Here is a 288,358-nt window from a genome sequence, read left to right as displayed (position 1 = left end):
AACCCAATTAGTCGACAAACCCACTTAGTTCAGGACATTTGGTTCAACAGCCACCATGTGAAGTAAACAAGTAAACAAGCTCCATCAACTAAAGACAAATTTGAGTTAACACTTTCATACCTTGGAGACAACACTGACATGTAAGAAGAAGGTTTTCAAAGGTTTTTGGTGCCCTTATGGCTTCTGAGAAGAAAAAGAAAGAGACTTCAACAACGCTTCCATATATTGTCAGTAGACGACATATGCCATACAACAATGCGTTCATTGCATGTCTTTTTAGAGCAGATAAATTATCATATATGGTATCTTAAAACAATTAGCCTAAACTAATACTAATATATCTGTGACATCAAACAATCTCAGAGGCCAGTATGATTGTTACACTTCGATTAACACAATCCATATAACATGCATTAATTTGATATCTGAGGAACATTAATAATAATATTGTACAATATATTCAGGGATGCATTAAGGACACGGAGAACGTTCTGACCACACTTGGAATGATTGCGCGTATCTGGTATTTGTGCCCGCGAATCCATATCATATTTGAATCACTAGTTTCACTAGCACACGTGGCTAGCATACCATACAAAACAATTCAGCGGAACCTTACAAACATTCTTCTTCGATATCAAATTATATCCCAAACTTCTATAAACCATAACAAAATATGTTTCTAAAAGTCATCCGTCATTTTGCACCGACCCTAAGCGGCGGCATCTGCGTTACCCGAACGACAGTGATCTCATGCAATGTCACTACTCCATTAATCCGGGTTAGAATAGGTCTTCGGCAACCCATGAACCCATGTCATCGTGTCCTCATTTCGTGGATCGATACACATCATGTCAATCACAGGACTGTCTGGTTCAGACTAGATTATTTACAGACCCCCGTCATAGAACCGGAATATTGCTGAGTGCAGCGTAAAACAACAAATAAAAGTCCATTACTTCCCTCACTATTATGAAGATAACGGAATACGCCATGTAGACCTGAATGACCTTACTTCAGCCACAGGGCATGACTAGACACTGGCCAACACCTGACTTGCCCATGATTATAACATAGCCGTACACTGTAATTACACTGGTATACCCAAATCATTCACCGTGAAGTCATTAAAGTTTCAGGCTTTGATCTAAGATATTCACGATAAAAAGGAAGAAAGAAACGCTTCCACCCACATGGGATCTCGAATCAAACACTGTGTTTCAGTGCTCGCCGGCGCTGCAGGGGTCTCTGTTTTATAATGCATACGAGAAAGAATGAAAAGTTTACCCTTGTTTATTTGTCTGTTGTTAACGCCACACCATTCTAGCTACATGGCGGCGGCCTGTAAACAATTTTGGCAAGAAAAGCCAGTGATTGATACAATGATACGATGACATTCTGTCAACCAAGCCTTTTACGACAATCCCAAGTTAAGTGGGACGTATTCTACACCTGTATACCGACGGTATAACCTGACCAAATTGTATTGAATACCGCTTAAAGCAAGTCAGCAACATTACAACATTGTTGCCCAGTAAAAATCCAACTTTGCTGCTCAAGTAGCTCATAGTTAAACGCTGTAAAATATGAATTTCAAGCATCACTGTTATAACTGATTCGTATTCTGCATGAATTGTATACAAGGTCAGTTTAATCTTCACACGCATCCTCAAACCTCACTTCTTCATCATTGCGTCGTCCATTCTGAATCCCAGTCGATGGTAGTTGTTGACATTACGTCTCCGATGCAGACAGTCTGGGGACCCACATGATCGAAATGGGGTGAAATTGTATATCTTATCACATTGAACACAATCGATAAGATTGTCATATAAGTAGGATTCGCTTGTAAAAATAATGTACATTGTCTCTCGGAACATGGTGTGTCTTGAATTTATCGTTTAACTTAAAGTAGGTCTCTCTGGAACAGAACGTAGAGGGAACCGACGTTCCTCTTTCTCATTGATCGTGAATTGGTCTCGTGAGATTTCGTGTGACTTTACACGCGGGTCGGTAGTCTCGTATCATCTTATGACACAGTCAGAATAAGGGCAGATAACTCTAGCATGTTCACATGCATTTTTACGGAATGCCCTATAATTTCGGATCTGTATTGATATATTATTTCAAGTTCCCAAATGTCCTGATTATTTAGCCGTGATCGCCTCGTAAGCCAACACTTTAAACTACATTCTTAAAGGAAATAAATGAATCTTGTTATATTGTATCAAAAGTGTGTCGTCTCCTCATAAATAGTCATAATCTCAGATCAAATGGTCATATTAATGTGCTCATTTATAGCATTTCCTAGGTTATCTAGTAGAGTTGGGAGCTTCTCCTTTTTGTGGTCACATTATATCGATTACCTTCGTCGACAACATATTAGGTATAAATGATTGCCTAAAACAAGGAATGTCCCTCTGAGTGAGTTCCTTGCTTCAATCATGGTGTTGAGAAAGGACGCCTCCACACTCGATTACAGGATAACAGGGATGACGTATGTGTTATATCATTTAACATTCCCTTGGTGTCAAGCAATATACCAAAGCGTAATAAGTTACTTTCACGGAAGGAGAGGAACTTCAAAGCACGTTACTTTAATGATAATATCAATAAATGTCAACATCTTGATTGTTTGCCAATCAGTCGTATGAAATCACGCGAATTATCAAAGGTTCAAAACATTTTATGGTAAACACTCAAACCGTGTTTCTGGAGCTCCATGTTTGTTGAAAATGTGTCTTACGCAACAGCCTGCTTTAGCCTTTGTAAAGAATCTCATTTGCTTACTGAGGCGGAATTTGACTGTCTAAAGGATTTTTCAGTCTCCAACGGTTCATCACATTGATGCATTTGTTATTTCCATCGTTCGCATTCATCACGACAACTGTACAGGGTCAGTTTATCTTTCGGTTCTCTTATAATGGGCGTCCGACGTGTTTCCAAGAATTTCAACCCTTTTTCCACATATCGGTCTGGGTTTAGAACTACTTTTTATCACCCACGACCCAAAGGTATTGCCATCAATCAGTTTTAGGGACACGCCGTGCGTTGAGCATTTTAACCGCGTCCTGAACCATACGAAGTATTTCTTTCCCATCGAAGACAGGCATTTTGCTTGGTTAATAAATAGCTGAAGGATGTTCACCATAAGCTCACACTGGCGAGTTGAGACTGTGTCATCTATTCGATTTGTGTGTTGACATGTGACACACATATTATGGTTAAAATCATTACGTTAACAGCCCCCATGTAAAGAATTAAACTTTAGTATTTTTCAAATGAGGGTAATGTTCCATTGTTCCAAAAGCTGTAATTCACTTTGATGTGGACTTTCTTTCTTGACCTGTAGTTATTTTCAAAGAGTTGAACCTTTTACCATATTTCTTGTAAAATATAAATACAGACAGTATACAGATTATCAGAGATTAAAACAATACAATGATGCCAAACGCAATATTTGTAAGTTGCGTTTAGAAGCTGCAGTGCGTGAACATCATTTAACTGAAATTTTGGAATGAGCTGTATCTCCACACTTGGAACCAATAGAATGGATGTATATTGCACGTTCTTCTCAAGCCTAGCTGCAAGCTATTCTTGCCGTTGAGAGTCCCATCCCAAGATGCTACGAGGATTACTCTCCTTAAAACACCGTCATACAACGACCGGAGGTCTTGTTGATAGAACAAACGCTGGAGAGGCGGCAACGCCAGCTGCAGCGATGAAGATAATGGCTTATATCTCAATATAAAGTCTTGTTTATAGAGAAGGTAGCCCATCAAAAGACGGGCGTAGAGAGCAGACAACATAAATCTCAATTAAGAATGTTTACGAGCAGAACCTACCTATGTAGGAAGTGTGTAACTCCTGGAAGGTCTCACTCTGGTGTAAAGATATCTCAAAGAAAGAATGTTCTCCCATATTATGTTCAATAATATTATCTTCAAATAAACTAGTTGACATTTATGACATAAAACACCTTTTTGATACTTTAGCTGTACGCTATGAACATATTTACAATGGGTTTAAGGAAATCGATCGTGATGGTACACTTCAGACAAACAGAGATTGGGGGAGACATTTCCACCATCATCAGAACAAAGTTGTATAAAGAATTTATGATAAAATACATATAATAACAAGTACATATTTATTCGGAAATAACATAATTGGCTATGTGTGCATACGCAAGTTATCTAAACAGAATGATTGAAAATACACCTGTATATGTAGATTAGGTATGGCTTTCAGTTGTAGATATATGTGCAACTGACTGAGACATTGTTGATGTATCTGTGTGTGTGTGGAGAGAGAGAGAGAGAGAGAGAGAGAGAGAGAGAGAGAGAGAGAGAGAGAGAGAGAGAGAGAGAGAGAGAGAGAGAGAGAGACTTAATAGGGGCGAGCCGGGATTCGAACCTACAATCTGCGCCTTACTCAACTCGCTCCTCGTGCTCCTCCAACAGTATGTTAGGGATGCGATGTGAATATAACGTCCCTTTGGACAGTATTTCAGTATATATATTCTGTCTGTGAAATGTGACGCAAACTGTAGATGTTTTCCACTTTGCTGAAATTCGCGAGCACATGCACGGTGTTAACAAGCCGACCATCCCTTTCAGCATGAGACTCAAACCCGAATCAGCGGATCCAACGGATCCATTAAGGCACCAGTGCATCAAGGCATGAGATTGTCATGACGCTGAAGAACGCCCCACTTGGATGTAAATAAGAAGCTTTCACTAAAACGATCAATGTTGCTGTGTTGCCGAACGAATATGTAACCATGTGATTATCGAAATCAAAACCATCAACAATTCCTTTTGCAACCGTATTTACTCTAACGTCTCTACGATATTTGGTTTGCATTATTTACTCTGACATCATCTATGATGTTTGGAAGTACACCACACGGAAGTGTATACAAAGAAATAATGACAGTTGTATCTACCTTAGTGATCAGATCCCAGCTTCAGTTAATGGAGTTGATGAACACAGACCCAGAACAGATAATGCAGAAAGCAAATTCCAGCTTGAATCGCACGATCTACCCAGCAAGTGGAGTTTACATTAGAACATTACTCAACATACTCTACAGGGTTGAAATTGTATTTTCGGTTGGAAGGTCCTTATCTAATCCTCGTACACATCGTGCCAAATTTTGGGTTATTTTTGCGAGTACAAATCTGTTTCTTCTTATAATTATTTCGCAGCCATGAAACCTTCTTGTCCATGCTCGTTCAACGAACACATGAAAAGATACACTAACATAGCATATGTACACAACGCATTGCGCCAGCACAAAATGATGCGATATTGTCTATCATTGAATCGTGCTTTCAAGATTCAGAATTTACCCATACATAACTCACTGGAAACGAACTTTGAAGACATATTAATTGTTTTTTATCAAACTGTCTAAAAATAGTTTAGTGGGCTTGTGGCTCAAACATCTACGTGATTATGTCTACTTTTCTGAAGAGAAGAACCCTGTGTGAAAGGACGTATACTACAGTTGCTAACCAAACTATCTATATAACTATTTCCTCACGGCAATAAACTGCTCTATGATGTCCACATGCAACCATCTTAGTCTTGACACTGTGGTGGTTGAAGGGATTTCGTTCTCTGTGGTAGTCATCATCGACTGGAACCTTTATATTAACACTTTCATTAACGTGATAATCACATAGACAGGATGAGCATAAGTGTTACTTCAGACATAGATGAAGATAACATGAAGATTAATTGAGCTTTGAGCTTTACATCTGGACACTTCTTTCCATTTGCTAACACATCACATGCACATAATCTTTATCATTATCATCATCGTCATCATAATCATCTTCATCATCATATTACTTATCATCGTTATCATCATCATGATCGGGCGTTGGGTAGCTCGTCACGTCGACAACTCGGCCTCGATTCCCGAACGAGTACAATTTTTGAAGCCCGTTTCTGGTGTCCTCCGTCCTCATATTGCTGGAATATAGCTACTCATCATCATCATCTCTATCGCGACTACATTCAGTATTGTACGAGCGCTTCCAGCGATAGCGGCGTATGCACTCATAGAATGATCACCGTTCATGGACTTCAACAACAAAAATTAACACTAAACGTAAGAATTGACCCTAAACAGCCTGTTATAAGATAACACTGGTGTTTGATTGTGCTGTACATCTTGATATCTAGAGCATCTCACCCTCAACACGTGTTGATAAAAGTGGAAAATTTCCGAGGCTTGCCGAGGGGTGTCTCCACTTTTATCAATGAGTGTTGATATATTTGATATCAAAAGACACGAGGGGGAGAATTTATTAAACCATCAAACATCCTCCTTCCAACTTTTTCAGTTTGCAGACAGTAATACGCAGTGTCCAAAGTGTAAAAAGTGCTGCTAACAGCTTCAGCTGTTGGCAGAGCCATTAGTGATATCATCTGATTGTGACGTCATGGTGACCAATGGTGTCCCAATGCTCTGCAAAGCATTGATTTCATTGCAGCGATATCTACATGTAGATATCGCTTGGTCTTACCCAAGCGATATCTCCTGTGGGAGCCAGTTTTGAATGATAAATTTAAATATGATATTAAATGTCACACAGTGGTGTGAACATAGGTGAGTTGCCAGCACACATTTCCACACTGAACGGCATTCTGAAGACGTCCAGCAGGACCACGTGTTTGTCATTTGTTTGTAGGCGTAGATCTGATGGCGTAGATCTGTCTCATCAGGGGCCTATTGATGTTGGCTACTTTTGGAGGAAAAGACACAACTGCAAGAGACACACATCGATTAAGACGTATATCTAATTTGATCTCTTTGACAGCTCCTAACATCATTATCATCACGTGTTTCTGATCACAGACCAGTTATTCAATATACACCCATCTTAGTGTTTGTATCCAGGGAAAAACCCTGCTTAATGGTCTCTACCCGACATTTATCAATAAGAGGTTTAACTGTGATGTTGACTTCTTGGTCCTGCGCTGCCTGGCTATCTACACGTGTGCATCCTTAGCTTCACACCACGTCAGTTCTCAAAGAAGAACAATAGGCAGTGTGGGGGTAATCATAGCACCTTGGGGATATTTTCATGTGCGTAATATCGCAAAAAGACATGCTAGACTGGAATACAAGATTGCCCCAATTGCGACACAAGTCTGTCAGCACTGTAGACATTCGTCGGTATCAACAAACACAGTTCAGGTTTTTTCTCACATAAATTAAAGCGACAAGAACCTTTCAATATTCATACGAAATCTCTCGTCGATTAACGATTCTGACTATTTCATGAGTATGAGTTAATGAATCACTATCAAACTAATAACGATGATACAAAGAGGGCATCATGTTTGTCCCTGATGGGTGAAATTATGAAACACGTCCTCCACATTTCTACTATAAACGTTTTGAAGGCTTTACTGGGGCCTTGAATGTTGTAACCTTGATCAAACAACTAAGCAAGAGTCGTATGACGCTCATGGAGAAATCTCCGCAAAAAGAACAGGCTCGACTTGAATATTGCTCGACATAAAGCTGCCTCTTAAATAAAGCTGTAGTGACTCCTCTTGTCATACAGTCTCGTGGAGAGTGTTTTGTCACTCTGAAAGTTAATGACTGGATTTAAATATGAAACTGATGAGGCGGTTTCACTAGTCTCCTTTATTTCTAGTTCAGGTGGGTAAATCAGGGGAAGGCGACTGACTATTTGATGGCTATTGAACGATGTCAGATCGTCGATATACATGAAGCTTAAGTTAAACTTCTTGCCGAAATTACCTTGTTTTGACTTTGCCAATCCGAGTAAAAATTCCGATTCATATGCACAAAGAAATAAATTACCAGAAGGGAAGTACAATTGGAACCATGGTAGTGCCTACTTCGGTTGACATCGGGATTTGACTGACGCAGTACCCAAAGCGACCATAAACTAAATAAAAAACCTTTCTATACTCACTTACTCGCTCATACGATCTAACGCTCGTCTATGACCAACCCTTTCTTTATCATCTTTGTTTATAAAGAATACATCATATACATTTAGTGCTCCGTTAGGAATCACACGGTGTATTTTAAAACGGAAATGACAATTTTAATACAAATACCGACATATACAAACCACCATGACCATTTTGACCAGGCGCGTAGCCGACTTATGATAGATGTTGATGTGAATGCTTTGATAAGCACTTCACAATTGCCTTAGTACGATATGAGGTTGGGGCATGCAATAGTAGGATATTATTTTTTTCATTCCTTCAGTTAGTTATTTTAAAGATAAACCACATCAGTGTAAATTGCAAATCTTCCGCTGTGCTACTGCACCTCTCTCTGTGGCGTGTCACGTTTCAGCGACGTGAATTTCGGTCTGCACGTACCCTACAGCCGCTCCGACGAGAAGCTGATAACGAAAGCAGCGTCCTCAGCCTCGTTAAAACTGTGGGGCAGGCACGTATATAGGCCTTGGTATGTTGGATGTAAATTCAGAAGTTTGACATGCAATTCACGAATTTGATTGCTTTTGGGCGCAAATGTATCAGCAATTTATAACTTTATTTTCATTTTTTCACGAAGAAACAAATTGGATTCGTTTACGTACCTGTGTTATAGTCAACTTCGCGGCTATAAACTGCATGGCGTCTTCGTGGCCACCCCGTACTTGCGGCCGCCATGAGCGAGGTCGCACTCGACACAAACAGCATCTGATTGGTTGTGTGCATTGAAAGACAATGTTCTAAATAACTCAAACATGTAGTAATGGGTCCGACGGACCAGCAGCTTTCCAAAAATACCAATCTCGTAGCTAAGATCTCCCAACAATGAGAGGCCTTGCATACACATACTCTCGCTGTGTGGGTAAAAGAGGAAGATTTTGGTAACGCATGACCTGACACGAAAATGTCGAAACCAGTATTTTACAAAGACTATTATCTTCATGATGGAGTAGGTGCGTCGCCCATTATTCAAATGTCAATTGTGAACATTTGAATTAAAATTCAGAGAAGTTCCCGAGTATGGTAATACACGTTGTGAAATACGTTTGAAAAATAATTCTTAACCAGAAGGGAGAGTGCGACTGCACTGGTATGATTAGTGGTCTGCCTGGTGTAAGTCTGACGAAGTGGTGAGGCGGCATTCCCAACACTGTGAATGAATAGTAATATCGAAAATGAATTCTACCATGACATTTAAGAGTTTGTGATTGGTCCGCGAGCGCTATCGACTGGACGATTCATAGTGTCGTGTTAGTAGCCGCTTCACTGGCAGTGATTTCCATATGCACTCGGTGGCATTTTGTTTGTAATCGCCATCAAGGATGGATTCTGCCGCTAATCTCGTGTCGATCTATTATGTTATGGGAGTTATGACAACGCAGTAAAAACGATGTTGTCTTAATCACTCACGTCCACAGAAGTTTACGTGCATAAAGTGAGTGAGTGAGTGAGTAGCGCTTAACTACGCCATTAGAAATCTGCTAGCTATGGAACGACCGGGAAGGCAAAGCCTGGGTTCACACACTCGGTGCAGAGTCGCACCCTTTAGGCACACCAGAAACCTGTGATTATGGGTTCGAATCGCGATTCACCCCAATTATGTTTCTAGGTTTGTCAGCACCATAGCCGTGCTCGTGGGTTTCACCAAAGAGATAAACGTCTGAGACCTGCATCACTTCGGCTTTCCTCTCACAATAAGCTGACACACCGTGACATCACAAGAATATTGTTGAAAATTCACTTACTTTTTTAATTTGGACAGTACTGAAACATACTAACACCTCAAAGTTGGTGAAGACAATTATTACTTAATTTGCAAAAAAGTGTTCGTGTGCAAAGCAAATTAATATGTGGAGTTGTGTTGTAAGAAACAGCTGACGAAAGATCTGTCGGGAAAGATGAACGAAAAGATTAATATTCGCAGCTAAGTCAATCTCCAACCAAATCAATCTTCTGGGTTGAGACGGAGAGCTGTGGACTGTATCAGTTTAACAACATCACACCGGGAACAAATAATACAGTGGGTTTTATTGTTGATGTAAAGGAGTTATCCCCCTTGTTAGCTAGTGTTTGATGGTTTCAATGAATATTATTTAACCTGTCATGTTAATCGATAAACCACCACCTGGTATTTCAGAGTGATTAAAATATCTCGTAGAGAGACAGCGTTTGTATTTTGGAACTAATCTGCATTATAATGAAACGTATGATAAAATGTACTGGTCCGTGTGCAAGTGCGTGTGCTTGTGTGTGTGCGTGTACTCTGATTTATTATGTCATAGTCTAACTGGTAATACGTGGATGTCATCGTTAGGTAATTCTACAGATGACCATTGTTAAGAAAGGGCGGTGATTAACAGTCTGAAGATATGTGAAAACATTGTGAACACAAGCATGTACCCGATGGTGACAGTGTGGAGACAGACATGCACCTGTTGTTGGCAGTGTGGAGACAAACATGTACCTGATGGTGACAGTGTGGAGACAAACATGTACCTGATGGTGTCAGTGTGAAGACAAACATGTACCTGATGGTGACAGTGTACAGACAAACATGTACCTGTTGGTGGTAGTGTGAAGACAGACATGTACCTGATGGTGACAGTGTAGAGACAAACATGTACCTGTTGGTGACAGTGTGGGGACAGACATGCTCCTGTTGGTGACAGTGTAGAGACAGACATGTATCTGATGGTGACAGTGTGGAGACAAACATGAACCTGATGGTGACAGTGTGGAAACATACATGTACCTGTTGGTGACAGTGTGGAGACAAACATGAACCTGATGGTGACAGTGTAGAGACAAACATGAACCTGATGGTGACAGTGTGGAGACAGACATGTATCTGTTGTTGACAGTGTAGATACAGACATGTATCTGATGGTGACAGTGTAGAGACAGACATGTACCTGATGGTGTCAGTGTGGAGACAGACATGTATCTGTTGGTAACAGTGTAGATACAGTTATGTATCTGTTAATGACAGTGTGGAGACAAACATGAACCTGATGGTGACAGTGTAGAGACAGACATGTGCCTGATGGTGACAGTGTGGAGACAAACATGAACCTGATGGTGACATTGTGGAGACAGACATGTACCTGTTGGTAACAGTGTAGAGACAGTGATGTATCTGATGGTGACAGTGTAGAGACAGACATGTACCTGATGGTGACAGTGTGGAGACAGACATGTATCTGATGGTGACAGTGTAGAGACAGACATGTACCTGATGGTGACAGTGTAGAGACAGACATGTATCTGATGGTGACAGTGTAGAGACAGACATGTACCTGATGGTGACAGTGTAGAGACAGACATGTACCTGATGGTAACATTGTAGAGACAAACATGTACCTGATGGTGACAGTGTAGAGACAGACATGTACCTGATGGTGACAGTATAGAGACAGACATGCACCTGTTGGTGACAGTGTAGAGACAGACATGTACCTGATGGTGACAGTATAGAGACAGACATGTACCTGATGGTGACAGTGTAGAGACAGACATGCACCTGGTGGTGACAGTGTGGAGACAGACATGCACCTGTTGTTGACAGTGCGGAGACAAACATGTATCTGATGGTGACAGTGTGGAGACAAACATGTACCTGTTTGTGACAGTGTGGAGACAAACATGTACCTGATGGTGACAGTGTGGAGACAGACATGTACCTGATGGTGACAGTGTGGAGACAGACATGAACCTGATGGTGACAGTGTGGAGACAAACATGAACCTGTTGGTGACAGTGTGAAGACAAACATGTACCAGATGGTGACAGTGTAGAGACAGACATGTACTTGATGGTGACAGTGTGGTGACAAACATGTACCAGATGGTGACAGTGTGGAGACAAACATGTACCTGATGGTGGCAGTGTAGATACAGACATGTACCTGATGGTGACATTGTGAAGACAGACATGTACCTGATGGTGACACTGTGAAGACAGACGTGAATATGTTTGTGACAGTGTAGAGACAAGCATGTACCTGATGGTGACATTGTGAAGACTGACATGTACCTGTCGGTGACAATGTGACTATTGACATGCACTTGTTGGTGTCAGTGTAGAGACAAACATGTACCTGTTGGTGACTGTGTGAAGACAAACATGCACCTGTTTGTGACAGTGTAGAGACACACATGTACCTGATGGTGACAGTGTTAAGACAGTCATGAACCTGTTGGTGACAAGGTGAAGACAAACATGTACCTGTTGGTGACAGTGTGAAGACAGACATGTACCTGTTGGTGACACTGTGAAGACAGATATGTACCTTGTGGTGACAGTGTTGAGAAAAACATGCAGCTGATGTTGACAGTGTGAAGACAGATATTTACTTGATGGTGACATTGTGAAGACAGGCGTGAATATGTTTGTGACAGTGTAGAGACAAACCTGTACCTGATGGTGAGATTGTGAAGACTGACATGTACCTGTTGGTGACAGTGTGGAGACAAACATGTACCTGATGGTGACAGTGTAGAGACACACATGTACCTGATGGTGACAGTGTGGAGACAAACATGTACCTGTTGGTGACAGTGTGAAGACAGACATGTACCTGTTGGTGACAGTGTGGAGACAATCATGTATCTGATGGTGGCAGTGTATAGACAAACATGTACCTGTTGGTGACAGTGTGGAGACAAACATTTACCTGATGGTGACAGTGTGGAGAGAGACATGTACCTGATGGTGACAGTGTGGAGACAGACATGAACCTGATGGTGACAGTGTGGAGACAAACATGAACCTGTTGGTGACAGTGTGGAGACAAACATGTACCAGATGGTGACAGTGTGGAGACAAACATGTACCTGTTGGTGACAGTGTGGAGATAAACATGTACCAGATGGTGACAGTGTGGAGACAAACATGTACCTGATGGTGGCAGTGTAGATACAGACATGTACCTGATGGTGACATTGTGAAGACAGACATGTACCTGATGGTGACACTGTGAAGATAGACGTGAATATGTTTGTGACAGTGTAGAGACAAGCATGTACCTGATGGTGACATTGTGAAGACTGACATGTACCTGTCGGTGACAATGTGACTATTGACATGCATTTGTTGGTGTCAGTGTAGAGACAAACATGTACCTGTTGGTGACAGTGTGAAGACAGACATGCACCTGTTTGTGACAGTGTAGAGACACACATGTACCTGATGGTGACAGTGTTAAGACAGCCATGAACCTGTTGGTGACAAGGTGAAGACAAACATGTACCTGTTGGTGACAGTGTGAAGACAGACATGTACCTGTTGGTGACACTGTGAAGACAGATATGTACCTTGTGGTGACAGTGTTGAGAAAAACATGCAGCTGATGTTGACAGTGTGAAGACAGATATTTACTTGATGGTGACATTGTGAAGACAGACGTGAATATGTTTGTGACAGTGTAGAGACAAACCTGTACCTGATGGTGAGATTGTGAAGACTGACATGTACCTGATGGTGACATTGTGAAGACTGACATGTACCTGTCGATGACAGTGTGATTATTGACATGCACTTGTTGGTGTCAGTGTAGAGACAAACATGTACCTGTTGGTGACTGTGTGAAGACAAACATGCACCTAGTTGTGACAGTGTAGAGACACACATGTACCTGACGGTGACAGTGTTAAGACAGTCATGTACCTGTTGGTGACACTGTGAAGACAGACATGTACCTTGTGGTGACAGTGTTGAGAAAAACATGCACCTGATGTTGACAGTGTGAAGACAGATATTTACCTGATGTTGACATTGTGAAGACAGACGTGAATATGTTTGTGACAGTGTAGAGACAAACATGCACCTGTTTGTGACAGTGTAGAGACACACATGTACCTGATGGTGACAGTGTTAAGACAGTCATGTACCTGTTGGTGACACTGTGAAGACAGACATGTACCTTGTGGTGACAGTGTTGAGAAAAACATGCACCTGATGTTGACAGTGTGAAGACAGACGTGAATATGTTTGTGACAGTGTAGAGACAAACATGTACCTGTTGGTGACAGTGTGAAGACTGACATGTGCCTGATGGTGACATTGTGAAGACTGACATGTACATGTTGGTGACAGTGTAGAGACAGACATGTACCTGTTGTTGACAGCGTGGAGATAAACATGTACCTGTTGGTGACAGTGTTGAGAAATCATGCACCTGATGTTGACTGAGTATAAGTCGCTATACAAAAGTAATAATCTCGACGTTAACACCTTTTCACCTCACCTGACAGGTTACTTTGTTGCCTTTTCAACATGATCGTCCTATAGTCATATATAAAGGCGCCGTCTACCACAAATGTACGCAGAGTTGCTGGGCTCCATTCACACGTCGTTCACGACGTCAGGTGTAACACTGCTTGTGTAAAGTCGATGTTGAAAGAGGCATTATACGAGCCCATGTTTATGTCCATGCTTATCCTGGAAGACCTAGGATTTCATCAATACCCTTCCGAAGCTCCCAGGCCCATTACACTGAGCGCACCTCTTCTCCGCCAGAAAAGGATCACTTTCTCCATATACACAAACGCCGGGCGTTGTTTAGTAAACACTGACACGCGCTGCACCTGGTGGGCCTCCGAGGTCACCACGTGTTTATTGCGATTAATAATACGACTATTTATTTTCAGTTTATCTCTTCATAAGAAGCGAATTAATGTCCTGATATATACACGTTGTCTGGCAGGGCACTATAAATCGGAGTGTTGACGCGCAGGTCTAACATACTGACGAGGTATCACTTGTACGTCAATTGAAGTAGATCAGCTGATTTGATATAATAGCCTGAGAAGGTGGAGCACCCTGCGTCTTCTGAAGTGCTTTGTTCCAACTCCGAAGCCAAAGTGAGAGAGCCGCCTGTAGATCACTGAAGAATCTAGTCTGAAGCTGTGTAGTATATAGTCTCCATGCTCTGTATCTATGCGGTATCTCGTAGCATGCTTTATAGTATCTAGCCTATGTGCCCTTAAGCATTTAGTCTACGACGCTCTGTAGTATCAAGTATATATGCCAGGTTTATAAGTCTCTAGCTGCCCTAAAAGTAGGGGATATTATTCAGAAAAGACTGAATGTATGGCGATTTGGTGACACTTAAAGACGCAGGTAACGGGCAGGGGTAGGAAGCATTTAGAAATTTGACACTTTTGTGCAAAAATGAATGATTTTTTTTCGTGATTGAGCGAGTGAGTTGGGATTAACGCCACTTTTAACATTATTCCTGTTACATTCACGGCGTGTCAGTTTAATGTGGGAGGAAAGCCCAAAATGATGCAGGTCTCAGACGTTTACCACTTCGGTGAAACCCACGGCTCTGGTGCTAACAAACCTAGAAACATAATCGGGGCGAACCGGGATTCGAACCCACAATCATAAGTTTCTCAACTCTGTACAGTGAATCGCGGCGCCTTAGACGACTGGGCCCCTTCATTTTCGTGAAAACAGTCGAGTTTTAAATAATGACAATACACAGGTCTTCATTTGGTGTTCAGTTAACAGCGCAACGTCTGAAACATGCCGTCAAGATTCTCGATGTCAGTTTGACATTCTTTGGTATATTTTCTTGGGCCTAAGAGTTTAGGTAACTGGTCTCACACTGTGAGTAGGGTTTAAGTGTTTTGCAATACTCTGTTCGTATCGCGGCGAGGATCACCAATAATGTGTTGCATAACTTAGTTTGCTGATGTGTGGCCCTATCTAGAAGACTTCATTGACAATGTGTGCTTGACTCACTCCTGTTGTAGCGGTTGTACTTTATTGATACAACAGTTACCGTTTAAGAATGACCACCATTGACAGCTCCCTATGACGAACAAATAGTTTGCAAATCAAAATAGATCACTGCTTGTAAAACACGTACTATAACATTGCATTCACAATCGTGGTAGTCTACAAGCTACATATCCTCTTTGAAAGTTTAACACTAATCTCTTATTCATGGTAGACTTGAAACTTTGTGTCCCAATTGAAACACTGATCTCTTATTCCTGGACGACTGCAAGCTATGTATTCCAATTGGAACACTGATTTCGTATTCCTGGTAGACTACAAGCTATATATCCATACTGAAACACTGATCTCGTATTCCTGGTAGACCACAAGCTATATATCCCCACTGAAACACTGATTTCGTATTCCTGGTAGACAACAAGCTATATATCCCTACTGAAACACTGATCTCGTATTCCTGGTAGACCACAAGTTTTGTGTCCCAACTGAAACACTGATCTCGTATTCCTGGTAGACCACACGCTATATGTCCGTATTGAAACACTCAACCCTCTATTCCTGATTGACTTCAAGCTACATCTCCGTATTGAAACGCTTATCACTCTATTGTTGAATGACAATAAATTATATATCCGTATTGAAACACCTAGCCCCCTATTCTTCATAAAATATAAACTATATCTCTGCATTGAAACGCTTATCTCCCTATACCAGATAGACTATACACTATATCTCTATATCTCAGTATTGAAACACGTATCTCCCTATTCCTGATAGACTATAAACTATATCACACTACTGAAACGCTGGTCCCTTATTCCCCACGGATTACAAGCAAAATCTATCTACGCGAACACTGGTAGCCTATTCCCGATAAACTAATAGCTACATCCCTCTATTCCCCAGAGACTACTGGCTATATCTCGATATGAACCAACCTATATCAACTATAAATGGCTTCTTGTGTCAAAACAGAGGTTCCCTGTATATGCAAGCGAGTTTCTTTCAATAATCAATGGAGCATATGAAAGTTGGTTATATTTGCTGGAAACACTGTCGGGACGGTCGAAAAGTTACTTTTGAAACACTTTAAAGCAAACACGTTGGCAGTATGCATATGCTTGGAACACTTATGTGAATTCTTTTATGAAGAAAAGTTAGCGTTATATGTTTCCGAAGAACACTGAACAAATAAGTTTGTATGATACATGATGCGCCTAAAGAGCCAGCTGAATTGATCAAATTGTCACGATGTTACACTACTGATCACTGTGAAACAAAGGTGTGGATTGTTGCTCACATTATCAATCATTCGTTTGTGTGACCCAAGCCCGATTATCTTAAGGTCACTGTAACATAAGTGATATCCGTGATATAAGAGAAATATGTCCAAGCACTCACTCAGTCAGGAATATCCAAATATGTTGGCATGGTATATTTGCTCTGGAACACGTTCAAGGGTCATCTTGCGTGATATACGTTTGCTGTTATACAAGTATGTTGACCTGATATATTTGCTGGGAAAACTTTAATGCAGGCAAGTAGGTGGGTTATACTTTTACCAGGAACACTTCAATTCAGGCAAGTTGGCATGGCAACTCGTTTGCATTATATACAATGTCATGTACTGGAACACGGCCATGCCGTATCGCGTTAATACAAGGCTCTGGTGAATACAGAGTTATATTGTTATAATACACTGGATGGGGGAGAAGTATCACATTCTAACTGTGGCAAATCACACACGTTTTATGTTATGACTAGTACACATCGGTTACTTGGCTAAAATGAGACGTTGTGTGTCCAGGTTATCATTGCCACCTGGTTGACGGTAATCAGTGGAGGTGTGATTCTACAGATTTTTTGTATATGCATCTTTTGGAGTTATTAACATCAGGCATTGACCTCATATTGACAAGGGCGGTCGTGTAGAAAAGTGGTTAAAGCGTTTGCTCGTCACGCCGAGGACCCGGGCTCGGTTCCCGACATGGGTACAATGTGAAGCCACTTTCTGGTGTCCCCCGCCGTGATATTGTTGGAATATTGCTAAAAGGGGCGTAAAACCATACCACACATTGTACCCATGTCGGGAATCGATCCCAGGTCTTCGGCGTGACGAGCCACTAGGCTACCCGACAGCCCCTCTCGCAATGAAGAAAGATGCACAATGTGATAAGGTGAAATTGGTAATCGTACAAAGGCACTTCGTACAAGGTTAGATCATTAGAATCAGTTTATGTGTATGTTTATCATATAATGAGTAGGTTTCTCGGCAGGATAAATCCAACGGATAAAAAACGATATTAGTTGGGGTCATATGCGGATAGAGATGCAAATATCAATGGTCAAGTATGGATTACTTTCAGTGTTTACAAACAAACCAGACATCTCCCTTGTCAATCTGCGATCGAGTCAGAATTAACCATCGGGAATCTGGAGAAACTACTGGGAAAATTGCTATCATTATTTAAAGAATTATCTGACATACTGAAAGTCAGCGTCTAACTATTACGTAGCTAAGACACAATACACGTTTTGGCAATTTTGGAGACATAAATTACGAACCAATTTAGAGAGGACACTAGACTAGCGCGATCAGTTTCTGTATCTGTGCGTATAGACCTCAGAGGCTTAGAACCTTTTCCCCAAATGGAAACAGTTGGATTTGGCCGAAATATATTACCTTGCTTGGTTTTGTCGCTGTGTACATCTGACTGCACATCGTAACCTAATGACGGGACAGGCAGACTCTAAACAAACGTGACGTCCCCTAGACTAGGTTTAGAGTAGCTTCCCTTTGATAAAGGGCAGTTACTCTAGCGGACAGACCGATGGATTGCCGCGAAAGACAAGCAGAAATAATTTGTGTAGCCAATTGTTCATTTGCCTATATGTAGTTACTCCAATGAAAAAGAAACAGGTTTCAGTTAGAACTATATTGACTGTAATGACATTCCAGGGACAAATGCAATGTTCAGGTAATGTTTATGAAAGATAGGAAGAGATTTTTCGAGCACAGAATTAAAGAATGATATATGATGAAGAGGTTATCGCGCGTGTGTGTTTGGGGGTGGTAAATATCCTGTCTTAGGAATAAACGCTATGTATTTAGCTCGCCACTATCCTAATACAGGATACTTACCGTCACAAAATACACTCGCGTGATAACCTCTATATACACGCTTACTGAAGATGAGACTGGTAATCTTCAGAGAGGTGAATGTACGCTAACAATATGCACATAGCGGAGATCGATAGTCTTTAGAGACAAATAGATACTAATTATAGGTGAGATGGACAACGAGTGAATTAGTGAGTTTGACTTTACGCCACTATGAACAATATATCAGTTAAAACGTGGTTGTCAGGTTAACGTGTGAGGAAAGCCCGAAGTGATGTATAGGACGTTTAAAAACTTTAATGAAACCCACAAGCACGGGTATGGTGTTGACAACACGAAAGCATAATCAAGGCGATCCGGGATTCGAACCAGCCGTCACAGGTTTCTGGCACGCCCAGGGGACGCAACTCTGTGCCGCGAATTGCGGTGCTATATCCGACTGGGCCATCTGTGCTCCCATTGATTTGTGTTAGATATATACTGATTCTAACTAGAGGTGAGATGGGTTGTTTCTGTATGTATTTATACTGATGCTAACTAAAGGTGAGATTGTTTTTTCCTGTATGAACGTATCCACATACAGGTATACGCATATATGCTGATAAATGGTGAGCTTTGTAGCCAATACAGAGATAAACAAACTAGCCATGGGTTATTTTTTCATAGAGATACACACGCTGGCTATAGGTGCGGCCGGTGAACGTTATACAGATATGCATATTAGATGTGGTCTGTAGTTTTTATAGAGCCACACGTGGTGAAGAACATCAAAAGTCTGTATAGAGACACACGTGCCAGGTGAGATCGTTATGATGATTAATGTGACTCGGAAGTGATTGCAGAATTCACATGGTCAATTAAACAATGCCGACCTTCAGCTGAAAGTCACATGACAGTCACGTGAAGCATTCGTTAGTGGCGCCAGATTAGGACTGTAATTAATCGATACCACTCTAGTCAAGACGCCGGCTTCAGGACAGTCCAGGTTCGAGAGCCTTGATCATGGAATAAATAGATAGTTGAGTAGTCTGATTGGATATAAATATGTGATAGAGGTAATGATTGTAGTGCTGTGCAGTGGCGTGTTGGCGTAGCCGGACAGCACGATAGCGCCACTGACAGCGCAGGTGTGGGCCGCGTGCTCCCGGGGACTGAGCACTCCAACAGCCTGTGCGTGTGAGGGAGGCCAGGAACGCGGCTGCTAACTCGGGAAATCTCAAGCCCTCATGCAGACGAGGAAGTCACACCCTTGCGCTGGATGTAGTGTCGTACCCGAGGGACGGACTCTTACGTTTCCACATCTTCTGGCCACCTCAAGCACGTGTCTGCCTCCATCCTCCTCCAGGACCTGTCCTCTTCGATGGACGTCATCTCTTCAATTTGCTCACTTTGGGTGCGTACATTTATTGTATGTCATTACATGTGTTTCCTGCAGCAAGGGGTGGCAGCTGAAAGGCGCCACCAGTGATTTCCCTCACAATGTTAACGCCGTGCGCATTGTCCACCCAACGTCTGTTGTAGAGGGCAGGTAATGCTTGTGTAAAGAGTATTGATTTCCAAGCTTTGGGAAGAGACAGGCGAAAGGGCACAGAGGATTCCTCGCTCGCTGACACATCATTCTGCGATGGTATGCACACTCAACGAGAGTTATTGCAATTCATAATACAAACACATTGTATGGGCTTTATGGTACTCGATACTAAGCGGTTGTATCTCCATACTATCTGGTTCCCGCCCCCTTTACACTAATCTCCTCGTGTACTAACCGGTGTACCAGGTATTCTGTATGTTCATGCCGCACCTTAGAGTGATCAATGGGACTCATAATAACAGTCAAACCCCCGCATACATTGTCAATTACAATAGTTACTCCTTAAACACATTTCCAATATGTTCCAGGGAAATATTTTTTCCATACCAAATGAACCCCTAGATGACATCTGATAGGGTTTTGCTGCAAGTGCTGTTGGAAGTGCCAGAGTTATAAATAGGAATCGAGACGCTGTCAGTGCCTTGCCGGTGGGAGGGTGTTCATGGTGGTAAGTGTCTCGTTCTGCCGTCACTGACGAGGTGATCATGTAGTTGATGTTGCACCCGAGTATGTAGCTATCAGGATAAATCTTTATGTCGTATGTAGGAGCAGGCTTGTTGCGATCACTGGCTAGATTGTGCGTACGTTGTAGTACTGCTCACAATATTTCATTGTCTTGCTAACCGTTTGATAAAGCTAACGTCGTACTTTTTTGTGATATGTTACACATTTTGACAACTTGGTAGATGGTGATTACATCGTACGTTGTTTCACAATGTCTCGATAGCCTTGTAATGGTTGGTACGTTGGACGTATTGTTAATAGTGTCACTATGTGCGACTGGCCGTTAGATTTTGTGTTGGTCGTACGTATATGTACTGCTTATACTCTTACTCTGTCGGTAGCCGTTAGATGTTGCGTACGTCGGCCGTATTGCCCACAGCGTCACTGTGTCTATCCGTAATATGTTGTGTAAGTCGTACGTATTGCTAATACTGTTACTCTGTGTGGCTAGCCGTGAGATGTGCGTACGTCGTACGTATTGTTCAAAATTGCACACTCTCTGGCTAGCCAGTACGTGGCGCACCCCTGCGCGATATGATGCTTTACCACGTAACGCACCGTTGTCCCCTGACTCTGACTTCACGACATTGTCAGTGTACGTTTCCTCTGGTTGTTTAAAACATCGTCTTGATTTTCAAATTTAAATGTAGGGCCAAAATTTGTGAGTGAGGTAGCAATGTGGCGTCGCTATTAGGCGTAAGTCTAAATGATTTAATGTTGTTGGAAACCAATCATTTGACTGACAATTATAAGTCTGACATTTTGTCTGGCAATTCCTTGCATACGAAGATGATTGGATTTGTATATGTAGCTGAAATCCTCATCTATACCTGTTTGCCATACATAAATCTGTCATTGTGTTCTTAAACCATCGTATGAGAAACCGCCATGACAGCTGGTTTGAAACTATGTTGATTGACAAAAACAGTTTGAAATGTGTTAAGTGATCCTCGTCTGCAAGCTACCATTTACCAACCACCACACTGCGACAAGCCGCTCTGCTAAGAGCATCACTGTAGGTCAGATGATGGTTGATTTGTATGAAGCCATGAAAAAAACCCACTTCACATATGCATGTGGGCGATACGTACTCTCCTGTAAAAAATGTGTTCAGGTATAAAAACAACATGTTTGACATGTTAAGCTCCGAGCGTGTATGGAATTGCGGTTAAATCCTGAACGGAACAAAGGTTGTGCGCGATTTATCTAAACACGTTTAGGATCTCAGCACATGAAAGGAGTTAGGATTTCACTAAATTCCCCAAACGTTCACAAACGGTTCGCCTGTAGAAGACTAAATATTATATATCCTAAACGTATTTAAGTTATGAACATACACACGTTTCATACAAATCTACTGTCATTTTAATTGGTATATCACACGTATGAATAGTCCTGGGAAAGTAGGAGAGTGGGTGTAACGGCGCTGGGAACGTATTCCAGTTAAGAGGAACCTTGAGAAATTCCATCACATGACAATTAAATCAAGTATAAGTCAGAAAATGTATGTTTTCATATAATTTTCAGGTCTGAAGGTAATATTCTAAGTAATCAAGCAAATAATAATATTTTTATAATACCATCGGATCCAAATATGTTTAAAGGTTCTCTGTATATACTTTTGGTTTTTGTTTTGCTTTGGTAAATATAGCACCGTGCAAGAGTCAGGCATTGTAGAAAGGTAATTATTAAAACCGACATCTTGAATTCTCCGTTGATGCTATCGTATTGTACCTTTTTTGCCTTCTTAACCACCCAAGAGCAACTATTCCAGTTAAACTTCTTGCCAAAACTGCTTCACGTTTAAATCAGAAATCTACCTTTTCTTAGCAGCGTTTGGTTCTCAACACGCAGAGATTACGAACACATTTATATTATAAACAAAAGTATAAACATGTTTAGGCCTCTGAACGCGGTCACGGTACTTGTACTACAAGGAGCGCCATGTGGTTTGTGTTCAGGATCTGAAGACATTTTTACAGTGTATGCAAAATGTTGCACCCCTTAACAAGATCTTTTGCATTGTGTGCAGACGGCTCCAAAATTCGCATATCCCAGATTTATATTTGTTTCCCCTCTAACGAAGGTGTTGAGTGGTTAAGCGTTTTCTCGTCCCGACGATTCACCACATGGATACGCGGCATGAAGCCCATGTTTTCGTGTGTCGTGAAACATAAATAAAGTCATAGTGAAACAATACTCTTTCAATAAATTTCCATACAAGTCATATGGGATTTGCATCGCCGAGGTCGTCGGCTCCAGTTTCATAATTGAAGATCCCCATTAACATCCGGGTTACAACTGGTCTTCATCAACCTATGCTTGTCGTAAGAGGCGACTAACGTGATCGGGAGGGCAGGCTTGTTGACTTTGTTGGTGCACGCCACCATATTACAATTGCGTAGATAAAACAAACAAACAAGCAAACAAATAAACAAACAGAAGCTAATAACCACGTTCATATTTTATCAAGTATGCATTTATTTTATACAATACACAGTAAATACACTTCGCGGCCATGTCATGAAGTATAGCTTACAGGTCGATACAATGGTATCGACAACTATGGTGCCTTTGAACATCATTACAAATTATTTGCTAGCTGCTTATTTCCATTCACTACGGTAATTATTATGAAAATATTAGTTTTGGAATTCTCAGAGCAACACAGACTGTGATTGTTCGGGAAGAATATATTGTTTCATACGCTTATGTTTTATCACGCTAGAAACTTTGCAATAATCTGGAGGGCAACCGAAAAACGTGCCCAACACTGTTAAATTCTGAACCCACACGCTGTAGTGTATTCTAACAAAGCGTCTCGTACCTGTAGATGCTTTAGATCTACACGATAAGCACGTGCATAATTCGTCATGCCTACCATCCACTGTTATATAATGCGCTCCAGATCTGTTGAAGTCATCTGGATATCTGACTGAACTGCTTTGTAGAACGGCAAGACTTAAGGGAAAGAACAACATTTGCAACAATAATGCTGGTATCTCAAGTAGAAGAAAGTCTGTTGTTGAATCAATGATAATTGCTTTCGTTTTTTTATTCTATCTAACCGTCTCACCGTTACCGAACGAGACACGTCTGTGGACAAGATCATATGCAAATTGTTGCTCGCAAGGGTTTTCCAAAGAAGTGCTCGTCTCTCGAGTCTGGCTCCCGGAACTTATGGAGTGCCTCACGCGACAAAAGCGCGGTGTCTGTGCGGGGGATATTAGACGCAGTCGGAATCCCCATACATTTAATTGACGGACATTTTTGTTTGTAAAAGGCAGAGTAAAACAATAAACCCAAGCCCGAGGTGATGAATAAAGCATATGTGCCATTCAATAACACACCATGAACTGCATTTTAGAAAACATCCATTTGTGTTGCAACGATGTGCAACAGGAACACGCGCCCAGTGAATTCAGATTGAAAAATTCCGACCTAATGTTGGTAATTTTGAGCGAACAGATTTTGGGCGGTGTATAATTTTGTGACTGCAATAGAACTGAAGACGTGGTTTAAACATCAATGTAGCTTTTGGTATAACATCCTTTTTTGCTTGATCTTGATGGATTGTAATCTTTGAGAAGCTCACTCAGGTCTTCTGGCACTATGCCATTCATAGACTGGTGTCAGAGACAAGATGCTATACTCAAGTCTTCCTGCCAAAGGCAATCAGTAAAAGGACATCCGTGTGACTGGTGCAGCAAGACGGTCTAGAGACAACACCAGGAGCTCTGACCTCTGCCTTCTCACCAGCTACATGGTGTCATCACTGTACGCTGATTCGTGAGAGTAGCTGGTTCATGATTTTTACCCTTAATTTTGTTCCCTTAGTATTTTTTCATTGTAAGAGAGATGCGAATACGATTCCTCCGAAGGCCATGGTGTTTAATTAACTCCTCACACGTTCAGTGTGAGATCTAAAAAAACCCACATTAAGCAACGGTCATGGTATATCAGGATAATAGACTTCAGCTGTTCTTGTTTTCTGCGTATGGAAGTCAAGTGTATCATTTTTGTGATTTTTGCTCAGGAGCACTGAACATTACTAACGAGAAAATGGACATGCTTTCTGTTTTATTTGCTGTTTTGGTTGATAATATATCGTTGTTTCACTGCTCAATTAAGCTCTTAGAATAAATACAATGTACATGTTTTTCTGATCATATTTGTGTTCTCCTAGAATGTCACGAAACGTTTTGCGAACTACAAAATGGGATATGTCCATATTTGTGATGAATATATTTTATTACTCACAAAATAGGGCAAAATATGTATGAGCACTGGGATAGGGGATGGCAATGTTTTCATATGACATGATCATATGTTTCAACTACCAGACTGTTCACATATAGACCACTACGTTATGAATGGACATTTAGAATACAGTATGACCATGTGTGGATCCCCTATAGTGTCAGTTGCAATATTTATGTATCTCCCAGATGAGATATGACCATATTTTTGAACGTTCAAATAAGAAATGGAAATGGAGTTTCTGACGTCTTCATAGATCATGGTTCTGTTTGTGCTGATCCCCTGATAGGTTATGACTATTTAAGTACAAGCTCAAAGAATAAATAAAATGTATGTACATGTATGTGTTTATGACAGGGGGCGGTCATGCATTTTGTCAGTGTATTAGAAGGTACGTGACAAGCCATCTGACATCAGGTCATGAGATAGTATGTATCTTGGCCCAATCATCTTCACTTCCGGTTTCCCCCCATATATAGCCGTGATATATCTGAAATACTGTAAACCCAACTCACTAACTCGTTGCACATATATGGGAAACCATTTTAACATAAAACGTCAACACCACAGAATAACCAGTCTCGGTTATCTGCCGAAACATATTCCACTGGGCGTGAATGCAAAATAGTGGTGAACGTTATATGAATGGATCACTGGAGATCACCGATGACATCAGATGTTCGCGAAAAGGGTGAGCATTTCTTGTGAGCAAAAGGAGGGTTGGACGTATTTCAGTAGGCGTGGTCTGTATATTTAAACCAGCTTATGCAAATACATGGTATATATTATATTATATATAACACATCATTGGTTAGCTGGATCGGCATCACTTATCCTTTCAAACAGAGAACATCAAAGAATCATAACGAATATATTTGCAGTTGTTAAGTTATGTTCTTGTCATGGCCTTTGCAATCTAACATATTTCCACATGTCTGTTGGCAAGTTCTCTCACCACGACGGTACGTGTAGCATGTATGAGAACGTCCTCCACATGACAACCAGGCTCGTCACCGAAGATGTCGCTGCTACTGCTCCGGGCCTCTCAACACATTGCTGTCGCATCACGTTCGATGGCGTAAAAGGAATGCTTGAGGTATTCTCTGTCACTTTGCCACTGCGAATTAAGCAAAGTACTGCTGCCGGGAAAAAGCTTGTTACGAAGTCTCTTCCGTGGTGCCCTACATGCAGCTCATATCGTTTAAGAGTAACATCCTCCACTCTGTGTTGTCTAGCACTGGAGCCCCGCAAAGCTCCGGCATCTCTGGCCCGATATTGCCATGGCATAGCGCTGCTATCCTTCTCCATTGCACCATCACCAAAGCGGTTCTTGTTGACGTGTCTCGTGTAGCCAAACCGACAAGATTCAATCTTGCCCATCACTGATCCTCTGTTCTACCCATGGTGATCATATCTCCCTCATAGTACACAAAATAGGTGATCCCATAGTCATATAATGCAACATTCGAGCGTCTTGTATAGAGTACATGGTCTGAGATTCCTTAAACACTACCCTCCAACATTGACACAATACAATATTGCACCACACCGACCCACTCTTCAGGATTCTGTGGTTGATATGACGAAAAAGTGCACAATCATCATATATCCGTCTTGGCCTATGTGTTTGTCTTTGACGTATACTTGGTGAATCATTTAACGATTTTTTTTGCGAGAACAATTGATTTACTTGACACAACTCTGTCCTCGTTGCCACTCGAAGAAGGTAAGGAATTGGGACATGATACACCTGGTGATATCTTCCAGTTCCAAGTGATGACGTTTCTTTTCGTTTCTTATGCCTTTGATATTTTCCTATACTGGGGCTTGATATTGTTTGACGCCGATGCTGGTAACACATGACAGACGAGACAAGAAGATATTGCATGTTTATAGTTGAGGCTGTCAGAGACATGGGTTGTGTTGAAATGGAACTGACAAGATAGGTTCTGAATGTACATTCGCATATTATTCCACGGCTATCTGCCAGTTAGAGGTCGACATTGTCTCCGCACGATCTGAATCTGGCACCATTGTGTTGTTACTGGAACACAGCTGCCTAGCAACGCCATTGTTTTGCTGTTACCATAACAACCTGAAAAGGGGTGATAATGTGATTACTGTGGCAATTTTGGTTGCTAATTGAACAACCATAACCCGACAATAAGAAGGAGTTACTGGGACCTAAAACCGATGATGTTCATGTCCTTGGGCAATTTGACAACACAAAATACAACTGCGAGGCGAGTATTGTTAATTGCTGGTGACACTGCTTGACTTTTTCTGGTTCGCTTTACACGCCATTAATTTGTGATATTGGAATCTGTAGGGTTAAAAAGTAATGAGATACAAAAATCGTTATTCACATGGTATTTATATGGTAATATATGTACTGCAGTAGGAACTTTATGATAGCTCGTTTGTTATCCGTTTGTTTGGCATATCCGTTATGGACATGTTCTATGTTGTATGTGACACGAATGTGTGGTGAATGGTGTCACTTGTCTGTTGCGGTTTCTTCCAAAATCTTACACTCCTTAAGTGAACATAATGCCCTGACTTTGTTCCTGGAAGACCACGTGTAGTGTGAGTGGTTTAACGCCGCTCTTTTAATCAGTATTCCAGTTATATCACAGCGTGTCAGCTTAATGTGGGAGGAAAGTCCCAAGTGATGCAGGCCTCAGACGTTTACCACTTCGGTGAAACCTACAAGCACGGGTATGGTGCTGACAAACCTAGAAACATAATCGAGGCGAACCGGGATTCTAACCCACAGTCATAGGTTTCTGGGGTACCCACGGGACGCAACTCCTTAGGCGACTGGCAACACGTGCCCCCGACCACGTATAGAGTGTACTCTGTTTGAATACATACAAGTTAACAGCTAGTACACAGTAAACATCAAGTTAACAACATTTTCTTTTGTAGGACTGAGGACATTCCTCTTTTAGCGGACCACTGGCGAGATGTTTGTGTACGGATTCCTGACAACGTTGCTGTTCTTTCTTAGCTTATGTGGTAAGTAATAAGGAAATAACATACGAATATATAGACAATAACATACACAATAATATGATCATCGTTCTTGCACGAAGACGCCCACACGCTTCTACACTCGACAAATACCACATAGCCATCGGTGGTATTCGCCATCACATTTCTCTGACATACGGACAATAATCCTGTATGGTTCTCCTTCAACGGGTCAGGAGGGCCTCGATCATGACTTCTTGTATGTGGTTATGTCAATGTATATTTCTAAGTAAATAATAGCACATATATCCACCACCTAGTGTAACATGGCATGCATTGCTACCACCTAGTTAACCCGTGAAGATCCGGGGTAGAATAGCTCTTCAGCAACCCATGCTTGCCGTAAGAGGCGACTGTGTTTGTCGTAAGAGGCGACAGACAGGATCATGGTTAGGCTCGCTGACTTGGTTGATGCATGTCATCGTGTCCCAATTGCGTGGATCGATGCTCATGGTGTCAGGTACAGGTTCAGGTCTCATTGTCTGGTCCAGATTCGATTATTTACAGACCGCCGACATAAAGGTGGACTATTTGTTTCGTGCGGCGTTAAACAACAAACAAACGAACCACCTCGTGTAACGTGGCATGTAATACACATTTTCACCACCTAGTGTATAATGCCTTGTGAAGACACATTTTAGCCACCTTGTGTAAAAATCAACCGCTTTGTGTAAAACATAGTACATGAATTATTGTTATTAATATGACATGTACAACGTGTTATGAATTATATATTAGTATGATCAACTATTCACCACCAACAGCAACCATACTATATTTACATTGATATATTTTTCAGATTCAAAACGTCCAATGCCTTCACTTTCCTATGAAGATCAGCTTGTGAAAGAAATCCTACACAAATACCGCGTGCGAGGCAAATATGGCCGTCCAGTCCGGCGTTTCAATGACACGCTGAAGGTTGCTTTTGGAATACAATTGATACAGATCATGGATTTGAATGAGAAAGACCAGATACTGACTTTGAACGTATGGGATCAGTATGTAAGTATACATAAAAAAACATCTCAGGCTGCCATTGTCTGGTACCACTGCGAAAGCACATATATGTATTCACGAGGCATGGGCACTGTATTTGATCAGTTATTACCATATATCTTTACTAAGCTGGCAAACCACTGGCACCAGTAAACATCTGTGATAACTGTTCAAGTACATATCTCAAGAAATCACTTCCTGGAACCATTATGTAGGCACGTGTTCAGGGTCCTAATGAGTATCTGGTATCATTTATCCCACATCATTTAAGCACATGTCAGGTGTACGAATGAGTATCTAAGACAGCTGGAACCATTGTGCTGGAACATGTCTTTAGGGATCAGATACAATGATATTTCAGTCATCTCAACTGACAGATACTTCGTAAAACACATCGAATGTATAGTTTTATTGGACGATATTCAACACTAAGGTGGTGGTGTTAATATGTGCATTCATTAGAATCAAATCGCACGGACGCTCAGGATCATCGTCCTCTTTAATGTGCGTGTGTATGCGTATGATTTTGCGGTTGAGTGTGCGTGTGTATGGTGTGCCATAAACTAGATAGTCACTGTGAACTTGTGTCAGGTGTTTGTCCGTCCATTCAAAGTCTGTACAAAAACTGCTTCTGTACTATTATTTGGTTTCATAATGCACAATCTGAAGTATACTAATTTCCTTCACAGCCTAACAAGGTTGTTTGACCCAGGTTACAACATTCAAGGCATCAGAGAAGCTTTCAAAAGGTTTCATGAGAGACATGTGGGGAACATTTCCAAATTTGACGCATCAGTGACAAAATGATGTCCGATGACATTCCCCATGTACCATATGTTCCCGTAATTTTAAGGTGAACTTTTGACGTGCCTTGGCATGTGTTTGTGACGGGTGTCACCGATGGGGCAGGATACACCCATCATTATACTTGGTTATTATTTGACCGCAGCAGCATGAGTAACTGAGACATTATTGATGCGACTTTAAACATTATTCACTCTCTCATTAATTGTTCCCAATCCATGCACAACGTGTTTGCTCCCCACCATCATATAGTCAGATATAAAATAAAATTCTCCCACCTCCCCACCATCATATAGTCAGATATAAAATATAATTCTCCCAACCCCCACCATCATATAAACAGATATAAAATAAAATTCTCCCACCTCCCCACCATCATATAGTCAGATATAAAATATAATTCTCCCAACCCCCACCATCATATAAACAGATATAAAATATAATTCTCCCACCCCCACCAACATATAGTCAGATATAAAATAAGATTCTCCCCCCCATCATATAGTCAGATATAAAATAAAATTCTTCCACCCCCCCACCATCATATAGTCAGATATAAAATAAAATTCTACCACCCCCTACCATCATATAGTCAGATATAAAATAAGATCCCCCCCCTCCCCACACACACATCATATAGTCAGATATACTATAAGATCCCCCCCGCAACCACCACCATCATGTAGTCAGTTATAAAATAACATTTTCCCACATTCCCACAATCATATAGTCAGATATAAAATACAATTCTCCCACCTTCCCACCATCTTTTAGTCAGATATGAAATAAATTTCTTCCGCTTTGCCTAGCTGGTCGTCATCCTACATTTACTAGCTCAATGGGAATGATTTCAAATGACTATTACTTCCTTGCTTCATTTTGTTATTTAGTGGTGATATTTTTTGTTTCTCAGAAATCACAACCTCTCACTTCAATCCGAATGGTGTCAGTTTTAGGTCAGCTTTTTCCGTTGCTTTCGAATAAACCCATTAGAGAAAGGCAACACTGTATTAATTGTTATGGTTAATAATTATCTGAAGGTCTAAACGTTATGTCGTAATCATATTAACTTGCGATATGTATTTATACATGATTAATCTATTTGAGACATAAAGAGCTAAGATATTTAAGAGTTGTTTATCGTACAATCAAACAAGAAGCTTAAAAACTATTTAACCATATTTGAATAATGATAAATCCCTGAATTCAAAACGATCTCGGCAATGTCGTACAAGTCTGTTTTATAAACCGGGGCTTAAGTTTCGTATTTCCCGAATATGTTTACAATTTCCACTTCAATTTTCTATACCTTTTCTCCTAATACCTATTTTCATGTCTCTCCCACTCTTTTATGCCATCGTTCGGGGCTCATCTGCGTTTCCCAGCTACATCCATGGGGAACAATTGGTCACAAGACACTTCCCTTTGAAATATAACGTCGTCCAATATACGACGTCATCATGTTGCAAGGGCAGAAAATGATGTCATAATAGAATGTTTTGTCGCGAAATAAACCACGCTTCGTTCTTCATTGCTCTTTGCAATTTATCGCGTAGCTATCTTATATATGGTAAATAGCTGTGAGGTGAGGTGAGGTGAGGTGAGGTGAGGTGAAATAGGATTTAACGTCGCGTTCATTATTATTGCACATAAAGTGCAAGCTGCATGCACGTGTGTATCTATATGCATGTGCGAGCGCGCGCGTGTGTGTGCATGCATGTCAGCATAAGGATTTATGATGGCTCTTTAATAGTGCTAGCTCACTTGAATACCACACCTCAGTTGAACATGGATACTGACATCAGACACAGTATACACACTCCAAGCCAACCAGTTTTATCCCATTCATATCGAACTGTATGCAGGGTAAAACAAGTGCCATAATGTAACTTTTGATAAAACGCGGCCGGGGATCGAACCGTTATACGTATGAACATAACACGAAAACTTTTAACCTGTTCCTAATTAGTAATTAGGCGTATTGGCGGGGTGTACAAATTCAATCTTTGAAGAGAAAGATTCAAAAGATTTATAGTTCTAAAATAAGTATGAACACGTATTCTTACAACCATTATCACGTATCCATCGATAAAGAGTGATCGTTACAAGTGGTACTCTGATTTGTATTTTAAGTTATTGTAAAGATCGAAGAACAGACAAAAATTGGAATATATTGTGTGCACCGCTATTTAAATGCTAGAATTGAGGAGGTCGATAACATTTGTAATTGAGTAGGGTGATAACGTTAGTAATTGAGTGGGTTGATAACGTCAGTAATTGAGTGGGGTGATAACACGAGTAATTTAATAGGATCACGGAAGAAATAATTGAGTAGGATGACAATATGGGAAACTAAGTGGAACATCGTTTCTTACCATTTCAGACTCTTTAGACAATCTGCAATATAACGAACTTTATTAGATTATTAACAACTGATGAGGACTAATAATAAGCCACGTAGAAATACCATCATCACAGCAGAAAATATCAATTTGTATAACTTAGTTATGCGTCATTCATTTGACTTACCTAAATCGTCAAAGAGATCAAGGAGTAATTATCGTACCCCAATCACAGACGATTGCTTGCAAAGCGTTTCTTAAAATGGAATCTCTTTGGAAAACATGTTATTCCATACAGGAAATGTACAATTATTAGACTTCAGTACTGATTTCTCAAACCTAATGAATATTTACAATGAAAAGATTGTGAAAATTTTGTGAATAAGCCCTTTCGCTGAAAAGTTGCTACAAATGATCGCATATCTTTTGAATCCATATACGAGGACGTTTGGGAACTTTACACAATAGTAAACAATGTACACGTTGGAACTGTACCCCAATCACAGACGATTGCTTGCCAAAGCGTTTCTTAAAATGGAATCTCTTTGGAAAACATGTTATTCCATACAGGAAATGTACAATTATTAGACTTCAGTACTGATTTCTCAAACCTAATGAATATTTACAATGAAAAGATTGTGAAAATTTTGTGAATAAGCCCTTTCGCTGAAAAGTTGCTACAAATGATCGCATATCTTTTGAATCCATATACGAGGACGTTTGGGAACTTTACACAATAGTAAACAATGTACACGTTGAAACTGTAAATCAGCTCATCGTGAGAAAATAGACCGGTTCATGAATATCAGATCTCAGAATCAGAATATGAATACAAGAGGGAGACTATATAACTGAGAGAACGAAAACATTTACAACCATTAGAAAGATAACTTTAACAACCGACAGAACGACAACATTAGCAACAAATAGAAAGATAACTTTAAGAACTGGCAGAATGACAACATTAGCAACTGACAGAATGACAACATTAGCAACAAATAGAAAGATTACTTTAACAACTGGCAGAATGACAACATATGCAACTGACAGAATGACAACATTAGCAACTGATAGAATGACAACATTAGCAACTGAAAGAATGACAACATTAGCAACTGATACAGTGACAACATTAGCAACTGAAAGAATGACACCATTAGCAACTGAAAGAATGACACCATTAGCAACTGATAGAATGACAACATTAGCAACTGAAAGAATGACAACATTAGCAACTGATACAGTGACAACATTAGCAACTGAAAGAATGACACCATTAGCAACTGATAGAATGACACCATTAGCATCTGAAAGAATGACAACATTAGCAACTGATACAGTGACAACATTAGCAACTGAAAGAATGACAACATTAGCAACTGATAGAATGACAACATTAGCAACTGAAAGAATGACAACATTAGCAACTGAAAGAATGACAACATTAGCAACTGAAAGAATGACAACATTAACATCTGAAAGAATGACAACATTAGCAACTGATACAAAGACAACATTAACAACTGAAAGAATGACACCATTAGCAACTGGTAGAATGACAACATTAGCAACTGAAAGAATGACAACATTAGCAACTGAAAGAATGACACCATTAGCATCTGAAAGAATGACAACATTAGCAACTGATACAGTGACAACATTAGCAACTGAAAGAATGACAACATTAGTAACTGAAAGAATGACAACATTAGCAACTGATACAATGACAACATTAGTAACTGATACGATGACAACATTAGAAACTGAAAGAATTACAACATTAGCAACTGATACATTGACAACATTAGGAACTGCTAGAATGACAACATTAGGAACTGCTAGAATTAGAACATTAGCAACTGATAGAATGACAACATTAGCAACTGAAAGAATGACAACATTAGCAACTGAAAGAATGACAACATTAGCATCTGAAAGAATGACAACATTAGCAACTGATACAGTGACAACATTAGCAACTGATACATTGACAACATTAGCAACTGAAAGAATGACAACATTAGCATCTGAAAGAATGACAACATTAGTAACTGAAAGAATGACAACATTAGCAACTGATACAATGACAACATTAGTAACTGATACGATGACAACATTAGAAACTGAAAGAATTACAACATTAGCAACTGATACATTGACAACATTAGGAACTGCTAGAATGACAACATTAGGAACTGCTAGAATTAGAACATTAGCAACTGATACATTGACAATATTCGGAACTGGTAGAATGACAACATTAGGAACTGCTAGAATTACAACATTAGCAACTGATACATTGACAATATTCGGAACTGGTAGAATGACAACATTAGCAATTGATAGAATTACAACATTAGCAACTGATAGGATGTCAATATGATCAGCTGGTAAAAAGGTAACATTAGGCAGGATAACAACAGGGGTTATTCAGTAGTAATACAATGTTAGCAGCTGACAGTTTTAACAACTGATACAATGACAGTTTTATCAACAGGAGTACTCCAAGAGCATGACAACATTAGCAAGCGAGCAGAATGGAAAATATGAGTAATTGAAATGGTTTACAGCACTGAATAAGCTTGTTTTATTTTCAGGGATGGAGAGATGACGATGTTGAATGGAACATGACAAAATATGGAGGCGTGGATAAAGTCCGCATTCCCTGGAGCAAGGTTTGGTTGCCCGACATCAAACTGTACAACTAGTAAGTGTTTGTTGTTGTTTGCGGTAGAAATTGCACACCGCTAGAGTCATTCCTGCATGAAACAGATAAGGAATGTTCTTTAGCCACTTTTTATATGTCGGCGCTGATGGAAATTACAAAGCAATACGTGTGCCAACTGAATGTTTTTTTTCTCGAGGCAGGCTGTGAGCCATCATCATTTACCGCCTCTAATTGAAAATAAAATATTAGAACTGGCTAACAGTATACACGTCACTCTGTCTTTCTTCCCACTAGATCATTGACCTTGAAACGGTACTAACCTATGTGGATATAACCTTTTATCTCCACGAGTAGCACGTGCTTTTAAACAAACTACATATCAGTTCTGCAAGTTCGGCAATTCTACTGACGGCGATACCCCCCTGTATGTATATCATTGTATATCTCTAAGGGCCTATTCTGTATTTATTTCAACCCAGAGTAGGTGGAGTAGACCATTTGGTAACTTGTTCGCTAGGCTCGCCGACGATCCAGGTTCGATTCCCCATATGGGTATAATGTGTAAATCCCATTGCTTGGTTTCCCGCAGCGATATTGCTGAAATATTGCTAAAAACAACCATACTCACTCAGCGTTCTCAAACGGAGGTGTGTATATCATGAACTTACATTTTTGGCGACAAGTATCATTTTTTCACTGGTATTTCAAATATAAAAATGTAGAAAACAATCGGAGTAAATTTGACTTTTAACTGAATCTTTGCTTCGAGTGATACATGTACAGAGGGAAGTATTGACGCTTTCTTTATCAAGACCATTTGTGCACTAGTCTTTTTGGTGGATTTCATTTTCGGTTTAATTTTAATTGATATCATGTTTGTCTGCAATGAACCTTCTATATTGATACTGTCAATAATTCTCTACAAGATGTTTTCGGCAGATAGTTTTTTGCCCTTTAAAGATAAAGTCAAAGGTTATCTCGTTCCTGTGCTGATATAATGTTTTTAAATAGATGGAGCATAATGTTTAGAGTACCCAAATGTTGCAAGAAGGCGATGTCTTGTGGATTAGTGAGTGGTGAATGTGCTCTATTTGAGTTGCAGGAAGGCGTTGTTTTGTGGAATAGTGAGTGGTGAATGTGCTCCATTTGAGTTGCAAGAAGGCGTAATCATGTGGAATAGTTAGTAGTGAATGCGGCCCTTGTCATGGATCGGGGTTTCCACAATAAATTATGATGTCATCTTTCCGCGTGTATGTGTATCCGAGCTGATAATACCGGAGAATATTAGCGTGTAAGCGTGGTAGCAGTCAACTTATACATAGACTGTTATATGTTATCCGGGTTGATTAAGTTAGTGGCTTTTGTCGATAGGTGTTTATGTTATTAAATTCTATCCAATATCATTCTCCTCAACTAGAAAACAATATTACAAATTTGATAATAATTTGATGTACAGAATCTATGTGAAATCAATACCTACATGCTGTACTTGCGCGTTGTTCTAAAATCATGGAACGAGATGTCCTTCGCTTACAGACAATGCAAACTGATCAGGAATATCATTTAAGTATTACCACCAATAAGCGGCGTCAGGATGTAGCGTTGCTATGCAGTGTCGTATTTCGAACGATTTGATCTCATGCTCAATCAATTCCTCAATAACCAATGCGTTCGGTATTTCTTACAGCTATTTCATCCCAATGTTACACTAAAAATGTGTTTTTGAGTTTAAAATAGAAAAACTAGTGTTAAATTCGAACATTCAAACCTCCCGCTAATGTTCATGGCCACAAACCAATTGGTGATGAGGAAGCAATATCTTCCCTGGATAGCGTGTGTGGTGCCAGAATTAGATAATAAATATCCGCAGATAGCAAGCTTTGGAACTAACATGTATGTATCTACACATATCTACAGGAAGCGAGCCAGCATACTCCACTTGAAGTACAACACGAATATGTGGAGCTATCACATTATCACTGTGGATGTATCAGTACCAGGGTTTCTTGGCGAATATATCTGTAGGGGTGGAGATTTGACCAGCATGTCAGTTGAATCGTTCAGTAGTTGTATGACCTGACTGCCACACAGCTGGCTTTCTAGTTTATTTCCACTTCAGCTTACAATTATTTTTGGAAGCGAGGAATGCTAGTTTTTTATATAGCTTTGGTTGTTGAAACGGGAGCCTGTTTCTCTCCGAAGTTAAAGATGGATTCTACTTTAACAAACTGGTATATTGTGGTTGAAGCAACCAACTCACTTGCATGCAAGTACCGGACATGGTAAAATACTACGGATCAATATGGTCCTATCAAGTGACTACTGGCTGTCAGTTTTCATCCAACAGTCTACAACATTAAGTACATCAAGCAAGCCATTACAGGTCACCATGGTCCCTGTGCTCTCAGAGCCGTCATCCCAGACCCAGCTTGGTGCCTTATCTGTATATTGTAGACTGGTGACTGGGTGACATGTCTTTGTCTCGACTAGCAAATATGTTGGAGAAAAAAGACTGGGTAGTATGCAATTTCTAATCGATCTGCAACTTATTGTAGAATTATGTGTAATATGTTACTGTCTCGACTGGCAACTCTTTTGCTGGATAGTGACTTCATGACATACAACGTCCATTCGACTAGTATTATGTTGTAGAATAGTGACTGCATGACATACAAAGTCTACTCGACTAGTGCTGTTGTGTACAATAGTGTCTGTATGACATACGACTTTTGCACACTAGTATCATGTTATTGAATAGTGAATGTATGGCATACAACGTCTACACTACTGGTATTGTTTGCAGAATATTGATTGTATGACATACGACTTCTATACGACTAGTTTTATGTTGTGGCATAGTGAATGTGTGTCATAATGTGTTTTAGCCCCTTAATGACGAGCACGAGGCAAGGTAACAACAAGTACCATCTTATAATGTCTTTTGGTATGGTGTCAATAAAATGTGCTTACATACTTTCGATCCAAATTTTCAAGTCTGAAATGTACCTTGTCCCTGTCAATCTATACAAGTCTATAACTTGACTAAATGTCGTTGACCACTTAAAATATCCTTTGTATTCCCAAACCGTTTTGATAGTATGAACTATTCGTGTGTGTTTGTTGTTTAACGCAGCATTCAGCAATATTCAAGCTATATGACGGCTGTCTGTAAATAATCGAGTTTGGACCAGTTTATCAAATGATTGACATCATAAGCATCGATTAGGATGCGATGGCATTCATCAACCAAATCAGCGAGCCTGACCAAGTTTAGGATACTGAAGACCAGTTCTATCTCAGTTCTAACGCAAAACATAAAATGTCGTTGCCATAGGTGATGACCCATCATAGTCTTATCCATTCCCAGCCGCCATTGTGCCCAATCGATCACAGTTTTAATGATCTTGAACCTGTTCTCTCTGATCGCAATACAGAGATTGGCCAACGCAGCATTGAGGTACAAACCAATACATTGCGTAACAATCGAAGGGGTGGCTATCAAAGTTAGTGCTTAGCTATCAATCCTGTATATATCTGGTGGTCTGGACGCGTTGCATGATGCAAGACAGTGATGGCATCCTGTCTTCAGTTACATGGTAACTCAGACGCCACTCACCAACCATAACGGGGAATCGACACAAGGTGAAGCTGGTGCGAGTAAACAGCATTCTCCTGCCTTCGGAATCGTAGCTGGCTGTAAGTGACTTCCTCAATGATGCTTCTCACTAATGGATGTTCTTGCCAGCTGGAGACTTTATGATAGAGAATGCTACTGATCCGGACCCAGGGGCGAATGCCTGATTGGAGCACCAATATCTTGTGTCCAGGTGCTCTGAGGGAAGTAATGACGTATAGCCTTCAATTCAGATTCAGCTGACTTCATAACGCTGCGTTAAAGGACATTGTTTGACCAGTCATAAAGACTACCAGATCTTTCTGAGCGGCAACCAGATATAGAGAATCTATTACATAGCTGTTCGCATGGTTAATCACTCTCGCTGAAAAGTCAGTTTATCATGTTAACTGTACCATAATATTCCAGTGCAATACGATCTACAGACGCACTAAAAATGCATCACAGACGCATTAGAGACGCACTACAGAAATACCACAAGAACACCGCAGAATACACATCTGAACACTACAACAGCAGCTCCTGTTGCGTAGGTCGTTGTTTGTGCTTTCGATCACTGGTTTGCATACTCATGATTTTACAGAAAGTCGTGGTACAGCTGTATATATGTTACAGCCAAATTGTGAAACCAGTCATTTCGTAAAATGTCAAAACTTTTCAGTCATTTCCTGAAGTGCCTGAAAGTGTCAGTCGTTTCATAAAATGACTGAGTGAGTGATTGAGTATGGTTTTACGCCGCTTTTAACAATATTCCAGCAATATCACGGCAGGGGACACCAGAAATGGGCTTCACACATTGTACGCATGTCGGGAATCGAACCAGGGTCTTCGGCGTGACAAACGAACGCTTTAACCACTAGGCTACCCGACCGCCCCCATAAAATTACTGAACATTAATGGTATACATTTCATGATATGACTAAGCTATTATCTAGAACTAACATGTGGAGCAATTATAAGGAGATAAGTAACTTTTTTTATTAGAGTTATGGCGGTCCAGTTTGAGTGAATAGAATATGGGATATTTAACTAATCAGATGCCAGCGTTCCTAAAGTACTGGACTTCATTTCTGTACCAACTCGTTTGGGACATTTTGATTAGCAAATGAAATCTTCGATGGTATTTTCTTTAGTCTGTAGATGCCATGACACTCAGAAACGAGAGGATGTATAAACTCACCGATATAATGGCGAGGCCTTCCCTTTCTGCATTAGGAACTCGTCGTTTTATTTCGTTTTCGAGAGACAGATATTTAGATATGCTTGCCTGAATGCTGTACCCTCTCGTACATCGAAACATCGACGCTTATTGACTAATTGGAAAATTCGCCTTCCGCGACGTCCTATGGAGGTGTCCTCATACCTGTTTCGAAGTAACATATCTGATTTGAATGAAATTGTAAAATAGCACCACATAACTCTTAACAAGCTAAAAATATATGAGGCAATAAATGTCTAAATGTCTAGGTTATTATAAATCAGTGAGTGTCGACGACTTCAGCTGTCCGTTTCTTCAATGAACCAAATACAAAGTATCTTCAGCTTCAGATATACAACTTCATCAAGTGGTGCTGGAGATAAGTTTCTTTTCAATGAATGAAGGCGTTTATATTTATTGAAGTGTCTACTGAAATAATTGAAGCGTTGTAATGCATACATTTAGTGTCTTTATTGTTATTCCAACTTAAACTCTCGGGATTGACTAGGTCCTCGCTACAGCCAACTTCCGAGATTGACTCGGTCCCCAATACCCCCAACTTCCGGGATGGACTGGGTCCCCACTACCCCCAACTTCCATTCGCGGAGCTCTCAATACTATCGCTGCCACCAGTCAAAACTCCCCACTGTGATAGGTGGCCCAACCATGCCTGGAGTTGAACTCGCAACCGAATGACCGTTATGTTTACAAACAAGTGACGACTGTCGTGACGCCGAATACACTTACCGCTGCTAAATTACTTTCTTTGTTTGTCAATTTGAATTTCTATTTCATTAAAACTATCATCTTTAATTCATATAGTAAGAATGCAAGGGAGAAGTTGGTTGATTATCCGTTAGTCTGAAATCTCGAACCAATCTGATTATTAAGACAAAGTAAATCCACTTGGAAAAAAATATGATGGCATTCCCAAAGACATAAACAAAAGAATAAACGGTACAACATTTGGGGTAGGAGGGCAAATTTCAAGATTCTTGTAATGGCCGCCCCCACTGTGGCAGCGATGTTACCGAGAGTGTAACGAAGGTGTCACGCGCTGGGAAGCAGCTTGGGTCCCCACTACCCCCAACTTCTGGGATGGACTAGGTCCCCACTACCCCCAACTTCAGGGATGAACTAGGTCCCCACACCTCCAACTTCCGGGATGGACCAGGTCCCCATTACAGCCAACTTCCGGGTTTACTAGGTCCCCACTACCCCCAACTTCCTGGATTGACTTGGACCCCACTACAGCCAACCTCCGGGATTGACTAGGTCCCCACTACCCCCAACTTCCTTGATTGACTCGGTCCCCACTACCCCAAACTTCTGGGATTGACTAGCTCCCCACTACAGCCAACTTCCGGGATTGGCTTGGTCCCCACTCCCCCCGACTTCCGGGATTGACTTGGTCCCCACTACAGCCAATCCCCCTATCTTCCGGGATAGACCAGGTGTGCAGTATCCCCAACATCAAGGATAGACAAGGTCCCCACTACCCCCAACTTCAGGGAAGGATTAGTTCTTGTGTATTCCCAACTTCAGGGAAGGATTAGTTCTTGTGTATTCCCAACTTCAGGGATGGACTAAATCCTTAGTACCCCCAAAATTCGAGAAGAAAATGGGCCCAAGTACCCCCATTGTCCGTGATTGGCAAGATCCCAAGTACCCCAAGTAACTAACTAACGAGGAAGTTGTGGTTTCAATGTATGGTGCCATCTTCACTCGACGGTGTTGCTGACTCTTCTATCTTCTAATTACCAATCAAACATTATTTGATAATAAAACAAAATGTTAGAAAAGAGAAACTGGGTTTTATACAAGTGCACTTAAGAACAAAGACATCACATCATTATGTTGGAGATTAAAACAGAAACTTTAAAGTGTGCATGGCTATATTATTAACAAAGTTTCCCACTCCTCGTGGCTTCTATTAACTGTAGACTAATGACGTCAGTCACCTCAGCCTACTATCCCATACATGCCTAACTGATTTATCTCTGTGGCCCAATGCATATAAGTTTTAATTTAAGGGGCAAAACCAATCATCATGATTGTTTTTGATGTCACAGCGACAACGTTTACAACATGGCGACGGCTAAGTTTATTTGTTTCAAACGGAAACATGTTTTCCTGTTTACAATTTTCATGATACATGAAATGTTCTGTGGTAAAACGGTTCAAAGGCGTAATTTGTGTCCAGATAAGGCAAATCGATTTGTAAATAGGTTTGAAAGTAGGTAAATGCCAATGTTGGTACACTCTTCAGCTGCACAAGAGTGTTATTGCGAGACTGTTTGGAAAAGATTCCACTAAACAAAGAGTATTCCTTCACACCCAGCCATTAGCCATCCGAGGGGGCGACAAGTATCTAGTGGCGAAACGCTTTGATGCCGCCACTTGTCGAGTACGTGCGTACCAAGGTTCAAATAACAGTTGTAGACGTTGAAGTATCCGAATGTGTTTTAATATAGAAATATAGACTCGCGAAGGGTTGTCAGTTATATGAAGATGTTGACAGACAGGTATAAGGAAACGATCAACACATGTTTTTTCAGAACATCCAACCCGTCCAAAGAATTATATTTTGTCAGGAACACATTTTTAGGGATCTACATGTACATCCTTCGATAAACACTGTATACATATACACTGCCACTTGTACATGCTTGTGTGAACGCTCTGTGGTAACACCTGTGGCATGGTCAGATAGTCCCTTGTAAAGTTTTGTATCACAAAGGTGAACATTGGTAAAATCATTCGATCCGTTTCCTGGGTTGATTAGTGTCATATTGACCATATCAGATTCATACAATTGACTCGAATTTTTCGAATTTCTTTATTTCACATACTGAAGAGGCCACGGGCCTATAGTACAAGTTGAAGAATATACAGTTTTATACAATTTATGCACATATCTCACCAGATCACCTCACGTCATTCCACCTCGCATTTCAACGCAGTCACATAATTTCACACATTCAGTACAATACCATGCCCTGTAATTTCATAATTTCTATATTACCATATCACAACTTGTTATATCATACAACATATTCTATAACATCATATCATATTGTATCATTATTATAAGATCATATTATATAGTATTATTTCATATAACATTATCATAACATACTTTACATACCATCGTACCATATATCACAACTATATTGTATCACATTTCAACATGTCATATCACACAACACATTAGCAATGTCATAGCTTGTCCCATCATATCTTATCATATCATACCATATAATGCCATGTCATTCCATGCCAATTTATTTCATATCAATCAATCAATATTTATTCAACACTGGAAGACCTCAAGCCATATAATATGTACACTAAAAAACAGTATTTACACAATTTCTATAATACACATAATATATTGCATCATATCCCCTCATGCATCATATCACACCACATCACTTCATATCATATCACATCATGTCATGTCACATCATATCATTTAATATACATATAACTATAATTAACCATTTGTAATATCACGTCCCACAATATCATATGACAGCCTAGTAGTTTAATACCATTTCTAACTCTTTTGTTTGTAGTATATTCAGATGGCAAATATCTATAAATATGTACTTAATGTATATACACAATAGTTTCCTAATACCAAGCAGCTAAGATTATTCTTTCATAAGGTTCTGTCGGTATAAAGAGGCATAATATATGAACATGGACACATTTTGTAAGATACTTCTTTTTGTGTTTGACAGCAATCTAACAAATTTAATAATATTAGGGTACCTGTAATAATAAGCTTGCAGGTATTTTTCTCTAAGGTGTAAATACACTGGACATACAAGTAAGAAATGAAATTCATCCTCTACTGAGTTTAAACTACATAGATTACAGATTCTTTCTTCACGAGGAATGTTTACATAGCGCCCTGTTTCTATTAAAAGGTCGTGAGAAGAACATCTAAAACGTGAAAGAGCCGTTCGAATTTTTTTGACTCATTGACTCATTCTTCGAAACCAATGCAGATGTATGTGTATTCAGTTATTTATTGTCGATCCTTGAGCCAATGCCACTACAACATTAGTCATTGTGTACTTCCTGAATGAAGACTTCCTGGTTACGTTAGGAATATAGCTTACAATGGAAGAGAATATATGGATGCCTCATGGCATTCAATCACCTGATGAAGGAGCAAGCATATACTCCGAAACGTTGTGTTCCTCATAATAAAGAAGTTGACATCCATATATTCTCATCCTTAAGTGTATCACTTTTAAATGCCTTTCAAAGACCTAATATAGCTTACGTGTTAAGGCAAATTGTGTTTTTCTTGACAGTAAACGTTTCTTTAACATAAAAAATAAATTAACCGGGAATTAAAATCTAAGATATGGTTTTTCAGTTACCAAAATACCAAGGAAGCCTGACACTTTTATTAATGATTGATTATGACCATACTTAGTTTACGTTCGTAAGAGGCATCATGATTGGCCATTAACTATGATCTATGTAGATGACTTGAAGACATTTATAAATCCGGTAACTTCATCATGATTGGAAACTTTCCAAAGTGTTAAAATGTAAAGCCATAGAAGACTTGGGTATATATTTTTATAGCTGGAAGTTCTGAATTCACAAAGTATTCTGTTGTGTTGGACATACTGATTGTGAAAGAAGAAAATGAAGCGCTCTGCTTAAAAAGTTTATTTATTTTGATGAAAGGAGTAAATTTTAATCCTCTGAAGATACATATATGTAGGTGATAATGTTGTTATCAGTATGTACACGAGTGTGCTAAAGTTGCTTGCATATAAATAAAGTTGCCTGATTTCTGCTATCCCAGATTTCCCCTCCACACTGCTTTCTCAGTATATACCTACAAGAACTGTCAGATCAGAAAACCAGATGTTCCTTCAAGTCCCAAAACCCAAACTCAAATCCATTGGTCACAGGGCGTCCAACTTCACTTGTTCTATTCTCTGTAACTCTTCTTCTTCTGAAAGGCAATTGAGTTATTTTTAATGTGACTACATTACTCAGAATGCTTAAGTTATCTCAGCATAATTAATGTATATGATGTATAACAGTCACGCTGTATTCGCAGAAGCAGGCATCTGAAAAATAACAATATAGGTCGTGTAAAGTGAGCTACAAAATCTCTGGCTCCATAGGCGTTTGGAAGGTTTGTGCTGACACTGACATTATTAGCACTGATACATGTTGGCAGATTTATACATATGTATGGAGATCCGACCTACATCTCGTTTCCAGCCGATAGAGTAACCAGTTTTCGAAACTATCGAATATCCAAACTGCATATTAATACTACCTTTACCTGACTAGTAGCAAACACTGAAAATATCAATTGTTCCATTTTGATTATTGCAGTAAATAGATAAAATAATGTCATTTTTGTCCAAACTGTTCAGTGCAGTATGTAACATCTGATGTTTCTATTCCCAGTGCTGACCATCGCCTTGACGAGCAGCGCAAGTCCCTGTGTGTGTTCCACCACGATGGCAAGATACTGTGGATGCCCCAGGCTGTGTACCGCAGTTCCTGCCAAATTGACGTGACCAAATTTCCATTCGATGTACAATCTTGTCATTTGAAATTTGGGTCGTGGACCTACAATGGACATAAGATTGATGTGGTTTTCTATGACAATAAAGACTACATAGATCTCACTGAGTACGTGACTAGTAACGCCTGGAAGATCATCGATGTGCCTGCTAATAAAAACATCAAGTACTACAGCTGCTGCCCTGAGCCTTATGTGGACCTGACCTTCAGTTTGATCTTCCAGAGACGAGCCACCCTGTATAACTACATCCTGATTCTGCCGTGTGTCCTTCTCACCTCCATTACCCTCATCCTCTTCTGGATTCCCCCGGAATCACCCGCAAAGATGCAACTTGGTAATGCCATATTTTATACATTATTATGCTACTATATTCACGTACGTTAAATGCACGATTAGCCACAGTTTTATAATCTTCTTACATCGTAAACCAAATAGGTGTGATTCGTTAAACATATTTTCATGCTTTTTCTTATTGTTGTTATTTACCCATGTATTGTAAGTATGGCGGCGTCATGTGTCTCCACAGTTTATGTGAACCTACCTGTACTCGGGATGTGGAAAATACTATTGGTATTTTAAAATAGCAATACTTGCCAAGATATACCAATGACAGTGAACTGAAATCCAAAGTTCATTTGTTTCAATAGGTAAGGGGCGGTCGGGTAGCCTAGTGGTTAAAGCGTTCGCTCGTCACGCCGAAGACCCGGGTTCGATTCCCGACATGGGTACAATTTGTGAAGCCCATTTCTGGTGTCCCCCGCCGTGATATTGCTAGAATATTGCTAAAAGCAAGGTAAACCATACCTACTCACTAACTCAATAGGGAAATAAGTAACAGAACAAAGGATAGTACTGTCGGACAATACTGTAGCACTTGATATGTATTTAGCTATATTACTGTCGTATAGAAGCATCTGTACAATTCGGTATGTGCGTCTCTTTTTTTTCAACATGCATCTTCCTGCACCAGATGTAGAGAGTAATCGTTGCCTTCCTTCACACGTGCATGATAGTGATACTTCAAATACAACATTGTCCAATATTCTATCATATTTCGATTAATGTAAATGTATATCACATACCCTTTCACTCACTGTCACGTTTGATTGATGGTAGTATTTTGACCACATGCATGTCTGCAGTCAATGGAATAATTCATCTAATACACCTGGGTATATTACGAGCCTAATATCATTTGACACTTTAGACATTTTTGATAAATGCAACTAATCTACAAATTTAACTACCACCCCATGTTCACGAGAATCTCGCTGTACAGGCATCCAAACCGAGGTGGTGGATGCGAATATTGGCACGAAACAACAATGAAATATAAAACACATTACTTTAATGCGAATGCCTTTTTTATTCTTAGACACTATATTCTCCTTTTCATCATAACCGATTATCATTACATACATAGTCATAATGTTGGCAAGTTCAGCAAAGCTAAGGAGGCCATGTGCTTCTTGAATTCAGATTCACGGTGAACTCGCATCGCTACATCGTTCCTTTGTAAGTGCATAAATAGCATATAAATATATCTTAGCATTAATGTTTTGGAACGGAAATCGAAAGTGAGAATAACTAATATAAAAGAAAATCCTTGTTAATTCTGACATGGTAATAGTTATCACCATGTGGATCTGTAACTGAACTGAAGAGAAAATGACATATTTGATGAGGTCGATAAACAGCGCACTGTGTCATGAAAAATACAGATCAGTGTAGCAAAGTTTCTTTATTGATGTCTTCTGTGATGATTAAACTGGTTTTCCCTGACGAAGCCTCTCAATAAACATTAACTTGAAAGAGATGTAAACATGAAAATTCACTTTCGCAAATGAATGTAGTGTCGTGTTATTTTGCCATCGATAACGTCTACGAGGCCATGTGTTATGTGTTTTTTATGGAATGTATAATGTACCATTTAATTAGGGGATATGCAGCTTCATATACGAAGGGATGGAACAGAAGGAAATCGGCTATAGGGAACAAATGCTTGCCCGTTATGAGGTGTTGGAAGGGGTTTACCTGTTGCTGTATAATGTTCTTTGTTTAATATTGCCTTTTTAAGGACGCCCTTGCAAAATATTTGGAAATAACTTTGTATTCTCGAGCTGTTTCTTCTCGCTCGAGGAGAAATATCATCTGTGACGCATACGCCCAAGTAGCAGCATGTGTATGTTTGAACAAATGAAATACCCGTAGAACAGGCAGATAACCATGACGTCATCAAAACAGCAACAGAAAAACACAAGCATTATCACTTTCTTTAAGTTTGAAGTTTTGAATGATGATCTGTATAGCCGTTCTGCCCATAAGGGAAACCTGTTTATGTCCTGAAACTGTGTCTAGACTTCCTTCTGTCTCAGACAGATGTGAACACCAATCTAAATAATGTGTTAATATTATTATGTTTTCTACTCAGTGGGATGTGTAAATATGCTTCTGTCCATTAATGATGTATATAAACATACACACTTCGGACTGAATGGTGTGTGTATATATACGTCTTTCTGAATGGTGTGTATATAAACGTCTGTCTGAATGGTGTGTATATATATTTCCGTCAGAATGGGGTGTATAATTATTTTTGTCCGAAAGATGTCTATATACATGTATACATGGGGCGGTAGGGTAGCCTAGTGGTTAAAGCGTTCGATTCCCGACATGGGTGCAATGTGTGAAGCCCATTTCTGGTGTCCCCCGCCGTGATATTGGTGGAATATTGCTAAAAGCGGCGTAAAACCATACTCACCCACTAACTCTATATATACTTCTGTCTGAATGATGTTTTTGTATATACTTCTGTCTGAATGATGTGTATATATAGACTTCTGTCTGAATGATGTGTGTATATTCTTCTGTCTGAATGATGTGTATATATACTTCTGTCTGAATGGTGTTTGTATATACTTCTGTCTGAATGATGTGTGTATATACTTCTGTCTGAATGATGTGAAAATATATTTCTGTCTGAATGATGTCGATATATACTTCTGTCTGAATGATGTGTTTCTATACTTCTGTCTGAATGATGTGAAAATATACTTCTGTCTGAATGATGTGAAGATATACTTCTGTCTGGATGATGAATGGTGTGTGTATAAATTATGATATAGTTCTGTCTGAAAAGTATGTACATATACTTCTGTCTGAATGATGTACATGATGTGTAAAGAAATTCACAAAATAATTACACGACAAGGATTGTTCGTCTGCATGTTTCACCTATATCTTCAGGGAGAAGTCACATGGAAAGACATGTAGGAGAAGAATCCGTATATATATACACTTCTGTCTGAATGGTGTATACCTGTCTGAATGATGTGGATATCAATACTTCTGTCTGAATTTTCTGAATTCTGAATATATATATGACTGATGTGTACATGTACCTTGGTCTGCATGATGCCTATACATGCTTCGTCTGAGTAATGTGCATATCTACTTCTGTCTGCATATGCTTCTGTATCTAACGGGGAGTGTATATGCTTCAGTCACTCTGAAATGATATGTATGTAACATTCTATGTTCAAGGGATTTGTATTTATGCGCCTGCCCGTGAGTGATGTGTACATATGTTTCTGCCTGTCAGGATTTTTGTATTTGATGCTGTCTCTAACAGATAACTTGCCGCCATTTCTTTTAGAAGTTCCCCCAGACATTTCGACATATCAGTTTTTATCAGCTCACCTTGCGCGAAGGCAACGTGAGCTTATGTCCCTTCACATTTGTGTACATTTTTCTTTGACCCTCTTCTTCACCTATGAACGTGAAGCAATGTATGACGGAAGTTTCTATCATTTTGCATTTTGATTCTGATAAGCTGGATCTCGTTTGCACAACATCAGTTATACTCGATTTCATAAATTGAACTTCTCCCCAAAACAGTGCAGCAATAGTCTGAATCTTTAAAGAGACGATACAGTTCTTGGCCACACTTCTGATTGTGATTTTTGCGCCCTTTCGTAATCCAAATTAAACACCGAGGAAGCCAAATTAGATGTCATCACCTTCATCCCCGGCACTGCTCCAGCAGCAGAGCGGAAACTGTGCAGGGATGTTGAACCTATGGTCTTTCTTCCGTTTGGGAACACGTGTACTATCCGTCATCAGATATGGCCGCCACGATCGCCCTTCGTTAAGATAAAAATAACCAATAAATTTAGTAATGTTTGAGGCTCTTCTCCATCACTGCCCATACATCTAAAAACAGTGTGTGAATGATAACTTACCATAAGTAGTTCAGGCATAGCTAAGGCACCAGCTTCGTCATTCAACTTCAATCGTTGTAACCGATATTGGGAAAACACCATTATCGACGTCTTCTCTCGAACCGTGTAATGAATTTGGTTGAAACATGTTGTGGGTGCTCATGATCATAAATGGACTCAATGTTTCAAGGTTATCCAGATTAGGAGAATTAGTGCTTTATTTTCGAAGAAGGCATAACAACAGAAATTCCATGTTAACAAGATCACAAGAAGTGCGTTTACATCACGAAATGATATATCTAATATATATAATGTGTACGAGTATTTCAAATATTAGTGTTGACTTATACGAATTATACGTTGCACTACTGGCAAGGTTCTACATGACGAAGGTCGGTAAAGTATTAGTCGAATAATGAATCTTTATTGATACATATCTATGGAACTAATTATAAACATTCCTGTAATATTATATGCAGTGGTTTTGGTTCACTAAGACCTTCGGCTATGAACAAATTCGATCATAGATGCACCCAAACGCAAACAACGTCCATTTATCCTGATATGAAGTAATTTGTCAAACAGATCAAAGTTAGTCCGTAAATTATGAGACCACTGGATTCTTAATGTTTGTTTGCATATAAAAAAAGTTGATAGGAAACCTAATTGGTGTGAAGCTAGTATTTCAACAGATATAGCATGCGCTGGACCGGTTAGTGTTTCCCCAGAATGCTTACTTCAGTTTACAATTATAGATTTAGTCAGGTGAGCTACAAAGCATTCTTTCTACTGTGTTCAGTGTGCAACAGTTTATATTCCTTTTCTATGCAGGTCTTACCATCTTCATAGCCTTTTTCATCCTGCTGAAACTTTTGGAGAAAAATTTGCCACCCGGTACAACGAAAATGCCGGTACTAGGTAATGTTTTTTATCATATAATGGGTAGGTTTCTCGGCAGGATAAAGCCAACGGATAAAAACGATATCCGTTGGGGTCATATGCGGATAGAGATGCAAATATCAAAGGTCAAGTAGGGACTTCTTTCACTGTTTATAAACAAACATGGCGTCGCCCTCTTGATTCGGAGATCGAGTCAGAATTAACCATCGGGAATCTGGATAAACTACAGGGATAATTGCTATCATTATAAAAAAGAACAGTCTGATATACTGAAAATCAGTGTCTAACTGTGACGTAGCTAAGGCATTTTATAAGTTTGGGCAACTTTAGAGATATCAATTTCGAAACAATTTTGCGAGGGCACGAGGCCTAGCCAAGCGGGATCAGTAGCCATATATCTGTGCTTGTAGACCTCTGTGGCTTGAAACCTTCTCCACAAATTAAAATAGTTGGATTTGGCCGAAATATGTTTGAATTGTTACCTTGTTTCCCTTTGTCGCTGTGTGAACATCTGACTACACTTCTTATCGTTATGACTGGACAGACCGACTGTCAACGACGTCTGACCGTGGCCGTGATGTCTCATAGACTAGGGTTAGAGTAGCTTCCCTTTGACAAAGGGCAGTTACTCAAGCGGACAGACCGATGGATTGCCGCGAAAGGCAATTAACAACTATTGTTGTTTTGCGTATATGTTGCTTCGCCACTGTATAAGAAACAGATTTCAGTTCGAACTATATTGGCTACTGTCCCTGTCCGACTGACACACCACTTACCCTGTGACGTAATAAATATTAATGCGCGCATTCCAGGAAAACTCGCAATGTTTCGATAATGTATGTGAGAGAGGGAAAGCGATTTTGAAGCACAAAATTAAATAATGACAATATATGATAAAGAGGTTATCACGCTTGTGTGTTTGGGGATGGTAAATATCCTGTATTAGGAATAAACACTATGTATTTAGCTCGCCAATGCTCGCTAAATACAATGTTTATTCCTAAACCATCCCCAAACACACTCGCGTGATAACCTCTATTTATTTAAAATAGTGCAAGGTGCATGGTTGGTAATGTGCATGACATATATTACTTTTACGAATTACTGCAAAATACTTACTATAGATGTTATGAATATGTTATTGTAAATCATTTTCATAAAACTTATAATTTTTCCGGCATATGCATTGAGGAAGTGAAAATGTGTGTATGCCTTTTTAAGAAGATTTTATTGGAGAACTGTAATATTTCTCCTAGAATGTGTCAAGGAATTCCGTACCATTTCCCTTCAGAGGGTTGTGACAATATTTCACAATATGTGATCATGTATGTGTCGTTGTAGGTATCTACTACTGCCTCAACATGGTGATCATCACTATGTCCTCCTTCCTCAACGTTCTGGTGGTCAACCTTGCAGCATATGGTCAGCGTGCTAACCTTCCCGCCCCTGCAAAATCTGTAAGTCGTAATCCACATACCACCTCACTGTATAAGTATACCTCATGCCATCTGAATAGAAGTATATCACATGCCATCGGACTGTATAAGTACACCACATGCCATCTGACTATGTCAATAGACCACATGCCATCTGACTATTTCGCTATATGGCTGAAATATTGCCGATGTAAAATAGAATTGAAATTTACGCCATCTGACTCACTAATCCACATGAACTTTGACTATATAAGTATACCCCATTATACCTGACTGTGTGACCAATCCACATGCCATCTGACTGCATAAGTCTACTTGCCATTTGTTTATATATGTGCACCTCATACTAGTTGACTGTACGTGTTCACTACATGTGATCTATTTCTTACACTGGATAGTACATAGTATCGTGCCCTATCAATATACCACATGTCCAATTTTTCAACACGTGTTATCTTATCCTTTTGAATCACATATCATGTTGCACTATTCTAATGCGAAAGTCGATATGGTATATGTTTTGTGGGTAATAACCACTTCCCTATGTTGTAGGTATTGTTTGACGTGTGTGCAAAGGTCCTCCTGATGAACGATCTAGTGCGGCCCTTCAAACCGGATTCCTCCAAACCAGCGACAATCGTGAAAGACAAGCTGGGAGAAATTGACAACAAGTGGAGCGATGATCCAATGGCGTCGACGGAGGTTCTCGTGCACCTGCAGAAAGACTCCAATCTAGCTCCGCCCCCGGGGCCACCCGTGGACAACACGTTACGTCAATCAACGGGACTCTTGGTCGCCATTGACACAAAATTATCGGACTTGCGCGACTTCATACAGGGTCACAAGCAGCGCCTTTCCGACAAGGACAAGCGGGAGCGCCTCGTGAAAGAATGGAAGGCTATTGCCCTCATTCTGGACAGAATCTTCTTTGTTATATACTTTGGTATTATCGTTGCATCACTTGCTGTCATCATTCCAATCATCACCTTCAGTGGCCAGTACACGAACACGAAACTGGCAGAGGCTTTGCCACATACATGAGAAACGTTGTCTCTGAATTCTTTCTGAAAACATTTCCACCAGATGCCAAATTGCTTCATGGTTTTGTCTAAAATGTTAAGGTGGATAACATGATGTTTACGAACTCTTCCAAACATAATGACATTAGTTAGATATGCATATATATTTATGTAGCGGTATCATTATGTAAAAGATCGTTTATGCATAAAAATAACTCATGCATCATTGAAACATCTTTATATAAACCAGTGCGTTCGTTATGTATTGTCTTTAAACAAGCAAACGCTTGAGAATGAGGTGATAAAAGTTGACATTTTAAGGTAAGGTGATACGTTGATCCACAATGTATAGAGAGACATGTATTTAAAAATGGTGCACAAGAACATTGGTTTTGAAGAATTCATAAATAGGTATCCAAGATGTGCCTACCATTGTGTCAGTCTTAACGTCAGGCAACTGGAAGGACAAAGTCACTTGATTCGATCCTAAGGTTCTATTTAAGCATGATCCAAGATAACCACGGGCACAGACAGATGGACACAACTGCATATGTGACATAGCTGGTAACTATACAACCTATATGACAACACCACACGGCCAGGCACGCGCACAGGCACAGGAAGATGGACGAACCAATATCTCCGATACGTTATGTTGTGATCTCGACAAGCTATATGACAACACCACACGCCCAGGAACAGGAACATGGACGAATAAATATCCCTTCTATGTTGTGTTGCGATCTCCACAAGTTCTATGACAACACCAAACGCACAGACCCAGGCACAGGAAGATGGACGAATCAATGTCCCTTCTATGTTGTGTTGTGATCACTACAAGCTCTACGACAACACCACACTCACAGGCACAGGACGATGGACGAAGCAATATTCTCAAAACGTGTGTTGTGATCACTACAAGCTCTACGACAACACCACACTCACAGGCACAGGACGATGGACGAAGCAATATTCTCAAAACGTGTGTTGTGATCTCTACAAGCTCTCGGACAAAAGCACAAACCCAGACACAGGAAGATTGACTTACCTATATCCCCGATACGCTGCGTTGTGATCTACACAAGCCAACATCACAGGCACAGACATATGGACACACCCACATCTACGAACAATGTACTGTTGTCTGTACATCCAAACTACATGCGACAGGCACAGGCAGATAGAGTTATAGACCTCGGCACCTATACAATACAGGCTTTTTGATAACTGATGGACACCCTACAGTATCTACCGTAACCAATGTGCATTATCCAGAACAGAAGCTGAAAGGGTTGGGAAGGGATATGGGTCCTTCCCTTTTCTAATCTCATCAAAGTAGCGTAGTCGTTAGATTGTCGCAAGACCGGGTATAAAACTGGGCCTGCTACTTCTACTGATCAACTTTTTATAAGTGAATTAGGATAACATTTTTTCACAAATGACGTTTTTCCATTTTAGTTAGCCATATTCTTGTCATCAAATTGATTGTGTGCCATAACTTTTCCGTGGAGTCTTTTACATATTCTAGCAACTAAATAAAGAACATTACGTTTACTAATTCTTTCTTCGGACCCTCTAACATATTACTTATAACTTAGTGGGTGATGTAGATAAATCTCACATTATAACACTTTATAGCTTAATGTGAAACGCCCTTAATCTGGACAGTAGCATTCTCAGGGAGTCGTCATGTTAAACAATTGTTCGAGTTTGTCCGAAACATGGCAATCAGTGTATACATGTAAGCGCACCAAGTAGTTACCATCCGGGGTGTGGGGTTTTGGTATCGACAGGGTCCAGATTACCGAGGTTTATGGTGATAGAAGCAGTCCGAGGGTAATGATTTCAATGGGTACAATATCAATTCTGATGTTAGCGTTGATACAACGCTGTAGATGTATTATCGCCTGACATTGATGTAAGTGTTTATACAAGGATGTAGATGTGTTATCGCTTGACACTGATATGTGTATTTCATGGGGAGAGGCCATCTCACGTTGGCCTTGACATCATATATTACACGGGGGATGGAAATAAAATGGCACTTTGATGTAGTATACGGTATTTTGTGTTCATAGAACATTAATAATCAGTTTATCATTTAAGCACCTATATAACTTACATGGACCCAGGGCACTTTGCCCCTGAGGATATGAATATAACAAGGCCCTACACACAGTAATTGGTCAGCTCTAGAACAATAAGACAAACACTCTGTAAACTTGACAATTGCAGATCTTGGGGCTCTGTGCATATGAACTGGTCAGCTCTAGATCACAAGTCAGACATACTGGACACATCTAAGCCGTGTACATTCTTCGGACAGTCTTAGGACAATCTTCGGACAGTTTTCGGACAATCTTCGGACAGAGAACTGTCACCCTGATATTTGTTCAAGGAGACGGGACCGGTCAGCAGATGGTTCTGATGTGTAAACACAGTTCAGTTGCGATTCCATATCTACAACGAGGCCGTGTTCTTATTATGGAACTGTGTATATTGATGGTATAACCTCTCTCTAAGCCACTATTCAGTTATTCAACATTCTACGTTAAATGTCTGTACATGTATGTACGCTTTATTCCTTGAAGACAAGCAATTGAGATATACAGCGCGAAATTCTTTGTTTCCGCTAGAACAGTTAACCATGTGCTTCAACATTCCTAGATTTCTTTCCGATAAGTTCCGATGTTTTAGTTATTCATTTGCCGAGCATACCGTATTGCAGTCTGTCATGCTTAGCTGCCAGTGTGCCTCAACGCCCACCCACACCACCTCCACCCACCCCTTCTCCTCGCACCCACAACGCCCACCCACCCCCTCTCCACGCACCCACACCACCCAGTCAGCCCGGTCAGTCTTTCTCCGTAACAACTTTATGATGCGGTCGTTCTTATCCGTTGCCATATCTTACATCACTCTTAGCGACGTTAGGGTCCTTATCACACATATCTCTGTCCGACCTCTTTGGGTCCTCATCACACATCACTCTGTCCGACATCTGTGAATCCCTTATCACACATCACTCTGTCCGACATCTGTGAATCCCTTATCACACATCACTCTGTCCGACATCTGTGAATCTTTATCACACCTCACTCTTTCCGACATCTGCGGTATCTATGACACATCAGCGGGTTCATGTCACACATCACTTAGTCCAACATCTGCGGGTTTATATCACACATCACTCTGACCGACATGTGTTGGTTCATTTCATACATTACTTTACCTGACAACTGAGGGTTACAATTACACATCACGTTTCCAAACATCTGCGGTTCAAATCAAACATCAATTTACCCGACATCTGCGGGGTTCATATCACACATTGCTTTATCCGACATCTCCGGGTTCAGATCACACATTACTTTACTCGACATCTGCGGGTGCATATCACACATTACTTTACCCGACATCTGCAGGTGCATATCCCACATTGCTTTACCCGACATCTACGGGTTCGTGTCACACATTACTTTACCCATTATCTGCGGGTTCATATGACACATCGCTTTACCCGACATCTACGGGTTCATATCACACATTGCTTTACCCGACATCTGCGGGTTCATATCACACATTGCTTTACCCGACATCTGTGGGTTTATATCACACATTGCTTTACCCGACATCGGCGGGTTCATATCACACATTGCTTAAACCGACATCTGGGGGTTTATTTCACACGTTGCTTTACCCGACATCTGCGGGTTCATATCACACATTGCTTTACCCGACTGATGTGGGTTCATATCACACGTAACTTTGTCCGTCATCTGCGGGTTCATATCACACCCGTCCTTCGTTACCATGTTATACAAATCTTCATTATCCGTCCTTTTCAGCATAATATCGCAATACAATATCACGCATATCACACAATCCACTATCACACATTCCACACATTACGATATCACACATCCCACACGTTACGATATCCCACATCCCACACAATACAATGCCACACATCCCACGCAATACAATACCACACATCCCGCACAGTACAATATCACACATTCTCCACAGTACAATATCACACATCCCATACAGTACAATATCACCAATCCCATACAGTACAATATCACCCCCCCCCCCCCCCCCACACACACACACACACACCATACAATATCACACACCCCACACATATAGATATCACACATCCCACACTATGCAATATCACACATCACACACAATACAATATCACCCCCCCCCCCCCCCCCATACAGTACAATATCCCACACCCCACACAGAACAATATCCCACATCCCACACAATTCAACAGCACACAATGCACACGTTCAAAACAATGTTGCACATCACACACGGTACAATATCACATATATCACACTATACACGTTACCAAGTGAAAGATTAAACACAATACCGCGACGACGAGATATGTTAGCCCGTGGATATTTCAACTATTAATACACATAGTACTCCAACACATAGTACCCCCATCAACAAATCTGTATCACGTAAAACTCCGTAGTATATCTGACATTTACCAAGACACCATATCCTGACCCATGACACCCTGTCGTATGATATAATTTGGACGCCAGACAACCTGTACTCTACTACCATATGTCACAACACAATGCGCCGTGTGCAATGTAAAACCCAAGACACCCTGTGCTGAACTGCCGAACACCACAATATTTATGCAATATTTAGTCTCAAGACAACCTATTTTACACAAAGCACCCTGTCGTACACTATTATCCGGACAATGCGCCCTTTCCTACACCATCCTTATGGCAGACACTATTGTATGCTGTCATATGTCACAAGTCACCCTGTCATCACCATTGCAAGACATCCTGCCTAATACTACCATGTGCCTCAAAACGCCATGTCCTATACTTTGCTGTATACTATCATTTAACTGAAGACACCCTGTCCTTGACTGTCTTGTGTCACAACACACCCTGTCCTACTCGACTATGTGTCTTGATTTACCTTGTCCCAAAGCCCATGTCTGAATGCATGTCACTCGGAGCACTTTACCACCAACACTTGCCAAAGATCACATTATTGCTGATTATGTATCATACTTGCAAAACAGTTATTAAATGGTGCTAGATCTACTCCATGTATTTGTCCTTCCTCTGTAGTGTGCTACAGGTATAATCCGTGGGTTAGACTTGGTCCCCAGTAATCTATGCTAGTCGTCATACGGGAATATGTTGGTCAGGCTCGGTGGCTTGGTTGAAGGCTTGTCAGCGTACCCCCCAGACGGTGTGGACCATTGCTCACAATATAATTCACTGGATTCAGATTCGATTATTTACAGGCTGCCGTCATATACCTTGGATATATGAGTGCGGTATTAAACACCAATCTGGTGTTATCAGCAGTTACGTCAGGATACTACCGCTATGTCGTAAACTACATGACAGATAATGGCAGTCGACACGCTGAAGAGATTTAGATGCAGAATGTCAATACAGGCAAACACAGCACAGAAGAATAGTAGACAGGGTGCATTAAGGCCCGGTAAATGCGAAATTAGACAGATACAGCATATCAACGCGTTACAGGGTGAACGTAGATAGTTACATTATACCAACACGTCATAGAGTGAGTGACGACATATGCAGTATACCAACACGTTACAGGGAAAACGTAGACAATAACATTTTATCAAGACGTCACAGAGTGAACGTGAACAGTTACAGTATACCAACACGTTACAGAGGGAACGTAGACAGAAACAGTTGACCAACACGTTACAGAGTAAACGTGGACAGTTACAGTATACCAACACGTTACAGAGGGAACGTAGACAGAAACAGTTGACCAACACGTGACAGAGTAAACGTGGACAGTTACAGTATACCAACACGTTACAGAGGGAACGTAGACAGAAACAGTTGACCAACACGTGACTGAGTAAACGTGGACAGTTACAGTATACCAACACGTTACAGAGGGAACGTAGACAGATACAGTTGACCAACACGTTACAGAGTAAACGTGGACAGTTACAGTATACCAACACGTTACAGAGGGAACGTAGACAGATACAGTTGACCAACACGTTACAGAGTAAACGTGGACAGTTACAGTATCCCAACACGTTACAGAGGGAACGTAGACAGATACAGCTGACCAACACGTTACAGAGTAAACGTGGACAGTTACAGTATACCAACACGTTACAGGGGGAACGTAGTCAGAAACAGTTGACCAACACGTTACAGAGTAAACGTGGACAGTTACAGTATACCAACATGTTACAGAGGGAACGTAGACAGTTACAGTATACCAACACGTTACAGAGTAAACGTGAACAGTTACAGCATACCAACATGTTACAGAGGGAACGTAGACAGAAACGGTATACTGACATGTTAGATAGTGAAAGTAAACATGTACAGTAGATCAACACGTTTGGGAGTCAAAGTAAGCAGGTACAGTTCACCAACATGTGACAAGATTGTTTTCAAAGCATTTCTTTAATAAAACGACTTTCATTTCAAAGAGTGTGTGTTTTAATGAAAGAAACATTCCTTGACTTTATAGTTTAGGCCAAAAAGTAAATTCTTAAATAAAAAGTGACAAAATTAATTTCCATAATCATAAGAAATCTCAACTGAAAGCTCAACCCATGGTACTATTCCGACAATATCATAAGCATGAGTTTATGAATCACTGTCCAAGAGTGATGATACCAGGTGTTCGCGAATAGGTGAGCGTATCCTGCCCCACTGGTGTCACCCGTCACAAACACATGTAAAAGCAGCTAATTGTTCAACTGAAAAAAAAATGATGATAAAAAGTAATTTAAATGATACAGATTAGGGATGTTTGACCTATTTTAGAAGAGTCTCTTGTCCTGTGGAAAGTGTAAAGCCGCTCACCCCATCAGTCTTACCGATGACAATAGTTCAGCACGGTGCTTCCACATGATCGAGCGTGTGTTGGAAAACCCGAGTCTCAAGCAGAGCCGAAGTGTCAATATGATATTGCTCAAGGTGTTTATGTGTTGGCCAGACCTCCGAGAGGGGATATTCTGACACATATTAGGTTTGACACTAATGCCAATTACATGTGCTTTCCTATCAAAAGAGGGATCTGGAACATTAGATTCAACTAAAGGGGACTGACTTTCCAGCAAGTCAATACCATTCACTGGGTTCCACCAGAGCAACGTAAGGCCTCCTAATATAGCATCATTTTGGGGCTGACACAGTCCTCTTGGTGTTGATATTGTTACTGGTTGTGCATCTTTGCAATGGTCAAAGATTCCGCTTTGTATAGATACAGGACATAGTTTGGACCAGTACTGACCGCCCCGATAACCAGAATCAGGTAGACTATGTATAGGACACATTCTGCAAACCGAATAAGAATGCCGAGTGTTTGGGATGTCAATCCAGCAGCCAATATATGTTATATACACGCCCTTTTCTTGCTCAAAACTTGATATCTGATGAATCCCTATTTTGACTTGTACCAGTTCCTGTGTTTGGTCAGGTGAATATTTGACTAGCCTTTGCATGTGTTTGTGACGAGTGCCGGGTGTGGCAGGATATACTTACCCTTTCGCGAACACCTGGCATCATCACTGTGTGACAGTGATTAACACATGATTCTGTTATCGTCGGAATCATACAATGAAGTTTTAGTGGAGATTTCTTTTGATTATAGAACTGGTGTTTGTCACTTTCTATTTAAGAATGTTAACTGTTATGCATTGATCAGCTTAATTCAAACCATAAAGTCAAGGTATGTTTCATACATTACATTGGAAGCTTTTGAAATTAAAGTAGTTTGATATTAGAAATAAGTTGAAACAATCGTGTTAGAATGCTGTATCTGTTTAACACCGCTTTGAACAGTATTTCAGTTATACCACGGCCTGTTGTGGGAGGAAAGCACCGGAGTGATACATGTCCTAGACGCTTACTGCTTTAGTGAAACCCACGATCAGGGTTATGGGGCTGGCAAACCTAGAAACATAATCAGGACAAAACGGAATTCGAAGCTACGGTCACTGGATTCTGGCAGCGTGTCCGCTTAAGGTTATCAGACTGTTATAAATCTGTTAGCAGCAGTGAAAACTGAGGGTATAGTTCACATTACAGTAAACTACGGTTATAACGAACTCAAAGGGACTACTAGTTTTAGTTCGTTATAACCGTAGTTCGTTATAAGCATATATACAGCATAACTACAGCAAATAGTCGGGACTAAAAAGTTATATCCGTCAGTTCGTTATAAGCGTGTTCGTTATAACCGTAGTTTACTGTAATCTGTATCCTGTCATGACATGTGGAAAGAAGTAGAAATGTATACTGTGACACTTATCAAGAGAGGAGAACAGTATCCCAGAAAAAGGATTAGATACATGGCTTGCCAAGTCGTCTAATTGCAGATTTGCATCGGTGAGTTGTAGCTGTCTTGGGTTTAAATCGTCTTGATTATGATTCCACACTAGCTGGCGCTCGTGATAATACTGAAATAGTAAAAAAAGTAAAACTCAACTCACTCACTCACAGTGTACGTGATGATATATAATATGTAATAATTATCGTAGATCAGCTTCCGAGAAATCAACATGTGACCCTGACCTCACAGCAAAGTAGAAATAATATACCACCAATAAAGTTTAAAGGCCGAGGAAGCTCATGAAGTTGATATCGCAAACAACTCACTGGTCAAGGGAAGAGGTGCCCTGCAGATACATGTAGTACATAGGTCATAGATGTAGGGAGATGGAATATGTAGGCTAATGTAGTACATACGTCACAGATATATGGAGATGGAATATGTAGGCTAATGTAGTGCAAACGTCACAGATGTAGGGAAGATGTGGTAGTTAATGTAGTACATACGTCACAGATGTAAGGATGTGGAATATGGAGGTTAATGCATTACATACGTCACAGATGTAAGGAGAATAAATGTGGAGGTTAATGTAGTACATACGTCACATATGTGAGGAGGTGCGATATGGAGGTTGATGTAGTACATACGTCACAGATGTAAGGAGAATGAATATAGAGGATAACGTAGTACATACGTCACAGATGTAAGGAGAATGAATATGGAGGTTAATGTAGTACATACGTGACAGATGTAAGGAGATGGAATATGGAGGTTAATGTAGTACACATGTCACAGATGTAAGGAGTTTGAATATGGATGTTAAAGTAGTACATACCTCTCATGTGTATGCAGAGGGGATATAGAGAATAATGTAGTACATACATCACACATGGAAGGAGAATGAATATGGAGGTTAGTGTCGTACACATGTTACAGATGTAAGGAGAATGAATATGGAGGTTAATGTAGTACATACGTCACGGATAAAGGGGGATGGAATATGGAGATTAATGTAGTACATACGTCACAAATGTAAGGCAAGTGAATATGGAGGTTAATGTAGTACATACGTCACAGATGTGATGAGATGGAATATGTAGGTTAATGTTTACATACGTCACAGATGTAAGGAGGTGCGATTAGGAGATTAAGGTAGTACATACGTCACAGATGTAAGGAGGTGCGATTAGGAGGTTAAGGTAGTACATACGTCACATATGTAAGGAGGTGCGATATGGAGGTTGATGTAGTACACACGTCACATATGAAGAGGAGGAGTATGGAGATTAATGTAGTACATACGTCACATATGTAAGGAGAATGAATATGGTTGTTCATGTATTACATACGTCACTGATGCAAGAAGGTGCGATATGGAGGTTAATGTAGTACATACGCCTCAGATGTAAGGAGGTGCTATATGGAGGTTGATGTAGTACATACGTCACAGAAGTAAGGAGATGGAATATAGTTCATATGGTACATACGTCACAGATGTAAGGAGAATGAATAAGGGGGTTGATGTAGTACATACGTCACACATGTAAGGAGCATGAATATGGACGTTAATGATATACATACGTCACAGATGTAAGGAGATGCGATATGGAGATTAATGTGGTACATATGTGACAGATGTATGGAGATGGAATATGGATGTTAAATGTAGTACATACGTCACAGATATAAGGAGAATGAATATGGAGGTTGATGTAGTACATACGTCACAGATGTAAGTAGATGGAATGTGTAGGTTGTAAGGAGGTGCGATAAGGAGGTTAAGGTAGTACATACGTGACAGATGTAAGGAGGAGCGATATGGAGGTTAATGTTGTACATGCATCACACATGTAGGGAGATGGAATATGGAGGTTAATGATGTACATATGTCACAGATGTAAGGAGGTGCGATTAGGAGGTTAATGTAGTACATACGCCTCAGATGTAAGGACATGGAATATGGAGGTTAATGATGTACATACGTGACAGATGTAAGGAGGTGCGATATGGAGGTTGATGTAGTACATACGTCACAGATGTAAGGAGATGGAATATGGAGGTTAATGATGTACATACGTCACAGATGTAAGGAGGTGCGATTAGGAGGTTAATGTAGTACATACGCCTCAGATATAAGGAGATGGAATATGGAGGTTAATGATGTACATACGTCACAGATGTAAGGGGGTGCGATATGGAGGTTGATGTAGTACATACGTCACAGATGTAAGGAGATGGAATATGGAGGTTAATGATGTACATACGTCACAGATGTAAGGAGGTACGATTAGGAGGTTAATGAAGTACATACGCCTCAGATGTAAGGAGATGGAATATGGAGGTTAATGATTTTCATATGTCACAGATGTAAGGAGGTGCGATATGGAGGTTGATGTAGTACATACGTCACAGATGTAAGGAGATGGAATATGGAGGTTAATGATGTACATACGTCACAGATGTAAGGAGGTGCGATTAGGAGGTTAATATAGTACATACGCCTCAGATGTAGGGAGATGGAATATGGAGGTTAATGATGTACATACGTCACAGATGTAAGGAGGTGCGATATGGAGGTTGATGTAGTACATACGTCACAGATGTAAGGAGATGGAATATGGTTCATATGGTAAATACGTGACAGATGTAAGGAGATGGAATATGGAGGTTAATGATGTAGTTACGTCACAGATGTAAGGAGGTGCGATATGGAGGTTGATGTAGTACATACGTGACAGATGTAAGGAGATTGAATATAGTTCATGTGGTACATACGTGACAGATGTAAGGAGATGGAATATGGTTCATGAGGTACATACGTCACAGTAGTTAATATAATACGTATCCGCCAGTGAGTGAGCGAATGAGTATGGTTTTACGCCGCTTTTAGCACTGGGGACACCAGTAATAGGCTTCACAAATTGTACCCATATCGGGAATCGAACCCGGGTCTTCGGTGTGACGAGCGAACGCTTTAACCACTAGGCAACCCGACCGCCCCCGTAACCGCCAGAGAATAACAAGTCTCGAGTATCCGACGAAACAAATTCCACTGGGCGTAGTTATCAATAGGCAAAATAGCGGTGAAAACTATATGAGTAGATCACTGAAAATCAGTAATGACAGGTGTTCGCGGAGGGGGGCAGTGGAAGTCAATGTGGAACATACATCAAAGTTGTAAGGAGGGAGACGTTGGAGGTTAATGTAGTATATACGTCACAGTTGTAATGAAGGTGGTATATGGAGGTCAATGTAGCATTTATATGTTCTCAAGAAAGTCCCGCTAATTATGTCGATAAGTCGTTCTTGTGCGAGCGAGGCGCTCATAGGGGCAGGTGGCTGTTGTCAGTAAAGCGATTTAGTGTTCTGTTTCGCAGTGGATTTCGCCAAAATATTGGATCCTATTTAAAGCAGAGAACAGACACAGCAGCTTATTTGTATATGAAGATCGTATTCTAAAACAGAACGATACATGTTTCATGGTCATGGGCAGTCTTGGCACAACACGCACTGATGTCTGTCCGTGAGCTGTTGGTTGTTCTCGGATGTGCGTGAGGTGTAGACTCCACTGCAGTGTCATTGGTCATGAATGATGGATCTGTGACGTCAACCTCCTCGCCGGCCCATCCATATTACAGTGGCGATGTGTGGGGGAGATGACAGCCAGCGACAACACATCCCCGTCCTCACGGACGCCTGGCTTCCACGCTCAGACTCCATGTGTTAATCTTTCATCATATGATATCATGGTAAATAAGTTAGAAGGGTGTTGTTGCCGAACGCCAGATATAACTGTCGAGGTGTTTCGTAAGGAGCGTTCTTTGTACCTGTTTTGGTCACGTGACTCTGCGGCCGCTCCTCGTCTCCCGTACAGAACCAAGCTGGACACCATCTCTCCACTCCTCCCTGTGTTGCCCCAATCATCAGCAAAATAGATTAGGAGACAATTAAAGCACCTCCCATCCCGACTGTGTCGGGTGGTCACGAATACATACGACATTCTCAGGGTTAATAATTAAGTAAAGTAGTCTGCACCCTGACTGACTCGTCATTGCCACGTGCGCGCACGTTAATAACACATAGAAAGACTCCCAATTAAAGAAATACATATTAGTCATGAATTAATGATCTGGTTCAGTCACGGTTGGTATATGTGAGAGAACACCGTCTAGAGTTACCCCCCTTTGATGAATCCCGTGTGTGTCGGTTACTGTTCCTAAATGTCAGCTCTCAGGCACGACATCTCTATGACAACTCGCTGACACACGAAGGGAGAGTTCAGGAATGGGCCAATGAGCGTTGCGTCAGGAGCTTCGTCATAGCGAATGCCACTCCTCATCCATTCCACGACTCGTGTGGACTCAACACGGAGCAGAAGACGCTGCCAACAGGTAATGATCACAGGTGTTTTACTGATAAACATCACTGTTAAACTAAAAAGTGAAAATTCTCACATCTCGGCTAAGAAAACAAACCATTGCATATTTAACATTACATGTAACAGAATTCTCACAATAAACATACGAGCACCGTTCAATGTTCTCCTGCTTGATCTACCTCCATGGAGTAGGAGGTTGTGCTCAAGCCTTCCCTGCGGCAGTACTGGCATGTCCGCCACCAGAAAAAAACCCATAGTGTACAACGACTTAGCCATCGGTTAACGTTTTCACTTTAACTAATCGAAATTGTTATGCAGCGAACGAGTAACTTTGTAGTTTGATGAGAGACTGTTGCGCAACAGATCCGGCAGTGCTCATCATCACCATTGTCACTGGTGTGCACGACCCTCGTGAGTGCTTATCATCATCATTGACACCAGACGCACAAGTGAACACCAATTTAGGCTATGTTTATTCTTCACCTCTGTCACTAGACAATTGTTATGTAATAAACAACGGTCCCGTTAACGTTTCCTGTCATCACTTCAACCACAAGCCAATGCTCGCCCCGGTCAATACTAGTACATTGACACTAGAACTCTTCACCAATCTAGTCAATGCGTATCGATATCGCAACCATCAAAAGATACTCGCGTACAACGTTGTCATCAATGCTTATCGCCATTGCCGCTAATAACAGGAGACACTTCTCAGTACTGCACAACGATCTCATCAAATATTATTGCCATCATCACTAACGGGAGAAGGTACTGAATAACGATCTCATCAATGCATAATGTCGTCACCGCAAACGAGAAAGGCTACTGTACAACGATCTCACCAATGCTAGTCGTCATCATCGCTAATGCAAGACGCTACTGTACAATGATCTCACTAATGCTTATCGTCATTACCGCTAACGGGAAGGGCTACTGTCCAATGATCTCACCAATGCCTATCGTCATCACCGCTAACGCGATACGCTACTATCCAACGATCTCATCAATTCTCTTGGTCATCACCACTAGTACTAGACTAGTACAACGCCCACTACCCAGCCATATCCTCTTCGCTGCCACCAGAAGCTTATGCGCAGGAACCAAACCAATGAATGCAATGCTGTAAACGTTACAGTCATTGCTTGTCGGTATCAACAGAAGTTTTGCAATAAAATTGTCAAGGTGTATCATCACCACTGCTACCAAAAACAATTATTGTGCTAAAGCTGATCGCCGTCACTGCCACAGAGGGCGTCATTCGCCCAGTGAGCAAGCCAGTGTATATCGTCATCCTTCCAACCAGAAGACATTGCCCAACGAACAAGCCAATGCTTATAATGCTCACTGCCAACAGAAATAACATTTTGTGGGACGATCTAACTAATGTTTATAGTCATTACCGCCATTAGAAGCAGGTGTTATACAAAGAGCAAGCTACACAACAAACCATTACGCTCCTTCAATTTAAATAAATGGATTCCAAATGGTTGGGGGCAATAAACTGTCTCCACCTTCAATTCCAGAAGCTAATTAATAATTTGGCAGCAGAGTTTCGAAAGCGAAATACACAAAGTGGCTTTTGAGGGGACCATGCTTCTATACAAGAAGGGAATGGTTATCTGTATACGTCATACCGTTTGAGTTCGCAGGCGCACCCACTGTAGCTTATATGACATGAAACACAGTCGGTCTTTGACTTCAGGTCTAGAAAGTATCTCACGTGTCCTATGTGAAACTGTGTTGGGGGTAATCCTTAAACGTAAAATTCATTTACATTCGTAGCTTGTGTGAGTGGCGGGTCCTGCCGGTAGAGCAGGACACTTACTCTCTTCCCGGACACCTGGTGTCATCACTGATTTTCACTGTATGCAGTTTGGTCAGATACAATTCTCAAAAGTAAACCTTCTTACGCCCGGCAGTTTATATTGTGCGACTAAAATTACATTTGCTTGGACTACCAATGTGCACGAACCCAGTCCTGTCTTAGGGTCCGGTTCACCGCAGTTTTAAAGCCAATATGTCAACCGAAGAAAAGGTAACTAACATGACCCATTAGACAGTCACAGTACCTGATAATATATATTACTAACAAGCTTAGATAATCTGGCCAGGCCTACTTCTCCACATATGACTGTCTGTGAGGCCAACGGCTCCATACATGATTATCTGGGATACCTATTTCTCTATATGTGGCTATCATGGAGGCCAACCTCTCCACATAGGATTTTCTGATATACCTACTTTCCCGTAGATGATTGTCTGAGATAACTATTTCTCTATATGTGGCTGTCTTGGAGGCCAACTTCTCCATATATGGCTTTCTGATATACCTACTTTTCCTTACATGATTGTCTGGGAGGCATTCTTCTCCATATATAGTGATCCATGAGTTGTCAATATATGACTTTCTTTGCGATAGAGGTTGATAGCGTTTTCCATCTGTTGCTATATGAAATCCGATTTCTTCGAATATGATTTTCTTAGAGGTTGCTGCTCTCTCAGGCGCAATATTTCCACATATTGTCACCCATGAGGCCATTGATCCATATACTGCTGAAGGAGAGATCGACTTAGAACTCAAATTGTCGTTATCTGATACTTTTCACATATGAGTTTCTGAAAACTTGAGAAGCCGATTTATGCCAACGGGTCTGCGAGCCTATCGTAAAAGCCGAAAAACCCACGCCTAAACACCCAGGCAATTAATTTTGATCGCAATGCTTGAATTAATCCGTCAGCAACATACAATTCAGAACCAACTGATGAAACACCACCAAATCTACGAATGTCGTTATCTTGGCACATGCTGGGACGTTAATACATCATAATCGTACCGTGAGTAAAACACTAAACTATTCGCATCCAGCATACGGACTATGAGATGAGGTGATATTGGGTTTAACGTCGTATCCAAGATTGTTGCACTTATATAGCGACGTGCATGTACGTGTGTGTTTGTGAGGCTGCTTGTACTAGTCCGGACTGATGCCGATTCATAGTGCCAGCTCACTGAGATACCATGCCAGTTTTCCATGAATACCCCACTCAGACACAGTATACTGACTCCGAGACGACCAGTACTCGCCCCTTAATGCCGATCGCCAGACAGGGTAACAACAAGTACCATCTTTTAACGTCTTTTGGTATGACGCGGCCGTGATCGAACCCCGGACCTTTCGCTTTCCAGGCGGACGCTCTACCACGAGGCCACGGAGGTGGTGCATACGGACTATGACGTAATTAATTCGAAAAGTTGTGGACCTTGCAACGAAACACTAGAACAGCTTCAGAATGTGTAGATTGGTAGACCAGATCTCAGTTAAGTGTGCTATTAGTGCGTTCCCAGCAATATGATTTCGAAGGACTTCAAGACAGGCTTCACACACTATACCCATGTGTACTTCTCGGCCAACCCACAACCCCAACATCGCCCCTGTGGTGGTGGTGGTAGTTGTGGTGGTGGAATTAATTGTTAATTTAAGACCCGCACATTCTGAGTTGTTTCCCTTCCTTCAAAGACATGATGGCGGGAAATTCTTCGTTAACGGGGCTTGACCTGTAATGTGCGCAAACGCAGGCTGTAAATAAGCTTTTCATCTGCTGATCATGTGACATAAATCCACAACTGGCTTCCGCCTGGCGGCCAGCAATGAGCTCTGCTTATCTATAACACACCAGACAGATTCACCAATTACCCAGGGCAGTAAACACATGCCATTAATAACTCTCAAGACATGCGTCAGCATATGGCTGTCTTGGTTCATCATCCATTTCATTATTTCACAACTGAGTCATATTAATCCTCTAAACAGCTCACTAACCGATCCTCTCTTGCATTATATTAAACCATAACAAACAAAACCTAGCATCACAAACACGTGCTATGCCAAGTATGAAAGATAAATTGATGAAGAGTATTTGTTGTACGTTTGAATTACGAAGTAATATGAACTGTTTGTAAAACATGCTCATGCAAGATGGTTTAGCTAGGAGACTGATGATAGGCAGTGGGATGTATATTTTCGACATCAGGATTGAATATGTCAAAGTTTTGAATACATGGCACGATATTTTTAGGGCTCTGATTGAAGCTACAGCTGGCATATGTTTTATCGTTATTGAAGACTAACCATCCCCAAGTGTTATTTTCTTTCATGTAGAATGAATAATGATAATCGGAAATATGGATATTGATCTGGGATTTAGAAGGTCAGCCCAGAAAACATTAAACGAACGTATGTGGGAGTCTCAAAAATGAGCTCTAAAGTAATCGTGTGACGTGGATATTACACGAAGGGTTGTTGGTGAATCAAATCTGAGCTCAAAGGTCACCAAGCGAACATATAATGATGCATTAAACATAAGCTCAACGGTCAACAAGTGCACCAAAAGTGGTTCAACAAAAGTGGTTCACGAGATGTACCTGACGGCGGGAAACAAACGTGAGCCGAAGGCTCACGAGATGTACCTTAAGGGGTGCATCAAACATGAGCTCAAGGCTCACCAGATGTACCTGACGGCGTGCATCAAACGTGAGCTCAAGGCTCACCAGATGTACTTGAAGGCGTGCATCAAACGTGAGCTCAAGGCTCACCAGATGTACCTGACGGCGTGCATCAAACATGAGCTCAAGGCTCTAGAGATGTACCTGACGGCGTGCATCAAACATGAGCTCAAGGCTCACCGGAATTACCTCATGGCGTGCATCAAACGTGAGCTCAAGGCTCACCAGATGTACCTGAAGGGGTGCATCAAACATGAGCTCAAGGCTCACCAGATGTACCTGACGGCGTGCATCAAACTTCAGCTCAAGGCTCACCAGATGTACCTGACGGCGTGCATCAAACATGAGCTCAAGGCTCACCAGATGTACCTGACGGCGTGCATCAAACATGAGCTCAAGGCTCACCGGAATTACCTCATGGCGTGCATCAAACGTGAGCTCAAGGCTCACCAGATGTACCTGAAGGGGTGCATCAAACATGAGCTCAAGGCTCACCAGATGTACCTGACGGCGTGCATCAAACATGAGCTCAAGGCTCACCAGATGTGCCTGACGGCGTGCATCAAACATAAGCTCAAGGCTCATCAGATGTACCTAACGGCGTGCATCAAACATAAGCTCAAGGCTCACCAGATGTACCTTAAGGGGTGCATCAAACATGAGCTCAAGGCTCACCAGATGTACCTGACGGCGTGCATCAAACATGAGCTCAAGGCTCACCAGATGTGCCTGACGGCGTGCATCAAACATAAGCTCAAGGCTCACCAGATGTACCTGAAGGGGTGCATCAAACATGAGCTCAAGGCTCTAGAGATGTACCTGACGGCGTGCATCAAACATGAGCTCAAGGCTCACCAGATGTACCTGAAGGCGTGCATCAAACGTGAGCTCAAGGCTCACCAGATGTACCTGAAGGCGTGCATCAAACGTGAGCTCAAGGCTCACCAGATGTACCTGACGGCGTGCATCAAACATGAGCTCAAGGCTCACCGGAATTACCTCATGGCGTGCATCAAACGTGAGCTCAAGGCTCACCAGATGTACCTGAAGGGGTGCATCAAACATGAGCTCAAGGCTCACCAGATGTACCTGACGGCGTGCATCAAACATGAGCTCAAGGCTCACCAGATGTGCCTGACGACGTGCATCAAACGTGAGCTCAAGGCTCACCAGATGTACCTGACGGCGTGCATCAAACATAAGCTCAAGGCTCTAGAGATGTACCTGACGGCGTGCATCAAACATGAGCTCAAGGCTCACCGGAATTACCTCATGGCGTGCATCAAACGTTAGCTCAAGGCTCACCAGATGTACCTGAAGGCGTGCATCAAACGTGAGCTCAAGGCTCACCAGATGTACCTGACGGCGTGCATCAAACATAAGCTCAAGGCTCTAGAGATGTACCTGACGGCGTGCATCAAACATAAGCTCAAGGCTCACCAGATGTACCTGACGGCGTGCATCAAACGTGAGCTCAAGGCTCACCAGATGTACCTTAAGGCGTGCATCAAACGTGAGCTCAAGGCTCACCAGATGTACCTGACGGCGTGCATCAAACATAAGCTCAAGGCTCACCAGATGTACCTGACGGCGTGCATCAAACATGAGCTCAAGGCTCATCATATGTACCTGAAGGCGTGCATCAAACATCAGCTCAAGGCTCTAGAGATGTACCTGACGGCGTGCATCAAACATGAGCTCAAGGCTCACCGGAATTACCTCATGGCGTGCATCAAACGTGAGCTCAAGGCTCACCAGATGTACCTGACGGCGTGCATCAAACATAAGCTCAAGGCTCTAGAGATGTACCTGACGGCGTGCATCAAACATGAGCTCAAGGCTCACCGGAATTACCTCATGGCGTGCATCAAACGTGAGCTCAAGGCTCACCAGATGTACTTGAAGGCGTGCATCAAACGTGAGCTCAAGGCTCACCAGATGTACCTGACGGCGTGCATCAAACATAAGCTCAAGGCTCTAGAGATGTACCTGACGGCGTGCATCAAACATAAGCTCAAGGCTCACCAGATGTACCTGACGGCGTGCATCAAACGTGAGATCAAGGCTCACCAGATGTACCTGAAGGGGTGCATCAAACATGAGCTCAAGGCTCACCAGATGTACCTGACGGCGTGCATCAAACATGAGCTCAAGGCTCACCAGATGTACCTGAAGGCGTGCATCAAACATAAGCTCACGGGCTCTAGAGATGTACCTGACGGCGTGCATCAAACATGAGCTCAAGGCTCACCGGAATTACCTCATGGCGTATATAGGCCGGTTTATAGCAGTGGATCAAACAAGAGCTCAGGCGTCACCAGGCTAGCATATAGTGGTGCAAAAATCATGAACTGAATGGTCACTAGGCCAACATAAAGTGGTGCATCAAGCATCAAGCAAGGGTAGCTATGGGAACAAATAGTGGTTCATCAACCATGAGCTTAAGGCGAAGAGGTTCCTAAAAACAGTTTTTAACGAAGCATACACATTGATGCTTTCTTTCTGAAAGGAACAGACAGGATATCTGCTCTACATGGCAAGCGATGAGAATAACCTAACTATCCATATGACAATGATAGTCAGTGACGTCATTAGACATTACGTGCACACTGAAGCCTGTTTAATGTCGCCAATGGTGTCTGCATTACGTCAACCGCGCTGTAGGCCGCGGAAATAATTATGTAACACTAGCTTGGCAAGAACTTTTATTAAGTCGCTTATCTGGAAACCAATGGATAACTTGTTTAGGAAGCATGTGATCCTAATGATTACACGTACGTTATTCGCTTTACGCAGGTGTATCAAGTATAAAGTCTTAAGTCACACTTGGTACATATTGTTTCAAGGATACGTCATATGTCACCAGGCTTTCGATAATGGTCGATCAAGTATGTACAGGTAGGTTGGCATCAACACATTTTTTTTAGTTTTAATTAATCATGAATTTCAATTATAATCCATCTTGTGTAACTGGGCTTTTATTATGATATTTCACAGATCAAGGCATACATTAAACCCTCAGCCAACCCCGGCTTTTCTATAAGCACTGAACGTGTATAAAAAATGACATCAAATAACTACAGCCGAATCCTGTTGTCTCGAACTCCTGGGAACTAGAGAAAAAGTTCGACTTATCCAGTTTCGATTCATCCGATTCGATCGTATTACTATCTGACTATCTGAATGTGAGTTCGGGACAACCAGGAATTTGACACATCCAGGTTCGGTTGTCGTTGCGGCACATTTAGCGGTGTGTCAAGTGTCAGAATGATACAAAGACGTACAAGGTAAGGACCAGAAAGGTCAAACCCATGTTTCTTTATGTCATGATACGCATGAAATACTAGCAAATTTGTTTTCTATTTAGTTTATTTTTTTTGGTGGTTCAAGCAGGACATGCAATCCTCAGCAGAGGTAAACATAGTGATGTATCAGGGATGAATACCCAAGTCCCTAGACGTTCAAACTTGGCTGAATGAAACATAACGCATAAAAAAATACCAAACATACATTGGGATGTAACAAGCAAGGTGCATCATTACAAAACATATAGAATGGGGCGACCCTAGTCTAGAAGAAGTTAATTACCCAAACTCACACATGCCAGATGTGACGTTATAAATCATACGTGTTCATGTATATATATGAATTAAATCAGGATTGAAGCACATACGTTGTCAATTCAAAACCCTAAAATTAAGATACAAAAAAAAAACAACACAAAAAACAAACAAACAAAGTATTTAGGTGTGTATTGTAATCAAAAGTTATCATAATAGCTACATAGCTGTTATTAAGGATGGACAGCAATGTAAAGATTCTGGGAACAGCATCAGTCTACAACCTAATATCCTCGGAAAACTATTAGCGTACCTACAAAGTCTACAATTTTGTGTCAGTTTATTGCAGGATAAATTCGTGATATGTTTAAATAACCAAATGTTCACTTGGTGAAGCATAGGGTATAGTGGGGGATGTGTGGTCGGATGAGGTGTATACAATCCACACCCTTAAGTAATTAAGAGTGACTAACATTTTAAGCATTTACCCCTTCTGGTATGACTGACTAGTTACTGAAGTGGTTTAGAGCCATTTGGTGCAGAACCCTGATGGGTGTGTTTCCCTTCTGTAATGAGAAGAGGCGGACGATGTGTAGTCATTGTTGTTCTATTGTCCTTAAAGGGCAAAGCCCTGCAAACATGACATGGTGTGGCAGTTAATAGTTTTCTTAATGAAACAAAACAGGTAACGTTACCACACAGGTTTGTAGGTAAATATTCGGTTGCGTTTTACCTACATCAGCGAGTGTCCGTTTTCCTTCCGGGCCATACGTTCTGATTGAGGAAGGATCGGATTTCTGCGTCGATCTCTTTACGCAGAGGGGCCGTAAATACCGCCACCTGTTGGCACATGTTTCTGTGATGAGGAGCCGAAATGTGTGTGATCTGGCTAAATGCCTCTAATTATCTGCCTTCATGCACGGGTACGAGACTCGCCATCTGGGCTGCCTACTCGATCACTTCATGTTCACGGCAGTAAGCAGCGCTCAATCCGCACTGCTCATAGCTCAACTCGAACTGGGGCAATAAATGGAGCTACCCCATGTATATTACTTGCCACGCTGGTATTTGTCCATATCACAAGAACGAGTCTGATATGAAGGACAGTAGCCCCAAGGATATAGTGTTATTATCAGTTGCGTCACATATATCACCTGCCACGCTGGTATATGTTATATCGTCCGAAGAACTAACCTAATATAACAGTGGATAAGGTGTGGGTCGTATGTATGCGGGCATATCACAACTAACAGATATATTAAATGAAGGAGTTGTATCATGTAAATCATCTGAATGTAAAGTTACCGCGGAAAGAACGTTCCTATTATGACAGACGAAGCCAGGGTATATTGGAATCTATATTACCTGCACATCACAACACGTTCGATCCTGCTATAACAGATGAACCAATTATATATCTATGTCCTTATTACCTGTTTCGCTGGAATATTTGCACATCATCACGATACCAGATTTAACCTACTATATCTGGTACAGGAGTTGTGTCATCTATCTTACTTACCACGCTGAACTGCAAACCTTGTCAACAGAACATTCCCTTTTTGTCGAGCAATATTCCAGTTGCTCCAGCCTTTAGAGTCTACATTTCACAATTTTTGAAGTACAATTGTACATGCTCTTTCTGCGATCATTTCATACGGCTCCTGCGCAAACGTTTATTGACCAAGGACTCATTAAAGATTTCAAAAGGTGTTATGGTAGACATGTGGAGGACAATTTCACATTTGACCCAACAGGGGCCAAAATGATGTCCAAAGCAATTACCTGTTCTCATTTGTTCCATATGTTCCAGTGTATTTTCATGACTTGCCTTTGCATGTCTTTGTGACGGGTGCCATCGATTGAGCAGGATACGCTGATATGTGCGAGCCACCGATGGAGCAGGAAACTGACCTATTCGCGAACACCTGACATCATCACTAGTTGATACTGATAATGATAATGTGTGTACTTATATTGCGCTGGCCTCCATACTCATGGTGAATGCTCAAAGCGCTTACATTATTACACCGATCTGTGTACACTCGACTTTCGTCCTCAGTTCCTCGGTGAGTATACAACCAAAGCTGCCTTGTCAGGCACTTGAGGGTTAACAGTCACATTACCATCTCATCCTCTCCTACTGATTCATAAACACAGACCCATGATATTCGGAGTCGTACAATGGACCATAATGCAGCGTACAACATAGAATAGAGTCTGTGAAATGAATGTGAATATAGCCACGTACTTCTCTTCTGTAATGCGTGTGTACCGATACGACAAGACCTTAAAGATAGTATTTACAAAGATGATTTTGTGTTGGTATCTTCCTCCGATATTTAAAGCCCTTTTAGTGTCACATTAACACCGAAATGCATCTCTTTCATATACAAACAAAATAATACACACTTGCGTAGAAAGCCTAAGGAAGTATACAAAAACATACACAAATAAAGGAGTATTTGTGAGCACTGGTGTTCAAATGAAAATAACATTTATTTATCTTAATTTACGATAAATATGACTTATTAAAAATCGATTAACATTTTTACGTTTAACCCTACTTTAGATATATTATATCCCTTGTGTCATCTATTAACAAAAGTTCGATACGAAAGTGTTTACAATTTTACACACTGTGCAACGTTACTTATTAACATAATTGTTTCAAACACTTCCAAACAGCTTTGGCTAGTATTGCCATGTGACCTTTCCGTCTTGAAATAAATCATTCATTCATTTATTCAAGTTACCTTAAATAATGGATAAACGAGTTTTGCCATTTACCTTACCTGCTAGACACTTGTGTATGTGCATGTCATAGGGACTCTCATGATAGATGTACATGACAAGAACTAGCCTGATGTGCTAACAGCACTAGTTGTGTGATATATAAGCTGCAACGCAGGTACGTGTGTCATATCACAAAACTCGCCACGCTGGGTTTAGGATAATGTCACAAGGACTAGCCTGCATGCTGGAAACACAATTAAATAGTTGTATCACATGCATTACCTGTCACGCTGCATTTCACAAGAACTAACCTGATATGTAAGAAGCACTTAGCTTATTGTGTCGTCTATGTTACCTGCCACGCAGGCTTTGGAGTATAACAGAACGAAATATGAAAAATGAAGCAGTTAGAGGAAGGCATGAATGCTTTCAGATTAGCATCTAAGGTTCTTCACGATACCGAAATACATTGTATGTTTACACTTCCACGATGCGTGTAGGTGTTCCGAGAATGAGCTAATGCAACTCGGGAGATATAATTGCAGTCAGACACCCTTTTGATGTACTCCACGAAGCATGATTCCGCGATCTCACGCTTTGCGCCACACGGGGTAGATTCGCATTCGATGGACTGCACAGGTATGAAAACATTCACAGATCAATCTGATACACTCCACAAATCATGCACGAATATACGGAAACATATCTCTTTCACTCCATAGGTCACGGATGCACGCAAAGACGTATCATATGTATTCTATAAGGATTCTGTTTACTGTTACGGATGTTCGCTAACACCGACATCATACATTCTACAGGAATAAATGCACCCACATACCTATACCATACTCTACAGGAATAAATGCACGCAAAGACCTATATCATACTCTACAGGAATAGATGCACGCACATACCTATTCCATAATCTACAGGAATAAATGTACGCACAGACCCATACCATACTCTACAGGAATATATGCACGCACAGACCTATACCATACTCTACAGGAATATATGCACGCACAGACCTATACCATACTCTACAGGAATGTATGCACGCACAGACCTATACCATACTCTACAGGAACATATGCACGCACAGACCTATACCATACTCTACAGGAATATATGCACGCACAGACCTATACCATACTCTACAGGAATATATGCACGCACAGACCTATACCATACTCTACAGGAATATATGCACGCGCAAACCCGTACCATACTCTACAGGATTATATGGACGCACAGACCTATTCCCCTGCTCTACAGGAATAAATGCATTACACATACTTGTATCTACTTTACAGTTACGAATGCATGTATATACTTTTTTCACACATTCTACAGGTATTAATATATGTACATACTTATATGACCAATTCTACAGTTAGGAATGAATGGATATATCAACATTTCAAACCATACTCTACAGGAATATATGCACGCGCAAACCCGTACCATACTCTACAGGATTATATGGACGCACAGACCTTTTCCCCTGCTCTACAGGAATAAATGCATTACACATACTTGTATCTACTTTACAGTTACGAATGCATGTATATACTTTTTTCACACATTCTACAGGTATTAATATATGTACATACTTATATGACCAATTCTACAGTTAGGAATGAATGGATATATCAACATTTCAAACGCATTAATTATATTACTTGCTCTAACGGAATCGACTCGATTATTCCCTAAATACATATCTGAACACTGTGTTTTGTGTCATGGTGTGTATATGTGGTACAGGCTAAGATCATAGGTTACATAATGTGCATTAATCTCTAATTCCTGTTCAGTATTAATCGACGTTTATGAGGGTATGAATGAATAAATGTTGATATGCATACCTCTTTCACACGACCGTATTCTAGAAATGACTCCTGCTACATTCATGAACAAGAAACCTTGGGACTTCGCCTAAAGCATAAAAAAACCAAATCATTTTGTGCCATATTTTTTCGAATCGACACTTTTGTCACGAAACTGGTGCTTTCATACGTGGGACGTCAATGATGTTTACTGCATGTCAGTGGTAAAATATCTTGGCCACAGCCCCTGAAAGTGAACAACCAAAGACATGCATACCAGAAACGCTTGACTCAGTGAACGTGCCTAGACTGACAGTGACAGTCAACAGCATTCTGCTTTGAAGTTCCTTCAGCCATGACTCAAAGCCCTTACTTAATCAACTTTCAGAGATAGCCAATGCTGCGCCTAGTAAACCTATTTTAACCTAGTAAACGCCACTCTCTCGAAACCTCTCCCTTCGCGTTGATCTTGTCGGCACTGGACTGCACAGTAGTAGACTGTGTTCTTGAAGTAAATATATTGCCACACAATGTAAGTTACTTTTTTACAAGTTGTCTTCAACAGAATCTGAATATACTGCAACTGAAACCAGATGTTGATGCTTAGACTCCACAGCAGCTGCACATGATAACTGTGGAATGCTTTGAGAATTGAATAATGTTTTCGTTTTTCAAATCTGAGAGCGGTACTACAGGTAGGCAATACGATTGCCATTAACATTGAGTTGTTGGGATAAACGCATAAATTAGTGTACTTCACAGAGGCATGGGTACGTTCACATCCAAAATGTTTACTCTCAAAGAGTCATTGCTGAACAAGTACACGATCTCTCTTAATTATTTCGTTAGGAATGGGAGCATTTGAAAAGGACACGTTGTTGCCTTGTATGTTCACGGTTGTATGGCAATGTACCTAATACTAACCTTTGTTTGATTGTGACAAAAAATGAAACAACAGTAAACGGTTTTTCGATGGTGATGTGTTTGATACGGGTATCACTGGCGAGATTAAATGCATCATATCAATGAGTAACTCAGTACATGAGACGTTCAAATAACATCTCAAGGAACTGCACACTCCACAGTAATAAGCAGAGTGAGGTGTGTATTTTCAAGTGGATACATTCTTTTGCCCGACAGTTTACAAGGGTGTATGAAGTAATACGTGTTATACATCCCTTACGACAGTGATGAAAGAGATGAACGAGAAAACACGTGTCCTTGTACAGGTACAGTGTATGGGGAGAGATGTCCTACGCTCTCAGTACAACCATGAAACGTATTCTTCATCACATGAAAAAAATAGTTCTATGACGGACTCTTTTGAATCAACCAACACCTACATCACGCCCTTAACGCTTAGTGGTGCAAACACGATAACATGCATGGAAATATGTTTCTTTGAAATTGAAGCTTTACAAACATTCCCTCGGGTGTGCCGGAGTTCACAGAGATAAACTTCTTCTTTGCTTAGCGTTACAAACAACGCGATCTTTACACTGATGCATACAATACAACGCCCCCTATGGCGGAGGCTAGGCAGATAACCACTCCTTTGCTTTCTCATGCTACAAACGTCCGGGTAGAGGAGGAACTAGTTGCCTCATAACGTTCAGGTTCTATGCTGAAGGTTACAATAACGCCATGGAGGTCTTAAAGCAGGCAATAGACAATACTTCATCCCTGTGTCTTGCCAAATACACTTATTCCTCTAATGTATGGGATAAAATCGAAACTTCCTCTCTGAAGAACGTTACACATAATACTTTATCTACGCTTCTTGCCAAATACACTTATACCCCTTATAAATGGGATAAAATCGACAGTTCCTCTCTGATGAAACTTACAGGTAATACTTCATCTATGCTTCTTGACAGATAAACTTCTTCCTTTAATGTATAAGATAAAGAAAGCACTTCCTCTCTGAAGGTACTTCCTCTAATACACAGGCGATGTATTCTTCCTCTGTGGTGTAGACTAGCAAAAGTAATACGTCATTTCTGATAAAGTCTACAGACGATATAATCTATGATGACGATTATATGCAATGCCTAATCTTTGCTGAAGGATTAGCTTTTCTTCCTCTGCAGGAGGTCATCTTACCTATCAGCTGAGATAATGGTGTACATCAGCAGATATCGAAACGTTGATACACTGGATCATTCGAGTTGAACCCTTATGGGCAATATATTCTTTATGTGCTTGCTGCTAGACCGACAATTGTTATAGTTGTGTTGGAAGAATGAATAATTACCAATGCAGGAATGCCGGAGACGTCCAATTATTGACTGTGCATAGCTTTGCTATCCTCGTTAATAATAATATCATGACGAAAACGATCTATTGACAATGAGTAATAAATACCGAGAAATATAGCAATCACATTACACTGTGCAGTTGTGTTTGTCGACGACGATTGTGTGGTGGTTCTAACGTTTATCGTTTGTTACTGAAGATACCAAAACCTTTGTACATGGTACCCAACTCTGTGCAGTGCCTATAACCGAAGACTGTGTAGTGTTTGTAACCGAAGACGGTGAAGTGAGTGTTACCGATGACTGTGATGTGTCTGTAACTGAAGATTGTGTAATGCCAGTGCCAATGATTGGGAAGATCATGGATCCGAAGATCGTGTAGTGCAAGTTTTCGATGACTCTGAAGTGCCTTCAGCCGAATACTCTGTAGTGTATGTAACCGTTGACTGCGTACTGCGAGTTACCGATGACTGTAAAGTGTGTGTTCCCGAAAACTGTATTTTGCTTGTTACCAAAGACTACATACATACATACATACATACACTCACACTGTACCCTGTCGTTCCTCTGCTATCAATGACTCGCTGGTACGAGCATTGTGCCTTGCTGGGGCACTCCTATGCTTAATGTCTTTACATCTGTTCTTCTGACATATCTCTGTATCAACTGCACTTGTCGCAATTTGTCGGTGACTTTTGTACCTTTCTTATCCTAACGAGACTGTTGAACCACGAAAGTGTCTTAAGTGTTCCTTTGGGTAAAAATATTTGATCCAATAATGGTCACTGTTTGTCTTCATGATATGGGCCAATGCACGATATCTTACTCTTTCCTGTTCACCAATGTATAAACTACCTTGTCACTGACCCTCAGTCACACGAGATCAAGGCGCAGCAGTAAAGAAGAAAAGAGCCTTTCTGTTGCGAGATATGCCTACTACTATCAAAAGTCAAGGCGATAACCTGTGGTGAAGCAACCTGAATTCCCTTAAACAATGAGTAGCAAGGTTGAGTCTCTACTTCTACCCACATTGGTAGGGAGCCATGCGGTAATGGAAGGTAAGAAAGAGAAGTGGCAGCATAACAGCGTACGATTTTGAGAGAAGTTTGTTTGAACCTTGGACACAAAGACGGGTGGTGCACCTATTGGAAATACAGTCGACTGTTAATCCCTTTGGGCATAGCGTTTGTGTGGCTAAAGAAAACTGGATGTAGAAATGGTCGTGGCTACTGGAAACACAAAAGGCTGTGACTGTTGGACATAGATCGTTTTGTTGTGGTTTTGTTCCCCAGAAGGTAGTGGTTTCTTCAGGATACAGAACCTGGTTCATCAGTCGGAAGAAGAACACGCCTCATCAGGGAGTCTCTCAAAAACGTATTTGACAGACAGGTAGGTGTGATAACGTGTGATAAAAGCAGCAACAAAATACAAACTGAAACAGAGCGTTCGTACAAAATATATCATGTCTTATGTAGTTGTTGCAATGCGGTATACATTAGAAAAATCAATATATCTATTCCATTAAGTTCAGGTAACATGTTTCTTTCGGAAAATCCTTTCCATAATCCCAGCCCTTTCAAAATCTCTGCTAAAAGCAAAGTCTATTGCACGATTCCGGCTCTACAATGGGCATGATATATACGTTTAAGTGAAATGCAAATGAGTTGGAACGTATTTCTCAGTCATTTTCAGATTTGTATCAGGGTCTACCAGACCGCTGAGATGACTCAGAACTTTCACTGTTACTAAACCAATATACCTACAAAGTGGAAAGCATTAATTGAATAGTAACGTCTGTCGTGATATTCAATCTATTCACTATTCCCACCGTGAGAGGACCTTCAAATGTTTGATGTCTGTTGTATAAAAGCCGTATACAAAACCTCACAAAGGACAAGGCAAATGACTAATCGGCTCACTGCTCGCTTGTAATGGCAACATTTCCAACCTGCCTTTCACGACACGCTTCACACACAGATTATTGCCCGTTTTCCATCCGATGTATCTCCAAGTGATATCATGTTTGCTCTCTATGACAGCGTGGCGAGGATGGGTCGATGTATTGAACAAGTACAAGGCTCATCATCAGGTCCACAAACGAATATCCATGGTTCTCTCAAAGTTAAATCTCCCATATCACCTCTTATGTGGGCCTTAAAGGGAGACGTATTACTGTGTGAGTCACACATATATAGATAGGTTTTGGAAGAATGTGTTATATAATACAAGGATCACACACACACACACACACTCACATTCACACATATGTACACGCATAAAAACACATGAACTCATACACACACAACGAAAACACACATACACACACTCACATTCCCACACATGTACACGCGTAAACACACACATAAACACATATACACACAACAAACACACACACACACATACCCACACATACACACACTCACATTCCCACACATGCACGCAAAACAAACACACACACGCACATACACATACACACACAGAGTGATATCTGCGGGTATATTATATATACAAAGTCCAGATATTTGCACTTGTCAAAACTCCTTCACGCTCACTGCCATTCGCCTGAAGAAATTACTTGCAACGACGTTATGGCAATAAGAGAGTAACACACACAGACACACACACACTCACATACACAACACACAATAAACAAGCACACTCACATATACACACACGCACCCACACACACTCGCATACATACATACATATACACACACGCAGGGTGATGTCTTCGTTTGTATGTAATATACAAAGTCTTGTCAAAACTACTTCACGCTCACAAGGTCTTTCGCCTGAAGAAATCACTTAATATATATACATCCATTTAAAGGACGTTATGGCAATAAGAGGCACGCACGCATATATACGCTCCCTTTAGCGGACGTTGTAGCGATTTAATGCGAGTTGTACACGTGTAAAACTGCCTTTCTCGAAGAGAGCCTACACAGATAAAAGGTGCCCACTTGAAGGAGTGTTTTTAGTAACTGTAAATACCTGTACATTATATACATACGATCCCTTGAACGGACCTTATACATAAAACACGTTAGTGCCCTTGAACCGGATACAAGGAGGAGAGATTATGAATATCTGTCTTGCAGGAACTATATACGTATAGAGATATAAACAGTCATTGATATAACCAGACTTCGCTTGAGAATACATTGCTATCGTACCATATTCACACAGATATGACATTCTGTCATTCATGTGTATATTTACATGAAACGTACAGAGATATACATAGACACATTGACACACAGGTTCACTTTCGTGCAAATATAACTGGTAGGCCGTAACAGACTAGGCGCTGACGATTGCGAATGCTTTATAAATTATTTATGATCTAAACATTGTAGTTATGCCTATAACTTTCTGGTCATTGTTTCAATAATTGCTATGTACGCATGATTAGCTTCATCAAAGCGATGTTAAACAAAAAACATTCTCTTTTCAAGCAACATATTTTATGTTTCAAGTGTGGTGTGTGGTCTGTCGAACACGCTATAGGGGCGGTGGAGAGTACAGTTCTGGAGCATTGACCGATTCAATCATGCAGAACAAACTGTATGGGTGGTGGACTGTAAAGTGTTGCAGCATTGACCGGTTCAATCATACAGAACAAACTGTATGGGTGGTGGAGAGTAAAGTGTTGTAGCAATGACAGGTTCTATCATGCAGAACAAGCTGTATGGGAGGTGGAGAGTAAAGTGTTGTAGCAATGACAGGTTCTATCATGCAGAACAAGCTGTGTGGGAGGTGGAGAGTAAAGTGATGTAGCAATGACAGGTTCTATCATGCAGAACAAGTTGTATCGGCGGTGGGGAGTAAAGTGTTGTAGCAATGACCTGTTCTATCATGCAGAACAAGCTGTATGGGAGGTGGAGAGTAAATTGTTGTAGCAATGACAGGTTCTATCATGCAGAACAAGCTGTATGGGAGGTGGAGAGTAAAGTGTTGTAGCAATGACAGGTTCTATCATGCAGAACAAGCTATGTGGGTGGTGGAGAGTAAAGTGTTGTAGCAATGACAGGTTCTGTCATATAGAACAAGCTATGTGAATGGTGGAGAGTAAAGTGTTGTAGCAATGACAGGTTCCATCATATAGAACAAGCTATGTGGGAGGTGGAGAGTAAATTGTTGTAGCAATGACAGGTTCCATCATATAGAACAAGCTATGTGGGAGGTGGAGAGTAAAGTGTTGTAGCAATGACAGGTTCCATCATATAGAACAAGCTATGTGGGTGGTGGAGAGTAAAGTGTTGTAGCAATGACAGGTTCCATCATATAGAACAAGCTGTGTGTGTGGTGAAGAGTAAAGTGTTGTAGCAATGACTGGTTGAATCATATGGAACAAGCTATGTGGGAGGTGGAGAGTATAGTGTTGTGGCAATGACCGGTTCTGTCATGCAGAACAAGCTGTATGGGAGTTGGAAAGTACAGTTCTGCAGCATTGACCGGTTCAATCATATGAAACAAGCTGTGTGGGTGGTGGAGAGTACAGTTCTGGAGCATTGACCGGTTCAATCATATGGAACAAGCTGTATGGGAGGTGGAGAGTATAGTGTTGTGGCAATGACCAGTTCTGTCATGCAGAACAAGCTGTATGGGTGGTGGAGAGTACAGTTCTGGAGCATTGACCGGTTCAATCATATAGAACAAGCTGTATGGGCGGTGGAGAGAACTCAATATGGGTGGTGGAGAGTAAAGTGTTGCAATAATGGCCTTTTCTATCATGCAGAACAAGCTGTGTGGGTGGTGGAGAGTAAGGTATTGTAGCAATGACCGGTTCTATCATGCAGAACAAGCTGTCTGGGTAGTGGAGAGTAAGGTATTGTAGCAGTGACCGGTTCAATTATGCAGAACAAGCTGTATGGGAGTTGGAAAGTAATGTATTGTAGCAGTGACCGGTTCAATTATGCAGAACAAGCCGTATGGGTGGAGAATAGTAAAGTCTTGTAGCAATGACCGGTTCAATCATACAGAACAAGCCGTATGGGTGGAGAATAGTAAAGTCTTGTAGCAATGACCGGTTCAATCATGCAGAACAAGCCGTATGGGTGGAGGATAGTAAAGTCTTGTAGCAATGACCGGTTCAATTATGCAGAACAAGCTGTATGGGTGGAGAATAGTAAAGTCTTGTAGCAATGACCGGTTCAATCATGCAGAACAAGCTGTATGGGTGGAGAATAGTAAAGTCTTGTAGCAATGACCGGTTCAATTATGCAGAACAAGCTCTATGGGCGGAGGAAAGTAATGTATTGTAGCAGTGACCGGTTCAATTATGCAGAACAAGCTGTATGGGTGGAGAATAGTAAAGTCTTGTAGCAATGACAGGTTCAATCATGTAGAACAAGCTGTATGGAAGGTGGAGAGTAAAGTCTTGTAGCAATGACCGGTTCAATCATGCAGAACAAGCCGTATGGGTGGAGAATAGTAAAGTCTTGTAGCAATGACCGGTTCAATCATGCAGAACAAGCTGTATGGGTGGAGGATAGTAAAGTCTTGTAGCAATGACCGGTTCAATCATGCAGAACAAGCTGTATGGGTGGAGGATAGTAAAGTCTTGTAGCAATGACCGGTTCAATCATGCAGAACAAGCTGTATGGGTGGAGAATAGTAAAGTCTGGTAGCAATGACCGGTTCAATCGTACAGAACAAGCCGTATGGGTGGAGAATAGTAAAGTCTTGTAGCAATGACCGGTTCAATCATGCAGAACAAGCCGTATGGTCAGAGGATAGTAAAGTCTTGTAGCAATGACCGGTTCAATTATGCAGAACAAGCTGTATGGGTGGAGAATAGTAAAGTCTTGTAGCAATGACCGGTTCAATCATGCAGAACAAGCTGTACGGGTGGTTGGAAGTAAAGTGTTGTAGCAATGACAGGTTCAATCATGCAGAACAAGCCGTATGGGTGGAGAATAGTAAAGTCTTGTAGCAATGACCGGTTCAATCATGCAGAACAAGCTGTATGGGTGGAGAATAGTAAAGTCTTGTAGCAATAACCGGTTCAATTATGCAGAACAAGCTGTATGGGTGGAGAATAGTAAAGTCTTGTAGCAATGACCGGTTCAATTATGCAGAACAAGCTCTATGGGCGGAGGAAAGTAATGTATTGTAGCAGTGACCGGTTCAATTATGCAGAACAAGCTGTATGGGTGGAGAATAGTAAAGTCTTGTAGCAATGACCGGTTCAATCATGCAGAACAAGCCGTATGGGTGGAGAATAGTAAAGTCTTGTAGCAATGACCGGTTCAATCATGCAGAACAAGCCGTATGGGTGGAGAATAGTAAAGTCTTGTAGCAATGACAGGTTCAATCATGCAGAACAAGCCGTATGGGTGGAGGATAGTAAAGTCTTGTAGCAATGACCGGTTCAATCATGCAGAACAAGCTGTATGGGTGGAGAATAGTAAAGTCTTGTAGCAATGACCGGTTCAATCATGCAGAACAAGCCGTATGGGTGGAGAATAGTAAAGTGTTGTAGCAATGACAGGTTCAATCATGCAGAACAAGCTGTATGGGTGGAGAATAGTAAAGTCTTGTAGCAATGACCGGTTCAATCATGCAGAACAAGCCGTATGGGTGGAGAATAGTAAAGTCTTGTAGCAATGACCGGTTCAATCATGTAGAACAAGCTGTATGGAAGGTGGAGAGTAAAGTCTTGTAGCAATGACCGGTTCAATCATGCAGAACAAGCCGTATGGGTGGAGGATAGTAAAGTCTTGTAGCAATGACCGGTTCAATCATGCAGAACAAGCTGTATGGGTGGAGAATAGTAAAGTCTTGTAGTACCTCTCCACTGGCGATGAAGTAGAAAAGTGTAACCCAGCTTAACCATGCAGCTCGATCTGAGAGTGTTTGGGTCGTTGCGAGAAAACTGTTGTTGTAATAACCCGCAATATTAATGGCTTCCAAGTATACGATGCAGGGATCAGAGGATTAGGTTCTCTGCTATATCATCCAACTTAATTATGTTAATGGAAAAGCATATTTCTTCACCTTCCGTATGACACGCATCATCGGTTCGAGGAAACATTATTGATTAAAAAGCTTTATATTGTAGGTAAGATTACTGGAGTTACATACTAAATCTTACATTAATTACCTAAAATAAATTACTGGGTTATAATTATGGCCGTCTTTAAGAACCATATAAGATTGATGTGTGATTACCTTGTTGGTATCAGATTTACTTCACTAACGTATGTTTCTTCCTTTCTCTGAAACGTCGAAGACATACGTTTCTTTGGATGTTATCCCACATTAACACTTAACGTCGTGATATGTAAGATGTTTTTTTTCTTACAGTGCAGCTCCCACAAATAAAAAATGCATCCATTTGAGGTACCTACCTACCTACCAACACACCCACCCTGACACCCACCCACCCACCCACCCACCCACCTCCCTACCTATCCACCCACCCACCCACCTATCTAAAATATATAGAAATATATTGAATATACAAATATAGTTTGGAAAGTATATGATTTGGCTCAAACAAAATGGTATATTTTAGAATTATTGAAGGATAAAACGTTATGTTTATTAGCAACATGAATAAACCTTTTCACGAAACTATCAGCTGAAAGAATCCGTCTCATGATTATATATCAGAACCATGTGCAATAAAAATCGGGGGCCTGTTAATGGAATTATTTTGTAAAAGGAGACCACTGTTCTGTACGTAAATTGATACTTTAACAGTCAGCGTGAATTGACGTGTAACTACTCAAATACCATGTCTGGAAAATTTAGTGCCTATGGGAATTTTCTATTGAGCTTTTGATAATGTTTATGCATAACGTACAAACAATGGATTTTCACCATAGTCTACCTAAGCTTTATTCCCAAAGTAGCAAAACAGATTCATATTGACGTTCCTGCTAGCCTCCAGTTAAACTTATTTTATGCATGCGCGTAGGTATAGAAGTCGCCTAATACAAAACATTGAACAGTTGTAATAATATAATCCAGACACATTCTAACTTGACGTTAAACCCCCGAAGACCGGACTAGGCACTGAACATCCTTCCTATATAGGCCAGTAGAGACACATTCTAACTTGAGAATAAACCGCCATGAGCCAGAGCTGTAAACATTATCCATCCATAGACAAGTAGATATACATTAGAACTTAAGGTTAAACTGCCATGTGCCAGAACCAAAGAACCCATCTCTTAACATTCTTCATGCAATGGTTCAGGACTATTCATCAGAAATGAAAGCAAAAGCTTTCTGAAGTTTACTGAAGAAATATGTGAAATGTTCACCTTCCTCATTAACAACATCTATGTAAAATGGGGATAGGGCATTAGAAAAGAAGTAGGCATCCCCATAGGCACCAGTTGCGCTCCTTCTTTGGCTGATCTGTTCTTATGTGTATGAATCGGAATATCTGCTCGGATTGGCAAAATCAAAACACGGGAATAAGGTCAAGAAGGTTAAATTAAGCTTCAGGTAAATCGATGATCTGATATCGTTCAATATGGGCCAAATAACCAATTCCCTTCCAATGATTTACCAATCTGAACTACAAATACACGTGACCAGAGAAACAGACTCATTTCATGAAAAAAGAATTATGTATAAAGATCCATAGTGAGGAGAATTAGTGATTCTCCACAAGATTGTATGACAAGAGGGATGCCTACAGCTTTTAAATAGTCAACTTTCCCTTTATGTCGAGCAATACACCAGCAGCTGTCTACATTTTAATCTGTTGAGGTACATGCTCTGTCTACGAAGATATCAAAGAGCGTCATACGGCTTTTGCTCAAAAAGTTGTTTGATCAAGGTTGCGATGATGGTCAAGGCCTCAGTAAAGCTATACATTTGTCCAGATTTGACACATCCGTGACCAAAATTATGTCCGATGCAATTCCTTCATTTGACTTGCATCATATTATTCCGTGTATTTTTCACGTGAATAATTGAGTTGCCCTTGCAGGTGTTTGTGACGTGTGTCAGACAAAAAAGACTCACATCGTTGCCAACACCTTACATCATCACTTTGTTATAATGATTCATAAACACATGCTTATGATATACAATGAACGCTCCTTTTAGTAGAGATTTCTTATGATTATGGACATATTTTCATAGCTTGTATTTACATGTAGGTCAGTACCTTCGGTCTTAAGGTTGAATTAGAATCATTTGCTAAACGTTTTCCTTTATAGCAATCATGTTCATGTGATCTTGAGTTAAGATCCTATTTATATGGGCTGCATGCATGCACATTATATACATACATGTCATGGGTCCAAACAGTGTACTTTGTGAGCAATTGAGCCCGCGCTCCCTACTTGATAAGTCGTAGATGTAGACTCATGTCTACATGCTAACATCGAAAGGAATACAAAGGACACATGTGTGATCTTCCTCTGGGTGTATAAAGCATCTCATCATTGCAGTAGCTCTATTTCCCAGTAGAAACGTTGGAGACGAAGGCGTTGTGCTCGCGGTGTTGTTGTTGAGGCCGCAGGTAACGTCACGCCACAGAGCGAGTGGTGCTTTGCATGATCGCCATTATTCCAACATTCATGTTTTAGAAACTCGGTATTCCAATAATCATTTCAATGCCGGGTCAATGTCACTGTAGAGGGTAATGAAACGTAAGTGATCAATATACAACATCATAAAAAATCATTTCTGATTAAACTGAACATTGCATACACAGCTGACAATATCGGGGTGCAGTGCACTATGTTATAGTAGGGCTGAGGGGGTAGCTTGGTGGTTGGCGCGCTGGCTTGACATTACAATGAGCTGGGTGAAGCTCATTCGCGGTGTTCCATGCCGTTAAATTGCTATATTGATAAACACGGGTTTAAATCAAAATCTCCCAAGTGAAAAGAAACTCTTTTAAATCTAAATATGAAACCTCAACGCAGGAGAATACTGTCTCGATTATCTAATTCTATTTGGCGTAAATATTTAAATAAAAGTGAAAATTATATGAACGGATCACTTAAAATCTGTGATGATGCATAAGCACATTCTTGTTGATCCACAAGTTTTGATGTTAGACGACCCTCACAAAAATGTTTTGGCTAAAGAAAGTATACACCCATATTTGATGATGGCTAAAAATGAAACAAACAAGAAATGGTTATTCCATAGTGATGTATTTGATACGGGTATCGTACTTGTGTTTTGGACCTTATGTTTACAGTGTTTAGACAACTGTTTTCAGCCTTTTACATTTTGAGTTTTTTGGTCAAATCCAATTTTTTAAATGCATACTTTCATTTGCCTGGCAGTTTATATGGAAGTTATAAATCTTCAAGAGATAAATGTAACAGCTGTTAGAATCCGTCGAGAAGTTGTGGTTTGACCCCGGATAGATGTGGAGATACACTCCTCTAATACTTTAAGCCTCAGGTTAAACACACTTTGCGATTAGATTCATGGAGATGAATGCAGAAATTGAGCCCATATGCTGATGGAGGTTGGAAGTGTGGGACTAAATAAACAGAGCAGGGAAGTGATGACGTATAAAAGCTTATCAATGAATTGGTCTTTGTCTTTGATGGTAGAAATCCATCTGAACCAAGACGTGAATGGTATGATGTGATCAACTGGTAACTCACCAAGCCCTATTCTTCCCATGAGCATGCATTTCAACGAATGAAGTGACTGATCTATTCTGCCAAGGAATCTTAAAGGGTGATGTGTCGTGCATGTGACCTATTTGGTCGGTTAAGTCTCCACGGGTGAGATGGCGTATCCGGGCCATCTTTCCTCTCTTGACTTGCCACGTGTGAGATGATATATGTAGTAATGGGTATGGGTAAGCCTGTGGATATACATGTTGAGTTTCTATTTTTGTCTTGATAGCAGAATATGGTAAGAGAAGAGATCTAGGGGAATGACATGATAAAAACCACGGATCGTGCTTCTGCAAATATTAGTCAATTAACACGTAACAGTACTATTTTCATCCTTCTTATCCATGAAGCTGACATGAATTTGGGGCATCGTTATTTGATGTTAACTCAGGTGGAAGGCATAGATGGTAAAATAAAAACTAAAGAAAATAAATGTTTTGGTAGAGTGACATAACGTTTATAGTTGTAAATAATTAAAGATTTATTGGGTAGTTTTTGTCAAAATCACAATATTGTTTGGAATACCCAGCGCTACACATACCGGTGGTTTCGGACGGAGATGGAACTGTGTTCAATCTAAACACAATATTTACTCAGTTCTCAGTTCTACCCATTGTGCTGTTTGATACGTTAATGTTTTATGACCCACTGGGAATCATCGGAATTTAGTTAATTCTTGGTAAATTAGATTCCTCGAATAGGAGTGGATCTGGCAACGGTAAATTTGAATAATAAACGAAGCCCTCTGTAATTTGCCCCAGCGTTAGCCATTTCTGTCAATTTGCCAACAGAAATTTCACCGCTTTTATTATTAGATACATACAGAAGCCATAGTGCCGCATTCCATTTTCATTGCTTGAACTTAATCTGTCCTTGCTTAGCAGAGCCCGCCAGCGTTTGCGCTTCCATCCGATCCTCGTTGTATTTCACTCTATCTTTTATGTAAACACGCAAGTTAACTTTCCTCTTAGTAACATTTGTTGGAAGCATGTGAGATGGTCTGAATTGATTATATATAAATTTTGTGACGTTAAGTGCACCTCGAGATTATAGGCTTAGAGATATTGTTAATGCCATTTTATACAGGTTAACTTTAAAGTACAAGCTCTACTTCTTTACGTGTAGGTGTAACCAAAAACTATGTTGTTACTGCGATACGCATCTATACTGTATCATATGGGTGATGTGATGTTGATTATAAGGGGAACATTAATATGCACGTGGTCTGATGAGGATGTAACTGGTACGTGGATGATATGCCATTTAAGTTTCAATATCATTATCATAATTACTCACTCACTGAACTTGCTTGGGACATATGGTTGTAAGGATCTATTAGAAGAATCCCGTAAGTTGATCCCGTTATATTACCCATGTCTTCATGGGTCGTGTAACACCAATACCATTCCAACCTTTCGCCGCTTCTCGGGACTATTCTACCGAGCCAGAAAACAGTGCACCTGACAAGTTTAACTTTACAACACGTTTAACACGTAATGTTTCACGACCTTGACCTTCACTGACAATCTGCAGTGATCAGCCGGACGTCATGAGTGTATATATATATATAGTTAAGAGTTGTTTTTGCACTTGTCAGTTCCACTTGGTTTGGTCTGTTCTTTTCTTGTAACAGGGATAACATTATGTTAACATATTTTTAAAAGGCGGTACTGGTACACGGTGCTACGCGGTACTGGCACGCAGTCCTGGCACACAGTACTGGCACGCGGTACTGGCACGAACTGACACGGAGTACTAACACGCAGTACTGGCACTCGGTACTGGCACACGGTAAGCAAACTGCAGATGCACCTGCACTAAATTCGTAGAATGTCACATCTGGGGAACATTTACAGAGAATAGCTGCAACAACAGACCCACAACACTACATTTATTGTCTGTTGTTTAAATGTAGTCATTTACAGAGCCCTATGTAAATGTCGGATCTGGTTTCTACGAGAAACATATGACGGGACGTTAGTTCACAGCAGCGTGATGGTGAAAAATGAGGCACACGGGCTGAGATGACGAGGAAGACAAATATTTGAGATGGTAATGTGAAAGCGTGTTACGCACACGTGTTCAGATGATGAAGTCATTCGGCACTGCTTTCAAATTGATGGGACACTGCTAGCAATGTGTTAGCTTTTGGCCTCTGATAGCTCGGGGTGTAATGTTGTTACAAAGAGCTGAATTCTTACCTGGGAGCGGACTGTGTACTGGGGTTAAAGTAAAGCCCTGAATAGTACCTGCGTGCAAAGTGTTGAAGAAATGCCCTGAAAGAAACTAGTAACTGCGTGCAAGGTGTTGAACAAATGTCCTGAAAAGTAACTGTATTGAGGATGTTGAATGCCCTGAGAAGTACCTGTGTGCAAGGTGTTGAAGTACTGCCCTGAAAGGTAACTAGTAACTGTGTGCAAGGTATTTAAGTAATGCCCTGAAATGTAACTAATAATTGCGTGCAAGGCGTTGAAGTAATGCCCTGAAAGGTAGCTAGTTACTGTATCCAAGTCGTTTAAGTAATGCCCTGAAAGGTAGCTAGTTACAGTGTACAAAGCGTTGAAGTAATGCCCTGAAAGGTCACTAGTAACTGCGTGCAAGGTGTTGAAGTAATGCCCTGAAAGGTAACTAGTAACTGTGTGCAAGTTGTTGAAGTAATTCCCTGAAAAGTAACTAGTAACTTCATGCAAGGTATTGAAGTAATGCCCTGAAAGGTAACTAGTAACTGTGTGTAAGGTGTTGAAGTAATGCCCTGAAAGGTAGCTTGTTACTGTGAGCAATGTGTTTAAGTACTGCCCTGAAAAGTAGCTAGTTACTGTGTACAAGTAATGAAGTAATGCCCTGAAAGGTAACTAGTAACTGCGTGCAAGGTGTTGAACTAATGTCCTGAAAAGTAACTGTATTGAGGGTGTTGAATGCCCCGAGAAGTACCTGTTTGCAAGGTGTTTGAGTAATGCCCTGAAAGGTAACTAGTAACTGCGTGCAAGGTGTTGAAGTAATGCGCCGAACAGTCACTAGTAACTGTATGCGAGGTGTTTCAGTACTGCCTGAAAGGTAACTAGTAACTGTGTGCAAGGTGTTTAAGTAATGCCCTAAAAGGTAACTAGTAACCGCGTGCAAGGCGTTGAAGTAATGTCCTGAAAGGTAGCTAGTTACTGTGTACAAAGTGTTTAAGTAACGCCCTGAAAGGTAACTAGTAACTGTGTGCAAGGTGTTTAAGTAATGCCCTAAAAGGTAACTAGTAACCGCGTGCAATGTGTTGAAGTAATGCCCTGAAAGGTAGCTAGTTACTGTGTGCAAGGTGTTTAAGTAACGCCCTGAAAGGTAACTAGTAACTGTGTGCAAGGTGTTGAAGTAATGCCCTGAAAGGTAGCTAGTAACTGTATGCAAGGCGTTGAAGTAATGCCCTGAAAGGTAGCTAGTAACTGTATGCAAGGCGTTGAAGTAATGCCCTGAAAGGTAGCTAGTAACTGTGTGCAAGGTGTTTAAGTAATGCCCTGAAAGGTAGCTAGTAACTGTATGCAAGGCGTTGAAGTAATGCCCTGAAAGGTAACTAGTAACTTCATGCAAGGTGTTGAAGTAATGCCCTGAAAGGTAGCTAGTAACTGTATGCAAGGCGTTAAAGTAACGCCCTGACAGGTAACTAGTAAATGTGTGCAAGGTGTTTAAGTAATGCCCTGAAAGGTAGCTAGTAACTGCGTGCTAGGTGTTTAAGTAACGCCCTGAAAGGTAACTAGTAACTGTGTGCAATGTGTTGAAGTAATGCCCTGAAAGGTAGCTAGTTACTCTGTGCAAGTCGTTTAAGTAACGCCCTAAAAGGTAACTAGTAACTGTGTGCAAGGTGTTTAAGTAACGCCCTGAAAGGTAACTAGTAACTGCGTGCAATGTGTTGAAGCACTGCCCTAAAAGGTAGCTAGTTACTGTGTGCAAGTGGTTTAAGTAATGACATGAAAGGTAGCTAGCTACTGTGTGCATGGCGTTGAAGTAATGCCCTGAAAAGTAGCTAGTTACTGTGTGCAAGGTGTTTAAGTAATACCCTGAAAGGTAGCTAAATACAGTGTACAAGGCGTTGAAGTAATGCCCTGAAAGGTAACTAGTAACCGCGTGCAAGGTGTTGAAGTAATGCCCTGAAAGGTAACTAGTAACTGTTTGTAAGGTGTTGAAGTAATGCCCTGAAAGGTAGCTTGTTACTGTGTGCAATGTGTTTAAGTACTGCCCTAAAATGTAGCTAGTTAATGTGTACAAGGTGTTGAAGTAATGCCCTGAAAGGTAACTAGCAACTGCATGCAAGGTGTTGAGGTAATGCCCTAGAAGGTAGCTAGTTAGTGTGTGCAAGGCGTTGAAGTACTGCCTTGCAAAGTAACTAGTTACTGTGTACAAGGTGTTAAAGTAATGCCCTGAAAGGTAACTAATAACTGCGTGCAAGGTGTTGAAGTAATGCCCTGAAAGATAACTAGTAACTGCGTGCTGGTGTTGAAGTAATGCCCTGAAAAGTAGCTAGTTAATGTGTACAAGGTGTTGAAGCAATGCCCTGAAAGGTAACTAGTAACTGCGTGCTAGGTGTTGAAGTAATGTCCTTAAAAGTAACTTGTAACTGTGTGCAAGGTATTTAAGTAATGCTCTGAAAAGTAACTAGTAACTGCGTGCTGGTGTTGAAGTAATGCCCTGAAAAGTAGCTAGTTAATGTGTACAAGGTGTTGAAGTAATGCCCTGAAAGGTAACTAGTAACTGCGTGCTAGGTGTTGAAGTAATGTCCTTAAAAGTAACTTGTAACTGTGTGCAAGGTATTTAAGTAATGCTCTGAAAAGTAACTAGTAACTGCGTGCTAGGTGTTAAAGTAATGCCCTGAAAAGTAACTAGTAACTGTGTGGAAGGTGTTTAAGTAATATCCTGAAAGTTAACTAGTAACTGTGTGCAAGTTGTTTAAGTACTGCCCTGAAAAATAACTAGTAACTGTGTGGAAGGTGTTGAAGTTATGCCCTGAAAGGTAACTGTGTGCAAGGGGTCAAGGTTCTGCCATGAAAGGAACACTGTAAAACAGGCGTTAGTGATGTACTGATAGGACTAAGAACAAGGAGGAAGCAGTTTGTCCTGAAAACGGTTTCAGTTTATGACATTCAAGTGTAGAAGAGGCCCTGCTGAGGTGATGCCATGAAACAGATCTATTTGCAGGGGGTTAAGATCGGTTAAAGTAAGGCATTACGTGGCAATGCGTACAGAAGGAGTATCTTATACCTTGATGCAGATACAGTGTTGGAAGTTATGTAGATTAAGACTTGATACAGCACTATGTGCAGCAGATGAAGATAACGACGTGTTTCAGAATTGTGTTGGTATTCCTAACATGTTTAGGGAAGGTCTTGTTCATAGGATTCTGGATATCACCTAATGATGAAAAGAGAGTACTGTAATGTTACTTCAAAAAGTCTTGTCTACTTAAGAATCCTGTATTATAATAGTACAGTATTCGGGTACAGAATACAATGGAGTATGCTATCGTAGTATATATGGGTTATAGAGACAACATTAACTTTTGTACAGTCCTACGAATATACGTGTGCAGACTGCATCAAAACTGTTTGATATTGCGAAGGCCGCATATTCTGTGTTATATAAGCGGTATGACCTATTATATCGGGTCTGCTAGTGTAATGTCTATTTTATTATTTTCTGTTTTGCTATTTTTTATGTTTGTGTGTTTACTACAGAATATATCTGATATAAAATATACATAATATTTTCGATTTTATTGTGGTTTTGCCAATGCTGAAGTGCGCCGGTGTTGTCTACTATTCATATTCAGGACCTTGTTCCACCATGCCATCTTGTTCCACCACGCTACGACGGTCGCAATCCCATGGTAAAGAGTTGCGGTCACCTTAGCGCTAAGATCGCTTTGTGTAACGGGCCCTGGAACGGTGTAGCCTGCAGTAGCAGTGTCTGGTATGGTCATGTCTAGAGTGCTTTAATGGTCTGTGACAGCGTACCGGCATAGGGTGCTGTGATATCTCACACAGTGAGACATGTAATGAGAGAGATACACAGTGATTCAAGGCCCGCCATACAAAGTGATACAGTGGCTGTAATAATAACAATGATAATTTCTCCCCAGCGCAAGATTGCACACATGCGTGTTGAAAGCGCATGACATATTATTACCCCAGTCAACGGAGCAGTGTGCATTCAAATTGCATTCGCAGCTCCCGAGGGAGTACAGCGCCGAGCTGCTGAAGGCGCTGGGACATGTCTGGTGTGCATTGTCAGTGAGGCAGTGGTAGCTATATTACAATGACACAGCGCTTAGGGTAGAATGATACAGGGTCGAGGATTCAATGATACAGTTGTGGGATGCATGTTGCAGCAGAGGATGCAATAATACAATGTCGGGAATATACTGTACAGTAGATGGAACAGCATGACATCAGGGGTGCATTGATGCTAGGTTTACTGTTGTGTAGTGGTTACGGTTCAGTGATAGTGTTCAGGTGGAGTGGGTGATGTCGATGGAGATATAATCATATGGTCTTGACGATGTATTGATAGTGTTTGGATACATTGATACAATTTTGGGGATATAATTATACATTGTTGGGGGAATAATGATGAAAAATTTGAGAATATGTTGTTGGAGACACATAGATAGATTCTTGGGGTACAATGATGCAGTTTTGGGGACACATGTAAGAGTTTTAAGATTCGGAGATATCGTTTTAGGAATTCAATGATATAGTTTGGAGATGCAATGATAATGTGTTGGTGATACAATGATTGAGTTTTGGAGATACAGTGATAAAGTGTTGGGGATACAACGATATAGTGTTGAGGGATACAGTGATACAGTGTTGGGGATAGAATGATACAGTGTTGGGGATAGAATGATACAGTGTTTGGGATACAATGATACATTGTCGGGGATACAATGATCAAGTGTTGGTATCAGCAGATATTGTGAACGTAAAACACATGCATTTTGGAATTCGGTATCATTATTGAACTGTGGCGCTACTACATCTACATTTGGTATCAGTAATACATTGTGGCGTCCGAACGTTTACATTTGGTATCAGTAATACAATTGTGGCGTCCCAATGTTTACATTTGGTATCAGTAATGCATTGTGGCTGCCCAACATTTACATTTGGTATCAGTAAAACATTGTGTGGTCCCAACATCTACAATTGGTATCAGTAATATATTGTGACATTACAATGTTTACGTTCGATATGACTGTAACATTATGGCGTTACCTTGCATACATTAAGTTTCTGAATTTCATTATGGCGTTACAACGTCTACATTCGGTATCAATATGGTAATCTGGCGCTACAACGTCTGCGTTATGTAGCGGAATTTCATTGTGACATTTCAACGTCTACATTCGGTATCAATATTGTAATCTGGCGCTACAACGTCTACGTTTGGTAGGGGCATTTCATTGTGGCATTTCAACGTCTACATTCGGTATCAATATTGTAATCTGGCGCTACAACGTCTACGTTATGTAGCGGAATTTCATTGTGACATTTCAACGTCTACATTCGGTATCAATATTGTAATCTGGCGCTACAACGTCTACGTTTGGTAGGGGCATTTCATTGTGGCATTTCAACGTCTACATTCGGTATCAATATTGTAATTTGGCGCTACAACGTCTACGTTTGGTAGCGGCATTGCATTGCGGCATTACAATATCTAAACTAGGTACCAACAGAGTGTCGTCACTACGTCAACATTCTGTATCAACATTACAATCAACAGGCGTTCTGTAGTAGTGTGGATGATTTTATGCAGCAACTACGATGTATAACATCATGTGAACTCCAATTATTACACGGGGGTTTCAGTGTTATTACACGGAAGTCAGTGCATTGAACTCGTAATTTTATGTTCAAAACGTCAACTTTGCAATATCAAACCCGAGATCGTTGAGTAGCTTTCAGATATTTGAAGTTCATAGAAACAAGATGATATGGATTCTTACTTCTGTATTGCTGTACAAAACGTCTCAAGGTGAATGATCAAGGAAAGAACTACCACTGAAACGTGTAGAACCATACAAATACAACCCATATCAAATTATTTCTCCAATATAGGCTGACTTTTCTCCAACATCACCTCCATGGGATTTTACTGTTGTTCAATTTCAGCTGTGAAATTTAACCGCATTTAGAAGACACCACCGGTTGTGTATAAGTCCAGTGTATGCTTAATTGACAAATACGCCCATGTGATCTACTTACGTCCACTCGGTCCGTCGTGTAATGAAATAGTAATGTTTCAAGTTAAGCGTTATTGCGCAGTACATGCACACTGTCCCCACTGCCATAGGCCAGAAGACTGTAATGAAGAACGCGATTTAATTAGGCATCTCAGCCTATACAAACTGTGTATTCAGCCGTACACATGTGTAGCTAATCTGTGTGTGGAACAACGACACCCACTGCAGAAATTTCATTATGAACAAGATTGTGATATAATAGCCTTCCACTATTTCTAAGTATTTTCAAATTTTTGTCCGACGTCTTGGCTACACCTCCATCTTACGCCACTGATTTTTAGTAACGTGCTGTCGGAACGTCCCACACTACATATATGTATAAAAAATAAAAGCCACAAAACTATTTCCATATTCATACATATAAACGACAAGAAACATTTCCATAATCGTATGAAATCTCTACTAAAGGCAGATCCTCTGTACGACTTTAACACGTGCTCATAATATAGTCGGAATTGTAAAATCGACTCTGCTATATGCAGAGATTTAATTGCATATGGAAAGGGTTTCGTTGCTTTATTTATGGATCATGATCCCATAGTGATGATACCAGTTGTTCTTGAAAAGGTGAGCATATCCTGGCATGCCGGTGGCATCCGTCACAAACACATGCAAGTGCAAGTCAATCGTTCACCAGACAAAACATGGAACATATGGTCCAAATCAAATAGGGAATTGCATAGGACATCAGTTTAGTCAACGATGCTTCCAAGTAGGAAATGTCATCCACATGTCAACAAGATGTCTTCTAGAAAGCTCTTTGAAATCTTTGTGAAATAATTGTTGAAGTGCTTGAATATTGCACGATGTAAGTCATCGCTCTTATCTGGTAAATAGTGTTTTAGTCACTCAGAATCGTTCTGCATATATCTATAAATGAAACAGAAGAGGCTGTTTCACTGGTCTGTTTTATTTCTAGCTCAGGGCCCCGTTCCACAAAGAGATCTTAGCACTAATTGGGTGAACGTAACTCCACTAGCTTAACACAGACTGACGACAGTCGTAGCTCTAAGATTGCTTTGTGGGTCTGGGGACTGGTGGTTAAATCAGTTGATGGGATTGGGTATTTGACCATTATTGAACGATATCTGATCATCGCTATACCTGAAGCTTAAGTAAAACGTCCTGGCCAAATTATCTTTTTTTACTTTTCCAGCCAGCGCAGAATTGTTAGGAATTCATACTCATTAAGAATCTGATCATCAAAAGGAGGTCACAATTATTCCTCATTGGGCCTGCTTCTTGCCTAAATGACGTACCCCCAAATTGTACGTAGATGTTACCACTGATGTCGTCCACCATTTTATATATGGTTTTCTAAGTAAACTTCAGATGGCATTTGCATTTATTTTTGACAAACTTTCCTGAAACTATGAAAATAGATATGTTACTATATCTATGGTCACCATGGTGGTAACAAAAGCCCAGTGTATCAAGGAATGAAGTTTTCCTTTAAATTTGTCATGTAGGATATTGGTGTATAAAAATGAAAACTTAAACGTTTTGATATAATTGAATTTGGTTCTTTTCTTGCAAAAAGCAAAGTAAAATACCTTGCCAGTACAGCCACGTCTACATATCTGAAAAACACCCTTGCCAGTACATCTTGTTCTCCATATATGTATGTAGGAAATTGTCAACACTTGTGTCATCCACTTCCGGTCATCACCTATATTGAACTGAATCAAATATTACACCAACACATTATCAGACTTGTGTCAACCACTGGCGGTTATCACCTATATTGGACTGAATCAAATATTACAGCAACACATTATCAGACTTGTGTCAACCACTGGCGGTCATCACCTATATTGAACTGAATCAAATATTACACCAACACATTATCAGACTTGTGTCAACCACTGGCGGTCATCACCTATATTGAACTGAATCAAATATTACACCAACACATTATCAGACTTGTGTCAACCACTGGCGGTCATCACCTATATTGAACTGAATCAAATATTACACCAACACATTATCAGACTTGTGTCAACCACTGGCGGTCATCACCTATGTTGTGGAGAATAAAAAATACCCAACTGTCAGCAGACTAGGTGTGCCAAGATGTGTACAAGACTTGTGGAAACCTAGGTCATATCTGTTTAATAAGAATACAATTCAATGTATCCGGCTAAAACAGTTACTGTATTTATCTATGACGTGTGTACATATTTGGTACCATCCCCTGGCCCAAACTGGGACCAATCTGGACATGAATTACATTGTTGATCACGTTCTATGCTCACACAGTAACCGTTGGTTTCTTTGCTCCCGATTCCATGTCCTGTCGACGTTACAGTGTGCATAAGGAATCATCTTCTGTATCTTCTAGACTCAATCATTAAGCAATGACCACATTCATTCGTTCTCCCTTAAATTGTTGTTGATTCAACTAACTTGAGGTTCAGACATGCTACGAGGAAATCAAGAAACTCATTCCTTGGGCAACGCCAACATGAAAGCCACGTTGGTGACAATCAGTCTTCACCCGCCCTGGTTTGTATATTAAAAACGCCAGTGCCTTAGGAGGGTTCATATTTCTATCTCTGCCACATACAAAAGAAAAACATTTTGTGAGGAAGCTATGCTTCCTCTGTTTATGGTAACAGGCGTCTCGGGAACATTTGTACAACAGTTGATAATGTCATCTTATATTTCTTTGGATGATAAGTGACCCATTTGTTAATTAACATTTAAGATCCGTAGAAATATTATGAATATACGTCTAGTTAATGTCATGTTTCTGAAAAAAATGATTCGTGTATTCCTGTCTGCCAGGATCCTTCATCAATATCACTGTCGCACGTGTGTACAATGTACAGAGCACTGTATGTATACATGGACCTACACTCCCACTACATCCATTGATGTATGTATGCATATAAACTCTAATTCATCCCACATTTAGCCCTATCTATAGCTGCTTACATCGAGAGGTGAGGGTGGAAAGGAAGGCATGCCTAGCCTGGCAATCAGGCAAGTGTCCAGTGTTCACATTTCAGAACCGGGCAAAATATTGTTCCGTGAAACAAAAATGTTTTTACAATATGCGCTGAAGTAGGGTGGTAAATGTCTGCATGTGCGTCTATTTACCGACTGGTCTGGAAGCACTGCATTGAGGCCTACCGCTACCTGCCCGCTACACGTGTGCTCCAGTGCAAGGAATATAGTTCTGCATGAGACGAGGCACACTCTGAGAGGGAGTGCACAGTGGACGGACGTGTACGCCAGGTCGATTAACGCCACTACCACCGCCTGCAGTGTATCAGATATTCCCAAATTACGTGATTAATTAGCAAACAAGCCCTCAGATCAGCCGAATTCAACGATCTAGCACCGTAAGGCTGTAACCCTCCGCTTGCATGGCGGTCGGAAATAGAGGTGTGAGCTAGTCGGCGCGGGACAGGTGCCTGTGCTGAGTGTGTGGAAGGAACGAGCGACTCCATCGCTTCTCCTCACAGGTCATTTCATCGCTATTATACTGCCGTGGAAGGTTTCTATCTGTTTTAAAAAATTAATGAAGTTCTTATCAGGACAAGCAGCAGTTTGAGACTGCGCACAAGTAGCTTCCGATGCTCCAAGTGGCAGGAGGCAAGGAGAGTGTACAGGCCAGTACATGGTAGATCCGAGGTGACTCGCCCGCTGCCTGCTTGCCAGCCAGCCTGCCAACCGATACTTATGACTGGAAAACTTCGCTGACAACTTGGAATCTTTGTACCTGGGATACATGAGCTAAAAGCAGTGGTGTGAGCAGCCTAGAAAGACAAGACGCCAACAGGGTGAGAGTTGGAGAGTCCGGCTGATGGCATGTTGTCGTCAGCACCAGGGACATGACGGTTGTCTCAAACAGGAGCTACACTGCGACCACGTGCTACTCAGTCAAGGTAAGAACTGCTATGCGTTCATACTGCTACCTTTTAAAGTATTCCCTGGTGTGTGCACTTTAACATCTGGCGGGGTCGTGTGGTGACCAGCTGAGGCTGCGAATGATTCATAACGACTGAGCTGAAACATATTGTTTCACATTAACATACAATTTTACTTTCGACAACTATGACTAGACTACAACCTACTCCAGTTACTCTGATTATTGATTATGTGATTTTGCTCTAAGATGCGTTTTATGTGTTTCCTCGTTGAAAATAAAACAAATTTAGTCTCTCCGTTATTAATTTCTTTGAGGCAGTCCCACGGGATTCGTTTAAAGCAGTTCATTGCCGGCAACGAGAAGGTGCTACACCTGGCTGTGTGGCGATATGCGTATTGATCACTTACTCCCCACCGCCACCACCTCCCCTCCCCGCCCGCCAGCCCGGCCTCCCAACTCTACCTCTACCATCGCCAATAGTTAGCTATATTCAGTTACCCAATCTCTCGCCTCTTTGTTTAGCTTTTGTTACATTGCAGATCGCTTATGTCTCGATGGCCTTTTTCAATATACAAATGTGTCCGTGAATGGGGAGGCCTATTGGTTCCAGGTACAGATTTGATTTCCATGTACCTACTCTCGCGGCTTTATGAGGGAACTGATATGAAAGCCACGAGAGCGAGGCAAAGCTTTATCGGAGATGGCAGTTCGCCTGTTATGCGTCAGTTTGAACGATAGAAACTCTCACAGCCGAGTCGTGCTCAGTAAAGCTAATGTGTTAGTTTGATTGTATCAGTTCTAATGACGAGAAAACTTCGTGTGACAAAACATGAAGTGGTAATCCCGATCTCATTTTTTTCTGATATCGGCCATGTACGGCGTATTTCCCTGATGATTAAATGTATACAACACCAACTGTAACTGCGTCTCTCATCTAGTGCAGTGTTGTGGAAATATGGACACTCGACGCTGCAGTGTGGAGACCTGGCACCGTATATCTGCATCAAGTGGAACTCTCGGCAGCTAAAGCAATGTGTGCAGCCTCGGCTCAGTAATTGGACTTGGACATACTGAAGCATGCCAAGCAACCTTTCTTAATTGCATATAAAATAGACTATGGGAAAGAGTTTCAAATTCTACATCATTATGCACAACACTGATAAATTCGGCTTATGTCTACACTCATTAATTTTCATCGCGGTTTATATGCATTCCATTGTCCATCCATCAAGCATGTAACATTAAACATAATGCAATAGTTATTCATGTATGAAGTTATAGTGAAAAGCTGATAAAGCTATAGTTTGATGACAAATAGAAATGTTTGATAGGTCAAACGGATTCTGATACGAACCATAAGCAGCTCCTCGGACCATCAACCAGTAGTTACTAATCATTACTTCTCTATAATAGGATAGAAATCGAGACAAAAACCTTTCAGTATGTTTCAATACCAAAGTATTTTCTACAATGTGGTTAGTGACGCGCGTATGTTATTGTTTCAAATCAATACCAAATGCAGAAAGTCTCCTGTAACACTCAATGGAGAAATATAGTGCAATTATGGGACACCATACTCTTGCTGTAACATTATATTATCACTCCTATATTTCGAGGAAGACATTGTACTTTATACAAAAACAAAGTGCATTTTGTTATCAAAGATTTCAAAACATTTGTTATGACACAATATAATCACTTGAATAGTAAAGGACACACTACACATGATAGGAACATAATATAGTGTACAAAGATACATTCAGGATTTTATGACACAATGCAATGCACTTTTCTTAAGAAGGACATGGTGTTGCAAATTTTGATGCCCTTGTCCTAGATCCAAGAAACATGATGCGCCACTCTATAATACATTCACGTTCTTTGATATAGAATAATACATTATATGTGTAATATAACTCAAGAAACTTGATCAGTAAAATGGTATTATTTCTGTAGTATGACATAATACAGCCAACATAGTGACACAATATACATGACATCATACATCGCTATGATAGTGACATGATACACATTTATATTATCAAGTAGCATTTAGTGGCTGTGATATCAATGAAGACAGCGTTGACAGGGGTTATCAATGTACTGTGATCTGTACCGAAATGTCGTATTGAAAGAGACTTTGACATCCCAAATTTAATACTGTCATCAATAAACGTGGACCCATTCTCAGTGACTTTGGTGTACCTTAATGTAATGTAACATCTTAAATGACACAATAGTCGTAATGTAACACTTCAATATGATTCCCTCATGAACGATGCATTTCATGAATTGTTATCAACAGTAAACAAACAATGTTCATGTGTCACTACAATGTACAATTATAACGAGTTACGCAATTTATTTCATGCAACTGTATCAACAATAACACAACAATATTGCTGTGACACTATAATGCACTATTATAATGGAGGATGCATTGCATTTGAAGCACCATTATCAACACAACAATCTTGCTATAACAAAACAATGTACAATAAGAATGAAGGATGCATTCTATTTCATGCAAAATTACCAAAAATAACACAACACTCTTGGTGTAAAACAACAATGTACCATAATAATGAATGATCCTTTGTATTTTATGCACAATTGTAACCATTACACAACAGACTTAGTGTAATACAACCATATACCATAATAATGAAGGATGCATTGTAGTTTATGCACCATTATCAACAATAACACAACGGTCTTGGTTTAGCACAACAATGCACGATTATAATAAATTATCCGTTGTATTGCATGCACCATTGTCAACTATAACACAATAGTATTGATGTAACACAACAATGTACCATTGAAAGGAAGTATGATAAAATGTATTTCATGCACCATTGTCAACAATAACAACAGGCATGATTTAACACAACAGTGTGCCATTATAATGAAGGATGAATTATATTTCATGCATCATTACCATCAATAACACATGAGTATTGAAGGAACACAACAATGTACCATTTTAATGAAGGGTGCATTGTAGTTTATGCATCATTATCAACAATAACAACAGTCTTGGTGTAACACAACAATGTATCATTATAATTAAGGATACATTGTATTGTATGCATTATTACCATCAATAACACATGAATATTGAAGGAACATAAGAATGCATCATTATTATGAAGGATACATTGCATTCTATACACCATTATCAACAATAACACAACCGTCTTGATGTAGCACAACAATGTACGATTATAATGAATTATCCACTGTATTGCATGCACCATTGTCAACTATAACACAATAGTATTGATGCAGAAAACTATGTGCTATTATAATGGGGATGCATTGTATTTCATGCACCATTCCCAACAATAGCACAACAGTCTTGATGTAACACAACAATGTACCATTGAAAGGAAGGATGATAAAATGTATTTCATGCACCATTGTCAACAATAACAACAGGCATGATTTAACACAACAGTGTGCCATTATAATGAAGGATGAATTATATTTCATGCATCATTACCATCAATAGCATATGAGTATTGAAGGAACACAACAATGTACTATTAGAATGAATTATGCATTCTATGTTATGTACAATTACCAACAATAATACAACAGTCTTGATGTACCATACTAATGAAGGATCCTTTGTATTTTATGCACCATTTTAACAATAACACAGCAGTCTTGGTATAACACAACAATATACGATTATAATGAAGGATCCGTTTGTATTTCACGCACCATTGTCAACAATAACACAACAATCATGATTAAACACAACATTGTGCCATTATAATGGGAGATGCATTGTATTTCATGCACCATTACCAACAATGACACAGTAGTTTTGGTGTAACACAACAATGTACCATTATAATGATGGATGCATTGTATTAATGCACGATTGTCAACAATAACTCTACAATCTTTATGTAGTAAAACAATGTGCTATTATAATGAAGGATACATTGTATTTTATGCACCATTCATTCATTCATTCATTCATTCATTCATTCATTCATTCATTCATTCATTCATTCATTCATTCATTCATTCAATATTGATGTATAAAAACAATGTGCTGCTACAATGAAGGATGCAGTGTATTTCATGCACCATTGTCAACAACAGCACAACAGTCTTGATTTGGTTCATTTCTGAAAGACGCATAATAATACGTTTCACACAATATAGTAGTTCACCTCTTTAAAGAATGACACAATATGCTTCAAGCTACACTAAAAATTAATAATGCACTTAAACAGATATGGAATATATATCTGATGTAACTTAGTAGTATACACTTATATACTATATAGAAGGACAACATGTTGATGTACGATAATACCAACCTTTGGCACACGATACACGTGGCATCACAATGTATGGCACTGATTTGCAGGCGTAAATATTACTGATGCAAATATTTAAGAACATAGAAGTAAACATTTATCATATGTCATATCGAGATATTCATTTTTGAAAGACGCTAATTTATAACAAAATGCTCATCAACAAAGACAGAAAATACTTTATGTAATATGACGATGTAAACATGATGCAAACAATGTACTTCACATACTGAAAGGACGTAAACACTGTACTTGACGTAACACAGTAGGTCTCTGAAAAGAAAACACTGTATTTCCCGACGCAATTCCCTATTTTGTCTTGCACTAGTTGTTCCCTTGTTTTTTTGGGGGAAAGAATTTACATGCACCCTCATGTGTTTGTGGTTAGTGCCACCGGTGGACCAGGATACGCTAACCTTTCGCGAACACCTTGTATCATCACTTTTCGATAGTGATGCATAAACACAGGCTTATGATACAGTCGGAATCGTACAATCGATTCTGCGTTTAGTAGAGATTTCTTATGATTATGGAACTCGTTTTTTACGCTTCTTTTATGTAGGACAGTAGGTTACACTCTATAAACACTGTACTTGATATCACATAACACAACGTGATGTACATGTATGTAAGAGGACGCAATATGCGTTGTTATGAGCAATTAACTTGTTTCATGCAAATCGTGTGAATCGCGGGTGCTACCGGTAGGGCAGGACATTCTTACCCTTTTCGCGAACACCTGGTGTCATCACTGATTTTCAGTGGCCCTAACATACAATTTTCACAGCTAATTTGCCCTCTTCGCCAAAAAGAATTTGTTTCTGCGAACATTCAAGACAATCATAGTTATTTACTTGCAATGACATTTTATATTTATAACATAATTAATAAAACTAAAAACATACAAAATATTGTGCACCAGACCTCACTAGTCACTTCTGGTTCGAACCATGTGAGAACAGTAAGCAACAAAGTACACACTATAATTTGTGAAACACACAATAAGTATTTACTTTCATTTTGGAAACATTGAAAGAAACAACGTTTAATGTATTGTCACAACAGAAGTATAAAGAAAACTGGCGTACTGCCCTCTTACATGTCAATATTGGACAATCGGCATGATGGGTACATGACATAATGCAATAAATATATTTTCAGTGTCTCTTCATTGTATTTTCTCACCACAAGCTGATGTTACACATACCCACATAGTATACATGGTATATGCTGCAATACAACAGACTGATCTCATAAACGTATACGTCGTAGAAGTGGTATACGCCACATTACAACACACCGATATTGTACACGTCTACATAGGAGAAATGGTAGTTCCACAAGCACATAAAATTACATCCTGCACGTGTACAAAGGATATGTGGCAAATGAAATAACATAATAAAGTTACTTACTGCACGCTAATGGAAGACACATGGTGCATGAAATAACATAATAAATTACCAAGGGCACGTCTCCATTGGGCGCAAAGAACATGCTGCAACACAATAAAATTTCATTTCTTGATATAGATTGGACGCAAGTACATGCTGGAACTAAATAAAACTGCCTCCTGCACGACTATTTTAGACATATGGCACATGAAAAACTCAGTGATATTATCTTGTGCACGTCTATTTTGGACGCAAGGTACTTGTAACTACACAGAAAATACCTTATTCTACTTTTATCTACGACACAATACAGCGGATCGTGTACTTTAGTAGATAGTGATCACACAAATTAGTGCCCCTATGGACATGATTTAATACACTGTAGTGCCCCTATGTACATGATGTATCACAACACAGTGCCTATGTGGTCATGATGTAACAAAACAGAATGGACAAGGTGTAACAGAACAAAGCTCCTATGGGCAGCTGTAATACAGAATAGTGCTTCCATGCAAAATATATAACCTTAACCAAACTATACATGTTGTAACAGATTGTACAAAATATAGTGGGTGAGTTAAAATATGTCACATTAGCAATATTCCAGCTTAGTACAACATACAAGAGGACAACAAATTACATGATGTTCTCTTAGCACATACTATCATACCCCAATGTAGGATATATTAGAGAAAAAGGTCAGGATGGAACACAATATAGTGACCTACTTTAGTACCAATAGACAAGCTAAATGCATTAACACCCAAAACTGTGCAATATGTAACATATCAAACTGCATGTTGTACGGCACAATACAATGACCCATGTACTAAGCTTACACAATACAAGAGCTACACGTTGCAATGTCCCATGCAGAATATATTATCCAGCAAAGTACATTATGAAACACAATATAATTCCTCTACGTACTTATGAATAGGTTGACAACAAACTACATAATGTAACACAATATGATTATGCTATAGTGTCTCATGGTTAACACATATCCTGGCACGACACCACACGAAGTAAGACGAACTAATGCCTTAATGTTCTTCTATAAACAACACACAAAACTACACGACGAAGCATGATATAACGGCCTCGTGTTCTTCTGTATAAAAAGACACTTTGGCAAGACGGTAATGAGAAGATGAGTTACAAACTATCACAATATCCTGTGTTTTGTGAAAAGCTGTGACGCGGCGTGTACGAGTTGACATAAGGTAGCTCATTTCTATAATTAGACTTACACGAGGTACACATTTTTGTGCCATGTGTCATTCTCTTCCTCAACGATAGAATCATTCTGTAATCAATATGATCATTTCCATAATGTTATCAACGTATCGCTAGCAGCATTGTGTGAGAAGGTTTATGCCTCAACTAGTGTAATATTAATAACTCTGTATTGATCCTGGAGGCGGGGAATGTACCTCCCATTGATCAACACATTCTACAATGAATTTCTAATGGTGCTTCGGATACTGGTACACTATGATAGTGTTGCGTAAGAAGGCAGGTGATTGTATCGCACTAAGTCTTCCCTCGTGATGGCGACTAACGGCTTCTGCGCTTGGTGGAATGTGTCTTATATGCCGAAATAATGTAACTTCTAAAATGTTACCATTATATTCATCGCTCGCCATCAAACTGTAGGTGTAACTTCCTCCTAACAATCGATTATATAAATACCAGTCCTCACTCGCTGCCAAGAAGATGTACTCGCGGCTGTATGAAATATTCATTCCTACGCGTACCTAGCATTAACTATGCAGGATATCTTGACGCCCCATTCAGCAGTCAGGGGTACTCTCACACTTCACTGACTATTCACGGACGTTCTAACACTACATTAAAAATATTCAGGAATATGATCACACTAGATTAAGTATGCAGGGGTATTCAAACAGTACATTAAATATGCAGGTTTATGCTAACACTGAGTTAAATACGCATGGAAAATCTCAAACTGTGTTAAGTATGTATAACACATCCTAACCCTCAATTAGTATGCAGTGATATCCTACAAATGTATTGAATATGCATGGATTTATCCAAAGAAGAACGTCGTTACTGGTGCATTCATTCCAAAATTCTCTTTTAGTGGTGCACCGCAGCTATGTGTGTCAACATGCAGTATATGTGAGCCATAGGTAATAGCAAGGAGTGACAATTGTTCCTCGTGTGTACCATTAATAAGAGCAGTACGAAAGACCTGTATGTGGATGTTAAATAATAGCTATGACTGACAATTGTCCCTCATGTGTACCATTAATAAGAGCAGTACGAAAGACCTGTATGTGGATGTTAAATAATAGCTATGACTGACAATTGTCCCTCATGTGTTCCATAAATAAGAGCAGTACGAATGATGTGTATGTGGATGTTAAATAATAGCTATGACTGACAATTGTCCCTCATGTGTTCCATAAATAAGAGCAGTACGAATGATGTGTATGTGGATGTTAAATAATAGCTATGACTGACAATTGTCCCTCATGTGTACCATTGATAAGAGCAGTACGAATGATCTGTATGTGGATGTTAAATAATAGCTATGACTGACAATTGTCCCTCATGTGTACCATTGATAAGAGCAGTACGAATGATGTGTATGTGGATGTTAAATAATAGCTATGACTGACAATTGTCCCTCATGTGTACCATTGATAAGAGCAGTACGAATGATCTGTATGTGGATGTTAAATAATAGCTATGACTGACAATTGTCCCTCATGTGTACCATTGATAAGAGCAGTACGAATGATGTGTATGTGGATGTTAAATAATAGCTATGACTGACAATTGTCCCTCATGTGTACCATTAATAAGAGCAGTACGAATGACGTATATGTGGAACTTAAATAATAGCTTTGAGTGAACATTTTTCTGCATTTATTATAGCTTTGGGAGAAGTAAGTAGATTGCAACATTCGCATTAACGAAAATGTTGTACTTGTTACCACATATGTGTGATAGATGAGACAATTGATGCGTATGTCGTAGATATTAAACACAGTTGATGCATATGTGATAGATATGAGACCAAATTGTTGTAGCATATGTAGTTGATGAGACACAACTGGTACATATGTAGCACATGTAGTAGATATGAGACACAATATATACATACGTGGTTTGTATGGTAGATATGCGACATAACTGATACATGTGAGGTAGTGATGAGCCTTGATTGATACATATGTGGTAGATGAGACATATGGTACAATTGTGGTAGATATGAGAAACAACTGTACGTATGTGTTAGCTATGAGACAATTGAGTCATGTGTGGTAGATATGAGCCTCGATTGATACAAATGTGGTAGATGAGACATAGTTGGTACAGTTGTGATAGATTTGAGATACTGCTTTACACATGTGGTATATACAATACACATGAGGCAGTTGCTGTACATACATGCCCTATACAGAAATCCTTATATTTTATAAGGGATCGGTGATTACATGTGACTGCATATGCAACGTCATCGTGCACGTGTCCGACTGTGTTTATCCTTGCTCATGACATCAACCTCTGTCCTGCTTGATCCTGACTACGTCGTAGTGATGGTAGTATCTACAGCGTAAAACAGTTTCGATTCAGTCATCCAATAGTCAGTACACAGAGTATATATGTCCTGTTATCTTTTCAGACAAATGTAGTCTTGTAGCGATAATAGGCCAGGATTATGTTCTTTGTGTTTAGTATGGAAGTAACCACCTGTTTTGCATCTATAAGAAAAGCCAAGAGATAAGCGACGAACGTGATGTCCTCAAAGCTTTTAACGAGTCATTCCGCAGTGTATGCAGATCGCTGATTAAAACACAAGACTGATAGGCAGATGAATGGCGGCCATCTATGTCTCTCGGGTGACTTGAGCTCTGGCTTCGTAAACTCACGCCCCTGCCCACCGTAACACAATGGATCTCATCCGCCTTGTGTTAATCCCCCTCACTGATGTTATATGAGAGAATATTTCGCTTTCTTTTATTTCTCATTACAAAGAAAACATTTGCCAATGAATATCGACACAAGCATCTTTCCCAATCTCTGTTGGCTATCATCCATTACTAGGATTAGATGTGCCTTCACAACGTTTCACAACACTGTTCCGTGAAGCGTAATGGATTTTGTGTCGTTTCAAATTTAATCTTCTAACAAGCGTGTTTGATGTAAGGTAATAGTGCAAGACACGTTCATTGCATTCGGAGGAGTGACAAATAGAGGAAAGTGCATGATGAGGCGCTGACGTAACGCCCATGTGTATATCCTTCTGGGAATTGCGGTAGTTGGAAGTGCCCATCTTGTCCACGTTGTTACAGCTAATGCTGCTCCTGGAGCAAGAGCGCCTCTAACACAGTCGTTGGCTGGCTCGTATAAACGGCAGTAAAGAAGGACAAATGTTGGTTTCATAGGTGCAAATTGATACACCCGTCCCTCTATACAGGGTTACATATATTCCACTGACCCTTATTATGTTCTAAGTCGAATTTAACAAATCTCCATTCGTGTTAATGAGAGGCATGCGTAACGCTGTTGCACATAATTCTCATAATATGGAGGTAGCGCTATACTGTGAATTTGGCTGTAACCTGACCTACTGTAGATCACTTAAACTGACGAGACAGTTTATCTTGCAATGTACCGTGGAGTCTGTGTTTGAGTAGTTATGCGGCTGTGTGAAACAAGAATATCTTAACCCAATAATGAATTTTGATAAGGTGATTGTTTTGCTATGTTAATTTCAGTATTGAGAACATGCGCGGAGTTCTTGAGATGAAATAACCCCCCACCACCTCTGGTATCTCTAGAGCACAACTTGGCGTTATTCATCGTGTAAGTTGTGTGTTCCTGTCGCTGTACCCATTGCTGTTGGTGTGATGTATTCCCCTTGAACGATCATTGTTTTCTTTTCATTAGTATAAAGGTGTACTTCAGTTTGTTCTACATGGATGTAGCGACCATCTAAAGTGTGAAAGATTTTGACGAGGATATTGTCTCCCTTCCATTCCATATTTTGTATGTTAAGTGTTTACTAGTAGATAAAACAATTAAGCAATATGGATGGACACTGAAGTTCATCAACATCCAAGCTTCTGTGTGCCAGCAATTAGTCGAATCTTCCTTGAGTTATTCTTGGGTTGTAGATTGGCTGGTGTACGGTCGGAGGGTCGGTCGGCAGTGTGTGTGGGGAGGTGGGGGGGGGGGGGGATGCAATTGGCTTACCACTAAAACAATGTGTCAGCTCATCAGACTCTCGCCGCAGGAGACACTAGCTCCAGAGCAGCGCGCGCTTCTTCGCGCCTCCACTCAGCTTCTCACTGATAAATTCTAAGGTCAAGGTCATGAGAAATCTTCGAAATGCTAAAACCTGCATGCCATCAAATTGTATTAGCTTCCAAACGCACATTTCCAATCATTTGCACTGATGCCTTGTGATATTCTGGACGGTTTTTGCCGCTGCTTCTCGGCTATCGGTTTATCTTGTCCACGCTGACAAAGTCTGTGGTCGACCTAGATCTATGAATGTACAATGTATACTTGCTTAAGCGACATGTCTACCTGTTTACAGACTAGTCTAAACGTTCATCTTCATGAAAGCGAGTTCTGTGTTTTATTGTAAATTGTTATATCGTTCGTCCATCGGCTGTGTGGACTAGAATGCAACCATGTCACTGTCTTTCGTTAAGTGTTATTCATCCTAAACAACAGTCTGGCATTAGTCATCATACCACTCTAGTGTAACCTATACAGCACATGTACTGACAAGAATATGTTCAACCGATAGACCCATCCCCAAAAGGCCAGTGTAAGCGCACAGACAACTTGCCTCAGCGGGTTCGCTAATGTAAATCCTTTGACAGCAAGTCTCACTGGGAGGATACCGATAGACAGTATGCCTCGCTTGAATTGCTAGTGGAAACTTACATACAGCATTACCAACACGATACTCTAATGCACCAACCGGGACGCTTCGCAATCCCAGTGTAAGGCCCTGGACATCCCTCTGGTATACTTCAACCGCTTTGTTCAGCTACAGATAAGCCATCGGTTGTCGCAATCCCAGTGTAAAGCTATAAACAATCCACAAGTACACCTTGCAAACCTTGTGGAAACATACGGACAAGCCACAGGTACACCTCTCAATTCCAGTGTAAACCTACGGACAAGCCAATCCCAGTGTAAGCCTGCGGACAAGCCAGTCCCAGTGTAACCCTGCGGACATGCCTGTCCCAGTGTAACCCTGCGGACAAGCCAGTCCTAGTGTAACCCTGCGGACAAGCCAATCCCAGTGTAACCCTGCGGACATGCTAGTCCCAGTGACCCTGCGGACACGCCAGTCCTATAATAAACCTACGGACAAGCCAGTCCCAGTGTAAACATGTGGACAAGCCACTCCCAGTGTAACCCTGCAGACAAACCAGTCCCAGTATAAACCTGCGGACAAGCCAGTCCCAGGGTATACCTGCGGACAAGCCAGTCCCAGTGTAACACTGCGGACAAGCCAGTCCCAGTGTAACCCTGCGGACATGCCAGTCCCAGTGTATACCTGCGGACAAGCCACTGGTACACCTAGCAATCCCCATTTAAAGCTACAGACAACCCACCAGTACACCTGACCACCCTTATACACCATCGCTGCTTAAGTGTAAACGTACAGACAGCATGTCCCACCGCTACCCTATACACCGGAACCTGTAACCCTAGTATGCACCTACAAGTAATATGTACACCAACACTAGCCATGTGTAAAACCTTTCACACATAGACCTTCACGTGTATACCCCCCACTACCGTAATGCAAACCACCAAATAACCCACCGGTAGATCGACCCACTCGCTGTAACATAAGTATTGAGTTTTGTTTTGACGAGATCAGACCATATTGATTATCGATGAGAAGATTGATGGGAGCAGCGACCCAGCCTTTATATAGCAAAGCATAGCAATGATACTGTGCATGCTATGGGTATTGACTGAAAGATAATGTATTTATTACTTCATTCAAACTTGAACACAATAAGACGGTGCAGACATGACTAAGAGTAATGAGGCTCCTTCCCACCAGTGTTCTCAAAGCATGTTTATCATCCTCCGCAAGATCCGTTTTTTACTCGTATGTCTTTTACATATGCTAACTGCCATAAGAAACTGTACAGATGATAAATGATCTGTGCAATAATCGAGGACATTTTTTTCATAACGCTGTGTGCATGAAAGAATAATGTGTCGAGTAGAGAGTGCACTGCAGCTTTGGTGCATTGAATGAACCAAGGCTAAATCATTTTGAACACTTCAATTTAGAATTTTTCACTTGCAGTTTGACTCAAATCCGAGAAAAGTTTCCACAAGGACAAAACATAACATTTCGACTCGTACAATCGAGTCTGATTTTAGCAGATATATCTTATGAATACATAAAGTGTCTTGTCGCTTTTATTTCCATATAACCACCTTAAGCATCAAAACGAAGCAACAAAATAAGCAGATAAGCAAACGATAATTCGCAAATAAGCAACAACTAAGCAAAACTATAGCAACATAGCAACAAGATAAATAGCTGAATAACTAGAAACGTAACAAGTTAACAAGACTAAGCATCAAGACAAAACAACGAAGCAACCGACAACCACATTAAGAAATAAAGTAAACAAAACCGTCACACGAGTTCAATAGACACTCCCATCAAACGCTGCATGCACTGACCCTTAGACAGAACATGACACGTACTAAAACCCTCTCGTTGCCTATGGTAACTTTGTTGCAACGTCGTTTTCTTGCACTCCGACCGTGTGATGTGTCAACTCTCGTCATACTTTCGGCGCGTTCTCTCTACGTGGTTATTAAGTCTGGTATTCTCTCTGGTGTGTTTTTTCATTAGATTATTGGCCTATTGCACCGTTGCCTTTTTCAGTCCGCCAGAACAAAGCGTTTGTTGCTGCACGTGCAAACCTGGAAATCATGTGCAGACACCATCATTCGATTAACAGTAATGATAGCCTCGTCGGGATCGGTGTCGTTGAACGCGTAGTAGGAGATCGCTGAGAATCTGGATCGAAATACTTGGATATATTTTGTGAACAATGGGAACGTCATTGATAAATCTGGTGTTGACACGTGGCTACACGCCTCCAACTAACAGAACTCATACTCATTACAATTTGCGATACCTTTCAGTTCTGTTATTTTTGAAGAAGATTTAAACTCTTCATTTAATTGAATTAATTCGGGTTACAATCAAACAGATCAATTTTCAATTCTTTCACCAAACTTAAAACCTTTGGAGTGACATACCCTCGTAGTAATCTTTTGCCCATTTGCCTGAGTGCTTTTAAGATAAGATAAAGGAAATTTGGAACATTGCCTACAACGATCACGGTGGTGGCTGATCGCCATGGTTCAGCATAACCATCGGTCATTACCAGTCGTACAAACACACCTCTTGACCATTAACTTTGACACGATTTCTTACATTTTTTCCTATAAATTGTGATTTTAATAGCAAATGAATAAACGCTGAAGCCCTGGACTTATTACTATCATCTTATGTTGAAGAGGACCTCTATGAAGTCACCAGTAGCTGGCCGGAAGGGTATAAGTTGTTTGTTAGCGACAGGACATTTTTCGTCAGTGCTTCATAATATCCAATTATTTTCTGTATAAGAAGGTGCCGAACAATTTGAACTGAAAACTCATTTTTATCCAGGATATCACCCTGTTCAACGAACAATATATTTTTTATGGAAATACCCGAGGACAAATTATTTTTTCAATTTCTTTTCTGGAACAAATTATCTTTTTAAGAACACGAACACAAAAACGAACAAATCTGCCCCAAATCAACACCCACCCTGAATATCAAATTGTCGACTTCCAAGCAACGTAATGTTGGCTCATCGGTTCTCATAGACTTAGCTATGAAACTGTGCCATACCAAACCTACTTCGGCAGTTAACCTATTATTGAGCCAATCTCTCACTCGATTGGTTGAAATCAAGTTAGTTTCAGTTATTATTAATCTGAAGGGGTTGACTCCTCCTTCTATTTGACCACCTGTCCTTGTTTTAACCCATGCTGTCGTGCAGTTTTGATGCAGCAAATATATCGCCCGGCGTCCTTAAACTTTTTCACATTGTCGACAACTTTAAAACCTCAGGAGCAATTAAGCTAAATCTTTGCATGGATGATCTGTGCAATGCCTTTCTGAAGCCTGTTCAAATTATCTCCATTAGAAGTTAAAATTGGTTTCCATGGCAAACATATTAAAAAGGCTATATTTGGACACTTGTCCGCTAGTGTTTATATAGCGGTTCTGGGCGAGTCAGTGTACACTGGAAATCATTATATTAAAGAACGAATAATTCTCACTATTTGCCCGTGGTATTGAACTGCTGCGTTGCTATAAGTTCAAACGCTCTTTTTAATATCGAAGTAGTTTTTACTTGCAAAAACACAGTTTTAAGGCCATTTAGTAGAAGATCTTGTAATGTACAAAACCAAACGTGTCATTTCATGCAGTATGTGTTCACTTATATTCAATGTTTTCTCGGTCCAACCCCATAGTTATTTTGACCTTCGTTCACGCAGATGCTTCCTAGGAACAAGTATATTCTCGCCTGTGGCGAGAACACATTCTTGTTTCGAATGGATTCTGCTATGGGATAAACAATGTTAAGCGATCTACGCTTCAGTAAAAACGAGCTACGTAACATCCGATTTATCTTTTTCTTTGCGAAAACCTCGAAATGCTTGTAAACTAAAGGAGAAGATAGATAGTTTTATAAGTGTCATTGTGCGCTCCTGTGGGTCTTTGAGTCATATTTGGTAGGGCGTGTTGTGCTGTTATCTTATCTATAGTAATGTTTTCCTGATTACACGGAGTCTGATTGGTTCACAGTCCAGACACATCCTCGTGTATGAGCAGCTCCAGACGTTGACGTAAGACTAAGTCCTGGAGTATGGTACCTTCGTCTCAGAAGACATAAACCAAGATGTGAAAGTTCCATGTAGAGGGGTGTTCATGCCCGACTACCTGTTGCCATGTTCTTATTGCAGTCTGTGACGTAATATGCACTGTAGTCAGGAAATGCAATCAGCGACACCTGTTTGCTAATATTTACAGCCGAGTGGCAGCCGTGGCCGACAGCTGTCATCCTTCACTTACTATAGCCATAACACCATGACTGACACGTGTCATGTATTAATTACAATATTCCATGATAATCATTGAAGACATAGGATGGTATGATTGACACCTGTCATCATGCTTACCTTAGACATGATGTGTGAGTGACACCTGTCACATGTATAACATGTAGTCGAGATGGGTGCAATGGCCGGCAGTTGTTCTCTTGATACATACTACAGACATGATGTGTGAGTGACACCTGTCATGTATAACGTGTAGTCGAGATGGGTGCAATGACCGGCAGTTGTTCTCTTGATACATACTACAGACATGATGTGTGAGTGACACCTGTCATGTATAACGTGAAGTCAAGATGGGTGCAATGACCGGCAGTTGTTATCCTGATACATACTATAGACATGATGTGTGAGTGACACCTGTCATGTATAACGTGTAGTCGAGATGGGTGCAATGGTCGGCAGTTGTTCTCTTGCTACATACTATAGCCATGGGTAGGTATAACTGACATATGTCATATATAAAACGTTCCATAGACATGAGAAGGTACATGTATGCTTAACATATGGTATATATTAAACTTACTATAGACATGATAAGGTATGATTGACACCTGTCATGCAATACTTTTAGTAGACGTACGATTCACTGATCGGCAGTTGTTCTTTTAACAATTAATGCAGGCATACATATGCCATGTATGATTCACATATGCCGTGTGAATCTGTACTATAGACATGATTGGCATCCTTCAGGTGTTACTGTCACTTGCCGCCTGCAACTTAATATCAACTTAAGATTGTATTACCGCCACCATTATTGGTGTAATGTCTGAGTGATGGGATACCATTGTAGACAATTGCAACCCTAGGCAGTTTTACTATGTAAATATAAATTGTCTATGCAAGAGCATAACCAGCTAAGATCTTCTGCCGAAACTGATTCCACTTCGCGTCAAGGGCAATAGCTATGAAAATTATATGAATGGACCACTGAAAATCAGTTATGACACCTGGCGTCCGCGAAAACAATTTCTCCTCTGAAACCATACACAAGGCAAACCAGAACATGACATACATATATGTGTCCACCATTGAGGACATCTGATAATTGAAATATAACACGTCAACCCCTGAGAATAACAAGTATCGATTTGTTTAATCAACCAAAACATATTCCAATGGGAGTACAGGTTAAAGATAACGGTGAAAAGTATATGAACGGATCACTGAAAATCATTGATGACACCATGTGATAATGGTATGCATGTTCTGCTCTAACGGTAGCACCCACCACATTTACTGATTGCTGAAACTAAAGCTATATGTTACTTTTGAATAACGACAGCTCTGTATTAGTGCAGGGATTTTACTGAATATAATTTTAGAAAACCTTCAACAAATATGTATACCTAAATATATTCTAAACATATATATTCTTTGCAATGCACAGTTTTAATGTCTCGGTCAAACAGGGAGGGAGATTCTTTTTAGGAGGGCTTAAACTTTGTGAGAGAGATATTAGTTCAAGTATTTTCATGTTTGTAAACAACATTATAGTGAGATCATTGTGCTAAAACACGTTCTTAAATATACTCCATTCTATTTAAAACGGATGTCATAACATCTGACGTTAATTATTGTGAGTTATGAAAACGCCAATCTAGTGTTGAATCCAAATATTTTAAAACTTTACAAAGACATTTGTTATCGAATGATAAATATCGAATTATATAATATTATACAAAAGAACCATCCTTGCACAATGTTGTTTACGATACGTTCACTTGTAGGATGTTAAATAACTCTCTTGTCGATGTCTTGTACTTGTATGTCCATTAGTCGTCATTCAGCAGTCATGTCAGTTTAGCAACCCGTGCTCACGCGTTGTACTTCTTTTTTCTAATTGTTACCTTCAATTCCCTGAAACTCATTGAAGGTTCCTTAATATTCGCATACATCACATGTGTGAATTGGGAATCAATTATCTGGTATGATGAATACATACTTTAAAGTTTGTACTCCCCCACAGTCCACATTACACGTGAAGATCCGGGATAGAATGGGTCTTCAGCAACCCACGCTGGCCGTAAAGGTGACTGTGCTTGTCGTAATAGGCGACTAACGGATTGTGTGGTCAGGTTGATGTATGCCATCATATCCCAAATGCGTGGTCATGATGTCAATCACTGGATTGTCTGGTCCAGAATCGATTATTTAAAGACCGCCGTCATATAGCTTGAATATTGCTGAAATAAACAACAAACAAACAAACACACTCCACAGTTACTTGAGCGGACAAGCTCTGAACAAGCCTCTGGACTTCGCACGAATTGATTGCATGAAAGATTATTACGATGGGTACTTGAGATCTGACAGCCGGCATAACCCCGCGACATGAGGAAATGAACATACATGAGGGTGACCCCTAACCTCTGCCTGGATATCCGTGTAAAGAGGTTGTGGCAGCACCTTCACAAATAATAGGATGATAATTATAACTGTTTTAAACAAGATGTTTATGTGAAATATTAAGTTACTAATAAGAGCTTGTGTTTGATCTAGAAGGCAATAAATATATGTAAATATCAGAAAATACAATGCAGTTAGGTTTGGAATTATCATAGGTGAGGTGAAATGGGGTTTAACGTCGCGTCCAAGATTATTGTACTTACATAGCGACGTGCATGTACGTGTGTGTGATGACGATTTATAGTGCTAGCTCACTGAGATACCATGCCGCAGTTTAACATGAATACCCCACTCAGACACAGTATACTGACTCCGAGCCGACCAGTCCTTGCTTTAACCCCTAAATGCCGAGCGCCAGACAGGGTAACAACAAGTACCATCTTTTCACGTCTTTTGGTATGACGCGGACGGGGATCGAACCCCGGACCTTCCGCTCTCCAGGCGGACGCTCTACCACTAGACCACGGAGGCGGTCTTGGAATTATCATAGCCAGCATGTAGACGTACGCTGTGTTATACTAGTTTATTATGATATATTGTACATCATGCTGCCAACACATAAGACAGCTCAGATACATGACCTCTGTGATCGCCATGAAGTGCCATCCTTGACAGCTGCTATGCAATACTTGCTGTAGCCACGAGATACCACTGAAGATCACCTGCCATGTAATGTATACATAGTACATGGGATGTTGTGAAGGAAGCTCGCAGGTAATGCATACTGTGAACATGAAGTGCGATAATGAGCACCTGTCTGCTAATTTGTACTGTTTACATGAAATGTGATGATGGACACGTGTCGTCTAATATGAAATGGGATGATGGACACGTGTCGTCGAAAATGTACTGTTTGCACGAAGTGTGATGATGGACACGTGTCATCTCATATGTACTGTTTACATGAAGTGTGATGATGGACACGTGTCGTCTAAGATGTACTGTTTACATAGAATGTTATGATGACCACGTGTCGTCTAATATGTACCGTTTTACATGAAATGTGATGATGGCCACGTGTCGTCTAATATGTACTGTTTACATAGAATTTAATGATGGACATACACCCGATTATAATTGTGACGTCACTAATGAATAACTGCAGTTTAAAATATCAAGCACAAGGGCATCTACAAAGAATGATGTTTTCTTCATATATCTGAACGTATTTACAGACGTACTGAACTATCAACATGCCTTTAGGCAGAAATACCCTTTCCCTGAATAACTGACATGTGTGGTTTCTTTTTGTGGTAACTTTTTATACTGATCAGTTGGCATCAATACTAACCCACTCTCAATTACAGCTACGACAGTACTACACTTATTTTAAGTTGCTAACGGGATCGGAGGGTCAGGCTCGCTGACTTCCATGTCATCCTATCCCAATTGCGTAGATCGATGCTCATGATGTCAATCACTGGATTGTCTCGTCCAGGTTAATTACTTACAGACCACCGTCTTATAGCTAAAATATATTGCTGAGTGCGGCGTTAACAAACAAACAAACAACAAACAAACAAACAAACAAACAAAGGTTGCCTTCCATTTTAGGAAATTGTTCGTTTTGTTTTCTGTATAAAAACACTTATGAAACCTGCATCTTTTCCTTGCAGGTATATACGAAAACGTGTTTTGGTGGACATGTTGCTGCTATTGCTGTTGCCCATGCTCGCCGGACCCAGCGTTGTTCAAGGTACGTTAGGTTTGGATATCTATTCTATACACTATCAAGCATACGAATACGGTAACTGATAACTTAACTTTTACATCACTTTACATCGGACACATACCATTCGCAGTTCCAAGTTTGATGCGTATAACGATGTCTACGTCATATAAAGGGTAAGTGTCTTCATCCTTTGAAAATGTCTGAGGAGCCTTAATAAGGACAAGGCAGTCATTGCCAGGCCTAATGATCCAGTATGTGACATTTTCTGTCACCAATTAACCTGACGTCAGTAGTGAACTTCCCACCATCAACTGAATCGATTATCACATTGTCTATTCCTTGATCCCAAATCTGAGGGGATTTCCTTCGACCGTCTTTTTTTTATAAACATCGGTGATTGTAATTATATTTCATTAATGCCATTTATTGAAGCCCTATGTATCCGTTTAACACAGTGTATTTTAAGAGTAGAGATTAGATTTGTTTTGCAGTACGATAGAAAATAAAAGCCTTGTATGTGGACCATTTTCATTTATTATACCTTAAGCTCTTAGTCCTTAGAGTACTGTCTGAAATTTACCAAATTTGGCAAAGATGTGGGAGGATATTTTGGCACTCGAATACACAGTCTGAACCGTTAGTCACGATTCAGATTTAGCCAGATTGAGTACACATTATAGATTTGGTATTATGTACTTTCTTTGTATAGTTAGCGTGAGTGCACTGTTGACTGACACTTGCAAAGCTAACTGACTATTTGATAGTGGAGTTTGAACCCTATATTTTAGTTTTTAGGAACGATATACTTTGGACAAACAAATTGTTATTACTTAAAATTGTGCGAAAGGGACTATTTCTGTTGAGCGAGCCAGACCTTTCCACACAATGCCACGCACTTATGTATTAAACTGCAGACGCTACACACTATCTTCAGGAATATCTGCAATGCGATACACATACATGCAGGTAGTCAACCACGATGTATTCTGGAATGTGATACACATACATGCAGGTAGTCAAACACGATGTAATAACGAATGTGATACACATAAATGCAGGTAGTCAAACACGATGTATTCTGGAGTGTGATACACATACATGCAGGTAGTCAAACACGATGTATTCTTGAAAGTGATACACATACATGGAGGTAGTCAAACACGATGTATTCTGGAATGTGATACACATACATGCAGGTAATCAAACACGATGTATTCTGGAATGTGGTACACATACATGCAGATAGTCAAACACGATGTATTCTGGAATGTGATAAACATACATGGAGATAGTCAAACATGATGTATTGTGGAATGTGATACACATACATGCAGATAGTCAACCACGATGTATTCTGGAATGTGATACACATACATGCAGGAAGTCAAACACGATGTATTCTGGAGTGTGATACACATACATGCAGATAGTCAAATACGATGTATTCTGGAATGTGATACACATACATGCAGGTAGTCAAACGCGATGTATTCTGGAATGTGATACACATACATGGAGATAGTCAAACATGATGTATTGTGGAATGTGATACACATACATGCAGATAGTCAACCACGATGTATTCTGGAATGTGATACACATACATGCAGGAAGTCAAACACGATGTATTCTGGAGTGTGATACACATACATGCAGGTAGTCAAACACGATGTATTCTGGAATGTGATACACATACATGAAGGTAGTCAAACATGATGTATTCTTGAAAGTGATACACATACATGCAGATAGTCAAACACGATGTATTCTGGAATGTGATACACATACATGCAGGTAGTCAAACGCGATGTATTCTGGAATGTGATACACATACATGCAGATAGTCAAATACGATGTATTCTGGAATGTGATACACATACATGCAGGTAGTCAAACACGATGTATTCTGGAATGTGATACACATACATGCAGATAGTCAACCACGATGTATTCTGGAATGTGATACACATACATGCAGGTAGTCAAACACGATGTATTCTGGAATGTGATACACATACATGCAGGTAGTCTAACACAAAGTATTCTGGAATGTGATACACATACATGCAGGTAGTCAAACACGATGTATTCTGGAATGTGATACACATACATGCAGGTAGTCAAACACGATGTATTCTGGAATGTGATACATATACATGCAGATAGTCCAAAACGATGTATTCTGGAATGTGATACAGATATGCAGGATAGTCAAAGGCGGACATTTGAACTTGTTTTGCATTTCAAGAGAGATGTTACCGGGATTCAGCATGTCTGGTATGTGACTCGTGTGTTGATCAAACAGAGATTCCCCAGTTTCGTGTTTTTGGTGCTTCACATATCTGCTGCGTTTCATGAAGACATGATATTCAAAGGGATTACGTTATCAAACGAGCTATAAATCTGTGGTAAATTATCAGCAAAACTATGCACAAATGACACGTTCATCAGAATGCAAATTCTGATTGTATAAAACCGATGTAATGGCGATATGAACATGTGCCATTTGGTTAAGATATATCAACGTCACTCGAAAGAAACACTTCTGTTGGACTACTTGCAGAGGAAGTATAGGTAATAAGAGTGCTTACCGTGTTTGCATGTGCTCACGTGTATACTTGTCATAAGTTGATATTCATCAGCATCGCCATATCCTAGTGTTTATTTGGGAGGGAGTCGTGAGTCAGATTATTATATATTTAGTTTCCTAATCACATGCCCACGAACGACGGGGAACTCTGTTGACAAAGACATAAAACAAAGAATATAGAATCTTAAAACAATTATATGAAAGTGATCGATAATGAATCAGCTGATTAATTTGAACCAACCATGTTTCCTCCTATGGTTATCTAATGGCAATATTTAAAGATACTACCATTTCAAAGATATGGATACTTGTTATTTTTCTTATTTATCATTTCCAAGATAGCAGTGTAAATTGTAAAATGCTACACATACAGCTTATTATTGATGATTATTTGGAATTTTGAAAACTGTACTCCTATATATTTTACATTTGTCTTTTCTCTTTCAACGTGATTATTCATTGATGAAAAATATTCCAAGTAATTCCATGACATTTGATTGGCTAGCCAATCAATTCGTATGCGTCCATAAACTTGGAACAAATAAACCACGCCCACTGACGGACTACCTTGATATTTGTTTTGCCTCTTGTGATGTATTATTGCGCTGAACGATGTAACTAATTTCGCATTGTAGTGTACATTCTTTGTGTGAAAGTATTATAGATGACTATTATATATATATATATTGTCTTCAATATGTTTGCCTTATTGAGGTAGACCGGGTTTTAAAGGTTTATACCTCCATAACGCAAATCAATATCGAAGACAACTCTTGAATTTACTCAATTAAGCATAATAATATATTTACATCTGATTTCTTAAAAATATTGGAATTTGAATGGTAATGCATCTCATAGCCGGAGAGCCGTATGGCTAAATAACATGAAGTACCTTTAGCTGACGAACGACCAATTTCAACGTGAAATTTTTTATTATTAATTCTGAATTTTACCACAGGGAGAAAAATAGGATTCGAAAAACAGGGCATTGTTCAAACTTTGGTTATGATTTAACATTCTTATTGAATACACTTGGAGAGTTTGATAATACTTCGTTGTCCAAACATTGCTCGAAATGATTATGTGATTTTCGTTGGGCAAGAAAGGGGGTCACTGAACACATACGGCAGTCCCCAGTTATTCAATAATATTTATTAGTGTTACAATAGGATTCATGTTGAATAAAATGTGCGATATTTGGAAATTTTCTCTCTGACCATAGCTTTATGCCAAAATGCTATTTGTGTCTCGTAATAACGTTGGATCGCCGTGGGAATTCGGAGGCAGAATAGCTCCCATGTGTCCCATTTGCTGAACGTATTAGGGGACTAAACTGCATCCGGTTGTCAGGCGTTGTGATTTGTCTATTCCTCGATGGCGTGGAACGTTCTTGTTTTTTAGTTAGTGGTGTGCCTGGTCCAGAATCGACTATTTACAGACCACCGCGATATGGCTTGGATATTGCTGATTGTGGCGTAAAAACAACATGGACTCACAAACTCATACCCCCAGGCGCATAATGTGCTGATTTGTACCCCATACGTCGAGTACCAAGCCCTGCCGGTATCACCACCAATCAGACGTGTTTGTTGCCTGACGACACACAGCAGTACTCCTGAGATACGAGTGTAGGCTCATAATCAAACCATATAATCAAGTGATGGACCAGAAATTCAGATACACGAATACCGTTTACTGATTTTGTAGAAACTAAAAAATGTATGTTAATTTTGAATAACAACTGCTGTGGGCAAGAACAGAGATTCTGCTGCTTATAAGTAAAAAAATATGCTTAAGAAATATGTTGGTTTTGCAACACAATAGGGGGCAGTTTTAATGTCTCGGCCCAAACATTTCTTTTGTAGTTGACTCAGCATAATTGATTCATGCTACAGAGCTTATCATGGGTAGTTCTCTCAATGTAAAATTATGTACAGTCAATTTGTCAGAAAACTTAATGTGCCTGTGTGAACATCCATGTTAAAACGTCTGTCACAAGTTTTTGAAATGTCCTAATTATAATATTATTAGAACTTCATTATGCTACAATATGTTATCAGTTGGAGGTCAATTCTCGATCCAGACAGTTCTGCATAGTGATATTTCATGCTCACTCATACATACCATCTTTATATTTAAGAGTGTGCAAAAACATTCCATTCCAACAAACAGATTTAATTAACATTTTATTTACCTCCAACTTATACTCGAAGAGATCTAGTAGTATAGATTTTTTTATTTTACCATTTGCATACAGTATCAGTCACAGATATATTTTGTGTAATTTTATTAATTATCAATGAGAGTAGGTCTACAGAATTATCGTACTTTGTATGCACTTTACGTATGTCACTGTTTAATATATAAACTATTTTCCGTTGTGTGCATATATGTTGATGGAGAGGGCCTCGAAAGTTAGACAACTGTTGCCCAGTTCTGTTGACATTTTGATGTCAATACTGTATGTTTAAAACAATATTAAAAGGTCACTCCTTTAACAATATGTAGACGTTTTGTTCGAATTAGAAAGTCGCTTCTGAAACTTAAAACGGACTTGTATTTTGGATAAGACATTGTAGAAACATGGAGAGGCGATATATATGATTGGATGCATATCGAAGAACATCCTCTACCCTTGGACTCAAAGTGGCACGTGGTGCGTTAGTTCGCGCGTGCAGTATGTCCCCATGGGTGGGTTAACCTGTGCAGGTGGATTTTGTTAATATATTATTTATTAATCTTTTCCTTTATACTTATATCTTGTTGTGGTTTAGCATTGACACCAACACTGTTACAATTGCCCCCACTTGGCGCCTCCCTGAAACTGATCTGGCTGATTGTGTGTGTATCTACCTGACTGCAGCGATGGTTGTTCGTGCTATCTAGGGTTTGGTGCAAAGCTCGTGTAATCCCATTCCGTCGCGACATAGCTACGAGATCACCGACTGAGGCGTAAATCTCATTCGCAGACTCATTATAGGAACATCCTCATAACAATAAGTACATTGTTGTGGCAAACCAACACTTCTTTTCTGTCTATTCACATGAAAACTGGTTTACATGTATTGCTTAAAAGTTACCATTAATTTTCTAATTGTATGTTATTTCAACTGACAGAATTTTCCGTTCGTATATTATTTCAACTGACATGATTGATGCTTGTTAAAATTGTAAGCATTACATCGACGGTTTTAAGTGGCATCTCTATAAATATACATGAAAAGTTAGCTTGTCAAGCATAGGTTTCTATGGCAGCGAATGATATTCAGTCTATAATATTCAATCTTTTAGGGAAATTTGCTATCACTGAATAAAAAAATGATGGTGTGAAATATTTTTGTATATCCTTAACACCACTTGTCACGGAATAGATTTGTCAGTGTTCCAGTGTTACATTAACTTAACTACATTATCAAAACATCTTGTGAAATATTCCGACATGAATGAGAATCATACCTACTGCAATATGCTGCACCCATTGCAATATGCTGCGCAAACTGCATTATGCTGCATCCACTGCCAACCGGTGGTCAGTTGCTAAGATAATGTGTCGTGTTTTAAGCAATAAGGAATTGATGCGGTTAGGAGCCAACGGCGTTTACTCGTCACTCGGTCCGGGTTTGAGCACAATGTATGAAGCCCATTTCTTGCGTCAGAATTATGATCAAATTTTAAACTGTATCTAGACGTCAGGCATACTAGAACATACATTTGGTTCAATGTCAAGCCTGCAGCGTTTTTTCGTATAATTACTCAAACCGTATTGTTCGTCCACTATCCGTAATTCGTCGGTTCGTCCATGAATGAACTTTACCCCTTTTCATCGTCCTCTATACTCCAGAACCTATTAAAAATGATGATCTTTAAAACCCAAGTACATGTACTCTGCAATTGTAAAGCGTTACATCGGCACTGTTTTAAGTGGCATCTCTATAAATATACATGAAACGTAAGCTTGTCAAGCATCGGTTTCTATCACAGCGATTGATGCAAAGTCTGTAATATTCAATCTTGTCTGGAAATTTGCTGTTACAAAATATTAAAAAAAATGATGGCATGAAATATTCTTGAGACACCAAATGTCACTGACTAGATTTTCCAGTGTAACATTAACATAACTACATTATCAAAACATGTTGTGAAATAATCCGACATCAAAGTGAATTATACGAATACTGTTTATTTATTTTGACAGTTAATAGATGTGCACAGCTAATGGTGTCAACGAACTTAGTCCATCTATATCAGACGATATGTCGCAAAAGAGGTTATAAAACAGATCTCCTACTCAAATCTGTACTAGGTATGCAATTATTGAATCTTTGATATGCCTTCATGGGTATTCAAATATCCAAATTAATTATTGATGTTTCTCTTGATTGCGTTTATTAGACAGTATACCATTACAGAGAGTTTCTGATGATACAATAATGTACCATGGTTTGGGTTGGAACCCGTTGCAATATGGTGGTCCCACTGCTTAATGCTTCACCCATTGCAATATGCTGCACCCACTGAAATGTGCTGCACCCTTTGCACTATGCTGCACCAACTGATATATGCTGCATCCACTACCGATGGGTCGTGTTGTGAGCAAAGCAGATTTGGTGTTGGGTAGAGCACAACGTTCACTCGTCACTCAAATCCGGGTTTGAGCACAATGCGTGAAGCTATTTCTGGCATCCCCGCCGTGCTATTGTTGGACTATTGCTGAAAGCGGCACAAACCACACCAACTCACACAATGCGTATTTAGAATATGTACCAATGTACATCCGAAAATTATACGACCAAACCAAAACAAAAATTATATTGACTCCGTCAGAATTTGTGTGGGAGATAATTATAGAGCAAGGGGGCATTTGCTGTTCTAAAGAGCTGTGTCAGAGGAACCGCTTGAACAACGCCGCTCGCTTCATGATAAACCCGACTTTTTTTTAACCTGTCATCTGCTGGCAGAATGCCAAACATACTGGAAGATCACATGACCACAACGGCAGCCATAAAGAAATGACAACTTGTCTCATCACACGGCAATTATCAATGCACCTACATACAATTGGATATTTTTACTTATCGGTATGTGTAGAAGCATTCGTTGATCCTTTTAACTTGGTATGATATATGACTATTACGAATCCCCTTTGATTCGATAACGGCTGTGAAGTTTTATGAAGCCTATTATGGGTGTACACTGGTTCCGAAAATAATTGCATTAGTACATATACACACAGCCCCACAGTATTGATCATGCCACTTGCTCGAAACTAAACAAATACTCTCAGAATTATGATCAAATTTAAAATTGTATTGTTACGTCAGGCATATTAGAACATATTTGGTTCAAAATTCGGAATTGTTATGTCTGCAGTGTTTGCAAAATTATTAATCAAACCGTATTGTTCGCCCACTGTCCGCATAATGTCGGATCGTCCATGCATAAACTTTTCATCATTATCGATACCCAAGGACAAATTAAACCATAGGTGATATTTACAACCCAAGTACATGTGTATATGTACTCTACAAATTGCAACCATGCCAGATAGCAAGTGTTAGTCACGACTGACTTGGTACATAATTTGGTACGTAAAGATTGTGTGATTAAACGTCAACAAACAAATCACATGGGTTTGTGATCGTTGATTTCACAGACCCATCCATTTTGCTTGTAGTTAGTTACATTATACCGTCGCTCCCAAGACGATGCAACAATTAAGTCATCAATGACTGAAAGTTAGCGTGTTGAAATCTTTATTTGAAATTATTTATGATTTAATCTATAATACCCTTAAATTCAGATGAGCTACATTGCCTTGCGGCTGTGTTTTTTACACGACATTACATTCTATTGGATGCAACCCTCCATTATTTAGCGCAAGGCATTCATTCAGTCATTGCTTTCTGGTCATCAACGCGGCGCCAAACTAATTAAACACGTGACTTATTGAAGAGTTGTCTCTAAGATATGCAGGATATCTGATTACTCAAATTAATATCAAATTCAACATGAAAATAACATAGCTCATGATCAGCGGGAGTGGTATAATTCCAGAACGATATAAATCACAACGCTAGGTATATCGTGTTGAAACACTTGGAATATTGCTGGGGAAATTGCTTAACATTTTCTGCTCTGAGCCAACTGAAGTGATGTTTGTTTTGTGTGCGCCGTGACAGCTTGGTCTAAACGCAAAGTGGCAGGTGCCTAATTGTGTTAGTGTTAAGATATGGTGTATTCCACGAGGACCAGGGCGAAGCATATTACACCTGACATGAGATGATGAGACATATTTAATCCACGTAAAGAGCACAAAGCAACCATATTAGAAGCATCCCTATCAACAGACACTTAGCATCTTATGGCTTGCCCGAGGACCACTTTATAGACAGGATAATATTAATGAAGACCAAGGACAGGTTACAAACTCCTTGGTCATCATAAGCAGGCGCTGCGACATCACCAACGACGTACAGCTACTACTACTGCTACTACCACTGATACTGATACTACTACTACTTCTACTACTACTAGTACTACAGCAACTAATACTACTAGTACAAACCGTGAAGATTCCGGGTTAGAATTGGTCTTCAGCATACCATGCTTGCCGTATGAGGCGACTAACGGGATCGGGTGGTCTGGCTCGCTGAGTTGGTTGATGCATGTCATCTTTTCCCCGTTGCGTAGATCGATCATGATATCATGATTATTTACAGACCGCTGTCATATACCTGCAATATTGCTGAATGCGGCGTTAAACAACAAACAAACAAACTACTATTACAACAACTACAACTACAACTACTACCACTACTACTGCTGCTGCTATTAAATATCGCTACTTACGGCTTTAACCACCATGTGAGACGAGGCTCTTACATCATTAATACTATCAGTTCACTATATAGATACTGTGTCTGGTATAACCAAAATGGCTTTTACCGCGATCACACATATTTTAGAGTAGCTTACATGGGCTAACAGTTCACATTTCATGTACGAGTTACTGGCTACCACGTGACTATTAGACCTGTATATGACGTTAGGGGGCGTCTCAGGTGGAGGCCATTCACTGACCCTAGAGGCAAGTCGGCTTTGCGACGGAGCTATAATATGCTTGGTATTCGAACAAAAACAAAACAGCGATCTTTGCTCCCATAAATGGAAACTGTAGGGCCTTAAGTAAGATTTAGATGAAAGCCCAAGAGGTACTTGGTATTCTGTGTACTTTTTATCCTGGACCTATCATACAGTGTACTAATTGCATTTGGAACAGAAGACGGGGAACTGCAGGGATGGAGCGCCCTCTGTCGCCAGCGAGAAACCCGCAGCAAAAACTAGTCGCCCGATCACGTGACAGGTTGCCGCTATTATTGCGTTTACTAAGTGAATAATAGCCCGTACTAATTTGATAGTTTGCTACCAGGAGAATACTTCCTCCGGAGCTGTTGAACAAATTGCTAGTGCTTAACCCAAGGAGCAGAAATGCGCGGGGCCGTGTTACGGTGGCAAAGCACGCCAGCCCTCATCAGGACTTCACTCACTGAAGATCCATTAAACCTCTTTTCCTCAACACTTTGTATCTCCACGCGACTTCTCGGCTTCCCCATTTCGCACCAAACCGACTGCCATCCTGCTGACTCACAAAGCATCCGCTTCCGTCGTCTTCCCCAACTGGGGGGTCCCTCAGGCCGTCACATCACCATAGTCACGTGTTGTCATCGATAAAGCGCCATCAAGGCATGCTGTACACAACCTATGTTCAGTGTTGAATTCAAAGTACAGACACATTCTACAGTACACAGTGCATGCACACTATGCAATTTACTCTGTATCTTTATACACCCTACACTACAAAATCCAGTAAAATGCAAAAAATAATAAGACTTCAATATATATGCAACGTGCATTACGATATTCATGTTTTTATGCACAATATTACACTCTGCAATTCGCATGCGAATTAGCCTCTGTATGCTACACAGGCAACACACACTGTATTCAGAACAATCTATACACACTGTACAATAACCATGTTTATACACGTTTCCGTACACTGCAATTTGTATACACTTATACCACATATGTAAATATGTAATTAATCTATACAATCTAAATACACTGTAACCTTAACAAAACAGTGTACACAAGTATATGTCTAAGAGAATAATGCGGCATAAAATAGTATACACGGTATATGTTGTAATCATAATGCACCAATGAATGATATGGCATAAATATTATGTTTAAGTCAAACTGCTTCATTAAATAGCATAACCATAAATAGTATATATATATGAATCCTTTGGCCAAATCATAGATTTTAGTGACATGGCATTACAGTGGGTACACATATATCTTTTACTTGATAATGATGTATATATTAGTCCACTCTTGTATTTGATTCACCATCATCAAAGTGAATGAGTGAGTTGGGTTTAACGTCGCTTTTAACAGTATTCCAGTTACGGCGTGTCAGGTTAATGTGGGAGGAAAGCCCGAAGTGATGCAAAGCCGAAGTGATGCAGGTCTCAGACGTTTACCACTTCGGTGAAACCCACGAGCACGGGTATGGTGCTGACAAACCTAGAAACATAACCGGGGTGAACAGGGATTCGAACCCACAATCATATGTTTCTGGCGTGTCCAGGGGACACAACCTTGCACAGCGAATCGTGGCGTCTTAGATGACTGGGCGACCCGTGCCCCCCACCCTTAACACAACACAGAATTATAAACAGTGTACCAATATATTTGTTTTACCCTTAAAATAACATAAGTATATTATGGCATGTACTAGAATGGTGGCTCAACTGCTTTAACTGTTAGCAGTTATATGTTTCACTCGTATCAAGCTATCGCATGTCGCGATATTAACATGAAACCAGGGAGTTGCACATATAACTTTGTCCACTTTTTCTCCATCAGCAGTTTGACACTATAGTCATTGATCACTTCGTTTTTCATCAGACGATGTGTCGTGAAGTCATTACGGGCGTTATTAGTGCTTTAAGAACTGTTCTTGCAGAAGGAAAAAACTAAGCGATGGCATACTCTATCCTTTGTTTTTTTGGTTTTAAAATCGCTCAAATATTCAAGCCTTGAAATATGAAAATGTCACGTTGATAGTTGGAAAAATCAGATATTCAGATATACATGTTCCGAAGAAACAACCAAATTGACAACGCGGAAAAGGCAAAGATTCACACGGCATTGAAACGACTGGATCAGTTTATGGAAAGGCGACATGTTGGATTTTTGGATATCATTTTAGTGGATCGTATCAAGAGCGGGTATCATACTGGAATGATATTAAAGGGACATTACGTTTGCTTAGTTTTGAGATAGGTCATTACGTGGGATGAGTGTATAGAGAAAAGAACATGCCTGGTCAGAAGATTGAGGGATATTAAGTTGGCCAAGTGTTGTAAGAAGACATCGTGTTTGATCCCTGTTGTAAAATGATATCATGCTGGACCAGCGTTGTTAGAAGACATCATATTTAATCACCGAAGAGGGCATCATATTGCAGAATATGATTTTTTACCTGTGTTTAAGACGTTGTAATAGGACAATTTTATTAACGAGAACATAATGTCTGACCAGTGCTTCAAAGACGAGACTCGTCACTATATGGCTGAAATATTGCCGATGTGACGTTAAATCCCAACTCACTCACTCAAAGACGAGATCGTATTGGAGTATTGTATCATGTTGGAAATTTTTTCACAGAGTACAAACAGTCGGACCCATGCTTCAAAGAGGAGATCATGATTGGTGTAAAGTATTTTGATAGTAGTCGGATAGGGGATAATATTTTATCACTGCAAAAAGAGGACATTATACATGGATCAGTTGTTATAGGCGGACATCCTATGTGATCACGACCATAGACCACTACAGAGGGGATCGTAGAGGACAAGTGGTACAGGACAACTTTTTGTCATTAATGTACCATCTGGATCAGTGGAAAAAAGAGTCTCTAATGCTTCACGAACACATGTGGACATCGCAATAACTTTACAATGATTCGTGGGTGTAAATTCACTTCTTCCATTTTCTTTTAACTGTGTTGTTTCGGTTCTTGTGACAGTGGTATGAACATGACTACTTTTAAGGCATTGATGTGATTTTGTACAAAAGAACGACCTATTGGATCGGTGTTACAGTGGGACGCGTTGTTTGATCAGAGTTACAGAAGATATAAATTTGATTCAGTGTTGAGGGAAATCTTCTTGCATCGGTGTTTTACGAGGACACCATTTGGGATCAGTGTCATGGAAGGACGTTATGGTGGACGAATCTTAAATGAGAACTTTATATTACGTCGCCATAATAAAATGACATTACGCTGAATCAGCGTCAGTAAGACCATGGTATTACATCACTATTATAAAGGACATAACATTGGGTCAGTGTGTAATGAGATCATTATATTACATCACTGTAATTATAGGATATTGCATTGGGTCAATATCCAGTGAGACTATTATATTCCATCACAGTAAGAAAGGATATTATTTTGGGTGTTTAACGCAAACTTTCCATTACATCAGCACGTGTTATATACGATCGTTATATAATTATTTCATTCCATAATGTTTTATTTTTATCTGATAATAATAATAATTATAATAATAATAATAATAATAATAATAATAATAATAATAATAATAATAGATCCCACCACCCTCACGCTTCCCTCAATCGCTTATATTTACCAATCATTATTGGAGGGCGTGGTTTGATTAACGTTGCGACCCTTCATGATAGAATTACTTTGTGCACTTTTGCACACATTTATTTGTCTGATGATCCTCTTGTGAAGCATGTCAAGACTCATGGTGAAAACAATTCATTGCACAGTTTAAACGAGCCAAGGATGTGGGACATAACCCCAATGTCAGCGTTCATTTTGTTGATGGTTGTGTACTGCTGGACGGTATAGAAATGATTGTCAACCAAGTGAAGTGTCATATCAAATCGGCCCAGACTCAGCTTTTCAAGCAGATGCTATCAGAACGACCACTGCATCAATTTATGTACATTGTGTTGAGGGGGTTGGCAACCCTGCAGAGTCCTTCATTTAGATGAGGTCTGATGGCCTGAAAAGTGAAACAGAAGGCTTTCTTTTGCTGCTCGGGGCCAGTCACTTTCCACTCGAAACCGTCAATGTGTGATTTTGCCTCAAGATGTAAATATGGAATGTAGACTATGTAATGAATTTAATGAGACTGTCCAACACATTGCCAGTGGATGCCCCATGATGGGGATCGATCATTTTATTACCGTCTTCGCCATACTTGTGGTTTTGACACAGAGGTCCATCCATGGTAAAACCCGGAATATGCAGAGGGCGTCATGGAAAATGATAAATACAAAATACTTTGGAATGGGCTCGCTTACAGCCTCAGACGTTTAAATTCAATAAAATCATTTATATCATTGAATTTTCCGTCCCTTTTGAGACTAATGCGATTGACAAGATACAGGAAAAACATGGCAAATATGCAGACCTCGCTTTCGAAATGTCATTGTTCTCGGTGACTTGGGTTTCGTACCTCCCAATCTGTTGACTGACATTGGAAGAGTACCCGGGTTTGCTGCCAGGATTACAGCCCTTCTGACAATCTGGGTATTGCAGAAGGCTGCAGTGTTTTGGAGTCTTCACATTCTCCGAAAAGTTCTAGTTGGGTTTGACTAGGCCGCGCTTCCTGGGAGAAGGCCCATTCGCTGTCTGGGCTGTGTGTAGAAGGGGCAAGGGCAAGGCTGATGATGAGCCTAACCAGCCTGATTGCTGCATTTTTAAATTTTAATCTGTTAATTAATAACACTAAATTATATATCTCTCTAATAAAAACATGTTATTCTGGATCAGTTTAAAATTAGAACATTACATATTGATGTTATTTCACTATAATAATAAGACGTTATTCTGGATAAGTGTAAAATGAGAACATCAAACATTTATATTTCATAATAAAAAGACGTCACTCTCGATCAGTGTTAAATGAGCACACTATATACGTATATCTTATCATTGTAATAAAAGCACGTTATTCTGGATCTGTTTGAAATTAGAACATTATATCATTAGGTCATGTCACAATAATAAATATGCGTTATTCTTGATCAGTGTAAAGTTAGAACATTATATGATTATATCATATAACAAGAATACAAAGACGTTAATCTGGATCTGTGTTAAACGGGAATATTATCCAACTTTGTCTGAACACTTTTATCAATGGACGTCATAATGAGTCAGTGTTAAATGAGAACAATATATACAATTACTATGATAGAGGTACTTCTGTCTGTTTGGTTGGTGGTTTGTGGGGCTATTATATCACTTCAATGATCTAAAGGGACCGTAATCAGGTCAATGTTTTGAAGGGAAATAATTGTTGTCATTATTTCAGGGAGGTGTTTGAGAAATGTCAGCTTATGACCTGGGCAGATATCGAGTGAGATCACTTCACTGTTCAGTTTTGCATTATGCTGCATCATTTTGAAAGGTGTATCAGTATTCAAAAGGACGACACATTTGATAAGGATGCCGAGCGAGACCTCGTGGGCTGTCCTTCTTTTCGCCTGCTGTATGTCTGACAGAGTCGTTTGTTAATGTAACTGTGAATGGCTGGTAGCCTCTTGATTTCAATAAACAGATTTAGGCTTAGTAGGTTTCTAATGGTACGCAGAGGTCTGTATGTATGAATGCATATGTGGTGTGAATAAGATCGCAAGTGTTTGTTCGGTAATTTATACCGCTGCATTGAGTGAACATTTCACGTTATTGTCAGTACGCAGAGATCTGTACGTATGAATGCATATGTGGTGTGAATAAGATCGCAAGTGTTTGTTCGGTAATATATACCGCTGCATTGAGTGAACATTTCACATTATTGCACTTGGGCGTGTCATTGTAGTAGCAATTTTGTTCAGTCCAATAATGTAAATGCATGGTGACATTACCGTACTAAACAGTCAAGTATTGTATAAAGGAACTGCAATATTGCATGCATGGCAGTACCAGTGAAATATGTAACGTTAGTTCTACTTTTATGACGTATCGTGTGTATTGTGTAACGCAGTGTTTTAAGTCAGTACTAATGTATTGTATGACAGACGTGCGATGAACACCGTTACAATTTTGTATATCTCGGTATTAAGGACCACTGCGGTCATATTCTATGGCAGTATTAGGCTAATCCTGGGCAGTACTATAGTACTACTGACGTGCCTCTGCCTTTTGTTAGAACAGCTTGACTGGAGAGTTGGAGGGCCTGTTTATCGATTCGAAGCTCTTCTCTTTGATCTACCATCAACTTATTTAAGCGCAGTTTGCTTCACCTTTGTGAAATAATGAATCATAATTTGACATTGAAAGCCAACCAGACGAGGCATTTCATTAATGTTACAGTTGCGAAGTGAAGGAATATTGTCGTGCACATTTGACCTCCAATCATTGCCCATAATTAAGCTTTTCCAATTGCATTGTGCTGCTAATGAACGTCATAAACATTTTCCTTGACGTTTTAATTATTTGTGTCACAGCAGCAAACCGAGTGTTCTTAAAGCGTGCTGGGTTGCCAGGAGCAATATAGGCGTATATCTTGGGACCAGAGTTAGTACTTTGGCATTTCCATACCCCCTGCCTTGCTGAAATATTTTAGGATGGATAGACGAAACGTCTCGACTTCGTATAATTTTATGTTATGTGTACCTGGACAGACACTGAGATAGAGAGAATGTGACGATATGACGTCACTATGCAAACGCGTTCTCAACAGCTATTGACGTCAGATATGACATGACCAATTTGAACATATTCAGCCTGAGGGAATAATGAGTCTGCGAAATGTCAGATCGAAATCGAATGTCCAATTTAGACATGCTGAATCTCTGATGAATTATACCACATTTTGGGTGTACGGATTCTGTTTCATATCATTTATGCTAGGTTTTGGGTGTACGGATCCTGTTTCATATCATTTATGCTAGGTTTTGGGTGTACGGATTCTCTGTCATGTCATGGAATATGACCATATTTGGTTCGCCAAACCTTGGTTAAGTGTGAATTATGTCACAATTTGAGTGTACAAAGTCTCTGAAATGGCATATAGAATATGCCTCATTTTTTGTGCACCACGTCCGTGTTATGCGTGAGGGATTATGTCCCAGTGGGGTAAACAGATTCTCTTTTATTTGAATATTCCCCATTTGAATACACGGTGTCCCTGTTACGTCAGCTGCAATGGGTTGGGTTACGCTTTCTGCAGTCGGTGTAGCCAGGGAGAGATTTGTTACAATGTTTATGTTGTCGGCTTTAAACAGAACATTGCACCTTCGGATGAGGAGTCCTCTGTAGTAATTGACAAGAGTTTACAAATACATGTTATATCTCTTCTGAACAACATCTTAATTACTTTTAATTCTCTTTGAACGAAATTACTGAATTAAGAATTAATGGGTCCCCCGTTGATTATTTTGGAGAACAAAGGCGTATGCTAACATTGAGAAAAAAATCAATAAAATATCCTCGCACGAAGCAATGGCTTCCGCTGGACGTTTATCTCCTGGGGGTACAGCAGCAAACATCCCAAATCGTTGTTGCAACTCGAATGAACATGAGCCCGTTTATCATTTGCTTTTTTAAGGAATGAGTTCTCGTGGTCAATTCTGAGGGAGACGACCACCTCTTGATAACGAGTTTGAGAACGAAGTGACAACACTGCCGTTATGGAGGTCCCTCTGTAGGGAGTGGTGCCTGGCCCTTGCACAGCAATACAATACATATGCAATGGCTCCTCTTTCATTTCTTATAATTTGATTACGAGTTGCAGCGAAAGGAAAACATTAGTCTGTCAAACCAAGAATTTCTACCTAACGGACAACAATTATTCACGGTGAAACTTTGAATCAAAATTTCTAATTCTACTATCGCGTGTTAAAGGAACATATACCCCACACGTTACGTGTTAAGTGAGAATATATACCAGGAACTGCATGAAAAGTGAATGTTCACCAGTCCTGTGTTATACAGTGTGTCGTATCCCAGCTATATATATGTGCTATGAAGATACATAGTTTCATATACATAACATGTTATAACATGTGCACGTATCCACCTGGCATTCCGTGTATATATATAGGTAGATACGTGCACATGTTATAACATGTTATGTATATGAAACTATGTATCTTCATGTAACGTACAGCATACGATACAATACTAACGTATGTGTGCTATTTGAATAATAACACTAGGCTGTAGATAATGGCGATGATGATGATGATGGTGATGATGATGATGATGACGACGATGCAATGATGATGACGATGCAATGATGGTGATGATGGTGCTCATTCTATTTCATTTTACTTATATTATCAAAATTCATCCGAATAATTGTCGGAATATTTTCCCCGAACACGTCCTTAAAACGTTTGGAACTGATTCAAATGGGAAAGAACGACTAATATTCTGAACAGTGCTGCGAATATTTAAACGAAATTGATGCAAGGAAGCACTTGTTAACGATAACGATCCATGCTAAGTTGGTGCGTATGTATTCGTAGATGTGTTGTCCACATTCTCTCATGGCTTCCATTTTATGACATTAAGATCAAATGCCACAGAAGAAATAGCACTCTGCGGTACTGACGTCATCATCTGCGGTTACATCTGCCAAAATTACAGTAAATTACTATGCCTGCAATGGATCATTTTTCTTTAATAGTGAAATGTTATGGGACCTAAGCGTGATCTATTATGGTTCATGCAATGTAATTACAATATACAGTGTTGCTGAACTTATGACAATCAATATATACTGATGCACATAAATAACGGAACTCGATTAAAGTGGGCATAACTGTGCATGTATTGTAATCTCTCTAAGTGCTATTTTGAAGCTGTGGTATCAGTACAGATTGGATTAATCTACGGATTTCAACTTATATTATTCGTTTAATGCGATGTTACGGTACAAGGAGTTCTATTACCCACAGGAGGCTCCTGAAACTGTGCCAAACGTTGCATCGACGTCCATAAGTTACTCCTGTGTTCAGTATTTGTATTTACAGGTACATTTCAATACCAGTGTGTATTTATAGGATGTGTTGCTATGTAAAAGTAGTAATGTATTTTGTATAGGTTTCTAACTGATATGTACAGATATCGCCCAGTCTCGTAGAACCGCTGTATTTTTATGGTGAAAATTATGCATTTCTTCTCTGTTTTTTTCTGCAGCCCAGATTGACATCCACCCATCAGATGAGGATAGACTCATCAAGATCCTTCTGTCTCGATATAAGCGCCGAGGAAAATACGGGCGTCCGGTGAAACACTTCAATGACACCGTCAAAATTCAATTCAACATCCAACTTATACAAATTATGGACCTTGATGAGAGAAATCAAGTGCTTACACTCAACGTCTGGGATAGATACGTGAGTACCACTTATCTCTGTTTAGCATCTGTGTGTTGTACTTTTATATCCATACCCATGTGTTCTAACTGTTTAGTAGCTACGTTTGTGCCATTACTATCAACATTTATATACATACCGTTAATCCGGAGAGATTCTTGGGCTTCGGCCCTGCCCCATCCTGAAGCACATGTAGCAGATGTGGTGTCTCCTTGGGCAAATGACTTTGTTCGAAATGTGCCTCTGTTCACCCGGCAATGAGATGGGTACCCGATGGGATGAAATGGAAATGAAACTTTTAACCTTCTTGAGCCTAACAAAGCAGTTGGGTGTATATTCCCTAGGGAGCTGAGAATAAAAACCGAGTGCACTGATCCAGTTACTGGAGTAATAATGTATGCGCTTTGAGTGTATGGAGGCGAGCGATAAGTACCCTATATAATAATTATTTTATATTCAGATTGAAAAAAATAGATACAGCAAAAGGGGTTTGGGTGATCCTGACACAGTCAGGGTGGTTAGGCTCATTATCAGCTCAGGGTCCTTGCTTCCTGTACACGCAGCCCAGACAGCGAATGGGACTTCTCCCAGGGAGCGCTGCCTCGGCGAACCCATTCAGAACTTTTCTGAGAATGTGAAAATGACCAAGATTGTCAGAAGGGCTGTATTTGTGGCAGCAAACCCGGGTACTCTCCCAATGTCAGACAACAAAGGTACTAAAGAACCAAGAACAATGGGGGGTAGGATAACTTGGTTCTTGAGATGCGAGCGTGACAGTTCGAAAGCGAGGTCCGCATATTTGCCATGTTTTTCCTTAATCTTGTTAGTTACATTAGTGTCAAAAGGAACAGAAAATGTAATAATATGATTGATTTCATTGGATTGATAAAAAAAGGCCAAGATCAGGTTTGTTGGCCTGGATACGTCTGAGGCTGTATACGGGCATATTTCAAAGAAGTTCATATTTATCATTTTCCCTCTACATATTCTGGATGGACCTCTGTGTCAAAACCACAAGCATGGCGAGAAGGTAACAAAACGATCGAGCAACGCCATCATGTCGCTTAAGATACTGTGTTTGTGCCAAAGCAGGTCATCTACTGACATTTCGCACACTCAAGTTGTGTTTAGTTGAGTTGGTACGTCCAAAATTTTCTTGGATGGGTTCTGTGCCTCCCCCTGGGGCAAGTCCCGTCTCCAGTTTGGTTGCTTTGTATACCAGAGAGAGGCTCACTGGACTGCGGAGTTAAAAGATGACTGTAACCCAGTATTCAACCAGTTTCGGGGAGGGGTAGGGGGTATGGGATAGGGGGGTTACATGTTTAGTAGCTACCTTTGTGTTATAACTTGCAACAGTTATTTACGTATCATGTTATTACCATTAACAGTTATATACTGTCCTGTAGAACGGTTAATAATGTACCTTTTTGTTACGTACGATCATTTTTTTCAGTAAAAACAAAAACATACGTACCCTTGTGTTTTGACAATAAACACTTACAAGACTCATGTTTCAAGCATAAACAAGCGCATACATACCACCATGTTTTCATTTTAAACAAATACATGCGTATCCTTGTGTTTCATCTATATTCTTTCCTCTTGTTTTTTTTCATACGTGGCCTTGGGATTCAACAATATGATGTTATTGCTAGACCAATATGAATACCCTGTGTTAAAACAGTAAACAGTTACATGACTCACGCGTTGTCAACTAGAAACAATTAAGCGAGGATCCTCCATGTTATAGCTACCCATTGAATGATGAAGTGATTAAGCGGTGAACATGTACATTTAGTGGAGCCCATTCTTCGTGTACGTCGTCATATTAAAGATATTATCAGCCACTCATTCACGTAATATTGTTAGTTCACGAACCGGGATGAGCTTTAGTCATTACGGGATCCTCGTAGTCTTCATCTCCCGCCCGACTTGCCTCGCTGACACTTTGCATTGATGGTCATATTCATGGCTTTCGCCAGTCACTTCAAATCGTCTCCATCGGACGTTACACGGCTCTGAATAGCTAAACTCGTGAAGGTGTTAGTGTTTGTGAAATATGAAGAAACCGTTATTGGCGAAGCTTGTGCATGAAACAGGCCAGAGGATTCTATTCAAAATAATTTGACAAGTCAATTACAAGGAGCTAGTTTGAACAAGCTTCCTAACACGTTGTATATTAAGTAAGGAAAAGAATATTAATAATAAGTTGTTATACAGATACGGTTTCTTTCTTCAATGTGCAAACTGTGTTTAAGGATAATTTAGAGAAGGAGCTAGAACGTGGGCGGTTGAATGACAGTGAAGAGACGTAGGACACGCGAGAAGCTGGAGAGATGTTAGGTGAAATGGAGTTTAACGTCCAAAATTATTGCACCTTAATAGCGACGTGCATGCACGTGTGTGTCTGTGTGGCTGTTAGAACTAGTTCGGACTGATGCCGATTTATAGTGCTAGCCCACTGAGATACCATGCCGCAGTTTTACATAAATACCCCACTCAGACACAGTATACTGACTCCGAGCCGCCCAATCCTTGTTTTAGCCCCTTAATGTCGACGGCTAGACAGGGTAACAACAAGTATCATCTTTTAACGTCCATCTTGGCGTCGAAACCCGGATCTTCTGCTCTCCGGGCGGACACTCGACCACAAGACCACGGAGGGGGTCAGCTGGAAAGAAGTGGAGGAGAGAAAGGTAACAGAGAAGATAAGGACAGAGGAAGAGTAAGGGAGGGGGAAGACAGGAGAAGCTGAAAAAATGATTGAATATTGTTTTACGTCGCATCAGCAATTTTCCAGCTATACAACAGAAAAGTTACCGCGAAGATAAGGATAGAGGAAGAGTAGAGCGAAAGTAATTGGAACGAGTCGGTGGGGTAGATAACCCTGTTATAACACGACGTTCAGCTCAATTTGGGAGGCAAATCCGAGTTCAAGTTGGTTGTATTTGTTTACCGCCTCAGGGAAATCGACGATCATGGCTACGATACTCACAAACCAAGGATCGTAATCAGGATATTCTGTGATCTGCTATCAGAGAATCCCTGCACGGATGAGGGAGGCAACTCTGTAGAAAAAAATCCGAGTTGACGCTGGTCGTAGACTTTTACCGCCTGAGGAAACCGACGAGCATGGATACAATACTGACAAATCAAGGATCATAACCAGGGTATATATGTGATGCGAACCCATAATCAGAGGATCCCTGCACGGATGAGGGAGGCAAATCAAATTACGAGGGCTAAGACCACAGTCCGAATGTTGTTTGGAAATAGGGTGGACATAAGAAGATGAGAAGTAGAAGGTCTACGAGAGACACGAGAAGGATGAGTAGGACGTGCAAACATAATAACACGAGGAAACACCCTTAAATGGATGCCTAGAAAAGGGCCAATGACAGTGTGCACGTAGAGGTATGGGGTGTAGAGAAGGGGGAGTTCACACTCAACACTAAGCCTTCTGAAGAAGCTTCTCTAGCAGTTCAATGAGTGAGTGAGTGAGTTGGGCTTAACGACGTTTTAACAGTTATTCTTCAGCTCAGTGTAGAAGGAAACTCGAGCCGATGCAGGTCGTAACTTTGGCGAACCCAATGACCACGGACATGGTGCTGACAAATCAATGACCAAACAGTACGGACCTGGGTTATGAACCAACTTACTGCGGATCGTGGGACGACAAACGGATAAATCTTTGAGTAGCGAATTCCTACGCGGCCCGTGCCACCATAGTTTCATGAAACACTGACAAGTACCAACAGATCAGCAAGTCTGGAAGTAAGCTGAAAGTAAAGTAAAAGAAAATTTAGCGAAACCTTCCAACTTTCGGCATCACCTGGCTCGGCGTATTTCAGTACTGCGAAAAAGGAACAATGTTAAAATGGCGTACCAGTGCATTTCGATATATCGCACATACAATCGTTTACAAATATGGACATACGATTTGCGGTGGAGACAATATATGCTGAACCTATCAATCGCATGTGTTTGTTTATATACTTCTACACAAAACGTCAGGGAATGGAGTAGATTTTACACGTTTTGTAATCCAACATCGTTGCCATTCCTTCATCTATGCTTGGTTATTTACTTATACACGAAGGTGTACAGTTAAAATGGTATTTCTGTGAAAAATGGTTTTGGAATACATTAAGTATTATGCGACCCGTAAAGATCCGGGTCTTCAGCAACCCATTCTTGCCGTAAAAGGCAACTATTCTTGTCCAAACAGACGACTAACGGGATCGGGTGGTGAGGCTCACGGACTTTGTTGATGAAAGTCATCGTATCCCAATTGCGTGGATTGATGTTAACGATGTTAGTCACTGGATTGTCTGATTCAGACTCGATTATTTACAAACTGCCTTAATACAGCTGGAATATTGCTGAGTGCGGCGTAAACAACAAATATACAAAAATACAAAAATTAAGTATTTTGTACATGCGGAGCCTTACTTCATTCATACTTTGTTTCTTCCTTTCAGAATTGGTATGACGAGTATTTGAAATGGATTCCTTCGGAATGGGGAGGCGTGAACAAAGTGAGGATACCGCCCAGTAAAATTTGGACCCCCGACATTCGACTGTATAACTAGTAGGTGTATATGATTTCATATTACAGCGGCAATTACTGACTCAAAGAACGACATTGCTGAGTGGAATACACATATAATAATATGAATAATGGTTAACCAAATAAACATCCCTTGGTACGAAATATATGTTCAGACAAAGCATTTATGTTTTGACAAATTGTAATATAGATCAGCTGGTAGATCAGCTGATCTATTGTGATGACCCTGTGTTCGTTGGAACGGCTCCGTTACTGAGCCAGTTTTGCAATGTTTGGGTGATAAGGTAAAAGCGCGTTTTCGTTACTGTATTTGTTTATTTACCCCGTTTTATCTTTTAATTGTGATTGCAAGCATCAAGGATATCTCCTTATTTAAATTTCAATGAGGATGCTGCAACGAACCATGTCAGCCATCATGCTGAGACCACCATTTTAAACCCTTTTGGTATTTGAGAAGCGATATTTTCGTGCATATGAAATCTGAATTTGGTTGTTGATCCAATTTGAGCTTTTAAGCCTGCCTACTTCATTGTAATTTGAAATCAAAGCGTTAAATCCTCTGGGTATTCATACTCTAATGAACAGAAACGGAATCCAAAAACAATGAAAACAAATGCCCTGAAACCTAAAGAAACCATTTCCTCCAGATGTTCGTAGGACGATACACCATGCCTTGACGTCATGCGCGAAGGTCAAGGTTATATACAGCATGCCCTTGAAGAAATTATTGTTCATGAAACAGTGTCTTACAATTCGACAATCCTGTGTCAAGTGTTTAGGTTCCATCGTCGGAAAACTGAACTGTCAGTTATATACACAATTACATAAGCTACAAGACAGGTGTGTCACTGACACAGAGATGGTTGCTATAGTCTGTACCCAAGACCTAGAGAATAAATTAAAAATCCCAACTCAAGTCTAGAATTATTTGGCAAGTCTAGTTTGCTTCAGGTCTGATCATTGTTCTGATCTCCTTTTGGACTATACTTTGTAGATATATATTTTTTAATAAGATAATTTTATTTCTGGGACTAAATGGCAGTTTACGTCACGGCGAAACGCCGATAGACATGCTAATAACGGTACTAATCATATTTATTTTCCAAATTAAACCCAAAGAGAACTTGTAATCTAGAACAACTTAGGTTCCAAAATACGCAGGTAACGAACTTCCTTCACCTGCATGTTGTCAATATATAATGCATTTAAGCGCTATTGTGAGAAGTATTTCTTTACGTTATCTCACGTCTAATCAGAAGACACGTTAATCAATCAACGGTATAATTTGATAATTGGAGGGATAGATTAATTTGTTTAGTTTCTGCTTCGAGTCAAGCTAATCAGATTACTGATAAAAAAGTGAAGAACATGAGTAATTTGAATACTACAGCGTATCTGTGCTGCTGAAAAAAGTCTACACTGCGGCAATAACTACGTGTTGTGTGTTTGAAACAGAATTCTGCCCCTGAACTATGTGTGTTCAGATTATGGGATGTGTAAGGCCAGCTGAGGGAAATTCCTACAGGGATTCTAATGTTACGATCACATGTGTATTTATTGAGTAAGATGGTAAGGTATTACGTTGTTTTTTGAAATATGAAACTAATATGACAGCGAATGGGCATTGTATATTGATTTAGGTGTGAAAAGAACCCATGGCTTCTACCTTTCGAACGAACGCTTTAACCAAGAGCCTACCTCACCTCCAAGTCACTGCATATCGCCCTATTCTTACATATTCTCAAGTGAACTTACGGTTTGTTGACGTTCAGTGTCCATTGCAATTGTTTGCTTAAATATGACGGATTATGTAATTTAAACAGATGGATTACACATAAACGTTGCATCGATATTTACTGTTAATGATTGTCTATTCGGATTATCGTCACATATTTACCTACTGATCAACGTACAGCAACAAATCGCTCAAAATACACGTGCATATTGACCATCATACACCTATATATTGACCACCAAACACATAAATTTTGATTATAATACACCTGCATTTTGACCATCATACACCTGTATAATTATCATCATACACCTATATAATTATCATCATACACCCGTATAATTATCATCATACACCTGTATAATTATCATCATACACCCGTTTAATGATCATCATACACCCGTATAATTATCACCATACACCTATATAATTATCATCATACATCTGTATAATTATCATCATACATCTGTATAATTATCATCAAACACCTGCATAATGATCATCATACACCTGTATAATTATCATCATGCATCTGTATAATTATCATCATACACCCGTATAATTATCATCATACATCCGTTTAATTATCATCATACATCTGTATAATTATCATCATACACCCGTATAATTATCATCATACATCTGTATAATTATCATCATACATCTGTATAATTATTATGATACATCTGTATAATTATCATCATACATCTGTATAATTATCATCATATCATTCACCTGCATACTGGCCACCTCATTGAAGCTCATGCACGTGACCCACTTAATGATTATGGAAAACGTCCTACTTGATCGTGACATACCGTATACTAATCATGATGCAACCTGTATTCATAATGACACATTCAGTATTGATAACGACACACCAACGTGATGATAATGATACGCCCCTGTATTCACCATAATATACCCTACAGTGATCACATGCACCTTTTTCTTCACACCTCACAATAATTACCATACACACTATCATTGATTATTAATCTCGTAATGTGTCATATTTAGTCCAGTTGCATGTCGCCAACAAAGCTCAAGTTCAATTCAGTAATACCCTCGTCTCAAAGAGATTTGGCAGCTCTAAACGAACATATGATTAAATATACAGTGTATGTCTTACTTTTTCTGATTGAGGGCGGTGGGGTAGGCGGATTGTTAAAGCGTTCGCTCGTCACGCCAAAGACCGGGGTTTGATTTCCTACATGGGCAAAAGGTATGAAGCCGATTTCTGGTGTCCCCCGCCGTGATATTGCTCGAATATTTCTAAAATCGGCATAAAACCACTCTCACTCACTCATTGTTTTGATTGCCGATGGCCCTTTTGCGTTTCCTATGTGTTGTTTGTCAGTGACCACGGATACATAGATGCAACTAATACACATCCACCTGAGATGACTTTTTTAAATGATATCCTAGGTTGATCGTAATTAACAGTAAATGGGACGCAGATCACTTACATTCTGGGGAACACTAATAAAAACCGAATATCCTAGAATAAAGGCCTAGAATAAAGGCCTTTTTGGGCCAACAAACATCCCCCAAAAAATAAACGCCTGCCCTGAATATATGTAAGACGATGCCTCGAATACAGGAAAAATGCAATTACGTAATGGTGTATTTTCAAAATGTTTTTCTTTTAATGTTATGGCTGAATGGAATGAGGTACATTTATCTCTTGTTTTTATATGTTTTGGTCTGTTACCTTAAAGCTTCAACACTCTCATCTCCGAGAAAAATAAACGCATGCATCGAATCGTGTTTTGTGTTTGGACCTTCCGAAAAGTACACCTTTGAGTTTTATTCAAGGATTTACGGTAATGCTATTGTCCTTCAACTTGATGTATAACCCACTAAAAGACATTCTGCTCTGCTTCAGTGCTGACGAGAGGCTGGAGGAACACAGGGACGCCTTGTGCCAAATAGAAAGTACCGGCCTAATTATATGGTTGCCTCAAGCAGTGTATAAAAGCTCGTGTGAAATTGATGTATCAGCATTTCCGTTTGATATACAGAATTGCCATTTAAAGTTTGGTTCGTGGACGTATGATCAATCTAAAGTGGATCTAGAACTTGTGGGTAACACGGAGGAGATAGACCTGAGCGAATATGTGGTGTCTAATGCGTGGAACATACTGTCAGCTCCGGCCAAGAGGAACGAGGTGTCCTACTCGTGTTGTCCAGAGCAATACGTCGACCTGACCTTCCGACTCATCTTCCAGCGTCGCTCTGTACTGTACAACTATATTCTCATCCTACCATGTATCCTCCTCACCTCGCTCACACTCGTGCTCTTCTGGATCCCACCCGAATCTCCAGCCAAGCTAATGTTGGGTAGGTACCACCACATTGTTCGCAGGGGAGTCTATGTATGTCATGTTGGATGGGTACTTGAAAGCAGTGTGTACCTTGTGTGCTTGGAAACTTGTCAACATTGTATATCTAATGTTCAGTTGATGATATGGTGCAGTGGCTGTTGGGTGGCACTTGTGCATAGTGTTTTGTTATGTTAGTTTGGGACAGTGTATTGTAAAGCTAGGTCGGTACTTCTGTCGAGTGAGGATCTTAAGTACTGGTTCCTGATCACCATACGTATCTCATGCAGGATAGGTAGTATCTGTGTACAGGGCGCATCTCATGATGGTAGAGTTCATGTCCATGGGGCGCATCTTATGATGGTAGATTTCATGTGTACAGGGCGCATCTGATTATGGTAGAGTTCATGCGTGCAGGGCATATCTCATAATGGTAGAGTTGATGTGCACAGGGCACATCTCATAATGGTAGAGATCATGTGCACAGGGCACATCTCATGATGGTAGAGTTCATGTGCACAGGGAGTATATCATGATGGTAGAGTTCATGTGTGCAGGGCACATCTTATGATGGTAGAGGTCATATGTGCAGTGCGCATCTCATGATGGTAGAGATCATGTGCACAGGGCACATCTCATGATGTAAGGGTTCATGTGCACAGGGAGTATATGATGATGGTAGTGTTCATGTGTGTAGGGCATATCTTATGATGGTAGAGGTCATATGTGCAGTGCGCATCTTATGATGGTAGAGATCATGTGTACAGGGCGCATTTCATGATGGTAGAGATCATGTGTGCAGGGCACATCTCATGATGGTAGAGTTCATGTTTGCAGGGCACATCTCATGATGGTAGAGTTTATGTGTGCAGGGCACATCTCATGATGGTAGAGTTCATGTGTGCAGGGCACATCTCATGATGGTAGAATTCATGTGTGCAGGGCACATCTCATGATGGTAGAGTTCATGTGTGCAGGGCGCATCTTATGCTGAAAGTTTTCATGTGTACAGGGCACATCACTTGATGGTAGAGTTCATGTATACATATGAGGTTTCATGTGCACAAGGCGTATTTGTTGAAGCGTATCTCATATTGTGTAGGTTCATATTTACAATGTGTTTCATAAGCATCAAATGTGGTCACCTGATCTGGTCCAGTCTGAACGTAAACCGATTTTAATTTAATGCCTTTTATTTTTATTCATATCGTTAAAATAACTTCACCTAAATATTTGCAAATTATCAATCTATTGCAAATGTATATTTCATCTGACTGGCAGAGGTCGAAATACCGATCCATATCAGAGCTAGATGTGTGACATGTCCTGAAGCGTGCACATTGTGTGGCGTTTCAAATGTAGTACATATTGATGAAGTGCTAATTTATTGGAACATTGGATTTGAAATAAATCTAATTGAGTATTTCCCAACCAGCCCGGACTTGCTTAAATTGTTGATCATGTTGCTGTTTGATCGGTTACCAGCAATGTGCTTACTGAGTAAAAAATAGCCCTATTCAAAATAATAGTTCACCTGGACGGAAGGCGCATATGAACTCTCCGTTCTACTTTCTTTGGTGAGAAGGTTTTACATTTTTAACCTTCTCTTTGAAACCATAGGGCTGTTACAAATGAAACTGAAAGTACAATGATAGCAGTGATACGAATTATGATTAACCATATACATGATTGTATAATTATGTAAGGATATGGTAGTATGAGGGTCCTTTTAAGCTATCTACAAATGTGAATAATATTTAAAATTAGAGATATAAAATTATCAGATATGTCAAAATTGCTGACAAATATCCAGTTTTCTTTCGTACACCTGCACGATTTGGACTTTTGACATGGTCAAATACACGAATATTGCTAAAATGAGGGAAAAAGGCAGATTCCAAATGAAAATTCAAGTATCACCAAGTACGAGACCCATGAGGAATTTGTGCCATATGCAATGTTTTATGTATCATCTGCTGTGAAAAATCAGATTGAGTCAAAGAATTACTCCCCGATGTTCAAATATGAGAGAAATATCATGTTCATGAAAAATCAGCCGGCCTTCCTGAGCATGTTATGTTGTCATAAGTCCCAACCACGGAAAATGGTGAAATGAACAGAGTCTTGGTTTCTGTCATACGAACATATCGGATAGCTTTCATAATTATCAAAATATGGCCACTTATCTACCTTGATCTTTGTTAATCTGTCTATAGTCTATATACTTGTCTGCACATTGGATTCAGGTCTCATTGAAGTAAATTATTAATCTGTATGGTATATTGACAAGTCGTTGTCTTTTATTAATGTGTAAAAAAAACGTCATTTGAAACTAAAGCAAATTGGCAGCGATGTTTAAAAATGCGCACTCCAAATCAATACATAATTATGACGTGATCTGAAACTTTGCATATTCAGATGTTAACCTGACTGGAACCGGATATGTAGTGATAATGTACATGTTTACACTCCTACAGGCATCTGTTTTTCTTGATTGATGACATCACTCCTACATGTCATGTTTATATACGTACTACAGTCACTATGTGTTGTATTTGTTAACACCATGTTGACCATACCATCTCTACGTGTCTGATAACGAATGTGTTAACGGATTACCCCCCTAGAGGTAGAGGTGATGTTTGTGAGCCGGTGTGGTGTTTTTCGCTGCTTTTAGCAATACTCCTACACTATCAGCAGGAATGACTGCACATATTGTATATATCTTGGGAATTGAACCCGGGCCTCCGACGTGTCGAGTGAAGGCTTTTAATTGTTACCAATAGGCTGCCCTTTCGTTCCTAAAATATGTTATATAAATGTGTGTATACAGCTGCTGTTCGTGATTTATTTAACTGAACAGCTTGAATTACCATTTTACATATTTTACACATATGAATGCATACAATTCATCATAAATACTAAACAACATACATTCTATTAAATATCTATTTAGTATAATTGCGAGCTCAAATATATGTGTATATTCTGGAGACGTTAATTCGAGCATACAGCTACACAGGATATGCAGAGACTGAAGAATATTTCAATACATCACATGCAGCCCTTTTCGACACCTTTTACACCACATGCATATGTATGCGAATATATTTATACACCACCTGCAGCCATATGAAATATGATTGTACACAACATACAGACATGTAAGGATCTGGTTATGCACCACATGTTGTTATATCATATGATACATTTATATACCGCAGGTATCCAGGTACTAGTATCTGCTCAAATGCGGTTTTTTTTGTTCCCCGACAAGTGGGTCAGTTTGTATTCCAGATATCATTGTCAGCTCCCTGGGGAATATACCCCCCAAGCTGCCAAGGGGCGCTGGAAGGTTTTTACATTTTACATCCACCTCACATATCGGGTACCCATTCCCTGCTTGGGGAACCGGAGACTTGCCCTTGGTGACACCACACGTTTTGACACTTGTGTTTTGGGCGTATATATATATATTCATGCATCATCTAAAAATAATATTTTACCCCAAATGCATCCATGATTACACACCACATGCATATATGCTGAATCTGATTGTATACCACATGCATAGATATACACCATATGCAGCCAAATAAGAATATGATTTATCACCTTCCTTCTACACCTGCAAATCATTACACAGGGTGTTATGCTGTGTCACTGGTACCACGTGCAAGCTTTACTGTGTGTTACTGGATGGGGTGTCGGTGGTTGGAAAGCGGTGTCGGTTGTTGGCTTGGGGTGCCGGTTGTTGGAAAGGGGTGTCGGTTGTTTGATGGGAGTGCCGGTGGTTGGAAAGGGGTGTCGGTTGTTTGATGGGAGTGCCGGTGGTTGGAAAGGGGTGCCGGTGGTTGGAAAGGGGTGCCGGTTGTTGGATGGGGGTGGGTGGGTAGCCCTGATGCCCCGTTCCGAAATTGAACACACACTTTTGTATGGATAACAATGTCTCCTTCTTTGCAACGACGTTTCAGTGCTAGTCCCTGCCCCTTCATCTGGGGAACTAACAGATGGAGTGCCCCTTCAAACAATACAGAAGTTCCTATCAAAGGCTTAAAGTCAGAGGGGAAAATAGGGAAAACGTCTCAGAAGTTTACCTTTCTGGTATCTTTGTAACTTACGAGCATGGGTATGGTGGTGACAACCAGGAATCGGGACTCGAACCCACAATCATAGGATTCTGACCCGCGAAAACGAATTGCGGCGTCTTAAACGACTGGACCACTCGGGAACCCAGAACAATCCTGCAGAGTGTACTCCATGGCCTATTCACCACATTCTAAAATCAGCCGTCTATAACATCCTAATGGTCCCGGAGGGTACATAATGTAATAATGTCTGCATATGTTAATGGGCAGGAGTTTTCAAATAACCTGCTCTTGTAAAAGCTCTTCACAGAAAGTAGATGCGTGACCGAAAGAATATCCTTTCCCTTACAAAGTTTCTCAATCCCGGAATATTAAATGAAGGGGTCCCTAGCACCCACTGACGTCAACACCAACTCCCACATCTCCCACATCCACTCAACACCATCTCTCACATCCACTCACTCATCCCACGCGCTGCTGCACAAACCCCCCGGCTCCATCCGTGACACTCCCTTCAACAGACATACGCTGCACCCACTTTGATTCAATTCATTCAAGGGAATCCCTGAGCAGCAGAGTTTAAATGAACCATGGTGGCATATAAATGCAATATAATAATGATGATATACACACGTGCATGTGGTTTACTCTAGTAATATGTATTCATTTATACTTAAACTTTGATTACATAATTAGATTTATAAGATTACCGGTTATCAAACACGCATTTCAAAGAGTCTTAATGGAGTAATAAATGAGCCCCGGGACCTAACATACGTTGTTAATGGCTAATGATGTTGTGGCGTGGTATTGCATGAAATAGTTAGTTTAAATAAGATTTGAAAAGATTGATATGATAATGATGGAAATATTGTCAGGCCTGCTACTTTATGATTCTGTTGCCGTCCAAAGGTTTTATAGAAAATATAAAACGTCAACGCCAGAGAATAACCAGTCTCGATTAACCGCAGAAGCAGATTCCAATGGGCGTAAAAGGTAAAATAACGGTGAAAATCATTTGAATGCATCACTGAAAATTAGTGATGACACCAAGTGTTAGCGAAAGGGATAAGCATGGCCGGCCCAACGTTAGCACCGGTCGATAAGCATTAATACTTTTTTGGTTGTTCCCTGACGCCGCACAGCCGTACTCCTTCCAATGGACGCAACCTGTAAACAAACCAGACAATCCTGTGATGGAGGTCTAAACCAGTGACACAAAATTTAATTCAACTCCATTTCAAAATTCAAACTTTACAAAGCTTTATACGAACCATATATTCAAATTAATAAATATTTGTGCACATCATTTTCGAAATGGTGTCTTCGAAATGTATATCTGGGTATTTAAACAAGTTAAAACTGCATATACACTATGCAGTAAACCTTATTTGAAAAAAATCAAATATTGAATTGGAAAGATAGTGATAAAAGTACCTTAAAAACACATTACAGAAGTAAATTCTTAACAGGGTATGTGTTAAGACAATGTCAGGAATTCGTAAAGAGTAATGACATTTAGCATTTTTAGAGTTTCTATTGTTTGACAGTCTCTATGTCGCCAATCTTTCCTCGTTATAATGTATTACTTGTAAGAGGAATTATCTACTTATTCCTGACGGTATTGAAGACATTTCTTTGAACATGATTCACCTGTAGTCCTTATTACGTCATTACGATAACATGTTAAACATATATGTTAAGAAAGAAACCAGAGCAAAAAAAAGTATGTTTCAATATTATACAATTGAGCCATAAACAGAAACCGTGACTTGAGACATGAGGTAAAGAAGCAGAACCTACGAACAACATGATCACTCACAATAGCGTCAGAATAGCTGCTTCCGTGCTATCACTATCTTACAGCACACACAAATAAGAAAACAAACTAGGTTTGTTTGGTGGCACGTACTGCATAGTTTTCAAATATTGCGGTGTCAATCTATTTTCCAAACAAACAAATAAACAGTTTTAATGGTTGTTGTTAGATACGATATTCCCGATAGCCATTGAGATGGTTACTGTTAGTTTCCTGTGGAACAAGATGGTGAGTTGAATATTTTGGCTTCTGGCACGGGATTTGAGAAATATCAGGCGTGTCACTGAGATACCATATAGTTTAAAATTAGTATATATTTTTTTAACTCTGTTTACGGATTTCGGTTAGGTGGTAAAAATAAAAATGTCATGATAAAGAACATGTTTCTTAAATGTTCTCTTAATTGAATTGTCGGTCGGGTGAAATAAGGAAGAAATGAAACGAACGAAGAAGTGTTTTCGGAGTGACAAGTCCAAGCCTTACTTATGGCCCCCTATTGACTTATTTTCAAATTTTTTCATTACTAAATTTAGTTAGCAGACGCGACAGGAAGAAAAGAAAACCCTTCTAATTGTATTCCACATCTGCGGATCTTTGTGCTGGCGTGTACGCAGACCAAGGAATTAAAAAACCGTTTAAGGACATTAAGAACATAATCTAACTAAAGATACCACATATTGTCTTATATCAAAACTTGGGTTTTGTGGTTTTAGACAAATAATTTAATATAGATTACATTTTCTGAAGGATATTGTTTAGTGAGGTTCAGCTTGTTCTGTTATTTTTTCCGCCTAGTATAAAAATACAAATGTTCCGAAATGGTTATCTGTTTTTCCACATATAGGTTCCCTGTGTCACAGCTGTCTAAGCCCCTGGCCCTTTAGGAAAGCTCGTTTGCTGGTGAACTGAAGCCTAAATCTGACATGCGTGTTGTCCTAGTGTCTTCATCAATGATTTACAGTGTAGGCAGTGCCCAAACGCGGGCGACCTTCACATGGTAATTGCTGGACTCTGCTGTGACGACATTGTTATTGTCTACAAAGAACGATAACTCGCATATCTTTGCGACGAATCATTTCAGCTGAATCCCACTGACCACTTAGAGATGCTACACGAAGTGCGAATGGATGAGAGAAAATGCGAACTAGAGTAGGAAGTATTTCTGTCCATGTGTGTACATTATTATCATTGACATATTCAAGAAGTCGAGTTGGACTCCCTCTCCCGACAGGCACTAAGATGGCTGATGCAAGTTAGCAATGCTTGATTAGTCTAGGCACCCCTACAGTTTGCCTCCCGAAATAGAGACGCAAACGTGTAGAGGGCAAGCATCTATAGCAGCCCATCCAGTCGCGGAGATGGAGGCTGCTTGTTCCTTCTTTCATCTCGTCGTCTGCAGTATTGCAGCAAGCTACTGCTGCCCGGTCATGTTAAACCTATCTGTTGAGTTCGGCTATAAATAAATCATATGTCGTCATCCAACCCCGATTAAAACAAGCACGTTTTAAGCTAGTGATAAGATTGCACAGGCAAACGCTAAATAATGAATTAGTGTGGAAGATATGGCCGGTAAGAGGCTTCTCTGTCTATTTGAGTTGGAGACAGCTAAACGCGATAGCTTGCAGGAGTTATGAGGTACACATCTCCCGACACGGCATAAACACTCACTAATTGTCTCTTATAGAAATACACAGGACCTTAGTCAGCATGGATGTTGGCAGCGGGGTTCCCTCAAACCTACCGCCACAATCCGCCTAGTCGCATCGGGACATCGGAAACTATTTTCTATACCCACATCCGAAAGTCAATCCTCACAGTCGGATCAGGAAACTATTTTCTTTAGCCACATCAGAAAGAAAATCTTTCCCACAACCACATCTCAAAGTCAACCTCACAGTCGAATCAGGAAACTAATTTCTTCAGCCACATCAGAAAGTAAATCTTTTCCACAACCACATCTGAAAGTCAGGCCCACAGACGAATCAGGAAACTATACCTATTTTATAGTGTATTGCTGGAATATTGCTAAAAGCGGCGTAAAACCATACTCAATCAATTACGTACTAGTACTATCAATATATTCCCCTCTATAAACCGCTCTGTCTCCCATATACTAGTACTATAAATATATTCCCTTCTATAACCCTCTCTGTTTTCTATTTACTTGCACTATCAATATTTTCCCCTCTATAACACTCTCTGTCTCCCATATACTAGTACTATAATATATATTCCCCTCTATAACACTCTCTGTCTCCAATATACTAGTACTATCAATATATTCCCCTCTGTAACCCTCTCCGTTTTCCATTTACATGTACTATAATATATTCCCCTCTACAACACTCTCTCTTTTCCATTTACTTGTACTATCAATATATTCCCTCTATAACACTCTCTGTTTTCCATTTACTTGCACTATCAATATTTTCCCCTCTATAACCTTCTTTGTCTCCGATATACTTGTACTATAATATATATTCCCCTCTATAACACTCTCTGTCTCCAATATACTTGTACTATAATATATTCCCCTCTATAACACTCTCTGTCTCCCATATACTAGTACTATAAATATATTCCCCTCTATAACCATCTGTTTTCTATTTACTTGCACTATCAATATTTTCCCCTCTATAACCTTCTTTGTCTCCCATATACTGGTACTATATTATATATTCCCCTCTATAACACTCTCTGCCTCCAATATACTTGTACTATCAATATATTCCGCTCTATAACCCTCCCTGTTTTCTATTTACTTGTACTTCAATATATTCCCCTCTATAACCTTCTCTGTCTCCCATATACTAGTACTATCGATATATTCCCCTCTATAACCCTCTCTGTCTCCTATATATCAGTACTATCAATATTGCCTCCACTTTAACCCTCCGTCTCCCATATACTAGTACCCTCACTATATTCCTCTCTATAACCCTCTCTGTCTCTCATGTACTAGTACTATCAATATATTAACATGGGTAAAATGAACACAGTTTGACAAATATTTTATCACGTTAAATGCTACATATTAAGAATTGGAAATTGTGAAATAAGAGAATATTACAACTAACGACCACGTTCCATTATCTTTAGACTGCCAAGGGTCGACCCGATAACGCAGTTCTGACATCTCTCATGGTGCTGGTCAGATAGAGTTAGGCGAACAAATATCAGACGTCAATATCTTTATCATCCACCCTTATCAAATAACCCGTACCACGTATACATTCGTTGCATAATAGCAACTGGTAAACTATTATTCTTATAAAACTTCACTCATAAACTCCTTTATAATCAATGCCTCGGCCAAACTAAATTATTATAATTCTGTCTAGATAGTGCCACTAAAGTTCGCAATAACAACCTTATCGTCAGTTTTAATCAGTCAGTGATATTATCTGTAGTTGCTAGAATAGGTATACATACGGACGACAGACAGTCACAGATCCGTCTGTGGCGGTCTAATAAACTGACTGTTTATTCATTTAGGTCTTGTATTGTTGTGTGGGTTGGTCATGTACAGTGGTACCCCCAACCCCTGATTCCCCAACTATCGTTTTAATAGATATATTCGCCTCTATAACCCTTTCTGCCTCTCATGTACTAGAACTATCAATATGTTCCCTTCTATAACCCTCTGTCTGCCCATTTACTAGTACTATAAATGTATTCCCCTCTATACCCCCCCCCCCCCCATCTCTCGTGTTCTAGTACTATACATATATCCCTATTATAACCCTCCCTGTCTCTCGTGTACTAGCTAGTACTATATATATATCCCTATTATAACCCTATCTGTCTCCCATATACTAGTACTATAAATATATTCCCTTCTATAACCCTCTCTGTTTTCTATTTACTTGCACTATCAATATTTTCCCCTCTATAACACTCTCTGTCTCCCATATACTAGTACTATAATATATATTCCCCTCTATAACACTCTCTGTCTCCAATATACTAGTACTATCAATATATTCCCCTCTGTAACCCTCTCCGTTTTCCATTTACATGTACTATAATATATTCCCCTCTACAACACTCTCTCTTTTCCATTTACTTGTACTATCAATATATTCCCTCTATAACACTCTCTGTTTTCCATTTACTTGCACTATCAATATTTTCCCCTCTATAACCTTCTTTGTCTCCGATATACTTGTACTATAATATATATTCCCCTCTATAACACTCTCTGTCTCCAATATACTTGTACTATAATATATTCCCCTCTATAACACTCTCTGTCTCCCATATACTAGTACTATAAATATATTCCCCTCTATAACCATCTGTTTTCTATTTACTTGCACTATCAATATTTTCCCCTCTATAACCTTCTTTGTCTCCCATATACTGGTACTATATTATATATTCCCCTCTATAACACTCTCTGCCTCCAATATACTTGTACTATCAATATATTCCGCTCTATAACCCTCCCTGTTTTCTATTTACTTGTACTTCAATATATTCCCCTCTATAACCTTCTCTGTCTCCCATATACTAGTACTATCGATATATTCCCCTCTATAACCCTCTCTGTCTCCTATATATCAGTACTATCAATATTGCCTCCACTTTAACCCTCCGTCTCCCATATACTAGTACCCTCACTATATTCCTCTCTATAACCCTCTCTGTCTCTCATGTACTAGTACTATCAATATATTAACATGGGTAAAATGAACACAGTTTGACAAATATTTTATCACGTTAAATGCTACATATTAAGAATTGGAAATTGTGAAATAAGAGAATATTACAACTAACGACCACGTTCCATTATCTTTAGACTGCCAAGGGTCGACCCGATAACGCAGTTCTGACATCTCTCATGGTGCTGGTCAGATAGAGTTAGGCGAACAAATATCAGACGTCAATATCTTTATCATCCACCCTTATCAAATAACCCGTACCACGTATACATTCGTTGCATAATAGCAACTGGTAAACTATTATTCTTATAAAACTTCACTCATAAACTCCTTTATAATCAATGCCTCGGCCAAACTAAATTATTATAATTCTGTCTAGATAGTGCCACTAAAGTTCGCAATAACAACCTTATCGTCAGTTTTAATCAGTCAGTGATATTATCTGTAGTTGCTAGAATAGGTATACATACGGACGACAGACAGTCACAGATCCGTCTGTGGCGGTCTAATAAACTGACTGTTTATTCATTTAGGTCTTGTATTGTTGTGTGGGTTGGTCATGTACAGTGGTACCCCCAACCCCTGATTCCCCAACTATCGTTTTAATAGATATATTCGCCTCTATAACCCTTTCTGCCTCTCATGTACTAGAACTATCAATATGTTCCCTTCTATAACCCTCTGTCTGCCCATTTACTAGTACTATAAATGTATTCCCCTCTATACCCCCCCCCCCCCCCATCTCTCGTGTTCTAGTACTATACATATATCCCTATTATAACCCTCCCTGTCTCTCGTGTACTAGCTAGTACTATATATATATCCCTATTATAACCCTATCTGTCTCCCATATACTAGTACTATAAATATATTCCCTTCTATAACCCTCTCTGTTTTCTATTTACTTGCACTATCAATATTTTCCCCTCTATAACACTCTCTGTCTCCCATATACTAGTACTATAATATATATTCCCCTCTATAACACTCTCTGTCTCCAATATACTAGTACTATCAATATATTCCCCTCTGTAACCCTCTCCGTTTTCCATTTACATGTACTATAATATATTCCCCTCTACAACACTCTCTCTTTTCCATTTACTTGTACTATCAATATATTCCCTCTATAACACTCTCTGTTTTCCATTTACTTGCACTATCAATATTTTCCCCTCTATAACCTTCTTTGTCTCCGATATACTTGTACTATAATATATATTCCCCTCTATAACACTCTCTGTCTCCAATATACTTGTACTATAATATATTCCCCTCTATAACACTCTCTGTCTCCCATATACTAGTACTATAAATATATTCCCCTCTATAACCATCTGTTTTCTATTTACTTGCACTATCAATATTTTCCCCTCTATAACCTTCTTTGTCTCCCATATACTGGTACTATATTATATATTCCCCTCTATAACACTCTCTGCCTCCAATATACTTGTACTATCAATATATTCCGCTCTATAACCCTCCCTGTTTTCTATTTACTTGTACTTCAATATATTCCCCTCTATAACCTTCTCTGTCTCCCATATACTAGTACTATCGATATATTCCCCTCTATAACCCTCTCTGTCTCCTATATATCAGTACTATCAATATTGCCTCCACTTTAACCCTCCGTCTCCCATATACTAGTACCCTCACTATATTCCTCTCTATAACCCTCTCTGTCTCTCATGTACTAGTACTATCAATATATTAACATGGGTAAAATGAACACAGTTTGACAAATATTTTATCACGTTAAATGCTACATATTAAGAATTGGAAATTGTGAAATAAGAGAATATTACAACTAACGACCACGTTCCATTATCTTTAGACTGCCAAGGGTCGACCCGATAACGCAGTTCTGACATCTCTCATGGTGCTGGTCAGATAGAGTTAGGCGAACAAATATCAGACGTCAATATCTTTATCATCCACCCTTATCAAATAACCCGTACCACGTATACATTCGTTGCATAATAGCAACTGGTAAACTATTATTCTTATAAAACTTCACTCATAAACTCCTTTATAATCAATGCCTCGGCCAAACTAAATTATTATAATTCTGTCTAGATAGTGCCACTAAAGTTCGCAATAACAACCTTATCGTCAGTTTTAATCAGTCAGTGATATTATCTGTAGTTGCTAGAATAGGTATACATACGGACGACAGACAGTCACAGATCCGTCTGTGGCGGTCTAATAAACTGACTGTTTATTCATTTAGGTCTTGTATTGTTGTGTGGGTTGGTCATGTACAGTGGTACCCCCCAACCCCTGATTCCCCAACTATCGTTTTAATAGATATATTCGCCTCTATAACCCTTTCTGCCTCTCATGTACTAGAACTATCAATATGTTCCCTTCTATAACCCTCTGTCTGCCCATTTACTAGTACTATAAATGTATTCCCCTCTATACCCCCCCCCCCATCTCTCGTGTTCTAGTACTATACATATATCCCTATTATAACCCTCCCTGTCTCTCGTGTACTAGCTAGTACTATATATATATCCCTATTATAACCCTATCTGTCTCTCATGTACTAGTACTATCAATATATTCCCCTCTGTAACCCTCTCTGCCTCTCATGTAATAGTACTATAAATATATCCCCCCCTCTATAGTAACCCTCTCTGTCTCTCATGTACTAGTACTATCAATATACCCCCCCCCCTATAACCCTCTCTGTCTCTCATGTGCTAGTACTATCAATATACCCCCCCCCCCCCTATAACCCTCTCTGTCTCTCATGTACTAGTGCTATCAATATATTCCCCTCTGTAACCCTTCCTGTCACTCATGTACTAGTACTATCAATATATTCCCCTCTGTAACCCTCTCTGTCTCTCATGTACTAGTACTATCAATATATTCCCCTCTGTAACCCTCTCTGTCTCTCATGTACTAGTACTATCAATATATTCCCCTCTGTAACCCTCTCTGTCTCTCATGTACTAGTACTATCAATATATTCCCCTCTGTAACCCTTCCTGTCACTCATGTACTAGTACTATCAATATATTCCCCTCTGTAACCCCTCCTGTCACTCATGTACTAGTACTATCAATATATTCCCCTCTGTAACCCTCTCTGTCTCTCATGTACTAGTACTATCAATATATTCCCCTCTGTAACCCTCTCTGTCTCTCATGTACTAGTACTATCAATATATTCCCCTCTGTAACCCTTCCTGTCACTCATGTACTAGTACTATCAATGTATTCCCCTCTGTAGTAACCCTCTCTGTCTCTCATGTACTAGTACTATCAATATATTCCCCTCTGTAGTAACCCTCTCTGCCTCTCATGTACTAGTACTATCAATATATCCCCCTCTGTAGTAACCCTCTCTGTCTCTCATGTACTAGTACTATCAATATATCCCCCTCTGTAGTAACCCTCTCTGTCTCTCATGTACTAGTACTATCAATATATCCCCCTCTGTAGTAACCCTCTCTGTCTCTCATGTACTAGTACTATCAATATACCCCCCTCTGTAGTAACCCTCTCTGTCTCTCATGTACTAGTACTATCAATATATTCCCCCCTATAACCCTCTCTGTCTCTCATGTACTAGTACTATCAATATATTCCCCTCTGTAACCCTTCCTGTCACTCATCTACTAGTACTATCAATATATTCCCCTCTGTAACCCTCTCCTTATCTAATGTACTAGTATTATCAATATGTTCCCCTCTATAACCCTATGTCTCCCCATTTATTAGTAGTGTCAATATATTCCCCACTGTAACCCTCTCAGTCTCAGATTGACTAGACTATGCTTGTAGAGAGGCGACTAACGGCATCGGGTTGTCAGACTCGCTGACTTGGTTGAGGCATGTCCACGTATTCCAATTGTGTGGATCGATGCTCATGATGTCACTTACTCGATTATTTACAGACCGCCGTCATAAGGCTGGAATGAGTGCGGCGTTAAACAATAAACGAACAGTACAATCAATATATTCCTCTCTATAACCCTGTAAATTTCCCATATCCTCCCATCAAAATGTTCCTCATTATAACCCTCTCTGTCTCCCATATACTATCACTATCACTATATTACCCTTTATAACCCTTTATAATATTTTAGACCCGTGAAGATCCGGGGTTGAATAATTCTTTAGCAACCCATGCTTGCCGTAAAAGGCGACTATGCTTGTCGTAAGAGGCTACTAACGGGATCGGCTGGTCAGGTTCGCTGACTTGGTTGAAGCATGTTATCAATCCCAGTTGCGTGGATCGATGCTCATGATATCAGTTACTGGATTGTCAGGTCCAGACTCGATTTACCGACCGTCGTCATATAGCTGGAATATTGCTGAGTGCCGCGTAAAACAACAATCCAACCAACCAACCATTATAACGTCGGCTGCGACGTCACAGAGGGCACAGAGTATGATCACAACTGCGATAAAGACAAGTTTGGTTGAGTGACGAGTCACGTTTTATGCTTCGCCGTGAGGATGATAGACTTCGTGTTTACAGGCGTCGCGTGGAACATTATGCACGAAACTGCATACAGGAAGTGGACAGATTTGGTGGTGGTAGTGTGATGATTTGGGCCGTCATCTCCTACACTGATAGAACAGACTTGGTGCAAGTTCTGGGGAATTTAACGGCACAACGTTACACGGATGTGATTCTTCGGCCACACGTCCTTCCCATTATGCAACAAGCGAACGTTATTGTCCAGATTTAAACCAAATCGAACATTTATGAGATGCTCTGGATCTCACGACTGTGAGCACGTCAGCAGCAACCACATATCCGACAGTTGGCACAAGCACTGAAGGTGGGTGAACATTGCTCAGGCCACAATTCGGGATCTGATTGCTTCAATGGGACGACGATGCCAGTTAATTTTGGACTCTAATGGTGGCCATACAAAACATTAAGAAAGATGACCTTTATCCTTGAAAATCTACTGTTCCATATATGCCATATGGAACCTGTGCCAATGACAAATATTTGTGCCACATGTGAACAATCGATTACCATCTGTTGATTATTTATATGCGATATACAATATACAGCTAAAATGACCTTTGTGTTTCTTTTTTTGCAGAGTATATTACCAAAAGGAACTTCGATACCTCTCATATTCTGACATGAATATTGTCTACTAGCCTCCTTCCTCTTCACTCATATTCATATTTCATTCTCCACTTGTAAAGTGATTGTGTGACAATGTTCTCTATGGGAAAATAACTGCTGCAGCTCTGTTCGGATCATAGAACTGTCGTCACTTAAAGCAGTTTCGTGAATGCTTTCTGTATCTGCACTACTGCTCTGTATCTCCTAAGGAAACAGTAATCCATGTTGACTGTAATGTACACTATCGGTTTGTAAAGTGAGTTTTTGAATGTCTACCAACATCTTGTAACGCGGCCGCTTGTGGGAACCCTCTTTATCTCTACCATTGTTTTGTGACTGTGTGTCCTGCAGAACATTAATCTACGAGTGGAAGTAATTGACTGGTGCAAGGGGTCTTTATTCTGACTTGCATAATGCTATTACTGCAGAACAGCACAGGGCCATGCGTCGTCTCGGGGTGTCAGTGTACAATTAGCCGGACATTGCTTCATCGACTAGGTCAGAATTATTCTGATACAAATCCATTTTTCTCGACAGGAATCAATATCTTTGTGGCATTTTTCCTGCTGCTCCTTCTGATGGAATCCAGCTTGCCCCCTGCCGCCGCCTCCGTGCCCCTCCTAGGTGAGTCAACAGTTTCATCTTTCCCAAATGTCGTCATCAACGCATGTGTGTTAAGTTAAACAACACACCCGTACTGCTTGTATGAGTCAACAGTTTCATATTAAAGTAATGTCATTACGGCATATGTAGGTATATTACACAACACACCTGCCCCGCGCGTGTGAGTCAACATTTTGATATTAAAGTAATGTCATTTCTGCATATGTAGGTATATTACACAACACACCTGCCCCGCGCGTGTGAGGCAACATTTTGATATTAAAGTAATGTCATTTCGGCATATGTAGGTATATTACACAACACACCTGCCCCACGCGTGTGAGGCAACAGTTTCACATTAAAGTAATGTCATTACGGCATATGTAGGTATATTAAACAACACACCTGTCCCGCGTGTGTGAGGCAACAGTTTCACATTAAAGTAATGTCATTACGGCATATGTAGGTATATTAAACAACACACCTGCCCCGCGTGTGTGAGGCAACAGTTTCATATCAAAGTAATGTCATTACGGCATATGTGGGTATATCAAACAACACACCTGCCCCGCGTGTGTGAGTCAACAGTTTCATAATAAGAAATTGTCATTACTGCATATGTGGGTATAGTTACACAATACACATGTCCCGCTAGTATGAGTCAACAGTTTCACATTTCCCAAAATCTGTGGATAGTTAAGCGTGACACCTGTCCCTTGTTTGGAGGGTTACACAGTGTCATATTTCCCTAAATTTTATTATTTCAATATGATTTCATAGACTCTCCGTGGTGTATCGTCATCTGCATATGGCTTTATCGTTGCACAACACACTTGCTCCTGTATGGTGAGTCGCTGTGTACACAATATGTCACTGCTATTGAATTTTTACTCAATTGTTTATGAAGGAAGCCTCTGAGGATAGGCTTCCATTATCCTTGAATTTGATCATTTTGTATAGCCAATTCAGTTCAATTCAGAACTGTCATTGAACATTGGTGAATTATTAATAACGTCTCCAAGCACCACGGGCCTTCGGCACCTGATTAAACAATAAAAAAAGAAACAACTTTTGTAAGTAGGGAATGTGCTCATCATTAGTCTAAGTGCATTGACGTTATGAACAAATGCACAGTTGACATTACCGACATATCTGTCATAATTAATCCTCATAAAGCCAACTGTTTATTTATAATTCAAAACATTTAGAAGATGGCTTTCCAATTCATGTATATGGGATCAATGAACGGACATAAATAGATAATTTGACTTACCTTTCTAGTTAACAATATCCCATGAATTTGCGACGTTTGCGGACATATCGCGAGGTATTTGGGTTTTATTATTTGATTTATTGACGATTCCAATATGAATACTGTGTAACGGACTTGACGACATACACTCTCTCGTGTATCGTGATGTTTTAGTGGTTCACTGTTGGTCAAGGAGACATTTTCATCGCTTGCACTTCTCGCTGAGAAGTCCCCAAATGCACAATCATGGACGGACCAACTGCGGCCTGTGAAGGCGATAATCTTCTACCCGAGGTGACAGCGTTCTTCCGCATCCAACTGAAAACCATCTGCCTGTGTTGGAGGGTTTAACAACGTAACAGCTGAAACTAACGATCGGCTTCTTTTCGATTTTGTAAAGTTATTATCATTTTGTTATCCGCGCCACACATCAGCCATGAGAAGGACACGTTGTTATTGGCAGTTAGAACCTTTCTCTGGAGCTGTTTATGCCTTTCCTTGGAAACAAGATTGAAGTAAAGTAATGAAGAGATAAGCTTGGACCGAACATTACAGAGGAGTAAGTCGGTGGTTTTACTTAAGTAAACAAAACGTCTCTAAAGTGAGGCCTGTATCTGGTAATATGTCAACAAATATCTTTGAAAGGTTGAAATCATAACGAAATATATTACCACATGTCACCAATGTGAAGTTCAATGTCACATCAAGGTCATTTACGTATAAATTGTCTCATATCTGTAATTTCTTGAGAATTCATTCATGTCCCATCGTCTAGTTCGATTTTGTAATTTTATGCGTTTAATCAATTTACCGTGCGAGTAAAAAGAATTGGAGTCAACAAAAAGACATAGGTACGGATAACTCATGCATTGTGGGCATGTTTATCCATACAAATAGCCATGGTTCGTTCTTCACCTTGCCATTTATCTGATTTCTTGCAAAGGAAATATCAGAATTATCCTCAATCGGATTTGGTAAAATATGTCTCTTCTGTCATGTGTTTTACTTCTGTCGTGTGACAGATGCCACCGTTGGGGCAGGATGCGCTCACCTTGTTTCGCGAATACGTAGTAATATCGCTATGTGAAAGTGATTCAGAAACATATATTCATGATGTTGATGGAAACGTACAATGGACTTTTTGGTGGTGATATCTTAGGATCAGAGAGATGTTTTCTGTCAACTTTATAAAGGGCAAGGTGGGTTTGAAATATTTACATACTAGTGAAAGTTCCCAAGAGAAAGTTTCGCGTGTGTGTCTACTTCTTGAGAAAATTTTGAAAAAGGTCCATGACAATTTTTGCGCAAACTGAAGAACATATTTTTAATAACTGTTATTATTGCTTGAGACGAGGATGAGGGGATCCTAACCTGTCATCAATATATGCCCTGCGAGATCAGGAATGGCGAAGTAATAAATTAATTAATATTCAGTTATAAGACTATCGTAGATACTGATTCAGATCTTGAATCTCAACGCCTTGGTATGTATTGTTATTTCATAAACGGCTGATGCCAAATGGCTGACATTTTTTTCGAAACATTACAGCTTTGAAGATGTGTTATGACTCATTCCACTAAAATGTTTCATTTTGATATTTTCATATTGGTTTAACGAAAGAGCATTTTTATCTAAGTCTTCGTCGAAGCAGTGTAATTAAAAATAGGAAAAAAGAGATTAACATGACAACGTAAAACAGGATTGACAAATGGATTTCGACTTTTTTATCATTTCAAGGCGACGTTTCTGTACTGGTGATGGAGCCTTTTTCAAGCAAGTGATCTACAACTGGTTAGGAAATGGTTACATAGCTAAGATTAACAAAAACATCACACATGATGACAGGGGCTGAAGCCTAGTACAGCACATTATGTCTGTTTGACAAGTAACATTCTACAACATCCTCCCATTCTCTTAAATATCACAGAGTCCTTGACAGTGTCTTATGCAAGGTAATAAATGTGCATATGTCTCACGGGCAGCTGCAAAGGTTGGTTCATATTCACCCACACGCTGCATTCTGTATTCGCTGTGTGATATATTCGTCCTCCCCACCTACATATTGGGACTAAAATGTCCGAAATCGTTTGAGAGGTACAGGCTTTAAGTTCACAATAGACTTGCACAAGTCACTAAGGCAATAAGTATTAGTTGAGATAATAATTTCTAGATTATGTAAATAATAAGAACAAGTAGAAAAAGAAGAGTACAATACATGAGATAATTATTGCACATGTTATGGTATCTCAATACAATATTTATTATACATTATACAGGCAGATTTCTTTTCAGGTATATAGCAATATTTTTAATTGGCTTAACATTGTTGCTACTAGTTGATGAAATGTTGCTCGTGATGGATACTGGTAACAGTAGCTAGGGATGTAGAGCTTTCTGTTTTCCAATTATATTATGATAACATTTTTTGCACTTAAGTAAATCCGTATTGACTTTGCCATTGTAACGAAAGTGTTGGATACCCACCTTATGGCTCAAACATCGGAATTTAAATAATATGCGAATAAGATCTTTGTTTGGACATAACTCCATAATATATTTCTCTGGTTCGAGTACAGGCTTACATGTAGAATTATGGTTTAGAAATGATGAAGAAATAATTTTAGCATGCCAATTCTGAATCTCTATGTCTTTACATCTAAAATTTGATATGCTGCCACACCCCTGTGTGATCCAAACATACGTTAATTCGGTTTCTAATAGCAGCAAACGAACATGCGTTATCCAGTTGTGGCTGCCTTTTCATCCTGTGATGTCAAAATGTCATAACATGCTTTACGGTATCGACAACTATCCATATACAACAGCCTGCACCAATACTTCATAAAACGACTAAAATAATTAACACATAAGTCAGTTCTACCTACTTCGCCCAGTACAGCATTGGTTGATACTTTTTTTTATTAACATATAAATATCGTTTAAAGTAAACACTCTGATTTTTTTCAATATTTGCAAGAGAAGTATAACACCAAATTTCCGAACCATATAACAATATGGAAGTTATTTTACTGTCAAATATTGTAGATGCTACCTTTAGAGAAATGTTTGGATAATCCTTTAATAAGGTAATAATAGGAAACGCAGCCTTTCTGGCTTGTAGTGCAAATGTTGCACACGCTTTTGACCAAATTTATCTGGATGTGAAGACAATATCTAGATATTTATAGTGGGACGGATGCTACTTTCTACTGTTTGCGGTCATAAGTCCATTTTTCTGTATTTCTCAAGTATACGCCATTTCTGAAAACAACAATACATGACTTCTCCAGGTTAACTTCTAGGCCCCATTTGTTATGAGAACAAGTTGTCCCTATATACGACAGGAGTCATTGTACTGTCCACATACCTAGACTTACCTATTGGGAAGAAAGAATTACTACACATCCATGGAAGTTTCTTTCAGTACTGCCTTGAAGCAAGGCTAGGCTCAGAACTATAAGCAGTTGCAAAGCAACATGCTACGCCATCTTGCCGAGTGATTCCTGTTTTGTAGACAATATTTAGAGTGCCCTGGGGCTAGATAATAGACTGTGTCCTTCAGCGAGGATATGTCCTGTCAATGCTGATAAAAGTGCGAGAGTGTTTAGACGAAGGACGGGGTTTAAGGTTGTAAACATTGACCTCTTTGGAAGAGGAAGTGCACATATCATAATGTCGCGGGAATTTAATTTAATGGTTTCAAAATCTGCGTTTGTCGACGCTGTGTGCAATGGTGTGCCGTTTTTCAATTGTTAATGTCATGATGTGCTATCTGTCCGCATGTTGGGGGGCTGATTGTCAACGTCGCGTTGTTCTGTGTCAACGTCATCGTGTGTTGTCTGTCAACGCCATGGTGTGCTGTCTGTCAACGTCATGATGTGGTGTGTGTCAACATAATGTGTTCGACTAGGCTATGCCATGATGTGTTCACGTGTGGCATGGCTCTACGGGCAAACCATGTTGCTTGCCATATACTTAAATGATGTCACTCAGCAGTGTCGGCCAAATCCACAGCGATTCAAGGTAGCATAAAGGAGCGATCCTCGGATCCTCGGTAGCATGCGTGGAAGGTTTAATTCTCTTTGATAACAGGAGCAGATTTGAAACTATTGCATAGTACAATTAATGTAATGAGACGATTTTGTCTTGGTGTCGTTTTTTAGGCCTGCCAGTTGCAGGTCTCATGCAATCACACCCGTGTGACGGCACTTGTCCCACAGTCGAGAAATTACACTTTTGATTTGCCGAACATTCGGGCAACTTGGGATATTGACCACCACTTATCGTATCCTAAAGTAACCATTCACTGTCTCGGAGGCATTTGTAAGCGTGTGCTTATATATGCATTAATGATTGTGACTTCCCTATTGGCGCACACATGTTGGCTTCTGTGTTCACGTGCATCACGTGCTGGTCATGCATGATGTGAAAATTCATTTAGATTAGATTCTGCGTTCAGATGCAACTCCACGATATTGTAAGTGTACACCTCAACGATAGATACATTCAAAGCATTGGTACCCTTATTTTCTGTCGGAAGTATGTATTGAATTTTCTATGATCCTATATATCTTATGCTGCTGCACTAACAACACTGAAAAACGTGCACATGATCCCATCAATAGTTTCCGGGAAAGTGCTGGGATTCAGGTCTGATTTTAACATGGCAGTTGCGGAATCAATATTGGAAAATGTCATATAGGGCAATATTCAGGCATTTAGTCCTGTATCACTGAGTTTTCTTTGTGTCGAAGTTAATCGTTTTTATTACGATTATATAACCGGTATTTCAATCTCTGAATCTATTACGGTGTAAAAATAAAACAAATATTCAGGTGAGCTACAGAAACCAGATAATATTTTCAGATAATCAGAACATAATTGCGGCTGAATTGCAAGGTATAATAAGAGTTCATTACAGGTTCAATAGCAAATCTAAGCTTGAGTGAAACATCATTAGCTGCATGTCACTGCGGACATTACAACGTGGTTATCAATATTAGCTGTTCAAACCGTTCAAATCATACCCTGTTCAGCGGCGTTGGATATATCTGAAATCTAATTACAAGGTTTGATTAAAAACATTTATAAGTAATTTTATTTGTACGTCAATAGTGTATTCAGACCAACAATAAATATATATATAGTGTTCGTACGTTTGTACTGTACTGCATATATATATGTTTGTATGTATATACCAGTTATATACGTATATATACCAGTTAAAAGTTCTTATGCAATACTCCAGGACTGCATTGAACTGGAACCTGTTTATGTTTTGGGGTTTTGAATGTTCATGTTTCTCAGGCGAAAAGTAAGACTTCAGACGAGGGTAGGGATACTTTCTGGAGCATAACGCATAACTCATTTCTTTGTGAAGCATAGTGCCAAACTGGTGCCTTTTATGGTTCATATAGTTAGTTATGTTCAATTGAGTGTTTCTAAGGCAATTACAAGTTGACCACAGGTTCAAATGAGGGATATTTATACGTATTGTTGTTGCCCTGCCTGGCGCTATAAATTAAGGGGCTAAAACAAAGGACTGGTCGGCTCGGAGTCAGCATACTGTTTCTGATTCGGGTATCCATGTGGCATAATATCTCAGTGCGCTAACACTATAAAACCGGCATTAGTCAGGACTAGTATACACACGCACACGCACACACACACACACGCACGCACGCACGCACGTACGCACGCACGCACGCACACACACACACACACACACACACACACACACACACGCACACACACAACATCCATTCGGGAATTGTTGAATTATTTTGCTGCTTTGTTAAAAATATTTATGATAGAAAGTGGAATCATACATGTAATATCGCTACATATGAAAACTCTGTCTCAACTCAAGGACATACATCGATCGTATAACATGGTGTTAATGCACGGACAGTACATCTTAAAACATGGACTTATTATACAGACACACATCCATCTTAAAACATGGACTAAATGGTCATGCATACATCCATCGTATAACATGGACTAAATGGACACCATACATCTATCTTATAACAGGGTCTTAATGCACAGACACGCATCCATCTTATAAGATTGTCCTGATACACAGACACAAATCTCATCTTATAGCATGAGCTTCATACACAGACACACATCCATCATACAACATGGTCTTATTACACAGACACACATCCATCCTAAGTGTTACATAATCCTAATGCACATGCCTTCAGATGCACGCACATCTGATAACATGTTCTCATGACGAATGACGAAAGATATGTACAAACTTTAAAATCATCATTAAAATTTTCATTACATGTTTTTTTTCACAACATGGTTACGTGCTCGTAATGTACACCCTACAGATACACAGACGCGTGATAACATGGCCATTTAATACGCAGACATCTTTTTAATCTGAGAATTCTGAACTTACAGGTTTCTTCAACTCACTGTCTGTTTTTCTGTCTTTTTTGTTACACTGTCTTTGTTTCTGAAGTGTGGGATACTAACAAGAGTAATATTCTAGTCGGGTTCTACATCAAGACATGGATAACCTGTATGAAACGTTAAACCAAAGAAACAAGGCCGATGATTTCTTTTCTGTGGTAAAGGATTATGTCATCCATGAACCTTTTTGCTGTAAGTTATATTCTTCCTAACATCTCTGGAACTATAAATAACAGATTGGACTCTTCGACATTAATTTGAACATAGAAGGGGTGTTTTGTTTTCACACCTGTCGAATATTTACGTCTTAGAAAGGTGAGCTTCACTGCCTTGCTTCTATTTTTCTTCAGGTCAAATTCAGTGTAATAGGATAATGTGTCATTGTTTGTCGTTGCGCGCTATGTGTGGACACCGATTACCCCCCAAGAGGAATATTAGGTTGTCCTCTATGACACAACGTGGAACATTATCGCGGTGTCGGCAGTATTACAATCATCCCTTTAGTAATAAAGAGGAGCAATGTCAGATACGTCTTTCATTGAAAATATCGTTCCATTGGCATATATATTGCTGAAGAAGGCTAAACGATTCGCGTTGGAAATTTATGGAAAACGAACCCACTAGTTCTGCTGGATTTGGCACCTGCCACCATGTCACTGAAGTAGATCTCAGACCCGCCATAAGTATGTACTTAGTCCAGACCACAGACGCCATTTCCGTAGCTCGTCCTTATCAGATTGACGCTGCTTTGAAGCTCACCTGAGCAACAGATCAACTAATTCAAAAGACCACAGAGCCATCACCCTTACCAGATTGACGCTGCTTTGTAGCTCACCTGATCAACAGATCAACTAATTCCAAAGACCACAAAACCATCGGCCTTACTGGATTGACGCTGCTTTGTAGCTCACCTGATCACCAAATCAACTAATTCCATTGACAACACAGCCATCCTAGTTAAACGGACTACACCTACATGTAGCTCACCTCATGTACACAGCATGCGATGTGTCTGATCCTCGCTATGCCTGATATACACGGGTATATACCCTGATATATCTGTGTGGGTTGTCTGTGTACCACAACGTCTGTTCTGACCACACGTTAGTCCATCTTGAATTTATCAGTACTACATACCTTCCCTTCGTTTGCAAGCTGGGTTGAAAGCTCCGCCATTACTTGATGGAAAATGTAAACATGTGTTTAATTGTCCTTTTATGTATAATAACTGTTAATTTTATTTGTACACAGGTACTTACTACTGTCTAAACATGATCCTCATCACTCTATCATCGTTCCTTAACGCCTTCGTGGTCAACATGGCGTTCTACGGTCCTCGCAGGCAGGTGCCTGACATTCTTAGAACGGTAAGTAATCGGTGTATATTCCTGGGTGTGATTGATCGATTTATATTAATTCCTAGGTACTTGTGTACATTCCTGGTTATTGTTGTATTTCCTGGTTATTTCTGTATATTCTTGGATATGTCTGTATATTCATAGATTTTTTTGTATATTCCTGTGTATTTCAGTTTATTCTTGGTTATTTCTGTATATTCATACATGTAGATATTTCTGTATATTTCTGTTTATTGTTGTATATTCAAGGATATATGTCTGTATATTCCTGTGAATTTCTGTATATTTCTGTTTATTCTTGGTTATTTCTGTATATTCTTCAGTATTTCTGTATATTCCTTGGTATTTTTGTTCGTTCCTGGTTATTTCTGTATATTCGTATATATATATTTGTATATTCTTTGGTATTTCTGTTTGTTCCTGAGTATTTCTGTATATTCCTGGGTATTTCTGGTTATTCCTGTATATTCCTGAGTATTTCTGTATATTCATAGACATTTCCGTATATTCCTGGGTATTTCTGTGTACTTCTGGTTATTCCTGTATATTCCTGAGTATTCCTGAATATTCATAGATATGTCTGTGCTGTCTTGGGTATTTTTGTTTACTCCTGGTTATTGCTGTATATTCCTGGTTATTTCTGTATATCCCTGAGTATTTCTGTATATTCGTCATTATTTCTGTATATTCCTGTCTATTTCCTTATATTCCTGCATATTTCTATATATTCCTTATATGTCTGTATACTGCTTGGCATTTTTGCATGTTCCTGCGTATGTTAGCATATTCCTTGGTATTTCTGTAAATTCCTGGATATTTCTGTATATTCCTAGGTATTTCATACATTTAATGTGCTGCATGCATATCTATAGAATGTCTTTTGTAATTGCTGATAAATATGTCCTCTAGCTTTAAACCAGATAAATATGTCCTCTTGTATGTAATCAGATAGATATGCAGTTTGGTATGCAACCAGATAAATGTGTCCACTAGTGTACAGAAAGATAGTTGTACACAAGTATACAACCACATACTCTAAGATTAGTCCCCGGGAATGCAACTAAATAGAGTGGTCCGCTTTGTGGCCTCAAGTCAGTATCTAGTCGATAATTCTTCGGATCTCTGTCACAAAGACAACCAGATAAGTTACACGATATTCATGTATCCTATAAATTGTACATAGATAGCATTTCTGTTCATATAAACAGTCGCCGTAGATAGAACAAGCATTATCAGTGCCAATCAAACTCGATTCACGTATAAATGTATACAATCATAGTAATTTTCAATCAGTGAACTTTGATTACTACCAGAAAATCCTTGCATGGTTTGTTTTTGTCTGTGAAATGTGCGGGTGGCTGGTTCCACCTTGTAGGGCAGGACATGCTTACCCTTCTAGCGAACACCTGGTGTCATCACCTATTTTCAGTAATCCATTTATATACTTCTCACCGCTATTGTACCTTTTATGCCCAACGGAATCTGTTTCAGCAGATATTCGAGACTGATTATTCTCAGACGTTGACGTTTTATATTGGGGAAGTTACTGTGTTATTGAGACATTACTCTGTCCAAGTACTTATTGATTTCACAATTAAAATCATTTATCCTACTGTAATGCGATAATGTGAAGTTCAGAATTGAACCTGCAACATATCTAATTCCGCTGCTATTTTTCTCTTTGCAGGTTATCTTTAGTTTCTTCGGGAGAATTCTATGCATGGACAATTTAGTGCAGCCGTATTTGGACGCGGCCAAAGCCCGGCGCTTCCAGTCGGCGGACACTCATCCGTTTGTGGGTGTGAACGGTGACAGCACAAACTGGGGCTCGAAGGAGCCTAGCGTCCCCACTGACTTACTCTTACATTCACGACAGTGCTCGAATGACGACGAGTCAGTGCAACAACTGTCCCTAATAGACTATCACCTGTCTGAAGTGATGGAGTTCCTGCGCAGCTACCGGGATCGGCTCGCTGACAAAGACCGCAAGGACAAAATAGGCAAGGAATGGAAGGCAGTGGGGCTGGTCTTCGACAGAATATTTTTCATAATCTACCTAACTACAATAGTTGTATCCATGTGCGTCCTTCTCCCCATCATCACGCTCAGCCATGTCAACAGGGTGGACAAATAATACCCACTGACACACCAAAGTCTATCTCTCACAACCTGAAACTCACACAAACGCCGTCACACTGTCACACAAGCACGGACACACATTCAATCGAAAACACACACACCTGAAAAAGATACACATGCATGCACGCACGCACGAGCGCACACACACAAAAAACCCAAAAAAACCAATCTCATGATGACGCTTCATTGGGTTGCTATTCACACTGAAGCCTTTATTTGGTAACAAAAGATTGTGATTGTCACATGGATTACTTCCAATAGTTTGAAGGTTTAAGATTTACATAAACATATAGTGTGCCCGATGAAACAGCAACACGGATACAACGTTTTGTGTTTCGATGGAGCAGTACAATACGTGTATTAAACCGGAAAGACGGCAAGGTTATTGCCGGAAAGAAACTAGTTATTTGCTGAAAGACTTGTCCCCAAAATACAGTCACGTTGATTCTATACAATTTTTAAATGTTTGAAGGAACAGCGGTGTGCTGAAGATACTCGCTGTCGGACAGCGCGTGTTGTTTGCGCATCATATATGATCACAGCCCATCGTCATCAGCATCCTCATCATAACCATCTACGCTGTCAGGTCTGCATGAACGTCATCGACCGCCTCACTGCTGAGTAACGTTTCTGATCTAGAGCTGCACATTGCAACATCACGTGAACTTTGACCTGTTCCACGTTGTTTACTGTTGAAATTGTGTTGTGAGTACTCGCCTGTTTGTCTTGCCGTCTGTTTTACCTAGACGTCTAGTGGTTGCGCTAGACTAGCGCTGTATGGGGAATAGGAAGGAGACCTGAATTTACCGTTCATCCCACAGGTATGCATGACTATCATGGCTGTCATGTCAGCGACTGTTATCATGGTGACAAAACATTTAAATCACTACCCGTTCCTTAGGACTAGTAAAACTCATTTTAAATGAGAATTATTTAACTATACAAACTGATAATGTATGCCTCAGATAATCTACCCTTCTCAATGCACATCGAATGATTACTGTTTATCTTTCAATCAGTGTCCCTTGACCAGTGTCCCTTGTTTAGCAATGTCCAAGATTGTGGGCAGTCTTTCCGCCGTCTCTTATCACTAGACGTGCGCTCTGCGCAGTAGGCCAGTTCGTAGCTGTAGATACATGTATTCGCTGATGTATCTGTTTGATGTAGGGATAAGATTTACTGTAGAAATACAGTATTCAATTTATTTTTGTACTTCGCTGCTGGCACACTCACAAGCTGTTTTGCTATAGAATGTCTGGCCAACGTTAGCTGTGATACCTTTAGGGAAACATGGAACTATCACATATTGACTTTAAACATAACACTGACTGATTGCTCCCTGTCTCTCCCAAACAGAGACGTGGCACATTGACTATCTCTATTACATGTTCTTTAACTTCATTGTTCTTGTTCAAAAGTATATGTAAAATATATGTTTTGACGGATAAGATAGTTTCCGCTGCAAAATGTTCAGAAATACACATCCAACTAATCCGAATAAGGTGTAAAGGGAAATAGTGCGTCAACTGTGCCCATTCTCTCTCTCTCCCTCCCCCCCCCCCTCCCGTTATGCCGTGCTACCCATTGTAACAGTTGTATCTCCTTGCGTTGACATGCAAGCAAGCCACCATCACGTCTTAACATAATGGACAGTATTGAGAATACTGTGGGCTTGGCCTGTCCGTCTACTGGGTAGAAGTGTCTAGGCGAGACTTGCGCCATGTCCTACTGGGTTGGACCGCTGTCTAGGCGTGACCTGCTCCACGTCCTACTGGGTTGGACCGCTGTCTAAGCGTGACTTGCTCCATGTCCTACTGGTTGGACCGCTGTCTAAGCGTGACTTGCTCCATGTCCTACTGGTTGGACCGCTGTCTAGGCTTGACTTGCTCCATGTCCTACTGGTTGGACCGCTGTCTAGGCGTGACTTGCTCCATGTCCTACTGGTTGGACCGCTGTCTAGGCGTGACTTGCTCCATGTCCTACTGGTTGGACCGCTGTCTAGGCGTGACTTGCTCCATGTCCTACTGGGTTGGACAGCTGTCTAGGGGTGACTTGCTCCATGTCCTACTGGGTTGGACGGCTGTCCAGGGTCCGACTTGCTCCATGTCCTACTTGGTTGGACCGCTGTCTGGGCGTGACATGCTCTATGTCCTACTGGTTGGACCACTGTCCAGGGGTGACTTGCTCCATGTCCTACTGGGTTGGACCGCTGTCTGGGCGTGACATGCTCTATGTCCTACTGGTTGGACCACTGTCCAGGGGTGACTTGCTCCATGTCCTACTGGGTTGGACCGCTGTCCAGGGTCCGACTTGCTCCATGTCCTACTGGGTTGGACAGCTATCTAGGCCCCATGTCCGTCTACTGGTCAGTATCGCTGTCTAGGCATTACTTGCTCCGTATCCTACTGGTGAGTACCGCTGTCTGGGCGTGACTTGCTACACATGCGTCTACTGGGTAGTACTGCTGCTATATCCTGATCTGCTTTATATAATCTACTCACGACGTCAGTTGATGCCAGTTAATCTGTTCACTACAATGGTTGACATGTACGTAGGATGTGCTCCAGCTTTATACAGAGTGTGGAAAATGTACAGTTCCGTATTCCATAGCAATATATATGTCAGCTGAAGTGGTCCCACTGTTGCAGCTTGAGTAGCTTCACTATAGACTAACTGTTGTCCTTTCATACTATTATATCTAGCTGCCAATCACTATGACCTAAGGAACAGCCAAACGTAGACAATATTAGCTTACACACTTCCCAAACGATAACAAAACACTTTGTTCAGATACAGCTAAAGATACGAGGTGGATGGAGTTAAGGTGGGAGATTCACGCATCCCTCATCCAAGGGCAAATGATGCGTGCTTCCACTTCACGTCAAACCTGACGCATACCTGGTTGTCGGTAGAGTGTGTGGGGTTGGTGGGGTGGGTGGGTAAAAATTGTTGATGATGAGTAATGATGGATAATGATGGGTAATGATGGGACTTGGAAGGGGATGTTTGACCTCAACGAAATCTATCCTATGTTAACAGTTGTATTAGTTATAGTATTTCGACGCTGTATTGGTGCGTCAGAGACCACTAACTCGCAGCGCGTCCCTGCAAAGACTACGTGACATGTTCCTGTAAATCAAACAGAACACTGCACTGGCCGCGGACGCCATCCATGTGGCCACTGTAACACACAGGGAGGTCACGGACATACATCGGGTTAAACATAAGATATCACTGTGAATGCATCACAATGTTTTGTATATAAATGCTCGTTTTATACATCTGTGTTGAGTTTTGTTGTGAATTGTCACCAGATGGTAATACAACGTGGTTGTCGAGGCTTGAAGTCGTCAGACATCTGAGACAGCATACCTAATGATCAGTGTATGTGCATATAAACATACATAAGATCACACTTCAAACCAAGACCTCCTTCCAGAAAGAGATCTTAGCGATACGACGTTTGTAACGTGTATACTCACTCCAGCATGGACCTAAGACGGAAGCGAGGCCGGACATCTATGCATGTTAGCTTATTTAAAAAAAACAGTCGAGGAATCTGGCAGTTCAGAACAGTGGCACCTCTTTGTACGTATAATATGTAAGACTGAGTATATATCGTAACACATTCAGCCAGATACATTATTCAATGTAGGCATATACCTTAATATTTGTAACGACTGTACGTACAGGCCGTGATGTATGGGAGACACCTTAACATGTGTAAGTAGACGCCGTATGCTTTGAGGGTAGACTGCTCATGTGTAGGTACTACAGGTACTATACGGAACATGTAGACTAATAGTGTCAGACACCGTATCGTAAACAGGTAGACACCTTAACGTATGTAGGTATACGCCAAACCATCTGTTTGTTTGTTTGTTTGTTTTGTAACGCCGCACTCATCAATATTACAGCTATATGACGGCTGTCTATAAATAATCGTGTCTGGACCAGACAATCCAGTGACTGACGTCATGAGCATCGATATGAGCAACTAGGATACGATGACATGCATCAACCAAGTCCGCGAACCTGACCACCCGATCCCGTTAGTCGCCTCGTACAAGCATAGCCGCCTTTTACTGCAAGCATGGGTTGCTGAAGACCTATTCTACCCCGGATCTTCACGGGTCCCAAACCATATATAGGTAGACACCTTAAGGTATCTATGTAGACTTCCTGAAAGCTGACAGTGTAACACATGTGTAGGTGAACATCGTAACATGTAAGCGGATAGAGACAATAAAAACGACAAAAGCCATGCTTTCCATAATCATATGACATATCTGTGGAAAGAAGAATCTACTCATTCCGACTATAGTGAGTGAGTGAGTTGGGTTTTACGTCGCTTTTAACAGTATTCCAGTTATATCACGGCGTGTCAGCTTAATGTTGGAGGAAAGCCCGAAGTGATGCAGGTGTCAGACGTGTACCACTTCGGTAAAACCCACGAGCACGGATATGGTGCTGTCAAACCTAGAAACATAATCGGGGCGAACCGGGATTCGAACCCACAATCATAGGTTTCTGGCGTTTCTGCACATGTACAGCGAATCGCGGCGCCTTAGACGACTTGGAAAGGAAAGGTGAGAGTATCCTGCACCAAACAGTGGCACCTGTCACAAACACACGCAAAGGCAAGTCAATTGTTCAACTTGGTATAAGGGGCATTTTACATAATGCCACATATGAGGCCAGAAAACATCTTCCAGAACCATGCATCAGCACTATCACTTTTGACTTGACTCTAGTACCTGAAGACATGTTCATTCTTCGTTAAGACTGGATAGGACATACAAATCCGTACAAAGAGAGATATACTGCTGGGTTCAGCACGTGTACCACCAAATCCCTGTTGCAAAAATTAATACAATCAAGAAAGTATTTGAGACAAGTGGAATTAATACAATGTGGATTCTTAAAACCACAAATGATTTGCTGGAATATTTAGCAATCCCGGAAAAGAATCAAGTTCAATCATGTCAAAACATTTGATTTTTCAACATTATTGCTGATCTGTTCCTTTATGCATATGAATCAGAATTTCCGCTCGGATTGGCAAAATCAAAACAAGGAAAATAACTTAAGCTTCAAGTATCATTATCCCTCAATAATGGTTAACAGCGAATACCCGTCCAGGGTCCACTTGCACAAAACGATCTTAGCGCTGAGATGATCGTAACTCCCATACTTTAACATCGGCTTAAGGTAATCTTAACGCTAAGGTGGCCTTGTGCAAATGGGCCAGAGCTATAAATTAAAGAGACCGGTCAAAGTGACTCATCTGTTTCATATTTTAGATCTCTGCATAAAGATTATGTGGGACAAAAGGATATCCACAAGACTGTATGATAATGGTGATGACTTCAACGTTCCAAAAGTCAACTTTCCCTTCATGTCGAGCAATATTTCAGCAGTTCAGCCTTTGGTGTCTACCTTTCTCAACTTTTGAATACATGTTCTTTCTACGACAGATTTCAAACAGCGTATTGCGACTCTTGCTCAACAGTTGTTTGATGAGGGCTACAACATTCAAGACCTCAGTAAAACTTTCAAAACGTTTTATGGTAGACATGAGGAGAACATTTTCAAACTTAACTCATCATGAACGAAATAATGGCCAGTGCTATTCCTTATTGAACTTGTACCAGGTAGGTACACATTGTAACTTCTGTAAGAAAATACTTAATATATAACCTGGGTCTCTAATATTCCAGATAACAGATTTAAAGTATTTACCTCCACATATTACTTGCAAAAAGATGATAGGTACAACTCACACGAGTTAATTTGAGACACAGTACGATAATGTATACACTTAAGACGTGGACACAGTGTGGAGTTATCCGCAAGCTGTAAAGATATATTCCAGTCAGATGAAACACGATCTACAAAGTACATTATGGCTTCCACTGGGACCAGAGATCATAAATATTTCTTTCGTGTTAAAAATGTTGATAATGTTGTGATAATTCATACATGTAAGAGAATTATGGCTACGGGGTAGAGCATAGCAATCTACATGCTTATCTGTATGGACAGCATCATATTTGAGGTCATTCATAAAGTGCTCATTATAAATAAGCTAAGAAGATGTGAAACAGTATGGGATCCAGAAGTATGGCAGTATGATTATAGCTGGGTCTACCGGGCAGGGGAAAATATACACTTGGAAATTGAATTATAAAATTACAAATTTTATCAACAAGTTACTTGGCTGAAAACAGTCACCGATACTCAACTAACTTGAGTTCCAAAACGCAACCATGAAACAGTATCAAATAACACCATCGAATTAGCATTTCCTATTTTTCATTTTTAGCCATAATCAAACATGTACTTCAGGTACTTTGTTTGGTTGGAAAGGCAATTTATTTTTGAAAGAAAGAACACGTTTCGACTGAAACACACCTGCACCACCCCCCCCCCTTTCAACACCACACCCGTCCCTCTCCCCTCCTGTCTACCTTCCCCTCCTGTCTCCCTTCCCCTCCCTTTCCCTCCCTTCTGATTGTCCGTCACACTACTCTCTCCGCGAAGGTGTGCAAATAAACACATGCCTGTATTTCTAGATGTAATTATGTAATCTTTTCACGATCTACTCGTTACGTGTACAGTGCTATATTGGCTATTGTGTGGGTTGCTGGCATTATGTTGTAGATTTCCCCCAGGCTCCCTGCCCTGCCTTGTGTCCTCTGGATGTCTCCATGGTCTGTGGATACACCCGACAAGTGCTGTAGTGGGTTCGACGCACGCTCACGCTTGCTCATACCCTCCCCCATGGGAGCCAAGCCTGCCAGTGAATCATATGGTTGCTTCTCAGTGGTGATGTATTTGGGGCCAGGAGTATGCACCATAGCTGCAGTAAAACTATCGACCTTTTTACCTGGTGGAGGACTGCATCAGCTATACCTCATCGTGGGCCTTGTCACATTGACACAGGAAACCGACTCTCCTGCGAAGACGGTAGCTTTAACGGGGCATAGAGCTGGTCGTGAATACTTTATATGGAACCAGCTCCCACTCCCAAGCATGGAGCCAGTCTCAAATTTAACTCCTGGATCCGGCATCTAGTACCTGGTGTTTCGTGCTGCTACCTGTACCGTGTTTTTCATTTAAACAAAAGCGACCAAACTCACATTTCTGCTCAAAGCAGAGTCCATTGAACGATTCCAACCATAGCATAAGCATATGTTTATGAATCACCATTAAACAGTAAAGACACCAGGTGTTGGCGAAAAGTTGATGGCTGTGAAACTTAACCAGCATTTACGACCAGGGTGCCGTTGTACAAAGCGATCTTAGCGCTAAGGTGATCGTAACTCCCATACCTTAACATAGACTTATGTAGCGCTAGGGTTGTTTTGTACAACGGCACCCAGGTCACCACCTCCTACCTTGTTTGATGCTGACCATTACAACCTAGACTACAATTTCTACCGTGTCCGGAGTCGGTTTTCAGTTATAAAGTTCTGTGCCGTCGTGATCCTTACAAGTATGGAGCCATCGAATCCTTACAAGTTTGGAGCCGTCCCCCCAAAATGAGGGATGATGTGATGGCGACGACCACTGCCAACACGTCGCTAACCGGTCATTAGTACTGTGTACAGAGCAGGTCGTTATTGCCATGTTTGGAGCCGGTCGACTGTAGCGCGTCTGGAGCCGGCCTCCAGTTGTGAGTCTGGAGCCAGCCTCAAGGATTCAATTTCCAGTGCCGCCACGCTCCGGCAGTTCCCAGTGCCACTATTGACTCACTGTTTCGTCCTATTGCAAGCTGAGCCACTCTGCATTATTAAACTATTATGGAAGCACAAACAATGCTTGATTCAAAGTCACACGGTTATGTAGTGGTTATTAATGCTAGTTTGATTTTTGCGGAGCAATTGGAGATGCACATTTAGTCAATATTTGTTTGAGTGGCGCTGGTAGGCTTGACAATACTCGGCCACCTCGAGTGAATCTGGCCTAGCGTGCCAGCTAGGAACCCAGAGCACACTACAAGTTTTAATTAGGAAAAAGTTGTAAATGTAAATGCGAGTTGATTATGGGACAATGCCCGGAGACGTGTTTTGTAGAAGTTTCGCTTTGGATTGACGCCATCAAATAGACTCGTATCTGTTATCAATATTTGTCCAGTGAATATTCAAATGCCTGTAAAATGTGATTTCGATGTACACGTAATAAATATGACTTTATGATGAATATCAATATTTATGATACTATATCATTCAGTAATTGTTTTGTTGAAGTTTGGTTCCGTCGTACCGACATTATCCACATATTAGAGTATACAGAGCTCAGATGAATGCCAAAATGATTGTCAGGGCAAAATGGAAATCGCAGAAAATTGAGATCAAAGACATAACTGTTGGTTTCATTACTGTCAATGTCTGTGTACTCGGCATCGCACATGTCAGTGTTCAAATCATTTTAAGTGTGAGTGTCGAGATGATTGAGACTTGTTGCCCCGTTCCTGATCATTCTCGTGTGTATACAAGCCTTGCGGATATGATATGCAGTTGTTTTTACCGAGGACCTATTCTGAGAACTCTCCGTGACTCAGTGGTTGGGGTAATAGGTGTTGCAGTGTTGCGTAAACAGTCCCGCTCGCCTCCCCATTGCTACCCCCTGCAGAGCCGCTATGCGCATCAACATTCGGGGGGAGGGGGATGATTCTTGAAACTCGGGGCCTTACAAAAACAATCTACAAAGCATCACGAATAGGTTCCCCCACATGATGAGTCCTATAGCTCAAGTGTTACGACACAACTGGTATTCGTACACGCACAGGTCGATCTTGCATCCAAACATAGGAGCTATCGGGATAAGAATGTTCTCATTAGACCTGGGGCGGAAATAACACAACTACAACAGGGCCAGCAGGGGTCATCCGATTGACAGGTGTAGACTATATCCCAGTGGTATTACCACCCTCGTGTAATCCACTCCCATAGTCTCCTCACTCCTCATTCTTCTCCTCTTTACTCTCGTGTGTTTTTTCTGTAGGCAGAAACTCCCAACTTCAAAGCTTATGTGCTCACCATTCACTTGCTCCTTCCTCAAACTCTCTTATGTTATTCTCTCCCATGAGCATCACACTACTGCGATCTTCTCTTCCTTACTCCTCACTCCAACACTACTGCGCTCTTTTCTTCCTTACTCCTCACTCCAACACTACTGCGCTCTTCTCTTCCTTACTCCTCACTCCAACACTACTGCGCTCTTACCCTTACTCCTCACTCCAACACTACTGCGCTCTTCCCCTTACTCCTCACTCCAACACTAGTGCGCTCTTCTCTTCCTTACTTCTCACTCCAACACTACTGCGCTCTTCTCTTCCTTACTTCTCACTCCAACACTACTGCGCTCTTCTCCTCCTTACTCCTCACACCAACACTACTGTACTCTTCTCTTCCTGACTTCTCACTTAAACCATATTGCGCTCTTCTCTTCCTTACTTCTCATTCCAACACTACTGCGTTCTTCTCCTCCTTACTTCTCACTCCAACACTACTGCGCTCTTCCCCTTACTCCTCACTCCAACACTACTGCGCTCTTCTCTTCCTTACTTCTCACTCCAACACTACTGCGTTCTTCTCCTCCTTACTTCTCACTCCAACACTACTGCGCTCTTCCCCTTACTCCTCACTCCAACACTACTGCGCTCTTCTCCTCCTTACTCCTCACTCCAACACTACTGCGCTCTTCTCTTCCTTACTTCACACTCCAACACTACTGCGCTCTTCTCCTCCTTACTCCTCACTCCAACACTACTGCGCTCTTCTCCTCCTTACTTCTCACACCAACACTACTGCGCTCTTCCCCTCCTTACTTCTCACTCCAACACTACTGCGCTCTTCTTCCCCTTACTCCTCACTCCAACACTACTGCGCTCTTCCCTTTACTTCTCACTCCAACACTTCTGTGCTCTTCTCCTCCTTACTCCTCACTCCAACACTACTGCGCTCTTCGCCTCCTTACTCCTCACACCAACACTACTGCGCTCTTCTCCTCCTTACTCCTCACTCCAACACTACTGTGCCTTCTCCTCCTTACTCCTCACTCCAACACTACTGCGCTCTTCCCCTTACTCCTCACTCCAACACTACTGCGCTCTTCTCCTCCTTACTCCTCACTCCAACACTACTGTGCTCTTCTCCTTACTCCTCACACCAACACTACTGCGCTCTTCTCCTCCTTACTCCTCACTCCAACACTACTGTGCTCTTCTCCTCCTTACTCCTCACTCCAACACTACTGCGCTCTTCCCCTTATTCCTCACTCCAACACTACTTCGCTCTTCCCCTTACTCCTCACTCCAACACTACTGTGCTCTTCTCTTCCTTACTTCTCACTCCAACACTTCTGCGCTCTACTTCCCCTTACTCCTCACTCCAACACTACTGTGCTCTTCTCCTCCTTACTCCTCACACCAACACTACTGTGCTCTTCTCCTCCTTACTTCTCACTCCAACACTACTGCGCTCTTCTTCCCCTTACTCCTCACTCCAACACTACTGCGCTCTTCCCCTTACTCCTCACTCCAACACTTCTGTGCTCTTCTCCTCCTTACTCCTCACACCAACACTACTGCGCTCTTCTCCTCCTTACTTCTCACAACAACACTACTGCGCTCTTCTCTTCCTCATTTCTCACTCCAACACTACTGTGCTCTTCTACTACTGAGCTTCTACTGCCTTTACGCCTCTGCAAAGGCAAGTGATTGTTCAGCAGTGATATTTGAAAGAGGAAACTCGTTATTAAAACAGAATAAAAAAGAATAACGAAACATTTCGTCATTCGATTTTCGAACTTCTGGTTGCCAATGGTTCGCCCCCAAACCACTCGATCTTTCAATACTTGAGATGTACACTCTAACCCTTCTCCCAAACCAACAAATCATTTACTGTTCCACTCTACACCCACGATTTCAGTTACGCTACTCGCTGCTGTCTCGATCACTCACTAACCGACACGCTCCAAGCCTTGACAATGGAAACAATACGCTCCCTGTAAAGCCATACCTTTACAAGCTATGCACTCATACGACTCACTCCTGCACAGTCAGCACCTTCAGTAATTGCTTCTACATCACTCACTCCTACACTCACTCCTACATCACCATCTCCTACACCAGTAAAACTTATACAACTCTTACCTACACAACTCACAACTATACCACCCACTCCTACACTACACACTCTAACATCACTCCCTCCCAGACCACTAAATGGTACACCACTCACCCTACCATACCCGTGCTGGTGGGTACCGAAGTGGTAAACGTCTGACATCTGCATCACTTCGGGATTTCTTCCCACATTAAGCCGCGATATAACTGCAATACTGTGAAAAGCGGCGTTAAGCCCAACTCACGTACTCAGTCACACACTCTAACACCACTCACTCCTACACCAGCAAATCCTACATCACTCGTTCCTACATCACTCACTCCTACATCACTCACTCCTACACTAGTCAATCCAACACCAGAACATCCAACACCATTCACTCCTACACCACTCGCTCCTACATCATTCACTCCTACACTACTCACTCCTTAACCACTCAATCCTAAAATACTCACTCCTTAACAACTCATTCCTACACCACTGACTCCAACACCACTCAATCCTACACCCTCACACCTACAGCAGCCACTCCTTCACCACTCACTCCTACACTACCCATTCTTACACTACGCATCTCTACACTAATCATTCCTACACCACTCACTCCTACATCACTCACTCCTACACCACTCACTCCTACACTACACACGCCTACACCACTAAATCCTACATTACTCACTCCAACATCACTCACTTCTACACTACAAACTCCTACACCATTCACTCCTACACTACACACACCTACAGCACCCACTCCTACACCACTCACTCCTGCACTACACACCACTCACTCCTGCACTACAAACTACATACTCCTACACCACCCACTCCTGCACTACACACTACATACTCCTACACCACTCACTCCTACACCACTCACTCCTACACTACACACGCCTACACCACTAAATCCTACATTACTCACTCCAACATCACTCACTCCTAAACTACACACTCCTACAGCACCCACTCCTACACCACTCACTCCTGCACTACACACCACTCACTCCTGCACCCTCACACATACAGCAGCCACTCCTACACCGCTCACTCCTACACTACACACTACACCCTCCTACACCACTCACTCCTATATCAATCACTCCTACACCACTCACTCCTGCACTACAAACTACATACTCCTACACCACCCACTCCTGCACTACACACTACATACTCCTACACCACTCACTCCTACACCACTCACTCCTGTGCCACCCGTTCCTACACCACTCACTCCTACACCACCCATTCCTACACAACTCACCCCTACTCCACCACATCCTACACCACTCACTCCTGCACTACAAACTACATACTCCTACACCACTCACTCCTACACCACTCACTCCTACACCATTCATTCCTACACCACCCCCTCCTACACAACTCACTCCTACACCACCCCCTCCTACACCATTCACTCCTACACAACCCACTCCTGCACTACAAACTACATACTCCTACACCACCCACTCCTACACCATTCATTCCTACACCATTCACTCCTACACAACCCACTTCTGCACCATTCACTCCTACACCACTTACTCCTACACATTCACTTATACACCACACCCTCCTACACCACTCACTCCTACACCATTCACTCTTGCACCACCCACTCCTACACTACACTCAACGACACCACTCACTCCTACGCCACCCACTCCTACACCACTCACTCCTACACCATTTACTCCTACGCCACCCACTCCTACACCACCCGCTCCTACACCACCCACTCCTACACCATTTACTCCTACACCACCCACTCCTACACCACCCACTCCTACACTACCCACTCCTACACCACCCACTCCTACACCATTTACTCCTACACCACCCACTCCTACACCACTCACTCCTACACCATTTACTCCTACACTACCCACTCCTACACCACCCACTCCTACACCATTTACTCCTACACCACCCGCTCCTACACCACCCACTCCTACACTACTCACTCCTACACCACCCACTCCTACACTACCCACTCCTACACTACTCACTCCTACGCCACCCACTCCTACACTACCCACTCCTACACCACCCACTCCTACACCATTCACTCCTACACCACCCGCTCCTACACCACCCACTCCTACACCATTTACTCCTACACCACCCACTCCTACACCACCCACTCCTACACTACCCACTCCTACACCACCCACTCCTACACCATTTACTCCTACACCACCCACTCCTACACCACCCACTCCTACACCACCCACTCCTACACCACCCACTCCTACACTACCCACTCCTACACCACCCACCCCTACACCACCCACTCCTACACCACTCACTCCTACACCACCCACTCCTACACCACCCACTCCTACACTACCCACTCCTACACCATTCACTCCTACACTACCCACTCCTACACCACCCACTCCTACACCACTCACTCCTACACCACCCACCCCTACACCACCCACTCCTACACCACCCACCCCTACACCACCCACTCCTACACTACCCACTGCTACACTACCCACTCCTACACTACCCACTCCTACACCACTCACTCCTACACCATTTACTCCTACACCACCCACTCCTACACTACCCACTCCTACACCATTCACTCCTACACCATTTACTCCTACACCACTCACTCCTACACCATTTACTCCTACACCATTTACTCCTACACCATTCACTCCTACACCACCCACTCCTACACTACACACTCCTACACCACCCACTCCTACACCACCCACTCCTACACCACCCACTCCTACACTACACACACCTACACCACCCACTCCTACACTACCCACTCCTACACTACACACTCCTACACCACTCACTCCTACACCATTTACTCCTACACCACTCACTCCTACACCACTCACTCCTACACCACTCACTCCTACGCCACCCTTTTCCTACACTACACACTCCTACACCACTCACTCCTACACCACTCACTCCTACACTACTAACTCGTTCACCACTCACTTCTGCACCACCATCTCCTTCACCGCCCACCCCTACACCACTCACTTCTACCCTACACACACCTACACCACCCACTCCTATACCATCCAATCCTACACCACTCACTCCTAAACCAATCACTCTTACACTACTCAGTAAGTGCCCCACTCACTCCTACACAACGGAATCCATTGCTACAAACTGCTACACCACTCACTCCTACTCCACTCACTCCTACACTACCCACTCCTACACCACCCACTCCTACACCACTCACCCCTACTCCACCCACTCCTACACCACTCACTCCTACACCACCCACTCCTACACCACTCACCCCTACTCCACCCACTCCTACATCATTCACTCCTACATCATTCACTCCTACTTCATCCAAGCATACATCACTCACTCTTACACCACACAATCCTACACAACGCACTCCTTCACCACAAACTCCTACACCACACGCTCCTAAATCCCTTACTCCTACACCACTCACTCCAACACCATTCACCCCTACACCACTCACTCCAACACCATTCACTCCTACACCACTCACTCCAACACCATTCACTCCTACGCCACTCACTCCTACACTACTCACCCCTACACCACTCACTCCAACACCATTCACTCCTACAACACTCACTCCTGTATCACTAACTCCTACACCACTTACTCCTACACTACACACTCCTACACGACTCACTCCTACACGACTCACTTCTATTCTCCTTACTTTTTCATTTATCGCCCTTAAAACACTCACTCCTACTCTTGGCTCATACTTTAACCTCTGATGTTCTTTGGGCGCTTACCATACATACACACACCTGTAAAAAATACAAACCTGCTAAAATCATTTCCATAATCATAAGGAATATCTGGGGCGGTCAGGTAGCCAAGTAGTTCAAGCGTTCGCTCGTCACGCGGAAGACCCGTGTTCGATTCCCCACATGGAAACAATGTGTGAAGCCCATTTCTGGTGTCCCCCACCGTAACATTGATGTAATATTGCTAAACGTGGCGTAAAATCATATTCACTCACTCACTCACACACTCATAAGGAATATCTACTGAAAGAAAAGTCAACTATACGATTCCGGTTATATCATTAGCATGCGTTTATGAATCATTATATACAGGGATGATACCAAGTCAATTGTTCACTTGAAAAAAAACGGGCACACATGGTACAATAAAAAAAAATGAATTACACTGGACATCATAATGTCACTAGGTGCGTCAAATTAAGAAATGTACACCACATGTCTACCACAAAACCGAGGCCGTGAATGTCGTAAGCTTGATGAAACAGCTTTTGAGTAGGAGTCGTATGACCCTTATACCCTCACTTCTCGCTCCTACAGTATTCACTCCTGCACCTTTCACCCCCTCAACCCTCTCTGCTATACCTCAGGAATCTTTAACACTCGCTTATACACCACTTATTCACAACTTGGGTCCACACTACTCGCTACTAAACACACTTTCACAGAAACATGTACTGCACTCGAATTTATCCCAACAGGTGAATACAGCTGAAATTCAGCCTTTGCTCCCTGACTGCATTGAAGATGTGCAACGGCAGCAGTATACTCTGCAGTAACCAGCCGGGGCATGCCCGCCATGCCACATTCTGCGCGACAACATGATATTCATAAATTATTTTCTGGAATGTTATGTGACAGAGAAGGGATATTACAGCCGACACACGATAGCTGAAGATATTCAGATGAGTACAGTGCAATACCTTCAGTCATGGCAACAGCAACTGTCAGTGGTTCCCACTGTGTCTTTCCATCTTGCTCGATCACAGCACCACGCACCTAGACATTCGTGGCGAGATAATAGAACAGCCGCTGACACTTGGCGACATCTTTCATTCCTGCTTAAAAAACCGCTAACCTACTTGCTTAACCTTGCTGCTTACCGCCCACAAAATCCACATCGCGACAAAGCTATAAGCCAATACTGACATGCTAGAGTGAGTATCTGTGTGGAGTTCTTGAAGAACGGTCCCTGACACAACAGGTAACCTTTCTGTCGGAAATGTACGACCGTTTTAAACACTGCATGCATTAAGTGTGAATTGATAATCGCAAAGAATATATGTGCAGTTGTTTCTCCCGTAATGCGATTTACGAACCACCAGTGACAGATGGTTCACAATTCAGCAATCTGTGTCGGTTGTCCTATTCATCAGTCATTGTTACGGTAACTGATAACATGTCGGAATATGTGAGGTGTCACCCATTCGCAGACACCTAAAGCAAGCCAAACAAGCAGACTGGTGGCATACCAGTGCAGACCATTACGCCAGCAACAATGGAAGGCATGGGTCTGTATAGCTGCACCATCACTCGGCACGATGTCATTATGCTTCAGGTCAATTGAGGGCAATCAGAAAAAGGACGCACTGCATCCAACTGGGACAGAGCTAAAGTCGAAATTGCACGTATGCATTTCTAAAAAGCAAATGAATGATAAACCTTTACATGCCGAATCTGACACTTTGCTACATTCTCACGGAGAAATGTTAACTTTGTAACGTACACCGACTTAGCAGAAGCGGCATCTTGAAGCAAAACGGGCACCATACCGTACACTGAATTATCTTTCCCACATCTATGAAAAGCGTGGGAAGCCGTATCATAAACGTATCACTTGATTCATGAAGCACTGGGGTAGTCCAGTGGTTAAAGTGTCAGTTCGTTACGATCCAGGTTCTATTCCCTAGAAGGTACAATGTGTGAAGTCCATTTATGATTTTCCCCACAGTGATCGATATTGCTGGCATACCTCCGTCAATTACCCCGTAGATCATGCCCTAAGTCCGTATTTCAATTATTATCTTGTCCTTAATCTTATTATATATTTCTACTGACCTTAATTCGTAAAACCGATCACCTCTAGTCCTTAAATAACATCCCTCGTACCACGAACCATCCTTCCCCACCAGCCTGGGAGGCATCCCTATAGACATCCTTCTCTGTAACAGCGTCCTACATCCCCTTGCAACATTCTATACCTCAAGCAATACCACCACATCACCTGAGATGCTTCCCACATCTTCCGAGTCACAGTCCACATCTCAAAAACACAATACCGAAACACCAAAACACAATACCGAAACACCAAACACAAAAACACCTCAAGTCTCCAATACATCAGGCCCCACCAATCAATCTACCCCATCCTCCTCCGTAGCATCTCTCTCATCTCCACAGACTCCTTTCACATCTCCCTAACATCACCCCACATCTCTGTATCAACTTCCAACAACTCCCTAACATCCTCCCAAATGTCCTTAGTATTTTCCAACAAATCCCTACCAGCCTGTAATATCTCCCTAGCATTTTCCCAAATTCCCAAGCAGCCTTGGTATACCCTACCATCTACCCACAATAATTTAACAGCCTGTCACAACTCCACATCTCCATAGCAGCCCCACCACCAAAATATCCTTAGCCACAACCAATTTCTCCTCAGTAACGTCCTTCTTCTCCCAAGCACTCTCCCACATCTCCCTAGCAACATCCTAGCAGCCTTCCACGTCTCCCTAGCAACATCCTAGCAGCCTTCCACATCTCCCTAGCAACATCCTAGCAGTCTCCTATATCTCCCTAGCAACATCCTAGCAGTTTCCTACATCTCCCTAGCAACATCCTAGCAGCCTCCCACGTCTCCCTAGCAACATCCTAGCAGCCTTCCATATTTCCCTCGCAACATCCTAGCAGTTTCCTACATCTCCCTAGCAACATCCTAGCAGCCTTCCACATCTCCCCAATAACATCCTAGCAGCCTTCCACATTTCCCTAGCAACATCTCCTATGTTGTCTCTTAAATCTCCCTGACAATATCTTACATCTCCCTATCTACCTTCCACATCTCCCTAGCAACATGCAAATCCTCCTAGCAGCATCTACAATTCCCTAGCAGCTTCATACATCTCCCAAGAAACATCCGACGTCCCCAAGCAACATTCCCCGTCTACCCAGCAACATCCCGCTGCAACACCGCACGTCCCTGGAAACTTTCCACATCTCCGCAACATCGTCCCACATTTCCCTAGCAACATTCCACGTCTCCCTAGCAATATTCCACATCTCCTAAACATCCTTCCACATCCCAAATGCCGCAATCCGCCTCATTTCCCAGCAGCCTCCAACGTCAAACCATTAACCACCCATCATAACCGCTCTCATTTGCATGCGGCTAATACAAGCAAGTCCCACAAGGTGGAATCTCCAGGAAAAATAACACTAATCAGGATAAAATTGTCTGCTAAAACATCTTTAATTTCCAGAGACACCGGATCCAACATTCTAGCTCATGTTTTATTTGTTTTAAGTTGTTTTCAGACATGTAAGTGTGGAATGTGCGCCAGAGAGACATATGCGGAAGAGATCTGTAAACACAAACGTTAACGTATGTTGCTGATGCTTGCTAATCCTGGCACGAGGAGAAAACAAACTTCAAGTGCATCCCCGAGAGCAACTGAACATACGGCACGGCTAGTCAAAGGGAGATAATCCACGACGTTCTAATACACATTGCCGTTGCCGTTGTTTGAAGGGCTGACATTGAAACTTAATCAGGCAAGCCTTTTAACATTGGACCTTATTGGATATATTGCTGTCAGTTCGCACAGAACTAGAGACAGTCTACTGTGGATCAAATACTATCCCAACAACTATCCCCTCATCATCGGCTGCATGATAGATCGAACTATTTCCACAAGATGGATATCGCGAGATGTTGATTTTTGTTGCTTAACCTTCCGCTCAGCAATGTTACAACCATATCACGATGGTGCGTAAACAATCGAGTCTGGACCATACAATCCAGCTGTGATTTATATTATGAACAATAATCCACGACGTCGGGGTACGATGGCACTCCGTCAACCAAGTCTCCATGATTGACCACCCAATCCCTAAAGTCGCCGCAACGACCAGCATTGGTTGCGGGGGACCAATTCGAATCCAGAATCCCCACTTGTCCGCAAGATGTAAAGAATACGTCGTGGACTATTTTTCTGAAGCTTTCATCTATCGACATGTTGTCTGTCCCAGCTTGTCCATTTTAATCATTTTGGGTAAAATATTTATAATGATCTGCTTTACAGATTCTTTTGTGATGAATTCTATTCGGTAGACTGAAAAACTAGAAAGACTACGGACTTGTTTTGTTATGCTTAAGTGTATGCGAATATGTTGCCATTTGAACAGCGCTGCTAACGCTTGTAGCGTTGATTTACTTTGTGTAACCTATCATCTTGCAGTTTAACACAGTGCACATTATTATTCACTGGTGACTCGTCAGTTTACATTCGGCAGAATAAAATCAATCCACTTTTCATTTTGGGGGGTTGTCGGGATTCGTAAACCAAAATATCTGTCATTTTCATAAATTTAACGTTCATATTTTTCAACCTGGTGTATATTAAGAAAAGTAATTGTTTTGTAACAGTGCAAATTTACCCACATCATGACAGTTAACTTCAAAGTCGCAGTCTAATATATTTCTGGATTGTAAAAAAATGATCCATAAATGAATAAGATGAAAACACGTATTCCAAAGTTTGATGGATAGCGGTGATCCTCACTTGTAAACCTGGCATATTAAAAGTTCACGTGACGTGTCAGAATGGTTGAAGATCTCGGTCGTATAAGCGTACGAGAGAAAATAGATTGGAACTTCCTATCGAGTGTCAGCATCACCGCTCCTGTGGTTTCGATGATGAAGTTGTAAATGTTACTGGGCACTGGCAGACAATTCCACCGACATAAGGCCATTATGGACGAAGGGTCACACCTGGCACTATCTTATTTAGATTTGTTTGGTTGTTCGTTTATTGTTTAACGCCGCACACAGCAATATTCCAGCTATATGACGGGCGGTCTGTAAATAATAGAGTCTGGACCAGACAATCCGGTGATTGGCATCATGATTGGCATCTACGCACTTGGGATACGATGACATGCTTTAACCAAGTCAGCGAGCCTGACCACCCGGTCCCGTAAGTCGCCTCTTACGACAAGCATAGTTGCCTTTTTCGGCAAACATGGGTTGCTGATGACCTATTCTACCCCGGAACTTAACGGATCAGTAAGTCATGTGTGACTGCAGTGGTCATAACACTGTTTTACAAATAGGTGCAAGTAGTTTAATAAAGGATGTGAATAAAACTGTCCTTTTTATTTTCCTTCTTGATTGTTCCTTATTGAAAGTGCGTAATTACTTTCAGCAATAACTTGCCCTAATAGTCATTAAGCTAAATGATTGAAGCTTTTATTTGTTTCACGAAAGGACTGATTTAACAGTCTGTGACATATGCGTTGTCATCATAGTTGGAACATTATGTTTAAGACACTTCCAAAAAGCTGCCTTTAATCGACGTACGTTTCCCAACAGACTGCAGGTCGACATAACCTCCATGTAGTGAGATAATGGCTGGCATCGCCAGTGACAGGAAGCCCATTGCCATCTGTCATATCTGACAAGAACAAGCTGCTTCAAAGGTTCCTTGAAGTCATTGTTATTGGGTGTTAGAAGAATGTACAGCAGTCTCATAGCCAGACATTTTATATCTCTTACCGTAAATATTGCAGTGAGCGGGGCGTGGTGGGTATTGGTATTGGACTACTGCTGTCACAGGGTTGCCTTCTGCGATGTCAACGTCTGCTGCTGTATATACTAACATGGCCAGCTAAATGCTCAGCTCCAATGGGTGCGAATCGTTTTTGTCACGTGCAGCGCAATTGTATCCCGATAATGTACTCGAGCTCCCACCAATACATCGGTGCTGCTGAAGCTGGGTGAAGTATGATATTTACACAGATGCAGCGATTCGGTGGTTCCTTGTACTAGAATGGAAAATGGCATTTGCGCGGACTGTTTATTGCATCGTGAGTTGAGGTAAAAGGGGATTTAGCGTCGTATTCAAGATTATTGCATTGATATGGTACACTTACACGTGTTTGTGTGCATGCGAGCATGTGTGTGTTCATGCGCGCATGTGTGTGTGTGTGTGTGTGTGTGTGTGTGTGTGTGTGTTTGTGTGTGTGTGTGTGTGTGTGTGTGTGTGTGTGTGTGTGTGTGTGTGTGTGTGTGTGTGTGTGTGTGACTGCTTGTACTAGTCTGGACTTATGCCGGGTTTATAGTGCAAGGCCACGGAGATATCATGCCGTATTGTAACATGGATACCCCACTCAGACACAGTATACACTCTCCGAACCGACCAGCCCTTGTTTTGGCGCCTTAATGTCGAGCGCCAGACAGGGCAACAACAAGTACCATATTTTAACTACTTTTATTACGACGAGCCCAGGAATCAAACCAATCTCCGGTTCACTTGCATGTGTGAGGTACTCGAGTATTTGGCTGTGTTCTGAGACAGACAAAAACTCGTGACAATACTTTGCCATTTTATGAATATGGATCTTGCATCTGCTCCTATATTTCCCGATAAAGTACTGCCAAGTGTCCTCTGTGTATTACCTATTATATACTACATTTCCATATGTTTCATTTGGCCAGTTAGACATTGAAATAACACAGGTGTTATAAATACCCATCTTAAAAAACGTTACTACTCTTAATACAGACCAGCGAACACCCTTTGCTAGAAGTCGTCGGGAAAATAGAAACCGACACGAATTATGCCGTCACTTTAAGACATGTCATGTTGGCGGTGTGGAAAATTCATTTGTTTACAGTGAAGGGCAGATGTGTGAAGAATAAATAAACAATTGTACTTTATTTGACACGTCAACTATGAAAGTGATTGACATTGTTTCAATTGATAAATTTACAATTATACTTCCGTGCTAGATGTCTTGTTTATTTTGGCATTTATTTCATAGATAGGTAAATTCAGGACACTTTGATATTGTAGAGATATTTGTTCCATGAAAGAGCTTGTATAATTTGTGCGACTTAGAGGCTTCTTCTCTGTCTTCATCCATATGCTCTATGGGTTATAAGTGACAAAAAACTGTATGACGTCATCTTCAGGTTATAAGATGACATATTACATTCAAATGTAACCTTCTATGTTGCTTTCATGATCTCTATTGAAGTGCAATAGAGAATCATATATCGAATGTCTGGGTCTTGAAACTGAAGCGCCGCTTGATAAAGGGACGCAACTCGGGATATCTAGACTGTCCCTGTGGTCGTGAGCCATTTCGAAGCTACATGCAAATCCATAAAGAAATTCCATAAAAAATAAAGAAATAAAATAGATGACCATTTATGATGGATTGAAGATAATTTATTTCGCGAAAACGCTGCTGCAATATTAGTTTTCCTTATCTGTTGGAAAAAAGAAGAATGGTAGCAACAAAATATTTACTTCAGAAAGTATGATTTATGAGATTTTTTAACCAAATATCTATCATTTGCACATCAATTGTACACGCTGCATGTAGCTGGGTGATATTGGGCAGTACATCGAGGCACATTCGTTATTATTTTGGGTTTACAGCTGAATATAATATCCATTCATAAATGTTGTCAGACTTGAAGCAGCCGCACTGCTGGTGTTTTGTTTCCACAAATCGAGTAAGACTCGTTTATTGTGGGGCTAAAATTGTCCTTTCTTTTCTCTGTCATTTTGTTCACACATTCATCTAAGTGTTGTTTTCAAAGGGTAATACTCAAGCTGACATTTGATTTCTCTTAAAAAAACAATTGAATTTTTTTTTACTTGGGCTCTCTTGATACTTTAACGACAACACCTACACATTAAAAAAAGATCTAACGCAGTGTGTATATTTCATCAACGTTTGCCTCTGCGATCCTTCAGAAGAAAAAAACAACTTTAGAAGAAAAAAATATATGTTTGCAATTTTACGTGCATGATTTAATATATTTAGATCATCGGCAATTTGCTGAGCCAGGCATTTGGAAAAAAACAGTGTTTTTCGTACTTCAACTATCGCGTGGACAAAAGTCAATTGGACCGACATGGATTCCACTCAATTTTGTACGCGTGTGTGTCATGCTTATGGTTGGAAAACAGTGTATATGTAACATCGTGTGTCGTTATAAAGTATGTATGTACCATCGTGTGTCATATTATAGTATGTAGAAATACCATCCAGTGTCATCATATATAGTATGTATGTACCATCTTGTGTAACAATATAGTATATATGTGTACCCTTGTGTGTCATTATATCGTATATATGTACCATTGTGTGTCATTATGTAATATATATCTACCATCTTGTGTAACAATATAGAATATATGTGTACCCTTGTGTGTCATTATATCGTATATATGTACCATCGTGTGTCATAATATAGTATATAAGCACCATGGTGTGTCGTTCAATTGTATATGTACCATCGTGTGCCATTACATAGAATACATCTACCACAGTGTGTCATTATATAGGATATATGTACAATCGTGTTGTCATCATATGGTACATTTGTACCATCGTGTGTCATTATATAGTATACATCTATATTTAACACCGTGTGTCGTTTTACTAGAAAGGACGACAGTGAGACTGCGTCATCAATTTCATATTTAGATCTATGCATAAAGATTCAGAATGACGAAATACTCCCCACAAGACTTATGATAAGAGGGATGACTTCGGCTCCCAAATGGTCAACTTACCCTTAATGTCGAACAATATTCCACCAGCTCCAGCCCTATGTTGCCTACATTTAACAACTATTGAGATACAATCAAGCATGCTCTTTCTTCTAAGGTGTCATGACTTCGTGATGTATGCCATTATTCTGGTTCCTTGGTTCGTCAAAGAAAAACCTCCTGACACAGAAGGGATGTCTCACAAACAAATGACATATATTTCATAACTATGCAGCTCCATGTACTGCATCATCAATGTTAAGTTGGCCATCTACATTCGACATGTAATAACGTTATGATAATATGCAGTAATTCGTTTTACGAGGGACACCCGTTCTAGTTGATTGGTTGGTCAGATGCTGTCTTTGTGCCTCCATCATTGAATCTGTCTCCCTCAATTGTTTATTCCACTTTCGAGTTGTTCCATGCCTACCCATGGGAACCTGTCAAGGAAAATCCCCCAACCAAGGCCAACAAAGCACCTCAGCATCTATCTTAGGCTTCTGGCCCGTCATTTGTCTTCGGTGGTTGTTAAATGCAAGTCAAAGATATGGTCTAACATTGGAAGGTGATATGGAAGGTGTTAAAGATTGTGGCATGAAGGTGGAATTGAAGATATCACAGAATGTGGTATGAAGGTGTCATTGAAGGTATCACAGAAAGTGGCATGAAGGTGGCATGGAAGGTATCACAGAATGCGGCATGAAGGTGGCATTGAAGGTAACATAGAACGTGGCATGAAGGTGGCATGGAATGTGGCATGAAAACGGCATGGAAGGTAACATAGTATGTGGCACGAAGGTGGCATGTCACGTATTACAGAATATGGCATAAAGATGATATGGAAAGTATCACAGAAGGTGGGATTGTAGGCAACGCAGAAGGGCGCATGAAGACGGCATGGAAGGTAACACAGAAGGTGATAAAGATTGTGGCATGAAGATGGCATGGAAGGTATCACAGAATGTGGCATGAAAGTGACATGGAAGGTATCACAAAATGTGGCATGAAGGTGGCATTGTAGATAACGCCTAATGTGGCAGCAAGGTGGCATTTTAGTTAACACAGAATGTGACACGAAGGTGGAATGGAAGGTAACATAGAATGTGGCATAAAGGTGGCATGGAAGGTATCGCAGAATGTGGCATGAAGGTGGTATTGTAGGCAACGCAGAAGGGGCATGAAGACGGCATGGAAGTTAACAAAGAATGTGGCATGAAGGTGACATGGACGGTGATAAAGATTGTGGCATGAAGGTGGCATTGAAGGTATCACAGAATGCGGCACGAAGGTGGCATTGTAGGTAACAGAGAAGGCGGTATAAAGACGGCATGGAAGGTAACAAAGAATGTGGCATGATGGTGACATGGAAGGTGATAAAGATTTTGACATGAGGGTGGCATTGAAGGTACCACAGAATGTGGCATGAAGGTGACATGGAAAGTATGACCGAATGTGGTATGAAGGTAACAAAGATTGTGGCATGAAGGTGGCATGGAAGGTATCACAGAATGTGGCATGAAGGTGACATGGAAGGTATCACAGAATGTAGCATGAAGGTGACATGGAAGGTATCACAGAATGTGGCATGAAGGTGGAATTGAAGGTATCACAGAATGTGGCATGAAGGTGGCATTGAAGGTACCACAGAATGTGGCATGAAGGTGACATGGAAAGTATGACCGAATGTGGTATGAAGGTAACAAAGATTGTGGCATGAAGGTGGCATGGAAGGTATCACAGAAGGTGGCATGAAGGTGGAATTGAAGGTATCACAGAATGTAGCATGAAGGTGACATGGAAGGTATCACAGAATGTAGCATGAAGGTGACATGGAAGGTATCACAGAATGTGGCATGAAGGTGGAATTGAAGGTTACACAGAAGGTGGCATGAAGGTGACATGGAAGGTATCAGAGAATGTGGCATGAAGGTGGAATTGAAGGTTACACAGAAGGTGGCATGAAGATAACTTGGAAGGTATCACAGAATGTGGCACGAATGTGGCATGGAAGGTATCACAGAATGTGGCATGAAGGTGACATGTAGGTGACACAGATTGTGGCATGGGGGTGAAATGGAAATAACACAGAAGGTGTCATTGAAGAGAAATCAGAAGGTGGCACGAAGGTCACATTTAATGTAAAATAGAATGTTGCATTGAAGGTAACGCAGAAGGTGGCATTGAAGGTAACGCAGAAGGTGGCATAGAAGGTAACCCAGAAGGTGGCATTGAAGGTAAAATAGAATGTGGCATTGAAGGTAAAATAGAAGGTGGCATCGAAGGTAAAATAGAATGTGACATTGAAGGTAAAATAGAAGGTGGCATTGAAGGTAAAATAGAATGTGGCATTGAATGTAAAATAGAATGTGGCATTGAAGGTAACGCAGAAGGTGAAATTGGTCTGGTCTGATTGTGCTGAAACATAAAATCTCGTAGTGCCCTAGCAAATGCCATGACAATGTTCCGGTAATTTCCTAGCCAACACCACTGAATATGAGCCATGACAGTTATTTGAACCTTAGATTCCAATTGAGCAGCGATCACAATGACCTGCAGTAACGAATACAGTGCTTCGTGTTTGTTCGTGATAAAAACATAATATACTTTCTAGTGGGATGATGACATGGATACTAGTGACGCTTCTGACCCCTTCAAGTCCTTTGAATATCCGAATTCGTGGAATTTAATATCCGGTCATATATCCGACAGTTTGTGGATGTCTAGCGTTAATAGTCCTGAATAACCATCAACGTTATAGCATACAAAGACATCAATCGTCCCATTTGCTTTTAAACGGGGAGCATTGTTCGACGTTTTCAAGGCCTTACGGGGAAATTAGCAATTGAAATATGATTTTGACGCCTGTAACATCAGATTTACTTCTGGGAGAAGATTTGCTGAAAACGCCACCAAGGGTCTTGGACGGTTGGTGGCTGTGGAAAGGTTATCCGTGCATTGCAAACTACATTAAAGACAACCTTGGACAATTGCTGTCAGCCGTAGTTGTTTGTATCAACGTGCGACTCCCGTGGAGTCTATCACTGGATTCGTTTCCACATTTAACAGTACCACTTGTTTCAACGGGCAAAGGTTAGCGTGGACGGCCATATACGCGGCTAACTGCTATAACTGCCACGGCTGATGAGTTCCAGAAAGAAAGATGTTCAGATAGCATCTTGGATAATTTCAAAGAATCTAATTCAAACTCTGGAAAGCAATGGACCTTCATTACCATTGCTATGTCAGACATTCTACTCGACCGTGTATACGCCCTTTACTGTAGATCGATAGAAGAGGGTTATGTCCTGAGGTAAAATACAGCTCGTGTAGCAGAAGATCCCAGGCCTGTTGTAAAACATACGAGCCGCATTAGTAGAGTTAAAACCAGGACTGCTGAGTGTTATATACAATTGAGAATGATGTGAATCTTTGTTGCATTCTGTCTTGTTAAATTTGAATGGAATCAATATATTAATCTGCATGAGATTGCTTATTTTTCTCAATCCAAAATGTGACATTCGGAATATCGACTTGAATATTATATTCCAAGCACATCGTATATGACTAATATTTATGAGTACCACTTTGTTTTAATAACTTTGTCCTGCTGCTAATCAGGCGACTCTGTCATGGGATCATATTATGTCACCTACGCCATTACGCCAGTATTACCGAATGACGTCACATACTTACTATCTCTATTTGAGTTCACGCAGAGAGTTGATGCAAAATGTAATGATAACGTTTGGCTATTAAGCGTTTTCCGGATTTCGAAAGTTATTGAATAATTCTTCTCAGGAATTTCATTTGGAACCGTATTTCTTAAATAGATATCATATGACAGGACGCATGGAGGTTCTATGTTTGTATTGGTACCATGTGCTAAGAGATACCATGGATCAATGATCACGTTCTATGATTTGATAACTATCACACCTTCAGCCGGTTTTACATATCGCCGGTGTCTTGCTAGAATATTGCTTTCCGCGGCGTTAAACAACATTTTTTACAAATTTATATAACAGTATGTATAGGTGACCTCAATGACAGATGGAACTTGTAAAAGTGTAAATTCACAGGAGGGAAGACAACAGATGAAATATAAGTTAATATTCATATTGCACATGGAAGCCCAAACATCAAATTGGAATAGAAAAGAATCTCATATTGTGCTTCATTGATTTCTCCACGAAATTCTATAATGGATGGAGAACCACGAAGTGGTATAAACTAATCAAATAAGGCATACACAGAATATTCCCGACATTAATTTAAATTTGTGTATTAATATTAAATAACATGTCATTGTAAATATCATATTATCTCATTACTTCAACCGCTACTCTGGCTTACGACAAGTGAATCATGCATCGCTGCAAGTGTTCATATCTGTCAATGATCTTGTAGCGTCTGTTATGAGAAACTTGAACCGCCACATTAACTATGGATGTAAGTTTGCAATATGCTGATATGGTTAGATGCATAAATAATTCAACAAAAAAATATTTTCCCCGCAGGTTTTACGCTTGAAATAAATTTTTTCGTGAAATTCTTCGGCTTGTTTAGAAACAAAGACCGAAAACATATCCTGTCTCTAACTAATTCCAGGAACCGAAGAATATGAGTCCCTAATACTTGGATTGGTGCGCCGGGAAATGTCAATATATTGGGATACAATGTTTGAAAAACATACTGCATTGATTAGGTGGCTCAGGTCCTGAATCTGGCACAAGTTGAAAGAGTACTCACTGATTTAGTTTATGCCAAATGGAAACCATCAATTACGTCAAGTGGAAAATAAATATACCACCCACATTGAAATGTCTTGACTCTTATAGAAATACCTGCTCGTCAAAAAATCAATGGCATCCCCGATTCGTACCTGCAATCACAAACTCCCCATAGAAACGTGCATGTAATGAGTTCCAGGTGAAAATAGAACACGTTCGTTGTGCAGTTCTGCAGTGATTGCAGATGAATTGCATTATGCTGTGAGAGGGACGTATTTACATACAGTGAGAAACCAATACATAAGGTAAATATTTAATCCAGCCATGAATATGTACTTACAGAAGCCTAATGCAATGACAAACACAAAAATGAAGTGCGGCAATAATTATGAAAACGTTCCAGAATAGCGTTTAATTGTGTCTATTGAAGGATAAGGCTTTATTTGTCAGTTTTGTTTACGTGCAACGTGGTATTAATCAACCATATTTTCATATCATCTCCCAAATAGTTTCCCAAAACGAGAAATAGATAGACTCATGTATTGATACTAACAGCAATGTTTTGTAGCTGTACGCATGTAAAGTTCCGTTGCGTTGTCATACATTGACTTAATTATGCCGCTGTCAACAAGGCCAATATTAGGGAGGTGGGAGATGGTTACTTCTGGTGTTATGTTTTCATAGCTGGAATAAAGGATCATAAAGGATGATTAAATAGAATATCCAATGACTGATAAAATCATTTCACTTGCCTTAAGTTAAACACTGCCTAATTTGAGGATGCGCTTACTCGATTGCATACAATCTGAGGACCTCATGTTGAATTGTCGAAACTACCGCCAGTGACTGGCATAGAGCAAAAATAATCACTTTGCAATTGGACTGCAGCCGTTATTTATTTTGTCTCACTAATGCATTTAACACCTTAAAACGTTGTAGAAATCAATGGAATGACGACTAGTGACAGACTGAAACATTGTGGAAAGCAAACTGACACGCCGAGCTATGACAGTGTTCTTGCAAAATAGCCTTTTTCCATCGATTGTGTCAACCATATACATAATACTTGTACGCATAAACATAATCTTAATTAACAGTTTCGCGTTTTTATATAAATGTAATCATTCGACTGCATGATAATATATGTCAGACTTTTCGCTTGCGCTACTGCAACAGTCTGACATTTGCAAATGAAAACTATCACAAACAAAGCCATTCTATTATTTTTCAGTTGTGGCAATATTTAAGTTTACAGATCACAAAACAAATATTACAGCCATCAAATATGCGTTTGATCAAGATGTGAATCGAAGCCAATTGTGAACGATGAACATCAGAAAATGTATGTTTATCTCACAAATATCAAAGTAAATATTCAGATTTTGTAAATATTCAGATTGTGGTATTGGAGAGAGATCAATGCCTGTACGTTCATCATAGACAATGCAGCCTGCAACCTCGGGGTATCGCGGTACTTGTCATGTACGCTAAACGGAACAAAATGCACTCACTAACCTTTATGTTTATTCGTGTTCTCTGTATCAGATATCATTTATTTTATCAAACAATGCATATTTTACTGATAAAAGTTCATTATTTACATTAGTAGCTCAGAGTAAAAGCCGGGCCTCGCGCTCTGTTTGACAAGGGAGAGAACTCCATCGTATCGCGGTACAGAGAAAAGTTGTGTATGGAGGTCCGAATTGGACAAAAAGAGGACATAATTCTACCAACCACTTGGTATGATCATGCCAGACATCAGTGATTTGTCCAGACAAGTGCAAAGACAGCACAAGTAAAATTCTAAATGTGTTATCAGCAATAAGTATTTAATGCATATTTACCGAAAAGTAAGAGAAAAATATTTTTATAAGTCAACATCAAAATATCAGAAATGATATTTTAAGATTGTTTAAAAATAATTGGATGACAATAATTTGTCACAAAATGGAAAAATGTTAAATGTCAACAATAAATATATAAAAAGCACTCCTAGTATGCCCAAAGTATGTATTTATCTTTTGGTTACTAGTGAAGAACGTATTTCTAAGTTTGGCATTATGGCCCTTATGATCTCCCAATAGATTCTGGGCACAGAGCGGGAAAAAATGTGCGGACTACGTAACTTCCGTTACCTCATTAGTCGCCATGAATATGCAGATGATCTAGTTCAGGTCGATAGAGAAAGTTTACTTGGGAAACTGCGGGTTATATCGTTGGCCATTGATAGATGGGGGTAAGGCAATATTACAACAGATGCCAGAAATATGTATCAACGGATTAATAACTCCTTACTTACAGCAGACGGAACATTCCGAGGAAATTGAAATTGTTTACGAAGTGAGCACTTCCTGGCTACTGATTTGCATTAATAGACAGCCGCTAAGAGGCGTGTCCTGCGTGAACTATCGGAAATCACAAATGCCGCGATACGATGAATGCCGCGGTACCATGGGGTCCGAGTATACTGCATTGAAGTGCTCAATTTCAAATAAATACACATCCGAAATAAGCAGTATAGCTTTTTGATAATTCACATTATTTATATATTTGCGAAATGTCAAAGTGAAAGCAGATATACATGTGGCTCTCTTGTTTCTGTCTTTGCAATGTTGGAACACCATGCCCTGCTAAAATAGCAATGTGGACAGACAGACGCATGAATCCTTATTTGTGGCCATGTGCGACAGTTTACATACATTGTTTCGTGGAGCGCCGTTTATAAAACTGCATTTTACTTCATTCTGGCACATACATGTACATGTATCAAACAACTTAATGTCAACTTGAACATTTGTTGAAAAAGCACGAACACGACCTCGTGTTGATGCTTCCTGTTGATTGAATTACCCACAACAGAGCGTTGGCTACTGACAAATGAAAAAAAAAATGTTTTAACTTTGTTCCGAATCTGGTCCCAGTGTACCAACATAAAAATAGGAAAACCCTTTCCATTAATATAAACGCCAACGACAGAGAATAGTCAGTGTCGAATATCTTCAGAAACAGATTCCATTGGCCGTAAAAGGCAAACTTGTGGTTAAAATTATATGAATGGATCAATGAAACTCAGTGTTGACACCAAGTGTTCACGAAAAGGGTAAGCATGTCCTGCCCTATCAGTTGCAGCCGCCACTCCCACAGTTTGTATGAAAATGTAAGACTTAGTGTTTCAGTGACACGATTGTGCGTTGACTGGTTTTGTTGAAATTAAAAACGATATGGTAAGGTTGAAGTACCTCTACTGCGTACACGGACAGAGATTCTGCTGCTTACACGTAAAGAGAAACACTTAAGAAATATCTGTCATTTGTACGAATCGGGCTATATGCTTTTTGATACCAGGTGTTCTCGAAAAGGGTAGCGTATCCTGCCCCACCGGTGACAGTCTTCACAAACACATGACCAAAGACGGGGCTAGGTTCAGCGACTTCGCCCAACACACAGACATACATGTATATGACTATTATAGAACACCCTCACTTTGAGTGGTGAGTCGAGGTAGTGCATTCACTTGGCAGAATATTATGAGATCGGCGAGTTGATCCCAAACAATCAGAATGTTTATCATCGTGTTTTTGTCCCAACGGTTGTATAATGAATAATTCATTTATCAGATACGGTATTTGGAACCGTAAGTTTGGTTTTCGTTATACTGTAGCCTTTAGCATTTTACCTAAGTCACACTCTCAACTCCATGCGATGATATACGAGTATATTGTATTTTGAAGTCTATAAATATCCCTTAAACTTATTGTACTCCATCTCGTCATTCACATACATGTAATTTGCATAATGAAAAGATGTAGGAGTTTTGAAACTGGCTTTACACAGGTTAATTTGTGTTGATTACGATAATATATTTCTTCAACTGTAAGCTTATGTGATGAATGGCACTTACATTTGGACAGGCTTGGACTGTGGCATATTGCTTGAAAATATCATTACAATAGTTTGCCATATTGCCATTAAACAAAAAGGTTTAATTTAATTTCAAATTAACAGGGGCGGCTAGGTAGCCTAATGGTTAAAGCGTTAACTCGTTACGCCGAAGACCCGGGTTCAATTCCCGACATGTGTATATGTGTAAAGCCAATTTCTGGTGTCCCCAGCCGTGATTTTGCTAAAATATTGCTATAAGCGGCGTGAAACCTTCCTCACTCACTCACGTAAATTAACATAGGGACACTTTTTCAAACGTTGTTAACGGTATCAAATATATGACGTGTTGAGTAGTATACCGATAAGGCTGATCGTGATCCTTTCGACATATAGTAGTCTCTGTTTCATTCGAGATTCAACAAGAAATAATCACTCCTAATTCTGGGCTACATAAAGTGTCCAAAGCTGCTGACACCCCAGAAATGATTCCATCCTATATTGGTTAAGCTTTCGCTATCACACTTTAGAATTTCATGGTCAAGTATTGATTTAGAGATCACTGATTTCATGAAAATTTAATCTACTCATGAAGGGTACTTGGAATTTGATTGTGGGCCAAGATGGCGCCTTTGGTTCGTGCTGAATTCTGGAACATGTTTGTCTGCGTTTGATGCTTTGTGAGTTGTAACTGATGGACAGGAATAACACTGCACGTATTCCATTTCATGAGTTACATTGATATATTTCATACAGAATTAAGGCAGGGTCCGCCATCAGTTAGTGGACTCGCTTTCAATTATCTAAATGTTTCTGTAAACTAGCCAAAGGTAGGCATAGAACTTCACCAAGAGAGTCTTCAAGTTTGATTATGCACTGTAACATAGAAGCACACCAACACGCACCGTAACCACCCACGCACCCCCTTATGTCACCACAAACGTCCCTTCCTCCCGTCACTAACGCACCACCTTTGGTCACCTCCCAACCACCCTTTCCATCACCACCCACGCACCCCCTCCCGTCACCTCTTCCGTTAACACCCACCCGTACCCTTCCATCACCACCCGCGCATTCCTTTCTGTCACGACCCACGCACTCCCTTCCGTCGACCTTCCGTCAATATCCCCCCCCCCCCCCCCCCCCACCTCACCCCCTTCCGTCACCATCCACCCACCCCGAGAACTGTCTGGTGTGTATGTGACAAAGTTATTGAACAAGTTGGTGACAAGATTAATCAGAACGCTTACGATGCTCATCCAGCAGCAAATTCATGTTAAACAAGTCGGATGTGATGAGTGAGCAGGATTTTATAACTTGCTACAAATACAACCGTATATATTAACCTGAGCAAATCCGTTCACCCTCGAACTCTTTTGACACGCTCACCCTTTCACAAGATATACAAACGCGATTCAATACTGTTACGGCCAAAATCAAATCTTCATTTGGTACATACAAATCTATACAACATCATTCGTAATCTCCGTGCTGTGCTAATGATAGTAAGATGCTCATTGTTATAAGAATATTCAGCATTTGTTTTGGAAAATTGACAGAAAAGGTGTGTTTCTGAAAATAAGCAGGGCTGAGAAGTGGGAAGTAACAACGACTGGCCCATGCTACGTGTGACGTTGACGTTGACGTGTAAGTGTGGACGTGATCAGCCTACGGTGACGGATTGCATAAAACACTCCAAACTTTTTAGACAATTTATACAAAATGGAGATCCAAAATTGCGGATACCTTCTCCATAGCTTGTCTGCTTTTCTGTAAAGTGTTACTGAATTTGGAAACTTTGGGGACCGAAACTCGCTAAGTTTATAGAAAAGGCTAAAAAATGGATTGATGATGACATCAGACATTGACCGGTTCTGAATCATCTGATGACGACAAAAACAACATGTCACGGTGTTATATGTTTTTAACAAATCAAAATGGTATCACAGGACACGTGATAGCCAAGCCTGGCTAAAAAACCTCGAACAAATCCTCTCATGGAATTTGAGATTGAGTCGAGCTCGGTCGCCTTCAGTTGTCCATTCTGTAACGATCTGTCCAGTTAGTTGTGCATTCAGGGATGGATTGAAGTACAGTTCAGTTTAGAGGAGTACAGAATCTTGTGTTAATTCTTGTTTGGGTGTGCGACAATACATAAATGTCCGTGTATTTAATTAGAAGCTCCTTGACTTAAGGACCTCGCATGACCTTGCGAGTTAAACAGTACGTGTCAGATCTGCAATGGGGACACGGAACGGCAATATGTAGGTAGCTGCTGGAGAGTCCCTTGGGAAGCTCAAGCCAGCTACAACAATACCTTTTGTGATCAGCGATGTCGTTGGAAATGTCCGTTCACCCTATTTGGATTGACCGACTAACCCGTAGATGGCATGACAAACCACTCGACGCCAGAGCTATTTACCTGCAATGAATATAAAGGGCGGAAAGTGACTGACATGAAACCAGACAGTATTTGTATCTTGGTCTAAAAAATGACATGTATAAAGATCACCTCATCAGAACCAAGATTTTAAGGAGTCAAGCAAGATATGAGGAAAGAAGTTCACCTCGTGTGTTTTAATACGAAAGGTCATCTGATCTGAACCATATTCAAAAGACAGCTTTCTCTTATACCAGATAGGGCTCATCCTTACAAATAAAAAAAATGTTCTCAAACTACATATGCCATATCAAGATGTGCTTGGGTTTATAACAGGAAATGCCAAAGAGAAATATATAATTTATCATCGGGGTGATAATGGTCGACATTCTAGTAAGGTCGGATCAGATTGCATGAAATGTGATGTGCTGGAGCTGGTTGGTCTTCCGACTGATAGATAATCCTTTAGTTATCTTAGATCTTGATCGTTAAATGTAAAATAACCCCTTGCCTACACACAAGAAAACGATTCTTCCGAACAATGAACTGTGAGTAAAGTACAAATAATGTCAATTTCACTCATCATTAACCACAGAGCAAATGATGAACGTGTGCTTAACCATACCTGTACTGGTAACAGAAGCTCGTGAAACATATTGTGACATGCTTTTATATACAGTCGTCACGTTGAGCCTGACTCTCATCATGGTATATTTAACAGCGTGAAATGTTATATGATCCAGCATGAATGTCAAGTTGGCCCTCAGAGCATTGTCTCGCGAGTGTAACTGGACGTTGGTATGTAATAGCAGGACTGTTATTGGATCTGTGGCAGGCAGATTGGTGAGATTAAAGACGTTGTCGACTGTATCTCAATCTGCGATTCAAGGCGCGTACATCATCCGGCAGAACTCTGACGCGAGGAAGAGTCTGTAATTGTCCCCCTAGAGTCCGACGGTCTTATCACCGCCGCCAAGTCAGAAGACGAGCGCTCTTCAATAGCGCTACATCCCTCCTGTCAGGCCGTGATTGACATGAAGTGAACGCGCTATTGTATCATTCTAACGGCACTAACATAATGGAATACTTCACATCTTGGTAAATATTTACAGTCAATTTTGACTAAATTGCCCGCATTCAAAATCCAAGGAGCTTCAAATAGGATTTGTACAAGGAAACTGACATAGGGATCGATTAGGGAAAATAGCTTCACTTTTGTACGCTCCTTGAAACACAGGACTGTGATGTCTGATTGAAAGTAAAAGCCATTTCCACATGACACTACAACATGACGTCGAGTATGTGTGGGAGAATGGAGGCGCGAAGCCTAGCAACATGTGGAAATAACTCGCTTGAAAGGTCGGAAATCACAAATCGTAATCCGTAGTTGCATTGATGTGGAGCAGAAATACGTAATAACTAGTGTGCAATAAAGAGCGACAAAACCATACTCATAAGACCTCTGCTGAAAGCAGTGTCGATTGAACGATCATATTCATGTGTGTATTAATCACTATCAAATAGTGATGATACCAGGTAAAAGGTGAGCGTATCCTGCTTAAAAAACACATGCAACGGCAAGTCAATCCACCTAAAATGACACGCGAACCCATGGTACAAGTCAACAGAGTGAACACCTTTGGACATAATTTTGGTCACTGATCTGTCAAATTTGGAAATGTTGTCACCATGTCAACCATAAAACATTTTGAAAGCTTTACTAAAGCCTTGAATGATGTAACCGTGATCAAAAACAGCATCAGTACCCGTGAAGATCCGGGATAGAATTGATCTTCAGCAACCCATGCTTGCCGTAGAAGGTGACTATTCTCGTCGTAAGAGGCCTAGGCGACTAACGAGATCGGGTGATCAGGCTCGCTGACCTGGTTGATACATGTCATCGTATCCCAATTGCGTAGATCGATTCTCATGATGTCAATCACTGTATTGTCTGGACCTGAATCGATTATTTACAGACCGCTGTCAGGAAGCTGGAATATCGCCTGCGGCATAAAACAACAAAAACCAAAGAAACAAACACAGCATAAGTAGAATGATGATCATCCATTCTGGGACACCTCGTTAACGCACGACTACCAGCATTAACGTCCACACAGAACATCGGGGACACACTCAGATGTATTGGTCATTACTCAGGACATTGTCCAACTGGGCGATGTCATAAGAGAAGGGGCTGAGTGGATTGGCGGGACTTGTGGTAAAACGTATGGAGAGCAAACAACACGTTACGTGTTTGTGTTCATGTACTCAATTGCATACGTCACACAAACACCTTATAATAATTGAAAGTCTGAGGTTTATGTCAGATGTATTGGTCATTACTCAGGACATTGTCCAGCTGGGCGAGGTCATAAGAGACGGGGCTGAGTGGATTGGCGGCACTTGTGGTAAAACGTATGGAGAGCAAACAACACGTTACGTGTTTGTGTTCATGTACTCAATTGCATACGTCACACAAACACCTTATAATAATTGAAGGTCTAAGGTTTATGTCACATGAAATAACATCTGAACAATAAGTTCAGAAAAAAAACATCATGTATAAATGATCGTAGAACAAAAGTGCCAAAATAATATTCACAATAAGTAAACAAAAAACATGGCAATAACAACCGTTCAACAATCCAAACACGCTCAAGAAACAGGTAAATACTATTCCATTTTTTCTTAAGAAGCAGCTAAAAGATAAGTTATCTTGTTATATTTTCAAGGAACCATTCCTCTACTCAAGGCAGCCTCAGCTTATCTCAGGTCAGGTCATTTAATATACTAGTCAAAAGGGGTTAAATAACACCCGATTCTTTTATATCACTAGTTAACCTGTCACAGGTTAACCACAGTAGCATGAAATAATAATCACGTCAAGTGTTGACCGCTGTAGGAAGTAACATACAAAGTGTCAGAGATGTTGTTTTCGGAGCTTCACATACTTCCTGGAAGAACCTTCTCAGGGTTAAAGCTTCTTACCAATATGAAGATGTTTTAGAGGCTGGTTGGCAGTTGGAGGCCAAACCTATGCTTACATAGTCTACTAGTACTGTCTCTAAATCGGAACCTCTTCCATCTTTAAGAGCTCTCCACCGCCTTGTCACCCAACCAGCCCCTGCAAGACATTCTAGCAATACCGTATATAGATACAGTAAATATCAGCCTGGCCTCTTCCAGTGATTATACAGAGTAAGGCACCAAACAGTCCCACATTTCAATCTTCCTATTGATTACTGATCAGTCTAATTCGTATTACGTATACAAACAAGAGCGCCTGGTAGTGGGCAGTGTATTGATCTGAGAAAAGCCACACAGCCCCAGACAGTACCAAAGTTAGCCCGACAGTCACAATACCAATGTGTTTTAGATATACTCATTTATCGCTCTATTGGAACTAATTGATCTGGCAGACAGGTCACAAGTGATTTATGGCAACACCGGTCCTGTTAAACAATATGCAAGACACACACCAATCAGTCTTAGAATCTTTGTCACCAGGATGTTTGTCCCAAGAGGCGTAAGACTTAGACCTGGTGGTCATGCTCAAGCGACTTGGCTGCTGTGGTGCCCCAACGGGTCGGGTTGCTCATAATATTAACCACTGGTTTGCTTGGTCCAGACTCGATCAATGTTTACTAGCGTAAAACAACAAAGAAACCAAAGGACATTTATAGTCAACGTATCATGTGACTGAGTAGATGTGACAGTGTTGACTATTGCTGAATTGTTTGATAGGCATTCCTTAGAAGTTGACGGATGACAAAATAGACACAATGTATAGGTAATAACTTCGTTAATACTGTAAAGGCGACGTTTCGGTATAGATCCTTATACCGTTGTCAAGCAAGTCTGAATGAGGAACATGGTACAGAATATATATGTTAGGAGGATTAACAGTAACAACAATTGCATCCATGAGTGGTGTCTTTGGTACTTTAACCTACAATACATGTTATCCCACCCATGTATGCAAGTGTTGTTACTTTGCAATTGGGACTACTTTGTTGACTATTGTTGCGGGTAATCGATGTACATGATACCAGAAGATGTAGCAGAACATGTTCTAACATGTTCCTGACTACACGAGAACTTGACACATAAATGTTTAACATTCAGTGAAATTTCAGCTGTTATGTCACTGAAGTAATAACGTTACATTTGTGTAAACGTAGCTTAATCAATTTTAATTATTAAGCAAGGACTTATTCTCCTGAATCCTTGTTAAGAAGTGTTCCGCATACATGTTACAATGATATGAAGACTCACTCCTGTTACCTGCTCATCCGGCCCAATGCTCATTAAGTCAGCAATAGTAACGGTTTAATAAATATACGATGTGTAATTAGTCGTTAAAGTTTCCCTTAAAAGCCAATAGTGTAGGCTTCTACAATCTTTTATCATTGGGCTGCAACAAATTCAATATGAATGCTAAGAACGGTTATCGACGGTGTTTGTGTACCTCTCTTGTATTTGTGCTTGTTTCATTTCTATAGAAGGTTTTTCACAAGGTTTATTTTTGTGTGAGAATTGTATGGTTTTCTCGGGAATGAATTTAACTTGCCATTTATCAGCTCGCATTGAAATCCTGTCAAGATCCGTGCTTAAGCAGTTATCTGATGTAACAGGATTAGCAGCTACAGCGTGAAGTGAAGTAACGACTAAAAAGAGACGAATTGCACTTTCGATGTTTTAACTACACGATGGCTGTGTCAGCTTCCAATCGCTATACCAATGTCCGCTCAACAGTCGCTACATCACTGTCAGCCTAATAGTGAGTATACGAATATATTCTCCACGGTCGCTCAGTGTTCCCCACAGTTACACGATCACAGTCAATCTCACAGTAAATTTACCAACGGCAGCTACTTAGTCAGTTTACAAATATCAGCTACATTGTCACTGTGCCAATATCTGCTACACAGTCTCAATGCCAACATTGGCTATAGTCTTCATGACAGTATCAGCTATACAGTCACTTTGCCAATATCACCAACGCAGTCATTATGCCAACATTATCTACGCAGTCGCTATGCCAACATAAGTTGCAGTCTCTATACAACATCAGCTACATAGTCACTACATCATTACCAGCGACAAAATCTCCGTGCAAATATCAGCAAAGGTCGCTGTGCCGATATCAACGACACTATCACTATCGACGTCACATTTACCAGATCACTGTCAACGTCACATTCACCAGATCACTGTCAACGTCACATTCATCAGATCACTGTCAACGTCACATTCACCAGATCACTGTCAACGTCACATTCATCAGATCACTGTCAACGTCACATTCACCAGATCACTGTCAACGTCACATTCATCAGATCACTATCAACGTCACATTCACCAGATCACTGTCAACGCTAAAAGTCACAGATTACTCTAACCCAAACCCCCACCAAAACTTACACAAACACCAGTCCACGAGGCAACACTTTCCGCCCCCTAACGAACCGTTACTACAACCAATAACCCTAAACTCCAACTCCACCCCAAACCCTTGTTCCCTCAACCCCATCACCACCCTCCTACGCTAATCTTACCCCCACCAAAACTGAAACCAAAACATCCACATCCTTCCGCCCTCACTCGAATAACTGCTCCAACCCCAACCCTTAATCACCACTCCAACCCCAACCCTTTACCCCCAGTCCAACCCCCAAACCTTAACCCCACCCTCACCCCAACCCTTAATCTCCACTCAAACCTCAACCCTTTACCCCCACTCAAACCCAAACCTTCACCCCCACTCTAACCCAACCCATTACCCCCACTCCAACCCCCAACCCTTTACCCCCACTCCAACCCAACCCTTTACCCCCACTCCAACCCCCAACCCTTTACCCCCACTCCAACCCCCAACCCTTTACGCCCACTCCAACCCCCAACCCTTTACCCCAACTCCAACCCCCAACCCTTTACCCCCACTCCAACCCCCATCCCTTTACCCCCACTCCAACCTAAACCCTTTACCCTTTACCCCCACTCCAACCCCCAACCCTTAACCCCACTCTAACCCAAACCCTTAACCCCTACACCAGTTCTTCACCACCACTAACCTTAAACCCTCACCGAAACCCATACCCATACCTACACCAGCTCTCACAGCACCATCTACAACGCGGTCCAAAAACACGCCCAGCCTACATTTTTCAAACATAGTTGTAATGTGGAACTAAAACGCGACAGTCACAAGCTCAAGCCATTTGTTTCCATTAATACAGCTTGAGCCAGATAACAGAGAATCCCGTCATGCTCTCTATGGCATAAAGGATCTAAGTTGATATGCTCTTCAAGCAATAAAACCATCTTATGATTCCAATATTAGGTCGACTTAACTCCGGGAGAAGTAGTATGGCTTCTCGTAGCACTTACGCACCACTTAACACCTGCTGTTGCTGCCGCGAACATATCGCCAAGCATCAGCCTACCCGCTATCGCCATCCTGCATGCGCCCGCGTGAACAGTAATCTCTCCGTCATCCCCGACGCTTTCTTTACTGACTGAAAGAACATGTGGCAGCAACATTTGTCAATTCACTCACTCTTAAGTATTTAACACAAATCCCCTGTCGGCCTCGCTAGAGGTTGTGAGATGGGCCACAACACAACAAAGACATCGCCACGCTTGTGAAAATAGATAAGATAAAGTATTGATTTGAGATTTATGTGTTACTTTTGAAAAACTAGTACAAGTAAGGTTTTATGACTCGGGGCTGAGCTAGCTCTTACATAAGGCTGACAGCAGGCTGTTTGATTATATTGATTAGCGCGGGTATTGGTGGAGCCGACGCTAGCCGAGGGACGTCAGGGGCGGGATCTTCAACCAACTGGGCGCTTGTCGTCAACACAACAAACTTGGCGTATGCGAAGACTGGTCACGAAGACTGGTCACAGCCCTGGCCGGCGAGGGAGGTCAGCCTGAGACACTTTCTGGGCTTGAGTCCACTTGAGTGGCCGGTGTTGTTGACGGTTGACGCAGTAACTTTATATTTCAAGTAGAAACAGTCGTGGAGTGCCTGCTGTAGACTGGCATCGGAAGTGCTGCTGCAGTCGGACCTCTCCGTCCTATATGTCTATAGTGAGAAAAAGGCTTCACCCAAGGGACACCATCAACATACCTAATGAACTGTCATGCGACTTCCCACTCTGGCGTGATTAATATTCCATGACGTGCAGTATAAAGCGGACGTGCTTGGTTGTTGCTGGATGGAAAGAGAGCCATGTCAAGATTGGGACACCAGGCGGGTCTACTTGTGTTTCTTGCAGGCCTGATACAAGTGACGCTTGGATTAGATATTGTCGATGGTAAGTGCCACACATTTCTACAACGCTACATCACAGTTCTTCTTCTGTCGCTCCTGTTGAAACATATACAGTGGATATTAACCTGTTGCGCACATATTAACACAATACGTCGATTTTAAATTCTAATGCTGATGTTTACTTGATTCGTTTGTATTACTTGAACATGATAACGTTCAGTACCTACCTGTCATCTGTGCTTGGCGAAACGTCTTTATCACAATCTAAACATAATGGAAGACACGACTTGATGGCTTAAATACCTCATCTGTTCACAGGTAATGACACATGGGATATCTAATTGATGCTAATGGGTGGATGCTGTACGTCTATGCCAATGGTTTGAGAATTATTCCCTTTGACTGAAACCCCATGATAGATCTAGAATAACGAAACAAACCTACTGTTCTGATCGAATACGTCACATACAGCAGAGAACAGGACGAGGAGAGAAGGACGTTTGTTTCTCTGTAACATTCAAAGTATGTATGCAAAACAAACGACATACCAAGCCGTGTCTTATATAGAATTCAATACATACTGAACAGAAATACGATGCCAAACGACAGAGTATATAAAAAATAAAGGCATCAAAGAGCCTGAAATTTGATTCTTCCATATGTCATATTTTGACGTCACATTTATTACGCTGCAATTCTAAGAAAGTCGTTGCGTCATGATGATAATGATTTTCCGTTGCAAGTGTTGTAATGTTGTGCTTATGTAATGGGGTCCGTTTGGAATGTTAGTTACACATTTTGAATAAATCTCATGTATACGAGAATATTATTCCGATGAAAACAAATACTTGAGCATTTATATTGCTATATATTTTATGCTAAGGCATTCTCTGGTAATTCTGTGTTTTTCATCGGTTACCTCAGCTTCACTCATTATCTTCCTTGACACCAAATAATTATCAATATTTTCACTCAACGGGAAATGGCTATCAATCTATTATGGTACACATGTTGATGTATATTATCAATAATTTGAGACCTCTAAACGATCAATTTGAAAACCCCATGCAATGTCGTTAGGCTAAATTCTTTCCTATTCAAAACACAGACTTTATCTCAATAGTTGAGCCAAAATGATATTACTAACAAGTAGAAGACTCTCTTGTGGAAAATATTTGAGAGAAATTATTTAAGAAATTAATTTAAAAAATATGACAGTAACAAAGATTTTGAAAAGGTGATGTCTAAGGTCACAGGAACACAGCGAATTCGGCAAGATCGCTACACTCCCCATTTCTGTAGGTAGCACCGCATGCCACAGGTGCCCAGTCCCCATTGACTGTCCTACATTGCACGTAGTAGCTATAAGATAAATACAATTCATCACTCGTGTTTTTAATATGGGAAATATGAATCTAGTCTCGTGAATCGATATTTTACCGTCTAGGTAGGTATATTGCTTATCAAATAGTTATACCCGTAGGGAGTTTTCTATATGTTCCTTAATCTGCCTCAGTTGATAAGGTAGTTCTGTTGAGGTTGTTGAAGACATAGACGACACGAGTGCCATGATGGTGTCATGTTCAGTCAGCCAAGTCCATGGTCACATGGAACATCTGTGCTGTGTGGTGGCGTGTGTCATGATCAGAAGGAATATTTTAAAACTGTGTGCTGTAAATGCTTTGTGACACTACCCGTAGGTCTCCATGTGCAAATGTGACCTGTGCAACTGTATGTCTAATGTGCCTAGTGCAACTGTACGTCGCTTGTGCGTTGTGCAACTGTATGTCTCAGGTGTCTTGTGCAACTGTTTGCCTCATGTGGCCTGTGCAACTGTATGCCACATGTGGCTTTTGCAACTGTATGCTTCATGTGGCTTGTGCAACTGTATGCCGCATGTGCCTTGTGAAAACTGTACGTCACATGTGCCCTGTGCAACTGTTTGCCTCATGTGGCCTGTGCAACTGTATGCCACATGTGGCTTTTGCAACTGTATGCCTCATGTGTCTTGTGCAACTGTATGCCTCATGTGTCTTGTGCAACTGTATGTATCATGTGTCTTGTGCAACTGTATGCCACATGTGGCTTTTGCAACTGTATGCTTCATGTGGCTTGTGCAACTGTATGCCTCATGTGTCTTGTGCAACTGTATGCCTCATGTGTCTTGTGCAACTGTATGCCACATGTGGCTTTTGCAACTGTATGACTCATGTGCCTTGTGCAACTGTATGCCTCATGTGTCTTGTGCAACTGTATGTATCATGTGTCTTGTGCAACTGTATGCCTCATGTGTCTTGTGCAACTGTATGTATCATGTGTCTTGTGCAACTGTATGTATCATGTGTCTTGTGCAACTGTATGCCTCATGTGTCTTGTGCAACTGTATGCCACATGTGGCTTTTGCAACTGTATGCTGCATGTGCCTTGTGCAACTGTACGTCGCTTGTGCGTTGTCGCAACTGTTTGCCTCATGTGACCTGTGCAACTGTATGCCACATGTGGCGTTTGCAACTGTATGCCACATGTTGGTTGTGCAACTGTATGCCGCAAGTGCCTTGTGAAAACTGTACGCAGCTTGTGCGTTGTGCAACTGTATGTCTCATGTGTCTTGTGCAATTGTATGACTCATGTGCCTTGTGCAACTGTATGCACCATATGGCCTGTGCAACTGTATGACTCATGTGCCTTGTGCAAATGTATGCCGCATGTGCCTTGTGCAACTGTATGACTCATGTGCCTTGTGCAACTGTATGCACCATATGGCCTGTGCAACTGTATGACTCATGTGCCTTGTGCAACTGTACGTCATATGTGCCCTGTGCAACTGTATGTATCATGCGCCTTGTGTAACTGTATGTATCATGTGCCTTGTGCAATTGTATGACTCATGTGCCTTGTGCAACTGTATGCTGCATGTGGCTTGTGCAACTGTATGTATCATGTGCCCTGTGCAACTGTATGTATCATGTGTCTTGTACAACTGTATGACTCATGTGCCTTGTGCAACTGTATGCCACATGTGGCTTGTGCAACTGTACGTCATATGTGCCCTGTGCAACTGTATGTCTCATGTGTCTTGTGCAACTGTATGCCGCATGTGCCTTGTGCAACAGTATGCCGCATGCGCCTTGTGCAACTGTATGCCACATGTGCCTTGTGCAATTGTATGTCTCATGTGGCTTGTGCACCTGTATGACTCATGTGCCCTGTGCAACTTTATGCCTCATGTGTCTTGTGCAACTTTGTGCCGCATGTGCCTCGTGCAAGTGTGTTTCTCATGTGCCTTGTGCAACTGTGTGCGTCATGAACTTTGTGCAATTTTTCCCTGGTGTGGTTTGTACGACTGTGCAGCCATATGCGTCCTGCAGCTGTGTCGCATGTATTTGTGCTACTGTGTCCCGCTTGTGCCGCCAGCAACTCTGCATATACCTGGTGCAACTCTACGTCGCTTGTGCCTTGTGCAGCTGTATGCCGCATGTGCCTTGTGCAACTGTATGCCGCATGTGCCTTGTGCAACTGTATGCCGCACGTGCCTTGTGCAACTGTATGCCGCACGTGCCTTGTGCAACTTTGTGCCTCATGTGCCTTGTGCAACTGTTTGCCTCATGTGCCCTGTGCTACTTTGTACCTCGTGTGCCTTGTGCAACTGTTTGCCTCATGTGCCCTGTGCTACTTTGTACCTCGTGTGCCTTGTGCAACTGTTTGCCTCATGTGCCCTGTGCTACTTTGTACCTCGTGTGCCTTGTGCAACTGTTTGCCTCATGTGCCCTGTGCTACTTTGTGCATCATGTGTCTTGTGCAAGTGTGTGCCTCATGTGCCTTGTGACATGTGTCATTAACTTTGAGCACATTTCCAGTGGTGTGGTTTGTACGACTGTGCAGCCATATGCCTCCTGCAACTGAGTCGCATGTATTTGTGCAACTGTGTCCCGTTTGTGCCATCAACAACTCTGCATTAGCCTCCGTACCTTGTACAACTATGTGCAGCCATGTGGTACTGTCTGCATGGACGTGTCTTATGCAGCAGATGCAGGATTATTCCCCACGCGTCTGAATATCATGTGTGACAGTAGGGCGTCCTGACTGTTGTAACTACGTGGTATCTAGGTAGTTTGTACCTGAACATGTTCTGCTACAGCTCTAACCACTGTTTATGGTCTGTGGCATCTCAACAGCTGACGGAGTTACACAGTGATAAACACACCGGTTGACATGTGTCATATATGAAGCTGTTCTATTTTCCGTAGGTAGTCATCGTTGCCGTGGTAACTAGGAATCTATCACCTACATATAGCCTAGTGTATAATGTTATCATACATAGAATGACAAGACAGGATGTCTCATTGCTCTGCGTCCAAGCCAGGCAGGTGCCCGTGAAGGTGGAATGATTGGTCTATCGAAACAATGCCACCTGTTTTAGCGCACATTGGGCCTGAATCGTAACACACACCACTCAAGGTGATGACAAGCATTTATCCAGCACAATACGCTACACACATATAGCTGAAGCTACAGATATATATTGAAGCACAATACGCCACACACATATAGTTGAAGCACAGAACGGAACACATATATTGAAGCACAGTACGCTACACACATACTTGAATCACAGTACGCTACACAAAAAGTTGAAGCACAGTGCGCTGCACACACATAGTTGAAGCACAGTATGCTGCCCACATGTAGTTGAAGCACAGTACGTTACACACATAGTTGAAGCACAGTACGCTACACACATAGTTGAAGCACAGTACGCTGCACACATATAGTTGAAGCACAGTACGCTACACACATACTTAAAGCACAGTACGCTATACACATAGTTGAAGCGCAGTACGCTACACACATAGTTGAAGCACAGTACGCTACACACATAGTTGAAGCACAGTACGCTATACACATAGTTGAAGCACAGTACGCTGCGCACATATAGCTGAAGCACAGTACTCTACACACATAGTTGAAGCGCAGTACGCTACACACATAGTTGAAGCACAGTACGCTACACACATAGTTGAAGCACAGTACGCTGCACCCATATACAAATTAACATGGTACAAAACATCACAGACGGTCAACACAATGCTAACTTTATACATGCACCTAACATTTTTTAGAAATACTTTCACAGTCTCAACACACCTTCTCGATATATTTTGGGGTGGTAGGGTAGGCGAGTGATTAAAGCTTCTGCTTGACAGTCCGAAGGCCCGGGTTCGATTCCCCACATTGGTTATATTTGTGGAGCCCATTTGTGGTGTCGCCTGTCGTTATATAGCGGGGAAATGGCTAAAGACGTCATAAAGCCTAAGTCTTCTGTATATTTAAACGCTCCTGTGACGTCCAAGGTTTGCTGCGAACATACATTCAACGTTGGCAAACCATGTTATAACCCCGAGTGATATGATCAGGTGATCGGACTCGGTGTGTGTCTTCGTATTTCAGTATCATGACGTCGCCCAAAATATCAACCACTGGGACAAAAACAATACACACGCTGCCAACAAGATGCTGACTTTATACATGCACCAAAAACTATATTCTCAACACGACTTCTCGCTATGACGTGGGAGTTGTCGGGTAGCCTAGGGATTTTATCGAGGAAAAAAATTGTCCCCGAATTTAAAAAAAAAATAATTATGCTCCAGATGACACAAACAAGAAATGGTTTTCAGTGGTGGAGTATTTTGCTACGGGTATCATAGTTGTGTTTTGGACCTTAAGATTGTAGTGTTTCGGCGACTGTTTTCCGCCTATCGTTTCAATAACATTTGTAATTCTGAGGTCAAATTCAATTTTCAACTATATACTTTTTTCCGGCAGTTTATACAGTTACCCAACATCCCTTGTTGATGATACACTTGATGTTATATTCAGTGACATGCTCGAACTACATGCATTGTATACACATGCATGTGCCTGCATTGTGGGCGTAGTATTGATTCCTGGGGGTATCAGATCAAGCTGTCGGTCACACGACACTGAGGCATTGACATGGAAGCAGACACACCACACCAACGCGTAGTGAGTCAGTATCTCTGTACACGCATTCATACCACGACGCTGCGCATTAATACTAACCATGTGTTGTTTGCCTTATGACTTATAATATGTATGACGAGAGTCAGGATATGATAAATGAAAGACATTTCCATAGCAACACCCCCGTCCTTCCCAACACCCGCACACACACGACCACACATGTACACACATACACACGTGCGGACAGATACGCACACGCATACGCATACGCGCACGCACACGCACACGCATACCAACAAAACTGTAATAAGCATGTAGTGAACGAACAGTAAAGCTATATATGCGAAGTCATAACGTCTACAGTTGTAATAGTAGTATCGCCACACAGTTGTAGTGATGATGACGGCACACTGCAGTTATCTTCGAGGCTCTCTTCCCATTCCGAACTCTACTATCCTCTTAACAATGGCAAAGGAAGGAGTATCATGCCATACGTTCACACAATGTCTGCATAGATGGCTTTTCGAGTTCCAGTTTGAAATACTTGATGACGGCGCGGTAATCAGTTTTGTCAATTTTGTCATTTTGATTTTAATTAAGAGAATACCTATTCACTTTGATGCCTGCAGAAATATGTTGCTTGGTTGTGTATTTGGGTCAAATAAAATGCAACTTGTAAGCATGGGAAGTATTGTACGTAATGTGTTGATAGTGTCGGATACAGCTATCATAGCTTGGTTCAGGGCCTCAGCCACAACTCGTAACCACAAAAAGAACATTATCATGTCAGAATGATGAGATCTGATTGGTCAACGTGACCTTGATAAAATTATGTGTAACCTGCCTTTGAAGGTAATACATTTCTCAACGGGGGAATAAATCTCTTATACCCCGCCACGAGCAATACAGGCTGCACGTGGATTTCTGAAAGACAGAATAAATCCCTTATACCCCACTTCAAAGGAAAAAGCAGCACGCTTTTTCCGAGCCAATGAAAGTCACATATCAGTGACATATCATAAGTTAACAGCTGTTTTCTTTCAATTTTGAATTTGTGTTTAATGTTTTACAATGCCACATTAAAAGAAGTCGGTAAGACAAATTCGTTGTAGCAGTATCATTTGGGGTACATGGTGTTTTATGCGTCCCGTGTTAGGTTTTATACCACGATCCTGCTACTTATTATGTAATAAATAAACACAATTATATTTTTCCACGGCAGTAATGTTACCCATGTCCTAACATGAACAATATACCAAACAGACAAATATATTTCCACACGTTAGTAATGTAATACATGGCATATCAACATGATAGTAATGTAATAAATATACCCAATACCATGGCCAAGCAGCAATGATGAATACTTGTATGTGATATGACCAGAAGACATTGCCTCATCCCCTTTTTTTCCCTTTCACGGCAATGTTTCGCCGAAACTCACGCATGTTTCACGTGCGAACTGAAGTGTTGTTAAAAGACACTGAGCGACGACACAACGCTCACTCAGTTCGTAAAAGAAAACATTTGCTCGTATGCTTGTAGAATGGTGTCTGATTTCCTTGCTTTCTGAAGAGGAAAATAACTCCAGATGATGTCTTCTTTGAAACTGAATATTTTGCGCAAAGTAAGATTGGTAGATGAAAACAGATATGACATGAAATTGATATAAACGGTGGTAAGATCTTCAAACTGAACCGAGCCATTCCAACGATAGTGCATTGATGCAAGGATGTCAGAGTACTGCAAGCTGCCTCTGCAGCCTGTCGCTGTATCATCTGCGCGTGGAAAGTATCACGTGTATCACAACAACAAGATGACATCCCCATATAACTTTACACACACAGAATGAGGCAGAAGGACAATTTTGCATTGATATTTTTCACTTTAGGCAACTTTTTGTGTCAACATGTATAGCATATTTGGAGTTGTTTTTCTTCATTTTCAATTACGTTTTGGTGAAAAATCCCACTTTCAAATACCAGATTCGACGAGACAGATTCTATAATATCAATTGCTTAACATACTTTCGATAGGATGATTTATGTGTACCTTCAGTACATATTTGTTCTTCAGTATGAGTAGCTGCTGCATGAAAACATAACATGATGTTCGGCTTCGACAACACTCTCGTCATAACATGCGCATGGTGAACGTGGTTTCGTTCCTCGACATTCACTCTGTCTGTTTGCTCAACTACATAAGCATTATGGCACACTACTCTACACAACACTTAGGCGGTACATAACACTTGCTTCATGCTTCTTGTATTCCCCGTGTTGTATACGAGATAACGCAACGGACGTGAAGTGCGATAAACTCTTTGTTTATTGAGCAGTGCAAAGAAACCATTGTTCTATCGATAGGCAAATGTTTTTTCATATGAACGGAATGCCGGGATTTGTTTGTGTCGTTACGGCAGGAAGCATGTTCTGTGGACTCTGTTGAAGGTATTCACCTGAACATGTGCTCTTACAACGGAACTGTCTTTGTCATTCGGGATACTTATATTATTCATGCGTGTCCTTAGAAACAAGATTGCATTACATTTAACAAGCTATATGTGTTATGTTTTCTCTAGGGATGCATACTCACAGATAATAATTTACATCAGAAGAAACAAGAGCTGACGAACCACATTGTGGACCTCTTGATTATTCAGATCTGATGACTTCATCAAAATACGTCCATTGATTGAGTGATCGACCAACTCCTTCAAGTTTTTAGAACAAATGATGTAAACGAAGAAAGTATAAAGTATTCACAGAATGGACAACTGACGCTGTCATATGGCGGTGCTGCTATTTTATTGCATGACTTAGTCTTAGACGGGCGGTATCCGTGGGCAGGACATGCTTACCCTTTCCTCCGCGAACATCTAGTGTCATTCACACCATTTTGTGTTTCGGAGGATAATAGAGACTGGCGATTCTTTTGCGTTGACGTTTCATAACAGGCGTTTGATTTCCATTTCATTATAAATCGATTATTGTCAAAACTGTCAAGTACACTATAGGCGATATATTGAAGCAAGATAATATTAACTTACATATAGTTAGCATATCGTTTCTAGTTAAATAAATAAATAGATAAATAAAATCATAATAAGAAAATTAATAAATCATAATAAAACAGAAAATTATCATGTCAGTGGATTGTTTGGTCATTCTCTTTGTCACTTGACTGTTTGGTCAAAACTCGATTGTTTCCACTCACTCACTCACTCACTCACTCACTCACTCACTCATTCACTCATTCACTCACTCACTCACTCTTCTGCATCATCAACAACTATATTTTCTCCAGAATCACATCCTTCCCACACCATGTCGGTGGCTTGAGCTACCAGCGAACATAATCTGCTGGTGAAGAAATCGCTTTTCTGACGAGGGACTGCTTTTCAACTTCAGAGAATGTTTTTCTTGATTTTTTAAAGTGATTATTCCCAGTTGTAATCGCAATGTTTAGTGATCTTTACATATCTTTGGCTCACAGGACCTACGTTCCATCAAACCTGGGATAATGAAGATGTTGATTGAATTTCAAGTTATTTGGCTTTCAGAATAACAGTTGATGAAGCAACGTCATTATTTGCGTGTATTGAAAAACTCGCTGATGTTTCCATTCACTTACTCTGATATTATAGCAGCACGTGGTCAACTTGTTGAGAGAGGTTGACACATTTTAGCCACCTTTCATAGACGCATCTGAGTTATGAAAGCCCTTGTAATTTTTGCCATTAGATAAAGTGGGCTAATTTTCTATACATGATTTGCTATTGCATCCTGTGCGCCTTGTTCCTTCTGTTCTAACACCCGAGATGATGGGATGCGAGAGTATGAACCAAGGATGGGTGACGGCAGCGTCATCATCCTGATTAAAATACTCAAACCGTCCTGTATACATTCGCGTGTCCAGATGAGATTAAACCATTAGATGGGCACAGAGGCAATAAATGAACTAGGTCATCTGGTGATACTTTTCCACGTTTGTGAATGAGCTAAAGACGGTCATGCGAATATTCTGCTAACCAATTTGAGATACCGAGCAGTGTGCGATCTGTGATGAACAATTACCCGCACATCCAGATAACGGCACATGAGCTTGATGGTGAGTAGATAGGGCCATGATTGTTAATAAATGTTTAATGATCGTCTTTATAATGGGTTTAACTAGGTGACCTCTCGTTCAGGTGCAAGCACTTAGCACAGGGTTAGGTGGTTTCCGTGTTATACAGTTTAGTGATAGGTCCCTCGATCATCCCTTGTCGCTCAGAGCAGGCGAGATTTTCCCTACGTCCCGCTCAGAGAAGCTCTATCAGTACGTGGTACCGTACGAAATCTCACAATAGCCAATCCCTGCGTGTACAAAGTTGGTGTGTCTGTACGTGTGTGTCTTGTGTTTGTACAATCTTGTATAATGTTGGCATGTGCCGAGGATGTACGTGCGATGTATCTTGTGTTGGTAGAATGTTGTACAATGTCGGTAAGTGCTGAGACTGTACGTTCGTCCCTTGTGTTTGTACAATGTGCCGAGGATGTACGTGCGTCTCTTGTGTTGGTAGAATGTTCTACAATGTTGGTAAGTGCTGAGACTGTACTTGAGTCTCTTGTGATGGTAGAATGTTGTACAATGTTGGTAAGTGCTGAGACTGTACTTGTGTCTCTTGTGTTTATAGAATATTGTACAATGTTGGTATGTGCTGAGACTGTACGTGCGTCTCTTGTGTTGGTAGAATGTTCTACAATGTTGGTAAGTGCTGAGACTGTACGTGCGTCTCTTGTGATGGTAGAATGTTCTACAGTGTTGGTATGTGCCGAGACTGTACGTGTGTCTCTTGTGTTTGTTGAATGTTGTACAATGTTGGTATTTGCTGAGACTGTACGTGTGTCTCTTGTGATGGTAGAATGTTGTACAATGTTGGTATTTGCTGAGACTGTACGTGTGTCTCTTGTGATGGTAGAATGTTGTACAATGTTGGTATTTGCTGAGACTGTACGTGTGTCTCTTGTGATGGTAGAATGTTGTACAATGTTGGTATGTGCTGAGACTGTACGTGTGTCTCTTGTGATGGTAGACTGTTGTACAATGTTGGTATGTGCTGAGACTGTACGTGTTTCTCTTGTGATGGTAGAATATTGTACAATGTTGGTATGTGCCGAGACTGTACGTGCGTCTCTTGTGATGGTAGAATATTGTACAATGTTGGTATGTGCTGAGACTGTACGTGTGTCTCTTGTGATGGTAGAATATTGTACAATGTTGGTATGTGCTGAGACTGTACGTGCGTCTCTTGTGTTTGTAGAATGTTGTACAATGTTGGTATGTGCTGAGACTGTACGTGCGTCTCTTGTGATGGTAGAATATTGTACAATGTTGGTGGTATTTGCTGTGATTGTACGTGTGTCTGTGTGTTGGTACACGATAAAACGCTGCATGTTCGTCTCTGTGTTCGTACAATGTTGGTACGTACTGACATGCTACGTGTGTCTGTGTGCTGACATTAGGTTGGTATGTGGACGATGCGCGCATGTTTGTGTGTTAATGCAATGTAAGTATGTGCAGAAACGCTATGTGTCTATGTGTGTTGAAACAATGTTGGCATAGGCTGACAGTCCCCGTGTGTGTCTGCACGTTGGTACAAGATAGGTATCTGCTGGAAGACTACGTGTGTCTGAGTATTGATACAAGCGCTATTGATAAATGTCCTGAGCAAATCTGGACTGTCAAGTACCATATGTTAATGGATGCCATAAGTCTGGCAAAGTGAGGGATTGCGTTAGTTATACAGTATATCATCAAGATCACAGCCTGACAGATTAATGAGGGAGGAAATCCCAGAGGGACACAGGTCGTAGACGTTTACCGCTTTGATGAAAGTCCCGGGCAGAGGTTCTCTATTGACAGACCAAAGATCAAAATCAGGATTCAAACCCACGACCTTGTCTGTCCTTGATGTAGGTGTGGAGTGTTTGTGATGCGCCGCTCTAAATGGGTTTCCTTGACTAGTCGAAGCATGGGCAAGCTGACCCTTTGATGTCCGTACCCTTGCTCAGATCTGACATGTGCATGATGGACTTGTATCGCTGGGAGCTCCCTGTATTGAGATGGCGCCAGTCAGGACCGCATGATTGCCATATATATATAGCACATCTGCATATCTACATTGGCTATGGCGCTTCCCTCTATAACAAAGTAGAACGGCTCGGGTTTGATTGATCAGTGTTCTCAGTCGATGTATTGTGATGTTCTCCCGCCTGATTGCCACAGAATGTCAGCAGATACATTCTAAAGTTCATTTAGCGTGAAAGATGGACGCGGTGAGCGCAGGTTGACGGGCGAGGGGAGGAAGAAAATCAGGGAGCCTGTAACTCAAGCCATATATTGGATTTCCGGATTTAAACGTCCTACACTATAAGCCCCCGGACACGACACTTCGCTCGGGTCAACATCAGCTTACACAACTTTACAGTTGAGATAAATCAGAGAAAGGCCGATTCGATTTCTGCCACCAAGAAGTTTCATGTGATATAGATACATATTTATAGGGAAGGGTGAGGGTATAGATTTCCTACAGATAATGCCAGTAATCTTAACAGCGACACAGAACGCCACCAGTCACCGAACGTTCAGTTCCCTAGTGAATATCCCACCCTTCTGTGGGACACTCAAAACATTTTGAGATTAAGGCATTGATTTTACTCGAAGTATACTTCAGGCGGCCATAGTCAGGTATCATATACAATGTAGCACAGCAGCACTGTGGACAGACAATGTCCGGGTTCTGTGAGACTGGTTGGTCTTTACCCTGTACCCCAATTGTTAGCTGTTTTCGTTGTGTATCTGGCATACCGTGTGGTCAATGGCATACATCGGACACATAATGTTGTCCATAGTATACATCGGGAGTAAATGTGATCTTATCATACATCTGGCACACAATGTGATCTTAACATACATCTGGCATACAACGTGATCATATCATACATCTGGCATACGATATGATTCAAGGCACACATCTGGCATACAATGTGATCTTATCATACATCTGGCATAGAATATGATTCACGGCATAATCTGGCATACAATGTGATATTATCATACATCTGGCATACAATGTGATCTTATCATACATCTGGCATACGTTATGATTCGCGGCATACATCTGGCATACAAAGTGATATTATCATACATCTGGCATACAATGCGATCTTATTATACATCTGTCATACAATGTGATATTATCATACATCTGGCATACAATGTGATTTTATCATACATCTTGCATACGATATGATTCACAGCATACATCTGGCATACAAAGTGATATTATCATACATCTGGCATACAATGTGATCTTATCATACATCTGGCATACAATGTGATATTATCATACATCTGGCAAACAATGTGATTTTATCATATATATTGCATACGATATGATTCACGGCATACATCTGGCATACAAAGTGATATAATCATACATCTGGCATACACTGTGATCTTATACATCTGGCATACGATATGATTCACGGCATGCCTATGGCATACAAAGTGACCGTGAACGTCTGAACTACAGTGTGATCCATAGCTTACATCCGACATACAACGTTTATGCTGGCAAGGATATGGCATACAACTTCTGCGACGGTGTAAGTGGTAGCCAGTTATTAATATGACATACAAAGTAGATTCTGCGCTCTCAAACAACGTGCATACTAACAAAAGGGGAGCAGCTGTGACTAAAATATCTAAGGCGCCGCATTTCGCAATGCCGAGTAGGGCCCTTAATCGTTCGTTAATGACCCGCTAATGGCATTCGTCACCACTCGCCCCTTTTCGTAACCTGCAAGAAGAGTCGACCCCCTATCGATAATGTTTTGTGCGAAAATACGACAAACCAATCAGAATGCGCGTATGACTTCAAGGACTTCGGCCCAAGAATCCCTCAAGAAATATTTATGGTTAAATGGTTCAATCATAAATACTGTAATTCCAGATGTGTTTTCAAAAGCATCTGGAATATATATGATATATGGGGGAAATATACGTGAATGATTACGCCTCGCGTTGACAATTCTTTTAGCTATGCCCGTTTGCGTTTAGACGGAACCCAGTCGCAAAATGGCCACGAGAGGGACAGGAGTAGGCTTGTCTCGGAATAACCCGAGTTGGTCACGAATGCCGCTAATGGTTGATTCAAATCCTACCAGATTCACCCTGATTATCATCCTTGGTTGGCACAACCTTGTTGGTAGGTTTCAACAAGTGTTCGACGTCTTCCATTCGGGTAAGAAAGGACTTGCCTCTCACATCAGCCGCCCCATGATGTAACCCTCAAAGAGGTGTTGTACCAAACTCTCTCATTTATTGGCCAGATCTGACATACAGAGTGTGTCATTAACTGCAGGCCAAAGAAAGTGTACACACATATTTGGTTGTGGCTAAAAAGAACCATACAGAAATGGTTATTCGACGGTGATGTATTTGATACAGGTCATAATTGATCATAGTTGTGTTTTGAGCCTTCTGTTTGTAGTGCGTTTTTGGCCACTGTTTTCAGCCTAGTAATTGGTTTTGGTCAAATCCAATTTTAAAGTGTATACGTTTTTTTAAAGGCAGATAATATGGCCTGTAATGTGGCCCATGGTATGTTAATAACCTGCAACATGGATGAGGGAATATAAGGTGTATACGGACCCAACTCTTCCCGAAGAAGGGCAACCACTCTTTGTTAGTGATGGTAAAAGAACAAACGTAGCATGAGTAGATTGGCAGATCATTTACGGTGGATTCATTGCCCTCCACTGCAACATGGTACTTATCTCATTCCGTAGTCACTTATTTAAATTGCAAAAAGAAAATAAAACCTCCAGTTGGGAAACTTTAAGCAATCCATCTGCTTATTTTTGGCGTTGCCTGAGAACTTCTCTGTCCCTGTCCATAGAGCACAGCGCCATCTAGCGTTCAAAGGACTTGACACGAACGACAACTGCTGTGCTCAAATGGGATGAGCTTGAAGAGAGCAGTAAATTGCTGCTCAATTTCAGCGTGTCAGTAGAGTCAATATTCTGTGAATTATCTTTTAAGTTGTCGGTCCTAGGGGAAGACGACCTCAGTCAGCGACGTATTATCTCGCCATGCTGCAGGTTGCGTTACGTGTACAAGTCGCTGGTCTATTTCCTGCTGTCACGGAGCGGAAGTGCTGCGGTGATCAACGTCGCTATTGAATGATACCGTGCCATGCGCTTCTCTGCATCTACTTCACAATATTGTACCACACAACCTTACAAATTACCGTCAATACCTAAACCGATACCGACCACATCATGGAATAATACCGTCAATACCTAAACAAATATCGGCCACATCACTGAATAATTATTCAATAATATCCATACTAACCATGCATATGACATTTGCACATGTCGGCAAAAGTGTGGACGATGATGATGCTTCAACAAACAGCAGAAGAGTGAGTGAGTGAGTGAGTGAGTGAGTGAGTGAGTGAGTCGGTTGGTCGGCCGGTCGGTCATTCAGTCAGTGCTTTTTAGTTTCACGTCGTGTCAGGTTTATATATTGAGGAAGGCCTGGAGTGATACGGTTTGGATGGTGCTGACAAACCTAGAAACAGTGAGTATCTATCATGTCAACATATAATATCCTCAACACTTACATATGACACATAGTAGAAAAAGAAGACTTTCGTTATGTAATTATGACATAGACTTACTAAACTAAAACTAAACTAAAAGAAAGTATAGGTTTGATGGTACCTAAAATAAAAGAAGAACGAAATGGTCTTTCGATGGTGATGAATTTTGTACGTCTATCGCAGGCCATGATACATATCGATGACAGCGATGATTTAACTTTGTTATCCTTGCCCTGTACAGGTCGTCACCTTGATCTCCAATGTCAATCCACGACGGTGGACATCACCTTGTTCCTCGTACCGATGAGGTGTTGAGGCTATGAGACTAGGCCGAGGTGGGGCTAGATCAGGAGAGTAAGGGGTATGGAGAAGATATACAAACCCACAATCTGCAGCTGCAGCCTCGTGTGCACATGCGCATAATGCTGCAGGAGTAGCACACATGGAAAGCGCCTCCTTGTCGGTTTTCCTTGATAGCATCTCTCCACTGACGTAGTTCAGCGGCATACTATTGCCCACTGTCTGATCTCGTTACAGATAGTCAATCACGAGTATTCCGTTACTGTCTCAGAAAACTGATTCGCCTAAAAATGGTATCAGTATTTACCTGATAACTGGTCTAAAGGTCCATGCATATGCTAATGGAGTTGGCGTTTTGGTGTCATCTTTCTAGCTCAGGAGTGCTTTCATTTGAGATGGACTGAACTGACCCACAACTGATCCCAACAGTGTCAGCACTTTGCTGCATTGTTAGGGTGGTCATCACAATCAGACAGTGGTCATCCTCTATTGGAGAGTTTATTTCAGGCATCTCGGCAACACACAGGGTCATTTTCTGTGAACCTCAAATATTCAGTAGGCCATTTCTTAGCAAAAGGCCTCAGTGAAACAGCTTTCAAATGGTTTTGTGTTAGATAGGCGGATACCGTTTTCACATTTGACCCATCAAGGAACAAAATAATGTCCGTTGCAGTTCCTTGTTTTGACTTGTACCATATGTTACCGTGTTTTTTTTCAGGTGAACCTTTGACATGCCTTTGCATGTGTTATTCACAGGTGTAACGTTTTTGCGAAAAACCTGGTGTCACCACTATTTGATAGTGGTTTACAAATACATGCTTATGATATATTTTGAATCAGACACTGCCTTTAGCAGAGATTTGTTATGATAAGCGAAACGGTAAAGCTGCTTGTATTAACGTTTGTATATGTAGGAAAGTCACCATATTTTCTTCTAAATTCTTCTCGTGGTGTATTCCAGTTTCACAGTTTCTCTCACACCGGTCAAGATCTCAAGCAACGCCATATAGATGTAATGACAAAATAAAAGACGCTGGCAGTTTTTCTAGCCAATGAACTTCCAACGTTAATGTATTTAGTTCCAAAGACATCGACTGAGCCATCGTCACAAGTAAGGACGAGTGCCAGCTGATACCGTTAATTTGGAAGATTTGTTGCCTCTCCTTCAGGAACCAAGACAAGATCATACTATGTGTCATTGAATGAAAACGAACGGCTCCTGCAACTTGTGCTTATGGATGGGTTTGCAAACAGGAAGAGCCCATGGTATTGACTACAGAGTATAGTTCTTGATATTGCTTTGAAACCTTTGGCCAAACCAGACAGACTCCACTAAATCAGTCCAAGACAGCATGTTCCTGATGCCTTAAATTCACGTAAAAATATACCTTTCCTTAAATGTTCCACAATATTTCAGGAACCACCAATAGTTTTATTTTCTTATGCGAACACCATTCCATCCAAGTTGTTCAGTTAGGAACTCTAGGAAAGTGTTGGAGAACGTGAACTGGGCAACTTAAGATATAAATTCCACTACTTGTGACTGCCAAGACCCATCATACAGCTACCAGCCAGTTAGTCATATAACAAGAAGAAACTTCTCTATTGTTAACAACGACAACCTTTATTCAAATATCGACCAAAATATCGTGAGCAACCTCCTACCAATTTGGATCACACCTAAAAATCATTATGGATGTTGTAAAAGCATGTACTACCAAAAATTGACAAAGAGGGAAGACGAACCTGTTGAAGGTTTCTCACAATAGGTTAAGTCAGTGCGCAATGTTGTCATTGGTAGAATACACAAAATTCGAAAACAAAACAGAATTTGAATTAACCATTTGAGCCAGCTGTGGTCTGAAGTCTGGCTGCGCTACGGGAAAAACTCGTTTCCACTGATAGGCCTAAAATAAGATAATGGTCATATGTAAACAGCGCTACAATAACTTTTTTTTATCAAAGTACTTGGTATGAGTAACGCATTAACTAATGCCACACATATAAGATCAGTATGTCTACCGAGGTAGAAATCTGCCCAAACCACACATCATTACTGTCCACTTTTGACATGGCCCTAAAACCTGAAGACATGACCATTCCTACCTTTGGTACTATATTCCAAAACTCCCTAAAAATTAGCACGTAGAGAGATATATTGCCTGGTCCAACAAATGTACCACCAAATCACTCTCGTTAAGATTAATCATAACCCTTAATACAGTAAAGGAAGTTCTTTCTTTATAATTACAGAAAGTATTTGAGACAAGTGGAATTATTATCATGTAGATTCTCAAAACCTCAATTGATTACTTGAAAATGTGCAATCTCAGAAAAAAATCAAGTTCAATTGTGTCAAAATAATTTATCTTTCAACCTTGTACACCTCCACTCAACACGGCAAACTTGAGGGAAAACTTCATTCCGTGATCCATGGGACGTTTGCTTCCAAATGAAAGCAAAAGTCTTCTGAATTTTACTGAGAAAAATTATCTGAAATGCTTGACTTCCTCTTTCATATGTGACATTTGGGGATGAGACATTTAGGCAAGAAATAGGGATCCCAATTGTCACAAATGTGTCCCATTTCTTGCTGATCCGTTCTATGCATACGAATCGGAACTCAGCTGGGACTGGCAAATATCAAAACAAAATTAAGCTTCGTGTATATATAGATAATTTCATGTTTAATAGCGGTCAAATAGAGAAGTCCTTTCCACTGACTTTCGAACACCCGGTGTCATCATTGATTTTAGTGGTCCATGCATATGACTGCCACTGCTATTTTGTCAACGGATTTTTTCTTCGTCGGATAATCGAAACCGCCTCGCCAGTTTCATATTTAGATATTTAGAATCAGAATTTCTGCTCGGATTGACAAAGTGAAAACAAGATAAGTTTAACTTACTAATAGGCTTCAGGTATATCGATAATATGATATCGTTCGATAAACAGTAAATAGTCAGTTCCCTTCCACTAGTTTATCCACCTGAACTAGACGTAAAGGAGGCCAGTGAGACCGCGTCAATTCCATAATAAATATACCGTATTTGATGTAATAAGCGCCCCGCTATTATAAGGTGACATTTGCTGATATATTGGCTAGTGAACAAGCCCAAATTGCATCCCTTCCGATTGATCAATGTACACAAGACTTATATGTTCGGTATAATACGCACACGTGTGTTATATGCACCCTTATTTATGGGCAATTAAATTCTGGAAAAATATATCTGTTGTACATAAACATTTCAGGCTGTCAGCATAAACAACGAAATTTATCTTTCATCTATGTTTATTTCACCAAAATAATATTCTAATAAGAGCCCCCTATTTCTAATTTGAGAGCGCCCTGGGCGCTTATTACGTCGAATACGGTATTCATAAAGTTTCAGAAACAAAACTGTATGACAAGAGGGATGACTTAAACTTTATAAAAGTCAACTTTCCCTGTATGTCGAGTAACATTCCTGCAGATCCTGCCCTTGAAGTCTACATATCACGGTCTCCTTTCCACCGAGATTTCAAAGAGCGTCATACGACTCTTGCGTAAAAAAATGTTTGATCAAGGATACACCATTCAAGGCCACAGTAAAGCCTTCAAGACGTTTTATGGTAGGCATGGGGAGCTTATTTCCACATTTGACCCATCAGTGGCAAACAATATGTCCATTGCAATTCCCTATTTTGTGTTGCACCACATGCTCCTGTGTTGTTCGGCTGAACACATGACTTTCCTTTGCGTGTTTGTGACAGATGCCGTCATTGAGGCAGGGTACGTTCACCTTTTCGCGAACATCTCGTATCATCACTATTTGGTTGTGGTTAATAAACGCATGCTTAGGATATAGTCGGAATCGGATTCTTAGTGGCTACAATGTATCTGACGAAGTTTTCCAGGTGCATGCTGAGCCCATCTCCTCCAGAGGGTGGCCACTCGACCGATGGTGTATACCTGCAAATTAATCCCTGAAAGCTTCTGCGTGCCATAGTTTTTTATACAGTTAATGGCGAGATGCATGAACGTTCTATTCACGTACTCAATGCAACGAACAAACCACAGCTTATATCGACTTTCTACTTGTCCGTTCCTGCAATTAATTACTCTACATTGGACCATGGAAATATTACACTGGACTTCGTAGGTTTGTATTTTTGATATAATGGTGGTTGTGGAGAGAGAGATGGACACAGAGCTGCTACAATGGCATGTTATGATTAATGTGGGGGTACTTGTACGCCATGGCTCCTAGTCATTACCCTTCTTGCGCCTCTGTTTGCGAACCCGTCACTCATGCGTGTTTCTTTTGCAAGTCGATGAAAGCAATTATTCAAGTTATGTACCATTTCTCCAAGTGCTCTTAAAGACGGTTTACGTTTTACAATCCCCTGACAGTTGATTCAGCACAGTTTATTCTCAGACACCCCAGCCCATTCTGAACGCCGTATTAATCCGTAAGTGCTATAGGCCACATCTTACCACATGAAAGACGGGGATTATATCTAAATTCATTACTAAGAAATACATTTCACTATGGTTCCATCGGAAAAAAACTATATTTCTTGATTGAAGTGTCAATGTACAGTGTAGCTTGGTATATGGATCAATTTCAATGTAAAATATAGTTCGTCAATGCAAATGCCTGGCTAATGCTCATCTTGTCACGTGAAAACGATTTGAGATACCATGCAAATAGTCACATGAAACAGATTTGAGATACCATGCAAATAGTCACGTGAAAAAGATGGCGATACTATGCAAATAGTCACATGAAACAGATTTGAGATACCATGCAAATAGTCACGTGAAACAGATTTGAGATACAATGCAAAAATGATGAAAAGATGAAAAAAACTTGAATACTGTGTGAAAAGTGTTGTGAAATTATTCTAGAAACACACACAAAGTAGAAAAACTGAGAAGGAATCTAGAAACACACTTAGAATGGAAATCTGAACAGAAGTCTAGAAACACGCATAGAGTGGAAGCCTAGACACTACGTAAGATATATACACGTCTGTGATGTAAACCATGAAATGTATTCAAACTACATACACTGTGCGAAAAACTTGGCAATATTCTAAGCAGTGCCGTGATGGTTTTTCGAACAGACTGTGCTCTGGAACTTAATTAATCTCGCGGCATTAGTAAGATGGTGGTAGTGGCGTGTGACTACATCCTCGGCGGCGACTGCTGCAACGACCGCCGGCTATTGACATGGAGGGTGAACATCGATGCCGGGAATCCGTCAGGCCCTTATTGTCGCTTCCCATGGCAATTTCAGTAATGAAGTATGTCGCACAATGCGAGTACCCTGTACGAGGGTATCATAAAGGCACTGAGTCGGATCAGGGACATTCTTGATATTGCCAGATTGATATTGTCAACCACACATGTCTCCCTAGTGCCCCAATAGCCACCACAACTGAGGACTGACAGTTCGGAATGTTACATATCACCACTGTGCTGCTGCCAACCTTTACTCTATCTGAGAGTCCACGTAGAAGACTCAACAAAAGATCAACGTCAATTTGTTAGGCGTTTAATACGTATGATAATCTGAGAGCAGCTTAGTTAATGTATATAGCTCTTATAACCAACCTTGTCAGGTCCGTATCGGCATCATGGCTATGTTTGGTTCTTTGTTATGACCACACAATGTCATTTAGAAAGTGTTCAAATGTAACAAATGTTATATTTGGAAAACACTTTCTTAGTAAAGTATAGATTCTAGTATTTTTTGTGGGTTGAGTCCCATCCGGGATGCGAACCTAAACTGCCAGAGTAAGGCATCTGATCACCAGCACACAAAGTCAGCGATTTAACCCACTCAGTCACCTTTGTTTCGTTGTTGTTTAAAGCCTCACTCAGCAATATTCCAGCTCTATGGCGATTGTCTGCTAATAATCGAGTCTGCACCAAACATGTGTCAAACAGATTGTATGTCATCTGTATGTCAGACAGATTGTATGTCATCTTTTGCAAATTAAATATCTTATTATTATTGCAGAAGAGTTGCCTCCCCTGGTAACGGAGTCCACGGAGAAGCTTCTGATCCGGGACCTGCTGACGCGGTATGAGGACTTCGGCAAGCAAGGTCGCCCTGTGTACAACTACCACGACACCCTCAGGGTGAACTTCAGCCTCTCTCTCATACAGATTCTAGACGTCGACGAGAAGAACCAGGTTCTCAAGCTGAACATATGGTACCATTATGTAAGTCCTCTTTGACTGAGTGGACAGTCAGGACGACCATAGTAAATCATGCTTGTTCCCCCATCCCAACACATACGCTTACTTAACAGAATGCTTTCTACACGTGTCTCTAATATATTGCATAACAAACAAACGTGTTCATCATATATTCCTTCACGACACTCGTGTTCAATGTTTATTATGTTTCCTGATTTAAACTATAAAAACGATATCGCTTATCCAAGAACAACAACATATCTGACACACATGCCGAAGTGCTTAATGTTGTTTACGAGAGACAATGGAGGATTTGACATAAGGATCGTCACCAGGTCACCATGTATACATTCTGAAGATGTACGCTGCATGTGTGTCCAGGATTCACAAATCTTTCATTTATTCGACGTCATGGTACTGATGACACATGTCCGTCTAATAGTCATTTGGGAGTATCCTCTCCCACTCGGACCATTCCTCTCACTAGCGTGTGTCGGGGACATAGATGGCTTCTGAAGATGCCCTATACGGCTACGCGGGGAAAAGGTAGGGGCTCATAGGTGCCCGTAGTAAGATTGCAACTGATACAAGTACACAGTGGCCATGCGGCTAAGGATGGTCGTGAATTGTCATCATGGAAGACAAACTGTCGACCAGCGTTGCATGCAGAGGAAAGCAGATGCGTCTGTGTGATGTCACTGACGTACTGTCTCGTGACTCCTCCAGACGTTTTGTAATGACGTTTTGTAAGTCCTGGTACCCCACCCCATATCATCACTAAACCACCATCGTATCTGTCAAGCTACCTGCGGTTGCGTTCTCCTAAAACACGGCCACCCGTATAAAGGAACTTGGGGATGCATATGGAATCATCTGAGAACATAACATGTAATCTTCTATTTCCCTAGTCCCTCCGTTGTCAGCAATGAGGCAGTCTGTCCAATGTGGCATTTCCCGTGGTCTTCAAGCAGATTAGCTGAGTGAAGTCAAATGTGATCTGTCTGGCAGTAGGTGGTTGGCGTTTTTTTTGACTGTTTGTGTTCGATTTCGTACAGACTGGGCTGTGCGGAGGGGATCCCGTGCAGCCTGTACATGATTGACTGTTTCCCTGCACGTGTGGACATGATTGACTGTTTCCCTAAACACGTGTACATGATTATGTGTTTCTCTACACACATGTACATGACTGGCTGTTTCCCTGTACATGCGTACATGATTGACTGTTTCCCCGCGCACGTGGACATGGTTGACTGTTTCCTTACACCCGTGAACATGATTGACTGTTCCCCTACACACGTGGACATGATTGATTATTCCCCTACACACGTGTACATGATTTACTGTGTCCCTTCATCCATGAACATGATTGACTGTTTCCCTACACACGTCTACATGATTGACTATTTTCCCCTTCACACGTGTAAATGATTGACTGTTTCCCTGCACGCGTGTACACAGTTGAACGTTTCCATACACATATTTACACTATCGTTTAATCAACTTCATATATGTACACAAATGTTTTAATCTATTTGACTGTGTACATGCGTGGTTAATGTACACCATTGTGCACATGAATGTGATATGTTGCTGCTGTCAACAATAGGTCGCTACATTGCCGTGTGTTGTCCTGTGTTGCAGATCTGGACGGACCTGCTGTTGACATGGGACCCAACCCGGCACGACAACATCACAAGTGTCAGGGTGCCATCAGACAAAATATGGCTTCCAGATATTTACTTGTACAATTTGTAAGTACCCCGTTCATCATAAAACCTGGTTTAAGGTAAATAAAAGCAAATAAACTCTTTCCATAATCATAAGAAATATCTGCTTTAAGCTAAGTACATTTTCGATTCCGACTATATTATGCCACTGGGTGTTCCTGAAGAGCATTGCCTGCCCACCAGTGTAAATTACACATAACTAAATATACCATCGCATGGCGTTCTTGTGCAAACAATGAAGCAAACTGAATGTAGTTAAGTTCTGATACGTGGGCGTATTCGTTTAGGACACAGCCGACTGTAGTTACGTATGGGGCTTTATGTTTAATAGTCGACTTGATAAAGATTACTCTCTTCTTGTACAAAGCGTATTGTCAGTGTCAGAAAAGTGATACATTTTTTACTGCGTCGTGGTTGGCTCTGCGCCACCTGCGTGTGGTGTTCCGTAAATCGTTCCATAATGAATAGTTTGAAAGTGATCAACTGGTAAAAAACTGCACTAAAGATGTCATCGTTCAATGGATAACAAATATTTTTTTTGTCAATACGTTAATGGTTCCTGATCTTTTTCAAAGAGTTGGAACGCCAGAACGATGTGGGACATGGATTGTCTCTTGTGGCTGAGATATTCTGAATAACACGTGAAAGAACATGTCCTATATTTATGTTAAATGGTGACGTCAGCTGAAGCTTGCTGATCAGGTGTTGTTGTTGCTGATGCTGCTGTAGCCAGAGGCGTCGTGTCATTTGATGCCTGGGACGCCCCAGAGCGTGATCACAGTAACTCTTTCATTAAGTAAGCCATTTAACCGAATCTGATGTCCCGAGTTATAACATCAATATTACAGCACATTTCGAAAATGGAAATTGTCAATGATTATTTTGTTTCGTCATACCTTAACCCACTTTTATATTTTTTAACTTTTTACAATGGCCGTCTTTGGGTAAAAACGTCATGCTTCAAAGATTAGCAAATGAATCACACATGCATCCGTTCCTCCAAGATGACAGGGATGCTGTGGTGTGTGATGCAGAGAGTAAATCATAGTTGACATTTCCGTTTTGCTTGCTAAACACTGAATCAAGATAACACATAAAAAGTCGCTGTTTTTAAGTTTGTGTTTTGTCAAGGCATACCATGCTAATCCGTTTGGCAGTTAATTACGAAAATACATGATTGATGTTGGTAGCTTTTATAACTGTGTGACTCATACCTATTCGTACCATGTGTGACTAGTACTTGTGAAACCACGTAAACACACACCGTGTTATGTTCAAAGTGTACCATGATTTATTGTAATAATTTTACATAATGTTTAATGCTATTCTAGTCGGTTAAAGTTTGAATTAACTTGTATTTTGACTGTTAAAGTGTCTATGCTTGTCGTAAGAGGCAACTAACGGGATCGGATGGTCAGGCTCGGTGACTTGGATGATACATGTCATCGTATCCCAATTGCGTAGATCGATACTCAAGATATCAAACACCGGTTTGTTTGGTAAATGCTCCATCATTTGCAGACTGCTGTTATATAGTGGGAATATTGCTGAGTGCAGCGTTAAACAAACAAACAAACAAACAAACGAACAAACAAACAATCACAGTGGCGTACACAACAAGGGAAATCGAACTGCAAGGTATTTTACATTTCATCCACTGTGGCAATGTGAAGCTTCGATTAGAATTATTTAAAATCTTATTTTGCATCGGATAGTATCGGATTCCTATTGTATCACGTGATACACATCTTTCTCATCTCTTTGCTGCAAGTCGTGCAATTTGTTCAAAGCTAGTTTCCCATAGTATGCTTTAAAATGATATGTGAACTCATTCAGAACATTCTTTTCCATGCATTTACTTTTGTTATCACACTTATACACATGCCATGTAGCTATATGTCAGTGACCCGTGAAGACCCGGGGTAGAATAGATATTCACCAACCCATGTTTGTCGTAAAAGGCGACTATGCTTGTCGTAAGAAGCGACTGACAGGATGGTTTTTTTTATTAAATTTTTATTCAGTCATTACACATGATACATTAGCACTCGGAAAGCAATACAGCTTTATGAATATCGGTCTTTCTCAAAAGGATATGGTACAGGAGGCCTAAAGCATAATCCACATCATGGTACAGAAGAAGACATAATCCACATCATGGAACAGATATGTATACAATTAAGAAGATGCGGTATTTATGGTACATCAAATTATGTTGCAAACATCAAGTGAATAAGTTATTTTGCAGTTTGAGGAAACAAAGCCCATTTTCTATTAAAAGCAGAGAAGTCGTTTTTTCTACGTGCAACTGTGCGACTGACAGGTTTGGGTGGTCAGGCTCGCTGACTTGGTTGATGCATGTCATCGTTTGCCAACTGTGTGGATCGATGCTCATGATGTCAATCACTGGATTGTCTGGTCCAGACTCGATTATTTACAGTCCGCAGTCATATAACTGGAATATTGCCGATTGCGGCATTAAACAACAACAAAACCAAACAAAACATGTCAATGCAGAGGCTTGCAGATGTCAAGGGTGTGTAGATGACAGCATACAAATGCACGGGTATTCAGATATATAATTATACAGATATACAGATGACTCAATGTCCGTGTTCGAGATTACGGGTATATCGTGGAATACAGATGGCTGCGACGCCTTGATATTGATTCCAAAATATTTATGCTATCCATTTTAGATTCCACTCAAGCCTGAAATCCTCCTTACCAAACTCTAATGTTTATTAAAATGTGTTGATGTTTGCTTAATGTTTCTTAGATAGCTGCAGTCCAAAATGCATCTGTGATAAAGAGCATTGATGGCGGTGTTTAAACCATTTGTCAAATAAAGAAATTCTTGATAGTTTTCCTAACTTTGATGCTAGAAGATTCATCAACATATATCTCCACCGATCGCTTACTCAGCACCCTTGAAGGTGATACAGTGTGTAGCGTCATGCCACGGTTAGTTAACCCTATTTCAGGGTTTGATTTGGGCAGCGTGTGACTCTGAAAGGGGGTAACGAGAGGGTAACGAGGAGAGCCTCTTAAGAACGACCAATATATTTCCATTTGGGTTTAGATGCGTTAAGATAATAAGGTAATTGCGATAGTGATGGCACAATCTTTTAACCAATCAGAACAGCCAGAGACAACTTGATGGTGAGATATATGTCGCCTTGTAGAAGAAATAGGATTGGATGTTCTACAGTGAATAATGCGCTTATAATCACGGCGCTAGAAAGGAATTATCTACTTCATCACCCCATGGTACATTTATTTAACCTCTGTGTGTCAGATTCGTTATAAAACCAACACATCATTGGGATACGTGGCATTATCACGGGTACTACGAGTATATTCGGTTGTCTGATTCAACCTTATCCCGAGGTTGACTTGTTAAACAGCAGAGTTGGTAGATGCACTTGTGTTTTTGACAGCATAGGCTTAGAATGACTGATTCTTTAAACATTGTAATTGGTGGATTGGCTGTTAATTGAAACAGCATATTTGGTAACTTGAGTGGTAGTTTAAACAAAACTGTCAGTGGGCTGCATGATAGTGAACGTTGACTGTACAGAATATTGAATGCATGTATTGACATTGGATTCATGATTTGTTTCAGCGCCGACGATCGCCTTCGAGAACAACGAGAAGCTCTGGTGGTTGTCCAACACACTGGAGAACTTCTATGGATGCCACAAGCTATCCTCAACAGTTCCTGTTCTTTTGATACTCTGTTATTCCCCTTTGACTCACAAAAGTGTTCTCTGAAGTTCGGTTCGTGGACCTATCACGGTGAGAAGGTGGATCTGGACTTCGTCGCAGGTCAGAGCGCGATGGACGTCAGTGACTTTATGCCGAGTAACGAGTGGGACCTAATTGGCAACTATGGCGAGAGGAACGTCAAGTTCTACACCTGCTGTACGGAGCCGTACCCAGACCTCTTGTTTACGCTTAGAATACGCCGGAGAGTTGCGTTTTACACATTTATCCTCATCCTGCCATGTGCCCTGCTGTCCCTCCTGACTCTCGTCATCTTCTGGGTGCCGCCTGAATCGCCGGCCAAGCTACAGCTGGGTAGGTCATCTTGTACGTAGTGCTCAGCTGGGTAGGTCATCTTGTACGTAGTGCTCAGCTGGATCGTTCATCTTGTACGTAGTGCTCAGCTGGGTAGGTTATATTGTACGTAGTGCTCAGCTGGGTAGATCATCTTGTACGTAGTGCTCAGCTGGGTAGGCCATCTTGTACGTAGTGCTCAGCTGGGTAGATCATCTTGTACGTAGTGCTCAGCTGGATCGTTCATCTTGTACGTAGTGCTCAGCTGGATCGTTCATCTTGTACGTAGTGCTCAGCTGGGTAGGTTATAGTGTACGTAGTGCTCAGCTGGGTAGATCATCTTGTACGTAGTGCTCAGCTGGATCGTTCATTTTGTACGTAGTGCTCAGCTGGATCGTTCATCTTGTACGTAGTGCTCAGCTGGGTAGGTTATATTGTACGTAGTGCTCAGCTGGGTAGATCATCTTGTACGTAGTGCTCAGCTGGGTAGGTCATCTTGTACGTAGTGCTCAGCTGAGTAGATCATCTTGTACGTAGTGCTCAGCTGGATCGTTCATCTTGTACGTAGTGCTCAGCTGGATCGTTCATCTTGTACGTAGTGCTCAGCTGGGTAGGTTATATTGTACGTTGTGCTCAGCTGGGTAGGTCATCTTGTACGTACTGCTCAGCTTGGTACATAGACTTTACTGTCAACGTAGTGTTCGACTGTAATCCATGATCACATTGATAATGGAGTGTCCTGCTTGACATATGCCTTTGTAAAGCAAGCGTTCATCTGGATATGTAACTTCATACATGGTTTTATGCTCTCACACAGCAGAACTTCTGCAAAGTATGAGATACCTTATCTTGCGCAATAATGCATACATTCCCAACAGTCATCATGAATATAGCAAAACTCATGACAAACACGGGACTATATGTGACAAGGCAAAACACAGAATTGCATCGTACATCATTAATATCACTGATGAGTCACTTTTGCAAATGCATTCCACCCCTATTTGTTTTAAAAACTGTACTGACACCTTGAATGTTGTAACCTTAATCAAGCCTTGATCAAACAAGACGCTCATTGAAATTTTGGTTGGTAGAGCATGCATGATTGCACCTCTGCCATAGGAGTGGCTATCATCCCTACCACTCAACATCAATTACAGGAATCACCCTAGTTCCTCACACCTAACGTTAACTATAAGCAAAGTCACAGTTCCCTTTACTTGAAGTGGTCTAGAATCCATATTATGAAGTCTCAGCACGTTTGAGTAAAGTCATTCATAGTTCATTTCACTGAACTTTAACTATAGAAATAGCGATAGTTTCTTACACTTAACTTAAATTGTTGGAATAACCATATACTTCCTAACGCTTAACTTCAACTAAAGGGATAGCTTTATTCTTATTACATTGAACTTAAACTGTTGGAATGGCCACGGTTTCTTGCGTTTATCTTTAACTATAGGAATAGTTATAGTTCCCTACACTTAAAGGGGCCTAGACCATTGGCAACTCGAAGTCGCAGCACGTTTGATTTAAGTCATTCAACACTCACTTTGTCTGTCTGCTTAATCTTATGCTGCAGATCAATCTGGCAGTTTGTGATAGCCCTCACTGCACATGGGCAATGTCTCAATTTCACACATGGTCTGGTTTACAACTTATTGACCAAGATCAGCAGAGGCCTTTGATTAGTAATTCATCATACATTCTGTGATATGTGAATGTCTCAACCCCCTCATACTCTGCCATGAGATCTGTGAATGTCTGTACCCCCTTATACCCTGCCATGAGATATGTGAATGTTTGAACCCCCTTATACTCTGCCATGAGATCTGTGAATGTCTGTACCTCCTTATACCCTGCCATGAGATCTGTGAATGTCTGTACCTCCTTATACCCTGCCATGAGATCTGTGAATGTCTGTACCTCCTTATACCCTGCCATGAGATCTGTGAATGTCTGTACCTCCTTATACCCTGCCATGAGATCTGTGAATGTCTGTACCTCCTTATACCCTGCCATGAACTATAGAGTGGCTACATACCGCAGACTTTTAGTTAACCCCGGGCTATGTGATAGGATATCGATCATTTGGCATCATACGATGCTATTTGTTTGGCTTGTCCTTATAATACTAAACAGTGTTTGCAATTGGTTGTACGTGATTGTACTTCATCTCGAGTTCAGTGAATGGCCATTTCTTGTTATACTTAATCCTGGAGTATGTGAATTGGTTTACATCATTACTCATAAAGAAACACGAATCTCAAGAGTCTGAGGCCCATTTCCAGTCTGTAATTAAATTAATCCGAAAGCCTCTGTATAATTAGTGTGTTTTTAAAATTCTAGATTTTCATCATCATTAAAGGTCTGCGAACAGGAGAAAAGGGTTGTTTTAAAAGAAGCTAACCCAACATTCCAAAGCTGTCATTTTGCCAGGGCCTTGTCCCGCTCATCGGGATCTATGTGAATGTTTATCATTCTGTATACGGAATCCTGAGTAACCTGACCTTTCCCTATCCCACTTGGAAATGTTTTGCTGATGTTTAATGTATGGCGTTGATAAAGAACTATCCACGAAATAGCAAAACACCAGTGAAGGATATCAAATACGTAGCTATCAAATTTAAGTACCAAGTTGTAAACTTATTCGGTTGATGTCCCCGTGTATAGATAGCAATCGATGGCTGAATAATAACCGGCCTGGCGGTAGAATACAGGCAAAATGAAAGATATTAGTTCCGTACAACAGGCCATGGAGATGACACTGTAGCATCCCAATACGCAATATGCTACAGAGAGACTTTGCTCATTTATTGGTGTTGCCCGTGGATGCGCACTTCCGATAACTTTAATAACGTCGACATCTACAATCAATCAATTATCCTGTATCGTGCATACTGGTTTATTTGTCCAAATTTGGGTTATATTATTTTTATCACGGCTCGGATAATATATCATTCTATTCCTGTCGTGCAGAAGGGAAAACGATTGCTACCGACTAGTGTTCTACCGTCAGTTGATCTATATTCAGTCATTATGAACATCGAGTAAGCTTTGTCACCGGCGTGCAATGTGGAATGGTATAGAAGTATTGTTGTGTTAATGTGAAGACTACTTCGGTACCTGGACAAACGCATTACAAAAAAACAATAATTCATAATTTCGTCAGTTCATAGAAATAGATGTTAACGAATTGCTTTATGTGCTGTTTTTGTGAAGCAGTCATACGGATTCAGAAGGTGCTGGCTTATGGAATCCTGCCCCAAGTGACTCCTCTGTGATGCAACTGAATTCCTTTCTCGATAACATTAATACAACCGACTGGTTCAGTCCAGACCGCATGGTGATGACGTGTGTTTGCATGTATGAATGTAGAGGGCCACGATGATACAAATTGGTGATAGCCGGCCCATCGTGAATCGTACTATTATGAGGGACATTAAATATATAGGTGTATTTTATCTATGTACAAATGGTGGAGCGTAGCCAAACCGTTATCCCCATTCCAGAAAGAACACATTTTCGTTAGATCAAAGAGTGTTTTCTTTTTCTGGCATCATTTGACACCCAACACGTATTAGGTGTAGTACAGACGTTCGTTGTACAAACAGTTGTACAGATAGACGTTGTACAGACAGCCGTTGTACTGACAGGCGTTGTGCAGACAGCCGTTGTACTGACAGGCGTTGTACAGACAGCTGTTGTACTGACAGGCGTTGTACAGACAGCCGTTGTACTGACAGGCGTTGTACTGACAGGCGTTGTACAGACAGCCGTTGTACTGACAGGCGTTATACAGACAGCCGTTGTACTGACAGCCGTTGTACTGACAGGCATTGTACAGACAGCCGTTGTACTGACAGGCGTTGTACAGACAGCCGTTGTACTGACAGGCGTTGTACAGACAACCGTTGTACAGACAGCCGTTGTACTGACAGCCGTTGTACTGACAGCCGTTGTACTCACAACCGTTGTACTGACAGGCGTTGTACAGACAGCCGTTGTACTGACAGGCGTTATACAGACAGCCGTTGTACTGACAGGCGTTGTACAGACAGCCGTTGTACTGACAGCCGTTGTACTCACAACCGTTGTACTGACAGGCGTTGTACAGACAGCCGTTGTACTGACAGCCGTTGTACTGACAGGCATTGTACAGACAGCCGTTGTACTGACAGGCGTTGTACAGACAGCCGTTGTGCTGACAGGCGTTGTACAGACAGCCGTTGTACTGACAGGCGTTGTACAGACAGCCGTTGTACTGACAGGCGTTGTACTGACAGGCGTTGTACAGGCTGGCGTTGTACAGACAGCCGTTGTACTGACATGCGTTGTACAGACAGCCGTTGTACTGACAGGCGTTGTACAGACAGCCGTTATACTGACAGGCGTTGTACAGGCAGGCGTTGTTCTGACAGGCGTTGTACAGACAGCCGTTGTACTGACAGCCGTTGTACTGACAGGCGTTGTACTGACAGGCCTTGTACAATCGTATCAAGTATCAAATCTACGAGGGCGAAATCTTCCAAATTCCGCCATCATGTTCACCACTTTCACAACTGCAACATAGAGAACATATCCCCTTGGGAAATCCGCGTTAGAATTGACCCCAGAAAGAGGCCACCAAATGGATCGGATGGTCAGACTAGATGACTTGGCTTTTGGCATTTCATCGTACCCCGATGGCGTGGATCTTTGCTCGCAATATCAATCACTGGATTGTCTGGGCGAGCCTAGATTATTTACAGTCCTTCCTTTGTCTAACAGTTGAGTTATTGCTGCGTGTGGCGTTAAACAACAAACAAACACAGAGTATGTAAGGTCGTGTTCTAAGTGAAATGTTGAGATGTTTTAATATATCTGCCTCCGACTTGGAAAGCAGCCTACGTTGAAAAATGAAACCAAGGAAGGCTTTCATCAAACAATTTCGGCCTCATGTGATGCAAACAATATACTCGTATATTTCCTACAGCGGTGTATACAAGTATGTTAGACGCAAAATGATATTTAGTAAATATTGATTGCTGATCGATGAGGTAGTCTTCACAACCCTCGAGCGCAGCACGGAAGCCATACCGCTGCCACAGAGCTATAAGTCATTAATTTCTATGCATCATAACACCACTCGATCTGTGCATTTGTATAATATAGCGATTGATGTGTAATCTATAAGTATTGACATTGCGAAAACATGCACAATGCGATGTTTTTGAATACAAACAAAGGGAATTATGTCTCTGAAGTATGGTACAAGGAAATATGCGAGGCGCTGTCTTGCTGCTTTCCTTGTGTCGTATCAATAAGTCAAGGCTTATATTCCTGTTTAGTTATAAAAATTCACCTTGACATTTAGTGAATATCTCCGATGACATGGATCAACATTCATCAGTTGCATCAATACACAAGCGGAGGTCAAATTGCCCACTTCGTATTCTATAACACGTGCACGAGCTACCTTGTCCATGGCAGAGCCAGAAGACGGCTGCGTTTGCGCGATATAGTGATAGATGTAAATGGAAACATAAGTTAGGGGAATGGAAAACTGTATTGACTTTTGAATTAAACTGTGTACAAGGAGTACAACCTCCAAAAAGACGCATTATTTATTCATTCAATACATGTTTAACGGTGGTGAGGTGAAGTGGAGTTTAAAGATGCGTACAAGATTGTTGCACTATTGCACTTATTGTTTGTGCTATTCTGGACTGATGCCGATTTTATAGTGCTAGCCCACTGAGATACCATACGGCAGTTTAACATGAAAACCATTCAGACACAGTATACTGACTCTGAGTCAACGAGACCTTGTTTTAACCCCTTAATGCCGAGCACCAGGCAGGGTTACAACAAGTACCATCTATCAACGTCTTTTGGTATGATCGAACCCCGGACCTTCCACTCTCCGAGCGGAGCATGTTTTGTTGCCAAGAGTGTATAAAACGAAAGTTCTAAGCATATATATACATATCCCGTGTGGAATTTGTGTTCAAAATCTTCAAACATGTACAATTGAACAAGGGCCTGGAATGAAATAGGTTGTTGTTGCAAAAGTTGGTTGGTTGGTTTGTTGTTTAACGTCGCACTCAGCAATATTCCAACTATATGACGGCGGTCTATAAACAGTCGAGTCTGGACCAGACAATCCAATGATTAATATCATGAGCATCAACCCACGCAATTGGGATCGATGAAATGCATCAACCAAGTCAGCGAGCCTGACCACCCAATCCCGTTAGTCGCCTCTTACGACAAGCATATTCGCCTTTTACAGCAAGCATAGGCTGCTGAAGACCTATTCTACCCCGGATCTTCACGGGTCTGTTGTTGCAATAGGAATATGTTATATTATTTAACATGTACAAGGTATCACTTAAACTGTACATTATAGGATACTTCAACAACATTGCTGGAGTTCAGTCGGTAGAGACGCCGAGAATGATTTTGAAAGATTCAATTTCGATTTCCGCTATGCACTAACATTTACATTTTCTCATTATGTTTCTCGTCATATAACCACCCCATGGTGCTATGTTAATCGACCACGCATGAGGTGGTCATATGAATCAACCAGCCTTCATGATCAACAGAGATGACTACCCATGCGGTGTATACACAATATATATTGCCAATAATACTGGATACCAGTCTGTTTGGACGCGTAATTATATGTAAAGTACATATACTCAACGACAAAAGAAACGCGAATACCACACATGTTGGTTATATTGTGTAGAATTACTCATATTCAAAAAAATATTGGTTTGATATACAAATGAACATACTGTTATGCTAACCAACGCTCATGAACGCATCACATGTGACGTCATAGGTCCATGACACGAGATTCACCATTTGTCTCGTGCAGGATTAGCGTGTAAAGTTTGGCAATCATGTGCAGCATATCGTGATAAGAATAAAGACACTCTGTGGTAACACTTGACTGATTGCTAGTTTTGACGTTAATCGGTACACATTTGAAACATCTCTTCTAAACATACTTCTCTACATGTTTCTATGGTTCGCGTTATTATGTACCCGTTCGTAAGACTTACGAGTGACAGTATTCATGACTTTAGCTGAGTAATACAATAAGATAGCCCCTATTTAGGTAAAACACAGTATATGTGGGCACGGGTGACCATGTGTCCTTGGCTCTGTTCTGAGTTCGAATCTCAAATTCACACCGATTATGATCCTTGATGAGATAACTTATGCAGTATATTCACAATGAACTGTATGTATGATGAATTGTATGTGTGATGTATTGTATATGTGATGTATTGTATATGGGATGTATTGTAAATGTGATGTATTGTATGATTCAGCTTGTGTTCCTGTTTCAGGAATGAACATCTTCTTGGCGTTCTTCGTACTGCTGCTTCTGCTAGCTGACTACACCCCCCGAGCCGCAGCATCCATACCGCTTATAGGTGAGTCTGTCCACACTGAATCTACCTGGACCACCCATACGTATCTCAGATACAGCGTCCGAGCAAGTCCTTTGTCCGCAGCCTGACCAGAAAGCACTATTTGCTGATCTCAAAATAGATACGAGAAAGGTTTTTACTTTAGGTGCCAATGGACAGTTTCCCTTGCGCCAGGCCAAGGAGACATGTCTTATTATTTATGCCTTGCGGTGAGTTGTTTATTCCAAATCCATCTACAGTGATACCCTGTATCATAGGTACATGAGAGAATATGTACATTAAATATCGAAATGTAGGTGCGTATGTCAATTAAATCTTCGAACTGGAAAGAAGCTCGTCATTGACGTCTGGTTTTCGTGATTCGCCCACCTTGTGAAGATTCCCGAAGCAACATGGTAAATTAATAGGCCCTTCCTCTGACAGCAAGCAGAGTGCGGTTTAACTCAATGCATTGTTAATGGGCGTGCTTTGTGTAGTTGCTTGGACACGTTTATATTCATTAAGTACTGTGGTCACGAGAGACGAACACCTAAAACTACTCCTTTTATCCTGAGCTGCGTGTTTCCCCAGGGGTGGGGACCTCATTGTAGACATGGGCGGATGACTGTGACTGAAGCTAGCGTTATACAGTGTTTGTTTAGTCTTGCACATCCTCACTGTTTAATTAGTCATAATTCATATCTAAATATGAAATGAATAATTATTCTTCGTTAATTCAGCACATTATAAGGAAGAAAGCGTGTGGAAACTCCATGGTGATCGATGAACGAGAGAGTGTGGGTGGCGACGGGCTAGGTATTGATGTGTATAGACAAAGACTCTAGACTCTTGTGCGAAGATAAGCGAGTGCTGTGTCCGTATGTACATGAGGGTGACGAAGGTTAATGCGTAGTGTCTGTAGAGTGTGATGTGAATATAGACAGTGCGAGTTCGATTGTGTATGTAGTTCCCATGTGTTCGTGCGTGCGTGCGTGCATGCGTTCGTGCGTATTGTTGTATGTGTATTTGCTGCTTGTGTTGTAATCAGGGTCACCTTATTCAGGATCTAATAATTTAAAAAACAACAACTTTCCTTACGATTTGTGGTAGGCGTGTGTAAGGACATTTCTAATTTTGACGACCAGTTACTAAATGATTCCCTATTTTGATTTTTACAAAATGTTCCCGTTTTGTTCAGGTGAATACTTGACTTGCCTTTGCATGTGTTTGTGACGGTTGCCACTGGTCTGCTGTTCGCTAACATGGTATCATAACTTTTTGATCGTGTTTCATAAACACATATGGTCGTACAATGTACTCTGCATTATGGAGAGATTTCGTATGAATATGGACAAGGCTTTGTCGCTTTTTATTTTTGTGTGTGGATATGTTTATGTTGTGAGTAATCTTGTGTCTTTTTTGTAAATATTTGTGTAGGCCAACAAGTGTTGGGTGTAGATGAACGATAACTTGCAGGATGAAAGCAGACAACAGAGTTATGAAACACATAATGCCTAGTCCTTACATGCTATATTACAAGGAGTCCTTTTACTCCCTGATATTTGGACCAATCTACCGTGTACTTTCTCTGGAGACTCTCTGCCGGAACAACTCCCTTGGGTTCAGCGTTATATATTATTCATAATCGGAGAACACAACACAATAATTACTTCTATCAATAAGACTTTGCCAGCCTTTCTTTGTCATTAATTGTGAAATACATTCTTAGATAAGTAAAAGTAGATATATTCCGTTGCATCGATACTTGTCTTGAAGTTGGCTGAGGTGAAATTGGGGTTAACGTTTGTGTATGTGTCGTATGTGTGTGTGTGTGTGTGTGTGTGTGTGTGTGTGTGTGTGTGCATGTGTGCGTGCGTGCGTGCGTGTGTGCGTGCGCACGCGTTGCTGATTGTACTAGTCAGGACAAATACCGGTATAAGCGCCAGACAGGATAACAAGTATCTCAGTTTAACGTCATTTAGTATGACGCGGCCAGGGTAGCGAACCCCCGACCTTTCGTTCCCCGGGCAGACGCTCTCCTCACTAGACCACGGAGGCGGTCTTCATGTCTTGAAAAGAGACGAATCTGTTTTCAATCCAGCAGTAGTATATACTGCAAAAATTCTATGAAAACGTGAACTAGCAGCGCATGTAACATAATCCTGCCTCACAATTAATTAAACAAGACTTCATAATGAAGCAAATGTTGACAAATAACTTTACCTTTACGTTACATCGACGTTAATTGGTAGTCATGAAGCCAACCACTGATATACCCGGCCCAGTTTGTTTACAAGCCACTGTATATAGCTGAAATAGAGGGGAATACATTCTCTATCTATTCCGGGTCTGAAGCAATGTGTTCAGTTCTCTGAGCATCATGTCCAAGACGTGAGTACAATATTGATGTCCACACTCGTTAATCTTTCTCGAAAGGAACATAACATTTCTGCTTCGTTACCCTCACTTAAACAAATCAATTCATATCCAATATATTTGGGAAAAGGAGTGTGTCGCATATTGGACGCCCGTGTGGTATATCCATCTAAACGATTACACATCCGATTGTCATGGTTGATCGGACATCATCAAATGTACAACTAAATTTGATATCGGATACATTTTTTTTCTACATGCGTACGTATCTTATGTTATACACAAAGTATGGACAGGAACATTTGCCTTAAACAATGTCATCTGGAGAAGGACTGTCCAAATTAAGAACATTACAAATGTTTTCAGACATTCAATTAATAAAAAATAAACTTGGTACGAAAACCTGAAATTTTATGCAAAACATAAACCGCAGTTTCAGTTAAGTCATTGTTTGATACAAATAATCTTGAAACTAGCTATATTCACTGATGATTTTATTTGACAGTTAAGCCGCCCTCTCATGTTGTATATGCAACAACTACTTCGGTCTTCATTCAGTGTAAAACCTCCTCTCATCATTCTATATTTACATAATGTCCAATTGGTTCTGCATTGTGTTATATCTAATGTAATTAAAACTGCAGCAGACATTAGCAAAAAGTAACATAAATTATTCTAAATGTGTGGATGAATTTTAACTCCAAAACACGTTGAACAGGCAGGACAACAGAACCGGCCTTCGCGAACACCGCGTGTCAAAACTGATTTTCAGTGATCCATTCACATTATTTTCTCCACTATTTTGCCATATATGGCCAGTGAATCTGTCGACTGATTTTGCTCTTGCGTTTACGTTTTATATTTACTGGAACTGGGTCGATGTTTAGGTTGGTGGAATGAAGTTCCCGAGTTCAGAAGAATTTATCAATTATACTTTAACAACTACAAAGGAAACGCATGTCAATCTCAACCTTTGCACGGACGATCACAGCTGTCTAACTCTTGTCGCAGAATACCGATCTGATCTTAGGCAAGGCCGCCAAATGTCATTCTTGCCCACTGTCCATGAAACCCGATGTACCTATTCTTGTTATTCCTCTTATTATTATCTATAAAATGTAACGTAAACAAGCTTCAGAACCTTATGGTGCTATTATTTATATGTACGGCGTGATGATGAACGAGTATGTGTATTCAAGTATACATCACTATCAAATACAGCATTGAAATAATTTTACAAACCACTACAACATTTCCACTGAGAAATCATATTCAGGTTAATAGAACTTAGATGGTTTAAAACCCTCGCATCTAAACTATCTCATCCAGCACTGTAATACTCTTCGTTGTCATTATCTGGTTGGGAATTGTCGTCCACAATAGCCTAGAATCTGCCTGACAGGTTATCAGGGGTCGTGTTATTTGCAAAAGCCATTCGGTCTTTGTGATTTGTGATCTTGCACGAGTTTCAAATTATATTGAATTCCTATGTCTCCTGAACGATTTACAGTTCGGACAGGTTATATGGGGTAGTATCAATTGCAAAAGTCATTCAGTCTTTTATGATTTGTGATCGTGTATGAGTTTAATACTGTATTCAGCGTCTTTGTCTCCAAAATGATTTGGTATTCTCGTTGAAATAAATCCAGTTGACGAATTGTTTGTCAAAGTATTGTATTTCCTGAAGTAGGGTATTGCCTAAAGTATTGTATTCCCTACTGGTCTTTCAACATTGTAAATGTATGCATAGCTTTTCATACACTAGTACTCTGCTTGAATCAACGATTACCCTGACAAAATGTGTATATGATTCATATACACGAAAGCAGGACTATTTCTTTATTATTTCAAATATAAAAAAAACAACTGACAACATGCTATCAGGACAGTGTTTGAATTCGTTGCTTCTTTCTTTCTACATAAATTCAAGGATGTTGATATATTGTATCGTGGCGTGGAACGTGCAGGCCAGTTCAAATATTTATAAGGATACATTTAAGCAAGCACATGAAAATATGAAATAATACCCTATTCTCCTGTCTTGCTGAATAACCGAGAATATTTGCATGATCTGGATAACCTTTGTAGCATATATCTTTCGTCACCTGAAATATATCACATTTACACATTCTTCAAGAGGTGTCGGTGTATTCAGTACGACATAATGATAGTTGACAGTGTGTTTGTGACATGACTTTTCATTTTAATCTTCGAGGTGTTACCAAATATGTATTGTTCCTACATCCCGATATGGGTGTGATGTGTTGAGATCGGCATGTGTGTGTGTGACTCGGCGTGGTTTCACTGTTGTACAGTGTGTGTGTGTGTGTGTGTGTGTGTGTGTGTGTGTGTGTGTGTGTGTGTGTGTGTGTGTGTGTGTGTGTGTGTGTGTGTGTGTGTGTGTGTGTGTGTGTGTGTGTGTGTTGCAGATCAGAGTTGTGTGAACATAAGTGTGTTTTGAATATCCCAGCGTGTCCAGGTCAGGCTGTGTTGTGTCAAGATGAGCGTGTGTTGTGTGAGGATAAGGCTGTGTTTTATCTAGATGAGCGTGTGGTGTGTGATGACATGGTTGTGTTGTGTCTAGATGATCGTGTGTTGTGTGATGACAGGGCTGTCTTGTGTCTAGATGAGCGTGTGTTGTGTGAAGATAAGACTGTGTTGTGTCTAGATAGGCGTGTGTTGTGTGAAGATAAGACTGTGTTGTGTCTAGATAGGCGTGTGTTGTGTGAAGATAAGGCTGTGTTTTATCTAGATGAGCGTGTGGTGTGTGATGACATGGCTGTGTTGTGTCTAGATGAACGTGTGTTGGGTGAAGATAAGTCAGGGTTGTGTCTAGATGAGCGTGTGTTGTGTGAAGATAAAGCTGTGTTGTATCCAGATAGGCGTGTGTTGTGTGAACACACGGCTGTGTTTTGTCAAGATGAGCGCGTGTTGTGTGACGACACGGCTGTGTTGGGTCTATGTGATCGTGTGTTTTGTGAAGACACGGCTATGTTGTGTCCAACTCATCGTGTGTTATGTGTATCGCGGCGTATGTAGGACAAGAATTATGCCTCCTGAGATTGGTGTTAATGATGGACAGCGGATTTGAGAGTATATCTTGTATGTAAATTGGAGGCAGCTCAGGCACGTACTTCGCCCGGGTGAGAAACTAACACAGATAACTAATCTGACCTGACCAGTGAAAGACAAGAAATAAAACGACAGCGCCGATCCAACGGGAGTGGTATGAGGCGCGTGCTGCAGCAGTCCCCCGGGGATCTCCTCACACGCTGTATATTTCCATATTGATCATATAGCATGGCAGAGACGTACAAGGAATTAAGTTAGACAATTGCTGGAATTACATTCGCCACATCCATCTATAAAATAGTCATAACTAATTTCAAATTGAATCTATAATGAAGTCAGTGTTACTTCACTATAAGAACAAACCCCTCATTGGCTATCCGTGAATAAAGTAAATGTACATGGTTATTACAAAGTTATCGAGTTCCAGTTCTTTTGTTGCGTGAATAATGTCTCTTAATTATTGAAAGGAAATCATATTCAAAGCTCTTGATTCAATTCTGACGAATGGATCATAAGCAAATAGCCCCATACCGATGTCTGTAATCAGTTGTCATTATATAACTCAGTAATATCCAACATAATTGTACGATTTCATTCCTGAACAGACCCAAGACAATGGCGTCAGAGTGTACGTGCAGCCTGCGATGATGAAGCTATATCCTGATGAGCATGTATTAGTAATTGAAAGACCCGACCAGAAAAGAGAGCAAAAACCATATGTTTCGACCTGAAGAACGCTTAATTTGATTAGACTATCTCCCCTGTGACATCACGTGGTGCGTTCAGAAAAATACCAAATGTAACACTGTGGAAGTGGTGATGTCAACAGAAGGCGATGTTGACGAGATATCAGAATGTATTGGTTTCAGTTGACGGTCAACGTTGACAAGATACCAACCAGTGTTTGTGTCAGTAGATTTAAAGTGCCAAATAAGCTTCAGACGGTGGCTCAGACAGACCAGCGAGGGTTATACTAATTTTGGATAATACACGTGTCATGGGATGTGAAAACAGCAAAAGAGCATGCTCTTTGTCATCATCGAGGATGAATAGCCTCTGACTATGGACTCGAGGATACAATAGTACAAACTAATAATAACATCTTTCTTGGCTAAATAACACATTGTTGTGTTGTATGAATGTACGTCAGAAACTATATATAGCACATATATCTACAAAACAGGCCAAATCAATACTGCAGATACTTTGGTTTCAGAGACATTTGCCAGGCTTCAGATCCGGACGTATGAGCAGGGATTAAAAACAGAAAATACTCTGTTCTTAAATATACAGATTTTCTTAATCACGAAAGTTCTTGATAATCACCAAGGCATCATTAATCCAATGGATGTTAACTCATTCAAATCAAGCATGACAATACGCGAGTAAATAAATAAATAAATAAATAAATAAATAAATAAATAAATAAATTATAACGCGCCAACTTCCACACAACTGACTACACATATCCATATGTACATTACAGTAAGGAGGTGAGCTGTCGAATTAAAACGTTTTAGTCTTGCCTGAAAATACCAAGTGACAGGGCTGTTCTAATGGCAATCGGAAGATCATTCTATTTCTTTACAGCAGTTACTTCAAAAGGTCTACATGAAATATCTTCAAAATCTGGTTAATTAACCTGCCATATTTGGAATGAAGGTGTGTGCTAATAAACAAAAAACGGAAATAAACAATAAATCGTACCAAACAATAATTGGTAAATGAAAAATATCCAGCAGAAAGTTAGCGCTTAAAGACAACAGCGTTTCATAGATTTAATGGCGTTTTGCTACACTCTCCATTCACGAAGAAGCTCATCCAAGGGAGATAAATCCTACTGTATAAACATAACTTTACGATTATTGGGAAAATAATATATCCGCCACGCGTCTATATTGACACGAGTAATGCGCTTTACTTGTGGAAAGTAAACACGCGTACGCTGATTCCATTACACATGCTACAATGGCGTCTGTGGATTGGAATTACAGCTAACCAAATGACATGTATCAATTTGAAATACAGTGAACTGCAATAAATATACAGCTGAACGCTAATCCAATTGCTTAAGTCGGTTTGGGCTTGATTTTATCGTCAAAATGCTCACATGAATTCCGACATGCCATTGATTAAAATTTAGGTGACATTTCTCATGATTTCGCATTATATATTAGGTTTACGAATCATGGGAAAACCTTTATTACACAAGCAATATTCGTTCGAAAAGAATGAAAATCTTGAGAATTTATCATATTATTGAAATGTCCAAAAAATAATTCCCAAACGTAAGTGTACATCAACATTTACAAGTATTTCTGGGATTTTCGTAAACAAAGGACAAAAAGAGGTGTGTCTGTTTTTCTTTAAAAAGTTATGGCAGGGAGTGAGTTTGGGATTATCTGTCTATAACTTCAATTGTGTGGTCAAGATTCAATTGTTTACAGGCCGCCGTCTTATGGCAACGACATCAGGCAACAATAAACAGTTTTTATGCAAATTGTGTGAGTGGCAAGTGCTACCGATAGGGATTGGACAAGTTATGCTTACCCTTCCCGCGAACACCTCATTACTGATTGTCGGTGATCTATTGGCATAATTCGCCACTATTTTGCCTCTTACGCCAAATGGAATCTGTATCGGCAGATAATACAGGCTGATTACTCTCTGGTGTTGACGTTTAGTATGAACAGTATTTCTGTTGTATCACATTACATCAGATTAAAGCGATGCAAACGGTAACGTAAGAGTTCGCCGTTCATCACGTCGGTGAACCAAGTCAAGGATAATAATCGGAGTTAATCGGGTATTCCAACTAATGATATCATATTCTAGCACGATTAGGTAAGGGGTTTCAACTTTGAAGAGTGAAATGCGGCGACGAGTGACCAGTTATGTCCCTTCCAGCGATAGCTAATTTCAGAGACATAGAAAATTACCACAATTTATCAAATTAGGATTAAATTTTATGAGGAAGAATGCTGTAAGTGAATGAGACGTAATGATGTTACATGCATCCGACTTTACGAGGTTACAAATGGCATCTACTTGGGGTTTTGAGTAAGTTTGACTGAACGCCATTTATATGTCGTCATTTGACCTTATTGAAAATATAATTTATGGACGCATTTTGTTGTTTAGCCTTTTATTCTATTTAAATGTATTTCAGAAGTGAGTTATTTGTCTAAACCAAATGATGTATTCATTTCACCATGCATTGTTTCTTATGACGCTTATTTTGATGGTGTCCACCGTCATTAGATATAATCCTGTAATTTACCTTGTTCGTATCTTCTCGAAGTTTCCTTTTGCTATTGCAATCGTTTTGATGGTTAAACAAATATTGCGATACGACTGAATCATAACTATTGCATTATTATTGCGATAGGTTACTTTGTATCCAACACTGGAAATTTCCGAACAGAAACAATCTTTGTGACCAACCACAAGGGGCCTAATGAGTGAAACATTTCATTTCGACTCCTCATTATATTTTGAAACTACAGTGTCTTATAAACACAAAAATACAATTCACAATCTTCAATTGATATTCATTACAGACAAACATGGCATCAAACATTTGGACATCAGTCTCATTTTCAGACTTATTATGTAATATTTGCAGATTTAAGATATAATGTCTGATTAAATGCACGTAGACATGTTTTAATATATGAGGTTTTTATTACAATATCTTAACGAGAGCAAAGTAAGATATATTTTGTACAGTCCGCACACATGGCCCTTTTTTACGTCTAACGTTCTTCTCTATGAGGTTACCGCACAATTGTTTCCTCGCTCCAATAAGGCCCTTTTCTCCTGGTGGGTCATATTTGCACTTCAGAAACACCATTGGCGGTACAACGTGTACGTAGAGCATATAATTATACTTTTAAAATCAAAACAGAAAATTTTTTATTCGGCAGTATTCGACGCCATGCCAACGTCTATCACATGAATATATCCCAAGTCCTTGAATCGGGAGATTGCTCTAGAAGATGTTAAGGATGTATTATTGTCTGAATAGATGCCCACATATTTCTTTCGAAAAAGATGCATTGGGGATGAAAACGAATACATAAAAGTAAATGCTTAACATTATGCTTTTAATTTTATCATGTCTATCGATTCTATTGATATATAATATGGTCATCAATATTAGCTGTTGCAAAGCATGTCATCGATACATTGCCATCGGACGATAGTTCACATTCCTACAGGGGATCATCATTATTGCCTTACGTTTTACAGGAGCCTACTTCTGTCTGAGTATGGTGATGATCACGTTGTCGACGGTGCTGGCATGCGTCATCGCCAACATGTTTTTCCGAGGGGTGCGGATCAATAGGGCTCCTCGGTGGCTTCGTTCGGTGAGTGAGTGATTAAGATGTTGCTCCGATTTTTTGCATCTGTCCTGCATTAATACGGCTGTAGACATCACAAATGACACCGTTTTGGGAATCGAACCGTTACGTTTGGCGTGAAAAGCAAACACTAAATCGTCCGACCATCGCCTTCATTCAGTAAGATCACCCACGTCCTACTTATGGACACATGCATTTTGTTCATTTAATTAGTTGGCTTTAGTCAAAATGTGATTAAATTTCAACCTTTGAAAATGCTCTTTTTTCCTTTAACCAAATGTATTTACTTATTCAATGAAGGTAGGTGAAAAGGGTCAGAGAAGTAACATTTTTTATTTCCTTAATGTCTTTAGTAAGAGATCACATTGATACCCCCCACCCTATGGTGTTTGAAAGATGTTGAGGTGAAATGGGGTTTAACTTCGCATTTCACCAATATACTCTCCGCCAAATGTATAGATGATTTTAAAAATAACCTGGTTTGATTACGTTAATACCAAGAGCTGTCGAGTGATGGTAATGGATGGGTGCGAAATAGGAAGGACTAGGTGTAACATGACAATCAAGCAAACGTGTTTTGTAAGTGTGTAAACAAGCAAGAAAAACGACGGGCGTGTAGAACGTTTGAGATGGCTTGATCAATAATGGGTCATGCCCCCACGAGTGGTCAAACAGTCGTTTTTACGGCGTGGGATGGTCGGAATCAGTCTACCAATGACAGCTTGAGGGAGTCTTGTCCACTACGCTTTCAGCGCCATTCATTTCTATCATTGACGTCGGCATACACGTCTCCCGATCATGTCCCAGACGTCCTCTATGAGGGAAAGGTCAGGACTCATGGCTTGCCATTGCATTCTGGTGATGTTTTGCCTCGGGGGGGGGGGGGGGAGTCAGTTACTGTAAGTGCACTTGAAAGACAAAACCAGCATGCATGGCGCAGCTATTGGAGCCAGTTTGTTGTCTCGATAGAACTGTCCAGTGATCCTTTCACTGACAATATGCAATGGCGTTTTTGCAGTCATTGTGATTCTGCCTATATCATTACAGATCCACCACCTAATCTGAATGTTTGCCTTATGTTGACGTTCGCAATTACGTTTGTGAGGACGCCTCCACACACGTCCACGCCCATCCAGTGTGTGTGTGTGTGTGTGTGTGTGTGTGTGTGTGTGTGTGTGTGTGTGTGTTTAACATGAATACCCCACTCAGACTCCGAGCCGACCAGTCCTTGTTTTAGCCCCTTAATGCCAAGCGCCAACACAGGGTGACAACAAGTACCATCTTTTACACGTCTTTTGGTATGACGCGGCTGGGGATCGAACCCCGGACCTTCCGCTCTCCGGGAGGACGCTCTACCATTCGTGCATTCATCTGAAAACATTACGAGCCCGCCTGTCAGTATCCCAGTTTTTACGTCCTAAACAGTATTGGCATCAGGCTAAAATGTGTCAGTTTGCTAACAGTGGTACAACACGTGGTCGCCAAGTATTCAGATTAGCTGCATCCTCCGGCGCAAACTTCGGCGGCCTGGCGCAAGTGAACAGCTATTTGATTGGCTGTTTGGGCCCAATTTTTGGTTTTTGATTAATCAATCCCGGACTTGTGTTGTTGATCTAGAACGCACTGTGCGGGGCCGATCATTAACAGTGTGTGTGCAGAAACCTGTTCCAAAGTCTGCAAATCAAAGACTTAGCCACATTCAACGCACAGTTTAGAACATGACAATAGCCTTTCGCCGTTTCTATTCCGATCACAAACACTACGTTAACGCAAGAGTAAAGAGATTACGTGTCACTGTGGATAATGAAAATCAACAATACAAATGGCTCAGAGCGATTTATCCACGTTTCACTGAAGTGTCAAAATCAAGAATGACCACCAACCATGTACACGGAGGAGTGACACGTTACACGTGCAATATTTCGATGTGTTGGGGCGTAAGGGTGTGGTTCCTAAACCTTTCTATGCAAGTCGTTTTCAAAGTGGATCGTCCTTCTGACGACCGATCATAACATTTATAATTCATGATCCCCTTTCTTGAGAGCATGCACTTACAAGGGCCCGCTTGCACAAAGATGGTCGTAACTCCCATAATTTAACATTAGCTTACGATAGTCTTAGCTCTAAGATTGCTTTGTGCAAGTGGGCCAAGGCCTTATTGTCGCCTTAATGCCAAACTACAGAACAGGGTAAAGGTAAGCACCATCTATTAACTTCTTTGGGTTAACCAAGTGATGACAAAATAGACCCGAAAGTGTCACTCTTTCTTGTCTTCAGACAGTGTCCCCCATCAGTCCATGTTATCATTGTTTTCCTTTTTTGATACCTTTCCACTCACTGTTTCAGTTTATAATCGACGGCGTGGCGCGGATGATGAATGTCCGCCACACTTTCCAAGAGTCTCCCCGGGATTGTACAACACCCAAAAAGACCTGGTCATCGTTTGTAGATAATCAGACAGACCAGTCGGACCCGGAGTTAGCCTTTGCTCGAGTGAACCTTCTGGACACAGGGGGCGACTCCCGCTCAGACATCTATGGTGGAGATGGGTCTTCGCTTGGGGCGTCTCCCGCCCGCCAGATGGCGCGACAACCGTGCCCGATATTGGAGCAAGTTAGTGGGATACGTGAACACATGGACAAAACGCGGGACGAGAGGAAAATACAGGACTCGACGGATAGCAATGTGCGCGAGTGGAGAGTCATCGCATGCGTGGTGGACAGATTGTTCTTTATCTTCTATGTCGTGGTCAATGCCATCGGACTTGTCGCAATCGTACTGAGAGGTGTGTTTATTTGAGAGATAAGACAACCTGATTGTGATTTGGTTTTATGAATAACACCTGTCAATAGCTTCCTGGGGGTTGTATTTGAGATATAGCACAATGTGATATTGTAATATTTCCAATGGCATCAGATTTGTCGTTTATTGTCAATTGAGGACACACTGTAAACTGGACATGCCTGCTATTACCAGTGTTGTAAAATTTGCTACAGCTGTGTGGTAGTAGCAACATTATGCAAATTCACATTAACATGTACTTCACTGTCTCCATACCCGCCAGCGTCATGCCAATATATTATCGTGTGTCTACGTTCATCAAGGTGTCTCTTCCCACCGGCAATATCCACACAGCGTCTTTCCAGGCAGAAAACTGCATACAGGCATGCCATCCGATCGAAGACAACTGATGGCTATATACTAGCAACACTTCCAACGGCGAAACATATTTACCTCGAAGTCTTTTCACTCATTAAATGTTAACCTAATCTGGCTGAATCACCATCAGCACAATGTCAAATCTCTCCGCTTGTCTCGAAATACGGATAACTCGATATATTTCAACTGTCCATGGTATTCGAGTTAGCGAAGTTTCACTCTACTTCTTAACCATCTTGAAATAATGCCAAACATCGATCATCAGCATGTACCATATATAATTTACCATATATAATCTGTGAATATTCCAAGCAAACCTCACACATATCTTGCTGTTTATACACTGAGCAACAGCTGCTTACTTAGTAGAAATAATTTGAATTGATTCAAATTTTAATAAAGAGTTATTGATTATGTTTATCAAATGTGATCGTGAGGAAGTCATCCCAGTTTCTCATGGAATATGATCCTTTCCCATTGATAGATTTCACTTTCCCTTGTTGAACGTCTGGTCGCTATGGTCATGTGCACACGTTTGCTCTTACCCTTCATACAATGTGCGACCCAGCATTCCTTCTGTTCCCTCTCCTTAGTCCAATATAGTGTTAACTTTAAATATACATGGTCCGATAGACCGATAGACCTTATCAAATAGATGTGAAGTTATGAGTATTTTCCATTATCTTTCATCTGCAGAATGAAGTATGATAAAATGTACCTTCGACCATCCGAAAAGTAGATGCGATGCTTACATATACGTAATGGCATTCATCGTGACTAAATTCAAATGGATTATCTCAAACGTTTAACATTTGGTATTTGCAGTTATTTACAATTATTATAATTCTCTCCAAACAGTCTCTGTTATGCCACCTTGATTACTGTTGCGATACCCGTAACGTGCACGGTGCTTTGTTTTGCATTACTAGCAAAAGGAAAGTGGGAGTCTAAAGTCACAACACTGCCTTTCTAATGCAAATAATGTATGTTTTATACTGTATTATGTGACATATTCAGTATTTATTTTGATTCCCCAGGACATTATTAGCAAACTATGCGGAAACTTAAATACGCATAAAAATACATCTTTTGATAGTATCTTGTGTTCCTGATTTTCCAGAAACGACTTATTGGTGATTACATTGCTTCTTCAAAGGACTTTTGGGGTAATTGAAATTGTATTTTATAACTGAATATAATAAAGGCAAATGCTTAGTATTATTCATTGTGTTAGATATATTGGTAGTAACTCGGTATTTCTGTTAGATATCTGTTAGATAACTCATTTGAATTCCCAAACCATTATGATACGATCACCGTCAAATACTGGTGCAGATAATGACGACACGCATTCTTCTGCTACTCTTGGTAAACGTACTACGACATACATGCTACCACTGCTGCAGGTAATGACACCAAACATGCTACTACTGCTGAAGATAATAAAGTCAAAGATGAAACTATTGCTGCAGATAATAACGCCAAACATGCTACTTCTGCTGCAAGTTATAACGTCAAACAAATTATCCTTCTACTGTAGGTAATAACGCCAAACGTGCTTTTGCAGCAAGCAGTAACGTCTGAAATGATGATACTGCTGCAGGTATGACGACACCTGGCTGCTACTGCTGCAAGTGATAATTACAAACATGCTACTACTGCTGCAGATGATAACGTCAAACATGCTACTATTGTTGCGAGAAATGACGTCCAAAATGCTTCTGGTGAAGGTAATATCGCCTCCAAAATGCTTATACTTCTGCAGGTTATGATGACATCATGCTGCCACTGATTCAGGTAATGATTACAAACATGCTTTTGCAGGTGGAGGTAATTACGTCAAACATGCTTCTGCTGCAGGTAATGATGTCAAACATTCTTTTGCTGCGGCAGGTAATAATATCAAACATTTTTTTGCTGCAGCAGGTAATAACATCAACTTCTTCTGCTGCATGTGATAGTGTCAAACATTCTTCTGCTGCGTCAGGTGCACATCAAACATTGTTTCTGCTACGGCAGGTAATAATAAAAAACGTTCTTCTGCTCAGGCGGGTAATAATGTCAAACATTCTTCTGCTGCGGCAGGTAATAATGTCAAACATTCTTTGCTGCGACAGGTAATAATATCCAACATTCTTCTGCTGCGGCAGGTGGATATCAAACGTTATTCTGCTACGGCTGGTAATAATATTAAACGTTCTCCTGCGAAGGCGGGTAATAATGTCAAACATTCTTCTGCAACGGCAGATAATAATATTGTACATCCTTTTGCTGCAGCAGGTAATATTGTCAAACATTCTTTTGCTGCGACAGGTAATAATATCAAACATTCTTTTGCTGCGGCAGGAAAAAAATCAAACATTCTTCTGCTGCGGCAGGTAATAATATTGTACATTCTTCTGCTACGGCAGGCAATAATATCGTACATTCTTCTGCTTCGGCAGGTAATTATATCAAATATTCTTCTGCTACGGCAGGTAATAATATCAAACATTCTTTTGCTGCGGCAGGTAATAATGTCAACATTCCTTTGATGGGCCAGGTAATAATGTCAAACACACTTCGGCTGCAGGCAATAATATCAAATATTGATTTGCTGCGGCAGGTAATAATGTCAAACATTATTTTGCTGTGGCAGGAAATAATATCAAACATTCTTCTGCTGCAGGTAATATTGTCAAACATTTTTCTGCTACGGCTGATAATAATATCAAACATGCTTCGAGTGGAGCAGGTTATAATATCAAATGATCTTCTGTTATGGCAGGTAATAATATTGTACATTTTTCTGCTGCGGCAGGTACAAATACCAAACATTCTTCTGCTGCGGCAGGTAATAATATCAAACATGCTTCAGCTGCAGGTAATAATATCAAAGATTCTTATGCTACGGCAGGTGATAATGTCAAATTTTCTTCTGCTACGGCTGGTTATAATATCAAACATTCTTTTGCCGCGGCAGGTAATAATATTAAACGTTCCTCTGCTAAGGCGGGTTATAATGTCAAACATTCTTCTGCTGCGGCAGGTAATAATATCAAACATTTTTTTGCTGTGGCAGGTAATAATCTCGAACATTCTTTTGCTGCGGCAGGTAATAATATCAAATATTCCTTTGCTGCGGCAGGTAATAATATCAAACATTCTTTTGTTGGGGCGGGTAATATTGTCAAACATTATTTTGCTGCGGCAGGTAATAATATCAAACATTCTTCTACTACGGCTGGTAATAATATCAAACATGGTTCGAGTGCAGCAGGTTATAATATCAAATGATCTTCTGCTACGGCAGGTAATAATATCGTACATTCTTCTGCTACGGCAGGTAATAATATCGTACATTCTTCTGCAACGGCAGGTAATTGTATCAAATATTCTTCAACTAAGGCAGGTAATAATATCAAACATTCTTTTGCTGTGGCAGGTAATAATGTCAAACATTCTTTTGCTGCGGCAGGTAATAATATCAAACATTCTTCTGCTGCAGGTAATAATATCAGACATGCTTCGAGTGCAGCAGGTTATAATATCAAATGATCTTCTGTTAAGGCAGGTAATAATATTGTACATTTTTTTGCTGCGGCAGGTAATAATGCCAAACATTCTTCTGCTGCGGCAGGTAATAATATCAAACATGCTTCAGCTGCAGGTAATAATAGCAAACATTCTTCTGCTACGGCATGTGATAATGACAAGCATTCTTCTGCTACGGCTGGTTATAATATTAAACATTCTTTTGCTGCGGCAGTTAATAATATTAAACGTTCCTCTGCTAAGGCAGATCAAAATGTCAAACATTCTTCTGCTGCGGCAGGTAATAATATCAAACATTTTTTTGCTGCGGCAGGTAATAATGTCGAACATTCTTTTGCTGCGACAGGTTATGATATCAAACATTCCTTTGCTGCGGCAGGTAATAATATAAAGCATTCTTCTGCTGCAGGTGATAATATCAAATATTCATTTTCTGCGGCAGGTAATAATATCAAACATTCTTCTGCTTCGGCAAGTAATAATATTAAACAGGTAATAATATCAAACATTCTTTTGCTGTGGCAGGTAATAATGTCAAACATTCTTCTGCTGCGGCAGGTAATAATATAAACATTCTTCTGCTGCGGCAGGTAATAATATCGTACATTCTTCTGCTTCGGCAGGTAATTATATCAAATATTCTTCTGCTACGGCGGGTAATAATATCAAACATTCTTTTGCTGTGGCAGGTAATAATGTCAAACATTCCTTTGATGGGCCAGGTAATAATGTCAAACACACTTCGGCTGCAGGTAATAATATCAAATATTGATTGGCTGCGGCAGGTAATAATGTCAAACATTCTTTTGCTGCAGCAGGTAATAATATCAAACATTCTTCTGCGGCAGGTAATAATATCAAATGATCTTCTGTTACGGCAGGTACAAAATATTGTACATTTTTCTGCTGCGGCAGGTCATAATACCAAACATTCTTCTGCTATGGCAGGTAATAATATCAAACATTCTTCTGCTGCGGCAGGTAATAATATCGAACATTTTTTTGCTGCGGCAGGTAATAATATCAAACATTCTTCTGCTGCAGGTAATAATATCAAATGATCTTCTCTTACGGCAGGTACAAAATATTGTACATTTTTCTGCTGCGGCAGGTCATAATACCAAACATTCTTCTGCTATGGCAGGTAATAATATCAAACATTCTTCTGCTGCGGCAGGTAATAATGTCGAACATTTTTTTGCTGCGGCAGGTAATAATATCAAACATTCTTCTGCTGCAGGTAATAATATCAAATATTCATTTGCTACGACAGGTTATAATATCAAACATTCTTTTGTTGCGGCAGGTAATATTGTCAAACATTATTTTGCTGCGACAGATAATAATATCAAACATTCTTCTGCTACGGCGGGTAATAATATCAAACATGGTTCGAGTGCAGCAGGTTATAATATCAAATGATCTTCTGCTACGGCAGGTAATAATATCGTACATTTTTCTGCTGCGGCAGGTAATAATACCAAAGATTCTTCTGCTATGGCAGGTAATAATATCAAACGTTCTTCTGCTAAGAAAGGTAATAATGTCAAACATTCTTCTGCTGCGGTAGGTTATAATATCAAACATTCTTTTGCTGCGGCAGGTACTAATGTCAAACATTCTTTTGCTACGACAGGTAATAATATGAAACATTCTTTTGCTGCGGCAGGTTATAATATGAAACATGCTTCGGCTACGGCAGGTAATAATATCAAACATTCTTCTGCTTCGGCAGGTAATAATAGCAAAGGTTCTTCTGCTACGGCAGGTTATAATATCAAACATTCTTCTGCTACGGCAGGTAATAGTGTAAAACATTCTTCTCTGCTGCAATTAATAACGTCACAAATGCTTATAATGAAGGTAATAATGACAAACATGCTACTACTGCTGCAAATAATAATTCCACACATACCGTTAATGGCTACATAGATGCTGCTACTGACGAAAATGACAAAATGAATATCAATGTTATAATCCCCACCTTCATAACATAATAAGACTGATGAGTGAGTATATAAAGTTTTTCGGCCGCTTTTGGCAAATTGAGCTTCACGCATTGTTTCACATAATATGACTAACAATTAGCGAAAACCACGCACCATGCAATGTGCAATGCCAATTACATTCCCATGCCAATATTTCTTTTTATGACCGATCCGGCATCAAACTACAGTAAACATTTATGTTCGGGAAATATTTTCATATTTTTTCCCAGGGAGTTCTGAATCACTTAAGGGTGTAAAATGCAGCGGTAATACATTTTGATTTTGACTCTTCAGCCCCGCACTGCATCACCAATGAATCGAAATACGTCGGCCCTTACACTTTCTTCCGAAACAATGCAAGAAATCAATGTTAATCGAAGTTAACGTCGATTCAGCATTAGCTTAACGTGTGAGTCAAGCCTGTACTACATTGAGTCATAGTGAATCCATTTATAGACGTGACGTGGTGGGAACGAGAAGGTTTATAATCGATGAAAGGGAAGGGGAGTACTGCAATGTATATGATATGATGGGGAAGTGTGCCACGACGTCATTGCAAACTATGTCATATGTACACCCTTCACATACAATTGCATTACATGTAACACGTTAGACGTTTAACATTTCAACTTTTATTTGGTTTTATTTTCTGGCTTGAGAAATATCTTTAACGCAACCCTTACCCTTGACAATAGTCTTTGAGTGACTAGCCTCTCTACAGTAAGCGTCATGCCGTTGCTACTAGCCTTTATATTGCAAATATATATCAGTGCTACTAGTTTTTGAATAGCAAGTTCTATCTCACTCTTAATTGCCTTCCTAAAGCAAGTTCATCCTCAGTGCTACTAGCCTATATATAACCACTTCAAAATCACTGCTATGGATATGTGTGTCCTGTTCCTTTCCCCCAGTGCTCCTGGTCCATATATAGCTTGTTCTATCTAAGTGCTACTAGCCTATATATAGCAATATAGCCTGTTCTATCTCCGTGGTACAAGCCTATATATAGCCTGTTCTATCTCCGTGGTACTAGCCTATATATAGCTTGTTCTATCCCCGTGCTACTAGCCTATATATAGCTTGTTCTATCTCCATGATACGAGCTTATATAGCCTATTCTATATCACCAGTGCTCCTTGTCTATATATTGCCTGTTCTATCACAGGTTTCTATCGTCTACTTGCGTGTCACGTTTCCATATTGACATAACTGTGCAATATATTTTCATCGAAATAATACCCTGTAACTCGTAGTGATGACTTACCTGTGTCACTAGGAAGGGCTTCACGAGATGAACATTCTTACACACCCCTTGAACTCATGGCGAACAAACCCACTCGGCTCATGAATCCCAGACATCCCGCTAGTGACACATATTAATTCGGTATACTTTAACTTGTTAGAGAAGTCTTAGCATAAATTGTTGCAGTGCATTTGGACTTGAGGTCATGTTGTTTGAGCTCAGGTTTAAGTTGGTTAATTGTAGGCTGTAACTATGATACCTACACATGTACATAATTGGTCTTCATTTAGTTTTACAAATTGCTTCATCTTAATTGACAATCAAATCGATGTCATTTTTATGTTTTAGATCGTTGAAGGTAGCCTTTGTTGCTAATCTGCTAATGGTGTAATAAGAACTTTATTTCGCAAACATCTGTTGTCATCACTATTTGATTCACTTCGTGGTGTATAAACAAATGTTTGTGATGTAGTCGTACAGTGGACTCTGATTGTATTAGGGATTTTCTCATGAGTAAGGCAAGTTTAGTATGAATGTGTTGCGTGTCCGATACATGGTCAGGATATGGTGTGTATACTTATCGCTGTTTCAAATAAATCAGTACATTAACAAGTCAATGTTTCTATAAAGGTATACACTTGAACATCGTGTGTACACATATTTATGCCAATCAAATAATCTTTGACTTTGACGTCGGGGAGATTTCTTCAGAAACAAAGTGTTTCAACGAGGGGTGTCTAAAATGTAGAAAACAAATATGATGTGAGAAGACGCCGAACAATCTGATCCACAACGTGCCTTTCACGCATCCCAAACAACAATCATCGCATTTGTACAATTTTTTTTTCTAAGAAACATTCTCTTGAATGTACGTTTGCTTAAACGGCAGTCTACGCTATAAGCCCCCACTTTACACTGAAACCTTGATTCAGTCCACACCATAGGCACTCCCCTTTCTACTATAACCTTGTTCCAGTCCATACAATGAAAATTCCCAATTATACTTTAACTTTGTTCCAATCCACAAAATGAACACTCCCTTTAACACTGTAAATGCTGATCCAGTCTTCGCTAGGAGCACTCCTCTTTACACTGTAACCTTGATCCAGTCCACACGACTGTCTCCGTCATCTTTTGGTAGAGCGTCTGCCCGGAGAGCAGAAGCTCCGGGGTTCGATCCTTGGTCGCGTCATACCAATTACGTTAAAAGATGATACTTGTTGTTAACCTGACTGGCACTCGGCATTAAGGGGTTGGAACAAGGAAGGGTCGGCTCGGAGTCGTGTCTGAGTATTCATGTTAAACTGTGGTATGGTATCTTAGTGGGCCAACTCTATAAGCTCGGCATGAGTTCGGACTAGTACAAGCAGCAACACAAACATGTGCATGCACGTCGCTATATAAATGAAATAATCTTGAACGCGATGTTAAACGCCATTTCAGCACATCTCCACTCCACAACATGTCCGCCTAAAAGCCTAATTTGTACACTTCTCAAATATTCACACAAGCTTATCGTGGCTTCACGTTAAACACTTCTAGTCGCTCTTAATTGCAATTTAATCACTACTGGGAAATGACGTAACTTCTGTAACCTCCTCAACTCTGTACTTTAACGTCCTAAACTCTATACTATAACGTCCTCCAGCCTGTACTATAATGTCCTCCACTCTATACCATAACGTCCTCCAGCATGTACTTTAACGTCCTTGACACTATACTATAACATCCTCCAGTCAGAACTAGAACGTCCTTAACTCTACACTAAAACGTCCTCCAGTCTGTACTATATCGTCCTCCAGCCTTTACTATGACGTCCTCCACTCTATACTATAACGTCCTCCAGCCTGTACTATAACGTCCTCAACCCTGTACAATAACGTCATCCACTCTATACTATAACGTCCCCCAGCCTGTATTATAACGTCCTCTAGCCTGTACTATAACGTCCTCCAGTCTATAATATACCATCCTCCAGCCTGCACTATTCCATAACGTCCTCCAGCATGTACAATAACGTCCTCCAGCCTGTACTTTAACGTCCTTGACACTATACTATAACATCCTCAAGTCAGAACTAGAACGTCCTTAACTCTACACTAAAAAGTCCTCCAGTCTGTACTATATCGTCCTCCAGCCTTCACTTTGACGTCCTCCACTCTATACTATAACGTCCTCCAGCCTGTACTATAACGTCCTCCACTATATTCCATAACGTCATCCAGCATGTACAATAACGTCCTCCAGCCTGTACAGTAACCTCCTCCACTCTATACTTTAACGCCCTCAAGCCTATACTATAACGTCCTCAACCCTGTACAATAACGTCATGCACTCTATACCATAACGTCCTCCAGCCTGTACTATAACGTCATCCAGCCTGTACTATAACGTCCTGCAGTTTCTACAATAACGTCCTCCAGCCTGTACTTTAACGTCCTTGACACTATACTATAACATCCTCAAGTCAGAACTAGAACGTCCTTAACTCTACACTAAAAAGTCCTCCAGTCTGTACTATATCGTCCTCCAGCCTTCACTTTGACGTCCTCCACTCTATACTATAACGTCCTCCAGCCTGTACTATAACGTCCTCCACTATATTCCATAACGTCATCCAGCATGTACAATAACGTCCTCCAGCCTGTACAGTAACCTCCTCCACTCTATACTTTAACGCCCTCAAGCCTATACTATAACGTCCTCAACCCTGTACAATAACGTCATGCACTCTATACCATAACGTCCTCCAGCCTGTACTATAACGTCCTCCAGCCTGTACTATAACGTCCTGCAGTTTCTACTATAACGTCCTCCAGTCTGTACTATAACGTCCTCAACCCTGTACAATAACGTCATCCACTCTATGCTATAACGTCCTCCAGTCTGTACTATAACGTCCTCCAGCATGTACTATAACGTCCTACACTCTATATTATAACGTCCTCAACCCTGTACAATAACGTCATCCACTCTATACTATAACGTCCTCCAGTTTGTACTATAACGTCCTCCAGTCTGAACTATAACGTCCTCTAGCCTGTACTATAACGTCCTCCAGTCTATAATATACCATCCTCCAGCCTGCACTATAACGTCCTACACTCTATACTATAACGTCCTCCAGCCTGTACCATAACGTCCTCCAGCCTGTACAGTAACATCCTCCACTCTATACTTTAACGCCCTCAAGCCTATACTATAACGTCCTCAACCCTGTACAATAACGTCATGCACTCTATACTATAACGTCTTCCAGCCTGTACTATAACGTCCTCCAGCCTGTACTATAACGTCCTCCAGCTTGTACTCCAACGTCCTGCAGTTTGTACTATAACGTCCTCCAGTCTGTAATATAACGTCCTCCAGTCTGTAATATAACGTCCTGCAGTTTGTACTATAACGTCCTCCAGCATGTACTATAACGTCCTCCAGCCTGTACAGTAACCTCCTCCACTCTATACTTTTTTTTTTTTTAACGCCCTCCAGCCTGTACTATAACGTCCTCAACCCTGTACAATAACGTCATCCACTCTATACTATAACGTCCCCCAGCCTGTATTATAACGTCCTCCAGTCTGTACTATAACGTTTTGCAGTTTGTACTATAACGTCCTCTAGCCTGTACTATAACGTCCTCCAGTCTATAATATACCATCCTCAAGCCTGCACTATAACGTCCTCCAGCCTGTACAGTAACATCCTCCATTCTATACTTTAACGCCTTCAAGCCTGTACTCTAACGTTCTCAACCCTGTACAATAACGTCATGCACTCTATACTACAACATCCTCCAGCCTGTACTATAACGTCCTCCAGCCTGTACTATAACGTCCTGCAGTTTGTACTATAACGTCCTCCAGCCTGTACTATAACGTCCTCAACCCTGTACAATAACGTCATCCACTCTATACTATAACGTCCTCCAGCCTGTACTATAACGTCCTCCAGCCTGTACTATAACGTCCTCCAGCCTGTACTATAACGTCGTCCAGTCTGTACTATAACGTCGTCCAGCATGTACTATAACGTCTTCCAGCCTGTACTATAACGTCGTCCAGTCTGTACTATAACGTCGTCCAGCATGTACTATAACGTCTTCCAGCCTGTACTTTAATGTCCTTGACACTCTACACTAACGTCCTCCAGTCAGAACAAGAACATCCTTAACTCTACACTATAACGTCCTCTACTCTATACTATAATGTCCTCCAGCCTGTACTATAACGCCCTCAACCCTGTACAACAACGTCATCCACTCTACACTATAACGTCCTCCAACCTGTACTATAACGTCCTCCAGCCTGTACTATAACGTCCTCCAGCCTGTACTATAACGCCCTCCAGCATGTACTATAACGTCCTCCAGCCTGTACTATAACGTCCTCCAGTCTGTAATATAACGTCCTCCAACCTGTACTATAACGTCCTCCAGCCTGTACTATAACGTCCTCCAGCCTGTACTATAACGTCCTCCAGCCTGTACTATAACGTCCTCCAGCCTGTACTATAACGTCCTCCAACCTGTAATATAACGTCCTGTAGTTCATTCTGTCCTCCAGGTTGTGGGTACTTCACGCGTGGTTTTCGGGGAAGTAGACGACAGGAGTGTTGGCTATAAAAGGGGATATTCTTTCGTTAAACTGTCTACTGTTACTTGAAGTAAATTTCGACATGCCACGAGTCTCAGGCGTCAGTAGCCCGTCATTTTAACGTCCACCACAGCACAATTTCATGTCTTATACCAACGGTATGCTGCTACTATAGATCAAGGATCACAACTGCAGCTTAGGGCAGTTTCATCCAGGTCTTCCATCTATGTCATCCGGCCGTTAAAGCGGCAGACACCGCCTCCGATGTGTCTGGCCTGCGTATGGCGTTGGCGCAAACAATACACAATCTTCTTCTTGACTTCGAGCCCGAAGGCCGTTCCGCTATTCTACGACGTCAGCACCGACATTTCCGTGTGCGATGGTGTGTGAACATTCAGGCATGGAATCTCAGAAACTGACGTAGAATTTGGTGATGAATCTATTTTACTTGAGATGAACATGAACGGTGAACCCGTGTCATGGACATCCACATGAATGTATTGCTTAAAACTGAAGCGGGTAGATTTGGAGGTGGCAGTGTCATGATGTGGGCAGCCAGATCACACTGCCGTAGAACCATCCTTGTGCGCGTGCAAGGTAATTTGATGGCATTACGTCACCGAGATGAAATTCTACAACGTCAGCTGTTTCTCGTTATCGACCATTAACGAGAGTTTTTTTAGTATGACAACGCCCGACCACATGATGCAGGTGTCGCTATGGATTTCCTACAGAATCAGAACAGTACTGTGCTTCCATGGCCATCACGATCGCTCGATTTAAACCGTATTGAACACTCAATGCACTGGGTCGCCGTGTCCGACAACGTCAACCGCCACCCCAAACGCTTCCGTAACTTCACCAGGCATTGCACGATGAAAGGACACGAATGCCACAGGATTGAACTCATCAATCATGCAGCCAATGGGTATTCGTTGTAGAACTGCCATACAGACCAACGTTGGTCATTGCAGGTACTGACGTTAACGCTGCAAAGTCACGCTGTGAAAAAGACGTTTATTTCAGTATAAAGGCCACAGGGCCAAGTACAATATAGATTCATGTATCATACACAAAGTGGTGGTACAATATCAAGAGGTACAAAGTGCAATAAAAGTACAAATTATAATTATACTAATGAAGAACGTAAAAATGGGGCATCTTTAATGTATTTAACACATAATGGCAAGGTTTCAAGTTTGCAGTAAAGTTCTGAGGGAATCATTGTCAGTCAGATTTGACAACAGACACTATGACTTTCATCATGTGAAGTTGGACAGGTATTTGCTTGGGTTCAGAAATATTATTCGAAACAAAGACGACGTATGTAAATATGTTCACCTTTGCCTTTTCTTTTTGTTGGGAGTATACTATAACCTCTTCTAGTCTATACTATAACGTCCATCTATACTGTAATCTCCTCCAGTTTGCACTATAACCTCCACCGGTTTATACTATAACCTCCTGTCTACAACATAACAAAGGCTTTACTGTACGCTGACTCTAGGGGGGTAACCGCCCACGTTTAACTGAAACGCTGTGGTTCGATTAAAGCCTGCTTGAGAGCGGCGTTAAATACAAAAGAACAATGAAAGTCTCATTTTCCTTGTTAAAACCAATGAAGAACTACTGTTTCCCACTCATTATACGAGTTTAAACTCATTAAGGGAGATCCTCTCGGTTTTCCAGTTGTTTTTATTCACTCTGGCGCTCTCTTAGCCTGAGTGAAGACGATGAACCCAGAACTCTTGCAACGTAAGTATTGAGTTTAATGGGCACGATTGCAGTTTATAACAGACATTTATCTCTGCACTGGGAATATTTTATGAAATCCTTACCCTTCATCATTGATTTAAGCAGATGTTGAAACGTTTGTACAGATTGAACTTCTTGAAGAAAATAACACGCTGGCATTCCTTTGAGGTCTGAACTAATAGTATTAGAAGCTGTTATAAGGAATACAATGCAGTTTGAAAAAAAGTTGTGTTTTCTAAAGTAAGCGTTGGGTGTCGGGGGCTGAGACGTTTGCTTGAGAATATGTTTTTCAGTCAGTGTTGCGGAACGTACAATAATGTGTCTCTGATAAAAGGAGCGAGACAATTGTGTTCTTTTTACCGACAACATATTATGTTTCAAAAGATCCAACATGTTCAGTGAACGATGTATTCTGGGGTAAGACGTGAGGAAACATATTCGGAAACAGATTTCTTTTGCAAACATACCTCAGTTCTCTTTGAAACAGGTCATAAAAAATCTACTGATGCATCCTTGGCTAAGTGATGACTGTATCTGCATATGTTCATCCAGCAGAGACCAAATACTGGGGATAGAGGGATAGTGATGTGATTGCTAACCTTCTAGTGCCTAACACGCAGATTAGGCGGTATACACCCCAGGGAGCTGAGAATGAAATACGAGTGTCGATTGATCCGGTAACCGATCGCGGGGCAATAAACTGTTACGCGGTTTGAACATATCCTCCACCGATGAGCAGTTCGTGGTTGTAAATGGAAAATTATCATTATATTATGGGTTTATATATTTACAATCCTGGCATGTAGAGTTTCGAGAAAATCCGTTTTTTTATATAAATATTGATGTATGTCGGGCATAACTACGTGCAATGAGCGTCTTACAAATGGATCTGCTTTAAACAAGGCAATATCTTATGATAGAGGGGGTGGTCGGGTAATCTAGTGGTTAAAGCGTTCGCTCGTCACGCCAAATGCCCGGGTTCGGTTTTCAATATGGATACAGTATGTAAAGCCAATTTCTGGTGTACCCCGCCGTGGTATTGCTAGAATAGCCTATAACATATCATTAACTCAGTCACTCAGTGCGTCACACATTCAGATGAGACCTACTTGTGAATACGCACGATTCAAAGTCAAGTTGGATGACCCTGATGGGTACGCCTGGATAAACATCAAGTATGGTGAGTGTACAAACGGACAGGCATCGATAAACATCTAGTATGGTGAGTGTACAAACGGACAGGCATCGATAAACATCAAGTATGGTGAGTGTACAGACGGACAGGCATCGATAAACATCTGACACGTTACGATAAAAGTCGAGTGTGGCAATAGTCTCACACAGGGTACGTTTCGATAAACATCTGACACGTAACGATAAAAGTCGAGTGTGGCTATAGTCTCACACAGGGCACGATTCGATAAACATCAGTTGTGGCAAGAATCTCACACATGACACGTTTCGATAAACATCTGACACGTTTCGATAAACATCAAGTGTGGCAATAGTCTCACACATGACAGGTTTCGATAAACATCTGACACGTTTCGATAAACATCAAGTGTGGCAATAGTCTCACACATGACACGTTTCGATAAACATCTGAAACGTTACGATAAACGTCGAGTGTGGCAATAGTCTCGCACAGGGCACGATTCGATAAACATCAGTTGTGGCAAGAATCTCACACATGACACGTTTCGATAAACATCTGACAGGTTTCGATAAACATCAAGTGTGGCAATAGTCTGACACATGACAGGTTTCGATAAAACATCTGACACGTTAAGATAAACATCAAGTGTGGCAAGTGTATCACACATGACACTATCGATCAACTGAAGGAAAACCACATAGCGTAAAAAGATTTATCATCTCAGTGTAAAATTGAAACTGTAAATTACTTGCAGTAAAATATTCTAATATTTCTGATGCGGCGTTAATCAGTATTCACTAACTCTTTCACTGTAGAATCACGTTCTTCGTTCGGTTGATCGATCGTCGTGATTGAAGGAGAGGTAATTAATTTACTTAAAGCATTATTTTTTTTAACATAACTTTACGTGTGAAACCTACATCACAACACGGCAGTTGAAACCCGACTGTCTGCAGTCTCGTTACCTCCTGTACCGCGACCCAAGAAGCGGAGCGCCAGTCAAGTGCATCAGTGATGTAGTATTGATACCGGTTACCCTGCATCACGTGCTGCAATGTACGAGAAAATAAAGCAAGTGTTCCATTCGTATCATGCATTTATTGAGCAATAGTGCTCTCACAGATGCCTTTGATTTCCACCATTCATTGAGTTATAGGGTAGCCACTTCCCTTTCTGTGATTATAACTGAAACACGAGTGGATCGTGATTGGATTATCTTGTCGGAATTTAATTCCTAAATGTTCCTGGCGGGTAAGCAGAGGGGATATAATTAGATATGTTTCCCCCCGACGACCCCTCCAGCCTCCACTCCCCCCATCTTCCCCATCCCTGTAATTTCCTGAACAACAATTGACGAGTTTTTCCTGTACAAAGGCTGGCGGCATGGCAAGCTCTCACATCCCTCAACCGTGAAATGCGATTGAAAATACAACTGTTTCCGTCACAGGGACAACACGTCGGTGGCGTTCACGCGATCACAAACTGATGCCACACGAGTAAAGGGAGGCAACTCATCTTCCAGAAACATGGAAGGTGTAGATATTGATTGTCCAATCATGTCCGCGAATTGAGGTGCGCGATCTCAGAAACAGCTTCAATTATTCATTGCTTAGATCCCCATGTTATTGGAAATGTGCAGCGAAGAGAAAGCACGTCCGTGCAAGAATATCTAATACAGCTGTTATATTTGTACACACAATCAAATAGGTTTTGCTGGGTGCGCAAGAACAATTCTTATGTGGGTAATAGATAAGTTGTTCTGGCGATAACGTCACCTGGTATTAATGGGCTGTAACGTGGGAGGGACGTCAATACCGCAGGTGACACCATACGTAAAACCGGTAAGGCGTGTAGTGCTGAGCAATCAATCATGAAAGCAGATGTATTATACATGAATGAAGTTCATATCACCAAGTAATAGCTATCAACACACAGCTACCGTCCAGCTGTAGCGTATACATGTATATGTACGATTTAAACGTGTAAACAATATAGTTATACGTTTCGTCATTTGTAGGCACATGAGACACATGCATCATGGGTAGAATAGATCCGGGGTAGAAAAAGGTCTTCAGCAACCCATGCTTGCCATAAAGGGCGACTGTGCTTGTCGTAAGAGGCGACTAACGGGATAGGGTGGTCAGGTTCACTGACTTGGTTAATGCATGTCATCGATCCCAATTGCGTGGATCGATGCCCATATGCATGATCTCAATCACTGGATTGTCTGGACTCTATTATTTACAGGCCGCCGTCATACAGCTGGAATATTGCTGAGTGCGGCGTTAAACAACAAACCAAACCAAAACATGTAGACATACACCCACCTGTATCACGGGTAGAAATATGACTACTTGTGTCACGACTTGGCATACGGCCACGTATATCACGTGCAGGAAAATGGCCACCTGTAGGCACATCACCATCTGTGTCAGGTGTGGGCACATCACCACCTGTGTCATGTGTGGGCACATCACCACCTGTGTCTGGTGTCTGCACATCACCACCTGTGTCAGGTGTGGGCACATCACCACCTGTGTCTGGTGTTGGCACATCACCACCTGTGTCTGGTGTTGGCACATCACCACCTGTGTCTGGTGTCGGCACATCACCACCTGTGTCTGGAGTCGGCGCATCACCACCTGTGTCTGGTGTGGGCACATCACCACCTGTGTCAGGTGTGGGCACATCACCACCTGTGTCAGGTGTGGGCACATCACCACCTGTGTCAGGTGTGGGCACATCACCACCTGTGTCAGGTGTGGGCACATCACCACCTGTGTCAGGTGTGGGCACATCACCACCTGTGTCAGGTGTGGGCACATCACCACCTGTGTCATGTGTGGGCACATCACCACCTGTGTCTGGTGTCTGCACATCACCACCTGTGTCAGGTGTAGGCACATCACCACCTGTGTCTGGTGTTGGCACATCACCACCTGTGTCTGGTGTTGGCACATCACCTCCTGTGTCTGGTGTCGGCACATCACCACCTGTGTCTGGAATCGGCACATCACCACCTGTGTCTGGTGTGGGCACATCACCACCTGTGTCAGGTGTGGGCACATCACCACCTGTGTCAGGTGTGGGCACATCACCACCTGTGTCATGTGTGGGCACATCACCACCTGTGTCAGGTGTGGGCACATCATCACCTGTATTGTGTGTATCCATACGGCCACCTGCTTAACGTGTAGAACACAGGATCCAGGCATCGCGTGTTGAACGCATTGTCGCCTACATCACGTATAGAACATGCAATCACCTACATCACGTGTAGAACATGCGAGCATCTACATCACGCATAGAACATGCGATCACCTACATCACGTGTGGAACATATGATCACCTACATCACGTGTAGAACATGCGATCACTTACATCACGTGTAGAACATGCGATCACCTCCATCACGTGTGGAACATACGATCAACTGCATCACATGCAGAACAAGCAATCACCTAAATCACGCGTAGAACATACGACCACCTCCATCGCGTGTAGAACATGCGATCACCTGTTTCAAGTGTAGAACATGCGATCACCTGCATCACATGTAAAATATACGACCACCTACAACACGTGTAGAGCACACGATCACCTACATAACGAGTACAGCATATCACCCCCTGCATCAGCTGTAGAGCACACGATCACCTACCTACATTACATGCAGAGCACACGATAACATACATCGCGTGTAGACCACACGATCACGTATCGCACGTAGAGAGCACACGATCACCTCCATGACGTGCATATCATGTGATCACCTACATCACGCATGCAAACATGTTCACCTACATCCGGTGTAGACCACGCGATCCTCTTCATCACGTATAAAGCACACGATCACCCACACCACGTGTAGATTACATTATCCCCGGGATCACTTGTAGAGCACACGATCACCCATATCACAACTATATGTACAAACATGGTCACCTGCATCACGCATGGGGCACAATCAACTATTGTTCCGCCACACTCTAACATTTTAAATGAATTGTCAATGACTATTCTATATGTCAGATTCAGCGGACATGTGAGAAGCAAAATAGTCTCGTATAACCAAACTGAACCGAAAGGGATATTCCATCATATGCACCATTCGTGTATGTTTTACCCTTTACGCTGATATGAAGTTACACAACGTCGAAAGTATAGCTTATTCGTGGCCTTCATTGCTCTCAGTCCATTTGTTTTGAAATAATGAAGCAAAATATTCAGAATGTTAAACAGTATTTCCTTTAAATGTCACGGTGTGCATATATGTATTCCTGCAATATTGAATTTAAGCGCATATAATGTTCCTTCAACGATTCGTTATAATTTCTGTACGACCTCGATAAGGATATTTCGCTCTTAAAAGAAATCCCCCACAAATATACTCCACTTGGCATACATGTAATGGCGCCCTGAATCCACAAACTCGGTCTTTATCATTTCCATTCGGAACTCTCTGTTGATGAACAAACAGAATACAGATATGCTGCTCTAAATGCTAAACTGGCTCATACTTTAGAAGATTCGATAATGATCAGCAAATTGTCAGCAGCATAATCATGTTAATGGGTTTCACCAAAGCGGTAAACGTCAAAGACCTGCGTCACTTTGGATGTATAACGGACGCATTCATAAAACAACGTGCTTTCGTTTAACTAACACTGTATTGTCGCAGTCCTGTCAAAACTTCGTAAGTTGGCGTTTTGACACATTTGACTTTAGATATGAAATACATTCACAGAGTCAATGCATGTTGTGTCAAAGTCTCGAAACAATCCATCAATAGAATTCGAAGATACAATGATTTCAAAATCCCCTATCTTATTAGTGAAAAAATAATTCATGGAAAAAACCTGGTAAGTTTTTAAGCTGCGAGTTTATATATTAAAAATCGCTTCATTACTTGTTTGATCAAACAACTTAGTATAACTGGCATATCGGTAACGTTGGACTTGACAAGACATGTTTACTCCTCTTTTGGTAACTGGATTCCAAAGCTCCATAACAATCCGTACAAAGAGGGATATATTGCTAGGTCCAGCAAATATACCATCAAACCCCTCTCTCAAAGATTGACCATAATCATGAATACAGTCATGGAAGGACATTGTATTTGTTCACAGAAAGTATTAAGAAAAGTGGAATTAATGACATGTTGATTGTCAAAAAAGGATTCACTTGGCTTTTTACAATCTAAAAAAGAACCAAGTTCAATTCTGTCAAAACATGTGAT

At 40.7% G+C, this 288,358-nt stretch overlaps 6 protein-coding genes across 9 annotated transcripts; 5 read left to right on the top strand and 1 right to left on the bottom strand.

The window, feature by feature from the left end:
* Window positions 1-19,860: 19,860 nt before the first annotated feature.
* Window positions 19,861-56,642, top strand: LOC139468511 (neuronal acetylcholine receptor subunit alpha-10-like). Of its 3 annotated transcripts, none has more exons than XM_071250506.1 (8): window positions 19,863-20,258; window positions 28,149-28,238; window positions 29,053-29,258; window positions 34,996-35,105; window positions 45,353-45,807; window positions 50,525-50,611; window positions 51,935-52,050; window positions 52,582-56,642. In XM_071250506.1, exons 2-8 carry the CDS (start codon window positions 28,187-28,189, stop codon window positions 53,068-53,070), a joined length of 1,515 nt encoding a protein of 504 aa, XP_071106607.1. In that variant the 5' UTR covers window positions 19,863-20,258; window positions 28,149-28,186; the 3' UTR covers window positions 53,071-56,642. The 3 variants fall into 3 exon arrangements, with proteins under 3 accessions (XP_071106609.1, XP_071106607.1, XP_071106608.1); XM_071250507.1 differs by lacking the exon at window positions 19,863-20,258 and adding an exon at window positions 20,800-20,904; XM_071250508.1 differs by lacking the exon at window positions 50,525-50,611 and having other exon boundaries at window positions 19,861-20,258.
* Window positions 56,643-70,183: 13,541 nt separating this feature from the next.
* On the top strand, window positions 70,184-71,563 carry LOC139467800 (uncharacterized). The gene has a single exon (XM_071249307.1). The coding sequence runs from the start codon at window positions 70,184-70,186 to the stop codon at window positions 71,561-71,563; it is 1,380 nt and encodes a 459-aa protein (XP_071105408.1).
* A 10,069-nt stretch (window positions 71,564-81,632) lies between these two features.
* On the top strand, window positions 81,633-181,855 carry LOC139468510 (neuronal acetylcholine receptor subunit alpha-2-like). Of its 2 annotated transcripts, none has more exons than XM_071250505.1 (8): window positions 81,633-82,039; window positions 123,396-123,475; window positions 142,300-142,499; window positions 146,960-147,069; window positions 150,672-151,126; window positions 167,325-167,411; window positions 176,327-176,442; window positions 178,121-181,855. In XM_071250505.1, exons 2-8 carry the CDS (start codon window positions 123,424-123,426, stop codon window positions 178,565-178,567), a joined length of 1,467 nt encoding a protein of 488 aa, XP_071106606.1. In that variant the 5' UTR covers window positions 81,633-82,039; window positions 123,396-123,423; the 3' UTR covers window positions 178,568-181,855. The 2 variants fall into 2 exon arrangements, with proteins under 2 accessions (XP_071106606.1, XP_071106605.1); XM_071250504.1 differs by lacking the exon at window positions 81,633-82,039 and adding an exon at window positions 102,685-103,437.
* LOC139467799 (mucin-3A-like) lies at window positions 180,379-192,667 on the top strand. The gene is made up of 2 exons (XM_071249306.1): window positions 180,379-180,748; window positions 190,737-192,667. Exons 1-2 carry the CDS (start codon window positions 180,379-180,381, stop codon window positions 192,665-192,667), a joined length of 2,301 nt encoding a protein of 766 aa, XP_071105407.1.
* A 27,434-nt stretch (window positions 192,668-220,101) lies between these two features.
* LOC139469631 (neuronal acetylcholine receptor subunit alpha-2-like) lies at window positions 220,102-269,481 on the top strand. Its single transcript, XM_071251857.1, has 7 exons — window positions 220,102-220,595; window positions 242,504-242,709; window positions 244,327-244,436; window positions 248,038-248,492; window positions 255,818-255,904; window positions 265,580-265,698; window positions 268,039-269,481. Exons 1-7 carry the CDS (start codon window positions 220,511-220,513, stop codon window positions 268,489-268,491), a joined length of 1,515 nt encoding a protein of 504 aa, XP_071107958.1. The 5' UTR covers window positions 220,102-220,510; the 3' UTR covers window positions 268,492-269,481.
* Window positions 269,482-281,005: 11,524 nt separating this feature from the next.
* LOC139467798 (uncharacterized) lies at window positions 281,006-286,293 on the bottom strand. The gene is made up of 2 exons (XM_071249304.1): window positions 285,447-286,293; window positions 281,006-281,151 (listed from the first exon to the last, which is right to left on the bottom strand). Exons 1-2 carry the CDS (start codon window positions 286,291-286,293, stop codon window positions 281,006-281,008), a joined length of 993 nt encoding a protein of 330 aa, XP_071105405.1.
* Between the last annotated feature and the right edge of the window lie 2,065 nt (window positions 286,294-288,358).

Source organism: Haliotis cracherodii, unplaced genomic scaffold (assembly GCF_022045235.1).
Source record: "Haliotis cracherodii isolate W230 unplaced genomic scaffold, xgHalCrac1.p SCAF_2, whole genome shotgun sequence".
NCBI classification, from domain to species: domain Eukaryota; kingdom Metazoa; phylum Mollusca; class Gastropoda; order Lepetellida; family Haliotidae; genus Haliotis; species Haliotis cracherodii.
This window is presented reverse-complemented; position numbering and strand designations above follow the sequence as displayed.

Excerpts from the sequence above, each read along its gene's own strand:
- LOC139467800 (XM_071249307.1), top strand. The coding sequence starts at position 70,184 with ATGTACCTGACGGCGGGAAACAAACGTGAGCCGAAGGCTCACGAGATG.
- LOC139467799 (XM_071249306.1), top strand. The coding sequence starts at position 180,379 with ATGTCCTACTGGTTGGACCGCTGTCTAAGCGTGACTTGCTCCATGTCC. Across the intron at positions 180,749-190,736 it reads GGTTGGACCACTGTCCAGGG|CAGCCACTCCTACACCGCTC; the intron begins GTGACTTGCTCC and ends TCACACATACAG.
- LOC139467798 (XM_071249304.1), bottom strand. The coding sequence starts at position 286,293 with ATGGATACACACAATACAGGTGATGATGTGCCCACACCTGACACAGGT. Across the intron at positions 281,152-285,446 it reads TATTTCTACCCGTGATACAG|TTCTACAACGAATACCCATT; the intron begins GTGGGTGTATGT and ends TCTGTATGGCAG.
- LOC139469631 (XM_071251857.1), top strand. The coding sequence starts at position 220,511 with ATGTCAAGATTGGGACACCAGGCGGGTCTACTTGTGTTTCTTGCAGGC. Across the intron at positions 244,437-248,037 it reads GATATTTACTTGTACAATTT|CGCCGACGATCGCCTTCGAG; the intron begins GTAAGTACCCCG and ends GATTTGTTTCAG. Across the intron at positions 248,493-255,817 it reads GCCGGCCAAGCTACAGCTGG|GAATGAACATCTTCTTGGCG; the intron begins GTAGGTCATCTT and ends TTCCTGTTTCAG.
- LOC139468510 (XM_071250505.1), top strand. The coding sequence starts at position 123,424 with ATGTTGCTGCTATTGCTGTTGCCCATGCTCGCCGGACCCAGCGTTGTT. Across the intron at positions 142,500-146,959 it reads TCAACGTCTGGGATAGATAC|AATTGGTATGACGAGTATTT; the intron begins GTGAGTACCACT and ends TCTTCCTTTCAG. Across the intron at positions 167,412-176,326 it reads CGCCTCCGTGCCCCTCCTAG|GTACTTACTACTGTCTAAAC; the intron begins GTGAGTCAACAG and ends ATTTGTACACAG.
- LOC139468511 (XM_071250506.1), top strand. The coding sequence starts at position 28,187 with ATGTTTGTGTACGGATTCCTGACAACGTTGCTGTTCTTTCTTAGCTTA. Across the intron at positions 45,808-50,524 it reads ACCCGCAAAGATGCAACTTG|GTCTTACCATCTTCATAGCC; the intron begins GTAATGCCATAT and ends TTTTCTATGCAG. Across the intron at positions 50,612-51,934 it reads AACGAAAATGCCGGTACTAG|GTATCTACTACTGCCTCAAC; the intron begins GTAATGTTTTTT and ends GTGTCGTTGTAG.